Source organism: Tachypleus tridentatus, chromosome 10 (assembly GCF_004210375.1).
Source record: "Tachypleus tridentatus isolate NWPU-2018 chromosome 10, ASM421037v1, whole genome shotgun sequence".
Lineage (NCBI taxonomy): Eukaryota > Metazoa > Arthropoda > Merostomata > Xiphosura > Limulidae > Tachypleus > Tachypleus tridentatus.
This window is the reverse complement of record NC_134834.1, coordinates 88338996-88574382: the sequence shown is the minus strand read 5'-3', so window position 1 is coordinate 88574382 and position 235387 is coordinate 88338996. Positions and strand designations below refer to the sequence as shown.

The following is a 235387-nucleotide window of genomic DNA, read 5'->3' as shown; positions in this document are numbered from 1 at the left end:
CTTCATTTTGCAGAATATTAAAAAAACAACTTGTAAATATGTAAAGAACTAATAACGTGACATAACAGAACACGCATGACCCCGAACGATTTGTTTGTTGAATTTCGCGCAAAGATACTCGAGGGCTATCTGCACTAGCCGTCCCTAAAAGACTAAAAGGAAGGCAGCTAGTCATCACCACCCACCGCCAACTCTTTTACCAACGAATAGTGGGATTGACCGTAACATTATCACGCCCCACCGGCTTAAAGGGCGAGCATGTTTAGTGCGACGGGAATTCGAACTCGCGACCCTCAGATTACGGGTCGAACGCCCTAATCCACCTGGCAATGCCGGACTCGAATGATTTAGGTGTGGTGTTGAATTTAAGATATCAAGTTTTTTGTTTTAAAGTAATATTCTTGTTGGAACGTTTTTCACCACACAGATTCTTCACTAACATTTAACATTCTTTATCTCGCGCTATACTGAAGGTGAAAGTTATAATAGAGGTTTTTTTTTAAACATTTTTGAACATATTCAAATTTTGTTTAAATCAGTCAACCAAAAGCAGAATTAACTTCAGATGAGAAGAAGAAGGTATGTTAAGTTAATTATTAGTCAAGCTTTTCAGACATTCTGAGAGTCATCATTTTCAGACATTCTGAGAGTCATCATTTTCTTGTCGCATTCTTATTTAAAACCCCGCGATTAAATTCAGCCGCGCACTGTTGATTGGATTAGTTATCGCAACACTTCTATCATTTCCTATGCTTTGTGAATACAGCGTTTTCTAAGAGTAAATAACGACTATTGTAGTTACTGATGTCTTTGTTTCACATTTCCGTTTCATTTATTCGATAATTAAGTTACAAAATTAATTTTCCCGGAGCCGACTCGAATAAGCAAAATTAAATTATTTTAATTAATTAGTTATTTTTGCAGAAGGAAACACAACATAAGATATTCATTCTTTTAGTGTTTTCACTGAATAATTTATTATATATTACTGAATGAAACCCACAACACGTTTCTTATATTTTCACTGAATTATTTATTATTTATTACTGAATTAAACGTTTCTTTTTTTTTAATTCTTTAGGTTAATCCCCTTTCTATCTTTACGTGAATCAAATGTCTAATTAAAAATGAAAACTCACAATTCACTCTCCTTTGAAAGGCTTCGCTGTGGTCCCCCGCTGATACAGCGGTGAGTCTATGGATTTACAACGCTACAATGAAGGGTTCGATTTCCCTCGGTGGACTCAGCAGATAGCCCATTGTGGCTTTGCTACAGAAAAAAAAAAGCATACACACACACTTCACAGTTAAAAATGAAGTATTATTTTCACTTCTTTAAACATTAAACAAATATCGGTGGTTCTATTATAATTCATCTTCTTTACACGATGCCAGTTCTTTTAAATATTCTGTAAATTAATAAGTAAAAACATATCAATGAACAAATGTGAATTTGAAATATAATAATAAAAGAATTTTTAAGCTATGTGTTTATTTTATAATTAAAATATATTTACTTAAATGTGTCAAGAAATTTATTCTACATGTTTAATATATTTTATATACTTTATAATAGCATTGTTTATAAATATACGATCCAGCACTGTTTCCACAAAGCCAAAAACTCGAATACTCTTAAAAATTAGTTTGTTTTTTTGTTTTGATTTTGCTTTGGTAGTGTCACAAAGTTAGCGGTCAGTAATTTAGTAAATAACGTATTCCTTATATCCTGCGATTACTCTCGGTATTAACTCCTATACCTTCACCTGACCAATCTTTCCTCTCATAATTTGTTTCCTATTTAAGTACAATGGTACACAAATGGTATCATCTGCGCATAACCATCACTAATTCTAAACTGATAGACTGGAGTTACTCTTGTCTGATCGAACAGTGGGATTGGACCGTCACTCTTAAAGCCTTGCGTTAAAAATAGGTTATAAGTTCTACATAAAGTGTATTTCAATGCTAATTATATTTTTGTTATAGGAAAATAGTTGAACAACACACGTATATCTATTGAAATAATGAGTAGAAAATTAATGCCTAGACTGTGGATAGTTTTCACTCTTGGAGTTAAGTAGTTGTGTGTTACAAATCCGATTGATGGAGAGCTGTTAATTTTGTCAAAAAGTAAGACTAATGTTGTTTAAAACAGTTGAAAGTCATTACATTGTTCTGGAAACTCAATAAATATAAACATAATATAATACGCTGCATCAAATAGAAACGAAAAATACGTAATTAAAATAATTACTATTTTGAAAAAATTGTTTGTTTCTTTTTTGAATTTCGTGCAGAGCTACACTAGAGCTATCTGCTCTAGCCGTCCCTAATTTAACAGTGTAAAACTAGTCATCACCACCTACCGCTAACTCTTGGGCTACTCTTTTACCAACGATTAGGAGGATTGACCGTCACTTTATAACGCCTCCACGGCTAAAAGGGCGAGCATGTTTGGTGTGATGGGGTTTCGAATCCGCGGTCCTCGGATTACGAGTCGAGCGTCTTAACCACCTGGTCATGCCGGGCCATTTTGAGGGGGGTGGGAAAGATGAATTCTACAATTTGCGATTGCTAATCTCGAACAATTAATAAATATATTGAAAAAACTAAATTATATTTTTCTACTGTATAATCTGTAACCTCTGTGTTGGAAGAAAGCATGAAATTCTAAAATATTCTATATTTCATTGATATAATGTTTTGTGTAAAAAACGTAAGAACATGCTACATAACTATAACTTAGCCTTTCTTCTTAATTCATAAACACAAAGTTATCTTTACTGTTCTCATAGGCAGGAATTGGACCCCAGATTTTAGGGGTATAAGCCCTCAAACTGGAAATAGCAACTGCACAGTTTTGTATGGTAATAACACAAAAAAAATCCTCGCTGAAGGTGAATAGGACAGTACCAGAATATAGTCAATACACAAAAAAGAAATCCTCAACATACAGTTTAAGGTAAACTGATATGGTTGGTTTAGACAGTGTCTTGTGATTTGTGTTTTGATCCATTTCAGCCTTGGTGTTTATCTTGAGAAAATATTTTGGGCACTTTGCCAAAATCTCTATAAACTAGGACAGGTGTACTCGTGAAATCGGTAATAGTGGGAACCATAGTTTGTAACTTCACGTATGTGTATAGTGTCTGGGAACGAGGTTTATTAGTGTTGCTAATTATAAGCGGATCCTATGTTGGCTGCTCAGTTGCACGAGGTGAACATTCCTTCTGTAATTATGCAGCTCCTTAATGTACGTTGGTCTGCAGGAATATGAAAGTTTAGAACGTGCTCAGTAGAACTGACTACACTTTTCATGTTTTCCACGCGACTTGGATACGGTAGTTGCTTTGTTAAAGATGTATCCAGCAGCATCTCTAGAATGTTCTGTAAGCAATTGGCGTTTATTTGTTTCCATCGTTACTCGAACGACGTAACTTCCTATGTTTTGACAATTGTTTCACTTGATTATTCATATTCAGTTACCAACAACTTGTAACAGTCTCTTTTGTTTGTGATTCAGCTGGTCGTATATTTGTTTTGTATTGCGTATCAAATTAACTTTCGAAATGTAGATAAAAGTTTGTGAATTAGTTGAACTTCTTTATTTCTTCACTTATTCAAACGCATTAATTCACCACACGTGTTCGGTTTAGGGATTCCCGATTATTATTAGAAATACAACTCATACTTTAGAATAACACTTTGTTTGTTTGTTTTTTTAATTTCGCGCAAAGCTACACGAGGACTATGTGCGCTACCCATCCCTAATTTAGCGCTGTAAAACTTGAGGGAAGGCAGCTAGTCATCACCACCCACCGCCAACTCTTAGGCTACTCTTTTACCAACGAATAGTGGGATTGACCGTCACTTTATAACGCCTCCACGGCTGAAAAGGCGAGCATGTTTGGCGCGACGGGGTTTCGAACCCGCGACCCTCAGATTGCAAGTCGAACGCCTTAACCACCTGGCCATGTCGGGCCTACAATAACAGTTCAAGTCCTTTGTTAGGAGAATGAAGTTAAACTGATAAACACAGAAATATAAGGAAATAAAAGTTTATTTTTGAAAATGTATATGATTAGAGTCGGCCAATTGGTTTCGTAACAAAATTCCTCAGGATTTTCTTGAAATTCATGAACCCAATAATTTATTCAGTCCTGTTGCGTTTAACATTAACACTTGAATTAAAATCATAACTTAGCGTGTTTTCTTTAGTTAATAATACACTGATGGCTAAAAATAGTACTTTTAATCGTGAAAATTTCAAATTTTGTAAATTCGTTTTAATGTGCTGATTGGAATAAAGAAGCTTTTTACAAAAATCCCGTCAGATGAAGTGCTTTACGTCAGTGCTTACTTAATCTTTCACTGAAACTTTTAAGTGACACAAATATTTCTGCTACAATTGTGTTGAATGGTAATTCTGGATTATAATCAATGTCCTTATATGGGTTCTACAGTAATCCTTGGTCTGACGAATCTGGCTGTGTCGTGAAACCTAAAAGCCCCTATTTTGTTTGCAGACAGATTGGTAATATTTTCATTAATATCAAAAAGAAAAAAAAACAAAAAACGTTATTCAAATGAACAACATGTTTGTTGAATCCACAAGTGCTATTGTAGATTTAACAGACATTTTAGCCTTGTGTATGACATAAAATGTGGTTCAACAATAAATAATTCTTTGTTAATCGTTAGCTTATGGTTTTTATATTTATTTTTAAAATAAATATTTGGCTGATATTTTTATGCATTGTGCCAAATCTTATTCATGAACAAGATGGCTTATTGTTTTAACAGGAAATGCAAAACATAATTTTCATTCAACATAACTATCTTTATTTATTACTTTTCTTTAACACACGTGTTATAATTAACCTTACAGTCTGTTACAAAACTGCGATGTTTCTAAACTGACTGTTATTTTCGTTTTTTATTCACTGCTCTGAGTGAACAGTCAAAAAAGAAGTTCGACCAGTTCCTATGTTGTCTTTTGTTTTGTGTTACAGTTTACTCTTTGCATGGCCAGGTGATTAAGGCACTCGACTTGTAATCGAAGGGTCACGGGTTCGAATCCCTGTCACACCAAACATGCTCGTCCTTTCAGCCGTGGAGGCATTACAATGTGACGGTCAATCCCACTGATCGTTGGTAAAAGAGTAGCTCAAGAGTTGGCAGTGGGTGGTGATGACTATCTGCTTTCTCTCTAGTCGTACACTGCTAAATTACGGACGGCTAGCGCAGATAGCCCTCGTGTAGCTTTGTGCGAAATTCAAAAAAACAAACAAACAAAAAAACTTTACATTTTCTAGTTGTAAAGACAGAATACCTACCTGTTCATGTAGAGTTTACATCATTGGCAGTCCTCGCTTACAAAGTTGACAGTCCCTGGAGGGATCAACAGTCCGTTGTTTTATCACGTCTGTCTGAAAGACCCCTTGAAGAATAAATTTTGTTTGATGTATCGAACAGCAGAAATTTAAAAGTAAAATCAACTAGGTTCATTTGTACCCTGAAGGAAAATGATTCAGTTGGGCATTGTTTGAAGATATGTCTGACAGTGGGTTGAATATTTTTGGTAGGTCTGGCGTTTCAGTGAGAAAGCAGGAAGTGTACAAACTTTTACAGACAAGTTACACATTATTTTTTAAAAAAGCGCTATGTATGACATATTTAGACGTATTAACTATCAAACAGACTCTGACTGTATGCTGGTCTGGAAGCTCACTAACCGACCAGGCTCAACCACTGGTATCTTATATGTTTTTTATTTTAATTTGTAATAATTTTAACGTTTATTGCAATTCACGTTTCTTACATCACACATGACGCTAACGAAATTATATTTACCATCGGGCAAATTTTGAAAATCCAAGTATAAAATTCATAATGTTTATGAAAATATTACCTGCTTTAAGATTCTAACTGAACACAAACATTGTGATCGAAACAAAAGAAATTGAATAGCCATCTCTTCCTCACCCGGTGTGAATATAACGGAGCGACAATCAACACGTAGAATGGGTATGTCTCGCTGGAGAAAAATTGTAGATGAATCACCACCAGACAGATATATTGTTTCACCATATGAAAGAGACTTAGAAAACAGTATCAAACAATCTCAAGTGAATAAGTGGTAGGTTTAATCAGATTTAATCAGTCTAAACTCGAATGACTTCAGGTGGTGCAATAGTGGTTCTATTTCCTTCATAGATTTTTATCTTATAGAAACAGACAGACATTGTTTTTACCGTCTTTTTCATATAATGTAACGAGGATATAACTGAGCTTTTGGCTATTTAGTTCCACTAATAAAACACGAAATCTCGTTGACTTGAACTCAGCAACCTATTATAGAGCCAGTGATTGTTCGAAGACACGTGAAACTGTTCTCATGCTTCATTCAACATGAATTTTCTGAGATGTGTACACCGTGAGTATCGAAACCCAGTTTTTAGCGTTATAATTCGTCTGAATTACCGCTAAACCACTGGAAAATACAAAATTTAAAGAAATACATTGTTTATGTAAAGTTAACGTATCCTTTACCCAGAGAGTCTAAAAATGAAATTGTGTACAACTAATATTTCATGGGTGACTAGAGACGCTTTGTAACTGTGATGGTATGTAACCTCTAGAGTGACGTTTTCTTTATAAAGTTAGAGGTTGTTTACGTTGGCCCCGCATGGCCAGGTGGTTAAGGCACTTGACTCCTAGTCCGAGGGTCGCAGGCTCGAATCCCCGTCACACCAAACATGCTCGCCCTTTTAGCGGTGGGGCGTTATAATGTTATAGTCAATCCCATTATTTGTTAGTAAAAGAGTAGCCCAAGAGTCGGCGGTGAGTGGTGATGACTAGCTGCCTTTCCTCTAGCTTTGCACGAAATCCAAACCGACCCGTTCATGTTATAGAGATGAAAAAATTTAAAGAGATGTCATAAGTGTAAACTTGATGTCTATAAATATAATTGTTACAATAGGCTGTCTTAAATGCACACTAATAAGGTTACTTAAGTCGAACTATGAAAAAGTAACAACTAATGAACAACTTATGAATGTTAAAGTATTCCTTGATACTATCACAACACTTAAGAAATATCACAGTATGAGTAGCACAGGTTTTAAAACGTTTACTTATTGACTACCCCAATAGTAGTTACATGTAAAATTACTTTTCAACAATAATAAAAGTATATCTTAAGGTATATAAATAATTTTGTATCGCATTCTGAGTTTTCTTACTTTTAATACCAAAACGATTAAACGTTTTGTAAATATCGGCGTAATTAATTAATCAGCTTAGAAAACACTTTTGGCAAGTATTGTGGCAGAGTTCATTGATACAGGGATTTGTTAAGTGTGAAATGTTCAGATATCTGAGTGTCGTTGTTTAAACACCCGGGATGTTAATCTTGCGGATTGTACGGGCCACGAACTTCTTCGTAAAAAGAAAAGAAAAACATTATATATAGCGCTTTACTTCTGGATCAAATATAGTCTTGTAGAGCTTTTCTTAGAACCGGTAAAACAGTTACTTTAAACCCTCAACTTATATCTTGTAGTTCACTAAATTTAGAAACAAAGCACCAGCCCTTCGGGAGGTTATGTATAAATCATTTTCACCACTCAATCTAAGACACGACAAGCATCTATCAAATGTTCTTTCTTCATTACAACAGAGAATGTTCTTGTTTCAGGAGATAGAAAAATGTGCTCCTCTACGGGTACACCACGAACACACGTGTGGCTGACTTTCCCAATATGTGTATATCTACATTCAACTGTTGTATACCTACTAGTTAGCTCCGACATTGAAGGTGACAGACATTATGTTTTTATATCTGTGTGAGAAAGAGCAATGTTTCACAAACACAAATTTGGACGAAAGCTAGTATAAACTGGGCTACGACCCAGATAGTTTTGAAAGTCAAGGTGAAATTAATGCCCGAAAAATAAAGTAACTTATCTGTTAACATGAAAACTGGTCTTTCACATTATTTTTTCTGTATGAATTAGCCATAAATGATCAGATATTGATGAATTTTGGTGGACTTCTTTAGAATATTATTCATCATTGTTGTGTCAAAAGTGGTCCGTATCCGTTGCCAACGATTGACACATTTTTGTATATTTTACAATCGTATATGATCAATGTTACCCACCTAGATTTCATTTGTGTTATGTTGATACTAATGATAGGATAGCATATATCAAGTAATTTTTTTTTTTTTTTCAAAACGTTTGATGTCTTCCTTCTAATGCATTGGTTAAAATCTCTCGGTTTTCGATAAGTAAAGAAATCATTGCAGATTAATCAACTGATAACACCCATCAAACAACAGTCTACTATTACAGATTATTTTACCCTAAGTATAACGTTTAAAATCTTTCTGAGCGTATATGCTGTCGTTGAATGATTGGGTAACTGGGTCATACGAAATAAATTATAAAAGAAAAACATCATTTGAATTGTAAACAACTTTCAGGTACTTTTCGTAGCACGATATAGATTGGTGGTTAGGGAGTATTCGACTCGTAATCTGCAGGTTGTGGGTTCGAATCTCCTTTTCGCCAAACATGTTCGTTCTTCCAGCCACATGAGCGTTACAATGTAACAGTTAATTTTATATTCGTTGGTAAAAGAGAAGCCCAAGAATTGGCGATGAGTTGTGATGACTACCTGTCTTCCTTCCAGCCTTACATTAGGGTGAGTGGTGATGACTACCTGTCTTCCTTCCAGCCTTACATTAGGGTGAGTGGTGATGACTACCTGTCTTCCTTCCAGCCTTACACTGCCAAATTAGGGACGGCTATCACAAACAGCTCTTGTGTAGCTTTGAGCGAAAATCATAAGAAACATTCCAAGCGTCGAATAAAATATTTTTGTTTAAAATTATTTGCATTGGATTCTTTAAAAACCTACAACCAGATATTGACTTCAAAGTTACTGCTCAACACAGTTGTTGTTTTTTTTCTTGGAAGAAAGTACAGTTTCAAGCAAGCTTTAATTAATGTATATATTATGTGTTCTCTCTGACTTCTTCCATATTTTATCTTCACTCGAAAGTTAGGGATTTGAAAAATACTTTCTCCTTCATTTTGCTTTTATATTTCCAAGAACGTAATTTAATTGAACACAATGTTTTTTTACATAGAAGTGTGTCAGATGTATTCGACATTAGCAGTCCGTTAAGATCACTTCATTCAATCAGCGTTTAAAAATATATATTTAAAAAATCCATCTGTTACTAATATGTCCATTTTTCAATATCTACACATCTAAAGTCCAGTTTTATTCTGGTGTTTTCTTTTTATATATATTTTAGCTTCTTACTTTCTTCCGGTTCTAGTATCAAGATTTCTTTCATTTTTTGTCAACCCTAAAATATTTTACCCACATACGTATATACACACAGTTATATGAAACACACACACATATATATTAATATACGAATAACCAAATAGCTTATAAGCTATCCATTACAGTAATTATTATCATGAACGAATAAATCAGAACTATAATGGGTTAAATATTGCATTACCGTTATTGGTATTACAAGAAACATTATTCGTTATGACAATAGCTTGACAAACTGGACCGATAACGGTAATCAATATAATCATATACACATTAACACACATACATATAAATGATTCATTGGGGTAAAATGTTGAGGCTTATAACAAATTTAGGTGAATCCTAAGACAACTTAATAATGATGAACAATACTTGCAATGTCTTCTTGACCTATTTGAAGTACCACAGCACCATTCACTAAAGTCTGTTTTCTGCTCTACAATTTTTTTTTTTTTTTTGCATCTGTGAGTCAACACAAAGCCAGAAAGTGCTGTAAGTTGCTTTATTTTATTATTAAAAGTAGAGAAGAATGTATAATAATATGACGTGAGGCCAATAGTACCGCACTCTTTCAGGCTTAACGTAAAGTTTCAAGCTATTCAGGTCAAGAATGATACATGTTCCAAAAGGTCAGTGGATTTTACTCAGTTATCAGTGAGTAACTAGATCAGGTCACGCTTGTAAAAATCAGCGATGACTAGAAAACCACTTGAAGTAAAAATGTATCGTATCTCAGAATGGCTGGTATGAGTACTAACACTTTTACTAATAAAGCAGAGAATAGCCCATACCAGCCGACCTGAAATATGAGTAAAAATCCATTGCAAGTATTCTCATAATTTGTATGAGCCATTAAGAAGCGCTTTAAAATCCAAGTTCTGTTTGTTTATTCTAAATATTGTATGTTATTGTTTTAAATATCTTAGATTAACTCAAGTCGATTTAAACCAATCTGAAGCTCATCGTATCACAATTTCTTCTCATGACTGGCATTGAATAAAATGATATTTCTATGAAGGCACTGACCACTGGTATAATAAAAATTGCTTATGTACTGATAACTCAGATGCAAAGTTGTGAATCATCACTTAGATTTATTTAAATTTGTTGGATTAAGCATGCTAGAAAGTACCTAAATGGTCAACTAACTGTCAAGCCCCTGGTTATGAAATACATTTCTCAGAATCGGTAGGAATGCTCATCTTGTCACGTAGCTTGTTCTCGGTAACGGACATTGGTCATGAGCTCTCCTGGTGATAATAGCAGCTGCGCACAGCAAGAACTGAATAATATTAAAGAAAGAGGTCAGGAGTTTCCCGAAGATAGATTATCAACTCTACTTAGGTTGAAAGAAAGATTGATGAACTTAAGGACATAATGAAGACAGCTGGTCCTTTAGACCTGTTAAGTAGTTTCTAAAATTGAGTCAAACACGTATTCGGTGACAGGGAGTCTATTGAGGTATTCTAAATAGCGATAACCAGATAATTCTTATAGTATAAAATGCAGGGCTAACTAAAGTTTGTACTCATCTGTGCAAGCTAACATGTGATAAGTATGTTGCAAAGATATAATAAATACTGCACCTAAAATGCTAAACATATTTTTCTTCAACAACGCTCACTCAGTTATGTGAGATTCAACATCAATCACGTGCCATCTATTAAGTCTGTTATCACTTTGTCAGAAATTTGATATATGAATCTCTATAATTAAAAAAGACTAAATTTTATAATGATGCTATGTAAGAGGTAAAATTTAATAATGAAATTTAACCAAATGTGTTTGTTTTTTGAATTTCGCGCAAAGCAACACAAGGGCCTAACCATGCCAGACATAACCAAATGTGTTTGTTTTTTGAATTTCGCGCAAAGCAACACAAGGGCCTAACCATGCCAGACCTAACCAAATGTGCAAGGACTCGATCCACTATATCAATATCGTATTGAAGAAAGAAATCTGACTAGAATCCAGATTTACTGTCGGCCTTCCTGAAAGGTAGCAGGATTTTATTAAAATACACATACTTGTTGCAACAAAAAGCTCAATCAACCTGTCTTAGACATTGTAAACTCAGAGTGAAATGTAATATTCATGTGAAGAATAAAAATATTACCGTCTATTGCAGTTTCTGTATTGCATTTGCAAAACATCTAGAATATTCGAAAAGAAATGTTTACTTTTTTTTTCTAGTATCTCCGTACACTTATCTGTTATTTACTCTTCTTGGCATGGCCTGGTGGTTAAAGCGCTAGAGTTGTAATCCAAGGATCGCGAGTTCGAATCCCTGTCACACCAAACATGCTCGCCTTTTCAGCCATGAGGGCGTTATAATGTTACGGTCAATCCAACTAGTCATTGGTAAAAGAGTTGCCCAAGAGTTGGCGGTAGATGGTGATGATTAGCAGTCTTCTCTCTAGTCTTACACTGCAAAATTACGGACGGCGAGTGCAGATAGCTCTTGTGTAGCTTTGTGCAAAATTCAAAAACAAACTACTTCGAACTCTCATTACATCAGCAGTCTCGGGTAAAATGAATAGTGGCCTGGCATGGCCAGGTGATTAAGGTACTCAACTCGTAATCCGAGGGTCGCGGGTTCGAATCACCCTCACACCAAACATGCTCGCCTTTTCAGTCGTAGGGGCGATATAATGTTACGGTAAATTCCACTATTCGTTGCTAACAGAGTTGGCGGTGGGTGGTGATGACTAGGTGCCTTCTCTCTAGTCTTTCTATGTTAAATTCGGGACGGCTAGCGCAGATAGCCCTCGTGTAGCTTTACGCAAAATTAAAAAAAAACAAAAAACGTTCATATCCCTGACATCAAATTTATTTTCCTATGTTGATAGGCACCTTGTGAGAGGCCGGGGCATGCGCAATTTAATTCCCAACACTGCAGTTAGGGTTAATACATATAAGCGCACAATCAGGATATTTTTAAAGAAGGGATTGAACAAATGAAAAACTTCTAGAATTAGTTCATCATTAACTACTAAATTATTGCTGTTTTCTTGCGTAACCGCCAGAACCTTTATTACAGTCGTTAACTGCTGGAGTGCTATAACAGTATTATTTATTTTTCGTTGATTGATTTTATTACATTATGTATTGTGTCCACTGCAAGGAATCGAACTTGTAATTTTAGCGTTGAAAGTCCGTAAACTTACAGTCGCTGACCAATCAGAGGACAGTTGATTACTAAATATTGTATTTTTTTTCAAATTATTTACAAATTTACTTCAATTTAGCAGTCTTATTTATTGTACAGATAAGAAACGTTAAGCATAATAATAGAATGTTTAAGAGTTCTAGAATAAAACTTGTATTGTACTAAACCAATCCTAAAAACAAAAGGCGATTTCAGAAATATTTTTATAACAATTATTCTCATTGAGTCGCAAGGAAATAGAAGCATTTCTCTACTTTTAAATAATTTTGACCATTATTATTAGAAATACTTAAGACATAATTTACTGAAAATAGATCAACATCACTCGAGTTCTATAGTTATTGCTGTGGAAATATGCAAACAAGAATACGAAACTTGATGTCAGTGTTATTCTCTGGACACGTAGGTTGGATTTGTGTGTGTACTCACTGTTGAAAGGTTGACACAAAACTCCAAGAGTTTTCTGTCTCTATTATAATAGTTACTGATTACTGAACAAATAGCAAAAAATAAGTGTACGTCTAATCGTTTTAAAACAGATAATTAATTAAGATAGCTGGCAGGTGGTAGTTTCTTATAGCAAAGCCACATCAGACTATCTGCTGAGTCCACCGAGGGGAATCGAATCCCTGATTTTACCGTTGTAAATCCATATAATTAATGCTGTACCAGCGGGGGACATTTGAGATAGGTATTCGACTATCTGAAGAGGTTTTACCTGGTTGTTGTTGTTTGTCATTAAGCACAAAGCTTCACAGAGGTCTATCTGTGCTAGGCCCATCACGGGTATCGAAACCCGGTTTCTAGCAATATAAGTCCGCAGACATTCCGCAGTTCCACTGATAGCGCTTTTCTTAGTGTATACTTTTTACCATAAATGTCAATTAACAGCAATAACAGATTTTATGGTAAAAATCATATTAACTGCGAGTGTTGTTTTTTCTTTTCATTCCTCTTTATTTATACGTATTCAAATTCAGAGGTGCGTGAAACATTATTTCAGGGCAGAATCATCTTTCGTCTTCCACAAGTCGGTGGACAATAGGCCTTTCGTTCAACCAGAACTCGTACGATATGAAAAAAGTCTCTTAACCCCTATAAATACATATATGTATATATGCAATGTAATGCTTTAAATGTTACGCTTTAAAATATAGCGAAAGACTAGAAATCAAATTACTAGGCCTAAAATTTAGCTTAAAATCCGCAAGGGGCAAATTAAGAGGAATGTAGAAAAGAAAAACATCATATGCAGTTAACACGTTTTTATTGTTAGATATTTATTGTTTTTGTTAAATTAATAGCGAGGTGCTTCATAGCTACAATACGCTTTATTGTAATTGTTTTTCTTTAATTCATAACTAACACTTGTTTTGTGACTGTAACACTAGAATAACCTTTTTTGAATGTGTTAATTTATCATTAAATCTTCAGTGTTGCTGTTTCACCACATAACCATTATTGTCGTTAACCGAGTACGAAATTACGTACTTTAGTTTTTTGCTGAAATAACACGTTTTTTATTGTTGTGAAAAACTAATGACATCATTCCATATTGTTGTACGTAACCGAACACAAGGCTGTTTATTGCCAACAATGGTCGAAATCTACGTTTTCAATTGCCGTTGCTGCAAGACAATAAACTGTTGTTGTCACTGAATAAGGGTAAAACAAATTAAAATAGTTTTTATCACTGAAACTGAATCAAATTAATTAATTAATTCAATACACTTAGTTACGTACGAAGTACTCAAGGGTTTAGTTGATGTGTTTCTACCTAATGAAAAGTGTGGGAGAAATCAGTGTGTCATATGACTAGCAAACAAATGTAAGTATTGTTACATTGTGATTTTTCTTAGAAACCAATCACAGAAGGGATTCCATGGATACATTTTTTTTTTTTTTGATTTGCGAAAGTTAAACTGCTCGTAAGTCCATCACAAAAGTACTGTAGCCTTCTATATCCGAATTCAGCCCGTGCGAAACCTGTGTCTTCTGGTTGACAAGTCACGTGAGAGTATTCTATCAGCTCTGGAGAGGTGTGTCCTCTCACGAGTTTTCTTGGAAAATTAGAACTGTATTCTGCTTCTTTTTTTTTAAGAGCTTTTAAGTGTAATTACGTTTATGGAGCTGATTTCATCAGAATGGAAATTGGAAATCACAATGCAACTTACTAGAACTACGAGGAAAAACGTTTGCCGTGAATCGTCACAGAAATTGTACTTCATGTTCAAGCTGGGTCATAAGATAAAGATAAATGTTCGATTTAAAATATTAACAACACTCCAAGGTGTGCTTTAATACCATGGTGTAAAAACTTGCTACAATTCCTTGTAGAATTCTGAATATTATAGTAGGAATTGCTTTTACACAAAACCAGAACTATTAGGCAATCCTGTAATCGAATAGCAAAATTTAGTTTACATGTTTACGTTAAGCAATCCGATCGAATATAATTGTTTTTCGTTCTCAGAATTTCTGTGCAAAGTTACTCGGATGGCTAGCTACCCAGTTTGCAACTTACATTGAAAAGGAAAATAACTATTCAAGAGCAGCACTGCCAATTCTCGGACTACTTTTATCTCACTAAATAATGGGATTTGATCGTACATTTCATATTGTAAAACAAAAGTAGTGCAAACTCTCAGAGTACTTTCCTCTGACCAAATTTGACGGTCGCAAGTTCGAGTCCCGTCACAACAAACGTTCTCGCCCTATCAGACGTGGCGGCGTTATAAGTGACAGTTAGTCCTACTATTCGTTTGTAAAAGAGTAACTCAAGAGCTGTTAGTGAGTGATGATGACTAGCTGTCTTCCCTCTAGCCTTACACTACTAAATTAGGGACGGTTAGCGCAGATAGCCCTCGTCCAACTTTGCGCGGAATTCAAAACAAACAAATCAATACAGTAGACTAGGTAAAGTATCTGTTCACAGTACTGGCAAGCTATGTGGAAAGGAAGAACAGATCGAAACGCCGACTCACCGAGGGTCTTTAAGAGAATATACCAGTTTGGTGAAAATCGGTCAAGCAGTTCACCATTTCTAAGCGGATATCTACAAAAATATTGGTCAAATGACAATTTTATATCTTACATACTCCGGTCGATGGGGCATGTGATCCAGTGCGGTCACTTTACCACAAAGTTTCATTTTACCTTTCATTTCAGTAGAAATTAGGGCAGATCCCTATAGATTACGTTTATAATTAAACATGTTAATTAACAGTAAAGAAATGTCTTATCAAAGAATGTGTGGAATCAAAGCTGAGCTGATTCCATATGTATGTGTAAAATATATAATGAGTAAATGGCATAAACTGTATTATTAGGTGTTCACCTGTGTTGAATGTACTAAAAATATTATTAGGTGTTCACCTGTGTTGAATGTACTAAAATGACAGTCAATCCTACTATACCTTTCTTCTAGTCAGCAGTTCAAACTTAGGGTGAACATGCTACAACTTTGGGGGCTCTTGTCTGACCATTTAGTTCATGTGTTGTATAATGTGCCATTCAGATTGAAATATAGCACGTGGCTCATTTGTGTCAAAAGTAGACTTCTTTTAACATGAAAATGGTGTTTTCTTTAATGGGTAACTGTTTAAAGCTTCTTCTATAAATATTTGCTTAAGATAATGGTTTAAGCCCCTTGAATCTGAAACAAAATATTTTTCCCTGCTGGTTCTTCAGAGTATTCATTTTCAACTAGTAAGCAAATTCAAATGAGAACACGAGATATTGAGTTGCGAGTTCCAACATGCGCTGAAAAATATAGGTACCAAGACTACGACAATGTTAATTGTTTTAACCTGATTTTTACAGTTATTTCAAAGCAACACGATGAGTCATATGTGCTCTGCCAACCACGGGTATCGAACCCGATTTTTAGCGTTACAAGCCTGTCAGACGTACCATTGAGCCAACAGTGGCATAATTTTTAGTTGTTTACACTTTAAGAGTGTAAAATATTTTTTCATTGAATTTCACAGTTTTCCTATTTCCAATTTTGATAAAGTGAGTTCGACGATATCTTTGGTCTCCCGGTTGGGCAGTGCTATGTCTACTGACTCACAACACTAGAATCCGGGGTTCGATTCGCTGCTGTTAACAGAGCAGATAGAATAATGTGGTTTTGTTCCAGAAATACACACACATGTACACTGTTTCTTCGGCAGTGTATTTCCCCTTTTGTTTTAGACGATTACTATGTTTATCAGTAATCTTAAAGCACATGTATGTTTATTACAGAATAAAACACACCTTAATTAATGTTAATTTCTGATAATAGCAAGCTACCTACTTAAATCAAGAGTAATAGTAAAAAAATCCGGCACTTAACGTATCTAATGAAGTATTATTTTCTTACGTTATTACTTATAAACATTAGAATACATGGCTTCGTCAGTTGGTAACCCTAGTTTTTAACTTTCCTGTGAACTCGACTATAGCTCATGAAGGTCGACTAGCTAAGAAATATAGAGTAGTCATCAGTACACATACTAAGATAATAAGAGTTATTTAATAAAATAATAAACTTACATAATTTGCAATATTTGCTTCAAGAGACAGTGACGTTTTCTTAACATATTCTGTTGTGGTAAATACACAGCGAAAATACTATTACAAGTTATCATGTGGAAAAACACACATCAATGAATCGGTATGCTTTGTTTGACCTGTTAAAAGGTTATTGTTTTAAAGAATGAGGAGTTATCAGGCCATTTGGGACCAATACCTGTAGATATCACGATGTTGTATACAATAAGTGTAACTCCCAAAAGGGTCCTGACAGTTGGTTAAGACACTCGACTCATAATCCGAGGGTCGTGGGTTCAAATACCCGTCACACCAAACATTCTCGCCCTTTGGCTGTGGAGGCGTTATAATGTGACGATAAATTCCACTATTTGTTGGTAAAAGAGTAGCCCAAGAGTTAGCGGTGGGTTGTGATGACTAGCTGCCTTTTCTTTAGTCTTACATTGCTAAATTAGGGACGGCTAGCGCAGATAACCCTCATGTAGCTTTCCGCGAAATTTAAAACATAAACTCCCGAAATGTTGTTTGTAAATTTGTGTAACAACAAGACATTTGTTCCATAACACGAGTACTTGCTGTTATAGTTTGGTATTAAGCACAAAACTACAAAAAGAAGTATCTGTGCTCTACCCACTATGGGTATCGAAACCTGGTTTTTAGGGGTGTAAGTACGCAAACATACCACTGTGCCACTAGGTGGCAACACGATTAAGTACATGAACATTTGTTTAAAACGACTGTAGAATAAGTCGTTAACAATACATGTTTGTTAATATTTTGTAATTAAATAATATTTGGAACAAGAATGTACAAGTAACAGAAAGACTGCTGCTAGAACTTAAAGATATAGTACACATCTGCTATGCTATGATACGTTACAATATTTCATAATATGACTCTTAAGTTACATACTTTGATACTTGCTGATGAATAGCAGCTATATGTTATGATATTTGTTGATAACTATCTAGTCATATGTTATGATATTTATTGATGACTATTAAGTTATTTTATAATATTTGCTGCTGATTATCAGCTGTATGTTATGATACTTTTGATGATTCTCAGCTATATGTTATGAATGATATTTGTTCATGACTATCAGATATATGTTATGATATTTGTTAATGACTATCAGCTATATCTTGTGATATTTGTTAATGACTATCAGCTACATGTTACATTTGTTAATGACTATCAGCTACATGTTACATTTGTTCATTACTATCAGCTATATGTTATATTTGTTCATGACTATCAGATATATGTTATGATATTTGTTAATGACTGTCAGCTATACCTTGTGATATTTGTTCATGAATATCAACCATATGTTATGATATTTATTGATATGACTGTCAGGCTTTATATTACGAAGTTGTTGATATGGAAATCAAGCCAAATATTACGTTATTTTTCCAATTTGATAATATCTTCTCACGCACAAAATACACGTGGAACAGCTTTAAACCTTCTCAAAATACTAGATAAATAAAGCCATGTTGTGAGATGACCTAACTTACAATCAATCTAATTAAGTCTATAAATATAAAACATACTCTTATTTTTTTTTAGAATCACTACCTTATTACTAAGAAAATGCGCCATAAACTGAATAGTTTAAAGGGCTCATTTCCAAACTGTTTGACTGAACAACATGAGCACTATAAAAAAAGCCAACAAAAACAGGTCTTACGTCGTGAGTTTGAAAGAAAGACAGGTTTTCTGTGACATCCAATTTCCTATCTAGACTTTTGGTGATTGATGAACTAATTGGTTACATTGTTTTATTTTCTTTGTTAAAAGCGATTAGGAAATAGCGTCCTCTTAATAAATCGCAAAACAAAAAAGCCAATTTACAACATCTGATCTGAATTATGAGGTCAATTTGGCCAATCATGGCAGAAACTTCATGCTGTGGATGTAATAATTTATTTTGCTGCTTATATATAAAGTTTATATACAACATTTATAATTAAAACGTATTTTTCTAGTTGAACTTTGTGCCCCTAACAAAATACGTGCTAAAAAGCTATTAAAGAATGGATTCTATCAAGAAATGGGAAGACAAGAAGTCATTAGAATGTCTGACCTGAATAATACCGTCAGTTATGTTTTAGTGTCATATTACTGAAAACTTCAAATATCTCTATGAACAATTATTGAGTGGATATGCTGTTCCTATATTAAACATTACATTAATTTATATTACGTTAAGAAACGGATATGAAGCATCTGACTTCCTTAGTTCTCAATGATTTATATAAATATTCTGATTGAGCTCAAATTATTTTGAAAATACATTAGTTACTATTGGATTAATTTCCTTGTTTTGTGACGAGATTGTTCATTCTAGGCTGAGGTTGCTTTGTTTGGTGTCGAGAAGCGAACATCAATTTTCCACTTCCTTACGTCAACAGAGAAACACCGAGAATTTTGTGTACACAATTATTACGTGCTACTAATAAGTAACTAAAGTAAAACAGATTTATGAAAAATATCAATGAGCTTCTTCAGACTGTGTCCGTCGAAATTAGGGACAGAGCCAAGCTACCTGGACTGTGCACTGACAAACATATTACAACTGCACTCCCAAAATTGAAAGGTGGAGAGCCTGTGCTTTAGTTTGTGCAAAAAACTCCTCTAGTCTGTAACCATATTCATAAGTTGTTCAGATTCATTACTCGAAATCAAAAAACGTTCCAAGGCTTCACTCATATAACGAGCTACTGAACTAATATAATCTAACCAGTCACAGCAGGCTGTTGTGAATTAGCTAAAAGTACCTCCATGACACAGTCTAATCGTAAGGTACCTGCTATAAGACTGAAACTGTACCTGGATATCACTTCAGTGTATAGACGTTTCGAAAAATACTGATCACAAAGTTGATCCCTTTACAGCAAAGCACAAAATAGCTCACCTGCAACGGTGCTAACAACAATGATGTGAGAATATTTTTTTTTACAGATAACTTTACAACCCAATAACACTTGAGGAGCGTCTGTTCGTTCTTGGAATTTCAATGTCAAACGTGTAATCTATAAAATGTTTCAGTACAAATAAATGATAAAAAAGCACGACATATATCCAAAATCATGGAAATACTAACAAGAAGTTTAAAAAGTATGTTTTTTTTTTTAATTTCACGCAAAACTACACGAGGACTATCTGCGCTAGCCGTCCCTAATTTAGCAGTGTTCCTTCTCGTCTTACTAGAAGGAAGGTAGCTAGTCATCACTACCCACTACTAACTCTTGGGCTACTCTTTCACCAACTAATAGTGGGATTGACCTTTACATCATAACGCCCCCTCAGCTGAAAGGGCGAGCATGTTTGGTGCGACCGGGATTCGAACCCGCGACCCTCAGATTACGAGTTGGATACCTTAACCAACCTGGTCATGCCGGGCCCATGTTTATAAAGAGGCAACTTCAAAACTATTGGTATAGATAAAGGAAAGGGTGACCTTTTCTTGCCACTTGGTGTATTTGATCTGTAACAATAATTCGGGAGTATAACGTGTTAACCAACTCATGGCTGTCAACCTCACTATAAAAAACATTTGGCACGGATGCCAACCTCACTTTCAAAGACATTTCGTATTGCTTTTAAGGATAGACAGCACTTTAAAAATTCACCTTTTATTACTTTAGTATCAAGGTAAGAAACAACTCTAAGTAGAATCAAAATATTTACAATAATAATAATAAATAAAACTAAAAGTCGACAAAAAACTGTAATTGACTATATGAATGTAACACCAGTAAAGAGTTGGTAATATTTACATTACTGAAATCTATGTTAAGCTATTCAAACGTTGTATCATTCGTAGCTCCTGTGGTATTTTTGTGAACCAACGGCACTAATGTGCTTTTAGTTGTGGGCATTGTAAAAAACAAAAAACAACATATTGTGTTGTATATTAACACAAATATTGTGTTCTTTCACAACAAGTTGTATTTTATTACAAAGTTTGGGTTTTAACCGTTTAGGAATATTATATGGTATTAAAGAATCATTCTCCATCAGAGGACATTTTAAAAGTGTCATGTTATGTATTGTTCGACTACTAATTCATGTTAGGAAATAACTTAATGTAATAATATTAGCATATGCAATTAGATTGTGTCAATCTTAACACAATGAGTGTGCACCAGTCAACAAGTATTTAGTGTGTTTTACTAGCTCACAATGATTATGCTGTTTAAACCTTGAGTTTCTAGTTCAGCTATTCAACCACCAACGTATTCTTCCTAAAAAACAAGTCGCATTGCTTTTATCTTTTAAAACAAGTTATTATTCACACGGTATAATTAAGTTTTCTTTTGTTGTGGATAATTATTCAAATAATCTAGTTGGTTACCCACAGTTATCCGTCCATACAGTACTGAGATTATAAATATTATTGTGTGTAACACAGACGTTAACGTCTAAACAGCTTTGTTATCACAAATATTTGCTATATAGAATTACCTCTTTATACAATGCTGCGATTAGAAATATCCGGGTACGTTATGCAGGTGCGTATTGTCTATACAGTGTTCAGATTACAAATATCTAGGCTAACATAACAAGAAAGGGTCCCAGGTTATGAATGGTGAAAATATATCAGCTTTTACGAGTGAGTAATTTTTATTGGTAGATCGTACGACATTTCGTCCACATACTAGATTCTGCAGCTCGTCACAACTATAGCTGAATCATCGTATAATGTGTTAATAAAAACTGTTTACCTGATAAAAAAACAGTTATATGATATCAATATCCTCGTGTGGTATACAAAGTATCTGTCTACAAGTATTCTAGCATGATTTTAGGTACATACTGTTCATTTTGAAATTAATACTAGAGTGTTATTTAATTTATATAGTGCAAACATTAAAGTAATTTATTTCTAGAAGAGAAAGTTATGGCAAGTTTGCTTACATAACTGTTTACTAATCATTTGTTGTCTGGTTCAATTACTATGAATTAATGTCATGCTACTCGAACTTTTTGATTTTTCTCGTTGTTTAATCGAGTATTGGTGTATTATATAATATATGTGTGTTTTTTTTCTTATAGCAAAGCCACATCGGGCTATCTGCTTAGCCCACCGAGGGGAATCGAACCCCTGATTTTAGCGTTGTAAATCCGGAAACATACCGCTGTACTAGCGGGGGGCTATATAATATCTAGTTGTTAAAGATTGCTGTCGGGAGTATGCTAAAAAGTTAAGTAAAAAAGATAGAGACTGATTTATACTGGATAATAGTAAGTTTATTCATAAAGTGTATACATTTTAAAATACAATAATTGCATACTGTATTGTATTAACAGAGTAAAAAAACAACTCGTTAATTCGCTTCCAAAGTAATTGAACCAGAATGTATGGACTTTCGGGTATAAAAGACAATTATTTATAGCTCTGAATACAACTGTAGTAGATTAACTTATCACTGATTGTATTGTGATAACAGACTAAAGTAAAATAAAGTAACTGACCCAGCCTGTGCGGACTATGACGAAGAGAGATGATTATTTAAAGCTCTGGTTACAACTGTAGTGATTATATGTGTAACGAATATTTGTATATACGCTTGATTTATTTATATAGAATTATTCATCTATGCAGTGTTAACATTACAAATATTCTAGTCTGAAATACAGAATTATGTGTTTATACAGTGCTGAGATTACAAATATCCTAGTCTAGTATACGGAATTATTCGTCTATGCAGTGTTTACATTGTAAGTATCCTAGGCTGTAGTACAGAATTATATTTTTTTTATATACTCATTAGACAAAAAATATCCTATAAAGTATGGTGTGCTTAATTGTCCGTTTATACAGCAAAAACTATAAATATTATTTCATATTCTGCTGAATTACCAGTCCACACAATGATGAGAACAGAAACATCCTAGTCTTCTATGAAAATTGTTCATGTATGCTGTTTAATTTGTGTTCCAGATGAACCACTGATCATAGTCTGATACTCAGGATTATCCGTTTTCACAGTCTTGAGAATGCAAATGTTCTACTTTGTTACGCAATATTATACACTTAGATAAAGTAATGATGCACAGTTAATCTTAGTCTGTTACACATAATTATCCGTTTAAATAGTACTCGAATTACACACATCCCCCTCATCGGTAAGTTTGAAGGCTTATAACTCTGAAAACCAATTTTCGATACCGTGGTAGGCGCAGCACAGGTGGCCCCTTACGTAGCTTTGTGCTTAACAATAAACAAATAAATATCCTGGTTTGTTATATATAGTTATATGTCTATACATTGTTGGTATTGCAATTATCTCAGTCTGATATACAGAGTTATCAGCCGTTTTTACACTATGCTTAGGACACTAATATCATTGTACCTTGTTCAGATGAACATGTGAGACAGTATTTGTTCATGAATCTGATGACAACTACGGTTAAGTCACCATTCTGATTTATATGTGTAGAATATATTTGTTAAAGATTTGCGTATGTATATACTGTGTTCTTAGATGAAAACCAAAGCTAGATTTAACTAAGAAAGTATCCTAAACATCCGCGACTCTTAAAATTGTTACACAGGATTAGAGTAACTTAATCTACGAGATATTTTTTCTTCATTTTGATTAGCTTTATATTTGTGCGCCAGCGATACCAAATATTTTACTACTCATTAGAATCTCTACAAGTCTAATCTCAACTTCAAATTCTTTCAAGCAAGATAAAATAATCTATGAGATCTTAGACGTGGTAAAATGTATCAGTCTAAATAGTTTGACCTTTCGAGTCCATAACTGTAATTAGATCTTAAATCTGTCAAGATATGACAGGACTATAAGCTAGAAGTTTGTACTTAAAAAAATAGCAACAAAAACTTAAGAATCATCGTATGAGCCGTTATATCGTGGCTACAAATTACTGAAGAGGAAAGAAATGGGTCAAAGCCAAATGATTAATGAAAGAAATTACAAACCTAAGTAAAACAAAGATGTATCTGGATTACTAAAAAAATTAATAAAATATGAAAGGACACAATGAACATAGAAGATTTACTGTCAGTACATATCATTATTTGTTGTTTTATATATGAATTTATTATTACTAGTTCAGTCTGTATCCTATTTCTTACTAATATTAAGACTAGAAATAATAATTTATGTCTCGCTGTTATATATACTATAAAATGGAAAGGATATTTTGGTTTAATTATTTCAAAGTGCCAGATAGATGGTGCATATCTGAACTGCACAAAAAGCTTCGAAAATGCCACAAAGATGGTGCGTGATTTCCAGTACAAGAAAGAGCGCTGTCGGAAAACTTTCATGTTCAAAGCACACCATTTCTCCCTGCTGGCTTCCCACATTCCATCTAGTGTAAAAGGATGACTTTTTTCCAGTGCCCATTTCACCAATGTTATTTGAATGATATATCTTCTTATGGAATAGCACGAATGCCTGTTTCATTCTGTGGTTATTTGGGAGGGAACGGGAGGGATGTCTGGAAGCCTTAGCTTGGTGAACCCATGCCTTGTTGGTTCATTTCCAGAGAGATTTCCTTTTTCATTATGTTGCACATTATTACAAGGGTACGTGGACGACACTTGCTACTACCCTGTTTGTCTAAGGATTCTCACCTTTTACAAGACGCATAACGTTGCTTAACATGGTTTGGGTACGGTTTGTTGTAGGTCTCTTATTAGATGGTCCTGGTATTGCCAAATTGATTAATAGTCTTTTTTTTTTCTATTGTTGTTGTTGTTGCTTTTCAAATTATAGTAAGTGCAAGGAACCTCCTCGTCTATAAAATATTAATCACCAATCTAAACGCAACTCTATGAGTACTCCTTCCCAAAAATGGTAAATTTAAGGTGGCATTACACTGGCCACGCAATGCAAAACAATGCCAAAATGTAGAATCCATTTTATTCCAACTTGGCTTTGTATCGAATGTGGTTACCACATTACTTACCAATGTCTCTATTTAAATTAATTCGAACATAACGTACTTAGCCTCTGTACGTGTTGAAAAAGGATAACTTCCTTCTGCACATTTACAAGTTCAGTGTAATTCTTCAATATTGTACGACAGGTTAACATGAGAAAAATCTGTGCCTAGATATCTTAGTTTGAGCTTATAAACTACCTGACATTTAGTAACATTGTTATTCTTTCACATTATATTGAGTGATCAACTCGTTACCATAATTTAATAGTACACACACTAATATGGGTGGGAGGTGCTCCCCGCAGACTTTAGACACATGGACACTCCTAGTCAATACATGGGTTATAAAATATGTGGTTCGAACGATATTCTTCTATGACTGCTTCCTTATCATCTTTGAAGTCTAAACAAATTAAAACTTGCATTTTTTTTTTAAATTACAGCAATTTAATGATCATCGTTGAAAATATAATATGGTTAGATGGTGCAGATGTGAGTTGTGAAAAATAATATACCATATATATATATATATGCAATTTATTATATTATTTATATGGCCTGAACATGGTTTAGTGGCTAGTGTGTTCGAAATATAAATCCGAGAATTAGTGGTTCGCTTCCCTCTACACGCTCTACACGTTTTAGCAGTGAAAGTGGTGCAAGGGTAACAGTCTACTGGGTGAGACAGGAGTATCCCAAAAATTGGCAATGGACACTTGAACCAGTTGTTTTTCCTCGAGTCTATTACCTCAAATGCCTCCGAGTCGTACAATAGGACTTGTACTGCTCGAAATCTGGTTTCGTTACTCGTAGGGGGCAAAACTCAAATATCCCTTTGTGTAGCTTTGTTCAAAATACATAAATATAGAATTAGCTCAAAATTAGGGGTCGACTATTGTAGATAACTCCGGTGTAGCTTTGTGTGAAACTTCTTAAAAATATTTATACGAATATGTTGAAAGACTATCCAATAATGAAGATTTTTTAAAATAAACTTGGATAAACGGAATGGTTTATATTTTTTTTTGTGTTAAGAATTCGTAAGAGATGAAATCTGTTAATGTGTATATTTAACAGGTATTTAAATATCCTTATATAATAACAAAAGAATGTGAGGTGGGCTGTACTAAACATTTCTTGCCTCAGACAGGTTTTAATGAAAATAACAAGATCAACTTACTTTTATTTAACTTATGATTTAAAGACAAAAATATTACATTCCTGGGAAACGCCTTTTTTTCATAACCACGTGTTATCTTTCTAATCCTTATGAAGTGATGTTCTTGAGAAACCATATGTCAAAGTTTCTACATTGCGTTAATGAAACTAAACCTAACGGATGAATTGTAGCTACCAAAACGGTTGTCTCTGGTTAAGGTTAAAACGTCGAAAACTAGCGAAATATTGGTAGACAGCTAGGCTTAGAAACTATTATAAAAACAGGTCAGCTGCAGATGTTTTTTTTTTCTACAGTCCTTTCAGTTGGTTCACTGATGCTCTAAATTAAAGGTGGAAATAAATTTCAAATCTTTCTATATGTCACATGTCACTCACTGTCCAATAAACTTTTCTTTCAGTACCAGAACATACCAGTTGAGCTGAACAACGTAAAAAGAAAACTATAAATAGCGTTTCATTGTCTGAAACAACTTAGAAATTCTGATTTCAGTTATGTCGTGAAAACCCACTTGTAAAGAAATATATATGTAAAAACGGCTCGTTTGGGTTGAGAAAATATTTTACGTAGAGGAGCGAACAACGTTTCGACCTTCTTCGGTCATCGTCAGGTTCACAAAGAAAGAAAGAGGTAACTGACCGGAAGCTGACCATTTATCCCTTTCTTTCTTTGTGAACCTGACGATGACCGAAGAAGGTCGAAACGTTGTTCGCTCCTCTACGTCGAGTATTTTCTCAACCCAAACAAGCCGTTTTTACATATATAAATTCTGATGTCGAACAAGAAGTTTATTGGGTCGCGATTTATGGGAAGTGGAAGACGGATCTGAAATGCTATTTATTACACACCTATGATTTCGATCTGCGTTAAACATATTAAGAGGAATTTGAAACAACATCTGCAACCAACCTGTTTTTATAATAATTGTCTGTGGTTAGCCACTGTTTAGTCACTTTGTTTATTGTGTGTATGAAATGCAACACTTTTGAAACACTCTTATAAAACATCTTTCAAGCGTACTTGGCGTTTGTAGAATAGTCTTAGAACCATTCAGTCTTTAACACTCATCTTATAAGCTATATAATCGCGTTATAGACTTAACCATATACAAGATAACTTCAGTCAGTATCTTGTTAATACTGCGTATCTGGCTAAAATTTGTGAAAACAAAATCACAAAGTTACCTAAGAAACTAAACACAATATTGTCCTTATTACGTTGACACTTTAAGTGAAGAATCCATAACAATATATTTGTGTTATATAAAATACGGACGAGAAAAACGAAAGCAAGAACAAAGTTTCTTGTCAAACTCTGGCTAACCACCTTGTGGATACCAGATATGTATATAAAAGTACCAAGTACATGCAAACTGTTTGTAGGATTATATTTTCGAATTTAATTAATGAAACATACTTACATATACAAGTGTATATAGTATTTGTGTTAGTACGTGCGTGTATGTGTGCACCTATGTATATTTATGACATCATCACTGTAATGAACCTAGGAGTGCACCTTACGTACAAGCCGGATGCGTACTTCATACTAGATGATAGCACAAGTGAATGCCGGTCTAGTTAAATAAAAAAAACAAAGCTGTGTTAAGTTTGGGAATCACTTGCGCCGAAAGATTGATGCCACGTTATATTGTTCGTAAACATAAATGGTCACGTATCTCTTAGCATATAATTAGAAAACGCGGTTATATATATATATATATCAGTGAATTTCTGAGTACTTTAAATCACTTCCTTCTCACAGAAAAGACATAAGCCCGTGCACCTCGGAAACGTACGATCATTTATCTACGTTTTATTCCAAATTTTGTTTTCGCGTGCTAACTAACCACATTAACATGCCCGTTTCAGAGATACTTATATTTATACAAAATCTTTGCTGTGCTAATGGACACGTCTTGCATTATAAAACAATCTCGTGGAATTTTTTATCTCTGGACTGAAACGTTGTTATAATTTGTGAATTCAAACGTAACGATGAAAAGGACCTGGTGAGCTATATGTAGTTATTTATAAAAAACGTTTTTAATTTTCGTACAACTAAACCTTATATACTAGCTATATCTTCAATTTATTTAATCATATTTGAATTTATTGTGTTGTAATGTTATAATCAACATGGCTAGCTGTAAATACACGCACACACACATATATATACATATATCCATATATCTAGAACCCCGCAGGGACAGCGGTAAGTCTACGGATTTACAACACTAAAATCAGGGGTTCGATTCCTCTCGGTGAACACAGCACATAGCTCGATGTGGCTTTGCTATAAGAAAAACACATACACTCCATATATCTAAAACATGATCAAATATTCTAAGTAATACAGAATAATCTATGATTGTGTGGAGGAAGGTACCATATGAAGAATGTTATATTTCTGCAGTAAACCTGTCGTGTCGGATGATTAATCATCACGTAGTTTCAATTATTTACTATCTTTTACAAGTAAATGTAACCGGTAATAAAACTGAAAATTTTACCATCTTCTTAATATATGTCTTACTAAATAACTAAGAAGAAAGAAAAATTGAGCTGTATTTCATTGTTTACGTTGCATGAGTAACTTTATAAAAACTTTGAACTACCTTTTAATATTTGACACCAAGGAACTAATTAAACTCTGGGTGTGAGTTGTTGTTTTTTAATCTTTCACACTGAATAATTAAACCTGACATAGAGTTTGAGCTGATTTTCGAATATATCACACTAAATGATTAACCTGAGATAGAGTTTGAGCTGATTTTAAAATATATCACACTAAATGATTAACCTGACATAAAGTTTGAGCTGATTTTAAAATATTTCACACTAAATGATTAACCTGACATAGAGTTTGAGCTGATTTTCGAATATATCACACTAAATGATTAACCTGAGATAGAGTTTCAGCTGATTTTAAAATATATCACACTAAATGATTAACCTGAGATAGAGTTTGAGCTGATTTTAAAATATATCACACTAAATGATTAACCTGAGATAGAGTTTGAGCTGATTTTCGAATATATCACACTAAATGATTAACCTGAGATAGAGTTTGAGCTGATTTTAAAATATATCACACTAAATGATTAACCTGACATAGAGTTTGAGCTGATTTTAAAATATTTCACACTAAATGATTAACCTGACATAGAGTTTCAGCTGATTTTCGAATATATCGCACTAAATGATTAACCTGAGATAGAGTTTGAGCTGATTTTAAAATATATCACACTAAATGATTAACCTGACATAGAGTTTGAGCTGATTTTAAAATATTTCACACTAAATGATTAACCTGAGATAGAGTTTGAGCTGATTTTCGAATATATCACACTAAATGATTAACCTGAGATAGAGTTTGAGCTGATTTTAAAATATATCACACTAAATGATTAACCTGAGATAGAGTTTGAGCTGATTTTCGAATATTTCACACTAAATGATTAACCTCACATACAGCTTAAGTTGATTTTCGAATATTTCACACTAAATGACTAATTTCACACACAGTTTCAGCTGATTTTTAATATTTCACACTAAATGACTAATTTCACACACAGTTTCAGCTAAGTTTTAATAGTTCACGCTAAATATTTAAACTTACACAGAGTTTCAGCTGATTTTTAATATTTCACACTAAATAACTAACCTCAACCAGGCTCAATGTTTGAACGATTTCTCAGTCTTTTGTTCTTTAATAACTAACTAGATTCAAACATAGAGCTATATCTTAAAGTTTCACACTAAATATCTTCCAAAAGGTTTCTAACTGATATCTAAGGTTAAAAACTACAAAAAAATTGAACATGAGATATTAATATCACGAATTTTAATCTGTGGGAAGACTGGATGTGATCACTATTATGACAAATGGAACACGTAGCAGTAAAACGTTGAATTAACTTTACGTACGAAAGAAGACAACAACGTAAAAGTCGAAAAAACTACGTATAATGTAATATTATAAAACTGCTGATTCAGAAAGAGTTTGCACTAATCTCAGTGTTCGCTTAACGGCCCACGATAAAGATGGTTCTTGAAATTGAAGAACGGAATGATAAAACCACTATAAAGTTGAAGGTTTTTGCCTTTACTGCTTGAGGAAAGCTTATACAAATCTCAAAGAGAAGATTAAAACTTCTTTTAAAGCACGAACCTTTTAGTTGTATTATTTGTATATAAAAAAAAAAATTTCTCTTCTGACGTCATAAACTACTAGCGCTCGAGGGGAAACGACTTTTTGGCCATGCGAAACGACAAATCTTTTCTGCTTCAAGCAACAGTTACATGCGGTTGCTAGGGAAAGTTGTCTCGCTCAAAGTTTACCCTAGAAACTGTTTATTCACAAAACTGCTTACAGGTCCGTGAATTTTGGGGCTACAGAGCTCTTAACAATACATTGATCTCATACAAAAAGTATCCCGTTGTTGTGACTAATTCTATTAAACAGTTACCTGTGGGTTTCTTTAACAAATACTGAACACTAAAAAAGAACGAAAAATGTAATAGTAACGAAATAGTAACATAAGAATATCAAAAGCATTAGTTAAATAATGAAAGTGATAAAGCTTTTAAGTGATTGTCGACATAATTGAATCAAACGAAAACCAGGAGCTGTGGGTATGACAAGAATAAGTTAAACATTGAGCTGTCTTCTGTACTTTATTATATAAAGATTTATAGGGCGGAATGGTCTCCGCCTCTTAGTTAGTAGCACAGCTGTAAGCTTGAGGACTTAAGTATGGTGGTCGATCCTTGTGATAGACGCATCACAGATGTATCGTTGTATAGTTTTGTAAAAACAGACAAACATGATATTCTGTTTAAGGAACACTGAAAGCGAGATCTATCTAGCACACTGTTTACCCTTTTTTTTTAACAGTATAAGATATTTTCAGCTTGAATGGTACGTTATACAACATATGTAATAAACGAACAAGTTTCATGTCCCAATTTTCAAACAGATAGCTCCTTAATTTAGAGCTGCCAACCAGTAGGGAGGGACTCAACAAGTAACATCTTCCGCCATCACGGCTGCTCTTAAGTGACTATCAGCGTTTTCTGTAATTTTTTCTAACCTGCTAAAAAATGAAAGTACTCATTGGCATATCGGAGATTCTAACCTTAGATCTTCAACTACGGTAGCCAATCGTATAAAAGTCTGCATACACACATACACACAAAACTACGTGACGCCATGCGTGTTAAGGCGTTCGACTCGTAATCCGAGGGTCGCGGGTTCGAATCCGGTCGCACCCAACATGATCGCCCTTTCAGCCGTGGGGGCGTTATAATGTGACAGTCAATCCCAATATTCTTTGGTAAAAAAGTAGCCCAAGAGTTGGCGGTGGGTGGTGATGACTAGCTGCCTTCCCTCTAGTCTTACACTGCTAAATTAGGGATGGCTAGCGCAGGTAGCCCTCGAGTAGCTTTGCGCGAAATTAAAAAAAAACCATCATGCCGAGCTCCAAGTCTTATAGTATGGGGCTCCGTCTAGTGGTATTTTCTGTACTTGCCTTAGCTGGGTTCATAAGAATTTATATTGATCAAAACCACGGTTTCTGAGCTGCTGGTGACAATGTTGAGTTTGTTATTCTTTGCTAAACATAACGCTTTGTATCATATCAATATTTATGAACTCATAACTTAACTGATTCTATAAAAAACAACAGTTGAGCATATATTGTTAGCTGAATACCTTCTATTACATAAAATACATTTACATGACACTGTACGAACTTTAAGCACTGAGTTTTCGTAAACTGCACTTCAAAGTGATTACTGTGCTGGATCTCAGGGAAGCCGTATGGTGTCATCGTCAGTAACGCAGAAGTTTCAACATTTCCAATTAAAGCTATCACTAGTGTGTTTCTCATCCCAACAACCTATAGCAGGGAAAAGCAAACCCTCGAAGTTCCTGACAATCAGTTATATGCACTTTAAATATTTTTTACATAATAAAAGACTTATAAATATAAATAAAACTGATATGTTTAGATTCTTATGGCAAGTTAAAGTTAATCGTATGTATAAATGACATCAAAGAAATAAGTTTAGTTTTCCTTCGAATTAAATGTTCAAACTCCGAAACTTCAATAGAAAAGATAATGTTACGCACACAAAATAAGAAAGATAAGTTTTAATTTATGAACATTTTATTTGTTTGTGTCGTTTACCTTCTTTCGCTGTCTTTGTGAAAACTTTATTCAACACGTAAATCAATAAGAAAGTTGAAATACTCGCCACATATTCATGCTTCAAAAGGCTTAACACGTGTTTGGGAGCAACAAGTCGTCCATCACTCGGAACACTTGTTACCTCGTGTTTGCTCGAGGGAAACTTAAACAAGTTATTCGAAATCTTTCAGCTTTCCCACGCTATTCAAGTTTCGGTTATAGGTTATCTTGAAACTACTACCATTTAGTATAACAGAGGAACAAAGTATTTATATGCAAAAAATAAGGTTAAAAATAACAAAACAATTCGATATTCCAAACCATATGTATGTAAAACCTAAAACAGGCGTGTGGACACTTTAAAATTCCTTTAATGTGTCTACTTAATATCCTATACTTCAAATCACGTCCTTCCATGGAACATATTTTGTCACAGCTATGCTCGATATCCTGTTTGATAAGTTTAACAAAAAATAAATTCTGTTCAGCTGTCTTGCTGCTTTAAAACACACACACAAAATACGTCACTGCTACCTTTGAAACACTTAGGAACTATGAATATGAAAACAGTTACACATAAAATACATGTTTTCTTACTTCGAGGGTGAGAAGAGAGAACTTATTCCATAGGTTTTAAACGTTAACTATTTTTACTGTCCCACTTTTTATTTTTACCAGAGAAGGTAAAAACACTCAAATCAATGTTATTGTAAGACACAATTTTCCAATAATGGAGAACAGAAGTAAATACGAACTTTCATAATTGCCTTTCCCCTATATATCGTGGTTTAAATTTAAAAGCATAGAAATTTATAGAGTGAATGAAACCATTTGAAATAGAACGGATTTTGTTCGAATTATGAGAACATCCACAGATGGCTTCAAAATTATGTGCGCCGTCTTAACACTGTTACTCTAACTCATAACACGGAATAGTTTAGTACAACCTTCAACAACGACAACAAAACGCAATGATTTAATTTTAGAGCGACCAGCTGTCTCAAAAAAAAAGAAAATCCTTACGTTCGCCGATAACGGCACCTGTAGAAATGACACCTTTAAAAAAAAGCGCCAGCAGTGACGTAAAGTGAGAAAAATAAAGCCGGTATTAAAAATAGCACCGGTATTAATGGCATCAGTAATGATACAAATTTTTAAAATATTGTTATTGTTCGACAAAATTAGCACCAATATTAATGATTTTTGTAATAACAGCGCTGATAAAATTTTGCCCCGGCAGTAATGCAAAGAGAGCACAAATATGTACGACGTAAAAAGATCATAAACCTGATAATGTTTTAGTTTCGTCATAAACTTACAATGTTACGGTATGTTTTAGTTTGGTCATAAACCTACAATGTTAATGTATGTTTTAGTTTAATCATAAACTTACAATGTTACAATATGCTTTAGTTTGGTCATAAAACTACAACGTTACTGTATGTTTTAGTTTAATCATAAACCTACAATGTTACGGTATGTTTTAGTTTAATCATAAACCTATAATGTTATGGTATGTTTTAGTTTAATCATAAACCTGCAATGTTACGGTATGTTTTAGTTTAATCATAAACCTACAATGTTACGGTATGTTTTAGTTTAATCATAAACCTACAATGTTACGGTATGTTTTAGTTTAATCATAAACCTATAATGTTATGGTATGTTTTAGTTTAATCATAAACCTGCAATGTTACAGTATGCTTTAGTTTGGTCATAAAACTACAACGTTACTGTATGTTTTAGTTTAATCATAAACCTATAATGTTATGGTATGTTTTAGTTTAATTATAAACCTGCAATGTTACGGTATGTTTTAGTTTAATCATAAACCTACAATGTTACGGTATGTTTTAGTTTAATCATAAATCTACAATGTTACGGTATGTTTTAGTTTAATCATAAACCTGCAATATTACGGTATGTTTTAGCTCTGGGGAGACATTTTATTACTTTTAGTATTACTGTTGCCACGTTTATATCTGTATTCCTACGTTTCCTCAGAGTGGGCTGAACGATAGAGAAATTGAGATACAGGAAAACGTTACGGTTTTTTTTTTCTAACGTTTCCCTACTCTTTACAAATGCCGCTAACACTTTTTTTTTTTTTCAAACTACGTCAGATTATTGTGTATTATTGTCATAAATTCACTTTCTGTAAGTTTGTTTTCCACTGCAGCTTAATACATAAAAAGATCTTGCTTGATCACTAGTGCACGTCGTCATGTCAATCATAATTTTTGTAATAAATATATTTATTGTCTTTAAGTATAGGGTAAGTTACTGTTCAACAACCAGCGTAGTATTACACGTTTGGTGTTTCCTCCTTCTAACCGGCGGGGATTTGGAACTACAGGAGCATATGGTTTGTTTCCTTAGGCTGTTTTTAAAAGATAATTTGAAGGGTATGGAAAAAAAAAAAACAACCTGTTTGTGGGTGCGCTGTTTAAAACACAACAAGTCGTAGAATGTCAGCCAAGCAAAAGAATTTTTCTGCCTCATATCACAGATACGCACTAAAGCGTATCGTAGTGAAAGTGAAGAAGGAACAACGGAAGTGCTACTGACACCATTGAGTTACACAAGTCTCTTGTCGAACGTGACCTCTAACGGTGTAGTAAGTTATTTCTATTGAGGTAAAAACGAAAATATAATACGTTTGTTTGTAATTAAGCACAAAGGTTCAGAATGGGCTATCTGTGCTCTGCCCACCACGGGTATAGAAACCCCTATTCTAGTGGTGTGATTCCGCAGACATATCGCTGTGCCAATAGGGGACAATATTATGCGTACAGTTTCGGAAAATGTTCGGTATGTTATCTTTTAAACAGTAACGGTTATTATAACAGTTTCGATAACAAACAAACTTAAATAGTACATTATTTAAAGGTATGAAATTTCATGAAAATATTTTTCCCACAAATAACTTAAGTTTTCAAACATTTTGAGCCATACTTACACCATTACAAAATAACAGAACCTACAGTTTATTTTTTCATTAGTTTCCATTTAGTTTTCACTTATAGAAGCAAAAGTTATTGTAAAGCTAATTTTGAAATCCTTCTTCACTTTTGACTGAATTACAACAGCTCGAGTACAATAACTACTTTGAAACAAACTCGTCTCTCTGTTAAACAGATAGATAAGAACCACAATTAATGACCACAGTAACAATATTATTCAACAGATAGATAAGAACCACAATTAATTACCACAGTAACAATCTTATTCATTCCACACAGAAGTCGACGTGAAAATGGCTAATCATAAAACAAGAGAAAAAAGGGGTAAATCAGTTTCTACAAAAGTTAAGATTTTCTTAATAACGACCGTAAACATTTTGTTTGGGGGGAGAGAATAATGTTTAGATGTGTTTACCAACATGACTGAATAACCAAAGCATACTCTGAGTATTACACAGCATAATTAGATGAGCACAGAACATTGGTTTGTTTTATTATGAATTTCGCGCAAAGCTACACGAGGGCTATCTGCGCAAGCCGTCCCTAACTTTGCAGTGTGAGACTAGAGGGAAAGCAATTAGCCATCACCGCCCACCGCCAACTCTTGGGCCACTCTTTTACCAACGAACAGTGGGATTGACCGAACATTATAACACCGCCACGACTGAAAGGGCGAGCATATTTGATGTGACGAGGATTCGAACCCGCGACCCTAAGATTACGAGTCGAACGCCTAAGCTCACCTGGCCATGCCGGGCCCAGAACATTGAAAAGTATTGTACTGTTAAATTAGTAAAACACATTGAGAAGGATTACAGTATTAGATGGGCAAAGCATACCGGGAAGTATTACACTGCATAACTAGATAAGCAGAGCATATTGAGAAATATTACACAACACAATTTGATGTGCAAAACACAATAGAAGTATTACACTGCATAAATAGATAAACAAAGAATATTGAAACTATTATTATGAAGCATAACTAGATAAACAAAGCATATTGGAAGTATTATGAGTATAACTAGATAAATAAAGAATACTGAAATAATTATTATAGAGCATAACTAGATGAATAAAGAATACTGAAAGTATTATTATAGAGCATAACTAGATAAACAAAATACAATGAAAGTTGTTTTAATAATTTTGTAACAAAATTATTTATAAAAATTAACGTTAGTCTTAGAATTAATATATATATATATATATATGTGTGTAAAACAAGTCAATAATTCAGTGAAGTAATTGATAAAGAGGTTGACGGTATTAAACATTATAAAATCTTATAATTATTTATAAGTTTTACCCGAACATATTTTCTGCTGAGTCCACAGAGGGAATCGAGCTGCTTATTTTAGGCTTATAAATTCATAGACTAACCGCTGTACCAGCGGGGAACGTGTGAAAGAATTGAAATGAATCTGAAGTAAATACGTGAAGGAAATGAAATACATACTATACTAATACGTGAAGAAATAGTTTAAATACTTGCTTAACTCGTAATGAAATTAAAATAAATACTACCTTAATTGGAAATTAAGTTATATACCAATTTAATACCTGAGATAATTGTGTTTAACTATTTGCTCAACAAACGTAGGAAATTCAGTTTAATGCTTTTAATAAGAAAATGAATTAAAATTAATATTAGTTTTATGAGTTATAGAACTGTATTATTATCGATCAATGATAATTACTTTTGGTTTAAAATATCAAAACGAAACTAGATAAAGAGATTTCAAAAAATCAATGCTGAGTTTCAAAGTAAACCGTAAAATTGTTTTGGAATATATTAATGCTTGTACGACGTAAAATAACATTCTGATAAATATTTCTTTCGTCTGCCACTTTGTCTAGACTAGCTGCGCGACGGGTACTAATATTCATTGCCTTGGTATTCTTACACGCTTTTGATTTGAAATCCGCAATGAACTACTTAAAAGCAATGTAGAAATAATAAAAAATCTACAGTAATTCATATTTACTAATATTAGGTCTGTTTTTTTATGTAAACGGATATTTAATTTAAAAAACTATTGCGTCGTTGCATAACGCGTTCTTTACAATATTCTGGACTTGTGCTTTTTTATTTATCATAACACTTTGCATTATGACAAGACTTATTTTGTAAAGCTACCATCTCTTGCAGTTAAATATGGTAATGAGTATCACTTTATGGTCATCACTGTCTTGTTAAAAACTTCGCGGGGACAACAGAGTCACAGCTGTCAGGATAATGGTGAAGTCAAGTACTTCCTCGATTTCCACAGGAAACCAGCAAGTGGGTCACGTGGGAAACTTTCTCAAGTTGCACGGAAGTAGGAGTTTTGTCTGTTTGTAAGCAGAATCATAGAAAAATGTTTTAAAGGTAGCAAACCCACCCCTCACACCACTATTTCTCATATATTTCTCCATCCATTCTCTAATCCAAACCCTCTTTCTGTGAGTTCCAAGAACAAATTCAAGAATACTTAAGTACAGTTATCTTCTAACTTCAATAGAAAGAGAATACGTTTTAATTTTTATAAACAAATTTCGGATCACCTAATCTAACGATATTTTTTGTTTTCTAAAGCATATTCTATACACATGAAAATTTGTATTCCAAAATTATTTTTTTAATTTTACGAAATATATTTTATGTACATATTCTTTTAACATATTCGCGAAATTTCAGTCATGACTTTGGACCCTGATTTAAGAAACTAGATTGTAGTACATAACAAAGTATTACCTATAACTAGACTCAAAAGTTAAAACCTTTAAACTTGTTTCCATTTTGTATTGAACATCAAATACAGTGAAAGTTGTTACAGTAAATGCAAACATTCTACATCTATAATACGCTGGAAACTTACGATACAATTCTTATTTAACAGCTACTACTGGCGGTAGAAACTTTCGATATAGCATAATTTTAATATGTTGTATTAATGTACCGTTTTGCACACTTCCACTGCTTGTTATATTTTAAACAAAATAAGGAAAGTCCGCAATAACTATAAATTTGGGCTTAGCTTATAAAATGAAAAAGAATTCCAACAGTATCAAAGAAAATAAATCTATTGATTTAAATACGACTGGCGCAATATGTAATTGCGACAAGTTGTCGGTAAAATTTAAAAAAAACAACAACTTATTCATTTCTTACGGTTACTTTTTTAGAATTCTTTTATATAAATGTTGTTTTCGTGACAAGAATACCGTGTGTACATATATAACTTTTATGTTGTTTAATAGCCTTACAACACTGAACTATAGTTGGTATTTACGTTCAAATTTAATGTTCGTTTATCAAAACATTAGTTATTAAAGTAACAGACGTGAGAGAAGTTTATAATGTCATAAATATTAATGTTTTCCTTTCGTGAACACGCTTAGAAAGTGTGAATACCGTAAAGAGCGTGAGTTTCAAATGTACTAACTGAAAAACTCCAATTTATATAAAATTGTACTTAGGTGTTGAAATTAGCTTTCAAAGATCAAATATTTAAAAAAATAACAACACTGAAGACTGCGACATCTATAGCCAGCAAACTATAGCCAGAAAAAGTTCAACTATTGATATTATTTGTGATAAAATTCATATATCGGAAAGAACTGTTGAATTTATATCTCTTATGGTACATCATACATAAAATTAAGAAAAATGTGCATCCATATTAATTTAGTCAAATGAATATCACTTTACAGTTTAGCCATGTATATTTCATATATTTATCAAGATTGTTAAAATGTAACGGAACTGTTAATAAACAGATCAGTTGAATGAAACACTACTGTGTGATTAGTCTGTGTCGAATGATCGGCGATTTACCTTTAACAGAAAACTGAATTTTTGGTATCGTTGGTGTTTACTAAAAATATCAGGTACCTCTAAGTCAGATATCGATTACAAGCCACTGAAAAAATACCAACAATGTTCTTTTAAGGTGAATTTATGTTATGTGTACAATACACCTTAGTTTCCTTAGGACTTCTATACTTGTTTTATTGATTTATAGACAGCTTTTCACATTCATGCTGAATCCTTAATATTAAGTTCTGGCCAGAGCAAGTTCGCTACATATAAGCTAAGCATTGCTAATATATATATCCTACATTGCTTATAATTATTATAATCAGTGCTTTATCACTTGGGTCCTCGCTATTAATGATGTTTACGGCTATAAACCTAATAATATCTTACAAGATAAGACCAGCCCAGGAGACTAAGGTTAGTCTGTTTTTTGAATATCGCGCAAAGCTTCTCGAGGGCTATCTGCACTAGCTGTCCCTAATTTAGCAGTGTAAGACTAGAAGGAGGCAGCTAGTCAATACCACCCACCGCCAACTCTTGGGCTACTCTTTTACCAACGAATAGTGGGATTGACCATCACATTATAATGCCCCCACGGTTGGGAGGGCGAGCATGTTTAGTGCGACCGGGATTCGAACCCGCGACCCTCGGATTACGAGTCGAACGCCTGGCCATGCCGGGCCCCTTAGGTTAGTCCTAAATTCATCTACTAAGCTAACAATGCAGAATAACCATTATAGTAAGATGTCAAACATAAAATTACGTTGTATATAATTGAAAATAAAAGTAGATATATATAAAAAAATTAACTGATACTATGTATCTTCACTGTCGTAAAATTTTCACCTATTTAGGCTTACGGATAAGTGTGAACTACTTTATCGTCTTGAAGTCAGCAAAAGGTGCAGAAATGTCCCTACAACACAGAGCCTACAGTTACCAATAAACCAGATCCGACTTGTCTATGCTAAGCGTCTTGGGGAAATATCGTGTAAACCAAAAATTATGTGGTATAACTTAAACTTGGATACATCAAATCATAATAACAACTAAAATATTTCAATCCGATTTAATCAGAACGATCGTGTTATATACTTCCTATTTATTTAGAAAATTTTCTTTGGTTCATCCTCTAAAAGTTCTGAATCACATAGAAAGTGATATATTGAAAATAGATTATATTTTCGTTTTTGAATAAAAGTCAATAAGTACTTGAAATTGTTGAAGCGAATTGAAAACAATAACACAGAACAATTTTTTTCTCCTAAATATATGATTTAGTTGTGTGTCCGTTTCGCTATAGCTTTACATGAATTATTAAACAAATCTCAGATCAATGTACAGCAGTTTTGTAATTAATATAAAAGTTTTCGTTATAAGTGTGATAGATATCTGATTACTCAGGATTTACCCACTCCACATCTATATAGTTTTCCATTATTTTTGGAACGGGCGTGGACTAGTGTTTAAATACGGCCTGGGATGTGAACCAAAGAATTCGTTTTTCGCATCCCGTTTCTGACAAATCACTTTGAGGACAATATTTGGAGGTAAGTGTGTTGATTATCTGCTTCCTTCTAACCTATCAGTAAAAAATAGGAACGACTGTGAGTACATGGATCTTGCGTAGCTCTGCCCTAAATTCTAGAATAAACCTGTATCTTTTGACGTGAGTGGTTAGTGGTGGTGTATAATTCATATGTTTCAATATAGATTAAGTGTATAACTTACTCACTTGGATCTTCCGACACGGATTGTTTCTTGTAAGTGAATAGCAATGATTTTTTTCATTTGTTTTTGAATTTCGTGCAAAGCTACAATAGAGCTATCTGTGCTAGCCGTCCCTAATTTAGCAATGTAAGACTAGAGGGAAGGCAGCTAGTCATCACCACCCACCGCCAACTCTTGGGCTACTCTTCTGCCAAAGAATAGTGGGATTGACCGTCACATTATAACGCCCCCACGGCTGAAAGGACGAACATGTTTGGTGTGACGGGAATTCCAATCCGCGACCCTCAGATTACTAGTCGAGCGTCTTAACCACCTGGCCATGGCAGGCCAACAGTGCAAATATAATAGCATTTCACCTTCTCTAAATGTATAGAAATAATAGCAACAAAGATTACTTTTTTCTAATGGATAAAAAAAGCTTACATCCTTTCATGAATTTGGTGTTGAAATTACTAGTGCAAGCTCCATATATCTTTTTTACCCATTTGTTCCTGAATTCTGTAGAGGCTATCAAGATTAGTGTATATTGTACTACATACATTAACATACATGTATCGAAACTTATAATTCAGAGACAAACTTTGAAATTAATTTAGAAAGGTATTTTATTACACACACACCTGTCTGAACCCAGTTTGTAAACAAGTTGAACCAAACAATCGCCCCCTAGTGGCACAGCAGCATGCCTGCGAACTTACAACTCTAGAAATCTGATTTCAATACCCATGGTTGGCAGGGCACAGATAGCCCTTTGTGTAGCCTTGTACGTAACTACAAACAATCAGAAACCTGTTGAAATCTATAGTTAGAAAAAACGTCGTACCATACATCTGTCGGAATTTTTCGTTAAGAAAAGCATATTGACAGACACCTATCGGAACATATCGACAATTATCGAAAATTAATTGAGAAAAACTGTTGCTTTTCCTCTAGACTTCTGCAATATAATACGTAGTCCAGTGATGCGAATACTAGTTATCGTGAACAAACACCGATATTTAGTAGGTAAATACATACTACTGGATAATTAATGTTCAATATTGTAAAATACGAATGACGAGCTCGAATAATGATAATGCACAAAAACTAATATTTAAACCTTACAAAATATGGGTTACTGTATTTAAGGTCAATAGGTACTTTTTCAAATTTATCATCGCATTTGTAATTTTGCTTTCTGTGTTTAAAACTGCAACAAGTATTCATCAAAGACAATAAACAACATGTTTATCAGAGAATCTCTCACTGCTTGCTTTTTCTCTCTCTGTGTATATATCTATAAAGTGTATCATTTACGTTATTTATAATGCATTTGCTATCAAATCAGTGATGAGCCTTCGAACTTAATGCTAAAAGTCCCCCACTGGTACAGCGGTAAGTCTACGGATTTACAACGCTAAAATCAGGGGTTCGATTTCCCTCGGTGGACTCAGCAGATAGCCCGATGTGGCTTTGCTGTAAGAAAATCACAAAAAAAAACACACTTAAAGCCTAAAATCGAGTTTACATCTCCGTGGTGAGAACAGCACAGATAACCTCTTGTAGCTTTGTACCTATTACATGTGACAAAACGTTTTTTTATGTACATACTGTTATTTCCGCACTTTTTCAATGTTTTTTGTTATATTTTCAAAATTCGTGTCCTTATATCTTTGTGTCATAGTCAACGTCATCCACAATACTGATTACTTTCCCTCCAGGTACAGTACCACGCGCAAACTAAGCTCATGTAAGGGCGGTTGGTAATTAAAGCATGCTTTTACGACAACAAAAGACTATCGTAAATAATTCTTTCACATCCCCACAAACACACACACACATGCACTCAACGTCTCTTGGTTCGAGAAAATCCGAGAACAATTTCCCCCAACAAAACCTGAAAAATCATTCACAAAATACGACTTCATTCACATCTTTGTTGTTTTCAGTTAGAGAAGTCTTTCATTTTTGCACTTGCCCAGCTAATTGCACATTTCTGTCATTGGTAAGCTCTACAATTGTGTAATATTTTCTCTGAATGTGCCTCAGGGTACAAGCTGGCTTTACTACAGGATGTTTTGTGAGGAAGTGTTTTTTTATGTTTCTACTAAATCATATGTCTAACAATCATTATTTAAAAAAACGTGCTTAGTATTATTACAAGGTTATAGGACAACTCACAACTTTTACGTTACTGACCGGTTTCATTAAAGTCGTGAAAGCATGTGTAGAGATTAGGGGTGTAAGTTTTCAACACAAGCTATACATTTCAATGTTTCTGGATAAGCTACTTGTATTAATGCGGGAATAACTGAACAATGTTTTCTGTTGTTTATCTTGTGTGATCCTCATTACTTAATTGTAAAGATCATTTCACAAAGCGAATTCTCAGGCAGTATTACCAGCTGAGTATAAGATGAAACATTAATAACTTTTAACATAAAAGCTGCATTTTTATCTACAGAACTGTGTCTCAAAATAGACAAAAATTATACGCAGAAATTTTTAAAGGTATGATAACAGAATGGTTAAAAGTAAGGAAGGTTCTAAGAACTTAAGATTACACAGCAACTAGTGGTCAAATTTTGATCTTTAGGTCGCATAGCAAAATAAAACTAGTGGACAAAGTTGGAACTTCAGGTCGTACAGCGAAATAAGGCTAGTGGTCAAAGTTTGAAACTGAGATCGTACAACAAAATAAAACAATTTTATTATGAAACTAATAAAATTATATTTAACAGTATTATATTTAACCATCTGACAAGACACTCATCTTTCATTAATCTATAAAATGATTTATAAGAAGTGTCTGAAATAGCACTCCAAACATTTCCTCAATGTTCTCAAAAGAATGAATTAAGTGATACTGATCTTACATTGAAAATTAGTAGCTCCACGATGTTGAATGTTATCTTTAAAACATTCTCTATAAGTATGTTTTAATCTTTAATTGTTTTAAATAACAGTATATATCATCCTTCTATGCTATTTTGTACGTGGTTCCTGTTAATTTGGCTTGAAGCATGTAAGTCTGGACAACTTTTTTTTTCGTAGGAGGTTTAAGTAAATATCCGTTACTCAAAGTTACAGGACAGATACTGAATTCGTCTTTAATGACTGTTATATAATAGCATATCTTCTTTAATTTCTAAATTTCTTCACTCCATTGAGTGTGTTAATCACCTTGAGAACTAAAACAATTATACAGTTCACGTAACACAAATATCTTTCAATACGCGTGATCGGTCTCGGATTAATCTCAGGTTTCTCGCACCAGAAAATCTAATAGTTTCCAAGCCAATGAAATAATATCTAGTAGTTTCTAAGCCACGGAAATGTGCTAGTTATATCAGACATGAAATAATACTGTAGGTTTCGAAGCTGCGCCCCCTTGGTACAAAACAATAGAGAAGTAAGATGGCGGGACTAATTTTGTCCTCGACGAAAAACGACAGAACAAAGTCAACTTTCGAAAAACTGGTATGAGAGCTCCACCCTCGCCATAATGGCTAAGCGTGAATTCTTATTGTAGGTGGCCAATGAAGCAGCAAGGCCATGTGAGAAAAACGACACATTTCACTTGGTTTTGGGACTTAATCATAGAAGTGTGAAAAAACGACTTTCACCATCACTGAATGTTCGTCTTAGAATACGTAATAACGTTTTCTACTTTTTTGGTTCTCAGAGCTTGTCCCTCAGTAATTCAGATTATCAAACTCTTTCACGCTTGTATTTTTTTTTCAAATCTTTTATCAATATATTTATGCCTCTTACAGTGATTTTAACATACTTGCAATAGGTTTTTGCCTTTAATGTCATACATTTAAATGCCTGAAGTTAAATCAAACATCACATAATTTTAAGTTAATAACCAACGAATTGAGTCAAAGCTTTAAGGCGACATGGTCACCCACCGGATACATTGATAGAAATTCCCCGTGGGCAGAGTTTCATCAATTTCAATCTTGCCTACCCCCCAAAAAAGAAAGTTAAATTTATTTTTTTTAAAAAAGAATAACATATTTTAAACAAACAATTTACATTTAGTTAAATTTTTAAAGTGAAATTTCAAAATAAGGACAACGATTTTCTGCAACAAGTGTAACCCTAACAGAATTGGTTATATTTTTTTCACTCAAAAATGTGTTTACAAAAATAAGCAATATAAGAAAGTGATTTAATAGCTGTTAATTTATCAATAGCTTTTAGAACCTAAAAGTGAAAACATATATTAATTTTGTAACATATTATCCTTTATTTGCATAAAAATATTAATTATTTGTCTGTTTGTTTGTTTTTGAATTTTGCGCAAAGCTACAGAAGAGTTATCTGACTAGAGGGAGGCAGCTAGTTATCACCACCCACCGCAAATTCTTGGGCTACTCTTTTACCAACAAATAGTGGGATTGACCGTAACATATAACGCCCCCACTCGGATTACGAGTCGAACGCCTTGACACGCTTAGCCATGCCAGGCCCTTATTGGCCTGTAAGTGACGAACTCACCAAACTATTAACCTTTCTTCTTCTTCTTTCAATATATATATATATATATAAAACTCTACAACTACTTTATCACTAACGTCAGCGGCCCGCCATGGCTAGGTGGGTCGGGGTTCGAATCACGGTCGCACCAAACATGCTCGCCTTTTAAGAGTAGCCCAAGAGTTGGCGGTGGATGGTGATGACTAGCTGCCTTCCCTCTAGTCTTACACTGCTAAATTAGGGATGACTTGCGCAGATAGCTCTAGTGTAGCTTTGCGCGAAATTAAAAAAAAACAAACAAAACAAACTAACGTCAGTTTAAACCTAAATTCAATTGGGTATTTTGGGCAGAGCATGATGTGATCGATTAGTCATAATAACTAGTAGTAATTAAAAAAAATAGTCGTAACTCTCGTGTTTACAAATGATGTTATCATTACCCCTTACAATGTAAACTTTGTTATGAATAAATATATGATATTCCTCCAACAAGCTTAAGTAAAGGGTAAAAATGAAATTACCAGCCAATAATAGATTAACATCGGATGACTGTAACATGTAGAATACTCAATGCTTTGTACACTATACAACCAGTGTCTTTAGGGAGGCAATTCCCATATTATGTACGAAGTGAAGAAGTAAATAGAAAATCAATAATTATAATATTAAGTTTTATTACAAACATTCAGAGTATACACTACTTTTCAGTCAAGGAAAATAAATGTCACAAAACGAGTAATGAAAAAATATTTCGTAAATATAAAATGATATAGGGATGCCAGTGCCAAAAAGAATGCAAACATGAACACGGCTTTCTCGAGCGCTCTGGACTTAAAACAAGAATTATATGCTGTCTAATTTACCTTCACACAGTTTCCAAATTGAGTGTTTTCTGTTCACATCTAAGGTTGTACTTCAACCAGTGCGATGTTTGAAACTATGATTCTAAGAAAACAAAACAAAAATTTCAACCTCGTGCTTTCCTTTTAACTTTGATCAAATTATAGACGTGAATTAGGCCTTATCAGTAACTAATCGTTCATAAATTCTGAATAAATTTAAATATTTCAAAAATCAGTTGTTTTGATCCACTCTTTACCAATAAGGTACCATATTATCTCCCATAAGCAAAGTATGACTGTTGAACCTTTTGTCTAACTTCCGACATCAAACACTCCCTTTTTGATGTCATGCATTTCGTTAAGATCACGTAATTTGATTACGTACATGTATCCGCACTTGGTTGATGAAACGAAGTTTACGGGCCTGGCATGGCCTAGCGCGTTAAGGCGTGCGCTTCGTAATCTGAGGGTCGCGGGTTCGCGCCTGAGTCGCGCCAAACATGCTCGCCCTCCCAGCCGTGGGGGCGTTATAATGTGACGATCAATCCCACTATTCTTTGGCAAAAGAGTAGCCCAAGAGTTGGCGGTGGGTGGTGATGACTAGCTGCCTTCCCTCTAGTCTTGCACTGCTAAATTAGGGACGGCTAGCACAGATAGCCCTCGAGTAGCTTTGTGCGAAATTCCAAAACAAACAAACAAACTTTTCATTTATTTGAACAATTATCAAGATACAAAAAGCATACTAAGTAGGATTTTTTTTTAATTTCACACAAAACTTTTACCAACGAATAGTGGGATTGATCGTCACATTATTTGACCCACTTTGAGGTGTCAAAAAATCACTAATTATTGTAATGATAGCCCTCCAATTCCAACTTCTCAATTTGTTTTTTAATGTTTTACACTTTTAAAAAGAGAACTAACTAGTGATTATATCCCTTTTATACGTGTTACATCTCTGTAGTTAACACACGCAAAGACATAAACGAGCTTGTTTGTTTGTTTTTGAGTTTCGTGCAAAGCTACAAGAGGGCTATCTGCGCTAGCCGTCCATAATTTAGCAGTGTAAGGCTAGAGGGAAGGCAGCTAGTCATTACCACCCACCGCCAACTCTTGGGCTACTCTTTTACTAACGAATAGTGGGATTGACCGTCACATTATAACGCCCCCACGGCTGAAAAGGCGAGCATGTTTGGTGCGACGGGGATGCGAACCCTCGACCCTCAGATTACGAGTCGCACGCCTTAACTAACCTGGCCATGCCGGGCCGTCGTAAACGAGCTAAGTATAACTAGTGATAATTTCTCTTTGATATGTGTTGCATCTCTTCCTTCCAACATATGAAGACATAAAAGTGTAAAGTATAACTGATTGTCTTTTCTCTTTAATACGTGTTTTATCTCTGCCTTCTTCCTCTGAACGCAAAATGTAATTCAAGATTTATCACCGACATTTTTATATTATATTTAACTCATAAAGGCCCTACATTCTATGCTTATTTTTAAACCTGGTGTAGTGAGTTTAAGACTATAAAAGCAATGGCAAATCATATGTACCATCCAATCAAAATGCCAGAATATCTAGTTTACATTTAGATAGTTTTGTCATTGATGTTTGATATGAGTAAGAAACTGATGGATGTTTCCAGAAATCACTGATACATATAAAAGTACCTCTTGTGTCAGTTACATCGAGCAGATATCATTCCATTTACTGTTTGTAGAATCTGTTGAACAAAAGAGAAAGTAATCAAACTGCACACACACACACAAAATGTTTGTGCAATGTGACCAGAGCAGTTCTCCTTATACCAATATGATTTTCTTACCCGTTAAAATCCACACTACTTTGTACGTCTTAATCTGTTATGTTTTGTGTAGAAGGTAACTTAATTATGCAGTGACAGAAGGATAGTGTATTTGATTATCAGGTCAAATACTGAAACCAAATATCAAACGCCGAAACGAAGAAAGTTTGGAAAAAACACACGATGAAGGTCAGATTTTACAGAAAAGCAAGGTACAGACAAATTGGATTTCTTTGCTTTGCGCCGTACAACACCACACGTTCTATCATAAGTAATGTAGCGCGCAAAGACTGAAAAAAGGCGCGATTGGTCAATATTTAAACTTCAATAGTTGCCAGAAGACGTCCTATATTTTTTATTGGAAAGGACTGTTGGATTGTTCATTAACAATGCTGAAAATACATACAGCTGAAGTGTTGAAATATGAACATAAAATTACCTTATAATTACAATTACAAAAGTGTTGGTCCGGACATTAAGAATGTAATTTAGCGGTTTTAAGTTCACCATTTTGCCAGACTTTTGAGAAGACAAATCTCAGTAAAGCAGACAGACAGGGTAAAGAAACTTGATGTATACACTGCTGGCCAAAATCTTAAGTCCAATGAAAAAATATGCATTTCACTTTGTTGGACTGAACCATTTATTGGAGTAGAGCTTCGAAAGATAGCAATAAGAAAAGGGAAAATAAAAATAAAATCCTTTTTTAGCATTTAATACGGAAAATGTGTACACTATGAAATTAGCCTAAATACTAGCTGGTCAAAAGTTTAAGACCATATGGAAACGAAGCGTTAATCGGTAAATACGTAACGAAATTTAGTCATTTGTGTTCGAGCATTTCTGTTGTCAACATCTCCTACTGACATCTCCTGTGTTATATAGGGTAAAAACATGGCAAAGGCTAAAAAGTCGACAGAGTTTGAACGTGGCAGAATTGTCGAACTGGAAAAGCAAGATCTCTCTCAACGTGCCATCGCTGGTGAGATTGGGTGTAGTAAAACTGCTGTTTCAAATTTCTGAAAAGACCCTGACTGATACGGAAGGAGAATTTTAAGTGGTCGGCCCAAGAAAATTTCGCCGGCGTTGAGCAGGAAAATTCGACGGGTTGGCAGGCAAGACAAAGCCGATCACCGAACCATATTAAAGCTCTTACGGACGCAGAATGCAGCTCAAGAACAATAAGACGGCATCTACAAGAGAAAGGCTTTAAAAATGTAAACGTCTTCAAAGACCACGCCTCCTTCCACATCACGAAACAGCTCGGTTAAACTTTGCTGAAAAGCACCAAACATGGGACGTAGAAAAATGGAAGAAGGTTTTGTTCTCTGATGAGAAACAATTTAACCTAGATGGTCCAGATGGTTTCCAAAGTTACTGACACGATAAAGATATCCCACCGGAGACATTTTCTACACGACACAGTGGAGGATGTTCCATCATGATCTAGGATGCTTTCTCCTTCCATGGAACAATGGAGCTTCAGGTTATACAGGGGCGTCAAACAGCAGCTGCCTACTTTGGCACACGTTGGAGAGAGCATCTTTATTGACTGAAGGCACTCGCTTTTGTGGAAATGACTTGATCTTACAGCAAGACAACGCTGCAATCCACAATGCCCGCAGGACAAAGAACTTTTTCATTGCGAATAACGTGATTCTTTTGGACCATCCAGCGTGTTTGCCCGAATTGAACCCCATTGAAAATGTTTGGGGTGGATGGCAAGGGAAGTATATAGAAATGGACGTCAATTCCAAACAGTATGTGATCTTTGTGAAGCCATCTTCACCACTTGGAATAAGATTCCAGCTAGCCTTCTGCAAACGCTTATATAAACCATACCAAAGCGAATGTTTGCAGTTATTCGCAATGACAGTCATGCAACTCACTACTGAGACCTCTTTTTGGTATGGTTTTAAACTTTTGACCAGCTAGTATTTAGGCTAATTTTATAGTGCTCATTTTTTTCGTTTTCAATGCTAAAAAAGTTTTGGTTTTTATTTTCTCTTTTCTTATTTTCATCTTTTGAAGCTCTACTCAAATAAGTGGTTCAGTCTAATAACGCAAAATGTGTATTTTTTCTTTATGTTCATTGGCCTTAAGATTTTGTCCAGCAGTGTATATGTATTTTTAAATACTCCAAGCTAGGTTACTTAAGTTAAATACATAAACGTATGGTTTTTTGTTGTTTTTTTTTTAAAGTTATTCGTCTCTCCAGAGTCACACTGACAAAATATACTGAATAATATGATTATTCAGAAAATATTGAAAATTCTAAAGAAACTGGAAACAGTAACACATTTTAATCAGCATAATACAAATATTTTGAATGCATGTTTGTTTTTATAGTACATTTCTTTTATATAATTATTCAAAAACATTTGAAATTCTCGTGAAACATTTTAATCATGATAATTCAAATATTGTGTTTATTGTTTATTATTAAACACAAAGCTACACAATGAGCTCTTTGTGCTCTACCCACCACGGGTATCGAAACCCAGTTTTTAGCAGTATAAGTCTGCATTCATGCCGCTGTGCCACTGGGGAACAAATGCTGTAAATATATGTTTGTTTTGTGGCATATTTCTTTTATATAACTGTTAAAAGAACATTGAAAATGCTCGTAAAACTAGAAATAACAACACATTTTGATCAGCATAATTTAAATATTTCGAATACACGTTTGTTTCTTATTGTATATTTCTCAATTAACATTACAGTTACTGAAACTTCAGCAGTTTCTTTTTTTTAATTTTACTAACATTACAACTTAAACGCTTGAATCGTGTCAGGTTTTTAGACATTTCAAACTGATGACGAAAAATTATTACCTATTTATGCAACGTTAAGTCTGTTCTTTGTTGCCATCTGCGCCGTGCCCACCACAGAGATTGAACCCCGAATTTAATCTTATACTATCTCAAGTTACCTCTGAACCACCAGGAAAGGGGAATGGAAATAGCTCTTGTTAATAATTAATGTTCACAATACTCCGTGGAAAATATTTCTTTCTTTTATTGAGTTTCACACACACACATTTCCAATTTACTCACTCTTTTACAAAATGCCCTCTCCTTTCTGTTTCTTAAACCTAGATGAATATACAAAAAGTTAAAATAATCAAATAGAGTACCTCATCAATTGGAGCGTTGTTATGAGGGCCTCTTTACTTGAAACATGATTTTTAATATTAATGAAATTCGGTCTTATTTTGAAAATTCAATACAATATTTAATGCTACCACATGGGTAGTCAAGACGAAGCTTCCGCACAGAAGTGCCTACAGACTAAACTTAGCTGACGGACGTATGTCACTGTCAAAAAAGGCTATCGTCATGGCTTTGATTGCCTAAGGTGCACGTGTGCTTCAGACACAGATAAGAGTGGCTTATGTTTCGTTGTTCATTACTTAATGAAATTTGGGGCGTGATCCTTTCGATGTCGAGACTAGTTGAATAATTTAAGGTATAAAAACTCCTTATGCAAGTGAAAATACTGAAATAAATAAAGTTTAGTGACGAAATTTAGTTAAACATGTTTATTAATGTGTGTGTTAAAGTATTAGATTTTATTCTTTTTTTTTTTAATGGACGAGAACACGTACGCTGTTAATCTGAAGCTCAGTAGAAAAACGTGTAACTTTATGAAACTTCTTCGTTCTATAAACAATTACAGCACGTTGTAGTTATATTTATTTAGAAACAAGGATAATAGCTACGTTTGAAATCCATATTTGAAAAATGTACAGCACGTGGATCATACTTTCGGTCTGAAGACAAGTGGAAAGTCCATATAGTTTCTTTGATTTCTTTAATTGTGCCCAAATTTTTAATAACTTTGTTTTCAGTCAATTACAGGCCCGGCATGGCCAAACGCGTTAAGGCGTGCGACTCGTAATCTGAGGGTCGCGGGTTCGCATCCCTGTCGCGCCAAACATGCTCGTCCTTTCAGCCGTGGGGGCGTTATAATGTGACGGTCAATCCCACTATTCGTTGGTAAAAAAGTAGCCCAAGAGTTGGCGGTGGGTGGTGATGACTAGCTGCCTTCCCTCCAGTCTTACACTGCTAAATTAGGGACGGCTAGCACAGATAGCCCTCGAGTAGCTTTGTGCGAAATTCAAAAACAAACAAACAAACAATCAATTACAAAGAAGGATTTGAAAAGGAAAATTGCCGAAAAAGTTATTAATAATATGCGAAATAACTTTTCTAACACCATTTTTTTATACCATTTGATGTAGAACACTATTTATTGTTAATGTTTATTTGCATCTTAAGTTGTAAAATTAGTAGAACACAAAAAGGACAAAAGAATCCAACATGGCTGCTGGTAAAAAATAAAAGTGTTCTTCAAGAGACTACGAAAATTATTAACAATACTTCTCTATGTAGTGAGTCTAATGAGTATAATCATAGTTTAACTGACAAACTTTTTAGAAGGTTCTATTTTTTACAACCAAACAAATTATTAAAGGCAGCCAGATAGAATATATTGAAGAAAAAGAAACCAGCCTCCATTCTTGAAATATGATAACTATTACTTTATTACTGTGCTGTGGGTCACAACTTCGTGATCCAAGCAAGGATCATATGAACGAAACTACTGTATGAAAAAAATTAAATGCCAACAAAAACACAAATATCCACTATTTCTTTCTTTCATCTATCTCTTGTACAAGCAATACAATTTTAAAATAAATATTTCGATATCCTTTAACATTTTATTTAAAAAAAAATGAAATACGAATTAAAACGAGAGCCTACTGAATATGATATCATTAAAAACCATGTCAGAGTGATGGCTTCAAATTTGATTTTTTCTTCCATTTCATTAAAAATGGAACTTGTAATTGGACATTATATGGTTATGAAGAATACCCGTGCCACTGTTGTTCGAGCCTTTGAATTACCCTCAGTAAAATATCCGATGGTTCTTAAACCTTCCTATTTTAGTGTCTTTTGAGTTGGTTAAGTATTTATATATCAGTTCATGGTGTGGTTCTTTCGGAATGGTTGAACTGTATTAATTGTCATTAAGTGTTTCTGAAAAATATCTCTTCTGCTGTCACTTGAGTTTCCAATCATCAGATTAAGCCAATTGGCGATTCTAGAGAAAAGTCCATTGTAGCATGGTTGAAATTTTTGTATTATTTTTATTTGGTTTTGTAAAAAATCGAATGATGATTTACTCACGAAGTAAATGAAAATTCGATGAATCTGAACAGTTTAGTTGAAAACTATGCATTAATATTCTGTGGTTCTAAATAAATATTAGTTTCATTATGGTTTAATTTCATAAATAGCCCTCCAGTATTATTTTTCTTTTTTTTTATAATATTTGTGCCATTGTCACTCAAAGCCAAATCGAATATTTAAATGTTCTAGTTAGTGTCCATCAGAGTGTATTATTCCGCAAATAAAAAAATAAAAAAACTGGTTGTTTGAAATTTGTAATTATGATATTATAATTCCAAAGAAAAACACCCATTACTTGGTGCTTGGGCTTATAAATTATAATTTATAAAAAAACGTTCCGAACACACTTGAAAAATGCCCTATAGAACATTCGTTTTTGTGTTTCTGGACAAAAGAATATTTGTCTCCTGCTCTGAATCATTTAAAAAAAAAAAAATGAATATCTCTGATTGAAGCAACTTGTCCAATGTTATGCGTGTGTTTTTCTTATAACAAAGCCACATAGGCTATCTGCTAAGCCCACCGAGGGGAATCGAACCCCTAATTTTAGCGTTGTAAATCCGTAGACATACCGCTGTACTAGCGGTGGACTTTTATTTAATATAATCTGATTATTTCCATCCGTGTATCGTCATACATATTACTGGCTCTCAAAACCTTTAATTACTTGTCTTGTTGTTTTTCTCAATTCTGAAATAAAGAACTTGAAACACTTGTTTGTTTTTCTGACATATATTTTATGAAGAAATTCTGGTACATGTTACGCCTCACGTAAGAAAAGTAATATGAAATAAACAACTTCCGGTATATATTAGGCTTCAAGTATATAATAAATAAAGATTTCTTATTCAAAGCCAAACCCTGCGTTTATAATGTAATAGTATTATGGATTTATACTTTGATATAATTAATGAAGAGTTACTAGTTTTTGAATTTTATTTTTTAATATAATCTTGATTAGATGTCTAAGGTGTTTTAGTTGTAAGGTTTCAAACATTATATTATGAAGTAATAGCACAAAGTATACACATTTCTATGATGTCGTTGTTGTTCTGAGACGACATGCTTGGCTACTCGCCTGTCAACTGAAAGGAAGACATGATCGGTGAAGACGCCGATGTACAACTGAAATATTCTATCACGTATTCGCCTATTAACCATACAGAGAAAAATACTATTCTAACCTTGAAGCTAACCTTCATGTTAAGCCTTGAGCTGAATTTTGAATATACTATTTTATTTAGTATATATATTAAACGATTCTATCATATAACTAATCTCCTCCATGCTTATAACAGTTTCCCAGTCGTGAAAGTAAAAATAATCAAATAAACACAAAATATGTAGTCTATCTCTCTACAAACACCTTGACATAATTACAAAATATATTAATAAAACAGAGAATTATGTACCTTTAACATGATAATTTTTTTTTATATTTGTATTCACAAGGCAAACATATACATACATATTAAATTTGCCAGGTTCGGTTGAAGTTTTACAGAGGTCTCGAATTATTTTCAAAACTGGGCTACTTTATGATGACTGCAAAGCCAAGAGGGTGTTTTTTTTATAGCAAATCCATGTTAAGCTATCTGCTATGTCCACCGAGGGGAATCGAACCCCTGATTTTATCGTTGTAAATCCATTGACTTACCGCTGTTCCTGCGGGGAAAAAAAGCCAAGAACCTTACCTTGTTGTGAAAGACCTTTTCCAAATATAATTTTATTTACTTTTTTAGTATCAGATGTGAGCCACGAATCAAGCTGTTGGGGACTTGATGTGGCCTAAGGACCATCTCTTGAGGATCACTGCAATATCAGTTTCAAACTACCGTTACCTAACTGTAACCCTCTTACCTTTGGAAAGAGTATAATATTCTAGCATGTTGAATAAGTAAATAATTGGTATTAGTTTATTACAAAAAAAAATAAAAATGGTGATAGAAGTAGGTATCTAAGGTATACAAATATTTCTATACTATTAACAAGCTGAGGAAATTAGAGATAGCTTATAATAAAATTAACAGTAAAGAAAACAAACACCATGTCTTCCAATCACCAGATGCAAAACTTAATTTCGATAACAAATTGGATTAATAACGTTGGTTTATGTAGTGTCACTGACTCACGCTTAAATTTTATATTTTAAGTTACAAATCTCTAAAGAAATTGAAAAAAAACTTCAAGGTTACGAGTAGAACACTTTCCATTCTATTTAAGGCGTAGTTAGGTGGTTAAGGCACTCAACTCCTAATCTGGGGGCTGTGGATTCGAATCCTCGTCTCACCAAACATAATCGCTCTGTCATCCGATGTGGCGTTATGATGTGACGGCCAATCCTACTATTCGTTGGTAAAAATTGGCAATGGGTGGTAATAACTAGCCACTTTCACTTTAATCTTACGCTACTAAATCAGGGATGGCTAGCGCAGATATCCCTCGTGTATCTTTACGCAAAATTCAAGAAAACCCAATCAATCTATTAAAGGCATACATGAGTACGTTTTTCTTTTACCGATGCGACACATTTTCCTTAAACTTTTTATCACACTAATTAAAAAGAGAAATAAGAAGAAACATTGTAACTTGAATTAAATAAAACTTTTTTTGTCAAATGTAAAGATTTTAAAACATTTAACTGTTTATGAAAGAACATAGCAGCTTGTTATTGGCTGAAATAAATAATGGTATGACACTCATAGAAAAAAAAATCTTGACCGATGCGACATATTTTCCTTAAACTTTTTATCACACTAATTAAAAAGAGAAATAACAAGAAACATTGTAACTTGAATTAAATAAAAATTTTTTTGTCAAATGTAAAGATTTTAAAACATTTAACTGTTTATGAAAGAACATAGCAGCTTGTTATTGGCTGAAATAAATAATGATATGACACTCATAGAAAAAAAAAAAAATCTTGACCGAGGTGGTGTGATAATGAAAAGAAAAAGAATAATGTTCAAAGTATTTATAACAACTGTAACAATGACACATTAAAGAAACAGTCATGTTGTTAAGATTACGTAATTTGAGATTTTATTCAAAACCGTTGTAGCGTCATCTCTTGTCCATTTTAAGAACTGCATTGGTATCGTAAATTATTCGTTCCAACAATATTTATATCAGGCTTCAATAAGTAAGCTCTCTTTTATTCGAAGGCTCTGTTCGTCATTAACGCTAGTTAACACTCCTACGAAAAGACGTTTCTAGTCCTGATTTCTCCAAGCCCGTTCCCCTGGCTGTGGTTTCGCTAGATAGTAGATAGGGACAGTGGGAATCTCGTTAATCCATTCATTAATGGATTTAAATGGCAATTTCATTTAAATACAAAATTATTAACCTAATATTAATAACCTTTCAAGTTGCTCTGGGGCCTATAAGGCCCCACTTTTCGTAGGAGTGTTAAGATTTTAAACCATTTGGGATGAACACAATTGTCACATTCCCTTAGGTACTGGGGCATGTTTAAGTTCACTTGAGTTATTTAGTATATTCTTTAGTTCGCGTCATCCGTTTTTTAAACAGAATCAATGTAGCCTTGCCAACAGCAAGAATGAATAAATTTATAAAACGTCTTTGATTATTGTAAACGTCGAGTGTGGTTCTTCAATTTAAAGACAAACCGCAGGTGACAATTAGAATTAAACTTAATAAACTTATATTTAATCATTCATTATTCAACTTACAATCTGAGTTAAGCAGAAACATGTTTTAGCTTATAGTTTAAAATTTAGTATCCATAAAAGCCTTCAGTTTGAGGATTATTTTGTGCAATTTTTGAACAACTTTTCAAATATTGTCACATAAACTTACTTAGAACAACTCATGTCAATTCATTTAGTGATGATGTTCGAACTCAGATAACTGAGACAGTGTCGAACATTTTTAATAATTACAATAGCGGATTTAAATTTTCTTAAATATGAGTTTAAAATAATTTAAAGTTTTTAAAGAATTTAAGTAGAAATGATCCTATTGTTATTTTCAAATCAGACAAAAGATATAATATTGTAATTTTAGATAAAAACATTATTATTTAATAAAAGCAGTAGATATTATCAGTAATTATAATAAACTTGATAAACTGTGTTGTAGTCCTATCGATATAATGGAAGCTAATCTGTAAAGATACCTACTGAAGTTGAAGACAAATAATGTCCTTAATAATAAATAATACCTGAAAATTAAACTATCAAGACCATCTTAATGGGCCCGAAATGATCAGGTGGTTAAGGCACTGAACTCGTAATCTGTGTGTCGCGAGTTCGAATCTTCGTCTCACCCTTTCAGCCGTGGGGGCATTATAATGTGATGGTCAATCCCACTATTCATTAGTAAAAGAGTAGCCCAAGCGTTGGCGGTGGGTGATTAGCTTCCTTCCCTCTAGTTTTACACTGCTAAATTATAGACAGCTAACGTTGATAGCCCTCGTGTAGCGTTGCGTGATACTAAAAACAAAAACAAAAAAGTTTCTTTATTGTTTGACTAAAAGTGATATATAAGAATGTCTTTTATGACCAATCATTTCTAACGTTCCAACCTACAGTTATGTTTTCGGCTATTTTTTGGTTGCGTTTCCTAAGTTAACACTAGTTATTACAGTTTAAAAAGAGAGTTTCTATTTTTCACATGTTTATTTGTTTGTTTGAATTTCGCACAGGGCTATCTGTGCTAATGGTGTTTGATACCAATGTGGACAGTATCAGTTTTGATGTAGAATCGTTACTTGCCTCAGAAATATGTTTTGATACCAATGTGGACAGTATCAGTTTTGATGTAGAATCGTTACTTTCAGATATATGTTTAGAGAAAATATAAACAGAAAAAAAAGGTTAAGTAAATGCTGATCTGCTTTACAACATTTCTAACAACTATGGCAAAATCAGTGTATTTGAAATTAATAAGCTTTGCAAAAAAGTTTCTTATTTTGATTACAATGAAAAGTTGTATGTTCAAGTTGATAACGTTGTTATGGTCTGAAGATCGGCGCTTTCTTCAGGTAACTTATTTATGTGTTTTCGTGAAAGACACTGGCTTAAAAAACAGCCACAGTAGTTCCTTTTTATTATCAGAAATTTGTTTATAGTACCACAATTTTCAAGAACTCCGATCAAACTTCCTAGTGTTTCACTACTTATTGTAGCATAAAGTTCGCTGCGAAGCATGAACGGGATCGTAAACTTTCACTTTTGAACAAATTAATTAGTTGTAGTAATAGTTTAAAGTTTTCCAATCAAACTAAAATGAATTCTCTCTGTTTCTGTTAACTGTAGTATATGTTAATATTAAAGTATGCATTTTCCAATACTAAAGCTACGGTACGTATAAATTAACAGTGTTGGCTTGCATGTGGGTAAATAGCCGAAGGGAAGCCAAACACTATTACCGTACTGGTAAGAAATTAATGTTACTTTTATGACGAATATAAATTTCCCAAATTTTACTAATTCACCGTTAATCTAATAATATTTAACCAAAACAAACTTTCCTTTATGATGCATGAACTGGGCCTAAATCTCGTAAAATGATATGTTCCAATCAACTGTATTTGCACTATCAAATAACATAGGAAAATAAGGAAGGTTGTTGGTTAGTCTTTCAGAAAATAAGTTTTGCGGCGAAACCTATAGTTAAAATATAAATTTATAATAAAATGTTGTTTTATTCTACTGCATGCATGTGTGATGTTTGATAGTATAATAATGAGTATTGATGTTGTAACAAAATGTTATGTAAAATAATTCAACTGATATAAATTTACTGACTTCAACTTGATAACGTCTGTTGATAATCGTCCAGTGGATAAGAAAATGTATTTTTGCCTATGAAAATCACAGGAACCAAATGATTGTTTGTTGTTGGTGGTATAAGTCTGTGTTAACCTACCATTTCTCTAACTTATAATGAGTATTAACTTACTATTTGTTGAATGCGTAATAATTAAAAAAAATATTATGTAGATGAGTGCCAGGACCCAATATATATAAAAAAAGAATCATTTAGCTGTCAGTCTACACAGTTTCCTCCAAAATGCTTACTAATGTGGAAGCTAGATGATTCTCCATATTTTCTATGAGGACTTTATTATTTAAACTGTTATACTGGACTAATATAAAATTATTACTAAGTTTATTAATACCGTCCAAGATTTTGGATAAAACATCCCTATCTCAGGGGTATGTCTGAATACTTCTATCGTTAAAAATCGGGTTTCTACACCCGTGATAAGCTCAGCATAGGTAGTCTGTTGAGTATTTTTCACATTTAAAAACAAACGTTTAGAAAAATAGAGATGGAAGGAGGTTTTGTTTTAGTTTTGTTAAATAAAAGAATGAATAAGACATATATTCACTGCCATTTCACTTGCTTTAGATACATGTTACACCATACACCACGGATCATGTTTCTGCTATTTATAAAACAAAACTAGTTAATTCAGTTATATTTCGTCAGTACATTAATTTACAAAATAAAATGTACCGGAACAGCTCATTTTCACAAGTCCGGCAGAGACAATAAGTTAACAATATTTTATGTATGCGATTTAAAAATAATAAAAAGACTCTATTACCAAGCGTTGTTTTGAAATTAAAGTTCATTTTTGTAAAAAATGAAATAGTTAATAAACAAAATTCGTCAAACCAATAACATTTCTTTTTTTCCCTACCGACATTTTGAGTGCAACATTATATTAGTTTTGTCATCAAAATATTAATTTAAAGATATTTAATCATTCAGGCACTCTACACTTCATTGCTAGTTAATAATGGTTTTTAAATAAGTTTTATATTTCAGTACAAAAACAAAAGCAAGTTATATAAGTTGTAAACCCCTATTGAGAGCAATATACCGCATTGCGTGAGAATGCAAATTAAAACTGAGAAATTTCTCTTCGTGGTATTCTATAAAGTACCACTTTTTATCTCCATTTTGGTGGAAGAGCGCTATGAAAGTAATAAAATATAACTTAAAATTATACATACGTACTATAAGCACACACAGATACATATATTTGTCGAAAAACACGGTTTGTTTGTTAATTCATAGCATTGGGCTATTTACTGTGTCACCACGGGTAAATAAACTTTGACTCACCAGGGGACTGTGTTTACATCTATTTCAAGATAACTTCGTAAGAGGTTGGTTAAGTATAATTTACTTTTTAAATTTAAAGCGTTTAGTAGCAGAAATTCACGTTTTACTCATTTATTTTCACAGTTGAAATTTAAGGGGTAGTGGTAGAGCAATGGCTTTCTTAACTTAATTCCAAAAGATTTTAATATCTTAACGTAAAATTCCCTCCAATAGAGAATATACGTATGATAGTGAAAGAAGTTTAGTGAAGGTAGGCACAACATGTTCATTTAATTTAAATCTAATTAGACAGTGGTTGTTGTGTAACTGTGTGAGAAGTACGAAAAAGAAAATATTCATTAGTTCCCAACTATTGTTCGTCTCTCGACCTTAAAGTTGCACCTGGGAATAAGTTCGACATTGTTTTTGAGAGGGAAAGAATATAGTAATTTGGCAAGTAACTTGGAATTATGATTAGACATAGGTGCTATGATACTGATAAGACAACCACAGAGCTCTTTCTTTATGCAAAATGTCTCGTGTTCAAATCCGAGGCGGGGAAATATTGTGAAAATAAAAATTGCCACGTGTACTAGAATTTATAAACAAAGTGTACGTATTTTAATGGCAGATAGAAGTAGAACATTTAATTTAATTTAGTACATTAGGCTTTGAGGAGCACTTATGTAAATTGTAAAATAATAATAACAGTGGCCTTTTGAGATTTGACTTTAAACTAGTGTGAAAGTGAGGAATATCACAAGAGCTAACAATTTTTTCCTGTACTTTAATAAAGTAGAAAAGACTTCGTTCTCTTTAAAGGTGTGAAAATCATCAGTAAAAGCTTGAAAATATTTAGAACTGTATGGAACTATTGGCTTTTATAAGAATCATTTAAAAATGTTAAAGCTAAGTAAAAAAGAGGTTGGGAGATTGTTTAACATTCAGGAAATTTTGAATTTGAAAGATTGCCAATATAAACTAACATTAGTTGAAAAAAAAAAAATCTGCAGGTGAGACTGTAGATAACAGATCTTCCAGTTGCATATTTTGTTGTTTGCAAAAGCTTGGATGCTATTTTTAGATACACTTGTTTGATAGAAAAGCATTTTCAAAGTTGGTACTTGATAGATTATAACCAGCTTGGTTTTAGAAAATATATTTGTTTTTTTTAACTAATATATTAAGAGGATTTTTGTTTTTTGTATGAACAAAGCAACTGGGTGAATTACTGAATGCATTATACAGGGTGGCCCGTAAGTCCCTACCCATCCATATATCTTATGTATCCAATGTATCTGTGTGGTGTCACCAGTATTCTTGCACTCATGTACCCACCCACTTGTCACAATACGCTCTTCAAGTGTAAATGGGCTTACGTTGGCCATATTTCTCTGAAAAAAAAAAGAAACAAATTTATAATACATGCATAATTGAATATAACATAATAACATACGGATGGGTGGGGACTTACGGGCCACCCTGTACATTTAACTTGATTTTCAGAAAATCTTTGAAAAGATGTTTTACAAGTCTGTGAGATAATGTTTGATAGTTGGTGAGAAAGTAGATTGAAAACTGAGTTTTCAATAAATTCCTTGAAAATATGTTATTTCTTATTTAATGAACCAAATTGTTCTTAAATTACCTCAGTAGTAATATGTTTTTATTTCTTATGAAATGCATAATTTTCAGATATTGGATAAAACCTTGTGTAAAATAAAAACTTGATGTTGTAAATTTTCTGTTATTGTGTGAAGTAATTTAAACTTTTGAATATAAGGTTATGATAAGTAGACCTACCTTATTTACATATTACATAATTATGTCGTGTGTATATAATAAAACGTTTTGAATTGCTGTAATCAAATGGTGATTGTGAAGATATCTGGCAATGCTGGACATAAAGTTTAATTATATTAATGAAGGTTTTTAATTGTCCCTCCTCAGTTTTCAGTCAGTTAACATTAATTATTCATCCAATTCAAAGGTACTGTGTCATTTGTTATACATCACTTCAACACTTTGGTGTTGATTTCACTTACTCTGTTAAAGCTCACATCAATTTTATGAAAGCATATTGAACATTGTGTCTAAGATCTTTTTTTTTTCCATCATGGACTTAGTAGAAAGTATTGGTACTGTTGGTAAACTTCTAATACATGGTAGTTTTATTTGGATTTGCAATGTTTATTTCATTAAAAATTAATTTTTAAAAATTATAAGTATCTTGTACACAAAGAATGACATTATTTTAATTAACACTTTTTGTCTGGGTCAAAGACCACACCATCATGGTTGTCGACTAGCATTCAAAATTTTGTTGAACTCTTATAACAAGAAACCCACTTGAAGTAAAAATGTATTCATTAGATGGCTGATATGGGTATTAAAACTTTAATTAAAATAAAGTACATAATAGCATTTTGACCTTAGGTCATTTTCAGGTTAACAAAAGAGTTTGAGGAAAGAAAAATATATGAGAAAAATATTACTTCACAAACCCTTAAACTTAAAAAAAAATGTATTTTGCACATGAAAGCTGTGTAATGTTTGCTGATAATATGCCAAATTTTGTGAACATGTGCTTACTGATTTAAAACTATAGCACAAAAATCATAAGTACAAAACGATTACAAGCTCAATCCCATGGACTGAACATGTTCTAAAAAAGATAAGTCTTTCTACTAAAAATATTTATTTATATTGGTTGTTTGCACTTAGACTATGAATATTTTAATTTTAAACATAAAAATACTTTTCTTTGTCTTACAGTTTTCAAGTTTTATTTATGCAACCTCTAGAACCTGCTAAATGAATATCAAAGGTTTTTATAAAATAAATGTTCAAATTTTTCATTTTCTTTGCCATATCACTAATTGTAGATGTTACCATCAACATACATTGAAATGAAATGTTTAAAGTTAACAATTAGGAAAATGTTCATACTGATTAATGTTCTGAAGAATATCTTAAAAGGTCTTCATTTGGTTATATTTGTAATGTTAGCATCTTTTTTATTTTCATTTGTACTTAATTTTTAATAATTTACTATTCTCAACACAAGGGATTTTACAATGTCTTCAGGAGAATCATGAAAGATCATAAGCCTTAAGAACTGAATTTTTGTTTGATATAAATTTTAAAAAGTGTATAAATCTTTTAATTACAAATATTAAAACTTAAATAATACATTATTAACTAAGATATGAAAATAAATGCAATGTAAATGTTTGTATAATCATAACATATTTAGGTTAGGTACAACTGACAAGTGATGTTGTGTATAACCTCTTTCTAGTGACTATATACATGTGACTTGTAAAGTTCAAGGAATAGTATAGATTGTGGGTGTGGCACTTGTTAGGGGTTAGAAAAATTTATCTGTAGTTTTACCAGAATTCAGCCAAACAACTTTGAAACACGAGTCAATCGGGCATGTAAGTTTTTTTATTGTTTAGATGTATCTCTATGAGGGCATGAAAGTTGGGATATTTTGTATCTCTTAAGTTAAGTGACAACAAAACTGAACTTTTTATTGAGGTTTCTTTAAAAAGAAAGGAATTAGAACTCAGATAACATAAAATGTTGAATTATAACATACATTATAAATGTCAATTTCATGGACATATATTGACAATAAAGTTGTTTAATTAAATTTTGAATGTACATTTTGTTAGTTTTTTTAATTTTGTACAAAGCTACACAAGGGCTATCTGTGCTAGCTATACCTAATTTAGCAGTGTAAGAGTAGAGAAGGCAGCTAGTCATCACTACCCACCATCAACTCTTGGGCTACTCTTTTACCAACAAATGGTGGTATTCACCCTCACATTATAATGCTCTCACAGCTGAGAGGGCGAGTATGTTTGGTGCGACAGGAATTCGAACCCACAACCTTCATATTATGAGTCGAACACTTTAACCCACCTGGCCATGCAAGGCCTTTTAAAGGTAACCTAGTGACTTGATTGGAAAGGGATTTAAATGGGAACCTTTGTAAAAGTTATTTCATTATAATTTAAATTCAGCCATTTGGATTTCTTTCTTTTATAAAAAGTTTATCTCGCACTTAAAGGTTGTTTTGATTTTGAACCATGATTTATCTCTTCATAGCTGTATCATGATGCCTTCTGTGCCAAGCTTTGAAACTTGTTTTAATAGATTTTTTGTTTATTGGAATGGTGGATTAAAGAGAATATAGGTTGGGAGTAAGAATGTTGAAGGAAACCCAGGTATTTCAACATAGTTTTTGTCAAAATAACCTGTTTAGAAACTAAGAATTTTAAATTTAATATCATAACATAATTTTTTCTTTTATTTAACAATTTTAAGAACTGTAACATTGTACTTCTTTAAAGCTATGTATTTGTGTGTGTGAGGGGAAAGGTAGTTAAAATACTTTGAAAAGAGAATTACAAAGTAATTGGTGATACAGGGTGTTCCAAAGTTATCTTTCCTATATAAAGATTTAATAATTCACTAAATAACAAAACCATTTTGTTTTCAACATCTTGTAGCCCAACTTAAGCAGTTTTTATTGAGATACAAGTTGACTTCTATAAGTGTACTGTTAGTGGCTGTCAGCACATCTAACCAATATTTGGTCCATGTTCATTGTAGTTAGTGGCAGTTGTGTCCGTTATCTGGTCTTTATCTCTGTAATGTTTGCTGCAGGTGTGCAATACGTGACATCCTTAGCATACATCCCATACTTAACTCTACAGGTGTGTAATTACACTGCACAACAGAAACTAACTTCACCTGTGCTAGCCATTTTACAAGGTAATGCAACTCACTGCAGTAAAAATAAACATGACAGTAAAAGTTATCTGAATTGAACTACAAGATGTTAAAAAAATGGTTGTATTTCCTTAGTTACTTATTTATTAAATTTTAAAGTAAGAAAGATAATTGTGGACTGCTTTGTAATTGAGGTTACATCAAAGACCACTGTAACAAACATATTTGAACATAAATAGAAGATACAGTTTCAAGTCAGTTCTGTTATTCTTCACTGCTGTCCTTGGTTAAAAATCTGGCAGTATGTTTTACAGAGAAAGTTATAATGTAAAAATGGTAATCCCATTTTTAACCAAGTGCTTTAAAGCATATCATGTTTTGATTTTTGTGGTACTTATTTCTTGCTAATGTTTAGTAATGATTAATTAAATTCTTACCTTCAAGAGACAAACATAGTTGAAAGCTGTGTAACAAAGAGTATCAATTACATTGTGGAATACAATAAAAAATTTAGGTAATTGGCAGCCTTATTGGTTTCTTATGAGACTTTGTCAAGACAAGCTGAACTTGTTCTCTTGTTAAACCTACTTCATGTGTGTCATATTTAATTTTAATTAGTTTATATATCTGTATTTTATTTAAATCTCAAGCTGTTATATTTATATTAGCCTGCTCATTTGGAAACAGAACCATAATTACCACTAGAAACATTTTTACTTGAATAGTACTATAGACTCTCGAATTTCATTACAAAATGATACACTGTTTTGTGGCAAAGAATAATGTAAATAAATATTATTCAGTTCTTATCTTGGAGGATTTAGAGAAAATTCAAATTCCAAACAGTTTAATTCTATAACTTATGTTCTTATCAATACAGGATGCATGTGACTATTTCACAGATATAAATTATGTTAGTGGCTGAATTGTAGTGTATCATTAGGCTAAAATCCAGCTTGTTTGTTTATCAGTGGATATTATTCTGTTAGTTTGTATAGATGTCTATTACCTCATTTATGTTTTGTAATATTTTGGTACCTTTGTTCTGAAAAAGGTTTTTGATACATACACACATGGTCTTTATTAAATAACTTGTTTGAAGGTACATGCACATTACATTTAAGTTTGTATGATAAGTCTTTTTCATACCTTTCATTACCAGGATGTCAATATTCATACAGAATACAATGATTATGGATTAAATAGAATGAGGAAATATATAATATATGAATTGTTAATAACCAGTCATGACTTGGATGAGATTGGACATCTGCATCTTAACTAATAAATAACTTTTATGACCTTTTTGTGTTGTTGTTTCTTTTCAGAGAAAGATTTCCTGGTCTTTATCAGGACCGTGAAGAATGATTCTGCTGCTAGTGGATTCACTAAAAGGGTCACAACTTGTTCAACTGATGCTGTTCTTGGTTTCCAAGGGGATCCAGTTCTTACTAACCATTGTGGAAAATGATGCAGACACAGACTGTTCATTGCCCAACTCAGTCCCATCTGATTTAGAGACAGACTGATGCTACTCACTGGTTTTGTCCTCCTCCAAGTCAAATACTATCACTGACAGTGATAGTTTTACCACCATAAAGAGAAGACCAAGAAAAAAGAAAAACTAGTGAGTATATCACCTGTGCCAGCCCAAAACAACAACACTTTATGTTGGAAACAATATCACAACATCTACAACTAATAAAACACCCAAAATTACTAACACCATACACATTGCTGCACTTATTATCGAAGGTGTTCCTAGTACCTTCTGACAGACACAAATCACCAATGAGTTTTGGGAATTGTTCTCCAACATTAAACTCGAAGAAATCAGAAGGCTACCCATGGTTGGCTTTGTTCTCAAATGCTCTGAACCCAAGGATATAGCACACTGGCCAGCCACTGCATTAGTTGACAACATATCAATCTGTACTCCCACAAACATCTACCAGCTCCAAATAAGTATAATCAGAGGAGTACCACATAACATTGAAGATACAGAAATCCATGACCATCTAGAAGCATTAGGCATGGCATACTTTCTAAACAAGTAGAGAGAATCACTTCATTTAAAGTAAAGAAAAAAATACCCCTAATAAGTACTTTGAAGACAAAAATATTATGACTCTGTAATTAATGATGGTTCACACTGTTGTACACAAAATAAAGAACAGAAACAGCCAAACCCCACCCAAGTTGGCATTACAATGCTTCAAATGCCAAAGATTTGGGAACTCTAAACCCAGCTTCACTGCCAACCTAAGAAGAGTTGGGTGTTCCAGCCCACACAAGGTTGAACATTGCCCATGGACATGCTAAATGCTCTAATTATCAAAGACCCCAAGCTGGATTTAAAGAGCATGTCTCAAATACCAAGCCATCGGAAACAGATTGAACCCCAGTCTAGTACAAATGACAATACCTACACTGACATTCAACCCCCCCATACACATGTGCACACACTCCAATCACCAAAACAGAGTACCGTTGCAATCAACACCACCTCACAGACAGGATAATCCTTTCTCTATCACTAACAGCAAAAAAAGGTACACTCCACTAACTTCCAACACCTCCTCCATTCATTTTCACAGCCACAGTAAACAGTACAACTACACAGACAAGATACCAACACAACAAACGAAATGCAAGATCTCTATTCACTTGCATGTTAACTTGGTGTCTTCACTGTCAATTCATTAGACTTTCTCACAGAGCTATGTAAACTTCCACCTGGGCCCACCACCACCTTGGAAGAACACATTAACAGCTAGACATTACTTTCCAATTCCTAACCTCAAGTCATACCACCTTATATTTCCCTTTGAAGCCTGTAAGTGGAAAGCAAAATCTTCAGAAACACATTGAACATTCTACATGTCAATTGTTAATGTGGTATAAATACCAAGAAACATGAAATTCTTGAACTAAACAGAAATATGAATGCTGATATCATAATTTCAGAAATTGCAGACAAAAGGACATCAACAAAAACTTCCTAGACTTTAAATTTTTTTTGTGCCCTAAAATAGATGAAATGAGATGTTTAGCAATTTATTTCAAAAATCTCTTCTATTGTATAAGCATTGAAACAGATACTTTCTCAAAACTGAACAAAAGCATTTTATGCAATATCTAGCTTAACAGTAGGCAGTCCATTTCACTTTTAGCTGTTTTATTGTTTGTCAAGCAAACCCTTACACATAAACTTTCTCTATATCTGTCTATCTATGCAACCTATACCTATCACAGTTGAAAATTTTAATGTCCCCTCCTCTCACACCAGTTTCCACAGCTATTGCACTGCTGCCAGGGAATTAGCCTTTCACACTTTACTGGAAAACAGTATGCACATCATTAGTGCTAACTGCTCAACATGTAGCCACTGACACAAACAATATTTTAGACCTTGTTATAATCCCTGACTCTATCGTAACTTCTGGAACTTCTCTGTACACCCTGATGCATCTGGCAACCATTTTCTTATTTCTTTCACTTTACAAGCTAACACACAGGAGGACATTCCTGCTACTATAGGTGTGTTCCTTAGACGTAAAGCTACCCTTTGACTCTGTTTGGCTCAATGCCCTGAGATTGTTTGTTTAATATGAAAGTAAATGACATAATCCTCAGATGTACATCTAATTTCCTTAGTGATCGAACAGCCTCTGTCAAATTTAATAATACAATCTCAAAATAATTTAACGTTACAGCAGCTCCTTCAAGGTTTCGTTTTCTCACCACTTTATATTCCTTTTGTTAACAACAACCCCTTTCTGAACCTAATGTGTACATATTTCTCACAATAGGCTAACAATATTTCTATTTGGAGCACTTTGTGAAATCCCTTAATAGCAGCTATTAGAATTCAAAAATGCCTTAATGCTGTAGTTAACTAGTGTAACAATTGAAAAGTAATTCTTAACACACTAACATATCCTTAACAAATGCTAAAACAGTTAAATTAAATGATACAGAAATAAAATATGCCCTATAGCCAAGTTTATAGATGTAACCTTTGATGACCATTTTATGCGGGTTGAACATTTCATGTACGTACGCAAGTCTATCAGCAAACGTGTTACACACTTAAGGCTAACCGTGGGAAGAAACAATTGTTACAAATACAAACAATAATAAAAATCTACTCAGTCTACGTACATTCCCTAATTGAGTTTGGGTACCAAATTATCTTTAACATGTCCAGCAGAATTAAATACAAGTTATATTTACAACAGAACAAAGTTCATAAACTAACTTTAAGACTTCCAAAATTTACCCTAATCAGTTACGTATACAAGCCATGCAATATACAAGCAATAAATGATTGATTAACATACGTGGCATTCAAATATTATAATAAAGCACAAAAAACGAAACCTGCCACCCTTCACATCATGGCAAGACATCATACAAAACAATTTCCATACATAGTGAATACTAAACCATAAAAGAAACTCAACACCACATTTAAGTTATTCTAACCCATTTATGTCTGTTTTATTTTCAGCTCTGGATGTAGAATAGGTAGATTATTCAGTGCCAGTCCTATGAAAGTGTTTTCTTGAGGACCCCCAATTTCACCCACCTCAAACTTACTGGCACTCTTGAATTATTTGATTCCAGTCATGGAATTGGAAATACTGATCCCAGCTATTAGATGATCCTTTAAATCTTGTTTTGTTTCTTCTCTTCAACATGTTCGTTATCACAGTTGTCACTGACCTTAGCCTTCACTCTGCCTTGCAGTGCACTGAATATTCATCAAGTTTCTCTGCCAGTAAATACTAACTCTCTCTCTATATAGTTACTTTTAACCCAACAACCTAATCAAAATCCTTTTCTTACATGAGTGGGGTGAAGGTAGATAATAACATCCCTGAACACCTTGGTGTAGAAAATTGCAAGATCTTTCCCATAAAAACTAAATACCTGTCATGGTGTTTTGACAAGCAGATTCTGACTCAGTAGCAGCAGATATGGTAGGATGCTTTATACATACAATACCTGACACTTTGTATTTTTTTGGTAAATATGCAGGAATATGAATTATTTTATGAAGAATCCAGGGGTATATACCAGCTTATAGTTAGATAACATCGAAAGAAATTATGATTGATTTTTATTGGTAGAGTTGAATGATTTTTTACCCTAATTCAAACAATGATTATGACACTGTTCTAGTACATTACCTATGAAATTATCACCATTTGTAAACTCTGTATTAACTGTGAGGAACTAGTGAGCCAGAATCTGTTGACTGTTTGTTCTTGTCCAGTTGGAAGTGAGGTCAAATTCAAGGTTAACCTGAGAGTGTTAAGTAGCAAAGTTTCTGATGTCTTATTATAAGTGTAGCAGGTGTGATTGCAGTGACCCACCAGTGATGTGATTGCAATGACCCACCAGTTTCTCAATGTTAGTTGCAAGTGAGGTCGGAGGAGCTTGTGCAGAAGAGGTACTGTTAAAACCTAGAGTTACGTGTATTTGCACATAGGAAAATTTATGGATGTATCTGACAGATAGCTCTTAGATAGGGATGGGAGCAGAAGGTGAAGAAAATTCCAAGTTCTTGTAACAAATGGAGAATGTAAAATTTATTTATTACAAGGATGATAAATTACTTAAATATGGCAAAATAGTATAACAGTAGTGTACAAATGGCTCACTTTGGTAGGACAGAAGCATCTTAACAACTACTAAGATTAAAAACAACAACAAAGCATCACAAAATGATTCTTGGATCATACCTTACAGAACTGTGAATCTCACTTTTAGGTTTCTGGATTTTTGGATCTGATTGGATACCTCACATACCTATCAAAATACATATTTTCTGCCATGAAACCTGTAATTAGATATGTTTATAATAGTTCATTTCAATGGAATTTTGGTTAGGCCTGTTGTCTCTTACATAATATTGCTAAGTGCAAAAATAATTTCTATTTGCTGGAAAGATTGAGGGGAAAGATTTATCATTAAAAGTTTTAATAATTAGTACTGCATTAATCAGATTTCAAATCTTCAGATGATAAATAGTTTAGATACTTGAAAAAGAAATGCAGTAGAAAAGTAATTTTTAACCAGATTGTTTATAAAGAACAATTATATTTATACATTTACTGCAAAACTTGAACTAATGTATACACTTGTTATTATTAACACATTTTAAAAAAATCAAAGAATGGACCTGCTTTAGATAAGGTTAATTATTTCTTCATGATTGCACTCATTTTAAAAAGTATTACATATTTAAGTGATGAATATTATATCTTTTCAATCTTTGTAGAAGTTTGGTTTATTATATTTTATTTTTTTTACAGGCATTTCAGTAAGCTATCAGTGTGTGTGTTCTTGTTTTTTTATGAGTGATTTGACACTTGGGTATTCAGTAGGGAGAAACAGCAGTTAAGTGTTGTAATATGTGAGCATTTGTAAATAAATATATAAAAATGAAATAAATGCAAATTTTATAATAAAGAAAAAATTCTAAAAAGTGATGAAATCATTGTATGTGTTGAGTGGAAATGTTTTGACTTAATTTGTGTGGAGTTACAGTTTAACGCTAAGCTCTAAAGTTGAAAATAAAATTCCTAACACAAATCTAGGTCTTAGTTTATCTGTTGTCTTCTAGTGTGAAAGATGAACAGCTTTGGTGGTACAGTGGACTTTGAGATCAAGATCCTTCAATTGACTACAGAAGACAAATGGACCAATACTGATCCTGTGTTGTGGTTGCAGTCTCTATGATAATTTGTTTTAGTATCCTTTTATACAGCAACTTGTTAACTTTGTATCCTTTATTACTGTTTTATATATAAAAATGCTACTTATAAGATATAACACTAATTAAGATCATTCAAGTACTTTGATATTATGACTTACCTCTAAAATCTCGTATGTGTGAAAAACTTCAGTTATACGCTGGTTGTAATGTGATGTTTCCTGTGTGACCTAATGTTTTGTTACTTTTGATAGCAGTCAAAACTTGTGTTAATTGTGGTAGATACCTTTGCATTAGCTGAGATTTTTTAAAATATATCATTGGGTCTCAAAATCACCCCAGCCTCATACTTTTAGAGACCATGTTAGAATTTTACTTCAACTTAAAAACTTCAAAATGACTAGTTTTTAAATCCAAACAGTAAAAAAAAATGTATTTATTGTGTCAAGCCTGATATTTCTTAACTTTTTATGTATTTTTGAAATATTCTGTGTATTTTAATAGATGAGTATAATAGGTCTGTAATCTTAACTTGCTAAAATATTTTGAGTAAATGATATTTTTTGCCACATTTATATTTTTTCAAACAGTTCATATAATGACTGGTAATATTATTTATTAATTACAATACACAAAATGAACTATCGTACCATATACAGCACTGGCTTTTTTGTTTTAAAAAGGTTGAAATAAACAAACTCTTTGTATTGCTATATAATTTAAGTAAAATTCAATATATATAAGGAAGATAAAAACAAAAATAATACAAATTGGACTTTTTTGTACACCATCAGATACCTGTCCCTGGTGTGTGTGGGTGTGTGTATTTCTTCCTTGTTTCTGTAGAAAGGATCGTTCATGTATACAAGATAAAATATTATGTGTATGTGGAGTTTGGTTATTTTCATGTTTTTTCATGTATTTTAGGTTCTTCCTTTTAAAATAAAAGTAAAGAGGTTTAATATAACATTTTGTGTTTCTTTAAGATGCAAACTTTCATGCTTTTTCCAAAAAAGCTCATATATATTTTTTCCACTTTCTACTATTTTCTTTTTCAAGTTTTCTCATGATTCTAAGAGTAAGTGTTTGATATTTTAGTTATGATTTTATGTACATTTATGCTGATGTGATGTACATGTAAGTATATTGAAATGTAAGGAACCTCCACCTGTGATGGCTCAGTAGTGTGTCTGAAGAATTGTAACATTAAAAACCAGGTTTTGATACCTGTGGTAGATACAGCATAAATAGCCCATTGTATAACTTGGTGATTAACAATGGACAAATCTATTCATTGTTTGTAGTTTTAAAAAATATTCTATGCACATCTATTGGTTATGTAAATGTTTTTGTTTTTTTTAAGTATAGAAATTAATTATCATTGAAGACATGAATTTAAACAGCACACATTCACATAACTGAATAATTCAAATTGTTGTTTCAGGAATTTCCAGAACTAAACTATCTTCTGGACATTACACTGTCATTGTAAACTGTTGGCTACAATTATTTTGAAATTAAAATCCAAAATATACTTCCTAATACAAGAAAGAAGTTAAAAACTGAAAATATTGTGTTCTTGCATTAACCTCTTAACTGGGGGAGATGAGTTAACTCGACTTCTGCATGTAGTGTTTTACCTTGGGAAGACAACTCGTCACGATATCATTCGACCATTTATGAAGTGAGGAGGTCATTTTGTCTGGTCTGAGTAATTTTGTTTTTTTTAATAGCTATTCTGTGTTGTTTACCAGATGTTTTAGATATATGGCTATGCACTGATGTTGTAATTTAGCAGTTTTTACTGCTGAAATAATTATTAAACATGTTGTAAGCACACAGCTGTGTCAACTGCTAAATTACACCACCATTATATAGCCATATAACCAAAACATCTGGTAAACAACACAGAATAGCTATAAAAGAAGAAATAATTGCTCAGATGAGGTAAAACAGCCTCTGCATTTCAGAGCTGGTCAAAGAACATCAGGATGAGTTAACTTTTCTTCCCAAGGAGAAATGCAACATGCAGAAGCTGATTAACTATACTAAATTTCACAGTATTCAGTTACAATAATTTCCCAATTTGTGTGAGAGTTTAACCACTGGATATATTTTTTTATATTTTCAATCTTGGAATTTCATTATAACATTTTCCAGTAATAGACAATTTGGAAAATTGGTGACCTTTATTATACGTTTCTGGAAAAGTTCTTAAGTCTAACTCCGTCACTTCCATATCCACTGTTTATTGATGGCAAGCCATGCCACTGAGTTTATCTTAGTTTTACATAAAACAAGTCTGTATAAAATGTACTGTTTTAGTAATATTGATCAGTAATAGATTTTGAACTATGTGTATCCATCTGTAAGTGAACATATTTCATGTTGGAATAATATTGTTAGCATGAAATAAACCCAAGACTAGTTTGGCACAAATTGTTCATAAGATAAAGAACAGGAGAACATTAAAATTCTTCTTATACAAGCTTCACTGTAAACACTTAGAAGATAATTAAGTGTTTCTAGCTAAAGTTTTAATCTGTTATTTCCTATAAATTATTATTAAAAAGAAAAGGAAGAAATGTAACTCCAAAACAAAACAAAAAACAGCAGTATGTTAGAATAATTGGCACAGACACCATACATTAAATGATTAAATATTTACCATTAAGGATGGCTTACTGCCTTATATCTGATTAATCACCTGTTATTTATGAGTGATAGATGTAGCTAGTGGTATTTCAAGAATACTTTTCTAAACATTTCTAAAAACAATCTTCTACATGTAAGGAATAATCACAACTATAAATATAATACTGTAATATATGTTATTAATATTATTTTGTCTTAATTTAGTGTTCTTGGTAGTTTTTCTCTTGGGTCTAATCTGAGAAAAATTCTTCATAAACTGGTTAATAATTTTTAAATGTAACCATCATACCTTGTGATGACTCCTACACAACACTTTTCTTCACAACAGATGAAATGATTCAGAATAATAAACTGGTTAATAATTTTTAAATGTAACCATCATACCTTGTGATGATTCCAACACAACACTTTTCTTCACAACAGATGAAATGATTCAGAATAATAAACTGGTTAATAATTTTTAAATGTAACCATCATACCTTGTGATGACTCCAACACAACACTTTTCTTCACAACAGATGAAATGATTCAGAATAATAAACTGGTTAATAATTTTTAAATGTAACCATCATACCTTCTGATGACTCCAACACAACACTTTTCTTCACAACAGATGAAATGATTCAGAATAATTACCATTTTGAATATAATTTAAACTATGGTATGGGTTACGTAACAAGAAATGTACAGGCTGAAAACAGTATTCAAATATAAAGGATTTATTGACCCATAAAATATCCATGTCCTTGAAAAGTTCTTTGTTAGGTAAAATTACAGCATTTGGTTTGAGTAAACCTTCAAACAATTGTGTAATGAAATTGTATGAGAAAACAAGAAAAACTTTTAATGTATGCAATAATATGAGAATCATCTTAGCAGAAACAGGAGTTTGAATCTTTGCTTTGTTGGCAAGCTGACATTTCAGGATGTATGTTCAACATCTAGTCAGATACAAGTTCACTTGTTGTCCTAATGATAAGTTGAAATAGTATGTTCATAAATACTTAGTTTTTGTTACATTCTTAAGGATGTTTTAGCCACATTCAAGCCACAGCATTTATAAGACATTCAAAGCTTTATCACTGTTGTCAGAGTAAAGATGGAAAAAGATAAAGTATTCTGAGAGCACTGCAAATGATAAAGCTCTTTATTGAGTAAAGAAAATGGGTTTAAATACCAATGGTGGGCAGAAAACTGTTAGCTACTTATGTAACTGTTTAAATTCAAACAAGCAAATCATTGGAAGTACCTTCACTGATTGTTAGTGTTCTGTGAACTACATTACTGATGTGTCAGCAGCATAGGCATTTGTAGACTTTAATTACATTGAGTTTTGTATAAGGTGTGAAACCTAATGAAAACGTTTATAATTTATTATAATTAATTTTTCAAACTTTGATACTGAAAGTGATTAAAACAAAAATTATTTTAATCAAATAATTGTTTTCACAATATGGAAATTAGTTTTTAATAAAATATGAGCCAATCAAACTTTATAAAGTTCTGTTTTGTATTAAAAGATACTTTAACAATAGGAATTTTTAGTAACTGCAGCACTTGGAGTTCTTTTAGGCAGGATTAAAGTAAATTAATGTATGAGACTCTTTTTGTTAGCTGTATTTTTGTGCACAAGCAATACCAAGCAAGGAACACGTGTACCCAAGTCGATTTTATTACTTATTGAGATCTCTACCACCCTGCACTCAAATTAAAATTCTTTTAGGCAGGATTAGAGTAAATTAATCTGTGACCTTTGACATGGTATAATACATCAGTCAAGGGTTTGACTTCATGTGTCCAAAACTAATTAGATCTCAAATTAGTCAACAGATGATGGAGCTATGAGCTAAAAGTTTGTACTTGAAATAAAACACTGAGCCATTCTATTGTGGAAAAGAGTATCCATTTAGATGATGGAAAATATTATAGAAGATGACAATAGCAAATAAAATAATAAACTTGGAAGAATAAATACTGAAAGGGAGAAAGTTGACAAGCAAAAAACTGTCTCTAGTTATTATTTCTAAAATTCTTTAGAAACGAAGAAAAACTTCATACTATGGACTGTATGAAGGTCAACGTAGTGGATCAAAATGTCCTCCATTTTGTAAATAATTTGGTTACTGATGTTTCTGCTAACAATCATAGGAAATATGATAATTGATTACTCATTTTGGGTTTGTATTAAAAACTTAAAAATGATAATTATAAGACATTCAACTTCCAAGTTGATATATTTACTTATGAAGCTGGAAGCATATAATTTTGTAGGACTTCTTTTATTTATTTTTTTATCTGTAATGCTTTACTTGTAGGAACAAAATACTTTGTTGACATATATATAAGTTAAGTTTATTTTAATATTTCATGATAAGGTGTTTTTTAGTAAATATCACCTGTATTAAAGTCAAGTTAATAATGTAGTTCAGGTTATTAGTTACTCCACTTTCCTGTGTCTGCTACAATTTAATTCGCTGAAGAAGAAGAGAATAATAATTATATTTTATTCATTAATGTTTTGTTAACCATAACCAAACACTCATTCTTTAGTGACACTGTTGAAAAAACACACACTAATCTGTTTATTGTTTGGTCAACAGCACGTGATTACAAACAAAAACTGAGTATTATTAAAACACTTTATGGTAACAAAAGAATCAACTGTAATACTACAAGTAAACTTTTAAATTAAAAACAGCATCTTGGGGAATGCTTCCCTAAAATTGGTAAAACATATCTTAGATAGAATAGATAAGAAAGTCAATAGTTAAGCATGATTGTAATCATAAAAATGTTTTGTATGCAACCTCACTTTCCAGGTATCACCAAATAATTTGGAATGACATTTTCAAGAAAATACAACTTTGATAACAACATAATGTTTGTAATAAAACCAGGTAAAAACAACAACTAGGTAGTCCATTATTTAACATATAAGAAGGTAATTTATCAAATAATTTAGTCACACTTTTAACATATGATATGTAGGAGTAACTGGTAGAAACCTACATAGAAGGATTAGTGAATACAAACGTCAAATGTTACTAGTTTGTGAACATTCTAAAGCCTGTAGTAATGTTCATTTAATGAGACCAGCCCAAATGTTAATTACAAAGTAGTAGTACTATTAGAAGACCAAGGAGACTTTAGTAATAAGATCTATAAATCCTAAAATCAACAAATACCCAGGCACATCTGTGTATCTCTTTGGAAGTGGGTCTAACTCAAACATTTTGGTGTTAGAAACAATTACTCTTAATATTTTTAATCAGTTTAATAATGGTCTGTGATGTTGACATCCATGTTGAACATTTGTATTTAGTTGTTTGGTTTTGTTTAATAGCTTTTTTACAACAATGTAAACAAAACAGTAAAGCATACTTTAATGTAAAATTAAGATCTGTTTTATGAATTTCCTTTCACGTTTTTGTTAACATGGGTAGCATTATTTATTTTGTTTAATTTTAATGTTATTGATGTTGCAATGTCACTTGTATCAGTGTTGCTCTTTTGTCAGTCTAAATTAGAACTCGTGTTGTTTTCTTTTCAAACAGACATATGTTATTCACATGAAGTTGTCAGGTCAGTCTGGCAAAACAGTGTATTTATATACCTCTTACTTCTAAGGAACTTACAATTTTTGCCATCCAAGTTGTAAATTTAATAACTTCTGAGAATCTAATTTTTGATATGCTGAAGACAGGGTCATTCAAGAACATTTTAGTGGTTTTATTGGTGATGTTGCTTTCTGTTATTATGTAAAAAAACAAAAATTTAAAGAAATACATTACTAGCTGCGGCAGAGATTTAGGACTCGCTTTCATAGGTGCAGGAAGGTATATTGTGATCTTGATCATGGTTTTCTGTTCTAACTTTTTAAGACCAATTCAAGATTTGGGACACTATTGAGTAGAATTGCGGCATAGGCTCTATTGTGTCAGTGCCTAGCACTACTTCTGATTTTAAATATATTTTGTTAGTAAAGTAAAGAATGTAACTGAAATGATGAGATTAGCAGTAGCAAGTGAAGTAGGGTGATTAGGAGATTTTGTATGGACAAATTGCTAGATCATCAGGGATGAAAAGTGACATATTTGGAAGGATTTGTGCAAATTTTAATTATTTGCCATCAGAACTTCATCTGGTGAAGATTTGTGTAACTACATGGAAACACTTTTCCAAGCTTTACATGTATGTTGTTGTTTACATTAGATATGTGTGTTGATATATAGCATTCAAATGTTTAACTTTTATTTAAATACATATTAAGAATAAATGTTTAAAATCTTTGGTATATACTGGAGGAGTTAATGAGACATTTTGTCCTGGTACTCTTTACAAGAAGAGTTCAAACATGTTACCCTTGTCTCTTTCTTTGGGTTATGGGTTCACAAGGTACAGCTCTGGATTTTGGATATGGTGAATCAGGTTTGAATCTGTGCCATGCAACAAAACATTTCCCATATTTAAGCGGGATACATTAACATAGTTTGGAGGTACAGTGGTGCTCACTGTTTGCCTTCCATCTGATTAATAGTTCAGAATTAAGGTCAGCAGCAGATATCCTTAGTAATTTCACCATAAATATAAAACTTTTTTTTTTTTTGACATTTTTTGAAAAAGTAGTAGACATTCACTATACACTGGAAAACATGGATTATGTATAACTTGCAAAAGAACCACATTCTGGTGGGGTCTTGATTGAAGATTAATCATACTTGTGTAATATTACATCCTTTTCTATTTAAAAAAATTTGGGTATTTATCAACCAATATAAAATAGTTGTATTATCAAGGAATATTGGACCAAAATTACTTAATTTGAAATGCACACTTTTTCTTTCATCTTTTATAAAGATTTATTTATTCAAACTGTTTTTTTTTTTTTAAATTGATTTGATGAATCTATATGGCAATACAAGTAACCCTCATATTTTTGTGTATGCAAGTGCCTAGGTTTACTTCTTACTAGGCCCAGCATGGCAAGGTAGGTTAAGGCATTTGACTCGTAATTTGAAGGTCACAGATTCGAATTCCTGTTGCACGAAACATGCTCACCCTTTCAGTCGTGGGGGCATTATAAAGTGATGATCAATTCCACTATTTGTTAGTAAAAGAGTAGCCCAAGAGTCAATGGTGGGTGGTGACGACTAACTGCCTTCCCTCTAGTTTTACACTGCTAAATTTGGGGCAGATAGCCCTTGAGTAGCTTTGTGCAAAAACAAAAACATAAAGGTCAGTACAATTAAATTATGAAGAGACAGTTTTAAAATTACATAATTTATTATTGCTATAAGATCAAACACCAGCATCAACCTACCTCCAGTAACACATTTACAGGGAGCAATCTCAGTGAAGTTTAGCTGAATGCAGTCCACTCCTCAAACCTTCAGTTCCATACTAAATTTTGAAAATTATCGACTCTTTCTCTTAAAGAATTGATTTTATTTTGTACTCAAACTGGCTTTTTCTCAATTGACAAAAACAACAAATCATTTTTGTTTATACCATTTTCACATGTACCAATAAGTGTTTAAGGTTATAAAGGGAAAAATATTCAATATCATTGACATCAATGTTTCCAAGTGTTGAAGTTTGGGTGATGAATATCCTTCTTGGACACTTTATTGCACTTTTTAAGCTTTCATCTTGTTTCAAATTAAATTTTAGTTAAGCTGAAGATAGTCTGTTTTACTGTTGCATGTTTTACCAATTTGGAACTTTCAAAGCATAATTTCATACAGATAGGTTACTTTATGATTTATTTGAATGCTTATTTTTGTTAGTTACTTCAAAAAAACATTTGGTGTTTGTTATTCTTTGTTCTTAATATCAAATTTGTGTTGAAAATACTTGATAAAAATACATTCACTTAGACTAAAACATACTGATGACAGATATAGGTTCTTATATCATGTTTACTAGACCAGATCGTAGATGACAAGTGTCTGCAATATAAAAAACATTATCTTCTTTAAGATTATTTGCTCATGTTAAGTTCACCTCAAATGCCACAAGCCATACAAATGACCAGGAAATTCATCTTCTTTGTAACATATAAATATGTCACATAACATGTATATCAAGTGTTGACATTCCACCTTTATTTGTTGTTCGATTTATCAGAATATATTTCCGTTAACATTTATCTCATAACATCTTCAGGTATGGAAACTAATATTGTGCTCATTGAGTCATAGAAACCTCATCACTGATGCGTTGTGTACACGGTATTTCATTGCTCTACAGATGCACAGCTTTCAGAATAATACTGTTGATAGTCACATTTTTGATAGGAGTTTGAAGTTCTTTTCCAAGTTCAGCATTAGGTGGTCGGTCTTGTTGTGCTGCTTTTATCATTAGTTATTCACTTCACACTGCATATGACACATTTGTATTCCTTCAATTGGTCTAAATAAAATTTTACAAATATTCACGTAATGTTCAGTGAATACCACCGAATAAGTAATGTGGAAGAACATAATTAGTTATGTAATTACATACCGTATTTTTCAGTGTATAAGAGGCACTTTTTCCCAAAAAAAGGGGTCTCACCCTCCCCTGCGTCCTATTCACCAAAGGTCAAAAATTCTTTGCGTCCCTACGCATACCTTGAAGGGGTTTATGTTGAGTAATCAGTTTTTGTTTCCTTAATGTTTAAAAATATCAAACCTTGTCTTCTTCCTCAAAGTATGGAAACTGTAGCAAAGGTATTTAAAAAATATGTGATTTGCCATAATGGCACCAAAGATATTGCTTGAGGACAAGAGAGAGTGAACTCTCAGAACTTGTTTTCAGCGAATTCAGTGATGCGAAAGATTTTGAAAGTTTTCATAATGAATGAACAATGTTTTGATGTAAATGTATGAAACAACATTATGGACATTACTTTTGAAATATTTTAAAGAATAATAAAAGATTATGCTGATGTTGAACAAATAAATAAATGATAACTGTAAAAAATATTTTTTTCCCGGAAGATAGCCTTGAAAATAGGGGTGCATCTTATACATCGAAAAATATGGTAAGTTACCCAGTTTCATAAGTAATTTAAAATTTATTATGTAATTATAAAGATGAATTCTACTAAGAAAGTTGCTTTTTTTCAGTCCCCCGCCAGTACAGTCTACTGAGCTACAACGCTAAAATTAGGGGTTCGATTCCTCTCGGTGGAGTCGGTAGATAGCCCGATGTGGCTTTGGTATAAGAAAACACACATACACACGCTATTCTCTAGCTGATGGATAGTGCTTTACATAAAAGTAATGTATATTGTTTAAAGGTTAGGCTTGTATCGCAAAATAAAAATAAATAAACAGTGCGAATAACAACAAAAAGTGGCACTTTAGCATAAACAATAGTTATTGGTTTTCTACCAAGATAATCTTTGAACAGTGATACTTTAATATTTATCATGCCTCAAAATGATTAACAAAATACTGAAAATGATTTTTAAAGATGGTGCTCATATATGTTTGTTTTTTTTGAATTTTGTGCAATGCTACACGTGGGCTATCTGCGCTAGCCATACCTAATTTAGTAGTGCAAGACTAAAGGGAAGGCAACTAGTCATCACCACTCACCGCCAACTTTTGGGCTACTCTTTTACCAACAAATAGTGGGATTGATTGTACCATTATAACGCCTAAAAAGGCGAAAGGCGAGCATGTTTGATGTGACGGGGATTTGAACCCGCGACCGTCGAATTACAAGTCGAGTGCCTCAATCCACCTGGCCATGCCGGGCCCGCTCACATAAGAAACGGGGGCCTGGCATGGCCTAGCGCGTAAGGCGTGCGACTCGTAATCCGAGGGTCGCGGGTTCGCGCCCGCGTCGCGCCAAACATGCTCACCCTCTCAGCCGTGAGGGCGTTATAAAGTGACGGTCAATCCCACTATTCGTTGGTAAAAGAGTAGCCCAAGAGTTGACGGTGGGTGGTGATGACTAGCTGTCTTCCCTTTAGTCTTACACTGCAAAATTAGGGACGGCTAGCACAGATAGCCCTCGAGTAGCTTTGTGCGAAATTCCAAAACAAACAAACACATAAGAAACGAATAAATGTAGAGCAAAAATGACCTTAAGTTAGGCCTATGATCACGAAATAAGAAACTTTTCGCGCCTTAACGCTGTGTGATGTAACTCCCCACAACTGTTACCCTTGTTCTCACTAACCTATGGGTTTGCAAGGGTACAATGATTGAATATGCAAATTATTACCATGGATAGTTTTTAGTAAATTTATGTAACAGCAATTAGTGAAAATGTTTGTGTAAAATGAAAGATACTAACGGCATAGACTATAGCAGTTGTATTGTAAATTAGACATTTTTTTTGTAATTTGAATACGAACAATAAATAATTATAATAATACTCAGTTTTTCTCTGTTCTGGAAATTCGAGCGCACTTCATTTCAATGGATTGGAATATAGTTGAAGTACTGTTAAAATTTTCTAATTTAATTACAGATGTTTTGCGTTTTTCTGCCAGTAGATGAATACAGGTAATCGAACATTGGATTTGAACAACACTAACACATCAAGTTTATTTACTAATTCCCTGTGCTGCAGGAGAAAATTTGTAATTCAATAAAATATAAATAGAGGAAGAAAGAACAATGAGTACTTGTCTTTATATTTGCAGGAATCATTTTGTGTGAAATCCATAAGGCTCCGAAAACCATTCATTCACCTTTACATTAAAATCCTAAGCCATTGTATATGTGTAGTTGTAGTTTTACGCATGTATGTGTATAGAGATTTCTAGTGAATCAACGGTAAGTTTGAAAGCTTGTGCACCCCACCTCGTGACTGATCAGTAATTCTGATGGTTTATAACACAAAAACCCATGGTTGGAATGGTACAGATAGTTCATTGTGTGGCATTGTGCTTAACCACAAACAAAGATAAATACAGGCTTATGTAATATTGCACAACCAAAGTAACTGAAAGTAAAATAAGGACAGACATTTTAAGTAACTTTCAAACAGCACAATAAAAATCTAGAAACACACGCCTACATATGTTGCTAGTTATTTATGAATCGCCAGGAGCGGTTGGCGTAAAGTGAATTTACTGTATTATTTGAAAAGAAGACCAGAAGAACAGATGTTCTTCATGCCGACCTTTCAAGGGCTTTTTTTCTGCGCCTACAGTTTTGAAAACCAGTAGCCTGTAAAATCACCACTATGTGAATAGCTTTTTTTTTTATTGCAGGTCTCTGTGCTAGGAGTAAAACAATAATAAAGACAGAACTAAAGCCTGAATTTTGCATTATTCACTGTGTATGGTTCTCCATAATTTATAACAGATTTGACCTAAATTACTAATTTGTATGCGAGTTTGTCAACAAATACATATCTGCAAGAGGTCCGGCATGGCCAGGTGGTTAGGGTGCTCGACTCGCAATCTGAAAGTCGCGTGTTCGAATCCCCGTCACACCAAACATTTTTTTTCCTTTCAGTTGTGGGAGCGTTATAATGTGACCGTCAACCCACTATTCATTGATAGAAGAGTACCTCAAAAGTTGGCGGTGGGTGGTAATGACTAGCTGCCTTCCCTCTAGTCTTACACTGCTAAATTGGCCCAGCATGGCCAAGCGTGTTAAGGCATGCGACTCGTAATCTGAGGGTCGCGGGTTCGCATCCCGGTCGCGCCAAATATGCTCGCCCTCCCAGCCGTGGGGGCGTTATAATGTGGTAGTCAATCCCACTATTCGTTGGTAAAAGAGTAGCCCAAGAGTTGGCGGTGGATGGTGATGACTAGCTGCCTTCCCTCTAGTCTTACACTGCTAAATTAGGGACGGCTAGCACAGATAGCCCTCGAGTAGCTTTGTGCGAAATTCAAAACAAACAAACCAACCATTCTCGAGACTAAAAGTTCGTTTAAATGAAAAGGAGTGACGTTCGACGTACTATAATTTTACCCGTGAATATTTCGTTATATATGTAACTACTGGGACAGCAGTAAGTCTACGAATTTACAACGCTAAAATCGGGAGTTCGATTCCCCGATGTATCTTTGCTATAAGTTACACAAATAAACAATGTATATAGATATTATAAAGAAGCTTGTTTAGTGTACAAATATCTTCCAAATGTATGGCAAATATCTTAAACTTGCTAAAATTTTTTAATTTTTAATATCTGCTTGAAGCAAGGTATCTAAATTTACATTGCAAAATTTTAAAAAAATGCACATTACACTATTTATCACTTCTTACTCAATTAGTTTATTTGTTGATAATGATACCGTTATCAGTTAGTGTTTGCGAGATTACTTTTCGGGTCTTCAGTTGTACCTTGTTTTCGTTGAACAAAGTCACCCCTCAGTATCGGTGAGAATATTTAATTTGAAGATACAGTGTGTGCATATAATAAAAGAAAATTAAAGTTATACTTCCATTTACTGGGCTTAAAAACAAACAATAACTTGAGAAGTGTAGTCCAATGAAAAATTAAGACGTGATACTAGGGAATGAAATGATCAATTGATACAAACGTATTTTCTTGTAAATATAACTGTTTGTGTTGTTTCATAAAATGTCTCGGTTCTTTTACTGTACATGTTCTCACATTTAACAAAATACTAAAACGACTTAAAGTCACTTAATAGCTTCTGTGAAGCACGTCTCAATGTCAGTTAAGTTGATTTATTTTGTCCTTTTATGAAATTGTCTAACCGACTTCTGCCAGACTTTTTATAGTTACTTTAAGAAAGTGCAGTGTGTAGCACAAGGGTTTATAAAGCCAAATAAACGTAAATATTCAAACAACACGTTGAACCTTATAGCTCTTTTAGTGTTTTGATGCATATGTTTAGACGGTAACTGTTAAAAGTTTTGCAGTTTCAAAACCGAACTTAATACATGTGAAATTCTGCAATGAAATGAGAGTGTGCTGTTTTCTTTCTGTTTTTTTCTTTAATTACTAAGATTGAAAATAGACAATAGCAGTTAAGACAATCATAGAGTCGTCGGTACAAGCTGTAAATCAGCAGGCTTTCGATACAACCAAATCAAGTTACTCTTCATGAACCATAGCTGGTTAACGTCGTACTTATTTAAATGTATAACTTAAGTGCGTAATTGGATAACAGTAAAACCCATGCACAGTTGATTCAATGTAATAACATTCAACAAAAAAAAAAAAAAAACTTTGTTTCATCTCGCAACATGAGAATTTTAAACTCAGGATGTAGTACAATGATTTTTTATGAAAAAATAAATTCCATTCGTTCATTTTTATCAGTGAACATCTAATAAATTATATTCTTTCATGTAAGCAATGCTAACAACAACTGTTAATGACTGTTAACATACAATATAATTTTTACATAACATTGGGTCACCCGCTGGTACAGCGGTGAGTCTATGGATTTACAACGCTAAAATCAGGCGTTCAATTCCCCTCGGTGGACTCAGCGGATAGCCTGATGTGGTTTTGCTATAAGAAAAATCACACACACAACATTGGACAAGGTGGTCCAATCAGTTATCCCATACTCTAAACTAAAATTGTTAATAGATAAGTTTTAAAAAATCTTAAAGTCAACCTTTACAATTTATTTATTTACCAAGCTTTCTCTTAAAGTCACTTAAACTTACTACTTCCACAACGTCCAAAGTTAATACATTCAAAAGGACAATCACGATGTTAGAAAAATAAAACTGTCTCAGCTGCAGATGTTTCCTGTCTTGCCAAAATTTATATTTATGTTCACTTGCCTTACTTTCTCACTAATAAATAAGAAAAAAGGATGATACATTAACACTATCAATTCTCTTTACAATCGTAGTCACTTCAATCATATTCCTCCAACTCTTTTTTTCAAGGAAAAAAAAACAATTTGAGAGATTTCAGCCTCTCTTTATATGACAACCCCTTCATCCAAAACACCATTCTAGTAACCCTCCTCCGAATTCCTTCCAACAGTTCGATGTTTTTCCTAGGGTGAGGAGCCTGAGCCCGAACACATCTCAAAATTTTTTCTAACCAATAATCTATTCATTGAAATTATAACCTCTTTTAAACTTGTATTCAGTATTTCTGTAGATACAAACTAAAATCCTATTTGCTCTACCATTAGCAACACCACCCTACTTAGATGGCTTTAGAGACTATTAGACTAAGATCCCTTTCCTTTATAAATACTGTTAAGGTTATTCCCATCCAAATTATACTTATTGTAATTAAAATCCATCTGTTATTTATCTGCCCAATCCACTTAATGATCTAAATCGTTTTGTAAATAAACAACATCCTCTTCACAGCTAGCAACACCCAAGACTTTAATGTCACATGCAAATTTAGGTAATTCATTGACTATTCCTTGATCTATGTTATTAATGTAAATAAAAAAAAGCAAAGGTCCTAAGACTGAGTCCTGAAGTACGCCACTTGTGACATTAATCCAGTTTGACTGAACAGCATTTGTAACAACCCTCTGCTTTCTTCCATTCAGCCACTCTTTTGTCCAATTTGCTGACTCACCCTCTACATCTATAGAGATAATTTTACAAGCCTTTTATGTAGCACTTTGTCAAATGCTTTCTTAAATTCAAGATACACCCTGACTCTTATCACCAAAAACATTAACCTATTCAAAGAATGTCGCAAGATTTTTAAGAAAGGGTTTTCCTTAATCAGTCTATCTGATAAAATTCTAAATTTTGTTAAATGACTTTGCAAAGCATTATTTGTTGCATTTTCCAAAATGTTTTCCACAACTGACGTAAAAATTATAGACTTATAATTACTTGGATAACTTTTATCATATTGCTTGAAAATAGTAGTGATATTGGCTAACGTCTGTTCCTCTGGTACTTGCTCATTATTCAAGGACTTAAAAACATAGTAGAAAGTGATTCGTATGTCAATCCTTATCCAAAAATCATGAGGACTATTATCTATTCCAGGAATCTTACCATTCTTTAAAATTCCGAATTTGTTCTTAAAACGCTCAAAATTAATGTAGTCATCTCATTTCCATCTCCGAACTGCTCAAGATGTAAAATAAATAATTTTTAGTAAAAGTTTAAGAAATATCAAATTTTAATAACTCATAATCATACAAGCCTTTCTTTATCATGCCTTAAGGGTCTTATCTCTATCATAACATTTTCTTTACTCTTAATATATTTAAAGAAATCCTTACTCTTAACTATTACATTTTCAGGCAACATTTTCTTATACAACGTTTTTCATGTCATAGTTTCCTGTTTTACCGACTTCCTTGAGCTCTATAATCTTCTAGGTTACTCATCAGACCAATCAATTTAAATTTCTTAAATTTGTGATGATTTTTATTAATTTTACCTCTTCTACTTTTTGTGAGCTCACCTGATTTTTTTTACTTAACTACCATTTTCTTTCTGTTAGGAATATGTTTACTTTGAATAATTAAACTTCATCTCTAAAGATTTTATTCACCTGATCAGTATTTCCAAATGGCGCAGCTGCTCAATTCGCAACCGATAATTTTTGTCGCATCTCTTAAAAATTTGCGTTTTGGAAAGTTGAAACCAAAATATCATTATTCGTTATCTTCCTATGCAACAAAACAATAAACTTAATAGAACAATGATCACCTAAATGTTCCCTAGTTTACACCCTATCAATCATTTCTATATTTAAAGTTAACAATAAATCTAAGAAAGCATTGTTTTTAGCAGGTTTCTTGCTTAATTGGTGAACAGTTTCCAAATCCTTGCTACCTCATTGTTTGACTCTAGCATTTCCCAATATAAACGCCTGAAATTGAAATCGCCAATAATTATGACTTCATAAATAGTTGAAATGTTAATCTCAATGCTAAGTTTCTCACTAATTCCATCGGTATTGTCTGGTACTCTGTAATAAGTTCTCATTAAAAGCCTTTTTTTTTTTTTATAACCACAAATAAAAACCTAAATGTATTCATTTTCCTTGCTAATATCTGTTATATCCTCAAGTTCAACAGAATGTAACTTGCAGTTTACATATAAAACCACTCCTCACCCTCTCTTAAGTAATTTATCCATATTAAATAATGTCCGGCCTGACCAGGTGGTTAAGGCACTCGACTCGTAATCGGAGGGTTGCGGGTTTGAATTCCCAAAAGTTGGCAGTGGGCGGTGATGACAAGCTGTCTTACACTGCTAAATTAGGGACGGCTAGCGCAGATAACTCTCGTGTAACTTTGCGCAAAATTCAAACCAAACCCTATTCAATAACCTACACCTCCTATCTTAAATAAACTTCTTTATCAAAATTATCTAAATTTAACAACTTTTAGTTTCTTTAGCCATTTCTGTTTACAAAATCAATATAATTTATACAGAACAGTGTGAATTAATAATACATAAGTGAAGGGGAAGCCAGGTTAATGTTTTCACATTTCAGGTTATAGTTTTAAAAGCTGAAATCCTTATGAAAACAAGACTCCATTTAGCTTTAATTTTAAGTTGGTCAATATCAAATGTAAATGTTTTATATTTTTATTGTAGATAACCTAAAAAATTCCATCCTCTCTAATCAGCAAAATTTAAAAATAATACAATTAAATTATACCTGTAAATTATGAGTACACTCCACTTTACTAAATACATACTGTTATTTGAGTCACGAGTGTACTTTCCGAAATATACCGAGTAATATGAGTTTTGAGCGACTTATGAGAGTGTAGTCATAGACATAACTGTTTACTCTGAGTTAGGAGCGAGTTCAAAGTACCTTCTCTGAGACACTAGCGAGTAATATAAGCTCAGAGCAGTTCACGAGAATCTGGTCTGAGACATATGTACTACATGGCCAAAAGTATGTGGATTCCCCTTCTAATTAGTAAGTTCGGCTATTTCAGCCACACCCATTGCTAACAGGTGCATAAAATCAAGTATTCAGTCATGCAACTTCCCTTGACAAATATTGGCAGTAGAATGGGTCATACTGAAAAACTCAACGACTTTCAACGTAGCACTGTCATAGGATGCCACCTTTCAACAAGTTAGTTCGTCAAGTTTCTGCCCCGCTGTTATTGTGAAGTGGAAACGTTTAAGAGCAACACCAGCTCAGCCACGAATCAGTAGGCCACACAAGCTCACAGAACGAAACCACCTAGTGCTGAAGTGTGTGGCGCATAAAAATCATCTGTCCACAGTTGCAACACACACTACCGAGTTGAAATTGCCTCTCAAACAACGTCAGCACAAGAACTGTTCGTCGGGAGCTTCATGAAATGGATTTCCTTGGCTAAGTATCCGTACACAAACCTAAGATCACCATGTGCAATGCCAAGCGTCGGCTGGAGTGGTGTAAAGCACACCGCCATTGAACTCTGGAGCAGTGGAAATTCGTTCTCTAGACTGATGAATCACGCTTCACTATCTGACAGTCTGACGGACGAATCTGGGTTTGGTGGATGCCAGGAGAACGATATCTGCCTGAATGCATAGTGCCAATTGTAAAGTTTTGTGGAGGATGAATAATGGTCTGGGGCTGTTTTTTTCGTGGTTTTGGCTAGGCTCTTTAACTTCAGTGAAGATAAATGTTAATGCTACAGCATACAATGACATTCTAGAAAATTGTGTGCTTCCAACTTTGTAGCAACAGTTTTTTGGATGGCCCTTTTTGGTTTCAACATGACAATGACCCCTTGCACAAAACGAGGTCTGTAAAGACATGGTTTGCTAAGGTTGGTGTGAAAGAACTTGACTGGCCTGCACAGAGTCCTGACCTCATCCCCATCGAACACCTTTTGAGATTAATTGAAACGCCAACTGTGAGCCAGGTCTTCTCGCCCAGCATCTGTACCTGATCTCACTAATACTCTTGTGGCTGAATAGGAGTGAATCCCTGCAACCATGTTCCAAAATCTAGTGAAAAGCCTTCCCAGAAAAGTGGAGGCCATTATTGCAGCAAAGAGGGAATCAACTCCATATTAATGCCCATGATTTTGGAATGAAATGTTCAACAAGCACATATAGGTGTGAAGGTCGGGTGTCCACATACTTTTATTCATGTAATGCTACAGTTTATGAACGACATGTCATTGGTTCAAATCTTGGAGCTTTTGGGTCACATCCCTGCACGTTAAACACTAGGCTACGACCATCCCTAAACATTAAATGAGTAATATTTTAAAACAGTTAAAGTTCTATTACCAATCCATGTATGGTTCCATTTATAATTCTATACTTAAAAAAAAAACGAAAAGTAATAGAATATTAATATGATGAGCTGGAATCTGTTCACGCAGCTGTAGAAAACAGTTACGAAACGAAGCAGCACGTGCTGAATAGAAAATATATTATTTGTTGTTAAATACGAAAGTTCACAATGGTCTACCTGTTTGCTCTGTTCACTCGATATTAAACGTTATAAGCCCTCGTGTTTACCGCTTACCTAGCGCCAGACGAACCGAATGTTTATATAATATTAAGTTAATTTAGAGGTAAATTAAATCAACTAGCAACAAACACTGATGAGTGGCTCATAAAAGATGTAAGATTTATACATATCACTAGCAATCCATAAATAATGTACTATCACATTTAGTTGAAGAAAACTGTTTATACGGTACTGTAAGTAACTATAGAATCACGCAAGCGACACACAACGAGGAGTTGTGACACAAAACATCACAAAATAATTGTTTATTTTTTGAATTTCATGCAAAGCTACACGAGGGCTATCTGCGCTCGCCGTCCCTAATTTAGCAGTGTAAGAATAGAGGGAAGACAACTAGTCATCACCACCCACTGCCAACTCTTGGGCTACTCTTTTACCAACGAATAGGGGGATTGACCGTAACATTATAACGCTCCCACGGCTAAAAGGGCAAACATCTTTGGTGTGACGGGGATTCGAACCAGGCCCCTCGGATTACGAGTCGAGTGCCTTAACCACCCGGCCATGCCGGGCCTCAAAGTAATTGGAAATTGACTAAATAATTCAATGCACAAGTCCTTTCATTTATACAGATCATTACATCTGTTGACATACAACTTACCAATATACCATTGGAGAATTTTGTTGCAAATTGGCAAGTTGAATATTGACTATCCCAGATTTTACATATACAACCACATGTTAGGACGCTCGGCACATAATTTGAGAGTCACGGGTTCGAATCCTCGTCATACCAAATATGCTCGCTCATTCAGCAATGGGGCGTGATAATGTGGTGGTCAATCTCACTATTCTTTGCTAAAAAAAGTAACCCAAGAGCTAGCGGTGAGTGGCGATGACTAGTTGCCTTCCCTGTAGTCTTACTCAGTTAAATTAGGGACGGCTAGAGTAGATAGTTCTCATAGCAGATAGCCTTGCAAAAAATAAAAAAAACAACACATTTTACATAGACAAATACCGATTTAAGAACGGTTATATCGAAACTCTGTATATGGACCATCATGGTTGTGATGTCACATCTTATTTATTTTCAAGATACGACCACATTTGTTGAACGTACAACATCATTGTCGCAATGAACAGAAAATCGCAGCTCGAAGAGTTGTATTCCTAAGAGAATAAAATGACGAATCAGAACCTGCAAATATTTGTCAGCAGTTAGGGTTTCAGCAAATTGGGTGAATCATCATCACCATTAGCTGGAACGCAGCCTCAATTATGTATTAATGCCTCCTCAAATCCACTCTACGATTTGTACATTGATTGTAATACCGATCTATCCCCTGCCATCAAACAACCTGTCATTGCTTGTTGCGAAGCAATTCGAACTTAAAGACGTGTTAATCCTTCACCCAAATCCACTATAGATGTAGTACTTTGATTCTGATACCTTTTTTATCTCTGCTATCAAACAAACTGCCATTGCTTGTTGTCAAATAATTAAAACTTAAATACATATTAGTTCCTCAGCTAAACCAATTCTAGGGTTTCTACATTGATTGTTATATCGTTCTTCATCCTTCCACCAAAATAACCATCGTTTCTTGTTGCCAAACAATTCGAACTTAAATTCATCTATGTAAACACATTTATCTAGCTTTTCTCATTCTTCTGTTTATGGTCTAATGTCTATTTCAACATCTTGTTTTAGTTACTGCTTCTCAGCAGCGATTTTCGATCAGTAGTATGTCCATTGAGATCAAGTTGTGTTAATTCGTTTCTTACTTCTCTCGATACAAAATCTTCATCAGTCTTTGGTTAGATGTTTGAGCCACCATTTTCTAACGAATGCATTTAATATCTCTTCTGGAGAGTTTTTGTTTACTTCACTGGTTATTTCCACTTCTAACAGAGCAATGCCTCACAACCTCTTCATCGTTATATGTTTTTACTAAAACAATTTTTGGCAAAGAATACCTTTGACCAACGAAATTTTTTTTATTTCTACGCACTTGTCATGTGGTAGATACTTCAGTACTGGAAGACGTAGTTGGAATCACGTTACTATTATTGGATAGTATGACTTCTTGTATTTTGTTTGGGTCTTTCGGATTAGTTAGATGACAACCACCCACACTGTAAGCTATCAACAAGTGTTAACTTTCAATAAGCAGTTCATTTTCACATGATGAAAGGGTAGCACTAAGATATATTTGCCTTTTATTCTGTTTTAATAATCAGTTTCAAGACCTTGTCAATAATTTTTATATATTTAAATTTACACATGGAAGCTTAAACCTATCTGACATAAGTAAAAATCTCGTAAAATGTAAGCTTATCATAATAGAAGTATCCTATTTGATTATTATTATTTAATATTGTTCCACCAGCCTACAGCAAAAATAAATGTTAATATTGTAACAGAACTTAGGTAATATTAGTAATATCACTAAACACATCATTGCGCAATACATAGGTAATCGCAATACACCTAATCGTTTTGTGTACTCTGTGGTTTATATGGAACCTCATAATCTATTACATGCATACGTGTATAGATGCGTACAAGAAGTGGATATTATTTAATGTTTACGTGGCAGGCATGACACAAGACTGTTCCATAGTGATTATTACCATATTGTTTGTTACTGTACTGGTGTTGCGTATCATGTGTTTATGCATAGGGTTTCTGCGCTTTTGGACACGTCGTTGCTTATAAGATCACAATTTGTTTGTTTTTTATCCACTTAATTATCGATTTCGGTCATGTTATACACACATCTCTGCTGTCTTCTACAACAGAAATCTTTAAGTTGTAGTTTGAAAGATAGAACCAAACTCAGTTTCGATCATCGGATCAGCAATCTCGATGATGACTGATAGTATGTGTGGAATTATAGCCAACATTGCGTGACTGCAAACTTTGTAGATACTGAAGATAAATCAGCCAGCCATATTGGAAACTAACTGTAAGGAGTGGCAAGAATCGTACAAGCAAGACATGGCAAAAATGATGACAATTCAAAGTAATAGTGGAGATTTTGAGACTATATACTTTAGTTAGAAAAATATTTAGCTTCAGATAAGGTATGTAGCAGCGATGGCTCACCAGAATATAGGATCGTAAAAATGTCGCGGCTCAAACTCCATCAGAAATGAAGGGAGAAAATGTATCTATAATAATAGAAAAATATAAGAACGTGTCTGCATATGGCTGTCATAGCTCCAAGAGGAAAGAACCCAGAATTCTTAAATTTGGCACACATACTAAGCAGACCCTGAGGTTATGCACCTGGTGTTATTACTTATCCACGTGCACGCACACACCTTTTTCTGAGGCAAATTAGTGAAAAACCACATAAAAAATAATACGTAACCACAAAAGCTCCAACAGTGAAGATCATAGAATCCTAAAATTTTGCATCTCTACTAAGGGGACCTTGAGGGTGTGCACCTGAGTATTATTACTTATCTTATCCACTTTTGTATGCGCGTGAGCATCTTTTTAATGAGGCAAGCCAGAGAAAACCACATTAAAAGGAATGGTTCCTTGTATAACAACTTCTAGTGTGTTTTGGTAACAATGTGTTCCAACAATGGCTTTTATATTATGTTACTTAGTAACTAAATTATATAGATTGCACTTTTATATAAAATGGATTCAAAATACGAACCTAATATCAACCTAATAACCGGCGAGAAGCCCGTTACTTTTGCTAGTATTAATATAATTAATTCATAATTGTTAATAAACACATTTTTGACTTCGTACAGACATCTGAAAATATTATAAATAATTACTTGTATACATATACTGTTATATTTTAGCCCATTAAGTCAAGCCCTCCCCAGCTAGCTTGGTTGGTTTGTTTTGAATTTCGCATAAAATCACTCGAGGACTGTCTGCGCTAGTGCCTCTAATTAAGCAGTGACAGACTAGAAAGAAAGCAACTAGTTAACGATATCCTCTGTCAACTCTTGGACTACTTTTTTACCAATGAATAGCGCAATTTACTGTGGCTGGAGGGGCGAGAATATTCGGTGACTGGGATTCGAACCTGAGACCCGCGGATTACCAATAGAGTGTCTTAACTACCTGGCTTCTAGGTGGCTTGGTAGTAATCTTGAGGGATTATAACGCTAAAATATGACCTCGATCCCTGTTATTGGCACAACGGAGGTAATCCATTGTATAGATTTGAGTTTGAAATTAACAAGTGTTATATGAAAATATACAACACACTCCTAATAACTCTTACGTCGGATAAAAAATTAATTTCACTTTTTTCTCTCTACCACTTATTCTGCTTACAAAAATGGCGAGTTTTCATACTACTTTCTGGCGGTGGGTGGTGATGACTAGCTGCCTTTCCTCTAGTCTTACACTGCTAAATTAGGGACGGCTAGCACAGATAGCCCTCGAGTAGCTTTGTGCGAAATTCCAAAACAAACAAACAAACAAACAAAACATACTACTTTCGTGGTTTAAATTAATAAAATTAAACATATTTTGGTTACGTTTATATACGATCTCGGAAATATGATGAACTATATTACTTGTTTGTTATTATTCATAAAAAGCAGACGCATATACAGCTAGATAAATTTGAAAATACAAAGAAGTGATTAGCGCTGTGGGCAAACGACCGCGACTGAAATCCAAAGAAAAGTAGTGTGGAAAATATAAACCACATTTTCGTAAGGAAAGAGCGAACAGGAAGAGAGTGCTGAAGTTCATGATGTACAAAGAATGAAAGGAACTGCAGAAGCGTCCTGATTGGCAGCAACTAACAGCAGATAGGGAATAGTGTTTGGAACAAAAAAAAAACGGAAAATAACAAGAAGGTGTGAACGATGGGTCCTGCGATCGTTTCTCCAGAAGTGTTTTGTTAATGAAATACGTCTTGGAATACGTAAATATGCTCCATATTTTATTATTTTTTTACTGTACCGCAAATTTCATAAGAAAAATACCCTTGTTAATATATCCCTTACTTTCTACACTGAACGATATATCAAGATAATTAGTGTTGTTAAAGCAGTCGCCCAAATGTTCTTGGAGATTTCGGGCAGTGTTTTTTCTTTCACCAACAACTATGGTCAAACATTTATACATATATATGTATGTGTATGGTTTTGTTTGTTGGTTTAGAATTAAGTACAAAATTACACCATGGGCTATTTGTGCTTTGTCCACCACAGGTATCGAAACCCGGTTTCTATCATTGTAATCCACTGGGGGATATGTGTGTATGGAAATAAATTAAAGTACATGGGTCTCACAGATGATGATTTGTTATCTTTTCCTATCTTGATTTGGGATTTTGGGTAAAGTATTTTGAGTTTATTTATATACAAAAATGTAAAACATTCACATAAAAAATTGGGAAGTTGGAATGGGAGCACCAAACAGTAAAGAAACGAGGTAGGAAACCGGTGGATTAACATGACGACACTTGGTGTTTTTTGGTGCAACCTCGAAGTGGCTGTGGTCATTACTTCACCCATTCATACTTCGTGTGATTTTTGTAACTTAATAGTTGATCAAACTGAATGAAAGATGTATATAGGTAAATTTCTCTGTGGTAAAGTTTGTTCCAGCAACCAAATATAGATAAACGCATATTTAATCAAATTACGTGACCCTAACAATATAGGTGACATCATAAGATGATATTTGATGTCAGATGCGAAACAGGAAGCTTTCATAGTCATACTTTGCCTATAGGAGACATTGTAGCTAAGTGACTAGTAAGGATTGGACCAAAACTAGTATCAAAACTGCTGATTCTGTTAGATTTTTCATTTATTTAACTATTGATAACACTCAGTTCAAGTCTATAAGTGAAACAAAGTTTAAAGTAAAGCACAAAGTAGAAATGGTAGGAACCATGGCCTTATCCACTTTGAGGTTGCACCTTTTGAAAACCACCAAGTGTTGTAATATTATCTCACCCATTCCTTCTTGTTTCCTCACTTTCCTTACTCCTAACTAATTTTAATTTAAAAAAATACACTTGTCTTATAGCTCTTTTGGTACTAAGTCTTGAGGGTGACTTGGTTCTAGGCATATTCCTCTCGTAGATTTTATTAGTGCTGTATCTCGATATTTCCTGGTTTTTACTGATAACTTTACTGTAGCTTTTCTTGCATCTAGCTGGGATAGCAGCCGTTTCTTTGGATAGATTAATGGCTGAGGTTTGGTTTGCATATTTGGTGTTACTATTTCTAACTTTATTTTTGCAATAATACTCTCTTTGCTAGGACAAATATTTTCAAAATTATCAACATAATAATTTATCATTTTCTTTGGTTTTTTTCTGAAAACATATTTTAAAAAAATGTATTGTTTCAGATAAAACTAGAGATGTTAATATGTCATGTACTTAGATTGAAAATAACGCAGAAGTAAACCATGCAGCTTATCATTATTATTTTCAGTCCAACGTGCTTGAACGAATTCGTGTCAAACTTCGGCAGTGGTAGCTTTCGTTCTCGTGTTAGATACTCACGTCTAAGGCACCAACTGTATGATAGAATTTCTTTGTGTACACAGAAGTATTGAATGAGATGTATAAAACTGTAAGTTTCACTTTTAAGAGTTAGATCATAGTTAGAGACTAGATATAGAGAATCTGTATAGTCCACGTTTGTTTTTCTTATCTATCTGATAGCAAGCTGATCACGTAATGCGTGTGCATAAGCAATTGTGCACCTTTACGTGATATGAGGAAGAGTTCTTGTTAACTCACAGAGTGTGCTCGTAATCGTAGAATATGATTATTAGTACATTGCTGGCTAGTTAGTGATGTACAAGATGGCTATTGTTATTGCTTAGGGTATAAGCAAAACGTTTTTAGCCAAAGTAGCATATTGCAATCACGTTATTCAGACTCACAAATTTGTGGTTTTATAAAATGTTTGTTTTTACTCTACCGACTTTCTCAAGTTCTTTTTTGACATGTTACTCTGCAATTGGTTTGTTTACTACCAAACAGTGTGTTTAAAGTTCCTATAAAATTAGTTTTTACGTGCTGTTCAACATATGAATGAGAATTTAACTTGTATTGCACATATTCCGTACTTATATTCCTAGTTAGCCTATATTTCACAATTAGTGATTATTGATGACATCACCACAATTTGTGTTGACATTATATGGCTTAAAATTTCTAATAACTGAATTTGCTTTTGTAAATACAACTTGCGGAGACACATTTCATGCCCATTTTGTTCCTGTACCACTCCTTCAGGCCCCCGTAATTATATAAACATTATATTTGTAAAGTGCTAGTGAACAAAAGTAAATTTAAATGTCTACCCCTGAATTATTGATTACGATAATTTGAAGCATTGAGTTGGAATGCAGTTCTTTTTACTTACTGTTCAAAGCTTCGAGAGAATTCGAGCATAGCCTATTGTTTTGAGTGCTGGACTGTGAATTTGATGTTTTATGTTTAGTATCCAACCAATTGCCTATGGGTGGTATTAAATACTTTCCATCACACTCATTTCAAACTTCAAAATTAGAAACAGCTAGTGTAGATAACTCTATAGTAGTTTTGTGCGACTTTTAGAGATTTGAAGTCATAAGAATTACCAGGCGTTACTGTTTTACCACTGCAACTTATTCAAACTACTGCAGTGGCCAGAGAAATGAGACATCATCACATCTGTGTAAACACTTATATACAACTAGACCGAAGAGTAGATTTCGTTTTGTGAGAATGATCTCTTGCAAAAAAACGGACTTGTATGTTATGTTCTATCAACTTTTTTTTGTGTATATGTCTACAGTTTTAGCCAAAATTTGTTCGTATTTTGTAATAAATGAGATCATTATTATTAGGATGGAATACAAAAACACTTAACACTGTCATACGGAGAAATGTATGTTGTATTAAACATTCACATACGTAATTGTGTAATGAGACAGATTCTATGGACATCATGAACGATTTATTAGAACAGCAAACAACTGTATAAGACACTTGTAGAATAATGTTAATTCAGGATTTCATCTATCACAACAAATCATGATCAAAACATATATAATGACATCATGTAACATCAAATTATTATAATTAGCGTCTGTAACTTTATAAGAATTAATATTAAACATTCAGCACTTTGTTAGTCCTCCTCGTATTCTAATGACCCCTGCAAGGTGACGTGACATGCTGTCTGTCAGGTTATTGATGTAATCTATAGTGATTTTATCCCAACTTATCACTAAAGATGCTAAAAATAAGCTAGAGTAGCTGGATTAGGGTCGTGGTTACCAATTCTTCGGCTCAGTTATATCCAACAGTTCTCAGTGTGATTATAGTCTGTAGCCACTTTATTGACCATGGTAATCTTACAACGTCCTCCTGTTTGAGATAATCCTGTACAATACGCACACAGTAGGTAGTGCCATTATCATTCTGAAACATAAAATTATTGCCAAACCTTGCCCTAGTATATAGCAGAAATGTCGTCTCCATATGATGCCTGTAGGAAGTGCTATTGACATTTCCTTGGAGGATATAAAGAGTGTTTTTTTCCATCATAATGAATACTACTCAAACATGTACTGCACCACCTCCTGCATATTCCCTGTGGGAAAACAGTCTAACGTCATCTTTTCTCCAGGTAAATGACGAACACGAATCCTACCATCACTACAAACCAGATACAGGTTTCATCTGAAAAGATCGCTTGTTATCAATGTTCAAACTGTAAGTTGACATGCTGTCGTTTCCAATTGATATGGTAACAGCGGCAAGTTATGGTTTATAACGATTTGCAGATAGTTCCTCCTGCAACATAACCTAGTATGTTCAGTCACCTCTTACCTTTTCTGCTGTATATTCTCGAATGATTGTCTTTATGTCATTCCTGTTGTATGGTGTTGCAAGACTTTCTTCTACTTTGACGTGTTAACTTGGTCAAAACATGGCCATCTCTGGTAGTAGTTTTTTGGTGTCTACCGGTAGACTTTTCTGGAACAATGTTTCCTTTAGTCCGTCGGCATTTCAGGATTCTGGATGCATTGCAATGAAGTATCCCCATGAATGGACAGTCTAACATTTTGACGCTCTGTAACTTCTGACATGTGACGAGGCATGACTGTATACAAAGTACGGAGAAAATTTCTGAACAAAGTATTGATCTATTTAGAAAAAGATTATACCAAAATCACACACATTTATAGAACACAAGTGTGTGTGTGTGTTTTACGAACAAATACTCAAAACAAGTTATAAAGACCAGAGTAACAACTTGCACATATTTGTCCGACCGTACGCTACCTTCTCTGTTACTACTGAAGCATTTACTCAGTAACTACTCTATGCATGTAGACAGTAACATGAATATAAAATAGTATGTAAACATTTTGGTTGAGAGTGTATTACGGTATTGACAATTATGTATATACGTTATAATAAAAATTACCAGATATAATAAACTTTCATCCAAAGCTATTGAAGTAAAAATACTAACAGCTTATACAATCCTTGACGCATTACTGTTTATGTACCGTCATCTTCTTCGTTCATAGGGCGCCTTATTATATGGGAGTTTTAGAAACAAATTTCAAATCAGTAATCGTAAGGAAAACAGTACTGAATATATATTCTTATTTGTATACAGTCGTATTTGATAAAATTACCAAGAACAGTGGTAAACGTCATAGTTTCAATATACTATTACAGCTTTAAAGAGCATAACGTTCTGGATTAACATAGGCTCTGTTGGTCCATCTCGGCTGCTTCATTCTCTGACGTAAAACTATTAATAAATAAGTTCAAAATAAAGACATCTTAAAACCAACTGTTATTATTAATATACTTATCAAGCTTTTTCTAAACCTCACTTAAATTTACTGCCTCTACAACATCTGAAGGCAACCCATTCCAAAGCCAAACCACCCTAAAACGAAAATGAAATTGTCTTGGCTCTAAATGATTCGTATCCTGCCAAAGTTTATTTTTGTGTCTCCTCTCGTCCTGCTATTCTCACTAGTTTCGGACCCTTTCTACGAGAGTATTACATTTCTGTTATACTGTAGTTTATTGCACAACTCTTTCAACAGCAGGTACACAAACTACTGTCCTAAAATTTGCTGTTATGAGCACTTCTATCATAAATGTATCGTCAAATTAAACTCGAGATCATAACCTATTCACGAGTATAAATTATGTTAATTTTTTTTTGTAAATTCGGTTAAAATATAAAAATATGTAATAATTTCCCGTAACACTCATCTCAGTGTTGACTTTAACGTTCAATGTAATAAAACCACTTATTATTATTTTACCTTCGACTTAGCGTTTTTGATATCGAGTTGGTTATGGTCTGGTGGTTAACTCGCTCGGACTGTGGATCTGAGAATTTAAGGTTCGCATTTCGTTGCCGTAAAAATAGCGTGCTGAATAGTTGGGGCGTGGGTACATTATATGAGTGACAGTAAACTTGGTCAGAGAGTTGCATCCCAAGAATTGGTAATGGGTGCTGTTAACTGATTCCGTTTTCACAAGTTTGTCCGCAGGTTTAAAAGTTTGGACGAATTCGTGCAGGTAACCCTTTCTTTAGCCCTACGTGGAAATTATGACACACCTAATCTTTACAGCCCCTATCCCATATGTTTTTACAGGGTTGAAACTAGCTATAGTCATATCTTCGTTTATTGTTTTTGGCTTCGTTCTCCACGCATATACATAATCTTTGATTGTAATGGTAGTTTCCAGTTGCTTGTGGATTAAATGTTCGTAGCTACGAATGTAATCAAGAATACAGTGTTCTTGTGAAACCCTATTTGGTTTCTAGCATTTTCATATAATTGCTACAACCTAGAGCGAACAGAATGTAAGAGTTAAAGAAATCTTAGTTGTACATAGACTGGGACCTTCCTTAGGTTTGGATAATTTGTTTGTTTTTTAATTTCTCACAAAGCTACACGAGGGCTATATAATTTATATGCGTAAAACTAGAGATAAAGCAGCACGTTATCACTACCCACCGCCAACTCTTGAACTACTCTTTTACCAACAAATAATGTGATTGATTTTTACATTATAATACCCCCATGGCTGAAAAGGCAGTTATTTTTGGTGTGACGAGGATTTGATCCTGCAGCCCTCAGATTACGAGTCTAGCGTTCTAACCACCGGGTCATGCCAAATCAAGGTTTGGATAGCGGCTATTAATTCTGTAAGGATTTCTAGCAACGTTTCTGACTTCTAAATTTCTACTTCTTTTAGAAACAATTATTTTCTAATATTTTTACAACCTCTTGCTTAACACCCCAGTGGCTCAGTGGCAAATCTGATGATTTATAAAGCTAAAAACCGAGTTCTGATACCTGCAGTGGGCATAGCACAGATAGACGAGTATGTATATTTGCGCGTGACAACAAGCAAACAAGATCTTTCATTTACGAAGTGACGAATTTGCAAATTATTTGAAACGCTGTGAAACGTCAGTTTCGTTTATTACTTACAAAACATTAATGTCTGGAATTTTATTAAGTTATGGTAAGCAGGTATAATATATCCATTATCATACACAAAATTAACATATTCAGTATGATAACAAAGCTTTTAAGATTTTCCAATTCATAATTTGATAATTCTTACCTGAGGAAATTAGGCTTAGGTATTATTCTCTACGGCATTATCTCATGAAATGGTAATTACCTAACATTATTGTATTGTGTACCTATGTTATGTCTACTGCATGGTGTGAGAAATACCTAGTTTCATAATATAATTGGTCAGCTGTAGAGAGAATGTGGATCGTAAGCGTTGTTTGTTGAATTTCAAGCGAAGCTAATCCAAAATTATTTGCACAATTCGTCCCTAGAAGTTATACACTAAAGGGAAGAAAGCTAGTCAACATCATCCCCCGCCAACTCGTGGGCTTCTCTATTGAAATAAATGGATTTCACCATAATGTTTATATCGGGGGCGTGAACCACGATCGGCCTTCACATAAATATTTTTTGGCCTTTTCAGATACTGTAAAACCTTTCTAAGACGGAATCACAAGGGACTGAGTAAAATTTCCGGCTTAGACAGTGAACATGCTTTTCCTTAATTATATATAATTTTGGAGCGGAACGTTATACTTCGTTGACTCAAGGGAAGTAAGACGTTTGTGAATAAAGTTATTATACTATTTATGCGATATTTATTAGAATAAGAACAAAAATAGAAATTTAAAATACACAAAATCTTAATCAAATTTAGTTGAACAAAGTGTTTTTTAAATAGGCTTTCTCCTGCGGTTAAAAAAGAATGCAAATTCTACAGCCTTTTCATGAAGTTCATTTTCCCCCTTCATTTTTTCCATATAATTTGATAGTGTTAATATAACTTAACATTTGCGATGATGTAGGAATTTCTATTACCTCAATATCTTTCCCATTTTCTTCATCTTCTGAATCTTTCACACTGTTAGCATCTTGCGATTCTATTATAGATTGTAAATCTGTTTCTGTTAAAAAATTCTTGTTAACGTTCACAAAATCATCTGCATCAGTCTTCCCAATCATAACAAACAACCTTTTTAAAATATTAGGGTTAGCTTCTTCAATAAGGAGGGTATTAAGTAAATTTTCCCTAAATTTTAAAATTAGGGTATTTAATAGATTCTTCAATAAGGAGGATATTAAGTAAATTTTCCCTAAATTTTAAAATTGGTACAGATAGGAATTTATTTTTTCGTGAGAATTATTTAAAGAGTAGAATTTTACATTAAAAGACATATATTTCATGAATCTAATTTAACTGCAAAAATAATGGCAGAAAAAAAGATCAAAATAACCAATACTTACTGCAACAAAATGTCCGAGAATTTATTAATATTTAAAGAAATTATTAATTAAATAAGAGATTAATATTTAATCAAAAACATTTTTTCCGACTTACTCAGATTCTTATTCTACTCATTGATAGATGAGGTTGGTTAAAGATAGTTCTCCCTCCGCGTTACGCAGGTCCCGCCATATAGAGGGCGTTTTATAAGAGAATTCTTAAGATAATCCTGAAAGTTTTTTTTATATTTCCGGCTTAAACAGGTTTTACTGAATTTATTTTTCGACTTTGAAAAAAATCAAGACGTGTTGTCTTGTAGTTGTTAGTTTTGTTTTTTAATTTTCGCGCAAAGCTGCACGAGGCTATCTGCGTTAGCCGTTCCTAATTTAGCAGTGTAAGACTAGAGGGAAGGCACTTAGTCATCACCACCCACCGCCAATTCTTGGGCTACTCTTTTACCAACGAACAGTGGGATTGACCGTTACATTGTAACGCCCCCACGGCTGAAAGAGCAAGCATGTTTTGTGCAACGGGGATTCAAACCCGCGACCCTCTGATTACAAGTCGAACGCCTTAATCCACCTGCCCATGCCGGGCTTCTTGTAGTTGTCAACCTTTGTCATTGTTTAGTTCTACTGACTTCAAAACGTCATCATATGTTTTCAGTTTACATCTACGTATTGATTAATCCAAACCAGTTCGTGTGTTTTTATTTCCATATAAATACGTTTTTTTTTCTACTTTTCAATCGTTTATTTAGCTCAAACAATCGCCAATGTATAATTTCCAGCTTCTTCATCAAGTCACATGGTTATCTTCCGTCATCATGTTTTTATTTGACTTTACACTGTCTTGCCTCTTCATTTATCAATGGACGAACTGATGCATTTATTTTTTGTATGTTATATTTTTAAATCTAATATTATTACGACAGCGTTGTGGTTGGCGTGCCCGGATCGTGAATCAAAGAATGTATGATTCGCAACTAGTTGCGGATACACGAGCTCCACAATTTGAACGGAATATGAGTTGTAAGAATGACGACCAAATTACCTTATTCGATCAGAGAAGAGTTGGCTGTGGATACACTTGAATAGCTGCCTTCCGTTTAGCCTATCGGATCAGAATTAGCTATGCACAAATAGTTTTTTTGTATCGGTTTGCAAACAAATAAACATTCTTACTGGTAGTGCTGAAATGCTATGAAGTATCGAACAACATCCATTGTAATGTCGAACACTAATTACTGAAACTTTACTAAGTGTTCAAGTTCTTAGTTTTTGTTTCTATGGTAGTTTGTTTTTTTTAATGTCGGACACGTAGTTATTATGAAAGTGTTTGTGCACTTTTAAATTTTATTGATATTTAAAACTAACAAGTGTCGTTTAGAGCTCTTTGTGATAAATTCGAGTTCAATTCATAGAAATTATAAAATTGTACAGGATTTATCCTTTGTGGCCATTGGTCATCTTAAGATTGATATTTAAAAATACTATCTTATTCTGGTTAGCTTTATATAATTTGAGCATGGTACAATGCAGCTAAGTTATTTTGGTAGTCAATGTTATAACGTTGGTTCCAAAAGTAAGACGGACAATTCCTGTATCTGGCGTACTCTTCATGAACAAGAGGGAATCTTCAATAGCCGAGACACTAGAAATTATTTTAGGAAGGATTGTTTTGTTTTTGATTTTTTTAATTTCGCGCAAAGCTACTCGAGGGCTATCTGCGAATAGTGGAATTAATCGTCACATTATAACGCCCCCACGGCTGAAAAGGCGAGCATGTTTGGTGCAACCGAGATTCGAACCCGCAACTCTCAGATTACGAGTCGAGCGCCTCAACCCACCTGGCCATGCCGGGCCATTTTAGGAAGGATTAGAGCAAATTAATCTGCAAGATCTCTTTTTTATCTTTTTTATTAAGTATATTTTTGTGTACGTACACCACATTCAGTTTTATTACTCATCATAATCTCTACCAGTCTACCTTCAAGTTGGGATTCTTTTAGGATTCAATTAATCAATGAGACCATAGGTTTGGTCAAATACATCAATCTAGATTTGATATTTTGACCTCCGGAGTCCAAAAATGTAATTAGATCAAGAGATGAAGCTATGAGCTGAAAGTTTATATTAGAAAGAAAGAAAGAAAAAAGAAGACATACTCATAGCCACTCTATGAGCCGTTGTGTCACGGTTAAGAAAAAATAAAGAAACATTCCCCCTCGTCCACCATGAAAACTACGCCTATGCTGGTAACTCAAGTCATTTTCATATAAAAAAAGGTTCAAGGTTTTCATGTTAAAATGTAACTCACTCTGCAGTATGTAACTCACTCTCACTGCGACACTTATTATGTTAAAAGTCGTTGTCATCGAACTTTACTATTTTTTGGAATCTGACAACTCAAGGGATGTTTATTATAAAATTTACTATCAATTCTATATTTAACATTTTCAACTTAACATTTCCATAACACTGTTAATTTCAAAATCAGAGGTGGTTGAATCAGGTCATTGTAATTTCTTTTCTGACAGTGATCGTTACGATGTACCTACCTTCCGTGAAAATTGATTTTATACAAGTCATTGTTTGTTAGTACTTTTGGCCCGGCATGGCCAGTTGGTTAAGGCACTCTACTCGTAGTAATCCAAGGGTCGCGGGTTTGAAACCCTGACAAACTAAACATGGTTGCTCCTTTCAGCCGTGGGGGTGTTATAATGTGGCAGTCAATTCCACTATTCGTTGGTAAAAGGATAGTCAAAGAGTTGGCGGTAGGTCGTGATGACTGGTTGCCTTACCTCTAGTCTTACACTGGTAAATTTGGGACGGCTAGCGCAGATAACCCTGGAGTAGTTTTACGCGAAATTACAAACAAACCAATGTTTATATTTTAAATATGCCTTTTCGGATGTTTACACAGGTTTGCAAATTTAATCTTCACAAAGGTTTTTATCATTTTAATAACGGATTTTTAAAATTCAGATACGAGATTTCCAAAATAATATTCATTTTTTCTACCACGTTAGGATTTTTTAGAAATTTTGAAGAAAAACTTACGCCTATAAAATTATTATTTCGTTTAACACAATGAACATCTTTTTATTATTACATTACATTTTCTAGAACAATCGATATAACTCTCACGTCGCGAATGGTCTAGAGAAATGTATAGCCAGTGGTTATCATCGTTTTAAACTGTGTGTGTGTTTTTCGTATAGCAAAGCCACAAAGGGCAATCTGCTCAGCCCACCGAGGGGAATCGAACCCCCGATTTTAGCGTTGTAAATTTGGAGACATTCCGCTGTACTAGCAGGGGGCATCGTTTAAAACATAGCAAAATGTGACCAGATCTCAATGGAAATGATTTACTTATGTAAAAGTAAATATGTCGTTTTGTGGAAAATCTGTATGTGATGTAGAAAAATGTATATAATTTTCGGATTCAACGTAAAAGTATTACTGTAGGACATGTACAAATGTCAGGACAATAAAACCATCGCAGGTCTGTGTTATTGGTAGCAGAAACTTTAAGTAAAGCACGTGTACTATATTAATTAGTTAATAAAAAAAACTTCTTAGTTAAGCACTAAATATGTAGATAACCTTTTCATAGTCAACATAAGAGTGCATTTAACTTTATTTTTGCAGTTTGTTAACTACAACGTGAAACAAATATGTGTTTTTTGGATGTTTTTTTACAGTTCTCATTAAAAATACAGAAAGACAGCAAGTGCCTGTAAAGTTATGTGTATATACATATACATATATAATCTCACTAGCAAGGGTTTGGATTACGTTACCATGACAACTGTAGAAATACAGTTGATCGTCTTTTTATAAGCCTTCAGGGTTTTTACTGAGTCGTTTGAATTTAATGTATACTGTTATATTTATCACAGTTTTTCAATAACATTTGAACCTTCGTCCTAAGTTCCTTTTTCAGAAGCTCCTTATAGTTTTGTCGTAACTGCGAAATATCGAGTTTCTTCGGTAAGCGGTGGGTGTTGAATCAACAGCATCCAGCCCGGCGGTCATTTGCTGGAAGTTTGCCATTGGGATGACAACAGCGATAGTAAACCATCATGATACTCACACCAAACAGAAAACTAGCAAATACGCCAACAAGAGCAGGTAGGTGGTACCACACACTTGGATCTGTTCGTATGTACCACAGTGCGATCAGAGTGGCATTTTCTACAAAAACCACTACGTAATAGGTGGTGACCTTATACCTTGTTGGTTCGTCCTTCACGTTGAGAAAGCAAAAAAGATAAATTGCCCCAATGACCATGTTGAAAAGATATTCCTCACACTGGCGCTGTTCCCCTGTTTCGCTATCACAGAAATGAGTTTGTTGATGCATTATCCAAACGGTCATGATACCCCAATGTCCCACACATACTGGCACTAGCCATAACTTGTACTGTGAGGCAAACAGCGCTAAAGCAAACACACGAGCTCCAATGGTAGAAAAACGCCACAGAAACTGTAGAGCAGTTCCAGTTCGTGTCATGTTTTTCTTGTCTAGCACTGACCGTCGAAGTGCACGTTGGTAAAAGGCCAAAGCCCAGGATAATTCAAACAATGAAGAACACACAGAAGCAACCTGCAAGTAAACTGAAAAAAAACAACAACATCGACAGATATAAATCTGAGATGATGTACGTATAATGAAAAACAACATCGACAGATATAAATCTGAGATGATGTACGTATAATGAAAAACAACATCGACAGATATAAATCTGAGATGATGTACGTATAATGAAAAACAACATCGACAGATATAAATCTGAGATGATGTACGTATAATGAAAACAACATCGACAGATATAAATCTGAGATGATGTACGTATAATGAAAAACAACATCGACAGATATAAATCTGAGATGATGTACGTATAATGAAAAACAACATCGACAGATATAAATCTGAGATGATGTACGTATAATGAAAAACAACATCGACAGATATAAATCTGAGATGATGTACGTATAATGAAAAACAACATCGACAGATATAAATCTTAGATGATGTAAGTATAATGAAAAACAACATCGACAGATATAAATCTTAGATGATGTAAGTATAATGAAAAACAACATGAATAGATATAGATCTGAGATGGAATTGACCTAGGTGAAATAACAAAGCAACTCTTGATTATATTTACAAAAAATTAATGTGGTTGAAGTGGCAAAGCAATTTTTAATTCTTCCAGTTAAGTTATACAGGATTAATATGCTTGAAGTGGCAAAGCAATTTTTAATTCATCCAATTAAATTATATGGGATTGATGTGGTTGAAGTGGCAAAGCAATTTTTAATTCATCCAATTAAGTTATGTGAGATTGATGTGGTTGAGATGGCAAAGCAATTTTTAATTCATCCAATTAAGTTATGTGAGATTGATGTGGTTGAAGTGGCAAAGCAATTTTTAATTCATCCAATTAAGTTATGTGAGATTGATGTGGTTAAAGTGGTAAAGCAATTTTTAATTCATCGAATTAAGTTGTATGGGATTGATGTGGTTGAAGTGGCTATGCAATTTTTAATTCATCCAATTAAGTTGTGTGGGATTGATGTGGTTGAAGTGGCTATGCAATTTTTAATTCATCCAATTAAGTTATGTGAGATTGATGTGGTTGAAGTAACTATGCAATTTTTAATTCATCCAATTAAGTTATGTGAGATTGATGTGGTTGAAATGGCAAAGTAATTTTTAATTCTGCCACTTAACTTACAGGATGTATTACGAAAGAGCTATTCGTAAATATCTCTTAATAGTGCACTTCTTATCGCCTAAGAAGATACAGAACACGTAAATATTGATAAGTTTCAATGAGTATAAATCAGGCTTTTAAGACTATTCAAAGATGAATATAATAAATGAAACAAGGGAAGCGTGAGTGAAACATAATGTGTGTTATTAAACAAAATGATCCAACAACAGCTTGTCCTACAAAACGTCAAAAATACATTTCATAAACATAGCTTTTATAGTTGAAAACACAAAGATAAACAGCAGATAATCTAATGATGAATGTATTAAAAAACGATAAATTAAAAACTTCCTTCACAATATGTACCTGTAAAAAAATCAGTGGGAACCTGTTCTCTCTGAGATAGAATGTAAACTTGAAGTAATAGTTGAGGTGTTGATTCCATGAAGCTCTCTAATAGGGCAAGAAGAGCAGTGTCTCTGTCTTCTTGAATCATCAGTAGGTGGTAGTTGACTTCTGTCGGCTGCTCTATTCTCACTGGTGACGGCTGTCGGTATGATAGGTGCCAGTTTTGTTCTCTTCTCCTCTTCTGTTTGCGGAGCCGTCGACTCCGGAAACCATAGATGAGTAAATCAATATACCTGGAAAGGAAACACAGAACTCCACGGTCATTACAATTTAATGAGGTCTGTCAGGTCAAAAATGTTTAAAAAGGGGTGTTTATGGAGTTTCATTAACTCTAGAAATATTCGTTAAATTTAAAATATGGGAAAAAATTCTATCTAGTAAAAGAACTCTTAAGAAAGGATAAAGCTCTAAACGTGTCTAAAAATGTTTATCTCGGTATATACGGGGGTTTGAATTTTAAAATGAAACTATATGTTGCTTACTCTTATGACATTTGCCATCAAATGTGTTGTTTAAGTGTACCTAGACTGTTGCTTCAAACATTACATATGTTTTTTGTTACTCTGAATAAGTGAAATAAATCGAAAAAAGAGAACAATCTAAGAATGTGAAAACAAACACCGGTATTCGTCGAGAGTAGCGTTGCTAAGCAACAACACCAGTATTAATGACGAGTTGAGTTATGCGTCATACAATAGCGTAATGGAAATTAAAGTCTTGTGCCAACAAGTACTTATGCTAATTAGAAAGTATATAAATATTATTATAGCTCTATAAAGAAGGAGAAATCAGGTTACATACGTAGCATTACAAGGAAACAGACGTTATGAAAAGTGAATGAAGGGTAAGTTGTAAGAGTAACATACATTTTATAAGCCCACGCGATATTATGTTTCCATATTAAAATAAGTCTCTGAAACAATTAAAATATGTATTTTGCATCATGAATATGAAACCTTTTAAGCTCATAAAAACAACTCGTCAGAATTTCAACAATTTTTCTCTCTTTTAATTTGCTGGAAAGTTATTGTTATTGGTGCCATTAACAAAACTATAATTCGAACTGTAAATGATCCGAATGACAAACTAAAGTTTTATTTATTTGTGCCTAATGACAAGAATGTGGATATACGAAACTAATGTGGAATGATGCATAACAAAACACATAACAAGTGTTAATAAACGATATAGAAAATCATTGTATTTCAAAACGTGTGATAAACATCAGTACGACGAGATAAAATATGTCGGTGTTTCCAGAACGTCCTGAGGATTAAGAAATACACTGGTGATCCAGAAATACACTACTTCCAACTGTGGTTTTATGGTTGCTTCTGTAGTATATCGACTATTATTCGATATTTTAGTGAAAACAATATAAATTACTACAACTCTTCTGCGGGAGTTTAGTCCCCCTCATGATTCACTAGGTCTCAGTGCACCGATTAAACTCTTAAGCCTCCTCAGTTATTTCTTCAACTGCTACCCCAACAGGGTCCGTATCCGAAAAAAACAAACAAAAATAACGCATAGGGGCATCCGTTCGTAGTACTAAACATGTGTGACATGCTTGGTTCCACTAGCTCGTGGATGGGGGCGAATAAAGTTTCACTTATATCGCCCTAGGATCACAAATAATAAAAAACAAAGTTCGATGCCTTATGAACTCCAGCGATCCTGAAAACATACTCTTATCAAGGGTCTATCAGGGGCGTTTTCTGCCATGTAGAGAATAACACGCCCTGGGCTATCGCCAGTCCGCCTGCCATGTTAGTGGAAGTAATTAACTGTATACATTCAAAGTTTAAACTGTGGGAAAAAATTAATTGGACAGATTCAGGGTTTCATACAAACCTACAAGCTTAATTAGTAGTGAGATTATTCCATTTGACGCTTCATGAGAATGGAATTTCGGGAATATGTAATATCCCAAAATGATTGTACAAACCTTGTTCTAAAATTTTCAATACCATATAGTCCCCCGCTGGTACAGCGGTAAGTCTACAGATTTACAACGCTAAAACCAGGGGGTTCAATTCCACTCGGTGGGCTCAGAAGATAGCCCGATGTGGCTTTGCTATAAGAAAACACAAACACAATACTCTTCTGAATAATCCAGATACAGCATTTCTTCATAAAAAATGAAGATCATTCCATTGTCCATTGATTCTGATGTTGTGGCATACAAACAGATGGAAGTAATTAAAAATAAAATTCGTGTTTTATCCAAAACACCAAAGCTCTAAACGTTGACGAATGTTGATATTTTAATTTTTCATTTCTCTAGATAGTAAACTAATGTGTAGGGGTGTAAGTCAGTGTGTAGGTCCACTGATTATCAAAAAAAAAAATTCAACTGACTAATTGAAAAATTAACAACTGGTCCGAAAAATAAAATAAAAGTGGCTTTCCGTTTATTCTGTTAACTGAGACTTTTGCATTGTTTCTTGTGCTACTAAAGTACATTTAAAACATATTCTGTTTATCAGGACAATAGTCGTTTACACCACATTCACAAATATGGAATTTTACCCAACTTCTTTAATTTGACAAAACATTTCTTAAAAGACAATAAATCGTGATTAATACCCGGGAAACATTTTTATTTACTAGAATAATTTATTTAAAAAACGTCTTAAATATTTTATATTCACAACTGTCTACCCCATGGGAGAAACAGTCATATGTAAATCAAAGTAAAACAAAGTTATAAAATGGTGACGCGTTCCCTAACCTTTAAACCACGTGATAAAACAGATAAGTACACAAGAATGTGTAAATCATCTCCAGTGACTCAGCATCACGTCTGCCAGATTACAACGTCAAGGGTGGGTTTTGATTCCTGTGGTAGGCAGAGCACACGTAGCCCATTGTGTAGCTTTAAGCAACCAAACCAAGTTATAAAACCGTTCAAACTCATCAACGTCAAACTGTGTCACTCGAGTTTCTTTATATTTACACTAACTGAGAGCATCCGTTAAGAAAGCAAAAATTGTATAAAACACAAATAATGTTCTCTTTCTCCTTTACTTTGTCATTAAATCCCTAATGATTTCAATAGATGGTAATTACATATCCTGCTTTGTTGAATAGATAATAATTGGCACATTTAACTGATTAAGTACATGTATCTAAATCCAAAGCCTAAACAAATAAGTGGAAATCTCTCCTATTTCAGTTGCTTTTTTTTTATCTTCGTCATCGAGAAAAACATAATAAAACAAATACTCCGTGTAAAGATGGACAGTTTTTAGTTCCAATGCAACTAATGATGGTAATAGAGCCAGCCAACTGTGAGTGATGCATGTTAAAAGTCTATTATAAAAGATTGAAATGCTTCCTGTTTCCGGAGAGTTTTTTTTATCTCCCTTTTCTGTTAAAAATATTCAAGGAAAATATATATTTAGTCGAACAGTTTCCAATTATTTTACCAAACTTACTGTGATCGAGCCAGCCAACTTAGGGTTACGAATACTAAGACTGAAACACGAACATATAATGGATCATCTGTATAGTGATATGTACGTATAATAATTTAGTTTAGTCACACGTGTTAACAATAGGTGGTCGCGCTATAAGGAATATATTAGTATGGTGTGTCGTGATGCATTGTTCTGTCGCTGTTTTCCCAACATGATTATTATTTTAATATACAGTCGTTGCATAGTTGCTTACTAGTGAATGTGCCCAATATCAGTGAATGTAATGCATTTCTGAATGATAAAACGTTAATGTATAGCAACTATATAAACTCGTATGTGCTATGAACGGTGAAGTACGACTCGCCACTGATACTAATGTAAGGGGTTGATTTTCGCAGCAGGTGCTGAATGAATAATAGAAATCATAACAACATTCTTAAAAATTAAATATATATTTTAATAACTCGAAACTGCAATAGTATGATACTTATCGGTACATGAATTTTTGTCTTCCTACACGTTACTTGTACGGCTTTATTTTCAGCATAATGTGTGTGTTTTCGACCTATTTGCTGTGTGCACCGTGGGAAATTGAACCCTTGATTTTAGCTGTGTAAATTTTAAGACTTAATGTTGTAACCACCAGGGGACTTTTCAACAGAAAATCTGTATCGTTTCTCTACACCGAGATGTTTTGTCGAGACGCGTCTTTAAGAAACGGCATCAAATGCTGTTTCAGGTCCTTTTATTTAAGTTTCCTATATATGATTTTATTGCAAGGAGATTTTAAAGCGATATCTTTCAATCTTTATTTAACAAAAAGAAAGTAATTTGATATAAATATCTGTTGTTATTTAGGAAATTTGAAACTCAAAGTTGGGCTAAATACTAAACTTTTTTTTTTTTCTTCTCAACAAACATCATTCAATGCGAACTCAAGTGATAGAATGGAATTATCTTTCGTGGATTGAGAGACTATTCTATACTGAACATTATAAGTAACAGCTAAAGTAAACTTTCAAAAGCGTTTCTTTTGTTTTGTTAATATACATGAATGTTGTATCTTGCTGCTTTGCCCACCACGAGTATCGAAACCTGGCTTCTAGCAGTACAAGTCCACTGTACCACTGGTGTGGGGGGGCCTTTCAAAAACGATAATAAAAACACAGTACTCCAATATCCTTATGATTAGTTAATCCATTCCCATTTGTTCGGTTTTATAGCATAACAACTATTCTTCAGCCTGAAGTAGTCCTTCTTTCGTCAAAGTAGGTACAACACGTGGCATTAATGCCAAGTATACCAGGGTTTAAAGTAAAAAAGTTTTGTTTTTGAATTTCGCGCAAATCTATTTTTGAGTTATGTGCACTATCCGTCCTTAAGTTCTTTACTAAGGAATGAATAGAAGGATTGAACGTCACTTTATAATGCCCTCTCAGATGTGATGGAGAGCATGTTCGAGGACGGGATTTGATTCCACAATCCGCAGCTTGCTAGTCGAGTGTCCTAACCACCAGACAATGTCTGGTCAAATGTAAGCAGGCACTACACGTGTACAAACTATTTTTAAATACCAAAGGACAACTTTTGACTTTTCAAGTTTGATATAAGTTTTCAATGGAAGAACGACGCAAAACTTTAAGTTCATTGTGTCTTTTATTAAATTTGTTTGATATTTCCATGCATTTTTTAATAAACATCAAATATTATCTACTGAAATCTTCTAATCTAAATCTTAAAGCTTCGTTTGACACCGTATTTCCAGATCTTATTGTTTCAATGAGTTTCTTTTTAACAGCTTTTATTTAATGTCAACTTTATAAATTTACGAACCTGATTCGATTCAAATGAATTCTTACTATTTTAGCGCCCACAGTGGACAACACCAGTATGTCCGTGGGCTTACAACGCTAAAAATTTGGTTTCGATACCCGTGGTGGGCAAAGCCCAAATATCTCTTTGTGTGGCTTTGTGCTTAACTACAAACAAGCAAATAAATTTACTATTTAAAAAACGAAGAGAGAAAGAAAGAATAAATGATACCTATGTTCTTTCACTATTAAAAACGTATTTCTAAAATTATATATATGTGTTTGTGTGTGGTAAATCCGGAGTTGGCCGAGCTCATTTTGTGCGTGTTGTAAATCCGGCGCTGGCTGAATCCATTTTGTGACTTAATAGTTCTCTTCAGCAATCTCCAGTAAGTCCGTACACTGTACTGAATCAAGCTTAAACGCAAGTCTTTTTTATGTGTGTTCCATGGAAAATAAGAAACAAAATACTTCGTACCTAGGACTACCTCATTCAAAAATATTACTGTTAAATTCAAATATGGAAAGAAGGCTTCGGTAAGCTTCAGAATGGTGTTTATCTTACTGGCATTTGTCTTACAGAATACAATATTCAGTGCTGAGTAATTTACACAGTCGTAGAGTTACAAAATGGAGGATTACTCTCACTTTACAAGAATTGTGGTGCTTTAAGCCCCGTATTCCCCCTGATATTAATCCATTTTCCACTCGATTGTGTTTAGGCTGATGGCCACGATTACCTTTTATTATCCAACGTTGCAATTTCCACTGTAACAAACTTCTGTAAAGGACAGCAGAGTCAGTGTTGGAAAACACATCTTGATAGACGTTCCATAGTTCCTCCAATGTATATGGACATTGTTCATTTCGTTTACTTAAAAGTAGTTTTGAAAGCCAAAGTCCGAAATTGATACTCAGCTTAGTTTGCTAGTATTTCGGAGAAGAAGCTAGCGTGAACAAGGTTTCATTATGGATAATTTATATAAATCCGCTCTTCTAATAGAAACTGGAGTTCACTTTTTTGCTCTTAGTGAAATCTAAAATTATCTGTGGTATAAGAGAATGAAACAACCATAAACCACCCTAAAATGTTTTCTTTACATTTTCTCCACAGTGTTAGAAAATCCTTATTACCTCCTTGTTGGAAGCAACTCATTAGTTTTCTCTTCAAAATCATTCATCTGAACTCTAACTAATGTTACAACAATCTTCCGCCTCTCACGATTAAGATATTTTCCTACACTTTCCTTTCAACGTAAGAGCAGACGAGCTTGTGGCTACACTTATTTACAACCAGGAACTTTGGCAATAATAACAGAATTCATTTGTTTAGAGGATGTTGTTTTCAAATCCTTATATAAATATTTTGATTTTTCCACACCAACACAGTCATTATGGTACATATCTTTGAAACAGGCGTGCTTTGGTTTCATGGTTTCTTTGCTGTTTCGCTCTATGAAAATCCTTTCTCGAAAAGAGCTATGACGTATGACTTTAGCCACAGTTCTATTCGTGACATCAATGTCGAATGGTAGGAAGAAAAAGAACTAGATTGAGGTCCTAAACGATTGAATACATCGTTTGTTTGTATTTTTAAATTTCGCTCAAACCTAAACTAGCTCTACCTGCGCTTGCCATCCCCAATTTAGCAAGACAACTAGTTATCCCCACCCACCTACAAATATTGGGATTAACCATTATTACAACGCCACTACGGTTGAAAGAGCGAACATGTTTGATATGACGAAGATGCAAACTCGCGACCTTCAGATTACATGTCGATCGCCCTAACCACGTGCCAGGCAAAGAAGATGGAAACGTAGGTCTTTATTTTAATTAATGTTTTTAATACAAGTACATTACGCAAGTTATCCGCAACTACTTAGGGTCAAAACTATATTAGCCGGAAAACTCTAGTCTTACACTGCTAAATTAGGGACGGCTAGCGCAGATAGCCCTCGTGTAATTTTGCGCGAAATATAAAACAAAGAAACAAATAATCATAATGCGTGCAAGCTTCCGGTTATTTATTAACCATTCTCAGTCATAAAAAACTTCCAGTAAAGACGTTTGTTTGGTTTCGTTTGTTTCTGAATTTCGCGCGAAGCTACTCAAGGGCTATCTGTGCTAGTCGTTCCTAATTTAGCAGTGTAAGACTAGTTGAAATCAGCTAGTCATCACCACTCACCGCCAACTCTTGGGCTACTCTTTAACCAACGAATAGTGGGACTGACCGTCACTTTATAACGCCCCATGGATACAAAGGCGAGTATGTTTGGTATGACAAGGATTCGAGCCCGCGACTTTCAGATTGCGAGTCGAGCACCCTAACCCACCTGGCCATGCCGGACCTCTCGCAGATATGTATTTGTTGACAAACTGAAACACAAATTAGTAATTTAGGTCAAATCTGTTATAAATTACGAGTTGAGTGCCGTAACCATCTGGCCTTCAATAAAAAAGTAACATTTTGGCTGATATCCCATTCAGAACATAAGATTCTGTAACGTTTTCCCTACAAATATTGGTTTTAATGATTATTGTATTTGATAAAACTTTCTAAAATGCTGAAATTTGGCGAAGTAGGAAAAAGTTACAGTTTCGCAAACCATTTCTAATAAGGGTAATAGTGTAGTAATTTTGAATAAGAAAAATCTCACAAAGAAGCTTTAACTATTCTGAATGACATTAATAAATTAGGAAAATTTAAGCCTCGTTCTATTACTTCGAAAAATTGTCTACAAATGTATCTTTTAAATCTAAAAAAGAGAGATTAGTATTTGAAGTAATTTATAATTAAATCAGACCAGTTAGCTCCTATTATGAAATATTCTATAGAATATCTAAATTACATAAAAGAAATTGTCATATAAGATTATTTGTTCGTTTAATTTCGTCCAAAGCTAGCAGAGGACTATCTGTACTAGCCGTCCATAATTTATAAGGGACAGGCTAAAGGGAAGGTAGCTATTTAACATAATCTACCGCCAACTCTTGGACTATTGTACTCAAATAATGGGATTAGGCGCCATATTACAACGTTTCCAAGGCTAAAAGGGCGAATGTGTTCAGTAGTGGAATGTTTCCAAGGCTAAAAGGGCGAACGTGTTCAGTAATGGAATTCGAACCAGCAGAAAGCGGGTTGAGAGCCCGAACCATCAGACCAAACATTAAAACCGTTTGTATCATATATAAACATTTCTACTCAAGCTAGTAGTTTTTTATTTGACTTTCTCAGCTTTTTCTAACAAATGTTTGCAAGTTTGTTTTCGATGAACCTGTCAACATCGCTGGTTTGGTCCTTGAATCATTATTCACAAATGTGTATTTATATGAAGTAATTGACTTACGTATTAATTTACTATTCAAATTTCAAATGTTGTTTAGGGTATAACGAAATCAGTTTTTACTCGACAACTGGAATTTGTCACTGAAAAGCGAACTTATTTTTTAATAATTACCATTAGATACCATTTCTAATGAATTGAGCTCTAAGGGATAGAGAGTACATCGTTTTTAACTACTTTGTTTGTTTGTTTTTGGATTTCGCGCAGAGCTACACGAGTGCTATCTACGCTAGCCGTTCCTCATTTTAGTTAACCACCTGGACATGTCAAGCCTTAACTACTTCGTTTTTAAGATACTGTAAGAAGAAGTTGGGCTAGTTTCTAAAAGTTGGAATCTGCAGACTTACCACAAAATATTAGTTTTCACTGCCATGTACATATTTTTGGATTAATGATTAATAATAGAAATATTTTGAATTGTAAAATTTATCCTAAAGTGTAACTCAGAATTGTTCTTCATCTGATATTTTGTTTACGTAATTACTTTATATTTAAAGACTGCGTTCCGGAAAGGGAACGCTCTTACGTTATCAATAAATCTACAAACCTTAAGATTAACCATTGGTATATTGACTATATAATTCTTTCTTTGAGTTTAAGGATTAAAGAGCATGCGCAAAATACTCCATATATTGAATCAGATTGTTAGTACTTTCTACTTACATCCCAAAATTTCGAGGTTCTGGGAAACGCATCAAATAAAGAAACGCTAAAAAGTAAAGAAACGTTGTGGATTCACAAATTACGTCAAAACATTGGATATAAATCATTCTGCCACACCTTTATTGATGAAATTATAATAGTAATTTTCTCTATGCCTGAGGATATATAGTAAATTAATAATCAAAAGTTTGCATGCATTGTTAAAGACATTGTGAATGATGGAAGCGATTATGGCATTGCATTATTTAGGTGTGCATGGGGAAAGCTTTCATTCACTTGCAGCACGGTCGTGAAATAATGGTGTTGTTTTTGAATACGAGAAAGAATTAACTTCTTCTGCACTATTTGGTGAATTAGTTTGTCACATGTTTTAATACATTAGTCGGATTTAGTTGGTTTCATAGAACATTATGTGTTTAATAGAAAGTCGTACATCTTTTAGGGCTCAGAACTTTATGAATTAAATAACTGTAGTTTCTTAAATGTGAAAAAAGTTAAAAGAATACATTGAAGTTTTCATAAAATTATAGTTACAAATATGAAAATGTAACTGGATACAAGTATAGCATTTGCTAAGCATATGTATAATTGCTAAAAATATTACATAATTCATAAACATGCATCTGTTTCATAAAAGCACGAGACAAAAATAAGAAAACACAGTCAGAGACTGAGTAATAATTTGCCACCAACAGCTTATACACACAAGGATATAATATCGTAATTATAATTATCGTATTTTGTGTGTAAAGTGATTTCTAAGTGATAAACCTACTTTCTGTTCTATTTTTACAAATGACATTATTCTATGACAGTATTCGTTCGACTTTCAGTTTACAACATAAAATTCTAATCAACAGAGTGAGAGCTGTCTCGTATGAACTACTTATAGGAAAGTCTATAAATCGATTTCAGCATTGAGACCGCTTTTAAAATCAGCTTAATCACGAGCGTTAAACTTTAAATAATTATGTAGTGAAGTGACATTTCACAAACTTGTCCTGTGGCACCATGCCGTTAGAAGAACATTAATACATTTATGTCTCATTGTACACGTTCAGTAATATTTAATGGTCAAATTTCTTTTTAATATTTCCTAGAATGCTGTTTGCTATGAATAAAACAGAGAGAGTAGCATGTACCTATTCATATACGAAAAACCACACCAAGCCTTTTTTTTTTTTTTTAAGTCTGCAATATTGGATCGAACTTGCTTTCTATAGAGGTTTACTAAATGCTCCAAACATTATTGTAATTATTGTAAGAGTATTTGATTGTTTGTTGACTTTCTTGCAAAACTACTTGAGAACTATCTACACCAGCCGTCCCTAGTTTGAAGAGATAGACCAGAGAGAAAGCAAATCAGTCAACACCAACCACTGCCAACTCTTAGGATACTCCTTTACAATTGAATATTTGGACAGATCCGTTATACGACAACGGCTGATTGCTTGTTTGTTTGGAGTTTCGCGCAAAGCTACATAAGGGCTATCTGCGGTAGTTATCTCTAATGTAGCAGTGTAAGACTAGCAGGAAGGCAGCTGGCATTACCACCCACTGCAAACTCTTGGGCTACTCTTCTACCAACGAATAGTGGAATTGACTGTTACATTATAACGTTCCCACGGCTGAAAGGACAAACATGCTGGGTGCAACGGGAATTCGAATCTGCGACCCTCAGATTATGAGTTGAGTGCCTCCTGCCATGCAGGGTCATAACAGCTGAAAGGGTGAGTATGATCGGTGACAAGGGTACTTGTTTGTTATTAAGTACAAAGGGGCACAAAGGGCAATCTGTTCTCTGCCCTACAGGTATCGAAACCCACTTTTTAGCAGCATAACTACGGAGACGTGCCGCTGTGCTACTTGGGAGCAAAATATTACTTTTCACTGCGTTGCATTGACATCGATTCTTAAATCCTCAATTAATAGTTTTTGTTTTGTTTTTAATCCATCTGAGATCTGTTTCCGTACCTAGTAAAACTAATATTTCAAAAATGAGGCCCGGCATGGCCAAGCGTGTTAAGGCGTGCGACTCGTAATCTGAGTGTCGCGGGTTTGCATCCCGGTCGCGCCAAACATGCTCGCCCTTTCAGCCGTGGGGGCGTTATAATGTCACGGTCAATCCCACTATTCGTTGGTAAAAGAGTAGCCCAAGAGTTGGCGGTGGGTGGTGATAACTAGCTGCCTTCCATCTAGTCTTACACTGCTAAATTAAGGATGGCTAGCACAGATAGCCCTCGAGTAGCTTTGTGCGAAATTCCAAAACAAACAAACAAACAAACAATTTCAAAAATGACTTCGTTTTAGAAACAAGATTACGTACATGGAGATACATTGATGTTTTTCTGTTTAAACGCAGGTTTTGTCTAAAATATATGTCGTCAAAACATTAAAAATTATTTATGTAGGGTGGATTAGTGAAGGGGTGACATTTGGACCCTCCCGGCTTTGTACGCACATTTTTGTAAACTGTTTTCAAAAAATATTGTTGGTGGATCAATTGCATTGTTAGTCACTGGGTACCTTATACCTTACGAGTTGTACAAAGGATTCGAAACAACAATAGCGTCAATATACGAAATTACAGATGGGCCGTCCAATGTATTTCACGTAACAAATGAATGATTACATTCAATTATTTTGCGCAACTCTTTCACTGAGTGTTTTAACAAGCAAAACCACAAGATTACTAGAGCTCGCCGGCAATGGACAAGCCTGTTATAAAACAGTTAGTCATTACCGAGTGCCTATAAATTTTAGTTTCAGATTCAATTTGTACCAGCTTATATCGTAAAATTACTTTTACATCAATTTTCTCACCGTGTTACCAGTCAGGCAAATATATTAGTACGAATTACCGACTGAAGAGTTGGCGGTGGGTGGTGATGACTAGCTGCCTTCTCTCTAGTCTTACACTGCTAAATTAGGGACGGCTAGCACAGATAGCCCTCGAGTAGCTTTGTGCGAAATTCCAAAACAAACAAAATTACCGACTGTATTAAGGTATACCTTAGTTAATTGTCCAGTACAAAATATTCTTCCTGATAGAAAACTTGCACAGAAGATTGAGTCAATTATATCAAAACTTTTTTGAATATGAAAATCAACAAGTCACCTGATGCACCGACACAGAATGTATGAAGACTATATATTGGCATTGTTTATCGTAACGTGGGTAGTAAGATTAATTCACTGAAAATTGATAGTTTTTGAGAAGGATATGTAATAGTAAAATATTCAAAGATCCTAAAGATATGTCTTGATCAGAATTTTTGAATGCACAACACGAGGCTATTCCTTGTACCTGATGGGACTGGAAAACAAAGGAATATCGACCAAACTGCAATACCAGAACCATTTAGAAGAAACCTGGAACAATTCATCTTACAGATGTGGTGAGCAAAGGGTGGCAGTAACAGGTGGTAATCCATAAATATATAGGTTAGTAACATAAGTCGTACATATTACTCAAACAAAAGTACGCAAAAGAAATATATTGATCGTCGCCGGACGCGTTACCTATGGATTTTTGTGCAACCTGACTGTTAAAATGAGCGCTGATAAGCCGTCGTTCTCGTACAGTAGATGGCTTATAGAAATTCTGCAGAGACAAGTAGTGTGCTTTAAATCCACAGTCTTGCAATGAAACTTTTTGCAATGGAAACTATGTTGAATGGCTATTATCGAGATCCACGGTCATCAGATAAAGCATGACGAGCGTTGCGACACGGACTGTAACAACGTTATGAGGTTCCACACATACACAGACTGCAATGTCTTATTAAACACGGTCAAGAATTCTGTGATATCTGTTTGGAAGAACAACAGATTGAAGCAGTAAGAGACTACCTATGATTTCCTTTATACTTCTTCAGATTTAAAACTTATGGAAACGAGGTGCAAGTTTTTAGCTAGCTCAAAGCTTAAAACGTTTATGAAGAGCTAGTCTGTACACTGTCTTAAAGACCACTCAGATTCTTCCATTTTCAATAATAGTATAATTTATTATTAGTGGTGCTGCGATATAAAAAGAAAATGTAGATTAGGGCACATATAATTACTAAGACAGTCATGTATTTTTACCCTTTCCTAACTGGTGCAGAATATGTCTTTACTGGGGTATATTCACATACTAGTTTTCTAGCATTCTACATAGTTTCTGCATGCAGTTAATCAAATCCACGTTGACTGGATGCCTCAAATATGTTAATATTTTTATACAAATAGTATCTACACACTCTGTAACCTTTGTCCATAAGTCTTAAACTAATACGAGTGTGTTTCTGTATGGATTTCTTTGAAGGTTGTTTATTGAAACAGAATCTTGTAATGCCTGGCTTGACATAATATTATTTGTAGAACATTGATTGAAGGTTGTAACCTAACCTGCACATTTAAGGAGTGCCTGATCTTTTTGTTTCAACAGAGTATTCAATCAAATATTTCCAGAGTTCTATCTTATGATTTTGTCTTTTGATTTTTTAGAACCCCAACAACCGCACGACACAGGAGCCCAGCTAGTGTTAGAAATTCAACACTTGTGTGTTTCTTGTTTTCTTGTACTAATGAAGTTCAATTTATTCTTAACTAAACAATCTTGAATTTAATTCTTTTTCGGGAATTTATCTCTTAACTGTTTTGTTCGACGTCAGTGTATTTGAAAATCACTTACGATAAAATATACCGCAGTTTGTTTGTGAAATTCGCACAAAGCTACACAAGGGCTATCTGCACTAGCCGTCCCTAAGTTACCAGTGAAACTAGAAGGAAGGCAGCTGGTCATCACCACCCACCGCCAACTCTTGGACAGCTCTTTTACCAATGAATGGTGGGATTGGCCGTCACATAATAACGCCTCCACTACTGAAAGGGCGAGAATGTATGGTGTGACGGGGATTCGAACCCGCAACCCTCGGATTACGAGTTGAGTGCCTTAACCACCGAGCCACACACACACACATAGCAGTCCTGTCGTGACAAAATACTTATTTTTACACTGGTATAGTTAAGAGATTATATAGATTTAATTTAAATTACACATGTTTGTATTTTGTTTAATTTTTATGGAGCTTCATATAGTTTGAAGTAAATTTTACCATGATGTCCCCATAAACCATTTCTAAATTGTTCTAATAAACTATTCGTTCTGTTTACATTGTTGGCATGAAATACTGCAGCTGAATTTTTTTAATGCAAATCTGTCCAAGTGGTAAAGAGTTTTTGAGTAACATTGGTTCAGGAAGATGTTTTTGTTTGAATAGCAAACACATGTTTAATAATTATAGAAATAAGTTCACGTAAGTCACGTATCACAGAGTTCAGCTTTAGAATCTTTCTACGTATGTGAAACACAGTATCAGTACGTGTTTAACGATATTCCAAGAATAACACCTCACTTCTGGTAATCCTAAAACGAGAAATAAAATTTGTACCGTGAGGCACAGCTTCAGTTATTTACTGAGTATCGTGAATAATATTTGACTTCTTTTAAAGACCGTGAAAAATATATTGATTTCATATTCGTCGTCTGTGGAGTTCCTATTTTTGTAACACATTCTTGAGACATACTTAAGTAGCAACATGTTTTTGGTATATAAAACTTCGTTACACTGACGTGAATTATTGGAAGCGTTTATCAGTTCCCAGTCACCAGAAATATCCTGTTTGTCATAAGGTTCGCCTCTTGAATGGCGTATGTAATTCATATATATTTAGGATGCTGGTATGTACTTTGGAACTTTGCCTGGATGACGCATCGATTATTTCTTCAGTCAATGATAAGTACAAGCAGCGATCTAATTAATGGGAAACTGAAGAGAGGAAAGTTCTCATTGTTGAAATAAATAAGAATTTCTTCCCCCTCGTTTAACATCATCACGTGCATTGGGGAACCATTTAATGAGTGAGGCTTCAATACTGCGTTAGACCCAATGGAAGCATGTGTATACACTTGTAATCCTACTGATTCGCACTGTGTCAAATATTATACCCATCAGTCACTAGACACATTTGTTTATGGTTTACTATTTGTGAAGATATATTATAAACCTTTAATTTTTACTTACCTAGCGATTAATAAACAAAAGTTATTACATTTGCCATACAGTTATATACATGTATGATAAAGTATATGGTGTACCCTTTACTCATTACATTTATCGAGTTTAACTTTCTAAGTGGTGACAATTTATGTATAGTATAAAAATGTACATGAATTGATTATTTCATTACAAAAAGTTAGAGGAATTACACTTAAGATAAACAGATCGAGTGGAACAATGAAAAGGATGACAAAATTACAATTATATAAACAGTTCGAATGGATTATGAAAAAGTTAAACATACTGAACGAGACCCAGCATGGCCAGATGGTTACAGTGCTCGGCTCGAAATATAAGGATCGCAAGTTCAAATCCTCGTCACATCAAACATGTTAATTTCAGCCATGTGGACGTTATAATGTGACGGTTTATCTCACTATTCGTTGGTAAAAGAGTGGCCCAAGAGTTGGCGGTAGTTGGTGATGACTAGTTGTCTTCTCACAGCTGAATTAAGGACGGGTAGCGCAGATAGCCCTCGTGTAGGTTTGCGCCAAATTAAAAAAAAACATAACAAACGGAAGAATGAAAATGCTGGAAGAATTGAACATGAGATAAACAGTTCTAATGAAGCACTTAAGATCATGTAAGAGCTGCACATAACATAAACAGTTCTAATGAAGCACTTAAGATCATGTAAGAGCTGCACATAACATAAACAGATCTAATGACAGATCATGTAATGCACATAACACAGTTCTAAGATCATGTAAGAGCTGCACATAACATAAACAGTTCTAATGAAGCACTTAAGATCATGTAAGAGCTGCACATAACATAAACAGATCGAATGAAACAATTAAAGAGGCTGAAGAAAAATTCCATTGTACAAATAATGATTTTCGGTTCTATTTTCTTAATGCATTGGTAACATCATTACAGAATATATAATTTGTGATGCATATGTCAAAGGATTTGTATCTAGAAATGAATCGAACCAGTTATGTAGTGTATAACTCTTCGGTTCATTTTCGTGCGGGTTTTGTTTTGTCTTCAAGTGTGGACATTGTTACAGAAACCTGGAGCAAGAAAGCCTAAACCATTAAGAATAAGAGAACTCTACATATTTGATATGTCCTACCTGTGGTAAGATCTTAAGTCTTTAAGATTAGGAGAGTTTCACAACGAAATGATGTCATTCACGTTTATTAACATACGATAAAAAAATTATACGTTAAAGTACGAGAACCACAGAAGCTCTGTGAAAGGCTTGTCGATGTACGTCGTTTAGCAGGACGAATAACTATATTTAGAGAACGTTGCTATGGTAACATGAAATATAACGAATTAAATAATGTTTATTACTTTACTATCAAATTATATTATATATACATAAACTTTAACATACTTATATTAGTTTCACTGTATGGTTCTTAAACTCTGAATAATAAACTGAAAATGTCCTTATTTGTACTCCCACAATACTTGCATTTCTGCGAGCCTTGTTTGATAAAACACGTTTCCATTATCGTGAGTCGGATGTTTTAAACATACGGAATTTCCGAACGCTGTACAAAACAAGTAAAATAAGGAATGAAAACTAGAATGGGTTTCAACATAATTTCCATTGTTAAACTACATTGTTATTCAAAACAAAAACATCTGTGAAGTAGAATATAAAAATATCGTTGCGATTATCAAAAATGTTGACTTGTGGATCATGTAAACTAAACATCTTTTCTTCTGAAGTATTTATATAAATTTGACTCTGGCGTTGTATTATTATTCTTTATAACTCGAACATATAATTATATCAAAATAGTTTTTACTTTGAATTTTTATTTCTGTCTGTTAGGCTTATATTTTAGCCTCCTACTCAGTTAATTACATATGAAATTTAAAAAAAAACGCATACAAAGCATTAATAATCAATAATTAATTCTTAATTGAACTTACGTACACATCAGGTCATTTTACTTACACATATTCCGAAGTTATCAAGTGTACAATACTAGTTTTTGTTATTAGCGTAACACCTAATAACTATATACTATTTAATGGTACCCTTTTTTCTTTCGGTGTTATAGCACTTTTCTTTCATTATTAACTTTTTAGTAATGGCCTTAGAAGAAATAATCCATTGTCTAGCTTTGCACTTAGCAACAAACAAACGAAATACTTTACAAGCACCAATGTAATATTTTTTTAAACTGTTTATGAAAGTGAAATGTATCGTTTTCGTTGAAAGTTGTGATGATGAAACCGCCATGTTTTAATAATAGAGTAGCTGTAGCAACGCCACGGTCACCAATCTAAAGAAACAGAGTTCCCATAATGTTTACTTTAATAGCAGCCGATACAGCTCTGTGACATCGTTCTATGTTCTGCAGTAGTCTGGACTGAATTTACTGGGAGTGCTTCCTCAGGAAGTGTGTGTATGTGTTTGGAGGATCACCAAGCGTGTTTGGTGGATCGACACGAAGCTCGTCTTTGAAGTTTATTCATAATAAGTCTGCAGAAAATAATGACTGTGCTAGTATTTCATGTTCAAGATATACTTTGATAATACGTGGTAACAACAAATGTTTCCAGCTCCACTGTTACTAGTACCGGAAACAGTATCTTATCTTCCTATCGCACTGCATCCGGAGCCCATTTCTAATGACTTACATATAATAATTTTACTTATCATCCTTCTCGTGTTAAACTATCGTGGAATTAGAGACCCGTCCTTCAAATTGGTTCTACAAATGACGACACCTCACTTGTATGGATGATGATAAGCTCTATGATTGGCTACGTCTAACGTATTTCTGACCAATGATGGGTGATTTTAATTCCAACAGTGTGATAATATTGCTTTTTAAGTCATATAAACTCAATAAAGCGTTTTTATTGAACCAGTTTACCAGTGTATTGGGTCTAGTGTTTCGTTATGCAATATAGCGTACAATTCTTAAGTGCTCTTCGACATCTTTGGTTGTCTATTACTTCGTTAACAACATGGAAACTACATTTTGTAACATTACTATGACTGTTGGATCAGAAATATGAATTTTCCCACATTCAAGCGCACTATATACCATTCATTATCTCAGTGGCAGACTAGCTTAAGAAAGCAACTGAAGAAAACTAAATCGTTAAACTAGCTTTAAAAGTTTGTTCAGAAAAAAAAACCACTTTCCAATATAAATGTGAAATTTTCCTTTCACACTAACAGACACATGCATAGTTGAAGCTCACATTATGGTCACGTGTCACATTTCCCTTGCTTTCAATTAGTTATTTGTTACTTTTCTCAGAAATAGACTTTATTTTAAATACTCTAGATCCCTTCAGAGTGTGTTTCTTTCAATATATCTATAAGTTTATTTAATTAATGTATTTTTTTAAATTTCTAGTACAAAGATTATGGTTATTTGTTATTAAGCACAAAGTTACACAAATGGCTATCTATGCTCTGCCCACTAGGGATATCAAACCCCGGTTTCTAGTAGTATAAGTCAGCAGACGAATACAAAGAAACGGACAATCTCTTTCATGGTAAACCACTACTAAACCTGGCTCAGTTAATAACAACCTGAAAAATCACATGTATGGTGTTAGAAGTAATTGTGAAAACGGTGAGTGAAAAGGAGAAAATAAATCGTGAAATTCGCCCCTTTATCTCATAAAGTGCATCAGAGTACACTCTTATCTTTGTAGTTTCCTCTACGAACGGTTTTCATAAAATACGTTTTAATATTTCATACAAAATAGTTTAAAAACTTCAATAGTTTCACAAGTTTTTTAACCACTAAAAATTATTTATCTGCCAACAATTTAACGTTGTCTGTAAAGATGTGTAACTGTTTATAAAGTATTATTATTGCAAATATTTGCATGCCTTTTTAACTGGGTTTTGTTTGCTTTTGAATTTTGCGCAAAGCTACACAAAGGCTATCTGCAACAGCTGTCACTAATTTAGCAGTGTAAGACGAGAGGGAAGGCAGCTAGTCTTCACCACCCACCGCCAACTTTTGGGCTACTCTTTAACCAACGAATAGTGGAACTGATCGTCATTTTATAAGGCAATCACGACTGAAAGTGCGAGCATGTTTGGTGTGACAAGGATCAAACGCGCGACCTCAAATTACGAGTCGAGTGCCTTAACCCCCGGGCAAATGTATAAACAAAGGATAGGAAAATTAAATTATTGTATTTTATCAAAAATATTATTTCCGTTTTAATATTTTTAACTTCAGTTTAAAAGTATGAAATAGAATAAATGTATTATATTCACAAAATTTTCAAATATTTAACTCTGATTACAGCGTTATAACAAATACTTTCCATTCTTCTTGCTGGTTGACTTGTTTATCATTTAACATTTTGGAATTTGTTTGAAAAATGGTATATATATGTATACTCTGCTGGCCAAAATCTTAAAACCAATGAACATTAAGAAAAATATGCATTTTGCGTTGTTAGACTCAACCACTTATTTGAGTAGAGCTTCGAAAGATGAAAATAAGAAAAGTGAAAATAAAAATAATAAACCTTTTTAGCATTTAATAGGAAAAATGTGAACACTATGAAATTAGCCTAAATACTAGCTGGTCAAAAGTTTAAGACCATACCAAAAAGAGGTCTCAGTAGTGAGTTGCACGGCTGTCATTGCGAATAACTGCAAACATTCGCTTTGGCATGGTCGATATAAGCGTTTGCAGAAGGCTGGCTGGAATCTTATTCCAAGTGGTGAAGATCGCTTCACGAAGATCATGTACTGTTTGGAATTGACGTCCATTTCTATAGACTTCCCTTACCATCAACCCCCAAACATTTTCAATGGGGTTCAATTCGGGCGAACACGCTGGATGGTCCAAAAGAATCACTTTATTTGCCATGAAAAAGTCCTTTGTCCTGCGGGCATTGTGGATTGCAGCGTTGTCCTGATGAAAGATCCAATCATTTACACAAAAGCGGGGGCCTTCAGTCAATAAAGATGCTCTCTCCAACATGCCATAGTAGCCAGCCGCTGTTTGACGCCCCTGTGTAATTTGAAACTCCATTGTTCCATGGAAGAAGAAAGCACCCCAAATCATAATGGAACCTCCTCCACTGTGTCCTGTCTCCGGTGAGATATTCTTATCGTGCCAGTAACGTTTGAAACCATCTGGCCCATCCAGGTTAATTTTTTTTTCTCATTGGAGAACAAAACCTTCTTCCACTTTTCTACGTCCCATGTTTGGTGCTTCTCAGCAAAGTTAAACCGAGCTGTTTCGTGGTGTGGAAGGAGGCGTAGCCTTTGAAGACGTTTACGGATTTTAAAACCTTTCTCTCGTGGATGCCGTCTTATTGTTCTTGAGCTGCATTCTGCGTCCGTAAGGGCCTTAATCTGGTTCGACGATCGGCTGATGTCTTGCCGGACAACACGTCGATTCCTCCTGCTCAAACCGGCGAAATTTTCTTGGGCCGATTTCTTGAAATTCTCGTTCCGTATCCCTCAGGGTCTTTTAAGAAATTTGCAACAGCAATTTTACTACGCCCAATCTCACCAACGATGGCACTTTGAGAGAGTTTTGTTTGTTTGTTTGTTTGGGAATTTCGCACAAAGCTACTCGAGGGCTATCTGTGCTAGCCGTCCCTAATTTAGCAGTGTAAGACTAAAGGGAAGGCAGCTAGTCATCACCACCCACCGCCAATTCTTTTACCAACGAATAGTGGGATTGACCGTCACATTATACACCCCCACGGCTGGGAGGGCGAGCATGTTTAGCACGACGCGGGCGCGAACCCGCGACCCTCGGATTACGAGTCGCACGCCTTACGCGCTAGGCCATGCCGGGCCACTTTGAGAGAGACCTTGCTTTTGCAGCTCGACATTTCTGCCACGTTCAAACTCTGTCAACCTTTTAGCCTTTGCCGTGTTTTTACCCAATATAACACAGGAGATGTCAGTGGGAAATATTGACAACGCTAATGCTTAAACAGAAATGACTAAATTTTGTTACGTGTTTACCGATTAACGTTTCGTTTCAGTATGGTCTTAAATTTTTTTTTCCCTTTTTTTCATCTTTCGAGACCAGCTAGTTCATTTTAGATTTTGGCCAGCTAATTTCTAAGAAAGTAAGAACAAAGTGTTGGAACAAATGCTAAGAAAGTAAGAACACAAGGTAGGAATGAGCATGACGAAATAAAACTTCCTCTGTAGTACCTCACAAGGAGGCGAGCCTATTATTTCTCAGTGCTTACTTCGTTTATTCTTTCTCTTTATGGCTCGGCATGGCCAAACGTGTTAAGGCGTTCGATTCGTAATCCGAGGATCGTGGGTTCGAATCTCAGTCGCACCAAACATGCTCGCCCTCCCAGCCGTGGGTGGTGATGACTAGCTGCCTTCCCTCTAGTCTTACACTGCTAAATTAGGGACGGCTAGCGCAGATAGCCCTCGAGTAGCTTTGCGCGAAATTCAAAAAAACAAACACTTCTGTATACAATAAGCCAGGGGGATTAAACTTATGAAACTTGGCTATGCTTATTATACAATCACTGGAGGTTTCAGTGAATTCAATTATTGGAGGAAATACATATACTATAAAGTTGTTCATACAACACCAGAAGAAAACAGATATTCGCCTCAACCCATAACTTGTATGTTGTTGGTTTTTATTATTTATAACTTTTTTTCCTTTTGAACTAGCATGAGAAATTAACAGGATTTTGTTCACTAGTTATACAAGTGTATTAAAATACAAATATAAAATATCCTCAGAGGTTCTATTTATCGACATCATAAATTCGTTATTGTTTATAAAAAAAAAAAAAAAGAAGAATCATAGACAAACTTTTGTAAGTATCCATAACCCGTATAATATAATGTATATAGAAAATTGAAGTAGGCATGAAACGGTTGTTGGACATGCCTCATTATTAGGTAATACAGAGAACGTTTTATTACAACATGCTCATTTTTACCTTGTTTCCTCACTTTTTGGTGAACCCATTCCAATACTTTCAATTTTGTTAATATTTTTTGTCTACTTATTCATATAATTTTTTCATTCAAGGTCATTCATTCATACTGATGTCTGTTATGTATATCATCAGTTTGGATATGCACCGTACTATTACGTTACATATTAAATGCTTCAATGAATGCAAACTTGATATAATTTAAAATGCATATTACACACTCCTTGCAAAAGTGTATACCTTGGCGTCTAGCCTAGACGATGAAGCTCCTTTGAAGGCTTACACTATGTTGACATACCCCATACTACTGACAGTTTCCAGGTCTTGTTACACAGTACTGTAGATCGAGACCACACCCATTCTCTATTGTATTTGACCACACCTACTCGGGTGTATTGAATGAGTGAACAGACTTATGTAATTTAAAATGGCGTCTCTTCTCGAGGTGTTACCTAGCTTTTGTGAAACAACTCTAATTTTAGGCAACGTTTGGTACAGATAAATGCTGACAATAATACGTGGTATATTTGATATTGTTCTATTTGATAAGTGTGTTCTGTAACGCAACTTACAACGTTCAACAATACCAGTCACTTGATGAGAGTGAGAAATATGTGACTTGTAAATGTTTTTCATGAGCTCTGCTGATTTTTTCCAAGCGGTTGTATATTTTGTAACTTTGTTTATCACCTATCGGAGTCTCTTATATGATATTGAAGATTTATTATTTACGTAATAATAATGTACATTAGTAAATAGTTTACATTACGTGTATTATGTGTCCACCTTATTCCTACTGTAAGTACTTATATACTTATGATACGAAAAGTTTGATTATATTAATTTATTTATTTGTCACTATACGCGATATTGGATTAGTTTGATCTAATGAGCTATATATTATTTGGATACAGATTTGTTTTGATTTTCTTTTCTGCTAAACATTATAATTCTAAATGTTTCTGTTTTGTTTTGTATGAATTTCGCGCAAAGCTACACGAGGACTGTCTGCGCTAGTTGTACCTAATTTAGTGGTGTAAGACTAGATGGAAAGCAGCTAGTCATCGCCACCCACCGTAACATTATAACGCCTCCACGGCTGAAAAGGCTAGCATGTTTAGGTGTGACGAGAATTCGAACTCGCAACCCTCAGATTACGAGTCGAGTGCCTTAACCACTTGGCCATGCCGTGAAAACGTTTATTTAAAGAACAATGTTACATTTTCTCGGAACTTTACTTCTAAGAATGTAGTTCTATTTCTCATAATTATCGTATAATGCTGAATTTTTGCCTTATATACCTATGATGCAAACAGCATTATTTGACTATTTTTAATTGTGGTAAATATAAATACATATAGTTTTATATAGTATATATGATTTCCTATTTCACTGAATTCTTTAACATTTGCTGGACTGTACTTAACATATTTTATAAGTACCACTATTTGGTTCCTGTATATCACCAAGTAATTAATATTATTAAAATTTATCAAGCATATATCCACAACTGTTTAGTAGGTCTACAATCTGATCTCTTTTCTATTTTTTTAAAGTTTTATCTGTGGTTGATCTTATTGCTTTTGATATCTTTAATATTTCCCCCTAAAAAACAACTCAGAAAATGACAAAATTATTTCCGTGGTTTTCCGTTCCCAAGTTATTGACTTTCACAACAGCAACACTTAAATTTTATAGAGTTTAATATTCGATATTAAAAACTTCCTGTCTTAAGTCTTGTTAAATAAACACTCCATTCATTTCTTCTTTCACTCCCGATGAAAACTGATCGCTCATTTAACTGTATTACTTAACTCGAGAGTATTTTTTTAAATCGTTATTAGATGGAATATTCAAGACAAGATCTTTATTCATAATTAATTATAATCTTAATGAATGTTACTAAAAGTGTGTAGCATTCGGTTCTATTCATAAATAATTTAAACTTAAACAACGGTTTTTAGTGACAGGTATAAAGAAAACCTATTTTTATATTCCTTGGAACAGTACATAATACTGTTCAGCACTGTCTGTGAATTAATTCGAAAGAATGTTATACAGTAGTTAAAACTTAAAGCACCAATTCATAATAGTATGACATCATTATAAACTCTACACTAATCTGACACAGCTGGTGAATTATGTGCTCTTATGAACGGAGCTACTTTATCGATTAGTTTGCAGATGTGTACAGATGTTCGTATGTGTATTAAAACCTACTTATTTCCAATTCTTAAGACATATGGACATACACGAGTCGTGTTTTTATTTAGTTTTTTTAAAGTTTGAATACATAAATAAGAGTCACTCTTCATTCAAGATTCTTTACCACACACGGATATATAAAACAAGCATTCAAATTATTTTATTAAATAATCAAGTGTTAGTCCTCGTTGTTACTTTAAAACCATAGCCGCCATTTTATGATAAGTTCATTATATTTTCGTAGTACTGATTTTAATATCGTAATAACAATTAATGTAATTAACAATATTGAAGCTGTTTATTTCATTATACATAAACATATGTATACTCAGATTAAAACGGAACGGGTAAAATGTTTTTTGTAATCACGATGCAGACGTGAACAATAGCAAATTTTAATAACAGATGTAAACATTTACCTGATTATTGGTCCCAGTAGAACCATATGAAAGAATATACGAACCACCCAATCTAGCTTCGTCATGTGAGGCCGTGACAACGCCCGCGGATGTGTCTTCCTTTCCTTTGCGTCATGTACGTACCAGCGAATACTGAAGATGTTAACCGTTAACGATGGAATAGCTGTAGCTGCTGCTGTTAAGCCGAACCACCACAGATTGTCCTCTACGTAGAGAAAGTAGCTCACTGCCACATCCGTGCCGACGTTTATTACGTACGAAATGATACAAACAAACGTAGCTAAAGCACTGAACACGGTGAACTGATCCTGTTCTTCCCACTTCTTAGCGGCAAACATAAGGTCATTGTGGTGAAGAGGATATGCTGGGTCTGGGTACTGGTGGTCCAGAATGATGGTCTCAATCTGGCAGCCATCGGAGTCATTTGTCACCTGTGGGTCGCTTCTTTCATACTGGTCGAAGTGCTGGCGACCATAGCTGTTCTGAGAAGGATTCAGCACGACCATTGGACGTTTCTCCACTGTAATTAAAACAAACACTCTGTGAAATTAGTTCTTACTGTAATCAATGGTTACAACTCTAAAATTAATGAAAACTATCAAAAATGGAATATACATAAGGCTTCTACCAATATATGAAAGAGATAAAGATAAAATGAAAATTATTATAAGGTACTGTGTATTTCTTTGTCATTATTTCGTCAGATAGTTAAACGTTCACTTGATAAATCGCACTCTTTCCTGGTTGAGTCGGAAATATTACGAGGATCCACCTATCCGTTGGTTTAGACGCAGAACACAGAAGAGTATATAAATTCTGAACAGAATCTATCTTTTTTATATGGACTAGCGGTATTATAGCAGAAAGAAAGTTAATCAATACATTACATATTTTGTTGTACACCTACGCTACTGAGAGAAAGGAGGAGGAAGAGACGTAATAATCAATAGTGGTACGGACTTTGTAGCACGTGGATGGTTGGCATCAGTAGCGTTACACACTTTATAACTGGTTCACGTCACTGAGAAAGACGAGCGTGGGTTTTCACGAGCAGTTGTCCAAGCTTAGAATCACTAAACAGTATGAGGGAAGGACATAATAACTAGTATTCAAAAGTGCGTTTAGTGCACCTACGTCTACAAAAGATATGAGGGGAGGCAGTAATAGCTGGTAGTATAAACTAGAGCACATCTTCGACTCCAAAACGTACTTTACTTCGTAATGACTAGTTTTATAATCTGGAGCGTATATATTCCTCTCAAGTATAAGAAAGGAGGGTCGTAAAATCACTGATATTACAAACTGTAGCACATATCGGTTTCTAAAGTAACACATGGGGGTAAGTCATAATTAGCAATATAATAAATATGTTACTATAAAACAATCCTGATAGAGGGCAGCAGGGGTAACAACGATTTTGTTTTTTGTGTGTGAAAGGCAGACGGAGAGCAAGACTTTTGTTTTTTTTGTGTGTGAAAGGCAGACGGAGAGCAAGACTTTTGTTTTTTTGTGTGTGAAAGGCAGACGGAGAGCAAGACTTTGGTTTTTTTGTGTGTGAAAGGTAGACGGAGAGACTTTGTTTTTTGTGTGTGAAAGGTAGACGGAGAGCAAGACTTGTTTTTTGTGTGTGAAAGGTAGACGGAGAGCAAGACTTTTGTTTTTTTTGTGTGAAAGGTAGAGGGAGAGCGTTGTTTGCACTTCTTCTCCAACATTCATAGTTTATTTTCAAACGCGTAATTTGAAATTTGAAACTGTGTAAATGACGTGTTTGTTATTTTATGAATTGTTGAAATGGGAAAAACCAATAAAAGTTTATATCTTTACGACTTGACGCTGAACAACATTATGTTCGCAGTCAGTCACCAGATGCGTCAACTATCAACTCTTTTTAAAGGTTCATCCCTTATTGCTGCAAACCAAGGTAGTTGACATATATAAGATAAAGACTTGTGTTAGCGAATATTTGTATTTGTGCGTTATTATCTTGTCCAGTTAAGGAGGAATATAAAGCTTCATCAATATATTTTCACTTAGAAGTAAAGATAAAATAAATATATATACATTAATAATCATAAGAATATCGTGGGTAATTTTCAATGTGGATGTTCAACCTTAGGCTCATCTCTCCCCTTAAAAAGAAAATAGGATAAAGAGAAAGGTAGTTAGGGACAACAATACGTTCTTCATGCATGCGTATTTCTGACCAGTCTCAATTATTTCGGGCATTGTAACTTCATTATATTACTGGAAGGGTGAGGCTTAGTGGCTGACGTGCTCGGGCTATGAGTACTTCTAAATGTTTCAAGTTGATGAGGCAGGTACAGGAAAATGTCGCACATTACATTATTGTAACATAGCGGATGTAGAGAACTCTCTATTGTTACATAGCGGTTTCGTGATATGTAGAGAACTCTCCAAGTTCACATAAACAGTCAATTAAGAATATGTTATTGTGAAGTCATTGTACTGTGAAATACTTTAAAATGTCTTATACTGTGGTAGAGCAATATATACGGGTGACAGTATGTACACGTTCTCATAGAATTATCATGTATCTAACTAAATTATGCACATATATTAAAGTATGTATATGATTGAGTTAATTCTACGTTTACACGAAACTTAACATCAATGTGTGAATATAGCTAGTAATTAATGTAAAATGATATCAAAATTACACAAGTTCATGTTAGTAATAGATATATATGAAGTTATCTACCACATATCAATTTCGGTTTAATTTTAAACATTTTATATTACAGAGTAAGATAATTGTTACTGCTCTGTACTGGAACATCGTTCTGACGTAATTTAATTTATATAAAAATAAAGCAGTACAAGTCTAAACTTTTTTTTATATTTCTTAACACTTACAGTTACTAAATTATACTAGGTGGACAGCAGGTTTTGTTAACTCAATAAGATCTCACTAGGGTTTCATTACATAGAAAATTTATATTAGGCTTAATCAATTATACACAGTTTCGTTAAACCTCCGACACATTCCTAAGCTCATGCAAACACTTTGCGTAAAATAGTCCATAGTTGTTTTTTGTATATTTATTTATTCGTCTTTGTATTGTTTTTTGTTTAGCTATACATAAATAATCTGTAAAATACACGCAGATTGATATTTATTATTTACAATTTACTTTCAACAATTCTAGAATTTAAATACATTATTAGATTTTGAATGTTTATTTAAATACTAAAACGTTATTTACTGTAAAATATTTGATAATGATCGTACCAGTGATCTAAACGTCTCACCGGTTGTAAAACAAATCTTACTTACTATAAAAGCAGTGTATTATAATAAAATAATAAGGTAATACTATAAAATTAATATAACTGCCATGTATAAACGTTATTAAACTGAATATTATCCATGATATAAATATTTTGGTTTATTTGTTTGTTTAAAATATTCATGCAAAGATTGCTATACAAGAGAACAGACATTGCTACTTTTGAAATGACAGATTACATGGAAGAAGCCAGCTTGCCAACGGCATTCACGACCAACCTTTAGGCTTCGCTTGTCCGAACAAGCAGTGAGATTGGACTACCACTCTCATAGCGCACGCATAACTCCTAAGTGCAGAGCACGTATTAGCAACAACGAGACGTTTACCGTGAAATTTCAGCTTTACGCTCTGGGCACACTATCACTAAAGCTACGCAAGGTTACAAAAGTTTGTTTATTTAAAGCGCAAAGCTACACAATTGGCTGTGTCAATTGGAGGGATCGAACCTTAAATTTCACTGTTAGAGATCCTCTTGTCTACTGCTGAGCCACTGGGGAACATGAATTTTGAACTATTAACATAGATATATATTATTGTTTCCAGTCAGTCTAGTGTTTAAAGTACGTTTTTATTTTTCGTTAGGTATAAATGAATATACCTAACAGCGATCAACTCTTTTTAATGGTCCATCCCTTTCTGGGACAAGTCAACAAATATTCACTTCTGTTCTTGTACATTACAAATTACTGATTCTTTACATGGACAACTGATAAATCTTATTATTAAGACCACAAACTGATTCTTATCTCACAAGAGCCAGGCATTACCTTATGGATAGCGTGCTAGGCTTCGAATCGGAAGATCCAAGATTCTGTACTTTTAGCTGTGGTTCATATACAAAAGTGATAGCCAATCTCATTATTGGGTTAAGATTAGTTACACGATTGGTGCTGCTAATTTGTTTTGCTTTTCTTATCAGTAATTCTAAAGTGATAACTTGTATATCTGAACCATGATCATTGAGACAATATTTAGCATAAGGTGCCGTTTCGGTTAAAAATTCAAAACTCCAACTATTTATCTTACAAAGTTTCATCTTTCGTATTCGTTATCCAAACAAAATAGTTTAAGCTTAAATCATAATACTAATTCTATATAAATTGTATAAGTATAGATATGGCTAATTAATAATGTATATAATAGTAAAAACTGAAATATCAGGGGTTATGTCAGCTATAGCTTGAGCACAACGAACAGGGTATGTTAATCTTAACTGTTTCATTAATATTTAACCTGTTAGACTCGTATCTTCCATGTATAGCAAGAAGTTTAACTTAAAATACAGATAAACAGTTAAACAAATTGAGAAACATGAATTCACATTAGTATGGCGAGCATGTTTGGTGTGACTGGGATTCGAACCCGCGACTCTCAGGTTACGAGTCGAGTCCCTTAACCACCTGGCCATGCCGGGCCTATTTGATTTTACTTTGTTTTTATAAAGTTTGTTTCATTTAACATCACATGTTCTCAGTTTCATTATTTCTCAAATATCTTGAAACTGAATCGGACTTACAACTTCATATTATGTTCGATCTTTCCATTATTATGCAGACGTATTTGATAATTGTGCAGAAATAAGTTTAACTGAGCATACCATGTGATCATGTGCTTTAATTCGCGACTATGTTTTTTTTAATAGCATACACTAAATGAAACGTTGCAAATAATTCATGGAAAAATGTCTACAATTGCCGAACAGTGTATTAGTATACAATTGCCTTAATATCCATTTTATTCTTAAACATCTTGAGGCATGCCATGTTATGAAAGTAGCTTTCGGCACTTTTCCAGACAACCTTGACTTTATTGAGTAGCATTGTTGTCTGGAACACATTGACAGTTTTTTCCACTGAACTTTATGTTTGAGTATTCTCGTCTGTAACAATACGTTGCACTTTACTTTATACAGTTGGGATACGATTTGTTGAATACCTCTTTCTGGGTGATCTGGTGTGCAAGCCTATCCATATTCCTTTGTTTTCCAATGTCATTAACTATAAAAAATACCCCTGTCTTGTAAATTCAAAATCCCTGATCTGAACATATCCTTATGATCTGAGTGCGTGAAGATTCTGCATTGAAAGGGCTATTACACATCATTTCCAAAAACATATCACCTTTGGTGGCATCACACAGCATATTAGATACCAAACAATGTGAAAATGTAGTTCTGATACATTCCTTTTACCATAACTTTACTTTGACTGTGCTTGTCTTATGACTTGCTAATTTGCATATTTAAATACAACGAAATTAACTTTTTGTAGCTGTTTCGAAAACAAACACACTATATTAATATGTACAATTGAATATAGGATAGAATAATTACTATGACGACACGAGATTGTCAACTGTTATTAGAGAAATTTGAGGTAAACTAAATTTTTCAGAGAGTATAGAACAGAAAAATTATTTGAGAGAACACGGAGTAAAAGAATGTTGCTCAGGAAACATATTACACTATAATATTTAATGACAAAAACAGAATAATGTTTTTAAGTGAACATGAAATAAACTTAAGTTTACAGAATAACCCAGAATGCTTTGAGTGCAAACTGGGAAAGCCACATGCTTTCGAGTTAATTTGAAGTAGACACTAAAACCCTGACTAGAAACACAAGATAGGTTACCATTACCATAGAAACACCGAATAGATAAATCTTTCTATGTAAACCTGAATTAGAATGTTTATCCTGGCAACATGAGAAATACTAATGCTTCTAAAGAAGTAAATAAAAGGTGCATGTTTTCAATCAAACATAGATTGCGCTGGTTATCACGGGAACATGAAACACTTTAACACATCCAAAGAAATAAATATTTCTAAGTAAGACTGTATTAGGCTAGTTATTATGCAAAGATGGAACGAAGTAATGCTCCCAAAGAAGCAAAGAACAAACATGTTTCTAAGTAAAATTGAAACAGACTGGTTGTCAAGGGAACAAGGGACATGCCAAAAAGAAAAGGAGACAAACGTTTCCTAGTAAAGCTGGATTAGTTTGGTATGACCATCATGGAACCTAATACTTATGCCTCAAAAGAAACGAACGAATTTTTCTCAACTAAGCCTGGATTAGAAAGATCTGATTCAGGGAATTCTTGGATAGATATTCCAGTAGATGTACTTTACAATCTGAACACCAGTTGGCATTGGTATTGTGCTGGATATGACGTCACGTTAAGAACATCAAAAGATAATGACACATTTTGAGAAAGATACCCGAGTAGTTTGAAAGATAGATGTTTTTTTAAAAATAAAACAGCAGAATGATAATTGTAATTAAATTAGATTAATTTAATCATTTTTATTTCTTGACAAGAAACTGTTTACTTTTCACTCTGTATTTATTGCAACTAAAGTAACTTTCTAATTATATTTTATTTACTATTTTTAGATTTTTTTACTCGATTTTTGGCGGTTTGTCTGGTCTTCTTCCAGTGATGAAGTGCAGTGAGATCTAAGCCAGGAGACTGGACAGAAGAGATGCTATCAGAAGTCTTGAAACCAAGGAAATACAAATAAATTATGAAATCCCTGGTCGTACTCTTCATCAGAGGATGGTCAGGTATTCTTACAAAACTTACTCTAATCACAAGAAATTTCAATCATGGAAAATAAAAAATATCTTCAGAGACTTGAAACAATAGACTTTGTCCTTGACTGCAAAAAATGTGAAGTTTCTTGCCAAGACATCTACTAATAATACAACTGCTATTATAGAGCCAGTAGTATGGCTATCTGGAGCCAAAAGATCCGCAACAGGAAAGACTAACAAATCATTTGTATTAGTTAAGATTAGTGTCAATATTCCTTTGATTTTCAAAAAAAGTGGAATCAGTGTGCAGGATTACTGACGTTACCAGTTAATAGTTGGAACAGGAGGTTATTTGCAACAACTAAACCACGTAAAATGGGAAATAACAACAAGGCAGCTGAAAGCGAGAAAAGAAAGAATCGTGAAGCATGAGGTATCAATTGTATTCAATGTATAGATAGTTACTTCACCAACAAAGAGAAAATAGACTGTATGCAATGTATTTCTTTCAAAATTGATGTATCAGTCACTCAATATGTATAATTTAAAGCAAACTTTCTATGGCGTGGAAGTAAAATAAGTAAATAGAAAAACTACTTTTTAGACCTTCGAATGCTCAACAAAGGGCAGTTAATTGATTTATTGTATATTCCTTATTTTGTTTTGTTTTTTTCAGGTGGGTTAAGGCGTTCGACTTGTAATCTGAGGGTCGCGGGTTCGAATCCCGGTCGCACCAAACATGCTCGCCCTTTCAGCCGTGGAGGTGTTTTAAAGTTAGGGTCAATCGCACTATTCGTTGGTAAAAGAGTATTTAGCCCAAAAGTTGGCGGTGTGTGGTAATGACTAGCTGCCTTCCTCTAGTCTTACACTGCTAAATTAGGGACGACTAGCGCAGATAGCCCTCGAGTAGCTTTGCGCGAAATTCAAAGTGGCTCGTGGTTGTTGGTTCCGAGTTCGTGAGCTCGGATGCTTTGCATCTTCTCAAATGCACAGAAAAAGGCAAACACACACACACACGCGTCTGTGCGTAGTTTCAAACTGCTGTTTACTTACAAATGTCGCCTTCACTAATGGGATTGAAGCTTCTTTCATCTACACTTTGATTTCCCAGGCAATCTAACCCAGCTGTGAACACTGAATGTTTATATAAAAACATTTCTATTTCCAGATTATTTACTGCAGAGCCCTACGTCCGGAACTGTAATCCACTTAAAGTTGCCAGGTAAACTAATAGTTCAGAACGTTCAGTGACCGAAGAAGTAAGCTGTTTTTGTTGTTCTTTATTATTTATTTTTTTGCCAATTGGTAACCCATGCCAACTATCACGTGACTTTTACGTATTTAAATACTACTGATCTGCTTTAAATGAAGATTATACATATATTACACAGTCACACAACAGTTCCACGTTAATTTGAACATCAGATGGAACGTGACGTAGCATTATACGTGTGGTATGTTAGAACACATTTTCAAACACAAATGTCAAAAAAAATATGTTATACACAGAATAAAGTTGTTACTTTATTAGTGTAATGTTGAAAAAATAATAGATTACCCATAAAAAAGGATGAACGTGTTTGGTATGACGGGGATTAGAACCCGCGGCCCTCAGATTTCGACTGGAGTACACTAACTATCTAGGCATTCCGAGCTCTTTAAGAAGAGACTCTTAAAGTGGTTCGTTGGGAAACCATTGTTCTCGTAGACTAGGTTGCTTGCACAGGTCTGCGAATGTCTTGAAATTTGTATCTTCTACAATAATTATTGAATCTGATAACGATACCCATTTATCTGCCTTACGTACAGAGTTTTCACGAAACACCATATGTAATTTTGTACAAGGGAATCATGTTCATTAAAACCGGGTCACATTTTGTTATGCTTGAAATGTTGACAACTATTGGGTATAGATTTCTCTAGACTTGAGCATCTTATCGATTGTTCTAGAACCAGAACATAATAATAAGAAATGTTCATTGTGTAAACGAAATAATAATTTGATCTAAGTAAGTTTTTCTGGTTTGTAAAAGATTCTTATATGATAGAAAAAAAAAAGATGAATATTATTTTCAAAATCTGCGTAGCTGAATTATGTAAAATCTGTTATTGAAAACAAAACAACATTTATGAACTTTAAATTCTCAGGCCTGTGTTATATAAACAATGGTGAGTTTAGATGTGTATCTTAAACATGACAACTTTGAGTCTGATCCTTATGCAATGGAAATTACGTTGAAGGGTTATCATCAAGGATCATGATCGTCAGACAGAACATGACCAGAAGTGACGTTGAAGGTTTATCATCAAGGGACACGATCGTCAGACAGAACATGACCAGAAGTGACGTTGAAGGGTTATCATCAAGGGACACGATCGTCAGACAGAACATGACCAGAAGTGACGTTGAAGGGTTATCATCAAGGGTCACGATCATCAGACAGAACATGACCAAAAGTGACGTTGAAGGGTTATCATCAAGGATCACGACTGTCAGACAGAACATGACCAGAAGCAAAAAACAAAAACCGAAACAACGTGGTGAGGCTCATAACTTGTTTTAATATCAATCTAGGCAGCCTTTGTAAAACTACATTGAGAGAAAATATGGACATTCAAGCCTGCAATGTTCGACATTTGAATCTACCACTCATAGTCTTAAACAGAACTGCTAGGGGTAATAAGCAAGTCTCATGTTCTGTAAATATTCCAGCTGCTACAGTAGTTTCAACAACATTATAAGGCCTAAGATGTCTACGTTAAAACCCAGTGCTATTGTACTCACACGTAAATACAATGTACGCATAAAACATACCAAGTGAACAAATTTATTGTGGGGAAGGTTGAAAGAAAGATATCTGGGAATATCAGCCGCGCGCAGTGGGGCAGGTTCACAGCCTGTTCAACATAACAGCTGTTTATGAGCTCTGGAGAAAGAAATAAGTTAGTTAAATCTAGTGATTACAAGTTTCACTGTTTGTATCTAGTTATGCAGTTGGTCCTAAGAAAACAAAAAGGTAACAAGTTAATTTTCTATAGTATGTTTGTGTTTTCTTATAGCAAAGCCACATTAGGCTATCTGCTGAGCCCACCGAAGGGAATCGAACCCCTGATTTTAGCGTTATAAATCCGTAGACATACCCCTGTACTAGCGGGGGGGCAATTTTCTATAGTAGAAGACCATTTTGTGTTATTAGTAAAATCAGGGCTGAACTTTGGAGAAAAAGGTCAAGTGCTCATTTTAGAGGCCCTTTTGACCTGAATTTTTTCTTTTTTTCAGAGATCTATTTGGGGTGAAAAAGTAAAACTAGGAACCAACACATGATATTATTAAAAATATTAGACTCGAAAACAATAGCATTCATGAACTTGAAAAGTTTTAACCTATTTATTTAAAATATATATATATCTTTATTTCTAACTTCTTGGGGCCCTGGGTAGCTGCTTTGTTTGCCCTGCCTTTAATTAAATCATGCGTAAGTAAAATACATTTCGTGAAGCTGGAGTGCTTGTATCAGCGATAATTACAACCATAAGGAAACTGTTGTTACTCACATAATACCTTAATCAGCCTGTGGTAAATCCAAAAAAATATATAAAGTTCTCACTCAGCCTCTAAGATCGCTATATGTCCATGATGCGCACCATCATCTCTTGCCCTCGAGGTAGCAACCGAATATGTCTTGTTAATTTCCGTCATGCTCACTGGTATTGCTGGCGTCGATCATGACGTTTTCATCACAGTCCACTAGAGGGAGTTCACTTCTGTGTAATGTGTAAGTTCGTGTAAAAATTTGGCTTTCGTTCACGATAAGTTGTTTTAAGTTTTATCGCTATTGCACCGAATTATATAAAAAATCTAGACCCTTTGAAACACGTGTAAGGTATAGCATACAAATTCAATATAAATTTTTCATCTAGATTTAACCGTAAGTACCCATCCATATGTCTAACTTTGTGTTACGTTTTTGATTAATTAAAGTCTAGAAAGAAAATATTTTTGTTTTTGTTTGTTTTTTTAATTTCGCGCAAAGCTACACGAGGGCTATCTGCGCTAGCCGTCCCTAACTTAACAGTGTAAGACTAGAGGGAAGGCAGCTAGGCATCACCACCCACCGCCAACTCTTGGGCTATTCTTTTCTCAATGAATAGTGGGATTGACCATCACTTTATAACGTCCCCACGGCTGAAAGGGCAAGCATGTTTGGTGTAACGAGGATTTGGATGAAAAAAACCAAAAAACTTAACTATATGGAAATGCATTTACAGTTGCATGAGAAATCCGTGACACTTGTGTAAGCATAGGCTTTATATACAGTTTCTTTATCAACATCAATACAAATTTTTGAATACCATTGTTACGTCTCTCGATTTCTCAGCGATAAGTTTACAGACTCACAATGCTAAAATATGGTTCGATTCCAAATGTTAAATAGAACACTGGTAACCCATTCGACAGCTTTGTATTAAAAATTAACGACTACGACGAAGCTATTTGTTGTGATTTGACGCATTTAATTAGAGTTTTTCTTGGTGTATTGAAACAGGTGTTTAGCTTTCTGGAATTAAACATGAGGTTTGGACAACTCTGTTATAGTTTTGACGTATTTATACAGAAATTTATTCGTAACATTAAAAGCAGATCGAGTCAGATAAAGACATATTCGAATGTAAGACAAATGTAAAGACACGAAGATTGTTTCTAAAATAAACTTCTGTTTATAATACTTCCGTTAACGTGATATTTCAGTACTTATTACGTGTTTTCTGTATTTCAAGATATCGCACTAGTGGTGTGGGTCATAAACTTCAACTAACATTTACAAATTACCCAAAACGTTGAAAAAGACAAGTACTCTGTGGATTTTTAATTTACTGGCACAAGTCATGCAGCCGTACACTTAATGATGTAAATGACAAAAAAGTCGAATCGTTTTTAGTTTTCAAAACTCCCATCCTGTTTTAATTGCGCTTTCGCTGTGTTGTTTTTCCTGAAGGGCGTCCATCAATGCAAGGTTTCAGAATGTGTGTTCTCGTGTAATCTAGAAGACGTGTGTTTGCATCTACTGTAACTCCACTGGCTTGTTTCATTGTTGACAAAATATATCGAAAGTATATAATTTGTTTGTTTTGAATTTCGCGCAAAGCCATCTGCACTATCCGTCCCTAATTTAGCTGCGTAAGACCAGAGGGAAGGCAACTAGTCATCACCACCCACCGCCACTTCTTGGGCTACTCTTTTACCAACGAATAGTGTGATTGACCGTCACATTATAACGCCCCCACGGCCGAAAGAACGAGCATGTTTGGTGTGACCGGGATTCGAACCCGCGACCTTCAGATTACGAGTCGAACGCCTTAACACACTTGGCCATGCCGGGCCTGAAAAAGTATGTAATGTGTAACATGAGTGTAAATGAACAGATTGGAGGGAACACGTGGGTCTAATGATTTTTTTTTTCTGTGGGCAACAGAAGAAACACAACACAGATTGAAAGTGAAAAGTAACGCTCAACCGAAAACAAATGCCTCTGTGGTCAATGGTGTGTTGCCCAATTAAACAGTTTATATAAAAGAAATAGAATGCAAATGTGTGTGTTATCTAAAATCATTGAAAATATTTAGTTTACAGATATATGGTAGGAGCTAAAATATCAAATGAGAATTCATATGAAAATTAACAGAAGCCGGAAACTGGTTTTGGAAGTTGGTTTAAGTTAAAAGAAATTAACACCAGTGTGCCTGTGAAATATAATGCCTGTACTATCGAGATCCTTTAACACTATGGCCGACATTTATAGGATCGCTTTTCAGTTTAATGATCATTACCACTATGACGCAAATTTAATTTATTTTACCAAGTTATGAAAAGTAATAAGTAGGTCTACTTATTTACGTGCTTTAATGTAAATCAACGAAACTCTGCGTAAAAGTGTCTTCATGAAATACCTGAGTTCCCTGACGGTTTGAGTGAAAATAGCCCATTGTGTAGCTTTGTGCTTAATTCAAAACAACAACATGACTTTGAATCTTGAGTGAATATATGGCAAACATGCGTAGTAGATGGAAGCTATGTGGACATTCAGGAATGCCAGCAGAAAAGGGATCTTTGGCGACTCTGGATTTTACAGTATAATTATTAATTTATAAACATCGCCTTATAATCGGGCCAATACGGTAGACACAAATATACAGCCTTTCATAACGTTTATTTTCGACTTTAAACGCTTTCATAAATTTTTTGTTTGTTCTTCAAAATTTTTCAAAAGATATACACATATTGCATTAAATTTAACTAACTAAATAAAGAAACTGATACAGCACACAAACTAACACTCAACATATACTAAACAAAATAAATGTATTTTAAAAAAGAAACACCTGACTAACATAACTTTCGACTCAAGCATGAACAGGCGATTGAGGTTCTCGACTCACAATATGAGGGTCGCGGTTTCGAATCCCCATCCCACAAAACATACTCGTCCTTTCAACCGTGGGGTCGTTTATAATGTTCATTGATAAAAGAGTTATCCGAGAGTCGGAGGTGGTGCTGCCTTCCCTCTAGTCTTTCACTGCTAAATTAGGGACGGCTAGCACAGATAGCTCTCGAGTAGCTTTGCGTGAAATTCCAAACAAAGCAAACTTCTGAAACATGTAACCATTTACTGAAGCACTACATACTATATAAATATGAAGCGCATTTCATTTTTGGAAGATTTAAAATAATTGGACATGGTATAATGGTTAGAGCACTCAACTCGTAATTTGTGAATCGCGGGTTCGCATCACCTTTTTGAGTGTGCTTGCCATTTCAATCGTCGGATCGTTATGATGCGACTGCAACTGTTGGTAATGATAGGTGGAGGTGTTGAGTAGCTATATTATTTATTGTTTCAAAATTAAGAACAGCTAGCTTTGCGCAACTTTCACAAACATACAATTTAAGACAATTAGAAAATGTATTTCCCATAAATCAATCTTTTTCGTAGCAGAAGATCAAAAGAGAAACATACAAAAAGAGTTGTTGTAATTTTTATTTTATTTCCGTCATACAATTACAAAAGCTTTTAATAAATGGTAAAAATTAACGTGATATGAATAATTAATTCCTCACATGATGTTAAAGTCAATTAATTATTAAGCGTTTGTTTATTGTTAAGCTCACAGCTACACGATAAACTACTTGCCCACCGCAAGTGTCGAAGCCCGATTATTAACGTTATAAGACAGACTTCCTCCTGAGCCCCTGACAGGTGGGGAAGTCTTTAAACGAGAATTTTCAGTTTATTCTACATATATTTCATTACTTTAAATTAATATAAATCACTGTATATTAAATTCAAAATTCCTGTGAATTTAAGTAGAGTTAATACAGAGTAATTTATCCATTTACTAAGAAGATCGTTTGAATATAACTATTATTACGGAATACTTTATTCGGTCTTCTTTCGTATTTTTTTTCTCTTTAAAATCCCACATCTGTTTAGTCGCCTTACTGAAATGACTGGGTGCACAGTTCAGTCTACAATCAAAACTATTTTACGATTGCTCCTGGATATCACTAACATTAATTTTAACGGGTAACATAGGATGAAGACTAAAGATCTATTCATTCTAATTCTAAATACGTTTAAAACCTTATCTCTTCAATAAAACCCTGTCCTGGACTTCTAGATTAGAAACTGCGAGATAAATCCTTTGCGCTAAACGAAAAGGAACATCTAATTTATTGTTTGTAGGGGTAATTACTGTACAAATTCAGACACTGATACGAGTAATGGAATTTATATGGTACACTTTCCACTCTCTTCATCAATATTCAAAACAGTTTGTAAACTTAAAACACACCTCGTTCCTTTGAAAAGTAAATTAAATACGAGAACTAATTTCAACTTAGAAAACAAACATTAAGAATTAACTCATAGTTTTATATCCTGACCAACGTTTATCAAAAACATTTTAACAATTAACTAATACGCAAACATTTTTATAATTATAAAATAAAAAATTATGAAAAATTACAACAACCTTGTTTCGTTTTTTTTCTGGAAAAATAAAGAACACTAGATTAAGAAAGTAGTCTAATTAATCTGAAACAACGTAAATTATAACTTTTTATATACGTGGTTTTATTCTAGTCTGCACGTGTTTACATTGCACCAATATTCTTAATGTTTTAAGTGAATATCTTATGAATTTTATAGCGGTTTGTTTATTTCATAAATGAAATTATGATTTTCAACCTGAACCACGCGTGAGTTTACCGAGAACGAAAGAAACGACTGAGATTCAAATGAATGACTCTAGTTTTTACTTATAACTAAAAGAAAGTCAATTACCAGAACGTTAACCTATTTAAGCGATCGACTGTCACTTTTATAATGCGTCCACAGCTTGAAATGTGTAGTATTTTTAGGGAAGGGGTTTCATGCCTCACACCTTTAACCCTTCGATTCATTCTATCCATGTTTATACACGGATTTTATGACAAAATGTTATAAATGTGATAAAAGAAAGAAACGAAAGTTATAAAATACCAAATTTTGTGTCTTATGACACACATACACGTGCATATAATATATACAGGGTCGAATAACTTTATTTTTATTTGAGACAACAATGAAAATTTAATATAAATAGATGTAGTACGCTTGTAATTTTTTTGTTCTATTAATTTTATTTTTAATACATTTTTGACGAACGAACTGTTACTACATATTCATATCCACGTACTACAAGAGTTATTTACTACCCAACTCTTATAAACTCGCGAATCCTAAGAAAAGGGTATGTTTTAAAGGACAAAGGTCATCTTGTTATTTTGTGTTAAACTAACAAATAATACAGAATCAAACTCATCTGGTAGGAAAGGAAAATCAAGAAGGGCACAAAAGTCGTTTTACATGTTAACAAGAAACAAGTAAGGAGATATTTGTAGATTAATATTCTGTTTTTTTTTATCTTAACAGATAAACACGCAATGTTCATGGAGACTGATGTTAAACTAGTGCTCATAGAAACAAATAATGTGAGGTAAGATATAATCAGTGGATCGTCTGTAGTCCAAAAACCTCACTTTAAGAACCAATATTATGTTCCAAACATAAAATTATTGAAACTGAAAAAAAAAGGGGTAATTTTTCGTGAAGAATAATCCGTGAAATTACAGAAATAGAATACAATCTTGGGTACTTATTTTTATTGCCACTGACGGCGATCAAACAACGTACTCTTATACAAATCTAGAGTTATAAATTCGTCAATAATCACAAATATATTTATTATAGTTTAGTTTATTAGAAGTTATTACATTATTATAGTCATACGTAACTACGACGTAATTGTATTTTTACGTAACCATGGTGTTACCGTATTTTTAGTTGCGCAGATGCAAGTATATTAAATTACACATTTCTTCACGCACATGATCGCTCTGCTACTTCGAAATATTTTGAAGAAGTTAATATGTATAGAGCAACAAAGCAGGCGCAATGTTGTTATTTGTTTCTCAGTATGTATTGCATGTAAACACACATGTATAACTGAATATTTCAAAAAGAATCCAACTGCAGAATAAAGACTTTTATTTATGATTTTATCTATAGTTATGTATCTGTCAACCAATAAACCATGTTCTAAACAAATTGCACAAAAACCAAAATACCCAAATCCAAACAGAAAATCCATCAGTTTAAGTAAACTTAGAGTACGTAGCTTTAGCTAGAAATGTTGCGAGATGAAAAGCATTAGTCTGAACTGACAAAACTGCTTTATGTGGAAAATATCATTGGTATTAAGTTTTCATACACACCCTATGGCAGCAGTTGAAGATAAGAAGATAAACATGATGAAATCTCAATAAAATTCCTCACTAATGTATAGCTATGAGGACCTCATCCGAATGTTTCCTCTTGACAAGACTGTTCTTTCCAGCCTGATCGTATTGTTTAGGGAATCAAAAGGCAGAAACAAACAGTCAATGTTCGCCAAAAGTATCTGACTGATTGGCTTTCTCAAAAGTGACCTGGGCGTGGCTTAGTGGTTAGCGTGCTGGGTTGTAAATTTTGAAGGCACAAGATTTAAATCACAACGCCATTGAATACGGTTCACAGTTTCCAACTTTGGACGCGATATAAGAGTAGCAATCAGTCCCGTTACTCCACTGGACGGCCTTTGTGGCAGCAGGTACTGCGAACTGACCACCCACTCTCTGGCTATGATCTCAAATTTAGGGGCGTTTGTACCTCATCTCAAACAGTCTATGACCTGACTGCTTAGCCTATGTTACTGTAAGGTGCCATTACTTTTGCAGCTATCGATACAAAAGAAATGCGAATAAGAAGTTTCGCAAGATAACAATATACAGTCGAAGGGCAGATTTCGTTCTGCGAAAATGATCTCTAGCAAAACAATGAACTTATCTGCTATGCCGTATCAACTTCCTTTTGTGTCTCTTTGTGTATTTACATATTTTGTAACAAATAAAATTATTATTATCAAGATGGAATACAAATACACTTATCGCTGTCAAACTGATAAACGTATGTTGTATTAAACATCCGCATATGTAATTTACGTAATGAGACAGGTTCAATGGATACCATGGATGATTTATAATAACAACACAGATTTTTATCAGACAGCTGTAGAAAATGTGTTAAGTATTTCACCTATCACAACAAAACTTTAACATAGCATGCATAATGAAAATTATAGTATAAAATTATTATAAACAATCAGTAACCTGAGATTACTTCATATTAAACATTCAATACTTGGTTGGTCCTCCTCGTACTCTAATAATATTCTCAAGGTGACATAACATGCTGTCGATGGAGTTATTGACGTAATCCACTATAATTTCATCTCAACTTTGTCACTAGAAGGCGCTGCAACTAAAGTACTGTGACTGGTTTAAAGTAGTGGTTAGCAATTTTTTGGTTCAGTTCTTCTTAACAGTTCTCAATGCAATTACAATCTGGGGACTTTGCTAGTCATGGTAATCTTGAACCAAATCCTTCTAGTCGAGATAATCCTGTACAAAACGCGTACTGTGAGAAGTAGCATTATCGTTTTGAAACACAAACCTATTGTCACACATTGCTCTAACATATGGCAGAAACGTCGTCTCCATGTGATGCCTGTAGGAAGCATCATTGACGTTTTTCTGGAGGATATGAAGAGCAGGTTTCCACTATAATAAATAGCTGCTCAAAAATGTACCGAACCATCTCCTGTGGGAAAGACAATCTTACCTCATTTTTCTCCATGCAAACAATGAACAAGAATCCTACCATCACTTCAACAAGTAAAAACAGAACTCATCTGAAAAGATCATATGTCATTAGGGTTTTAATTTTAAGTCAGAATGTTGTCCTGCCCCAAGTAACGTAGTGACTGCTGTGAATTACGGTTAATATCGATTTGTAGATAACTTCCACGATAACCTTGTTTGGTCAGTCTCCTATTCACCTTTTTTCTGGATATCCTGGAAAAAATGTGTTAATGCCATTCTTGTTGTATGATATTGCAAGATTTTCTTTGACACTGATGTGTTAACTTGATAAAAACACGGTCATATAGGGCAGTATTATTTTCGGCGCCTACCAGTACATTTTCCTCTAACAACATTTTCTGTAGTCAGAGAATGTTTCAGGATTCTGGATATTGTACAATGTGGGTACCTTACTGTTCTAGCAACGACGGTTTGCTTCGTACCATTTCTGGACAGTCGAACAATTTGAAGATCTGTAATTTCTGTCACGTGATGAGGTATGACTCTACACCAAGTACATAAGAAGATACTGAACAAAACGTTGATCCATTTCGAAATGATTATACCAAAATCTTTCCCTTTTATACGAAACAGGCGTGTATTATAACGGATTTACTGTTATATGTTATTTTAATTTCGACGCTTGTGTAAGTTAAGTATATTCTTAGAAATGCGTATATTTTATACTGTTAAATCTGTATTGCAAAATTCCCATCTATTCTCTTAATTTGTAGAAGATTTTCGAGTCTAAGAATCAACAATCCGTGTTTTACGAAGGCAATAGTGTATTGTTGGACCATCTGAAATTTACAGAATCTCACCTTAACCTTTATAAATCGGCGCGCTAAGAGAAAGTTTATATTTTTGGTTTGCCACAGTCAGTATACTATAAACATCATAAGCTATAACCGTGAAAAATGTTTATTAATAAGAAAATTACAGATATTTGTCCAGGAGCGTGTATGGATTTCAAACATCATAAACAGTTTAACTTAAGCGGATTAAATTCGGACATTTTACTTCACCTGTAGAAAAATTCACGTATGAAGAAGTAGCTAGCTTCCCGTTAAGTGTTTGTTTTTGAATTTCACGCAAAACTACACGAGGCCTATCTGCGCTAGTTATCCCTAATATAGCAGTGTAAGCCTAAAGGGAAGACAGCTAGTCATCACCACCCACCTAAACTCCTGGGCTACTCTCTTACCAACGAATAGTGGGATTGACCATCGCATTATAACGCTCTAATGGCTAAAAGGGTGAGCATGTTTGGTGTGACGGGCATTCGAACATGCGACCCTCGGATTTTGAGTTGAGCGCCTTAACCACCTGGCCATGCTGGGCCAGATAACTTAATGTTAAGTGAATTGTATCTATATCAACTCGAAATTAATTCGCTCGTCGTGAACCCTCGATAAGTTATCAAAAGAGAATTGTTCTACAATGACAAAATTTTAGAATTAGAAGTTAAGAAATCAATGAGAAAAAAAAGCATATTACCGAAATGATAATATGTTGTCTAATGAAACATTAGTGGAATATTCCAGTGTCTACATAGGCCAATGAGAGTTGAGTGATAATGCTAGAAATCCAGCTAAAACTCGAACAGATCGAGCTTTACCAAGTTCGTATCGAAGCTGAAAGTTGGTGTTGTTGTTGTTTTGAATTAAGCACAAAACTGCACAATGGGTTATCTGTGCTCTGCCCACCACGGGTATTGAAACCCGGTTTTTAGCGTTTTGTTCGCAAACATACCGCTGAGCCACTGTAGGGGGCGAAGCTGAGAGAAAAATTTAAACGTCTTCAGACCGAACAAGCTCGTATCGAATACGAGAAAGATATTAGGCAATAACTACTTCAGGCATGTAAACAATAACATCAATATAGAACAGTAGGCAAACATTTTGGCAAAAATTTTACATAGTTATTAAGTTTCTCAAAAACTTTGGAGCTGAAAAGGAACTTGGCTGGGACAGATTACAACCATCTTTTGGTAATTTATTTTATAATCCAATCTTGTTTATCACTGCTTTATTTATCCCCCGCTGGTACAACTATAAGTCTATGGATTTCAACGCTAAAATCAGGGGTTCGATTCCCTTCGGTAGACTCAGCAGATAGCTCAGTGTGGCTTTGCTATAAGAAAACACAAACACACGGCTTTATTTATAGTTTTGTCATCTCGACCTAAATTATACAAAACGTTAAGTAACGAGACTACAAAGAGTAAACACAAAAGCATATAAACTGTTAAATAACCACAAAAAAAAATAGGGCGGCATGACTGAAAAAAAAATACACAAACCACAGATATTTTAAGGAAGACTTAGCTGTAAATAGGGCTAAATTATGCCATTTATAGTGCATGGACGATGAATGACATATTTGAAATATGATACCACCTACATCCCATAATATTGTTTTATTTTTACTGAGTTACTTTATTTGGGTGAAATGAAGCAAAATTTGGTTTGGATTTCGCCGAAAACTGCATGGGGGCTATCAGTGCTAGCTATTCCTAATTTAGCACTGAAAGATTAGAGAAAAGGCAGTTAATCATCACTACCCGCCGCAAATTTTGGGGCTACCCTTTTACTCAACGAATAGTAGGATTAAACACAACTTTATAACGCACGTATAGCTTCAAAAGCGAGTATATTTGATGTGAAGGACATTTGTACCATCGAACCCCAGATTGCGAGTCGAGCGCCTAACCACCTGGCCATGTCGAGCCTATGTAGTAAGAGGTCATTTTAAAGTAAATTATAATATATATCATATTAAAGTATCGCTCTCTTACGCATTTGACACTTTTTTGTACATTTTGTTTTTAACCACAAAGACATCTCTGCCCACCATAATTATCCAAACCTTCAGACTTGCACAAAACAGAACAAATCTCCCTTCTCCTAAATGGCATCTTGGCTTCCTCAGCTTTCTGTAATCTTTTACTTGTGTTTTTATTATATTTAATTTATTCTTCGAAAAGAAATCAACTAACAAACACAGAATAAATAAAATACTGATAAAAATTATGATATGGGTATTTTTGTTGAAAACTTCCTGCACATAATACCCTAAGTATTTAATTATTAACATCTTTGTATCAACGTACCATCTGTTGCACAGAAATTGAATTAAATAAAAAGTAATAAAAGGTTCAGAAAAAAGTTTACCCAGTCAAAGGTATATAATCAATCACAGTAAATTTCAAAAATCAATTCGCCAGCCACCAGTGTACTCCGTCCTCGAGCCAAGGTTTGGCTCACTTCACTTTCGCTGCTTTCGTCCAGTTCTCCCGTCCTTCCTCTCACTCACAAATACACCACTCCATTTTTTGAAATGTTAAATTAAAGTAAAAATCCCACGGATATTTTAAAACATATCTCATGTAAGGGGACGAAGAGGAACTACAAAGTTCCTGAATACCCCAGTTGGGGAGAGAACTCTTCTGATTTCTCTCTCTCTAAACTGAACCCCTGCCACGTTAGTTTAGTTTAGTTTAGTTTAGAAAATCTATAAACTATATATATATTCTGCGGTTTTGGAAAAAAATAAAATTATTTTATTAACTAATTTGGTTTTACGTTTCCACTTTTTCATAATAACTAAATTACACCAAAACAAAGCACACGCTTTTCTTCTACAAGTTTGTAGTGTTTCAAAGCCATTCTAACCTCTTCTATTATTCATATATATTTAAAAACGGCTGGTATGGGTAGAAAAAGCACTAGTAGAGCAGAGATGCCAACTGTTTCAAATGATTGAGCGTAATGATTGTATACAGATCCCTTTCATAGTTTTAGTTCTTTTAGATTTGCCAGAAACAAGACAATCTGGTGAACGAGACCTCTTTTTTTTCCATCCTGTGAACGATCGCATTGGTGTTTCTATGCCGCTTAAAAAACAAGAAATAACCATCTACGCGAGCGCTGATTGGCTAACAAGCACTGATGACGTAACTATGGATTCTCCCACGTACCAAGCATGGAGAAGCACCGCACTCAAACTATTGTTAGATGTCGGAGATACAAATATATTTTATTAGTTCAAGCACAAGCATGATTATCGCAAGTAGCCATTTGGACTATGTCTTTTATTTATTATCAAAATTTATTTGTATCTCACTAGGAATTTTCTTTTCACCACTTTCAAGCCCTGGGGGAACAATTTATCTCTATTGTATAGGCCTATATAATATATAATAATTTGGGAGTTGCAACAAGTCGTAATATTTGTCTGTATGAGCGTATAGTCGTAATGTATACACCAAAATCGTAATGATTACACATCTCTGGTAGAGGAGTAAACAACGTTTCGACCTTCTTCGGTCATCGTCAGGTTCACAAATAAAGAAAGTGTTACTGACCACATGTTTGAAGGCAGTTGTGTAATTGAGTGTAGGAATGTAGAGGGCGTGCTTAGATGTTTGATTATATTTGTTAATATAGGTATAAAGGTGTTACTTTGTATTGGTTTATTTTGGGTTTAAGTTGTTGTATAAGTAAGGCTTCTTTAATTTTGCGTTTGTTTATGTTTGTTTCTTTATTTAGTATTTGGGTGTTTTCTATGGTTATGTTGTGTTTATTTGATTTGCAGTGTTCGAAAACGTGTGAAGGTGACTTTTTGTGTTCTTTGAATCTGGTTTCCATTTTTCCACCTGTTTCTCCAATATAGAAGTCGTGGCAGTTATCACATTATATTTTACAAATAATGTTGGTGTTGTGTTTGTCAATGTAGTTTTTACACAGTATAGACCTTAGTTTTATGCCTGGTTTTTGAATAAATTTGGTATTAACTGGAATGTTATATTTTGTTGCTAGTTTTTGCCAAATGTTGGTTATTTTTCTGCTGATGTCAGGAATATATTGTATGTAGCCGTATATGGTTTCGTGATTTTTTAAATCGTGAGGTATATTTACCAATACAAAGAAACACCTTTGTACCTATATTAATAAATATATCCAACATCTAAGCACGCCCTCTACATTCCTACTCTCAATTACACAACTGCCTTCAAACATGTGGTCAGCTACCGGTCAGTAACCACTTTTTTCTTTGTGAACCTGACGACGACCAAAGAAAGTCGAAATGTTGTTCGCTCCTCTATTAGTGCTTTCTCTATCCATACCAGCCGTTTTTAAACATATAATTTTCTTTATACGTGGATTTTCCAGTCATCACTGATTAATATTCATATAATTTCCAGCATAAACCGCTATGCAAAACACTTGCACAAAGCCATGAATAGAGAATGGCTTGTGCAGCAAGTTTCAAGTCAGCGTAATCAATGTTGTGTTGCTGTTAGATTATTTGCCTTTAAATGTTAAACATAGAACATAGATTCTCTTGATCTTTCTCATCGTCGAACACAAAAACTGTATTCGCTTAATCATTTTTTCTAAACGCCTTGTTAGAGGTTTGTTTTTCGTTTGTTTGGTATTAAGCACAAAGCTACACAATGGGCTGGCTATCTATGCACTACGAATATCGAAACTCGGTTTCTAGCGATGTGATTCGCCAACATACCGCTGTGTCACTGGGGGAGCCATTGCTAAAGGATGACTTCAGTTAGTTAATAGTAGGCAAAATCGAAATTTATAACAACTATAAGAGTGGTTTGTTTATAAAAAAAAGTTACACACATACAAACAATTAATAAACCCAATTGATTACAGGATAATTCCCGCCTATCAAACCATGAAATTGAAACGAAGCTAATGTCAATGTGATTTTAATCATCTAAGTCTGCCACTAATGATGAGAACCTGACTTCATTTACCAAGTTGTTATTGAGTAGTACTGAACTTTTTAGTTATGTTTGTACATCTTGTGGGAAGAGAAGTAATCAGAGATCACTATTTACTTGGAAATGTCATTAGGTCCACGTAATTAGAGTACTTAAAACACCAGCTGATGCATTTTGTTCTCAAGTTACAGAGCAGATGGCTCTGGACACCCGTCATCAGCCTCACAGAGGTATTGTCTTTCATTTATTTCTCATGAGCAGTTGAACCATCTAATGTTTCACAGCGATCATAACTTCATCTTTTGAAGTTTACAGTTAAACGTCTCTTTTTACTCTTTTAGCGTGTCAATACACATCATTTTACATGCTGAGAGGATGCATTTTACCCAAACCCAATAATCAGCTTGTAGCTCGTCGTAAGTGTCTTATGTTGGTCACGTTTTTATATCCTACCCGAATACACTTTGTTTAAAATTGTCATACGTTGTACAAATGTTTTTCATTCCATTTATTACAGTTTTCATAAATATGTTTACTGCACCCTTACCGCAGTCAGTCTAATTAAAAAATAATAATTTTGCTTCACATTTTCAGGTCAAGGCAAAAAGTTAGTGATTATCTAATAATGTAAAAACTGATGTGTATATATCAAAAATGTAGAACTAGATATGTAACAACGTGCTTTGTTTCTTTGGAATTAAGCACAAAGCTACCCAAAAGCCTAGCTGTGCTCTGACCACCACGGGTATCGAAACCAGGTTGGTAACGGTGTGAGTCCGTAGACTGGGAGGAAGCAACGTCCTTCTTCTGAAAAATATGAATCAGTTGTTTTCACCGGAAAACCTAAATATTTCATCGAAGCATGTTTGTAGTGGGTATACTTTCAATGTACAGACTTTCTCTACTTTAGCAAATTTGTAGCGAACTTTACAATAGTGAAGTGTAGCCCTTTCAAACCTAACTATAGAATCTCAAAAAAACTTTTCACAAAAGAAAATGTAAAACAAAGCTCAAAGTATTGCAATCAGGAAAACTACGGTGCTATGTTAAAATGTTTGTTGGGGAAAGAAATTTTCAATTGTCCAGAAAGTGTAGATTTTTCACAAATTTATCAGTGGACTCAGCATAAAGTCCAATGTAGCTGTGCTATAAGAAAACACACACACACAAATTTATCGAAATCTCTCTTTAAACGTGAAATGCGAGTTTCTTCAATAGGCGATGTTAAATTACTTGTTACACTTGAGTAATAAATTTAGAAACTCTTGTTGCTGTATACTCAACACCATAATTAAACATTCACCAACAGAAACTTTAATTTATTCCAGTTATACCTCATTTAGAATAAATTCTACAATACTGCATTTGTTAAGTTAGCAGTTTATACTGACTAGTTCACTATTATCGTAGAACTTTCTAGCATTTTAGAGAAGTAGCTCTCGACAAAGCTGTTAAAAAGTGGGATTGATCATCACATTATGACATCTCCACCGCCGAAAGGGCGAGCACATACGGGCATTTGAGCTCGTGATCCAAAGTTTGCTAGTCCTCAAATTGTCATCAAAATTAACGTTGTTTTATCTTCGCAAGTGAATTGCTACTCGCAGTATAGTATCAAATCAACTATGATGCCAACCATGTTATAGAAATTACCTGCTTCTAGTTTGTACTTCAAGTATACATATATATTAATAACTTTAATTCTTAATAAAGTATACAGTAAAATGGAAAATTGTACAAAATAATATCGTTCTTATTTTCAACAAACTAGATGGTCTAAATCATCAATGTATGATATCTCTTTCTCGACATACGTTTCTGTTGCCTCCTGCAACTCGTATAAAAATAAAGCATGTCTAAAAGTGGTACATAGCAAAAGACAGTTCCCCTTTACTTACAACTTTGATGATAAGGACAGGCTTGAACTTGGAATAAGACGAGATCCATTCTTGGCTAAATTGTTGATACAACAACTTAGAAATTCCCTTCTATGTGAAGTCGATGTTGTTGTTTTATTTTTGTTGCTGTCAGAACATAAAATGCTGACTCGAAAGGATATGTTGGCGGGAAAGGTCCATTGCTTTTCTTGACAGGTCAGGATATTTCAACTGCCATGCGGAAGTTTCCAAAATGTTTTGACTTGAATTCTTCCTGAAGGTTTTTTTTTTTTATCACTGGATAGTTCTACGAGCTTGAACGGAATCGTTTTCTCCCATTAATGGTTGGAATTGATCTATAAATTGACACTGAAGTTTCCCGAGATGATCAAAAATAACGTCACCAATAATACAATGATTTAACTCATTTTGTTTCAAGAAATGCCTGAGGCAAGGAAACATTTCAGTTTCTGTTCACACACTGGTATTTCAACAATGCAAGTGTTTGACAAAAACACTGACACTTTGTCATTCCGCTGTAATGTTTTGCTATTTCATGTGGCAAATTAAGGTCGCTGAATTTATCGAAACTTTCAATCAAATAGTATAGTACTAGAAGTTACTTTTTATCCATAAAATACGCTGCTTAGGTGAGTTTTCAGTCTAATACAAAAATAAAAATACTGAGGTCGATTTCAGAAGTATAATGCGACTAAGTACCTTCTCGCGAGACAACCAGCATACCTCTATATGGAACAGGAGATTCTCATACGTTGGTCCTATTTCTCCATAAAGAAAGAAACACAGCCCATTGTTGAAAACTCTTAATTTCACAAGATTTACAACACTCACAGCATTTCGTGGCACTTATTTTACTTCAAACTGCAATATATTTGAAGCTGGTTCTTCCCCGTATATGATGCAATGTCTAAATATTGCACCTGGAGAAAGAGCACTAACTGCGAGTCTGAACCAGGTCTTGTTTCCCATAAATAAAGCAGCTCCTATCAGTATATATCAAACAGAATTACTTAAATACAGTGTGTCTATGGTGGAAAACGTTACAATAAGAACAAAGATGATTTCGCTTTCAACGCTTCCGTCCAGTACTTGGCAAAACAAAACCTCTTCACATACTTCCTCTTAAACAGTTTCATATAAATAATAGAAGCTGAGCTAAACCAACACAGTCTTTGTTTTTATAACATTGTATGGAAAATTTCTTACTGTTCAGGGTTTGCGTTATTAATTGCATTTTTATGCCTTGCGACAGTACCACGTGATTGAAGGCACTACTTAAGATCCTCAAAACACCTCTCTCCATGGATAATGTTATATGTTTTATGGCAGAAGAAATACTAATATTTCTCCTATATTGTATGGCTTCATGCTTTTCCCAACTAAATAAGATGCTACTAAAATAATTTTTACGTTTTTGTTGGAAAAATGACCAACTTTTCAATCAAACTGTTTTACCCTTTCTTTATTGAAGAACGAGTTTTTTTGTTGTTTTTTTTTTTACTTACATGCTTAAGTTGTTTAGTTTTCAAATGCCTTGTAAATTCATATGGTTTCATGCTGTCACTACTTATACCCTGCCCTTCAGTGGCACAGCGGGATGTCTGTGGAGTTATAATGCTAGAAACCGGGTTTCAATATCCGTGGTGGGCAGGGCACGGGTAGTGTATAGTGTAAGTTTGTGCTTTACAATAAACAAATAAACAAGCTAAAATCTAGGTACCAATAATACACTGAGATCGTTTCTCGTTATTAACAATTCTGTAAGTGAAACCGTATTTTAAATAACTCTCTTGGATGCTTAAAGCGTTTAATTTTCGATTTTTGTTCAGTTTACCAACAGTTGCAATAAAATCAAAAACCGACAAAGTGCTTGGTCCAGGTACAGAGCCATTAATTTGTTGTTACTGGAAGAAACACGAGATCGCTCTTTAATGATATGTAACACCCACTTATCCATGTTTTTAACACACTGTAAATGTGTATTAATGTCTAAAACTTGAGACTAAATAGCTGACAAATGAGTAAACAAACGTTCCTGATATTTTGGTGATTCAATCAACAGACGCGGTGATTTTTATATGGAACGTAGCCATTACTACAGGCTATGTTCTCATATTCTTATATGATAATTAAGGCTTCTGGCTCTTGTGCATCTCTGTAGTCTGTTTAAGGGAAGTGTATTAATACAGAGGTCGTAGGACACTTCTAATAACTATCTTTAAATGTTTTACTTGTGACGTTTAAACAGCACGATTAGCAATTTTATATTATTGATGAAATTTCTTTATCAGTTAGCGGATAAAAAACAAACGCAAAAAAGGATAAAACAAATAATTAGGGGGGTTTTGAGCTCTTTTTAACTCGCCATAAATAACTTATGTTACTAGATGGTGAATTAAAAAAGAATCAAAACTCCCATAAATCATATACACAATAGTATTATAAGAGGCTTAAATGTATTTATTTAATTTAATTTACTATACTGCGCTATGCTGACAAGCACTGAATAGGCGAAACTGCAATTCCCAACAAAGTATGCAGCGAACAAAAATGTATTAGGCTTATACGTTACAGATTAAAAACGTTTAATTTTACTTTTGGTGAAAATGAAAATAAATATAATATAGAACAATACATGAAATGGTGATATGAGTGAAAGAAATAAAATATTTATTAGACTAATAACTGCTCAGCGTCACCTGTCAATTCAGTTACATTTATAAAATAAAATAAAACCAGTGGTTTGAAGGCCAACTACATCGTTTCGTAATTTAAAGATTTAACACTATTGCCATTAAACAGCGAAGTGCAACGTTCAGAAATAGCCCTGAAGAAAAAAAGTCTTGCGTTTCTTAAACTTGGACTGAGGAAATAGGATACTGCCCGTTTTTACTAAACTGTTTGATACAACCAGTTGTGTATATTAAAAGTTAATTTAACGCTGATAAGTAAGAAGAAAGAGTGTAAATATACAACGTTTCGGTTTTGTAGACTCTTCTTACATTTGCTTTTCGGCTTGGAAAAATCTGTTACTTGTTCGTTGTGAAGCCCCCACACTAACAGCCCCATTCTAACCTATTTGTGTAGATGCTGCACACGTCATTTTCCAATGTTAATTGTTGTTACTCTAGTACCTGAAGTATAATAATAAAAGGGATGTATGTGGGCCTGTGTTTGTACATGACTTCATGGTTCTAAGAACCTGAAATTTTGCACAAATATTATATGGACTCTGATGGTGTGATATTGTTATATATACACGAGAGCACATCTTTTTGTGAGGTAAACAAGAGAAAACCTCATAGAAAAGAATGTGACCATATAACTCCAAGAAGAATCTAACAATATGAAATGTAACAATAGTAAGTGGACCCTAAGAGTGTGCATCAGGGTATTATTTATGTTATCCTTGTGCGTGCACACATGCGCATCTTTCTAATGAGGCAATAAAGTGAATAAGCACATACAAGCGTTTCTTTATATTATAAACAGTAATCACAGACAGACGGCCAAGCACGTGGATGTGTGCATACATGCGGGTGCGAATCTTTTTAATGAGGCAAACTACCAAAATACTACATAGAAAAATAAGTCGTTCCTTATATAACCACTTCTAATATATAGAAAAGCTAGTGCATTTCGGTAACAATGCGATCCAACAATGGATTTTATCTCATGTTGCTTAGCAAAAAAAATATATTAGTTGTACTTTTATGCTAAAATTGATTGAGAATATACAAATTGACAGAGTTAAATAGAATACATCAATCTAATAACTCCAGCGAAACCGTGTACCTTCACTAGTAATAGTAAAATTTGTACAATAGTTTTAAAATGTCTTTATTTTAAATATTTACAATCAAATATAATTTATTTCCTACTATACCCATAATTAAGCCCCACCCCTGTCGACTCTCAGCGCCCTTCTTGGGAGGGGAAGGGCACAATTTGTACATCACGGATCTAAATTACGCAATACCTCAAATATAGTGGCCACTGTATTTATTTTTTGTACACTCTATAAAAGAAGATTCAAAACAACACCTTCAAGTCAAGGAAATATTAATAAACGTGACACACCTGAAACAGACGTACATTCACACCGATGCTATGTATTTATTGTGTGTTACTTACACTCTTATAGGAGTATGAATTCTGTTGTATTTACCAACACGCTGTATTAACGTAGAAATGTTATGATGATTTTTAACATTTTCGTAGATATAGTAATCCAAATTATATTAATATTACAGAGACTTATGCAAAACTACACGGTGTTTATTGGGATCTGTGTATTCGAAAAGTACAAAAAATAATTATGATGAAATACACACTCACAAAAAAAATCCTTTACAAAATTAGGACATATTGAGAAAATAACAGAAATTAATCTATATGCTAACAAACTGAAGTAAAGAATAATCTAAATCATAAGCAAAAGAAACTTGTCAAAGAGATTATTAGCAACTGTGCTGTCAAATAGCCAACAAGCCTGGCGACAGCTGACACACAAACTTTAGGTAAGTTGTTGTCAGTTGAGAAGAAATAAGCAGAAGAATTTGTTGATTGGATTCAACGTCGTATTTTCTAACTGTTGGCGCGTCTGACACAGACAAATACTTTTTAACTACGTCAATGAAAGAATGAAGATGTAACTTTGGCGATCTCGCTGTGTTAGTAGCCACAGTACATTTCTCCTAGAGACCGAAGGACAACAAGGTTAACCGTGTGTTTCATACATGATTCATCGTAATTGATTGCTTTACAGAGAAACCTAACACACCGTGATACAATAAGGAAGACTTTAATTTTGATACCTTCAAAACGTCTGGAGTTTTGGCAGAAATACTCAAATCCTTCGATGTGGAAGATCATTATATTTTAGTTTGCCAGATACGTCTTTCGTTAATTAATGGGTTGACTGTTGAACTCGACAAAATTAATGGTATTAATCATCTGCGTGACGTATTTCATTAAAATTAACAGAAGTCTGATATGGACACCAACCGGACCAACGTTGGATTTACGTTCTAACTATTTTGCATGCACCTACAAACGAAGTTAAAACCAGTTCGTTTCTGTGCTAATATTCACTTTTAAATATCGACTTTAAATAAATAAGCGCGATAAGTGAATCACGTGTCAATACCGAAGCGCTGATCTAAGCAAATTTTGTGTTGACATATGTTTTCAACCGGACTTATTGCCGATTTTTCATACCCGTACTAATAAAATGTTATCAAAATATGGACATTTACTTACACGTTGAAGGCTACTTTAGAAGACAGGTCAAATAATATTACCCATCTTACCATTGACATGAAAATATTAGTTTTTTCTGTCCTCCCCAAGCCCTTTTAGCCGTGGGGACGTTATAAAGTGACGGTCAATCGCACTATTCGTTGGTAAAAGAGTAGCCCAAGAGTTGGCGGTGGGTGGTAATGACTAGCTGCCTTCCCTCTAGCCTCACACTGCTAAATTAGGGACGGCTAGCGCAGATAGCTCTCGAGTAGTTTTGCGCGAAAGTCAAAAAACAAACTAACCTCCCTTCCCCAAACTTACTTTTGCCACCATTTCCCCTCTATTAGAAATTCCCGAGAACTCGACTGGAATGATCAGAAGTATACAGATTCAAATTGACTATCTTTTTTGAATGAATGAGTAACGAAAATTGGATATTCCACTTTCAATGTTTGATATTATCGTCATGAAAAGTGTAACGAACTGTATACTTTAAAGAAATAATAAAGATTCGACTATGCACTTCGAAGGTAAGATTACGAGTCTTGAGTGAAAATCCATTGTTACGCAGGCCGTTGGTATCATTTAGATAAAACGAGGATCGATGACGTTATGTTCATTTTAAGGTCTACATCTGAATGCGTTTTTGAGAGATTTTAAGAACACACGTGCCCGATATACCTATGAGTTGGTGCCAAAAACTATAAAAAAAAAAAGCCATTAAGATCTGAAGGATTATATGCGATTTTCGATAGAGTATATACTTGGTTCTAGAATCGTTCGATTTTTTTTCACCTCCGTATAATGATTTATTTCTTGCTCTTAATGTTGCAAGCACATCGCGTGAAGAAAGTGGATAAAATAATCCAAAGAAGATAAAACCTATAAGAATAAAAATTCTGACTTTATCAAAGTATTCTAAATCATTACTTAAATAAAAAAAGTATATTAGCTTATCATCAAGCATTTACAAAAATAAGTGTCCACCAATAGCTGAGCAGTAAGTCAATGAATGACTCACCACTCTAAAAATTGAGATTCGATACCTGTAATCGGTGCAGTACAGATAGACCATCACTGTGTACCTTGGTTATAAAAAACAAAGAAATATAAATTTGTACATGTAATACAGCTCAAATAAGAATTACATTGTTTTTCATAGACAAAAAATAAGAACATAAGAAATGATACTGAAATAAGGGAAGCTTTTAACAAGTTTAAAACATTGCGAGTGAAAACGTTATTATAGTAATGAAGCTTTAAAGACTATGTTTATGATATAGTTTGATACGTGTGCAGCTATCAAGTTGTGTCATTTATTGTAGAAATATTAAATCGTAACTGCCCTGAAAGCAATCAAACAAACAGAAAAAATATGAGCGTTAATACTATATGGTTGGGTGCATTATATTATAATCATTTTGAATATCCAAATCACAAATAAACGTGTCGAACACAGCTGATGTGAAGTCTGAGTGTAACGGAATATATAAGAACTACATTTTGGCGTTACGTAGTTAGTTTGATACCACTAAAAATAGATCACTTTCAAAAGAGTTATGTAACAATCTGTTCTGACGCAAAATATTTATAGCTGATAAAAATGTGTTCCCATTAGGAATTTAGAATTTCCAAGACGGAAAACAAAGGAATACGAATCAACTTGGGCCACCAGAACTACTCAGAAAGAAGCCTTTAATAAGTGGATAACAGGCGTGTTGATCAAAGTATGGCATTTTATAACAAGTGAGAATCCATGAACACAAAAGTAGGTAGTCAAAATCATCTACATGCAATGGACAACAGTACACAACATAATCAAGAAGGCAAAACACAAGAACGACGGGAAGTATGGTTTTACCAAGTTCTGGCTGTCAGTCATACCTCCCCTATAACTGTCGCATACCTAAAACAGTTGGAGAATCAGATAAATGTTCGTGTTCGAAGACGTAGTTTAAATCGCATGCTCAGGGCCAATGGATTTTTGTACAACTAAGGCATTAAAACGGGAACTTAAAACAGTTATCCTCGAATCCTAGATGACTATGGAAAGCCAAGCAGGGTCGTGAATTGCTTTAAACATGATAGCAATAGGACGGAGTTTTAGGTTTTTGTTATTTTCAGTGAAACTACGTTATATAGATATCATTAAGTTACATGGTCGTCAGATAGAGCATAACCAAACGTGACGGCATAGACTATATGTGTGTGTGTGTGTTTATAGCAAAGCCACATCCGGTTATCTTCCGAGCCAACCGAGGGGAATCGAACCCCTGGTTTTAGCGATGTAAATACGTAGACTTATCGCTGTATTAGCGGAGAGCGCATAGACTGTAACAAAATGTTGAAGACTCCCAAGTTGTTTTAATGTAACGTTCTAACCCACTGGTAACAGAAACTGTCGAGAAACAAAAAGAATCATTAAACAAAAATAACTTGAGGGGAAAAATAATAAACAAGAAGAGTAAAGATTCCCTGGGAAAGTGTAAGGAAACTGTACAGTATAAAGAGGAAGTGGATATAGGAGGTTCAAACCTTGGCTTCTTCCACTTACCTGATACTTAACACAGTTGAATAATGTTTTAAGATTCTTCAGGCTTTTCGTTTTCTTATTATTTTTATGGCTATTTAAGATTTTTTTGGTTGAAAAATCCTTTTGAGTTTATTTCCTGCTGAAATGGTGGTAGGTGTCACATGAAAGGAAGAAAAGACAGTTATGGACGTAGATAAAGAGTAAACAGGAAGTACAAGGACGTAGATAAAGAGGAAGTGGAAGGAAATTACAGTGAACGAAAAATAGAAAGATTAGAATATTGAGTAAACACTAAATGGGAAGAAAAAGTAGAAAGTAAACAGAAAGTAGGAAGAAGTGAAAATAAAATAAACAGGAAGCAGAAAGAAGAAACTAAAGAGTAAACACTAAATGGGAAGAAAAAGTAGAAAGTAAACAGAAAGGAGGAAAAAGTGAAAATAAAATAAACAGGAAGCAGAAAGAAGAAACTAAAGAGTAAACACTAAATGGGAAGAAAAAAACAGAAAGGAGGAAGAAGTGAAAATAAAATAAACAGAAAGGAGGAAAACACTAAATGGAAAGCGAAAAAACAGAAAGGAGGAAGAAGTGAAAATAAACTAAACAGAAAGAAGAAACTAGAGAGTAAACACTAAATGGGAAGAAAGGGTAGAAAGTAAACAGAAAGGAGGAAGAAGTGAAAATAAAATAAACAGAAAGAAGAAACTAGAGAGTAAACACTAAATGGGAAGAAAAAGTAGAAAGTAAACAGAAAGGAGGAAGAAGTGAAAATAAAATAATAAACAGGAAGCAGAAAGAAGAAACTAGAGAGTAAACACTATGTGAAAGGAAAGAAAGGAGCAGGGAATACATAAGAACTACAAAAAGAGGAAAAGAAACTAATCTAAAAAGAAAACTGTTGTGACTTTAAAGTTATATTTATGAACTCACTTATAACCTCTTTCGTTCTTTTATTTCCTAATTTTTGAGACTGAATTAGTTCTCCGTTTCGACTGCAGTTACTAAGAACACAAAACGGAGGTGCAGAATAATTGAACTCCTTTCGAACAAGTTTTTGTACTTTAGATTAATCCCAAAGGAACGTTAGATACATTGAAAGTACACCAACGATCAATAAATCGATGTTATTCCTATACCAAGGATACCGATAACTTGCAGTTTATTGACAGTAAAGGAATCCACTGGTTCCGTTTGTTCACATATTCAGGCATTAATGGTGATTTTAAGTTAAAACGGTTCATCAGATATCGGTTTATTGAATATTTGTAATGTATAAAACAAGTTCTATCCCTAAATTTATTTTTTCCTAATCAACTCTAATAGGCCTACGTATACACTTTCTTTAGATCCGAAGGTTCATGATTCGTATCTTGCTGCCCCCCACCCTAGTGACACAGCGGTATGTCTGTGGACTCACACCGCTAGAAACCGGGTTTCGATAGCCAAGGTGGGCAGAGTACAGATAGCCCATCGTGTAGTTTTGTGCTTAATTCCAAAGAAACAAATGTGTATTGTTGTCATAAAAACACGCTCCGCACTTTGTTAACGAGAGTGCACTATTCGGTCAAACAACAATAACTAAAGGGTTGGTGTTGGCTACTTGCACTACCCCCCCAATAGTCCATCATAAAGTTAGGGACAACTATACGCGAATGCAAGTCTGTGTCCATTTTCGCGAAATTTCTGTAAAAAAAAAAAAACTGAAAGGCTCGAGCCTTGTGAGCGTTAGACTAGAAAGGTATTAGAATATTTTAAAATAATTATAAGAATTTCATTTAAGCTGAAATGATTAGGTTAACTCCCACTGGTTGAGTAATTCAAGCTGATTTTATGTTATTGTGTTGTCGTAGTCACCATTTTAAAGTAGCATTGTTTATAAATATTATTGAAAACGTACAATTCCGTTTTACATACGTTAAAAACAGAATTTTTATACATGCTTCTAAATAAAATAAAAAGCAAAGATCTATCCAATTACTGCCCGAGTGTTTTATAACAGGGAAAGGATTATCATTTAGTTCTCACAATTATTGTACTTTGTGATAGAATAACGGCGAGTTAGGCTTATAAAGAATGAAGATGCACATAAATAATTCGTTCTGTTTTAAACGCTTACTATACAAAAATGAAAAAATGCATTATTTTATAAAAGTAATGCTAAGCCTCACTATCAAATCCCATATAACTGATCCTTCAATGTAAGCATTTGTGTGTCTTTTTTTGCCTCTCTAGTTTTATAAGTAACATGTAATGTGGAGGAATTGAGACTTGTATTATATCACTTCTTTGTGGCATTACAGAGCAGAATTTTTTGTTTTATCTCGAGTACATGGAATTCATTGGTCCGTGGATTAGAACATGTTATTGATTTAAGAGCTGTCTTTGGCATGTATATGTGTCTGAGTATCAAAATAGAGAGCTATTTCCTATATTTTAACATTAACAGATATTACAAAAATGTTTGACCTAAATTCTGTTTTAATGCATGTACTGACTGGAATGTCAAACGGTTCATTGAAAACTACTGCCGTTTGTCTCTTGATTTGTACAGTTTCTCTCAAATAGATATTCCATACAAGATAAGAGTTGGTAAACAGAACTTGAAGTGGATAACCGCTTTTCTATATTCCTTTCGTTTTAGGGCGGATTTTCTTTTGATGATTATGTACACGATAAGGAATTTGATTTTTTTATTCTTTTTATACTTTGATTAATGTACTAGAGTGTAAAACAACGTAGGGAAAAATAAAACGTGTAAAAACAAAAAAACTCTACATCTAGTTTGAGAAGCACACGTCCCAACAGTTTTAATCTGGTTTATATGCGAGTTAATATTTTAATTATGTCACCTAAAAAACTTTAATGAATTCCAAGTTTCAATAAGTTCACTGAGAATGACATAAACGGGACATTAATACATAATTGAATTCATCGACCGGATTCGTTACGACAGCTCAGTGTTTTCAAGCAATAAGGTTTCATGTACTTATCAAAAATATCTAGCACTTGTATAAAAAATGTCTCCAAGACAGAAAGAAAAGGAAACGGAAGTTCACTTCCAAATGTTTCTGTACAGAAAAACAAAATGGCTGTTTGTTTGTGTTCAACAGAGGAATTGTTAAAGCTCTAAGAATTTCGTGATATTTCAAAACCAACAGTACGGGGTCCATATGTCCTGAATAGCCATTAATCTGTATCGTAAAATCATAGAACTTAATACATTTATCAAACGTAGGTAGTAAAAAAAATATCCTGTTTTACCTACACTAATTAAACAAATACTTCTTAATAAACAAAAAAAAGTCAGAAAATTAACTCACCTGGTCACTTAAGTGTTATGTAGTTTTTGATAAAAACAACAACAAAACTATTCGTATGTCAGGTTTATATGATTCAAGCACCTTTAAAGTATGTATTAATGCCATGTTACTGTATAAAAAAAGTTTATTTCGCGAATACAAAGTTAATTTTCAATCACCTTTTAAATAAACGTTCTGTCCACGGTTATTTTTCATACAATGCAAAGCTCCTGTTTTGAAAAATGATCGATTAGTGATTCTTTCGAGAGAATGTTTCTTTCAAATTCGCGCAAAGCCACACGAGGGCTATCTGCGCTAGCCGCCCCTAATTTTGCAGTGTAAGACTAGATAAAAGGTAGCTAGTCATCACCACCCACCACCAATTTCTGGGCTACGTTTTTACTAACGAAAACGGGGGATGACCGCACATTATAACGCTCCCACGGCTGAAAGGGCGAGCATGTTTAGTTCGACAGGGATTCGAACCCCCGACCCTCATATTACGAGTCGAATACCTTAACCACGTAGCCATGTCGGGTTTCTTCGAGAGGAAATGTATCAGCTCTTTTACAGATGTCATAAATAAAATATAGTTCATAATATATTCCATTAGTAAACCGAGTTTTAAAGATAACGAAGGATTTATTTTCAAAATAATTCTGATAAAGAAAATAAAACAGAGTCAATTTAGAGTTTTGTGAAGAATTCGTAAAAATTAGACATTAATCTTTTTTTTTTTTTACAGAGGAAACAGACGATTAATTTTCGAAAAAGTGTTTCTACATATTGAAGTTTTGTGTAGTTTTAAAAATTTTATTCGCGTTTGAGTTACTTAAAGAACTTTTTAAAAATTGCATGAATTCATTATTTAAAAAAAAATATAAGAGTCTTATCGTTAAAGTTTTTCTTTCTTTCGTAATTAATTTCATCGACCCAACAGTCAGCGTTTTTATGAAATTCACTTATTTTTTAACACCTAAATTATAAATATTTTTTATTTCTAAAGAGCGAAACGTTCTGATATAGAGCTAATATCAATAATTCATTTACAATATGATTTTTGTTAGTTTGAGAAGCTAAGTTCAGTTCATGATTCGTTATGAGACACTCTGCCAACAGACAATATATGACTCGCTCCGGTGTTGTAATTCTTATAGACCTTATGCAGTTACGTCACTAAAGCAAACATTGCAATATGGCCGCAAACATCATTGATGAAAACATGGCCTCTGCTACTACATAATCACCTAGTTATTTATTAACTTTTCACAAATTTACACTAAAATTAGACAATATACGCATGTCAAAATACAAAGAAAGGTGCAGAAATGTCCTTCTTTACACAACGTATCCTTATTCCATCTCTTCAGCAATAACAAATGCTGGAACAAACGAAGGATCCAAGTTAAGCCTACAAATCAACGTTAAAGTATCACAGACTAAGAAGTTAGATACCATAAATTATTTATTACTAATAACATCTTTTTATACAGGAAGGCAGTTCAGTGCCTATAAACACCTTGATACTTACATGTATTTTTTGACCAGCTGGGTGTGCAATGCCATATTGTGGAAAATGTAAAAAATGTCCAACTACAAAGGTTGCTCGAGGGTATGTAGAAGATGGTTTTGTCATTAGGCCTGTTGTTTATGTTCTATCAGTGTTGAATTTACAAACTAGATGTACTACATAATATTGTATTGCATATTAAGTTTTCCTTTCTTGCAAAACCATTTTCTTAATATATATATATTTTACACAAATAAGCATGGGATTTGAAGACCACCTGTTTTAACAACTCACATTTTTAATAAAACTTTATTATCGGCCACTGCGCTCTCCCACCTAGCACCGCTTCTATTGGTTGCTATCATAGCATTTAGTTTACAGAAAACACCAAATATTTATGAGCGACACATTTGATCAATTTCTATTGAATATAATTGTAACAAGGTACATTGTATATACAAGTAATACTAACTACATATAAAATGGGAACTGCATATTCTACGATACTACGATGATTTTTTAAGTCTTGTCATTGTCACTCGGGTCTGCACGTTTTACTGCTTCGGTCTATTTAACATTACGTAGCGACTTTTAGAAACCAGGCCAAGCATTGTCATGTGGTTTGGGCACCCGACTCGTAATATGAGGCGGGGGCGTTATAATGTGACGGTTAATCCCACTATTCATTGACAAAAGAGTAGCCCAAGAGTTGGCGGTGAGTGGTGATGACTAGCTACCTTCCCTCTACTCTAACACTGCTAAATTAGGAACGGCAAGCGCAGATAACCCTCGTCAGCTTTGCGCGAAATTAAGAAACAAACACGTTTAGAAAAGTATAAAACAGTAATCCTGGATTCTTATCTGGTTGTCTCTTCAAATATTTGATCCCATGTTCCAATACCAACAACTAAATACTTATTATTGGATTGTCCAAAATGGCGGGGTTTAGTTTTCGGCTTACCGGTTACGTAAGCGTGGCACCATGCACATAGGAGCTACTTATGATGTTAAATATCATGAGAAAAGCTTTACTAATTTTAATTGCAGTATATGTAGTGTTTTCTTATAAAAATAAACGTACAGACCTTGCCAGAATTTTCCAACATCTCTTGAACCCATCAAGTAAAAATATACAATCACTAATTAGATAGGTTAGTGAATATCAGATGCAGGAACATGGCGATCGAAATTAATGTAATAGAAGAAAGTTCATTCGTGAAATATTGCTGTCAGAGGGTAATAAATGTGATATGCTACATTTAGTTTGGCCACATTTAAACAATATTTAAACATGGGTATTGTGCAAAATTATCCTAAAAAATGTGGGTACTTTAGAAGGGAGGAACAATGAAAACTGTGTAACATCCTAAAACATGATCAGTGTGTTAGGTTTGTGTAAAGCTAAAAGATACAGGTATTTTGGAAATTAGGTGTAAATGTTTTGCATTAGTCTTTTATTTTTAATTATTGTAAAGCTACACGAGGCCTATGTGCACTAGCCGTCTCTAATTTAAAAGTGAAAGATTAAGGGGAAGGCTAGTCATCACCGCTACATCTTGGGCTACTCTATTAGCAACATATTATGGGATACAACGTCACGACTAAAAGGATGAATATGTTTGATGGGACAAGGATTCGAGTCATCAAAATGCAAATAGAGTGCCCTAACCACATGGTCATACCAGCCTAATTGTTTTAGAATGGTCAGAGATCCTTTATTTAGTCTCGAAGTGACTGTTAAACATGGTCTGGCTAAAAGCAGCTAGAAAAGTTGTTAAAAACACGTGCGTTGTTGTACCAGCTGTGAGAAAAAGCGGTGTGGGCAGAACTGTGCTTAGAGCGTAACGGTGAAATGTCTCCACATCTAAATACTTATATATGTCAAGAGGTCATAGATGATAACATTCTAGATATTGTAACAAAGGTTTCTATTAAAAAGCTAAAAAAATCTGTTCAAGTAGGGAAACAATCCTTGCCATACAACGTGTACGATTCGTGGCTCATTTCAAAGAAAAAAACATCTTAAAGTGACTTCTCCAGGTGCCAACCTTACCTACAGAGCATTTTGGAGGACATTAATTGGGAATATTAGACCACAGTCTTCAAGTTATTATTAGTTAGCAGAATCTTTTAAAAAATATATATATTTTTTTTAAGTTACAGAGAAACTTCTAGAAAACTAATTAAGGCTACACTTCGCAGAATAGCATCAGTTATTTAGGCCTAGAGAGATGCTATATCATGTTACAGTAATAATTATTAAGATCCCTTTCAAATGCTTTTACATTAAAAAACTCATGCATTTAATTAAACTATTATACCCTATAAAATGTGTGTATAGAAGTGATAGTCATCATTACAAGTTTGAGTGATTTTAGTGAAGTAAACGGTGATAAAAGAGAATTTGTTACACATTATAGTTGGAAGATTTAAGACATTAGTAAATTAAAGTGTTATAGTGTTGATTATTTATTGTATGGCTTTTAAGTAGATGTAGATTTTGTTATTTCATGATCGTATAAAACGTTCTTTAAATTTTGTTCCTTGTGAAATGACCAGATAAAGAAAAATGGGACATGGGAAGCTAAACAAGGTTTTAGAGGTCACAAAATATTCGAGATCAGACAAGCAAGAATAATATCAAAAATAAGAGGCTTTAGATTAATTTAACAGTCGTGATTTATGCGAACTTTATGTAATAACTATCTGCTCTGTTTCATAATCCCCTCGGTGGGCTGAGCAGATAGCCCTTTGTGGCTTTGCTATAGGAAAAACACACACACACAGTTTCATAATCCTTTCAGTTACACTCTAATATTTTTATTCTCAAGTTAAAAGAATTACTTGAGTCTAATAGGGTTCAATCTGTCGTCGACAAAAAAAATGTTTTAGAAATGTTGTCATCATGGTTGTTGAGAAAAGTAAGCCGCGCTCGAATTTCAATTTATCTTCACGCCAGGATGTATTCTCTTAAGATTGTTAGTTCGACAGATGTGGATTTGTGTGCACCGTTGTACACGAATCTTGTTCAATTTTCCAGGTCATAGAGCTTAATGAATTTTACTCGCACAAAATCTCCTCTGAAACCAACCTACACGGACAGACCTTTTAAAAGCTGAGTATGCATGGAAAGCCAACATATCCGTAGGAAAAAGACGTTACTGAAATATAATTAAAGCCAATTAAATTACCACTTTGCTGGCATTGTCTCCCAAGGGTATCTATAATGAATGAAAGGAATATTTACCCAGGGTTGTGAAGCGGTGAGATTAGTTTATTTCTCTACGTCTTTGTAGGATAGAATGTATCGCGCCGAAACAAACAGAGTCGGCAAACTAGAACATCCTGAAAAGAATAATAATCAACCAACAAACGAACTTTAAAAGGTAAACACCGCAGCCCTCTCTTCTGTTGGAGCCACACGTGTAAGTTCAGAATTATAATGTGTCCTGTAATTTGTAAGTGTGGAATCACAAGAAACATTAATACTACAATTTTGTTACATTAATATACAATATTTCTCTCTTCAAAATGTTCCTGGTGCGAATTTTAACTTAACAATAATTAGTTAAAATTTAGCGTAGGTTGTTTAAATGTTTAGAAACGAAGAGTGAAATACAGTCATACAGAAGTGTGGTTGTATCTGCTACAGATGTATTAGGTTTACCAGCTGTATATGTTACCACATTATACAACCAAGAATATAAAATGAAACAAACGTTTGTAGAATACGGTTATTTATAATAATTAATGATATTATATAGATGTGGTAATTGGAATTACTTAAATGTACCTTACAAATAACTGATAGCTGGTTAACTCTTTAACGTAAGAGAAGTCAAGAGTTCAAACCTCTCACAGGGAATTTTTAAAAAATCACCATAAAGAAAAACAAACTGTTGTACAAATAGTCGGGCGTTGTTTTTAAGAGAAGTGTGTGTGTTTTTTCTTATAGTAAAGCCACATTGGGCTATCTGCTGAATCCACCGAGGGGAATCGAGCCCCTCATTTCAACGTTGTAAATTCGTAGACTTACCGCTGTACCAGCGAGGGACTTGTAAGAGGAAAAGAACACATTAATTTCAATTGTTAAATATGCCTTACAAATTAATACAACTAGTTAGCTAGCACAGTAGTGTGTAAAGTTCTCGCTTCGATACCGAGCTAGGGTAATTAATAATACCAGACGAATTTGAAAAATGCTTATGATGTGAAATAATCATCGAATTTTTATTTTTGCGTTTTCACAAATTCTCAGTTAAAAACGTGTATGTGTTGTCTCATCACTTAAAGTTTATAAAATATGTTTCCTGCCGCATAAAAGAGTATATTTATCACAGTTCTTTTTGCTGACGTGAATATCATTGCATGCCGAACGCAAGATAATAATAACCTAAAGTGCATAGGTACAACAATTTTACATCGATTAAACACGTAAAAAAATGATATGCATTATTACACCGAATAGCAGCAACACACACACACACACACATATATATATATATATATATATATATATATATATAATTATTATCCACAGTATTAAATTTAAAATAATCTCTTTACAACATCATATGTAATTAAACTAGAGGTTAAGATATACAGATTCTACTGTAATACCATAACAACCTTAAGACAAATGAACGCCAGTTAGAACTCGAACTTGTACCATAGTATAACAAAATAAAGAAACTATATTCGGAGGTCAAAGATGCATATTGCACCGTTTAACAGTACGAAATAAATACACACGTGATTAACTTAAGTCTTCGCTATGCAAAAAAATATTAGGAATATAGATTTGGGGGTTAAAAATTGTGTTTAGACGTATATATAGACAACGTTACTTTATTTGTTGTTTATTATATTTTTATACCTACACTTATTTTGTTTGTAAAGTAACAAGAACTGAAAATTTCAACCTGCGAATGTGAGCTAATGGCCGAGTCAAACGCTTCTAGAGTTCAGATATAGTCATCTCTTAACTTTGAAATATTCACCAAAATTAGGGTAACCATCCAGCAGTACCTGCCAACATAAATAGCTGTGTTTTCGATATTTGAATTTAGTAAGAGTGTTTGCTGTCACTTTTATGAAGCGTCTACATCTAAAAAGTTCCAGAAACATCACTTCTCGAATCTTAGACCCTTGTATTTGCAGCCAGACACGATAAACACTGGACCACGTCCAAGAATGAATAGATAGATAAGGCCCGGCACAGCCAGGTAGGTTAAGGCGTTCGACTCTAATCTGAGGGTCGCGGGTTCCAATCCCCAACGCACCAAACATGCTCGCCCTTTCAGCCGTGGAGGCGTTGTAATGTGACGGTCATTCCCACTATTCTTTGGTAAAAGAGTAGCCCAAGAGGTGGCGGTAGGTGGTGATGACTAGCTGCCTTTCCTCTAGTCTTACACTGCTAAATTAGGGACGGCTAGCGCAGATAGCCTTGGTGTAGCTTTAGCGCGAAATTCCAAAAACATAAAAGTTTTTCGATTCTGCATCATGGCACCGAATTCCCGTGACGATATTTACGGTTTATTCACGTGAATAAATTTAACTGAGCAAAAGTTGATGCAGATAGTATTATGGGTTGTTTCAATTTATTTTTGTTGGCATTGATAGAATCCTTATCTTGGAAACCTATAATCAAAATATGCATATTGTACCTATGAACCGTTCATTATAAGTTGTATACTGAAGGAGGCTGTCCTCCATATTGTTTGTTTGTTTGTTTGGGATGTTCACCAGATCTGACTAAACTAGGGCTATCTGTGTTAGCCGTCCCTAGTTTTAAACAGTAGAAGGAAGCCAGCTGATCAGCAACATCCCTTGACAATTCTTTAGTTTCTCTTGGCTGGTTGAAAATGTGCTTCGGCCGTCACACTTATAAAGCAACCAAATCCCCAAAGACGATTTTTGGAACAACAAAATGAGATTTTAAACCCTCTGATTCACGGCTCGACGCGTTAACTGCTAAAACATACTCCACTCCTCCATCATATAATTACAAAATAGTTGTTGTTAATCGTTATTAAGCACAAAGCTACACAAAAAACTATCTGTGTTCTGCCCACCACAAGTATCTAAATCTGGATTATAGCGTTATAAGCTCCCAGACATATGGCTGTGCCACTGGGGCTCACGAAGTAGTACAGGGAAATATGAGCGATACATAACCCATTACATTATGTTGCATCTTGGGGCTACTTAGTTACCTTGTATTTTTTTAACAGTATTTCTATAAGTGGCAAGGCATGGCCAGGTGGTTAAGGCACTCAACTTGTAACCTGAGGGTCACGGGTTCGAATCCTAGTCACATTACACATGCTCACCCTTTCAGCCGTGGAAGCGTTATAATGTAACGGTCAATCCCATTATTCGTTGGTAAAAGAGTAGCCTAAGAGTCGGCGGTGAGTGGTGATGACTAACTGCCTTTCCTCTAGAACTTACACTGCTAAATTAGGGACGGCTAGCGCATGTAGCCCTCAAGTATTGCGCGAAATTCAAAATCAAACAAAACAAAAAGATAGATAAAAAAAACTATTGTTAAAAATAGGAGAAAAGCAAAATATCAAAAGATACCTTACTGAAAAAAAACAATACAAGGTAAGCAACACTGATAAAGGTAGCAATTGAAAAGAGGAACTTCATGTTTAACTGACACAAAGGCTTAGCTTTTATATACAGACGCTTTATAAAAGTGACAGCAAACCCTGTTACTAGATTCAAGTATCGAAAACACAACCATTTATGGTGGCAGGTACTGGTGGATGGTTACCCTAATTTTGGTGAATATTTCAAAGTTAGAGACGGCTATACCTGTACCCTAGAGGCCTTTGACCTCGCCGTTACCTCACGTACACAGGTTGAAATTTTCAGTTCTTGTCGATTGACAAACAGAATAAATATATGAATATTAATGAAATATATAGAAATATAACAAACAACAAATAACGGAACGTTGTCTTACGTTTTTTAGCATTGACTTCAATGTTCAAATTGATTTTTGTACCATACGATACGTGAAGTGGTTCGCTTTCAAGGAACTAGCATGTAGGCCACTACATCCGATCAATAAGGCTCCTTTTTTTTTTTCTAATTCACATCCATTACAACATTGAATAAATCAAAATTTAACTAATAGATTATATTTAAAGTAGCATAGAATATAAAGGTCATAGGTGGTTTGAAATGCCATCAATCGAAATTCCACTAATAAATTTAACGTGTGGGAAGACCAATCTGCGTGTTTAAATACACGAAAAGTGTATCTGTTCATATTTTACCATGAGACAGGAGCATTTAATTTATTAACGTGATGTAAATGTATGAAATACATACAGTATGTAAATAACGTGATGTAACGAATGTAATTGGGCAATATACACTTGGACAACGTCCTCCAACGTGAAGAAAGCTGTGACTTGTATCTCAGCGGTTCTCTCGCACAGTCTGCCTACTTAGAAAGAATGTCCAGACAAGGATGTTCCAAAAATAGCTTTATAGAGTTGGATTCATAAAGCCACACCCGAGTCTTCTCGAACTTGTATGATGAAAGGTAGGGGTCGTACTAAACGGCAATAATTTTGAGAAGTGAGGTTCGATTGTTCACAACTTAAACAGCATTGTTGGTTGTAATCTGATACGGTTGGCCTACAATAACTAAAATCTATCAAATTTCTTTCTGAACCACTTGGTAGATTCTACTTCGTTTCAGATACGTTTTCATTGTTCTTCTAGGAATAATAGCCAAAAACATTTGTTACTATGAAGAATACACAGGTGACGATAATCATTATTGATTTTGTGTAGTAATTTATGGCATTATGTATTTCTTTTCAGTTTTTTGTAGAAAATTGGCTTTATTAATTTTCGAATTGCATTTTACTTGTGATATGCGTAGTTAACTTTCTCCTGATCATGTGTAACCAACAAACATTCTATTTTTATTTAATCACAACAGGAAAGTCGTATGTTATATTCAGTTCTTATTGGTCATATTGTTTGTGTACTATGTACCAAGCAGTTGTAATAACCATAACACAGTAGCATTGTACTATAGTTGATAATTTTCTTTTCATATTTCAAGACACCAGGTGTCGCATGTATAGTACACATAAACTAACGACTACAAATTGTAGAATGTATTCTTATACAAGAAATATCTATAGAAGAAATGAAATTAACACAGCCATAAGAAATATACCGCCTATTAGAAAAAAACAACTTCTATTCGTTGGCCTTACATACGGAATGAAGAGCATTTAAATCTACCTCTACGGCTCTGCAGTCGATTGGTTGAATGTATTTGTTCTTAAACGAAATATTTTTTAAAGAAAACGATAAACTCAATCAGATCCACTCTTAACTCTTATTTTTCAAGAGAAAACAAAGATTCTAACATATCCTCGTACGACAACTGTCACTGGTATCGTTAATATTTTTTTAATTAACTTTTAAAGTAACTTTTAGAACTTGATGACAAATAGAAGCAACTGGTAAAAGTAAAAGCTTCTTTGCTTGTTTGCCAATGTGCCTCTTACCTCCTTTACATTTTGGATAAGAATCTGATGGCATCTAAAGATTAACTAATGTCATATAATTATCAAACAAATATTAACTAAGTTGAGTAATTACCAAACGAAAAAGAGAAAACAACAGTTTCATGTTCAACTTTGTTTTCATGGAGTAATATGTTTGTTTTAAATACATATTACACGTTGCAAACGACATTATGTGCTCAACGGATCCATGTTGAAAGCCAAGCCTCGTTATTTTGTATAGTTTATACAACTTATCCTGTCTTTAAATATCATACTGGCTAAAGAGAAACTTTGAAGATGTACCACATTTCTGTAAATGTACAATTAAGAGTTGCATTAGAATCCTATCTGTTTAGTCAAACAAACTGCCTCAGTTATTTCACGTTACATTTCTCCTGTTCATACTTGTACATAACTGGTATTGGAATGTAAATGCAAGTTTCAAGTGACAAGTGGTCCGTATACTATTTAATAGATAATACATGTTTTGTTTCAGCTTAATATTAATTATTTCTATTTTCTTTCATGAAAAGCAATTATCATAACGCAGTTGACTGTACACGATGTTTGTTTTGGAATTTCGCACAAAGCTACACGAGGGCTATCTGCGCTAGCCGTCCTTAATTTAGTAGTGTAAGACTAGAGGAAAGAAAGCTAGTCATCACCACCCACCGCCGACTCTTGGGCTACTCTTTTACCAACGAATAGTGGGATTGACCGTAACATTGTAACGCCCCCACGGCTGAAAGGGCGAGCATGTTTGGTGCGACAGGGATTCAAACCTGTGAACCTCAGATTATGAGTCGAACGCCTTAACCCACCTGACCATGCCGTGCCTCTGTAGACGATGAATTGTACATTATGTAGGTTTGAGCTCCCACGCTACTACCAATGTTAAATGTGTAATATAATATTATATTTGTAGATATATCTTATACAATCAGATGACTAAAATAAACAAGGCAACAATTTCCGGCCATACTGTATGTAAACATTATTCATGGAAACATGGCCTCTGCTACAGTCACCTAGTTCTCCGTTCATTTTTTTTTTTTTTTTATAAAACTTAATGGAAAATTAAATAATATATGCAAGTCAAAAATATGAAGTGCAGAAATGTCTTTCTTAACACGACATATCCTTATTCCATCTCCTTAGCAATAACAATCGCTCTAGATGCTAATAAATTAGTCGATATTTGAAACAGAGGATCCTAGTTAGGCCTAAAAACCAACGTTAACGTTTCACAGGTTGAGAATATAAGTGTCAAATTATTTAGTCCTGAAAATATTTTTACGAAAGAAAACAGAGGTCCAGCATGGTCAGATGGTTAGGACGCTCTACTTGTAATCTGACGGTCGCGGGTTCGAATTCCTGTCACGCCTAACATGTTCGCCCTTTCAGCCTATTCGTTGGTAAAAGAGTTGCCTAAGAGTAGGTGGTGGGTGGTGATGACTAGCTAGCTGCCTTGTCTCTAGTCTTACACTGCTTAAGGACGGTTAGCGCAGATAACCCTCGTGCAGCTTTGCGTGAAAATCCAAACAAACAGGAAAGCAGTTCAAGTCCTATAAAAGTCTTGATACTTAAAAGTATTTTGTAGCCAGCTAGGTATACGATGTCACACTGTGGAAAGTGTAAAAGACATCCAACTGCATCGTTTGCTCGAGAGTAAGTCGATTTTTTTTTTCATTAAACCTATTGTTTACGTTTCATCACTGGTAAATTTATAATCTAGATGCATTACATCATATTGTATTGCATTTTAGTTCCTGTAGTATAAGACCACTTTCGTCAGTGCGACGTCACTTGTTTGTTTCGTATTTAAGCAAAACGTTACACAAAAAAACTATCTTTGCTCTGCGAACCATAGGTATCAAAACCCGTTTAATAGCAGTACAAGTCCGCAGACAAACCACTGTGTCAGTGGGAGAGGGGGCACATAGGGCGTCATGAGCACAGAATCTATAGAGGTTGAGCCTGATAGATGGTGCATCCCCACCGCTGTATGGGTCCTACATCTTCAGATACTTCTTCTCTTCCGCTATTACACATCATACTCTGAATTTTATTTTTGTCGTTAACATATATATGTATATGAAGGGCTGTAAGTGCCTTAGTATTTATGGTTTGTAAAATCGTCATCAATGTGCTGGGTCCTAGTGTGTGTAATAAAAGTAGCGGTCAACGAAAATATGTCAGTTCTACCCCGTGAAACATGATAATTACATTTCAGATATCATAATTTATTAGAAACTAAAAACACGCAATTTGTTACTAGCGTTACTACTCTCGTCATCAAGAACTGTAGGAACCGTTTACACAGTCAATGAAAATCGTAAACGGAATACACAGTTTTTCCCAATCCTTCTTACAAGTTTTACAGCCTGTTATTTGTGCATGGACGAATTTAGAAGGCTTGTTTGAACAGTCCAAAAGGTGCATAAATGCATGGAAAATGTCTGCAAACAATATACATTAATTCCCACTGAAAATTGCTGACGACTTGGCATACTGGCTTGGGCGCGTGACTGAATGCTTTATCTTGATGTAGCCATCCATAACTTAGCATCCAGTCTACGTAAAGATGGTATTTTTTCGTGGTATAGTTGTGTCAGCATGTTAGCCTGTATATTTTATCAACTCTATGAATGTTTAATTTACCACTATAGTTTTAACACAAAACTTAAACCTCTCTGAAAAAGCATTTCTTACATGTTCTGTGCCATTTCTGAAACGTTGCATCTCTGGCGTAGCAGTTGCTAATCTCACAGCTTTAAGAGTTGATCACTATTTGGGTTACGTAGATTAAAAATACATTAAAACGTGAATTGTCTTATTTGTAGTTCTGAGAAAATGTTACTACCTTTTTTCGGGAACGTATTACTGTGAGCTTGAGTTTGTTCCAGCAAGCTATTAATTTTCTCCATTACTCCGGGTGTGTAATGGTAGCCAATCACAGAGTAGAATTTTCTCTCTCTACGAATCCCTCCTTTCCTTGCTTTATCAATACTTTTCAACATTACATACACCTCTTTCTTCAAACGATAAACTGTCGGTGTCTTATATGCTGTTACAATCTCTGAACAGTAGACGATTTGAAAAGTTTTCTAATGTAAACCTGGCACAAAGGATTAATTTTACTCGATAACCGGACTTATAAGCCGTGTAGTCACAGGCCATGAGTATGTTCAGCGACAAGATGATTTGGTCTTTAAATCATTATCATAGATCGTGAATAAAATAGAAGGTAGAATACCTTATAGTAAAATGATTTGGAGCTTCACACGTCGCTACTGACATTGTCACTCTGTTCAGTCATACTCTACGTGACGGCCATGATTCTCAGCAGTCGCCGTATAATGTAATTTCTGTTGCAAAACGCTCAATTGTAAGCTGTCAGGTCCAAAATGCACTTTTCTTTCCTGCTGGCTTTCCATAATATTTCAGGAGTACCAGAAAAACAGTTTATTAGCATCTGCTTCAATAGATCGATCACACAGAAATTAAAAGGCACTTCATCAAGCACATTGGCTGGAATGTCTTATGGAATAGCATGAGTGCCCTTCCATTTTACCAGTTATATTGAGGTATGCGATAGTTGAACTAGGTGAATTACTGGAATCATTACCATGGTGAGCCTCTATCCTCTTGGCCTTGTTTCCAGAAAAGATCCCTCTTGTTATGTCGCCACTGTCTTTTGTGTTTCTGGATTCTGTCCTTTTATAAGATGCCTCACTTTGCTTATCATAGCAGGAGTACGACTTGTTGCGCAGGTCTCTTTTTTGGATGGCCTGGTATCCGATTATAAAATGTTCTATTGTTTGACTTGTTGCGCAGGTCTCTTTTTGGATGGCCTGGTATCCGCTTATAACATATTCTATTGTTTGACTTGTTGCGCAGGTCTCTTTTGGATGGCCTGGTATCCGATTATAACATATTCTATTATTTGACTTGTTGCGCAGGTCTCTTTTTGGATGGCCTGGTATCCGATTATAATATGTTCTATTGTTTTCCAATGCCATTTTGAAAACTCTAAATAGTCGATCTGAACGCATCTTTATAATACGAGTGTATGAAAATTTTGCCTAGTAAATTACATTTTCTAAAAGCAATCAACTTTCGGCGCCAAAGAATGTCCAAAATGTAGTTCTGATACATGTTTGATAAAACTATCCTTGTAATTATTTAGACAATTCCTAACATATTTTATCAAAAAACATTAAAATTTTAAAAGTTAAAAACTGGCGATCTAAAATGAACAGCATTAAAACAAAATTCTAGAATAATCAATGATAATATTTAATCATCAACGACGTTATATAACACTTACGTACTATAATATAATTACTCGTAAAACTGAACTCGTTAGTACACTATGTTTGAACAAGTTTTAATATGTAAATTTGACAATAACCGAAAATGTTGCTTATTATTCAGAAAAATCAAAATTTAATTTTAGGCCAATCGATTTGTAAACTGTTTTAATTTCAACCAAACTTTAAAATTAATTAGCGTTAAAAGTTTGTTTTGATAATAAAGAACATTCATTTTTAACAAATCCATAATAATAAGACAGTTTTAATATTAATGCACACTTTTTTAGTAATATTTTGATCAGTGATATGGTATTTCAACTTTAAAGCAACGTTAGAACTATATTTTACACTATTATATTGTCTTTTAACCCTAAAGCAACCTTGGAACTAAACATTGGTCAATGATACTGTACATACAACTTTAGAAATATACATTTACTATGTATATTTTTAACCTTAAAACAATGTTAGAACTATACTTTTTCCACCATGTTGTATTTTAACTTTAAGGTAATGTTCGGTGTATAGTTTGAACAGTATTTTGTATTTTAAACTTAAAGCAAGCTAGAACTACTTTTTTGACCACAAATATTATATTATAACCTTAAATCCACATCAGAATTATTCTTCAACCAGTGGTGTGGTATTATAATAACTTTAAAGAAATATTTCAACTATACTTTTATTGGTACGATGGTATTGTAATCTTAAAGTACCGTTACAACTACACTTTGACTAACAATGTAGGGTTTTAAAAGTAACGTTAAAACTATACTTTAGTCAGTGAAGTAGTAATTTTAATTTAAAGCAGAGTTATAATTATACTTTGACTACTAATGTAGTAGTTTTAATGTAAAAAAAAAATTGAACTATAGTTTGACCAGTAATGTGATATTTTGAATTTGAAGGATGTTTACTGTTTTAAACATGAAGGAAGCTTAGAATTTAAGTATAGTTTGAGGAAGATTTTGTTTCGTAATTGTAGGTGAATTATCGTTAAATATTTTGTGGTTTCAGTGACAAATAGTCGTCTGCTTTGATAATTCGTTTTTCTCTTGTTTGACAATAAATTAGCATTTTCTTAAATGCGTATGTGTCTCTGTGTAGATAAATATGTATCAAGATGTATTCGGTTTGGTTTTCTTGATAACGTATAATTATTAAAATAGGGTTTGTGTTTGTAATATGACACAAGAAGGTGACTAAAATGTATACAAAGTACGATTTTATAATTTCCAAATCACGCCGTTAACAATTCGGTTCGTCATGTAGGTAGTTGTTATGCTATAAACAGAATTAGCATATCAAACCTTACTTCTAACAATGATTGGTCAAGCTGGTTTATACTATGTTCATTATTTGCGTTACTTACAACGACTGTTCAAGCTGGTTTATAGTATTTTTGCGATTTGCGTTACCTGTTATAATGATTGTTCAAGCTTGGTTATAATATGTTCTTTATTTATGTTACTTACAATAATGACTAGTCAAGCTGATTTATAATGTGTTCATTATTTACGTTACTTACAGCAGTGATTGGTCAGTCTGGTTCATATTATTTGTTACTTACGTTATTTTCATCTATAACTATTTACCATTCTTCGAACGGCGTTTCATCTAACTCGTTTATATTGTGTTATTTATTCACCATACTTCTAATAATTATTAAAAAAACTGGTTTACTTTATGTTAAATATTTTCCTCACTTGGATCAATGATACTCTTTGAAACTGCTCTAGGTAATAAGCTAATGTTTTATTTTGTAAATCTATTTAACCAGCGCCATCGAACTGTCTCCATTAGATGTTTCTACCGTTTTTATTTCAATTATACAGAAGTTATCGATAATTATGGAAATTACTGTGATTAATTTCAAAACCTTCGAAGGGCTTGTAACGCTTGAAGCTTTCATTTCGCATCACACCTAAATCCTATGAAAAAGAATAGCTCAAAATGATGCCTTTAGCTGACAGGTCTGCATAATAAGTTAAGAGCTTGAGACAACTGCCGCATACATGCTACAAGTAATGTTTTTCACGAATTGTGAACTAGTTTTTATTAAACAGAGAAATTAAAAGTTTCGAATAACAAACATAGCTCTATATCTACATTTCAAAGAACTGCGGAAGTGTTAATATCGCAACGTATCTAAACAGGTTCCTTTTGTTTTTCTGTAGTTAAGATATATTGTCGTGTCGTCATACATTGTAAAAGCATCATGGTTGGACATGATGAGCAAAACAAAAACAAATCGTTTATTCCCATATACATATATAAAGGCCAAAAAATAAAATTATGCTAATTTAGCAGTGTTTTTGTGAGCTCTATAAAAAATAAGATAACATTTATTGAATGAGTTCAGTATTGACGGGTGGTGACGACAGACAGTCTATAATTCTAGTTCCTGAAAATGTTTCTTCCATCATTAAAACCACATAACCACGGAAATATAATAGAACAAGTAAGTTATGATTATGAACTTACGATTCTAACAGGTCGCTTGAACTTACTTGTATTTGAAGGTAAGCCGATGTTCCTGGTATGGTAGAATTGTGGTAGTCGCTTGGCCTGATGGGAGGCATGCGATTTCTCAAGGTATTATATGATTACGTTACTCACTGTTAAGATCTAGGTCACAAATAGACGCCAGGGCTTTATAACTTAAGCGTTGTTTTCAACCAGCTAACGTTGTTTTGACCTCTTTCTATGTCTCTCTACGCGCTCCCCCAAGGACAGCTGTACTATTTAAAGAGTGTCCGCTAAGTTCTTCTCTTAGTGACGTATACGTACACTCTCCAAGCACTGATAATTACTCATGCGCGTGCCGTTAGAGGTTTTGTCACAGCTGAATCAGGCGTGCTCGACTTCCACTACAATAGCACCAGAAGTGCAAGACGCTCTCTTCTGGTTCAGTGCTGTCGGTTGTAGTAAGTGGAGTAAAAGCAAACCAGGCTGTACCCAAACCAAACTACTGCCACGGTTGGTATTGATTTTCTTCCAATCCATTCACATAACAGCAGGCGATCCGCATCACGAGCTCCTTCCACCCATGCGACCCCTTCACACACACACACACAATATGTGTTCAACTTTCAAAATCGAAACGGTTTCATTTCGTTTTTATTCACACCGTTTTTTTAACGAATTTCAGCTTAATAATCCATGGCGAATTAAGACGTAAACGTGATTGTAAATGTGCCATATTTTGATATCACGAACTTAATTTTTTTATTCATCACAAACTTATTATTGTACTGTATTGTTTGTTCGTGCTTAAAGCATAGCGCTTCTTATGAAAAGATGACCTGGTGGGTTAAGGCGTTCGACTCGTAATCCGAGGGTCGCGGGTTAGAACCCCCCTCGCACCAAACATGCTAGTCCTTTCAGCCGTGGAGGCGTTATAATGTGACGGCAAATCCCACTATTCGTTGGTAAAAGAGTGGCCCAAGAGTTAGCGGTGGGTGGTGATGACTAGACGCATTTCTTCTAGTCTTACACTACTAAATTAGGGATGACTAGCGCAGGTAGCCGTAGTGTAGCTTTGCGCGAAATTCGAAAACCAAAAACAAACAAATCTTATGAAAACATGATTTTTAGCGCTATAAGTCTCGAGACTAGTCACTGTGCCATGTTATTGTACGAGACAGGGAAATAAACATAAATTTTGGTTTTGACTTATTTTTATATACTTGTGATCATCAACCTAACTCCTAATTTAGTGTAAGATTAACTAAGGTAATCAATCAGTACCTTTGTTTCATGTGCTTGGTGTATACAGAATAGCCCCCTGCTAGTACAGCGGTATGTCTTCGGATTTATAACGCTACAAACAGGGGTTCGATTCCTCTCGGTGCGCTGAGCAGATAGCCCGATGTGGCTTTGCTATAAGAAATCAAACACACAGTATACAGAATATCTAATGTAAACACATCAAGTACTAGGTTTAAATCAAAGACTTTTGATATTTGAATATTTAAGCGTTTTTTGTGGGTATTTTAATAGAATTGACTCTTCGTTTTGTCTGTGAATGTGGCTAATGAATTGATCTTTGATTGTGTTCATTATTCGATACTCACAGAAAAATAACGTGGGCTCAGGTGCGGTTGCAGACATCTCAGTATTCGTACTTAGTATTTGCAGTAAACGGTTTCGGAATCGTTTCTACCCGAGAGGCTCAACTCTATACACGTCTAATCAAAACAACTTTTTTTTTTTTTGGTTTAAAGTGGGCGCGAAACCGTGAGAGGACGCCACCGGAATGTTAATGAAATGATCACTTAAAACGCTTTTATATGTTGCTGTAAGAAAGAAAATAAATCACAGTGTCTTTTGCATAAAGGAACGTTCTCTGAAACCTGATTTACTCTGGATTTAATTTTTTTCTGACATTTTTCTCAAAGCTTTATAACATAAATCAGAGAACAACAAAAAAACCAAGTGGTTATTCTATAATCTGGCTTGAATATTGTCTATTATATGTTAACGCTCCCGAGGTCGTAACATTGAAGTGTAATGAGAAATTCATGTATAACTCGTGTGCCCTAGGACTGACACAAGTTTTACGATAAATAATATTGCTCTAGAAAATATAATGTTTGAAGCTAACGAGCATTCAGACCAGTAAAATCTGCTGTTTCAAGGCTAGTAAACAAAAGTAGCAAATATAGGTTAAATTTAAATAAAAATTAAAAAGCTTTAGCTGAAAATATAAATTTAGTGATTAGTAACAATTATAGTGATAGAAGTATGACAAATGATTTAAACAATTGCCTTCTAAACCACCGTATAAATTTTACGTTTAATATATTAGGTTTCAGATACCATCCGAATGTATAGTGATACTTAGATTATCTATTACCCTTACAGATGCATGCTCGTTACCACTGTTGAATTACTTATACTATAAGTGTATTGTTAAACCGTATATATATATATATATATATTGTTCGTAATTAACGGGAACTATTTATTGCAGAAAATAACCTGTATATACCTTTAGCCGCGGCGTAGCTCCGAGTTTGTTTCCTGTTATTGTTTAGCTCATAGTTCCGCCATGTCTTGACCGATTTGAGATACAGTTACAGCTTTGGACTCAAGAGGGCAAACTCTTTCGAGTTATATATTTGACCACGCCCAGGGTGTCATAGATTAATTTACCCTATTACTGCCCGAAAGAATTTCAACTTCAGGATGTGCTTGTAGAGATTCTGAAGAGTAATAAACTAAAATAAAATCGGGCATACGCGCGCCCCACACTTGGTGTTACTGGTTCACAAAAATTACGTAGTTTATTAAAAAGGAAGAATGCCTTATATTAATTTACTTTATTCCTACCAAAAATAATTTCAAGTACGCGGCTATTGAGGATTTCCTCTTCTTCACATTTATTTATATTAGTACACGATTTAGATGATTTGTTTGTTTTTGAATTTCACGCAAGGTTACACGAGGGCTATCTGCGCTAGGCGTCCCTAATTTATCAATGCAAGACGAGAGGGAAGGCAGCTTGTCATTACCATCCACCGCCAACATTTGGGCTACTCTTTTAACAACGAATAGTGGGAATGACCGTCACATTATAACACTCCCACGGTTGAAAGAGCGAGCATGTTTGGTGCGATGGGTATTCGAACCCGCGCGACCCTCGTATTAAGAGTCGAGTGCCTTAACCACTTGGCCATACCGGGCCTTAGATGATACGTAGTTTTAACAGTTGTAGTACACACGTATATATATATATATATGTACACTGAATAAAATCTTAAATTCAATTAACATAAAGAAAAAATATGCATTTTGCGTTGTTAGACCACTTATTTGAGTAGAGCTTCGAAATATTCAAATAAGAAAAGGAAAAATAAAAATAAAGCTTTTTTAGCATGTAATGGGGAAAATGTGAACACTATGAAATTAGCCTAAATACTAGCTGGTCAGAAGTTTAATACCATACCAAAAAGAAGTCCTAAACAGGGCAGGAAATGCCCAACAAGAGGTCTCAGCAGTGAGTTGCACGGCCGTCATTGCGAATAACTGCAAATATTCGCTTTGGCATGGTCGATATAAGCGTTTGCAGAAGGCTGGCTAGAATGTTATTCCAAATGGTGAGGATGGCTTCACGAAGATCATGCACTGTTTGGAATTGACGTCCATTTCTATTGCCATCCACCCCAAAACCTTTTCAATGGGGTTCAATTCGGGCGATCTCGCTGGATGGTCCAAAAGAATCACGTTATTCGCCATGAAAAAGTTCTGCGGGCATTGTAGATTGCAGCGTTGTCATGATGAAAGATCCAATCATTTCTACATAAGCGAGGGCCTTCAGTCAATAAGGATGCTCTTTCCAACATGCCACTGTTTGACGTCCCTGTATAACCTGAAGTTCCATGGAAGGAGAAAGCACCCCAGATCATGATGCAACCTCCTCCACTGTGTCGTGTAGAAAATGTATATCCTTATCGTGCCAGTAACTTTGGAAGCCATCAGGACCATCCAGGTTAAATTTTTCTCATCAGAGAACAAAACCTTCTTCCACATTTCTACGTCCCATGTTTGGTGCTTCTCAGCAAAGTTTAACCGAGCTGTATGGTGATGTGGAAGGAGGCGTGGCCTTTGAAGACGTTTACAGTTTTTAAAGCCTTTCTCTCGTAGTTGCCGTTTTATTGTTCTTGAGCTACAATCTGCGCGGGTAAGGGCTTATCCGGTTCGACGATAGACTGGTTCTTTGTTTTCGTTACCGTCATTCGCTGTGCCCCTTACGGGAGTTTGTGTTTTTTTCACCGTGTGTTGTATTATGTTCTGCATAGTCCGTGAAAAATTTGGTCGCGTGTTGTAGAGCATGTTAGTATTTTAGAAGTGTATGTGTGCGTGCGCAGGTCGGTATGACTACGACCATACTCTGTTCGGCCGCGGTCCATCCATTTAGTGGTGCCCGCGGCCTCGCTTCCCTCGGCGGCCATTGACTCCTTAAACGCTGCTGTGGGGGGCAGCCATGTGTAGTGTCTCCAACATATTGGAAATGGGCGATATGTGGCGACGCTGGCGTAGGCCTCATACGCTCGGACTCTGCTGGACAAAGGAGACTTTCAATTCGGAGACCAGTTTGTCCGTGGACCCGGCCGAGCAAAACATTAAATGGTTGACCCTCAGGTCGGCTCCTTACGAACTGGCCCATGACGTCTTAAGGGGCGCATTGGCGGCGTACGGTACAGTTCGTAAGATAGAACACGAGACACACCAGATTCGCCCGTCAGTATGTACCGGGAACTGAAGAATCTGTCTGGACATGAAGAAGCCAGTTTCCAACTTCATCACCGTGAACGGCTTCTGGGTCATAGTTAACTACCCGGCATGCGCCGGCTCTGTCGCTACTGTGCCTCGATGGCCACCTGTGAACCGCGTATCAGACCCCGCAGTGCGGGATATGTCTGGCCTTTGGACACACCGACAGTGCCTATCATGTGACTTGTGATGTTTGTGGTGGTGGTCACACTGCGTCGGGTGATGAGGGGGTTGAGGGCTGTGATGGCGCCCATGCTCTTACCACTCTGGTAAGTGTTGAGGTGCGATCCTCTGAGGAGGGTCCAAACTCCTCTGTTCTGGGTGGGTCGGCTGGGGAGATTGCGCCACTGAGGTGACCCAGGCTTCCCATGCTGGCGCGGATGTGCCTGGGGGTTTTGAGGGACCTCTTGCCCAGACCTCGGATGTTGGGGTATTCTGGCCCCTTCCTCTGCTGCCGTGTTGGCCCCAACCCCGGCATTGGACGAGCTCCTGTCACCTGGCTTGTTTTGTCAACTTCCCCAGTCTTCCCAGTCTCTCGGGGCTCGGAGGGAAGAATTAGGGGGAGCAGGGGCACTGCAGCCCCGTGTCTTCTCCAGACATAGGTCTTGATGTTCCTGGGTTGTGGCGATGGTTAACAGATGCCGACGGTTGCAGCTGCGAAGCGGGGGTGGGATCGGGTAGCCTCAAGAGGGCGCTCGCCCCCTGCCTCCATCTATACAGTCAAAGCAGCAGCATCACTGATTCCTCCCCTCTGATTAATTGATGGGTTTTTCCTGCATTACTTTAAACATCCAGGAGATGCATGGCATTGCTAAGCAATTCTACGCATTCTCCCTCTTCAACCGCTTTGCAGTTGATGCCATATTTTTGCAGGAGGCCCATTTTGCCTCTCGAAAGGACCACTTTTCATTTTACTCTCGTTATCCTGTCTGTGCCTTCTAGTCCTTAGGCACGACACGTGCGCGGGGTGTGGGGATTTTCTTTCACCCGCATTTTAATGGGACCATCCTCGCATCACATAATGATGCTGTGGGGCAGGTTGCGTGCATTGATGTTGTCGCTGAAGGTCGTAAGATTCAGCTTGTCAATGTCTGTGCACCATCCCAGTCTTGGGGGCGGAAGACCTTTGCGGGCTTGGACAGGTTCGAAGTTACACAGGCCAATATCGTCCTTGGTGGCGACTTCAACTGCATTTTGGATCCTCACCTCGACAAGATTGGGGTGATCCTCTTTCTGGTGATTAGTATATGCGGTCTCTGCATGCGGTGCTATCAGATTTCGACTTTTCCGATGTCTGGCGTGTGCTGCATGGGACTGCTTTTGTGGCAACTTGGACCAGTCAGGGCGTTTCTTGTTGCCTTGACAGATTCTATGTAACACCTGGCCTTTGGCAAAGCCTCAGGAGAGCTGCAGTTCACCGGGTTGGAGATGTCTTGTTTTACGTTTCCGACCATCGGGCACTTATCACCACATTCAGGGATTTTGTCCCCGTTTTTCGGGGCCCTGGTGTGTGGAGGCTCAACGTCTCCCTCCTTGCTGAGGATGAGGTTGGAGACGAATTGGTTGCCCTTGTATGGGGGCTCTGCTCTGTTGAGTCTGTCACCGGGTTCTGGTGGGTGGGTTTCAAGGAAGCCTGTGCCTCTTTGTTGAGGCAAGCTGGCATGCGTCGTTAGCGGGCTCGCTGCCTGGCCTTGCGAGGCAAGCAGGACATCTTGGCTGCCTTGTTCCGTAGCAGACCAATGAATATAGACTTGGATTATTCCGAACTATTCTGTGCAGCGAGCATCTCTAGTTTGATGGAATCTCTCGATCCCAAAACAGTTACTAGAGTTTCACTGTGCAAGACACGGAAGATGGCCAAGACCAGACATCTCCAGTCTGGTGTTGGAGAATGGTCATTCCTCATCTGATATCTCTGACATTCTAGATGCGTGCCTCGGCTATTATCGCCGTTTATATTCGGCTTCACCCGCGGATGAGGGGTTGCGGGGCGACATTACTCAGTTTTTGACCTCCCTCGACCCTTCCTTTCACAAACAGCTGGTGAAACCCATCAGCTTGGGTGAGTGTTGGTTGGCCATTCGGTTCATGCCACTCAGAGGTTCCTTGGCCAGATGGACTGCCATTGGAATTCTACTGTCACGTGTGGCATGTTGTCGGGCCCTATTTCGTTATACTTTTTAACACCTGTCTGACCACGTGGTCTATGCTGCCGGGAATGCTGGATAGGCTCATTACTCTTATCTGTAAGGATCCCAACCAGTCTGAAGATCTTTCCTCCTGGCGACCAATTTCTCTCCTGAACGTGGATGCAAAGATTATTTCTGAGGTCCTGTTTGCCCATTTGGGTGCAGTTATGCCTTCCTTGGTTCACTGCACTCAGACGTGTGGCATGCGGGGCAGAAGTATCCAACAAAATCTGGTGCTTCTCAGGGACCTGTTCCACTACATCATGGATCAGGATATCCCTGCTATCTTTGTGTCCCTCGATCAGAGCAAAGCTTTTGATTGAGTTCACCACGGATTTCTGTGGTTCGTTCTGGGGAGGTGTAGCCTTCCTTCAGTTTTTGTCCAGTACATGCAAGCTTTGTACGCGACTGCTTCGAGCAGGCTCTTGATTAACGGGTACCTGACGTCTTCCTTTCCTATCTCGTAGGGAGTTCGTCTGGGTTGCCCGTTGACCCCTCGCTTTATATGTTGGTGATTGAGTGCCTGCTTTCTTATCTGTATCACTCGGTCTCATTGCGTGGCCTCCAGTTGCCAAGGGGTACGAGCGTGCCTTACGTCGCGCATGCAGACGATGTGAACCTGTTCCTCCAGAACATAACATCATTAGTTTGGTGCTGGCCATTGTCCACCATTACTCTCAGACCAGTGCTGCCCAGCTCAATTATCCCAAGTCTCGGGTTCGGGGTTTTGGCAAATGGGCCTCGTCTGCTGACTCCCCATTTGGTCTACACTGGGCCTCATACCCAGACACTTGCTTTGGGGTTCGTTTTCTAGCGGGCCCTAGGGTTGCTTGGGAGGGGTGGTGCAGCGTATCGATTACGGCAGTGCACGATTACCGCTACTGTTCTGTTAACATGTTTGACAGGGCAGAGGTGGTGAGGAGGAGGATACTCCCCTTAATCTGGTACCTGGGAGCTGTTCTTCCTCCAGAGGTGGTGAAGAGGAGGATACTCCCCTTGGTCTGGTACCTGGGGGCTGTCCTTCCTCTGGATGACTGCATTGCACAGGCCATCGAGCACCATGCCTTTGCCTTCATGTGGGGTGGCAAGCCTGAGGCTGTGACTCGGCTTTCCTTGACACTGCCACCCCGCAAGGGAGATCTGGGCATACCATGGGTCCAGACCCAGTGTCTTTCCCTTCTTCTATCTAGTACCTTTCTCTGTCTGTCCTTAGAGGGTCATCCCTGTTGCCACTTCACTAGATTCTTGGTTGGCACGGGTCGCGGGCTCTTTGGTGTTCCATTTGGCCTGCAAACACCAGTGTGTTTTGACTATCCTTCCTGGTATGTTGACGCTGCTGTGGCGATCCGGCGATGTCGTGCCGTATCGGCCGACGTTCCGACGGACTCCCGTTCCCTCTACCACCTGCTGATCCCCAAATGTACCCACAGGATCGAGCAACACCACCCTGCTCTGCCATGGGACGTTATTTGGGACCGCGTTGCGCTGCTTCATATCGGTAGCTACCTCTAGGCTTTCAACTGGCGCGTTGTGCACAGCATCCTTTAGGTGAGGGAGTGTGCATACCTTTGGAACTCTTGTGCATCTGAGTTGTGTCCCATGTGCCACACTCAGGTAGAGTCTGTCTTGCACAAATTGGTCCTCTGTACAACGTTGGTGGAGATCTGGGAAAGGGTGGCCCGCCTTTTCCGGGTCCCGCCTCTCTCGGCAGAGACCATACTGTACCACGTGCCAGTCCCTGTTCACAGCCGCCGAGTATCTGAAAGTACGACACTGGCGCCTGCTCGAAAACCAAATTGTTCCAAACAAACCAGATGACATACTTAAAGATGATTAAAGTATACTGGAAGGAAAAGGCCAGAATCCAATCTCCACCCGACCCCACACTAACGCACAAAGTGGCGAGACGTCCGGCCGAGATTGGATTCTGAGCCGACCTGCCTCCACTCTAGCTTCATGTAGTTATCAGTGTATGTATATTTAATTATTTTTCCTTTTGTATATATGTTTTTCTCTTGTCTATGTTTACTTTTAACTTTTTGATCATGCCTTTTTGTACAGTTTTAATTGTTATAAATAAATTCCAAATTAATCTAGTTCGACGATCGACTGGTGTCTTGCCAGACAACCCGTCGAATCCTCCTGCTCAACGCCAGCAAAATTTTCTTGGGCCGACCACTTGAAATTCTCGTTCCATATTCCTCACGGTCTTTTAAGAAATTTGCAACAGCAGTTTTACTTCGTCCAATCTTACCAGCGATGGCACGTTGAGAGAGACCTTGCTTTCGCAGCTCGACAATTTTGCCACGTTCAAACTCTGTCAACTTTTTAGCCTTTGCCATGTTTCTACCCAATGTAACACAGGAGACGTCAGTGGGAGATGTTAACAATGCAAATGTTTAAACACAAATGACTAAATTTCGTTAAGTGTTTACCGATTAACGCTTCGTTTCAGTATGGTCTTAAACTTTTGACCAGCTAGTATTCAGGCTAATTTCATAGTGTTCACATTTTCCCTATTAAATGCTAAAAAAGGTTTTATTTTTATTTTCCCTTTTCTTATTTTCATCTTTGGAAGCTCTACTCAAATAAATGGTTGAGTCTAACAACGCAAAATGCATATTTTTTATGTTCATTAGCCTTAAGATTTTGGCCAGCAATGTATGTTTGTGTGAAAAATTTAAAGAGGACTGGATTTTAAAATACAAAAATGAGGAAAACCTAAAATTTCTAATATTATTTACCTCTTTACGTAATTATTTAAACAATGTAATAGATAGAGGAATGAAGTATTTAAACAATAGACTCTGTCTGGAGTGTTTAGTTTTGGCCCAAGATCCCAAATTTTAACAGTTTCTACTCATCATTTTTGACTCAGTATAGAAGGTACACAGAAAGAAAAAATTCTGGGAGGTTGTCACAACTGTGCTGTTTAGAATAAGGAAGTCCCCTTAGATTGGAAGCGGCTTTCCGATTACAGTTCCTGACGTGTCTTATAGTATTCTGTCTCTAATAGCCTTGTATGTTTCACCTACGCAAGTATCACGAATTCGACGGCGGATGTAGAACAGCATAAAGCTTTACGGTTACGACTAGAGAGCAGGTAGATTGAATGAGAAATGAATACCCAAGTACATATTTGTGCTTGGATTCTCATGTCTATTTTCTCTTACAGTTTCTTACTTTTCTTCTTCGCGCACGCGCGTGTGTAGTACCCCACATTACTTGTTACGAGATCAGGAGACAATGGGTACGTTTGGTATAGGCTTTCAGAATTTAACTTTTACTCTACATGTTAATTAATTAATATTTCTGTTAGCTATTAAATAAATAGCTTTTGTAGTTTTTTGATGACGTAAAAGTTTTTTTTGTTTGTTTGTTTATATAGCTTTAAACTACCACTACCTTTTTCTTAATGTACTTTTGAAAACTATATTTGTAGTACTTTTGGCTAACGAATATTATTTTACGGACAAGTTGAGTTCTCTAAAACAGGAGTTTCTAAAACTTGGTACAATCTCTACGGTGATAACTAAATTTATTGAGAAGAGATGGTTGAGGCAGAATCAAAATGAACGAATCTAACCTTATCTATTTGCTTCATACATCGAGGTACAGAAATACAAGTAAGAGCGAAATGGGAAAACTGAAATAACTGTAGAGGTGAAGCTGGGAAGTAAGCACATGTGTGCTCATGCGCAGTAAGCTGCTGGGAAGTAAGCACATGTGTGCTCATGCGCAGTAAGCTGCTGGGAAGTAAGCACATGTGTGCTCATGCGCAGTAAGCTGCTGGGAAGTAAGTACATGCGTGCTCATGCGCAGAAAGCTGCTGGGAAGTAAGCACATGTGTGCTCATGCGCAGTAAGCTGCTGGGAAGTAAGTACATGTGTGCTCATGCGCAGAAAGCTGCTTCCAGACCGTCAAGTTCAGATAAAAACTCCTTTCAAAGTACCAACCGACTCTGGAATGGAGAGTTGAGAAAAGCCCACGTCCCCATCTTCTAACATTATCATAAAGAAAGTAATTCCATAAGGTGAACGTGATGTTTACCACGGCTCAAAATTCCCAAAACACGACAAACACAGTCCAAATTGACAGCAACTATGGAGAAGCCAACGCCTAAGGTTTTCTTTACAAAACATCAACAGCGGATTTGTTAAAATCAGAGCCGTTTTAAGATTACACATTTTATAACAAAAATTAGTACCAAACAATAGAAAAGTGTTATTTACAATACTGACACGTCAAATTCTTATTGAGAGTTCGACTTTTTTATATTTTTATTTACACAAAATAATAATCGCTTTTTATCACAGCTTTAAAAACTTTAGGAGCACTAGTTTTCTCCAACATATTGTACCGCTACGAATCTCTTTTAGAGAACCACGAGGGTTAAAGAACATTTCTAGTACTATTATAGACCGATAGTCTTTCCTGGAGAAGTACAACATATAATTAATACCATAACACTCGGACAGTTTTTCTTAGTAAAAGAGGCAGGGTGTGTAATACATAATTCACACTGTTATACACTGCTAGTGTACCTCAAGGAAATATAATAAGTAACATTTATTACCGATTCACAGTTTACTCTAGCGAACCACGAGGACTAGAATACATACATAGGACAAATATAGATTAGTGGTGTTTGGTAGATCTTTAAGATGAACAAAACACGTAGTGAGCAACGTCAGAGATATAATCTTTCCTAGAAAGTCACAGTATTGATAGTTTATTGTGTAACTTTGTGCTTTAATAAAAACAAGCAAAGCTGCAAATGACAAACCGTACTTGTGAAATCAAACAATTGTGTTTTACAACATTAAATAAAACCGTAAAGATTTTTGCAGTTCTTTGTTAGACGTTTACAAGTCTAATCTATAAATGGCCTGGCATGGCCAGGTGGGTTGGGGCGTGCGACTCGTAATTTGAGGGTCGCGGGTTCACATTCCAGTCGCACCAAATATGCTCGCCTTTTCAGCCATGGGGGCGTTATAATGTGTAGTTAATCCCATTATTCATTGGTAAAAGAGTAGCCCAGAGTTGGCGGTGATGACTAGCTGCCTTCCCTCTGGTCTTACATTGCTAAATTAGGGACGGCTAGCACAGATAGCCCTCGAGTAGCTTTGGGCGAAATTCAAAAACAAACAATCTATAAATTCCGTAGTTATTGTATTTCGTAAAACAGTAGTTTTTATTTCAAGAGGAGATAAAAACAAGGCAAAAGCAACGAAAAACACAACACACAAACAAATAGTAAGTAAAACATTAAAAGATACATTTACAACTAAGTAAATAAATATAAAACAAGCACACTGTTCGATTCAAATTTAAATTATTTTTTGTTTAATCACAATAGTATGAATAAAAGATCAAGTTAAAGTGCCTCCTTTTCGTCCGCCTATTATATGTGAAACAAACGAAAGGTAGTAAAATATCAATTCTCCTCGATTTTCACATTACATAAAAACACTCTATTACAGTTTTAGAAGTTTTATGGACTTCGAAAGATCGTTTTTCTAAGCCGTTTAGCAACCTCCAGAATTACTATATATCAAAGTAATTCAATATACGACGAATCACTACTATAGACATTTATCACTTTCTCAAAAGCATGGTAATGCATGTAAATATTTTACTAAATATGTATAAAGTTTAATATAGAAGCTGCAGTACGAAGGGAGGGAAAGAAATTTAAAAAAATCAAGTCCTAAGTTATTATCTCATGCCCAGTTTATATTATTAAATTCAGTAAATTATGACAACACTAATGATTTTAAAGTGCTTGAAGGTTTCACGGCAATACTCAAGGCAAACCACGATCAATATGATTATAATATATTGGAGTCACCTGCGTATTAAGTAACAATAAGTAGTATTTTAAATAAAAGCTTTAACAACAGTTTAACATTAGCCTAGTTATTCAATGAGAATAAGTTGTACGTAAAAGGATAGATGTAACAACAGTTAAACATAAGCCTAGTTATTCAATGAGAATAAGTTGTACGTAAAAGGATAGATGTAACAACAGTTAAACATAAGCCTAGTTATTCAATGAGAATGAGTAGTACGTAAAAGAATAGATGTAACAACAATTAAACATAAGCCTAGTTATTCAATGAGAATAAGTTGTACGTAAAAGGATAGATGTAACAACAATTAAACATAAGCCTAGTTATTCAATGAGAATAAGTAGTACGTAAAAGGATAGATGTAACAACAATTAAACATAAGCCTAGTTATTCAATGAGAATAAGTAGTACGTAAAAGGATAGATGTAACAACAGCATAAACCTACATGTTTAGAGTCAATGATTAACACGTTAAAGGATAGATTTAACAACAGTTAATTATAAGCCTACTTATTAAGAAACAATTAGTAGTACGTTAAACATAAGCCTGTTTTTTTCGTAGACAATGAGTAGTACGTTAAAGGACAGATTTAACAACAGTCAGACATAAGACCACTTATTAAGAGACGATAAGTAGTTTGTAAAAGTGTAGGTTTAACAACAGTTGAACATAACCCTACTTATTAAGACACACTGAGAAGTACGTTAAACGATAGATTTAACAACAGGTAATTATAAGCACACTTAAGCTTCTTGACAATTTATAAAGAATACAAAGGGAGTGGGTGTTTGGAAAGAAAAAAAAATTCTTCAAAACAACTGGAGCGTATCGTTAAGCATAGCATGTTTGTAACTGAAGCGTATCGTTAAGCATAGCATGTTTGTAATTGGAGCGTATCGTTAAGCATAGCATGTTTGTAACTGGAGCGTATCGTTAAACATAGCAGGTTTGTTTTCTTCAATTTCACGCAAAGCTACACAATGGCTTTTTTCACTAGTCGTCTCTAAGTTAGTAGTGTAAGACTAAAGGGAAGGCAACTGGTCATCACCGCCAACTCTTGAGCTACTCTTTTACCAACGAACAGTTGGATCGATCGTGACATTATAACGCCCCCATAGGTGAAGGAGCGAGTATGTTTGGTGTAACGGGGATTCAAATCCATAAACCTCAGATTACGAGTCAAGCGCCGTTATCACTTGGCCACGCCGAGATGGCATAATATGATCCCATTTATTTTATTCTTTTCTGTGGGTGGAGATTGTTAGGTTCCAACTCCCTTAATTTTGAGGTAGGAAGAAAACAGGCGTCCCAGAGAAAAACCTAGTTTCATTACCGAGACGTGCAAAACCATGTAAAATGCCTACTTCCCTTATATTGTATCACAATATCTCAATCATGGGATTCGAAACTTCTACAGTCGTTAAACGAGTGAGGCAGCCGATCCCTCTGACAACTTAATTCCCTGAGGACTAACAAAAATTTGCCGCCTTCGTAACATCTCATGGTTTAGCATATGATTACAATTTCAACCATTAAACTTCGTTATCTTTTTCTCCCAACTAGTGTTGTTGTAGGAGTAACACAACCATCGAAATCACTTCGTGCTCACAGAAATCTTATGTTTTGTGAGAAATAAGATTCACTCTTGTGTTTTCAACAGTCGGTAATAAGAGCTTCATTTACTTGTCTTCTATCGTATAAATTTTGAGTTATATATCGCTTTTAAAAGGGTCTGTGTCTTCACTTTGCTGCCGAAATTCTAGCTTCCTCCACATTCTTCAGAATTCTTAACGACATATACATTCCCACCTCAATTCTCGTATACGTAGCCTTCACCTACGTACATTTTGACTTGTACACTTTTATCATGTAACTTTTCTTTTTTGAGTACTACGAGCACATTAAACATACTAATTCTAATAATAGTATGACAGCCCGTACTTTATAAACAATATACTGATGTGGCACTGTTTGCTTGATTGGATGACAGCCAATCACAATGTAAACAAACAACACGTTACTGTATTGTGTTGTGATTGATTTTTATGAGTAGTAGTAGTTCCAAAATATTTAGATTTTCACACCTAATTTTTCTTAGCATTGCCTGTTGGTTAAGGTACTCGACTCGTAATCCGAGGGTCGCGGGTTCGAATCCCCATCATACCAAACATACTCGCCCTTTCATCCGTGAGGACGTTATAATGTGATGGTCAAACCCACTATTCGTTGGTAAAAGAGTAGCCTAAGAGTTGTCGGTGGGTGGTGATGACTAGCTCCCTTCCCTCTAGTTTTACATTGCTAAATTAGGAAAGGCTAGAGCAGAAAGCCCTCGTGTAGCTTTGCGGGAAATTCAAACCAAACCATTCGCTAAACCTTTTTCTCTATCAGTGATTATTCACAATTATCTTCACTCATGTATTATCATCATAAATTTTCTACGAAATTACCAAATCAAAACCAAGTTTACTTATCTGTATAATAATGTCGAGAATTATGTAAATTGTTACGAAAGCAATATCTCAATAAAGACTACATTGATAGATCCCGCAAGTTAACCGGTTTAAAATATGACCGTTTTATCGTGGATTGTGACTGTAGATTTTGTGTCGACAATTTAATTGCAGGTGTGAACGTAGGAGTAATATAAAGGCTTGTGTGTGGAATTGGGTGTTAGAGTACCAAGTTCTGTAGCATAAAATGTGAGAAAGAAAAGCTTGCTCGTGTCATAAAATAGGTTATACTTGTGTTTGATGTTTAATCAACTGCATCCGCCTAAAATCTAAGATACACAAAAAGCTAAATACATAGTGTTAAAATGAATTCGGGCAACGCAAATCAGCAAATTACCTGACAACCACAAATAACGTAAAGTCACTGTGAAACATACACTGTTGGCGAAAATCTTAAGGCCAATAAACATAAAGAAAAAATATGCATGTTGCGTTGTTAGACTCAACCACTTATTTGAGTAGAGCTTCGAAAGATGAAAATAAGAAAAGGGAAAATAAAAATAATAAAACTTTTTAGCATCTAATAGGGAAAATGTGAACACTATGAAATTAGATGGTCAAAAGTTTAAGACCATAGTGAAACAAAATGTTAATCGGTAAACACGTAAAGAAATTTAGTCATTTGTGTTCAAGCACTAGCGTTGTCAACATCTCCTGTGTTACATTGGGTAAAAACATGGCAAAGGCTAAAACGTTGAGAGTTTGAACTTGGCAGAATTGTCGAGCTATAAAAGCAAGGTCTCTTTTCACGTACCATCGCTGGTGAGATTGGGTGTAGTAAAATTGTTGTTGCAAATTTCTTAAAAGACCGTAAAGGGATACGGAACGAAAATTTCAAGTGGTCGGCCCAATAAAATTTCGCCGGCGTTGAGCAGAAAGATTCAACGGGTTTTCCGGCAAGACATCAGCGAATCGTCGAACCAGATTAAGGCCCTAACGGACGCAGAATACAGCTCAAGAACAATAAGACGACACTTACGAGAGAAAGGATTTAAAAACCGTAAATGTCTTCAAAGGCCACGCCTCTTTCCACACCACAAAAGAGCTCGGTTAAACTTTACTGAGAAGCACCAAACATGGGACGTAGAAAAGTAGAAGAAGATTTTGTTCTCTGATGAGAAAAATTTAACCTGGTTGGTCCTGATGACTTCCAACGTTACTGGCACGATAAGGATATCCCACTGGAGACATTTTCTACACGACACAATGGAGGAGGTTGCATCATGATCTGGGGTACTTTTTCCTTCCATGGAACAATGAAGCTTTAGGTTATACAGGGACGTAAAACAGCAACTGGCTACATTGGCATGTTGAAGAGAGCATCCTTATTGATTGAAGACCTTCGCTTGTGTGAAAATGACTGGATCTTTCATCAGAACAACGCTGCAATTCACAATGCCCGCAGAACAAAGGACTTTTTCATGGCGAATAATGTGATTCTTTTGGACCATCCAGTGTGTTCGCTCGAACTGGACCCCATTGAAACTGTTTGGGGGTGGATGGTAAGGGAAGTCTACAGAAATGGACGTCGATTCCAAACACTGTATGATCTTCGTGAAGACCGTCTTCACCACTTGGAATAACATTCCAGCCAGCCTTCTGTAAATGCTTATATCGACCATGCCAAAGCGAATGTTTGCAGTTATTCGCAATGACGGCCGTGTAATTCACTACTGAGACCTCTTGTTGGGCATTTCCAACCCTGTTTAGGACTTCTTTTTGGTATGGTCTTAAACTTTTGACTAACTAATATTTATACTAATTTCATAGTGTTCACATTTTCCATATTAAATGTTAAAAAGTTTTTATTTTTATTTTCCTTTTTCTTATTTTCATTTTTTGAAGCTCTACTCAAATAAGTGGTTGAATCTAACAATGCAAAATGTATATTTTTTCTTTATGTTCATTGGCCTTAAGATTTTGGCCAGCAGTGTATATCAAAACTATATTTTGAAATTGTTTGACCTTTGGTAGGTAGTGTGATGCCACCGAAAACTTACCGATTTTGAGAACAGTTTGTAAAAGCCCTTTCTTACGCAAAATACAGGTACTTGTCGAGACAGAACATTGCAGAAAGATACCTGCAACAAGTTAATCTTCAGCAGTGGTAAAAAAAGTATCATGTGGTAACTGGTAAGAATTCTCAAAAAAAAACAAAAGTCAGTGACAAAAAGTATTTCCCTCTGGAAAAGCGACACAAATCATTTGCACAAAAGTTTTTTCTACAACATATCTATTCAACTATCGAGTACATCAGCCGCTGGAGAAAGAAAGATATATTCATGTTCTTCCATACGATGATATACTGGCTAAATAACCAAACTAGCGCTTATGGATTTCTGAGCGATCAGACGTCTAAACGGAGACTGGGAACCTTCGTTCTTGTATAGTAAATGGATTAAGGAAAAACTGCAACGAGATATGGTGTGCTTTGGAAATGAGGGCCTTAGAATGGAGCCTTTTGCAATGGAAACTAAGTTGTAGCGCTATTGTCAAGATGTACGTGATGAGATTCCAAAATAGTTTTAATATAACGTCGTTTGTACAATATTTTTGTTTCTATGCTGAGACATCCATCAAAACAAAAAATGGAGCTGTTTCGTTTGTAATGAGATCCAGTGATACAAATACTGCATTCAGTTTAGTTATTATACGTTTAAAATTATACAACATGTGTATTTATTTATATACTTAATTTCAAATGGCCCGGCATTGTCAGATGGATAAGACACTCGACTCGTAACCTGAGAGTCGCGGGTTCGAATCCCCGTCACAACAAACATGCTCGCCCTTTCAACTGTGAGGACGTTATAAAGTAACGGTCAATCCCACTATTCGTTGGTAAAAGAGTAACCCAAGAGTTGGCGGTGGGTGGTGATGACTAGCTGCCTTTCCCTCTAGTCTTACACTGCTAAATTATAGACGGCTAGCGCAGATAGCCCTCGTGTAGCTTTGTGCGAAATTAAAAACAAACCAAATTTCAAACAGCAAAGTCAAACACAAGACCACACATAACAGACATATAAATTCAGAGCACAAACTACTGAGTAGAACTGGAAGAATGTATCGTAGTTGGAGAGATAACTGAAGTAATAAATAGGCTTGTATAGTTATTAAATGTGGATGAAGAATTTGTATTAGAAATGTAATTTGTAATTAAGAACAGTCTTTAATAAGTCAGGGATTAATGATAAAGATACGTTATCCTGTGAATGTATAAATTATGATTTTACTCAGAAGCATTTTATTATAGTAGCATACCCATTGCACAGTAATATAATTTAATAAACGTCCTTAATGAAGAACCTAAAAGTACAGCTAAAACTTTGTAATGAAATATTACCTTATATATTTGGTTGTTTGTATTTCTTGCAAAGCTGCACGAATGTTGTTTTCTCTAGCTATCCATAATCTAGCATTGATAGACTAGGAGGAAGACATCTAATCAATACCACCCCTCTCTAACTCTTTGAATATTCTTTTACCAATGAATAGTGTGGTTGACCACCCAATTATAACTTCCCTAACGGCTAGAAAGGATTCGAATCTCACAACCTACAGGTTGTGAGAAACAGTAGAATATAATATGTAAATAACTATACAATTAAGTTAAGTTACATTAAGTCATTGACTTTTTTATTTACAGCTGAGATAATATATTTTAAATGGGGTAATATAAAAGCTTAAAATTGGGTTTTCAAAAATTATCTTTTTATCCTACAAATCATCGAATCAGTCGAGCAATTTTAAAACAATTTAACGTTAACTAATAAAGCTAACTGTGTTTTTTTTTAATCTTCACTTTAATTTAATAACTTAAATTTTAATCATAGCTATCAGATTAACAGCAAATGTAGCTCATCACGTGTTTATGAGTAGTGAAGAATTTTTAAAATGCACTTTTAAACTGTCTCATTTTCATATTTATATACAGATAATGAATTACATAATAATCCAGCTAAGTTCATAGTCTCGAAAAACTGACACCCTGAAGAAAAGAACATTTTTAGTTTGTTGATCAATTAATTACCTTAGGGCCTAACATGAGCTGGTGGTTGTAGCGTTCGATTCTCAGTATGACAGTCAGAGGTTCGATATCTCCGTCACACCTTTAAACCATGGATACTTTACAATCCATTGTTCGTTCGTAAAAGAGTAGCTCAAGAATTGATGGGTGGTGTTGGCTATCTGTCTTGTCTGTAGTCTGTCACAGCTAAATTGGGGACGGCTAGTGCAGGTAACCCTCATTTAGCTTTTCGCGAAATTCAAAACAAACAGTTAGTTCAGACATTATGATAGAAAAATCCATGACTTCAAATTATTAGTTATTTCACCTTTTGTAAAACCTGAATTATGTAATTAATTTCAATGCAATATTCTACAATATATCACACTAATATTCATTGCTTGGATTTAAATTTTTAGCAACATGTGTATTTGTTTACAAATACTTTGCATAAAGGTCAAGAAATTCTATTTCCAACTTTTACAATTTTCCAATGACTCTTGATATCGCGGAAATTTTCACACAATTATATTTTTTTATAGACATTTAGGGCCTCCAGTGGCACAGTTATATGTCTTATAACGCTAGAAACCAGGTTTCGATACGCGTGGGGGGCAGAGCACAGATAGCCCACTATGTGGTTTGTCTAACTTCAAACACAGACCTTTAAATCTTAAATAATATTGTTTCCAATAACATGCTGAATTAATTTTTTTACATTCTATTGTAAATGTTTTAAAATTCCCTTAAATTTCAAAATAATATTCTTTTAAGCCAGATATAAAAATTCAAAAAATTATTCAGCAAATAAATCTTCTTACTGGTTGTTTTAGTCACTGACATCATGCCTGTTTTATTCTCACACCGAGCAAAGATAATAGGGCTGCTAATGCATGCGTGTCAGATTATGGTTATTTGGAATAGTACATACGATGAAACGTATATTTTCAGATCTTGCTGATGATGGAAATGATTGGGTGTGTAAGCGTCCGCAGAATTTATCCCAGGTGAGGGTAAGCCATCGATGATCTGATTGGTTATGGTTTATTTATTTGAACCTAATTTCGTCATTTGTATTGAAATATAATTATTTTTCTAATAAGTGTTTTAAATAAATTATTATATTAAATTTTCTTTTCAAGTTCCGGGGACTAGGGCCAAATGCTTCCCTCGAGTCATCGTTCTGACTCCCATGGTTGGATCATGCAGTATCATAATAAGACTAAGAAGATAACCCTGAAACTTATTTTTTAATTAATAATATCTAACCTGTATAAAAGCCATTGTGTAGCACGCCACGCTTGATTTCTCAAAATAAAAGTGATAAAAGACACAAAATGCATTTATTCAAATAGAATAGTTCGATAACTGTCTGTCCGTTACAACTTTTGTGACGGGGGTAAAAGGGGGGTCGTGAGGAGTTTTTGTTTGTTTGTAATTAAGCATAAAACAACACAGAGGACTATTTATGCCCTACCCACCACAGGGATCGAATCTCGGTTTCTAGCGTTGTTAGTCCGAAAACTTTCCGCTGTGACACTGGTGGAGAATATATACTAGCAGATTTGTCCCTGCTTTACAGGCATAATATGTATACATTATATATGTTTATATGTCTGTATACACATATATATTGTAAATCTAAGATACGCAAATGTATACATTATTTACTAACGGTATCATATGGACTAATGTAAAAATAATTGGGAACTTCAGTTACTCAAGGGCCACCTGCATTAGCCGTCGTTAATTTTGACTCATAGACTGGACGGAAGGCAACTAGTCAACAGCGCATACCGCCAATTCTTCGATTAGTTTTATCTGGCCGAATAGTAAAATTTGATAGTCACTCTTATAAAGCACTTACAACCTCAAAGTGCTGAACGTGGTCCTCTGATTGGTGCACAGATCATGTGGATCTGCAGGTTCAACATTCGCGTGCTGTTAACAAAAAATAATATCACGTATTTAAAATACCTCCTAAATAAGTCATCAGAACTTTACAGTAGTATACAGTGTTTACTTTTGTAACAATACCTATGTAATAACTGAGCCATAAGTTCTTGGAATATCTGTAAACAGTTTGAATTATATGAAAATTCAAAAACTAGTTCAAGGTTTTCAGCCAGCTTCACTGAAGTGACGTAGTTTCAAACAGAATATACGTTTTTATAAGTATTATTAATAATTACTAGTAATTAAAATAATAATAATTCCAGTGTAAACAATGTTATCATTATCCCTTGCAGTTAGCTTTCTTACACAAATTTGTTTTCCCTTAGAAACCTTAAGTAAAGAGTGAAACAGAAATTACCAGCTAGTAGTATATATTACATACATTATATAGTATATTATATAGTATATATATATAAAAGTTGTAACCTCCTTATGTTTATAATTTGTTTATAAAAGGAACCTCCCTGTTTCTATTGAAACAATGCATAAAATACTAGTCGAGAAAACTTCGCTGCTGTTTTGCTGAGTTTGGCTTCTCTTTTGTTTTTCTCTTACTTTATGATGAGAGACCACTATATCAAATTGGCATCAAACACATATCAGTGATTATTAAACAATGCTGTTGTACCGACAAAAGATGTATTACCGTAATTTTTACTCCAGATGAACCACAATATTTCAGTTGTTTATCAGTTTTAGCGGTCTTGTTCAGGTATTTTCATAATTATTACTTCTTATTAACGACAGCTCTTAATCCGTTTTATGAGCATTCTCCGTTGACATATCTTGAAATTTACTGGTAATTACAATGTTGTTCATTGTACTCGTAATTAGCTTTACAACTCTTAAGAAGTCAACATGGGAGTTTTGAACGCGAACTACAGTTACGATACTTTGATATTACATAGATTAGTCAAGAAACACGGGGACGTTCTTCGTGACGGCGTGTACTGTGACTTTTAGTATGTTTCATAATTTTCGAAGCTAGAAATAAATCATAATGTTATATATATATATATGCACACACACACATACAAAGTCAAATATAATGAATGGGCCTAACGTTTACAAGTGATTTACTTTACAGAACATAAATTGAAGGATCCAAATTTCAGCTGCTCTGCCACTGAACATGCTCCGTGCTTTTAACTGTGAGCTTATTATAAAATTGACAATTAATCCACTTATTCAAAGATTTGGACAAAGACCTTGTGGCGGCTGGTGCTGCTGGATGATTGTTGTAGCTCTTGTCAGTAGTTCAGAATTTCTTGTAGCATCTATCAGATTTTTTCAGTTAAATAAAATTTGGAACAGAAATATTCATAACTTCATACAGTTGTGTGGCACTTTAAGATGTCTTACATCTGTAATCTCCACAAAATTGCAATTGTATCTTTTGTTTTTCGGTTAACCGATGAAGCATAGCAAAACAGCACAGTTAATCAGTTCATAAGTGGTTGTAGAAATGTTTCATTAAAGTATAGTTCTTTCAAAAAGGCCACCGTAATGCATATGACGCTAAGAATTGGGTTTCGATACTGGCGGTGAACAGAGTACAGACAGTCTTTTCTGTAACTTGGTGATGAAAAACAAGCCAAAGGTTTCAAATAAACGATAAATAATTAGAAATAAGTTCATAAAGTCACAAAAATCCGTAGATTAGACTAACATACTGTAGATTAGACTAACATACCGTAGATTAGACTAACATACTGTAGATTAGACTAACATACCGTAGATTAGACTAACATACTGTAGATTAGACTAACATACCGTAGATTAGACTAACATACTGTAGATTAGACTAACATACTGTAGATTAGACTAACATACTGTATATTAGACTAACATACCGTAGATTAGACTAACATACTGTAGATTAGACTAACATACTGTAGATTAGACTAACATACTTCTGTTTATTAATCCCACGAAACTTTTTTTGTTTTGTTTTACAAGTAAATACTTCATATAGACTTTGATCAGGTTATTAAATAAAAAGGCCCGGTATGGCCAGGTGGGTTAAGGCGTTTGACTCCTAATCCGAGAGTCGCGGGTTCGAATCCCCGTCGCACCAAACACGCTCGCTCTTTCAACCGTGGGGGCGTTATAATGTGACGCTCAATCCCACTATTCGTTGTTAAAAGAGTAGCCCAAGAGTTGGCAGTGGGTGGCGATGACTAGCTGCCTTCCCACTGCTAAATTAGGGACGGCTAGCGCAGATAGCCCTCGAGTAGCTTTGCGCGAAATTCAAAACAAATTAAATAAAAAAATTAATAATTAGTTTTGCAATATTTCTCTTTTACTGTTGAAAAATTCCTTTTAAAATGTGATTTTGTTCAATAATTGGTAATAATGGAATGGTGAAGAATTTTTTAATTAAGTAAAATGGGATTTTATCTTTCAATAAAGTGGGAATTGCATTCATAAAGCTGACAGAACTAACTATTGCTATGAAAATAAATTATTTAGATGAGAAAAATCTCGGAAATTTTATGATAAGTAATAAAATTCACAGAAAAGGAGGAGGGAACACTAGTAACTCGGGGGATTAAAATTACCATGTACGCCAAGAACTAGTTTCTCCTTGAAGATAACCAAATAAATATATAAGAACTCTTTTAGAGAATTTCCATTTATTAATATTCTATCAGAAGTTATAATTTCATCAAGGTTTTTTTTTTCTATTTCCATCAAAATATTTTGTTTGGCGGAATTTTTACTTGTAGTAAAAACTCTAGAGGTTGTATAGAAAAGCCACGTACAACTTAGAGAAATCGTGGAGACGAAAATTTAATTTTGTTCGTGTTTAAAGTCACTCGATGAATAATTCATGTTAGATGAAATAATGGGCAGAACCAGCTTGAGAAAACGTTTGAAGATGTTTTTGAAACTCAGCTTACATCATCGTCTTACCCGGATTACAATCTGCTTGTACGTTTATTTTAACGTAAAATTAACCTAAAACTACACAATAGGATTTCTGCGCTTTGTCCGTCATGTGGAAGTGAGCTGATGACTCACCGGCAGACAGTTACTAATTGAAACATGTGTAGTACACATGCTGTCGAGGTAAGATACCTTTGCTGAATGGAGTATCATGTTTGCAACTTTTAATATTTGTTTATATGCATTCACACTTATATTTTTACCTGGAAATTTCACTTGCTTCTGAACATGACTCATCAACTCTATGTGACAGGAAACTAATTCACTACGTTATCTGTGTTATCTAAATTAATTAAGCGTCACCCGTTTTGTCTGTTCTGCTCTATCGATAGAACCGCTTACTCTTACATGTAGACAAACTGTGTAGTGTTAGTACTCTTATAAATATTCTCCTTAGTGCAAACAGGTTTAGTTTTATTCAGTTGTTCTTACATTAAATAGGAACTTAACATCCATTGGTTAAATAAATAGGTACACGTTGAGAAGTACGTTTATTCTATTATAATTTTCAACAGTAATTGTTCGACCGGACGTATCTCATTGATAAGCTTATTAGAATATGAATTGGAGGGTTCATGGTTCGCACTCCATTGCTGCAAAACAAAAATACATTACTTTTCACACTTTGGAATTTTTGGTAAGTCATAAGAGTAAGTTGAAATCGATGAATGTCTCTGTATTATGAGGCATGTCTATAGTCATAGCTTTGATATAATATTGTCATCTTCTTACCCCTTTAATAGATCCTGCGGACATCCACTGTTAATTTTCTCGCTTCAATTAACGTAGCACAAAAGCTAGCATTGGATGCTCTTGACGAACTGCCTTCCTTCTAGTTTACCACCTTAAAACTAGAGACAGTTCACTTGGCGTAACTTTGCGCTAACATCCTGAATAAAGAAACTGGTAATTATCTGATCTTTTTTAAAATAACTAATAATCACGTTGGGAGCAATATGACCCTATAGTACAGCTCATGATTTCGAATATGTGCAATACTACAAAATATACTCCACACTTAAGGTGTGTGTGTGTGTGTGGGTGCGCGTTATAGATGTGACAGTCAGTCCCTTGATGTAGATGGCAATAGAGTGCTGCTGACTGCCTACCTTCCTTCTCTTCTGGTCATTGCTTCAAAATTAGAGCCTGCTAAAGAGATAGCCTTAGTAGCACTGTTAGAAATGCAAGGCAACTATTTTTTGTAATGCTAAACAAGATAATTTCTATCCTCGCACGAGTGATGAGCTTCTCTGAGAATGTTTGATTCCATAATCTCTTCCCTTACATACTTTAAGATAATCTAGATTAATTCGTGAAGACGAGAAACCCACTTGAAGTAAAATGTATTTTCAAAACGTTTTCACCTTCAGGTTAGCCTGAAGACGACATAAAAAGGTCAAAACGTTGTTCTGTACTTTTATTTTAATTAAAGTTTTAATACCCATACCAGCCGTCTTGAAAATACATTGATCTAGAATAAGCTAACCTGTTAACCAGAACCAAATGTCTCCTGTTCATGTGCCTTTGAACGTAATGTGAAAACTAATACACTGAAAATAAGGAAGCCAAAGTATTGATGGACACGATTATCATAGGTTCTGGTTTAGTCTGAACCATATGGCAGTACATTTTACCTACTAAGTAACCAACTGCAAAAAATACAAAGTTTGATTCATCAATACCTTTCAAACATGACTTATGTCTAGTGAAGCTATGTTGTGCCTTCAACAATATTTTGTCATTCTTTTTCTGTATAGTAAGGCTGCGCTGCACTTTCTAACAATATCTTAACAGTTTCTATTCTATCTAGAGAGGCTGTACTGTAACTTCAATAATATTTTGTCACTCTATATTCTGTATAGTAAGGCTATGCTGCGTCTTTAACAATATTTTCACAAGTTTTATTCTATCTAGAGAGGCTGTACTGTAACTTTAATATTTTGTCACTCTATATTCTGTATAGTGAGGCTGTGCTGCGCCTTTAACAATATTTTCACAAGTTCTATTCTATCTGTAACGTCAATAATATTTTATCATTCTGTCTGGTACTTTTGGTGCTACAGTCCTACGGTTAAGAGTTGCGCACCAGAAATATCCCTGAAACATGTCGTTGTAGCGGTAGAGTGAACGGTATGAAAAAACAAAACAAACTCTTCCAACAGGATTATGGTTTGTTTGTTTTTAAATTTCGCGCAAAGCTACTCGAGGGCTATCTTCGTTAGCCGTCCGTCATTTAGTAGTGTAAGACTAGAGGAAAAGCAGCTAATCATCACCACCCACCACCACTTCGTAGGCTACTCTTTTACCAACGAGTAGTGGGATTGACCGAACATTATAACGCACCCACGGCTGAAAGGGCAATCATGTTTGGTGTGACAGGGATTCGAACCCGATCTGTAAAGTTAAGTGAAAACATTGTGGATATAGGTGTACAATGTAGCAAAGTGAAGTGAAAACTCTGTAAATAGAGGTGTACAATGTAGCAAAGTGAAGTGAAAACATTGTGGATATAGGTGTACAATGTAGCAAAGTGAAGTGAAAACGCTGTGGATATAGGTGTAGAATGTAGCAAAGTGAAGTGAAAACGCTGTGGATAGAGGTGTACAATGTAGCAAAGTGAAGTGAAGACATTGTGGATATAGGTGTACAATGAAGCAAAGTGAAGTGAAAACGCTGTGGATAGAGGTGTACAATGTAGCAAAGTGAAGTGAAAACGCTGAGGACAGAGGTGTACAATGTAGCAAAGTGAAGTGAAAAAGCTGTGGACAGAGGTGTACAATGTAGCAAAGTGAAGTGAAAACGCTGTGGACAGAGGTGTAGAATGTAGCAAAGTTAAGTGAAAACGCTGTGGATATAGGTGTAGAATGTAGCAAAGTGAAGTGAAAACGCTGTGGACAGAGGTGTACAATGTAGCAAAGTGAAGTGAAAACGCTGTGGACAGAGGTGTACAATGTAGCAAAGTGAAGTGTAAACATTGTGGATATAGGTGTACAATGTAGCAAAGTGAAGTGAAAACATTGTGGATAGAGGTGTACAATGTAGCAAAGTAAAGTGGAAACATTGTGGATATAAGTATATAATGTAGCAAAGTGAAGTGAAAATGCTGTGGATATAGGTGTACAATGTAGCAAAGTAAAGTGGAAACATTGTGGATATAGGTATATAATGTAGCAAAGTGAAGTAAAAACGCTGTGGATATAGGTGTACAATGTAGCAAAGTGAAGTGAAAACTCTGTAAATAGAGGTGTACAATGTAGCAAAGTGAAGTGAAAACATTGTGGATATAGGTGTACAATGTAGCAAAGTGAAGTGAAAACGCTGTGGATATAGGTGTAGAATGTAGCAAAGTGAAGTGAAAACGCTGTGGATAGAGGTGTACAATGTAGCAAAGTGAAGTGAAAACATTGTGGATATAGGAATATAATGTAGCAAAGTGAAGTGAAAACGCTGTGGATATAGGTGTACAATGTAGTAAAGTGAAGTGAAAACGCTGTGGATGTAGGTGTACAATGTAGCAAAGTGAAGTAAAACATTGTGGATATAGGTGTACAATGAAGCAAAGTGAAGCGAAAACGCTGGGATAGAGGTGTACAATGTAGCAAAGTGAAGTGAAAACGCTGTAAATATAGGTGTACAATGTAGCAAAGTGAAGTGAAAACATTGTGGATATAGGTGTACAATGTAGCAAATTGAAGTGAAAACGCTGTGGACAGAGGTGTACAATGTAGCAAAGTGAAGTGTAAACATTGTGGATATAGGTGTACAATGTAGCAAAGTGAAGTGAAAACATTGTGGATAGAGGTGTACAATGTAGCAAAGTAAAGTGGAAACATTGTGGATATAAGTATATAATGTAGCAAAGCAAAGTGAAAATGAAAACGCTGTGGATATAGGTGTACAATGTAGCAAAGTAAAGTGGAAACATTGTGGATATAGGTATATAATGTAGCAAAGTGAAGTAAAAACGCTGTGGATATAGGTGTACAATGTAGCAAAGTGAAGTGAAAACGCTGTGGATATAGGTGTACAATGTAGCAAAGTGAAGTGAAAACATTGTGGATATAGGTGTACAATGAAGCAAAGTGAAGTGAAAACGCTGTGGATAGAGGTGTACAATGTAGCAAAGTGAAGTGAAAACATTGTGGATATAGGTGTACAATGAAGCAAAGTGAAGTGAAAACGCTGTGGATAGAGGTGTACAATGTAGCAAAGTGAAGTGAAAACGCTGAGGACAGAGGTGTACAATGTAGCAAAGTGAAGTGAAAAAGCTGTGGACAGAGGTGTACAATGTAGCAAAGTGAAGTGAAAACGCTGTGGACAGAGGTGTAGAATGTAGCAAAGTTAAGTGAAAACGCTGTGGATATAGGTGTAGAATGTAGCAAAAAAAAGTGAAAACCTTTGTGGACAGAGGTGTACAATGTAGCAAAGTGAAGTGAAAACGCTGTGGACAGAGGTGTACAATGTAGCAAAGTGAAGTGAAAACGCTGTGGACAGAGGTGTACAATGTAGCAAAGTGAAGTGAAAAAGCTGTGGACAGAGGTGTACAATGTAGCAAAATGAAGTGAAAACGCTGTGGATATAGGTGTACAATGTAGCAAAGTGAAGTGAAAACATTGTGGATATAGGTGTACAATGAAGCAAAGTGAAGTGAAAACGCTGTGGATAGAGGTGTACAATGTAGCAAAGTGAAGTGAAAACGCTGTAGATAGAGGTGTACAATGTAGCAAAGTGAAGTGAAAACGCTGTGGACAGAGGTGTACAATGTAGCAAAGTGAAGTGAAAACGCTGTGGACAGAGGTGTACAATGTAGCAAAGTGAAGTGAAAACGCTGTGGACAGAGGTGTACAATGTAGCAAAGTTAAGTGAAAACGCTGTGGATATAGGTGTAGAATGTAGCAAAGTGAAGTGAAAACGCTGTGGATAGAGGTGTACAATGTAGCAAAGTGAAGTGAAAACGCTGTGGACAGAGGTGTACAATGTAGCAAAGTGAAGTGAAAACGCTGTATATGTAGGTATACAATGTAGCAAAGTGAAGTGAAAACGCTGTGGATAGAGGTGTACAATGTAGCAAAGTGAAGTGAAAACGCTGTGGACAGAGGAGTACAATGTAGCAAAGTGAAGTGAAAACGTTGTGGAATAAAGCGAAAAACATAGAGAAGTAAAAATAAAGTGCACAGCAAGTAAATTGAATAACAGCAAAACAAAGTAAAAAGAGAGTGAAATAAACGAAAAACATGTTTAAGTAAATAAAGAACATAAAGTAAATCAACACAAAGGGAAGAATATATTAGCGTTAAAGTAAAAACAGGGTAAAATGATGTGTAGAACATACAGATGTAACATGAAATATATGATCAAGTAAAGTTGATGATATATAGTAGTGTATCGTAGTGGATAATATGGAAAAAAACATGTGCATTTCAGTGTATTAAACTAAGGAACTTTAACTGATTGACGAAATAAAATGAAACAATAACGAATGACAATGGATAATACAATGTTGTAAGTTGTTTTGTGCAATTAAGGAGTTGATATTGTTGTCTAAATGTAGTTGTAATATGGTTGGCATGACTCAATGGATAAAATCTTCTTGGAAGTTTAGAAAACTGTTTGTACAGTATAAAATGTGAGTTATGATAGAGTAGATAATTAATCAATAAAGCTGTTACATATAGGGATTGAATATTGAATCAAGGAGTTTCTTAGTTTGTCTGTTTACTGTCAACAATTAGCTAGTTAATTCAATTTTGTGCAGTTTAAGTTTGTGTTTTAACAACGAACACGTTTAAAAGAAATGTAGCAAGTAAGTGTAAATGTTGTGTTACCGTCCACTCTGAACTTGGATTTATGAACCTTGGTGAAGATAACTTTTTAACTTGAAGTTGAAGAAAGAAAACGATTTTGATGTTATTAAGTTTCAATAAAGTGATATAGAATCTATACTGAACTTTGAGATAACGACATGTGATCGAAACGAGATTGAATATTTGATTGAAAAGATAAAACCATGGAAAGACTGAAAACAAAGAGATATAAACTTACATCAGGTCAAGAATAAAGAGGCAGAATTTTTTTTTAAAAGTGAAGAACAAAGGAGCAAAAACTTAAGAGATGGGAAACAAGAACAAAATAGAAGATTTATAGGAAAATTACGAACAAAAACCAAGTTTACTAAACACAGACTCGAAGAAATCATAAAAATGTACAGACTGTAGTTGAAAAACCGTAGACAATTTTTTGAAAGGTTATAGCAGCTAAACTGAAGTAGAAAAGAAAGCGTTAGGAAATGAAATGATAACAAGTTGAAAGTTTGTTTGTTTGTTTTGAATTTCGCACAAAGCTACTCGAGGGCTATCTGCACTAGCCGTCCCTAATTTAGCAGTGTAAGACTAGAGGGAAGGCAGCTAGTCATCACCACCCAACACCAACTCTTGCGCTACTATTTTTATTAACGAATAGTGAGATTGACCGTCACATTAGAACGCCTACTCACACGGCTGAAAGGGAGAGCATGTTTGATGAGACGGAGATGCGAACACGGAACCCTCAGATTACGTGTCGCACGCCTTAACCCACCTGGTCATGTTGGGCTTAAGTTGAAAGACATCATACGAAATGTACAAAAGGACGTAGATAAACATAAAAATACACATCAAATGCACTGGGTATTGGTTCCTTTTCTTTTTCCTTTTTTAAACTACAATAATCGGAGATAACACAATTCAACTTATAAGTGTTTCATCCTGGTTTTGATGAGGAATTTAGATCTTTTGTGCTTGTTGGTTCTATGTCTTTGACAAATGAAACTGCTAATCACATTCTCATACGTATTTTACGTGATGCTGGGGCGACTCAGCCATTGTTTTAAGAAGATATGTTGCCTTTATATTCGAGTTCTGCCACTGGCGAGTCTGTTGTTGCTTTAGGTATTGAGGGTGGCTTTGTCAATGTTTCACTTCATAACATTTGTTTAACATCAGACCTAGTTTCTGCCAATTAAACAAAGTCTGTATTGCAGTTGTTGTGATGTTGTTGTGGAGAATCCAGAAGTGATTCCCTCGTATGCTGTGACTCGAGCTCAGGAAAAGAAATTGAACCAAAATCAAATGATCGACACGTGCTCAGAGGATGACATTATAGAATTGTCACAGACATTTTTTGGGTCCGACATGAATCTTGTGAATGATTGCCTGACTGGTAAGTTTTTAGTGAATAACAATGAAAGATATGCCAAGCAAGAACAGGATCTGCAACCATCTTCGCTACTTAACTATGCTCTCCATAAAAATGAACTGGAGAAAGTTCCTAATGGTTTGTTGTTGTTTTTCTAAAATGGTGTGATTATGAGGAAAAGGAGACCATCAGATGTGCCAGTGTCAGAGGACTAGGCTGTATTTATCATATCGTTGTTCCCAAACATATCATTCTACATTATTGAGAGTTCTTCCTGAACTCCCATTGGAAGTCACTTAGATGTCAACAAGACATGTGATAAAATTATTATTATTATACATTTTCTTCGGCCAAAAATTACGCAAGATATTTCTCAGTTTTGTAAAACTTGTCGTACTTGTCAGTTGGTCGGTACACCTAACCAAGTAATTCCTGTTGCTTCTTTGAAACTTATCCCATCTTTCGAAGTCGTATGATTCTTGATTGTGTTGGGTCTTTACCAAAAAGGTAGCGTTTATGTTTATGCACTTCAACGTGCAAAGTAACTTTGTTATTATTGGGCTTTTTTTATATTGGATGTGTTATACATTGGTCATCATGATTAAAGTTGTACAATTCTTTGACAAAGTATTAAATTTGATGTATTATTATCAATGTGTATATGTGTGTATATATAACAAATATCGATATTAACATAAATATATAAAAGTTACTACGTTACACCTTCTTTCTTAGAGAATTAAAAACTGGCGTTAGACAATATTTAACTAAGATATTACATATATACACACACACATATATATTTTGTTTCTATGTAAATACTTGTGATTACCAGTATTGTTGCCAAGTGAACTTTCTAGAACCTCGCTTAACGTTTATAAACCAACGCGCCAGGAGACACTATATGTTGTTAATTTGTTATAGTTAGTATACTATAAACCTCAGAGGGTATTACTTATTAAACGGAAAGCTACAAATACTTGACCAGGAACGTTTATAGTTTTCGAACATTACAACTCGTTTAACCTCAACTATGAAAAACACGTGTGGAAAGCTAGCTAGCTTCCCATTAAGTGAATTGTACCTATATCAACTCAGAATTAATTAGCTCATCATGAATCGTTCTGGACCAGATAGAAGCCTCAATACTTCGTGTAAGTTTGTAAAACTTCTGTATATAAATCATTACTTGTAGTAATCATTATTATAAATTGTATTATTCTTTGCATATCAAAATATACTTCTATTAATAAAGGAAACTGCGCATATCGATCTCATTGGCAAGTATCATAAATATGATATGTATGGACATTTAATTAACTTCTATATGTGAATTACAATTTAACTCAGTTTCAAACCGTTTCAAGTTGTAATACATAAAATAATAAATTGGAGGCTCGTCCGAGATAAATTATAATATGTAACAAAGTTTAGACTTGTTTGAAACAGTCTGTGACCAAAATATCCCTGTGTACTTTACTACAGTTATAACACCAAAGGTTGAAGTTCCAGTAACAACAAAGGTGGGCAGTTTTATATAATATTACCAAGAAGTAAAATAATCATACCAGGATTAATTAAACACAACTTAAGATTAAGTGATTGGAACCTGGTAGAACCAAACACTCTGGCTTGTCCTGAAGGTTATTGTTGAACGAACTCTCATGGATCTGATGAATAATCATATTATCATTTGGGGCATGTACACAACAAACCAATATCCAAGTAAATTATGGATGAAACATTGTAAGATTTGAAGTTGTATAAATAGTAATTCCAAACCAAAAAATGCCATAAGTAATCACCTTACAAAGAAATGTATGACGTCTAATGTTAAATCGCCATTTAGAAGGAACCTTCCACCAAATTTACAGGTACTCATGACTGTAAGTGTTAAATTCTTACAATTAATCAACGTCACATATTACTCCAAAGGGCTTAATGATTTATACCAAACATATAGCCAAACATAAGCTTTATACTTACAATGCAGCCACAAAACATCATTTGACTAGACTATTCCCAGTTGGAAAACAGATAGAAACTAACAAAGCAATATAAACCATGAAATAAGAAGGAAAAACAAAAACAAGAACTAGTCTTTTAGTATAAATTATTGTATTTTGGAAGGAAAAATATCAACCCACAGGTTTTGTATGCACTATTGGAAGATGAATAACTCACAAAGAAAATACATATCTACTGCCAAGAACTGTCTCTACACTGGACGTTTTATCTGACCTAAAATAATTTTAAAGTTTTAATTTGAAGGGCTGACGAAGAAATAAATTGACTATGTTTTGTTTGTTTTTGAATTTCGTGCAAAGCTACTCGAGGGCTATCTGCGCTAGCTGTCTCTAATTTAGCAGTGTAAGACTAGAGGGTTTTTGGTTTTGGAATTTCGCACAAAGCTACTCGAGGGCTATCTGTGCTAGCCGTCCCTAATTTAGCAGTGTAAGATTAGAGAGAAGGCAGCTAGTCATCACTACCCACCACCAATTCTTGGGCTACTCTTTTACCAACGAATAGTAAAATTGACCGTCACATTATAACGCCCCCACGGCTGGAAGAACGAGCATGTTTGGTGCGACCGGGATTCGAACTCGCTACCCTCAGATTACGAATCGAACGCTTTAACCCACCTGGCCATGCCGGGCCATAAGTTGACTAAAACCAGTCTTGATGCAAGCAGTTTGTTGTATTACTATTTGAATTGGTCGCGCCAAACATGCTCGTCCTTTCAGCCGTGAGGCGTTATAATGTGACGATCAATCCCACTATTCGTTGGTAACAGAGTAGCCCAAGCGTTGGCGGTAAGTGGTGATGACTAACTGCTTTCCCTCTAGTCTTACACTGCTAAATTAGGGAGGACTAGCTCAGATGGAGTAGCTTTGCGCGAAATTCAAAAGACAAAAACAAACAAACTATTAGAACTATGTAATTTACCTGCTACATTTGAACGATAAATGGAGTGGGTTGTGTTTGGATCACCATGGAATGTTATACTCATTTCTTTATATTACATACCTGCATAGAGAAAGACGTTTGATGACTGTTTCATTTTCTAAGAAAAATACTAAATTGTGTGAGGAAAGAGAACCTTCAGCCGAACCTCAAGATCTGTTAATTATTCCATCAACAGGTGAGTTTTCAGGAAAACAGAAGTACACGGATATTGGAAATGAAATGCCTACGAACTCAAACAGGACTGAGTATGTAAAGAATTAGCCAACATCACAGAAGTAGTGACGTAAGAAGCTTTCTTTGGCTGCACTTTCACTGCCGCTACTTTTAAAAATTATTCTGTGATACAACTTGTCCTCGACAGAAAGTACTAGACAAAATAAGTCATGTTGAACTACTAATTACGAACAGACATTCAACATATTGAAAAAAGAACTCGCCGATACTCCTGAATTGACACATCTAGCTTTTGGAGATCCATTTGCAATAGATGTAGACACCAGTGATTTTTACTAGAAACGATGTCACCACAAAGAAAATGTTATCATCTACGATATCAAGGTAATCAATTCTGCAGAATAGAAAATAAAGATATAAATATTAAGCCAGTTATTCAATAGGTTTAGGAATGGTAAAGAACAAACCTCATTGCAGACTGGCCCTCTACAAGCCCAAATAGAAAGATATACGACTACAAATTAATTTTTTATACTTATCAGAAGGTTTCTAATATTAAAAATCAGAAGATATCAGCAGAAAGAAATTAACAATTTCATATCCGCTGAACGCCAAAGGGTTAATGCAAATAGTTTCATTATGTCTTTGTGTCGTTGTTGGCCAGATAAAGTTACACATCATATGTTGGAATGCTTTAATGACTAAAAACGTACTAAAAGTTTAGCAACTTGTTTCAGCATTAGAAAATCATGAGTTAAGGTAGAGTATTGATTAATTAGGATTAATTCATGAGTTTTTTACATTGTTCTTTTGATTACAGAGTTAGTTAATTTGTTATTTAGTTTATGTACTTTCAGACTGTTTGTTATTTAGTTAAGTTTAGGGAATATTAAGTTTTTGTTTAGACGAAATACTAGAGATACGATAATTACCCCATAAAAGAAAATCACAAAACAAAACTAAAATTGATGTGTTGTCGTCTACTGTGAACTTAGTATTAACAGTGAATATTAGTAAAGCTAACTTGTAGCACCTGAAACTAAAGAAACCACTTTAGGTTTTCTATAAAAGATGAAGCATTTGCATTATTATTTTTTCACAAGTAATCCAAGATAGCTCACCAAACAGAAGCGTTACAACAAGAAACATGATGAGGTAACATGTACAGTAAAGTAAAACAAAGAGCTAATTCATTTAAATCGATAGACCTAGAGAAATACAGTGAAGTGACTTAAAGAAAATAATTTCTTAAAGCGCATAAATAGATCCAGTAAATCAGTGAACTCGTTTATTTGATTTTCGTTCATAAACACGACGCTGCTCGATGAATTATCTGTATTCCGCCCACTGTCAGTATCGAAACTCAAATTTGCTAACGTTATAAGCCCGCGGACGGCTGAACCACCGACAGTGAAGGGAGATAACAAACACGATGAAGGTAAGTAAGGTGCGTAATTCCTTATGGTGAAAAACGAGGTCAAGTGAGAAACACTGTAAAGAATGTTAAGAATTTAATCCCTTGCATTGAAGAATGATACTAACTCGTGTGAGGAACGTCGTGAAGTACATATAGAACATATTCATTACAGTCTAGAATGATACTAACTCGTGTGAGGAATGTCGCGAAGTATATATAGAACAGATTCATTACAGTGAAGAATGATACTAACTCGTGTGAAGAAAGTCGTGAAGTATATATAGAACATATTCATTACAGTAAACAATGATACTAACTCATGTGAGGAACGTCGTGAAGTATATATAGAACATATTCATTACAGTGAAGAATGATACAAACTCGTGTGAGGAACGTCATGAAGTATATATAGAACATATTCATTACAGTGAAGAATGATACTAACTCATGTGAGGAATGTCGCGAAGTATATATAGAACATATTCATTACAGTGAAGAATGATACAAACTCGTGTGAGGAACGTCATGAAGTATATATAGAACATATTCATTACAGTGAAGAATGATACTAACTCGTGTGACGAACGTCGTGAAGTATATATAAAACATATTCATTACAGTAAACAATGATACTAACTCGTGTGAGGAATGTCGCGAAGTATATATAGAACAGATTCATTACAGTGAAGAATGATAATAACTGGTGTGAGGAACGTCGTGAAGTATATATAGAACATATTCACTACAGTAGAGAATAACACTAACTCGTGTGAGGAACGTCGTGAAGTATATATAGAACATATTCATTACAGTGAAGAATGATACAAACTCGTGTGAGGAACGTCATGAAGTATATATAGAACATATTCATTACAGTGAAGAATGATACTAACTCGTGTGACGAACGTCGTGAAGTATATATAAAACATATTCATTACAGTAAACAATGATACTAACTCGTGTGAGGAATGTCGCGAAGTATATATAGAACAGATTCATTACAGTGAAGAATGATAATAACTGGTGTGAGGAACGTCGTGAAGTATATATAGAACATATTCACTACAGTAGAGAATAACACTAACTCGTGTGAGGAACGTCGTGAAGTATATATAGAACATATTCACTACAGTAGAGAATAACACTAACTCGTGTGAGGAACGTCGTGAAGTATATATAGAACATATTCATTACAGTAGAGAATGATACTAACTCATGTGAGGAACGTCGTGAAGTATATATAGAACATATTCATTACAGTGAAGAATGATACAAACTCGTGTGAGGAACGTCATGAAGTATATATAGAACATATTCATTACAGTGAAGAATGATACTAACTCGTGTGACGAACGTCGTGAAGTATATATAAAACATATTCATTACAGTAAACAATGATACTAACTCGTGTGAGGAATGTCGCGAAGTATATATAGAACAGATTCATTACAGTGAAGAATGATAATAACTGGTGTGAGGAACGTCGTGAAGTATATATAGAACATATTCACTACAGTAGAGAATAACACTAACTCGTGTGAGGAACGTCGTGAAGTATATATAGAACAGATTTCTTACAGTAGAGAATGATACTAACTCGTGTGAGGAACGTCGTGAAGTATATATAGAACAGATTCCTTACAGTAGAGAATGAAATCAACTCAAGTAAAGAACGTGATGAAATAAAGAACTAATTCCTTACAGTGGAGAATGAAATCAACTCAAGTAAAGAACGTGATGAAATAAAGAACAGATTCATTACAGTGGAGAATGATATCAACTCAAGTAAAGAACGCGATGAAATAAAGAACAGATTCCTTACAGTGAAGAATGATATCAACTCAAGTAAAGAACGCGATGAAATAAAGAACAAATTCCTTACAGTGGAGAATGATATCAACTCAAGTAAAGAACATGATGAAGTAAAAAACAGATTCCTTACAATGGAGAATGAAATCAACTCAAGTAAAGAACGTGATGAAGTAAAGAACAGGTTCATTACAGTGGAGAATGATATAAACTCAAGTAAAGAACATGATGAAATAAAGAACAGATTCATTACAGTAGAGAATGATATCAACTGAAGTAAAGAACGTGATGAAATAAAGAACAGGTTCATAACAGTAGAGAATGATATCAACTCAAGTAACGAACGCGATGAAATAAAGAACAGATTCCTTACAGTGGAGAATGATATAAACTCAAGTAAAGAACGCGATGAAGTAAAAAACAGATTCCTTACAATGGAGAATGATATCAACTCAAGTAAAGAACATGATGAAATAAAGAACAGATTCCTTACAGTGGAGAATAATATCAACTCAAGTAAATAACGTGATGAAATAAAGAACAGGTTCCTTACAGTGGAGAATGATATCAACTCAAGTAAAGAACATGATGAAATAAAGAACAGATTCCTTACAGTGGAGAATGATATCAACTCAAGTAAAGAACGTGATGAAATAAAGAACAGATTCCTTACAGTGGAGAATGATATAAACTCAAGTAAAGAACGTGATGAAATAAAGAACAGGTTCATTACAGTGGAGAATGATATCAACTCAAGTAAAGAACGCGATGAAATAACGAACAGATTCCTTACAGTGGAGAATGATATCACTTCAAGTAAAGAACGCGATGAAATAAAGAACAGATTCCTTACAGTGGAGAATGATATAAACTCAAGTAAAGAACATGATGAAATAAAGAACAGATTCCTTACAGTAGAGAATGATATCAACTCAAGTAAAGAACGTGATGAAGTAAAGAACAGGCTCATTACAGTGGAGAATGATATCAATTCAAGTAAAGAACGTGATGAAATAAAGAACAGGTTCATTACAGTGGAGAATGATATCAACTCAAGTAAAGAACGCGATGAAATAACGAACAGATTCCTTACAGTGGAGAATGATATCACTTCAAGTAAAGAACGCGATGAAATAAAGAACAGATTCCTTACAGTGGAGAATGATATAAACTCAAGTAAAGAACGTGATGAAATAAAGAACAGATTCCTTACAGTAGAGAATGATATAAACTCAAGTAAAGAACGTGATGAAGTAAAGAACAGGCTCATTACAGTGGAGAATGATATCAACCCAAGTAAAGAACGTGATGAAATAAAGAACAGGTTCATTACAGTGGAGAATGATATCAACTCAAGTAACGAACGCGATGAAATAAAGAACAGATTCCTTACAGTGGAGAATGATATAAACTCAAGTAAAGAACGCGATGAAGTAAAAAACAGATTCCTTACAGTGGAGAATGATATCAACTCAAGTAAAGAACATGATGAAATAAAGAACAGATTCCTTACAGTGGAGAATGATATAAACTCAAGTAAAGAACCTGGTGAGGTAAAGAACAGATTTCTTTCGATGGAGAATGATATCAACTCAAGTAAAGAACGTGATGAAATAAAGAACAGGTTCATTACAGTGGAGAATGGTATAAACTCAAGTAAAGAACCTGGTGAGGTAAAGAACAGATTTCTTTCGATGGAGAATGATATCAATTCAAGTAAAGAACTTGGTGAGGTAAAGAACATATTCCTTAGAGAGGAGAATTATATTAACTCAAATAAGAAAGGTAGTGAGGTAAAGAACATATTCCTTACAGTCGAGAATTATATCAACTTGTGAGAGTAAGGTGTTGAAATACTTTTTGTTTACTGTTCCAAATACAAAAAACAGGAATCGTCAATAACCGCGGTATTTGAAAAATTTCAGTCAGAATTAGAGTATATTATTCTGTAATACTTTTTTATTGTATTTGCTATATTATATTGCGCCAACAATTCGAAGATTGGTGCACGGGTACACCTGATTCGATTTTGTTACTCGCCAGGATCTCTACCAGCATACTCTCAAATTGAAATTATTTTAGGCTCAATTAGAGTAACTTAATTTGTGAGATCTCGGGCATGATCAAATGCATCAGTCGAAACGATTTGACCTCGAAAGTCCAAAACAGTAATTAGCTGACGGAGCTATGAGCTCAAAGTTTGTACATGTAAAAAAATCAAACAACTCGGAGGCATCCATTGAACCACAATACCACAGGAAGTAAGCATCTTTAATCCATGCAACAACAAAACTAAACACAAGGAAATTGAAATTTGACTTCAGTAGAAGTAAGTGTTAATTTACCAGAAAGACAACGTGAAGGTACTTTTATCTCTTTTAGAAATATTGTACAAAACTACACAGAGAACAATTTGTGCATAATAGTTTAAAATTTTGAGCTGATAGACTAAAAAAGAACTTAAAAATAACCATCTTCAAAGCTTAGGCTTCTCTTATCTCAACTGCTTAGTGTGATTTGGATACTACAGGATAAATGTTTGCTAAAACAGGACTTGAAGTTTGAACACTCGAATTTACAATTTGGGCACGCTAACTACGAGGCTTCGTTTGGCCCTGATGAAAGAAAACCATTATTTTCCCGTTATAAATAACGTGTGTATATATTAGTGATGTAATCATATAGTACGAAAACTATATTGCTGTTTCCGTCCGAAATGCTGGACCAGTAAGAAAAATGAAGAAAATTTTTGTAATTCATCTGGCATCACTTAGAATATTATCTTATAAAATACACGTCCTTTCACTCATTATGGCAAACATTTCTTTAATTCATCTGGCATCACTTAGAATATTATCTTATAAAATACACGTCCTTTCACTCATTATGGCAAACATTTCTTTAATTCATCTGGCATCACTTAGAATATTATCTTATAAAATACACGTCCTTTCACTCATTATGGCAAACATTTCTGTAATTCATCTGGCATCACTTAGAATATTATCTTATAAATTACACGTCCTTTCACTCATTATGACAAACATTTCTTTAATTCATCTGGCATCACTTAGAATATTATCTTATAAAATACACGTCCTTTCACTCATTACGGCAAACATTTCTGTAATTCATCTGGCATCACTTACAGCACCATCTTATGAAATATATGTCTTTTTCATTCATTATACCAAAATAAAATTCCGACGTTACAGATGTTAAACCAAGTGCAAAATTATATACATTTCAAAAGTTAACTTCTTTTAACTTCAAGATTTAAAAAAGTCTTATTTTTGAACTAAAATTGTTATTTTTATCAAAGTAAAGAAGATATTTCGCACTGAACATCTTTACAGTACGGTTAACAAATCTTAGATGTAAAAAAATGCTTTTTTACTTCTCTAAAAAAGTGTTTTTTTATCTTTGAAAAACCTTTGTTTGGAATTGTTTAACGCTCAGGGTGAATTTATTCATAAGTTTGAGTTTAAAGACAAGCATGTTTAATTTGAAATTGAAATATTGAGCACGTATTTACTTAAGTATTAATTTAATTGTAGTATTATTTTTACTTTAGACTTTAAGTAAAAACATCGCAGCAATGTTGAATGAAAAGCTTTTGTAAATCATTCAAATCAGAAATAAAGTGTGTTACTTAAAACCTGCTGTCGGAACATTTAAACTTGTTATGAATCAGATAAAACAAACATATATTCATCAGACGACAGCTGTACGTTAAGTAAAGACTGCTCCCTCTTTCACTTAGTGATTGCAAAGCGAAATTAAATTAATGAGAAAGCATCGTCTCTCGCTCTCTAACCTAGTGCTGTCAATATCAGACAAGTTCTAATAAGAGACAGTGTGAAGCAACTATAGTAAAAGAAATCTTTAATCCGATTCGAATTGAAAATTCCTATGAAAGGCTTTATATCGACAAAGAAAATTAATATCTAGTTTTTATGATAAAAGTAACTGAAATGAATTCAGTTGAAGTAAACAATATTGCGCAAAATTAGATCAAACAAAATACACCAATACGATTAAAAAACTGGAAAAACGAGATACAAAGACCATACCTTATTAGAATGTAGTTTATATAAATTTAAAATAATAATTCTATTTTATACATACGATAAAAAGACGAAAACAAGGATCTTTATAATCGTAAGTGAGGCTCACAAATGCCATATTACAATTTCATTAGGATAAACATTTAAAACGTGTAATTTAATCTTTTAGACAAGAGAAATGTAACGAAGAATGTTGAAAACCAATGCAGCTTTACCCTAGAGTTTAAACATGCAATCTTCATGTCTGACAAGTAGTCTTATCTTTATCTCTCATTTTATAAAGACTTTATACGTGTCTTCATTTCAGTAGACTACGAACAATGTTCTCTTTTCCTGTCACTCGCGCCTTCAAATACACAAATCCATAAATGGCAGAATAGTTTTCTGTTGAGAACAAAAAATTTCCCCTTATTTAATCAGTTAATGTTCTATTTTATTACTGATAATAATGTTATATTAATACGTTTCATATAACTCAGTAAATTGTAAATACAGTGGTTTAGGAAGTTCATTTGCTCTAATAGCATAGTTATCACTCTAACTTGTAAGGAGAGGTGATTCTAATTCGTCATATTTATTGACTTTCATTCATTTGATAACGTATCCAATACTATGATATGCTATTATGACTGGTACTTTAGTTTTATATGGCTCTGAGAAATATAATAACAAATGTTTATGTTTCCTGACCTATAAAACGTTTATGACAAACTAAAAGATAGCAACATAAATAAACAATTTTTTTATAGGAACACCTAAACGGAATCACGTCGTGCGGGGCCTACAAAAGAAGTGAACAAAATTCTTTGAAGCTAACGTTTCAACTGAACCTGCTATGGCTTAAGTTTGTAATTAATTGAAGCGCATTACAGCCAGTGTGAAGAATCCCAGCAGGCCACGGGAATTTCTGTGATGTTCATTAATGAATATTATAACGTACTAAACAAATTTCGGTCATAGAAATCTTATGTTTACAGAACTAAAAAGATTAATATTTAATGTGCATACTTAACTATTATTTAATATCAAGCAAACTGCATTCAGAGAATGACGTTTTTCTTTAAAAAAAACAACAACTTTATTTTTCAATAATTATTATGTGACATAAGTCATTTGTAATTCTTAATACAATTATGTTCTTGATCCTGTAATATCTTAGTACAATAATTCATTATGAAATTCGCCAGCAAAAACGTTTAGACATTTGCTCTTTTTATGGTTTTAGTATCAATTTCTAATAAAATGTGAAGACAATAAATAAAAAACAACCTACTAATGAAAATTAAATAATGCTGTCCTTATAAAAAGAAGAATGCGTTTCGTTGTTACAACTTAAACACCGTTATGTTAGCGAAACGTTAAAAACAGTGTGCCTAATATTTGTGGTAAAAATGACCTAAACAACAGATTTTTTCACCCTACACTTGGATATTTTGGATTCTAAATCAGAGGTGTATAATATTTATTGAAAATATATATAAATAAAGTTTCAGTTTGTTTTTGTTTTCAAACTCAAAGTTTTTACTGGGTTGTCTGCTCTGTTTACCGTTGGAAATCGAACCTCAGACTTTTGTGTTGTAAGTTTGTAAACGTACTGCTAACTCACCGGGAAAGGTGCTAAGGGTTCAGAGAAACTTTTGTCTCTTATCATTCAGCCTAACTAACGAGTTCTGGTATTAAGAAAAACGCCTCTTTGGCACTAATTTGTGGAAGACAAAAAGTGGAATTATATTTTCCAACATCTTTGATTTGAACTCCAAGGCCCAGCATGGCCAAATGGGTTAAGGCGTTCGACTTGTAATTCGAGGGTCGCGGGTTCGAATACCCGTCACGCCAAACATATTCACCCTCTCAGCCGTGGGGGCGTTATAATGATACGGTCAATCCCACTATTCACTGGTAAAAGTGTAGCCCAAGAGTTGACGGGGGGTGGTGATTACTAGCTGCCTTCCCTCTAGTCTTACACTACTAAATTAGAGACGGCTAGCGCAGATAGCCCTCGTGTAGCTTTGCGCGAAATTTAAAAAAAACAAAAGACAGAACTTGAACTCCGAAATCTTAGAAGAAAAAATATAAAACACTGTTTCATCAGTTGAGTTTCCCTGTTAACAGCGATACACTCATCCCTGTGTGGCTCATGGTTTAAATATGAAGGCTTATAACGACAAAAATCGGATTTCGATACCATAGCGAACAGAAATTAGATAATCCATTGTGTAGCTTTGTTAGCGATATTTTCATTCATAATAATGCTGTGTTGTGCATGTGATATTTGTAATATAGTGTTATACAACGTGATGGATACACCATGATATATCAAGAAATGCATTGCCTTATTTGTTTACAAAAGAGAAGCTGGAACTCAAATTTTCCACCCGAACGTTACCTTACGCTCAGGAGAAGTACATGTCAGAGAGTCCTTCGTGGACCTGGAAAAGATATATTGGGGTGAATGACATTCAGGGATTAAGATACCTCTTCATTTGCACTAATAGTTTATATTACACGCCCACAACTGGGTCGGGACATCTGATTCATGCCTAGCGTCCTACGATCATTGAATACGTAGCCCAGAACTAATCCTCTTCCAGCCCATTCAAAATATAATTTTCAATTATTTTCTGCGTCTATTACTAACGTGTCAGTGAGATAAATTACCATATTTAAAAAAAATCACGCCCTCAAGTGGCTGTTAACAATCATTTTTAAATTCATACTCACACATAAAACGGCCCGGCATGGCCAAGCGTGTTAAGGCGTGCGACTCGTAATCTGAGGGTCGCGGGTTCGCATCCCCGTCGCGCTAAACATGCTCGCCCTCCCAGCCGTGAGGGCATTATAATGTGACGGTCAATCCCACTATTCGTTGGTAAAAGAGTAGCCCATGAGTTGGCGGTGGGTGGTGATGACTAGCTGTCTTCCCTCTAGTCTTACACTGCTAAATTAGGGACGGCTAGCACAGACAGCCCTGGAGTAGCTTTGTGCGAGGCCCGGCATGGCCAAGCGTGTTAAGCCGTGCGACTCGTAATCTGAGGGTCGCGGGTTCGCATCCCCGTCGCTCCAAACATGATCGCCCTTTCAGCCGTGAGGGCGTTATAATGTGACGGTCAATCCCACTATTCGTTGGCAAAAGAGTAGCCCAAGGGTTGGCGGTGGGTGATGACAACTAGCTGCCTTCCCTCTAGTCTTACACTGCTAAATTAGGGACGGCTAGCACAAATAGCCCTCGAGTAGCTTTGTGCGAAATTCCAAAAAACAAACAAACAAACAGCTTTGTGCGAAATTAAAAAAACAAACAAACAAACACACATAAAACTTCTAAATGAGAAAATGAAATTAAAAATTACCACAATGGTCCAAAACGTGTAATTATTTGATTATCGTTTGAACTTTCCAAATGTTTATTCGTAAATTTCAGAAACTGTTTTACGGAGTACAGTTATGTATCAAGTGAGGTACCTTTTTGGTTCTTCTTCTTTTCTTCTGAACTGCAGTAATTTAACTGAAAAAAACATTTAGTTCAACGACTTTATTTTCTAATTAACTTAAAGCGAAATTATACGTTAGTATTTTAAAGTTTAAAAATTTCGTGAATATTAAACAGTGTATTATAATTTTTAACGGACACTATGCTGCTTTTGAATAAATATTATTTTTCTCCTCCAGAGTATAATTAATCCAGACAATATATAAATCTAAAAAGAAGCGCGCCAGCTACTGTTGTAATTAAATCCTTGGAATGTTTCACATAAAGACTTTAACACGTTCTTCTAGCCTTAGAAAGAAAACAAACTGAATCTTTCGCACGTGTTTGTTTTGTTTGTTGTTGTTTTTGATTTCGCGCAAAAGTACACGAGGGCTATCTGCACTAGCCGTCCCTAATTTAGCAGTGTAAGACTAGAGGGAAGGCAGCTAATTTATTCTAATACCTAATGTTCCCCAGTGGCTCAGCAGTATGTCTGCGGACTTTCAACGCTAAAAACCGGGTTTAGATACCTGTGGTGGGCAGAGCACAGATAGCCCAGTGTGTAGATTTGTGCTTAATTCAAAACAACAACCATAATACTTAATTTTCTCACAGGTATATACATCTATGTTTCATTTACTTATTTTGATTTTAAATTTATTAAATAATGTTTCAAGGCAATAAAAATTGCAAGTCTACAAATAACTGTTTTGTTTGTTATGTTATTACATTTTTTTTACATCATATATAATTGTACAACTTAACACAATATGTTGTTTCAGGAATTTGAGTAAACGTACTTAAGTGTTAGATACAGAATGCAGGAAAAGTTGACAACCCTCACCCTAAACTCTAAGGTAGCTCTTGTCTTACAAAAAACTGGGATTTGACCTTTCCTCTTATAACACACCCAAAGCTTCTAAATGTTTTTTTTTAATACTATCCATAGGCGCGGTATGGCCAGGTGGTTAAGGCACTCGACTAGTAATCTGAGGGTCGCGGGTTTGATCCTTATCACATCAAACATGCTCGCTCTTTTAACCGTGTAGGCGTTATAAAGTTACGGTCAATTCCACTATTCGTTGGTAAAGAGTAGCCCAAAAGTTGGTGGTGAGTAGTGATGACTAGCTACCTTCCCTCTGGTCTTATACTACTAATTAAGGGACGGCTAGTGCAAATAACCCTCGTGTAGCTTTGCGCAAAATTCAAAAACAAACAAACAAACTGTCCATAAGGCACGCCTGGCCCCAGTGTGTAGCCACCATTCCAAACACTGATGTTCTCCACAATCTACCACCAGGGGATGATTGGTTGCAGGTAAGCACAGAGCTACCCAATAAACTTTCTGTATTCTGTCCATCACAGGTTTCTATCAGCGTAAATCCGAAAAAATACCGCTGTGCCACTTGGAGACCCAGTGGAAGAAACTCTATTACAATACAATTTAGGACACCAGTATTGATCAAATGTTTTACAACTTTGGTTAACATGTGTCATTGTATCAAATTTAACCTACGCATTTTCCCTTCAAAATCTATGTATCTCTTATGTGACTTTGTTTGTTTAGAGTTTTGCGCAAAGCTACATGAGGTCTATCTGAGGTAACTTCACTAACTTAGCACTGTAAAACTAGAGGAAAGGTAGCTCTTCATCATCACCCATCGCCAACTTTTGGGCTACTCCTTTTACCGATGAATAATGGGACTAATTCAAGTTCAGAAGTTTTGGACAAAGTTACATAAAGTGCTATAGTTAGTCCTAACTTTGAGCTTATAGACTAGAAGGAAGACACGAATAAACAGCACTCACTGTCGACTCTGAGACTACTGTTATTTCACAGAATAATGGTGTTCGACTGTCAATCTTTT

General features: G+C 34.6%; 1 protein-coding gene and 2 long non-coding RNA genes across 12 annotated transcripts; 2 read left to right on the top strand and 1 right to left on the bottom strand.

Annotated features, from left to right (window-relative positions):
• The first annotated feature begins 60173 nt into the window (after positions 1–60173).
• LOC143229830 (uncharacterized) lies at positions 60174–76351 on the top strand. 2 transcript variants are annotated; one of them, XR_013016088.1, is made up of 3 exons: positions 60174–60322; positions 66329–66627; positions 71635–76351. It is a non-coding gene; the product is annotated as an uncharacterized LOC143229830 (long non-coding RNA). The 2 variants fall into 2 exon arrangements; XR_013016087.1 differs by lacking the exon at positions 60174–60322 and adding an exon at positions 60339–60528.
• A 22295-nt stretch (positions 76352–98646) lies between these two features.
• Positions 98647–188486, bottom strand: LOC143229828 (XK-related protein 6-like). 9 transcript variants are annotated; one of them, XM_076462647.1, is made up of 5 exons: positions 188216–188486; positions 134498–135017; positions 109597–109871; positions 103097–103158; positions 98647–99813 (listed from the first exon to the last, which is right to left on the bottom strand). In XM_076462647.1, coding segments are annotated over exons 1-5 (1095 nt in total). In that variant the 5' UTR covers positions 188217–188486; the 3' UTR covers positions 98647–99576. The 9 variants fall into 9 exon arrangements, with proteins under 9 accessions (XP_076318762.1, XP_076318753.1, XP_076318755.1 ...); XM_076462638.1 differs by lacking the exons at positions 98647–99813; positions 103097–103158 and adding an exon at positions 107127–108124 and having other exon boundaries at positions 188216–188476; XM_076462640.1 differs by lacking the exons at positions 98647–99813; positions 103097–103158; positions 188216–188486 and adding exons at positions 107127–108124; positions 144953–145075.
• LOC143229829 (uncharacterized) lies at positions 180263–208832 on the top strand. The gene is made up of 3 exons (XR_013016086.1): positions 180263–180404; positions 208493–208548; positions 208684–208832. It is a non-coding gene; the product is annotated as an uncharacterized LOC143229829 (long non-coding RNA).
• Positions 208833–235387: the final 26555 nt, after the last annotated feature.

Coding starts and splice junctions, on each gene's coding strand:
- LOC143229828 (XM_076462638.1), bottom strand. Junction 109,872..134,497: donor CTACTGGGACCAATAATCAG/GTAAATGTTTAC, acceptor TTTCCTTTCCAG/GTATATTGATTTACTCATCT. Junction 108,125..109,596: donor TCCCACTGATTTTTTTACAG/GTACATATTGTG, acceptor GTTTTTTTTCAG/TTTACTTGCAGGTTGCTTCT.